Raw genomic sequence first — 251,900 nt, forward strand, 5'->3', positions numbered from 1 at the left:
ACCTCATTCCACCTCCTTGACATGTCCGTCTTCCCTGGACCAAACTATCCCCTTCCTAACTCACCACCTACATTCACCTTTACTGGCTCCAACCCCACATCTTTGACCTGTCTGTCTTCTCTCCACCTATCTTCTCCTCTATCCGCCTCCCCCTCTCGCCCTATTTATTTCAGAATCCCCTTCCCCTCTCCCATTTCTGAAGAAGGGTCTCGACCTGAAATGTCAGCCTTCCTGCTCCTGTGATGCTGCTTGGCTGCTTGTGTTCATCCAGCTCTACACCTTGTTATCTCAGATTCTCCAGCATCAGCAGTTCCTACTATCTCTATACATTCATTTCCCTCATCTATATCATGAAAATGCATTGTAGATAATTGGAGCTAGTACCTTTCCATAGGGTACCTCATTAGTAACATATCTGCCAATCATAAAACAAACTGTTCATTCCAAATCTTTGTTTCCTGTCTTCCAAAAATTTTTCTACCAATCAATCTCAATACACTTCCCCGGCCCCATGTGCTTTAATTTCACACACTAACCTATGATGTGAACTTTGTAGAAACTCCTCTGAAAGTCCAAATAGACCATGTCCACTGGCTCGCCATCATCCATTCTACTCATTACATCCTTGAAGAATTCTAGTAAATCCATGCTGACTCTGATCCTGCCACTGTTTTAAGTGCTCCGCTATTAAAATTTTTAGAATGAAATCATTTACCCCATTACGGGTATCAGGCAGTCAGGTATAAAATTTCCAGTTGTATTCCATCTCACTTTTAAATAGAGGTGTACAGTAGTTACCCTCCAATCTGTCAGAGCTGTTCCAGAATATATTGAATCTTGAAAGATGGCCATCAGTGCCTCCATTATTTCTAGGATTACTTCCTTAAATGCTCTGGGATGTAGATTATCAGGCCCTAGGATTTATCAGCCTTTAACACCAACTGTTCTCTCAACACCATTCCCCTGTGAATACAGACTTCCTTCAGCTCCTCCCTTTCACTAACCTGTGTTTTCCAACATTTCTGGTATGTTATTTGTTTCTTCCATTATAAGCACAGAACTAAACTATTTATTTGGTTGGTCAGTCATTTATTTGAACACCATCATAAATTCCCATGCTTCTGATTGTAAGGGACCTTCACTGGGCTTCAATCTTTTCTCTTTTCATGTACCTACAGAAACTTATGTTCTCCACAAGCTTCCACTCAGCCTTCTCTTTCTTAATCCCTTTGCCCTAAATTCGAAACTGCTCCCACTTCTCACGCTTGTTGCTTTTTTCTGGCAAATTTGTACGCCTCTTCCTTGGGACCAGAACTAGGATGATCTCTAAGTTCCCTTATAAGGGATAATTCGGCCACCTTTTCCATTTTACTTCTGCACCAGAAGGAAAGAACAATTGCTGCAGTTTACCCATGTGGTCTTTGAAAGTTTGCCTTTGCGTAACATTCCCCAATTCTTCACAGCGAATAAATGAATATAGCTCTTGTAAATTAAAATGAGCAATGCACATATTAGACTTCTTTTAATATTGATGATAAATTATGCAAGATTGTACATCTAGTTCAAAGCCAATGTTTAAAAATACATACAATTCTTTGTTCATTCTTGCCTGGCTCGATTATGTATGACACCAAGTAACAAACTGAACGTTTATTCAAATTAGTTCTTTTTAAACATGACCAGCTTCAGTCAAGCTGAAACACTGCATAAATTTAACCATACTTTAAAGGAAAGTAATCGGGGACAAAAATTCCCTCCAGTCACATTGTGCTGAATTCTGAATGTTACAGCTATGGAAATCACCTCCGCATGAAGCAGTAGGGTACAGGCCAAATATTACATGATAGCTTCTTCTTAAATCATCAACACTAACTTTGAATCTTCCCAACTGGATGCCACCTTCCGCATAGGATGTCGGCCCCAATTATATTTGTAGGTTGTTACGACAACTGGGAGGGTGTTTGTTTGCTGCAACAATTACAGTCAGAACACAGTCAAATGCAGAAAGAAGCATTGTCAGGAGAGTTAATAGGTGCTGCAGATGCTGGAGAATCCAAGATAATAAGGTGTAGAGCTGGATGAACACAGCAGGCCAAGCAGCATCTTAGGAGCAGGAAACCTGACATTTTGGGCCTAGACCCTTCATCAGAAAAAGGGTCTAGGCCCAAAACGCCAGCTTTCCTGCTCCTAAGATACTGCTTGACCTGCTGTGCTCATCCAGCTCTACACCTTGCTATCTCTTGTCAGGAGAGTGACCTTTTTTTTCCCTCTGCTGGTCATCTTAGAATAAATAATGAGGATGTTTCCAAATTGTTAGACGAGGTGCCATATACAAGGATTTGGCTGAGAGATCCACATTGGTTAAATAGTAGCACAAATCACAACAGCAATAATTTCGTTTTCAACTGGCCCTCAAGCAGATGTGAGCAAGCTGGGTGCAAAGCAACCAGTCTGAATCATCCCGTATGGTTTTAATTGATAGGATGACCTTCACCTACCTGATGGTGTTAGCAGGTGGTGGATTGTCAGAATAACACGTAGATTTGAACATTTGCTATAAAATGCACACCTCCTGTTGACAGTGTAATCTGACACTGAAACAGTAACATACACTGGGTTGGGTGAGGTAGAGGGTGGTGCCTCTGTCATTCAGAACACCATAAACATATTTCAAACACTGGCACCGTGAGCTAAAGAAGCCTTTCAGCAAGCCACAAACATAAACTTTTCACGTAGTGGATCAGGCGAAGGCTGTGATGAAAAGTTAGAATAAGGCTTTGCTTTCAATTGTAGACGTACCCCTGATCATTAAATCAGGCAGAGATGAGGAGGGCCCAGATGTATAACAGGTCTCCCACTCAAAAACAGTGCAGACAAGGAATGGCAAGTTGCTCTTTGGTGATCACCAGTGGTGACATGGGCTGGACAGTGATATCGAGGAGCTTCTCAACACAATCTGATACCCTGGTAGCAGTTACCAATTTCCTACCCCACTCTTAATTGAGGCAAGTGTTTGGTTCAGAGATTATAGCTGTGTCTGACCAGTCCTCTTAAGGTTTAACTCTCACTAGTATTTCTCACCCCTACGGCAAGGGGCTAGGAAAGAATTCCCAAAACATAGCCTCCTCATTCAATCTGGCTGTAAAGCCATACACAACAGGATCATTCATTGCTTCTTGTGAGTTGCAATTACCAATCAGGATAAGATCTTGGTCCATCAGATCCCAGGAATTAACAGTTATCTTTAGTAAGAAACAGAGTAGATAAGAGACAAATCAAAACAATTTTAAGGTGTTTGTACTTCCTACTGGAAAACAACTCACAAGAATAACACTGAACTCAAGTGAGCTTCACCAAAAACACTCGTGATCTCATAGTCCCTGTTGGAATCTATGAGCAGTGTGTGATACTCAATCTTAAGTTCAAAAACATTCATCAATCTGTCACTGTGTTTACGCACCTCCTTTGGACTTCAAGGACAGAATGGAAGAAATGGAATTCAATCTAAAAGCCAATATTTTAGGATTCAGTACACAAGTTTCGGGAGCCTATCTTGTGTCAGGTTATAGACACAGCAGAATTGGTGATGCTTTCTGCTCTTTTTTTCATCAAAGTTGTGATTGAGCCCCCATAGTGAAGAGATAAAAAAAATAAATTAGCCCTACCTTCCATCCAGCACTGAGTTGCTAGGCAGCTTTCTCTATTTCCTGGGTGGTCTGCTTTCTTGCTGTGACCTCATATCTCAGATTTCTTGCTTGGTTGCTCAATATCTAAGTCAGAGATGTTCTGGACAATACACTGTCAATTCTGGAGAAGGGTTAATATTAATTCTGCTTTCTCTCTACAGATGCTGCCAGATCTGTTGAATTTCTCCAGCCATTTCTATTTTTGCTTCAGATTTCCAGCATTCTCAGTTCATTATTTTATTTCACTGTTTAACTCATTGCTACATCTCTTCTGCCCCAAAAAAGTTCTGCTCCTCTCTCTGACAGGATTTCCATTCTAATCTTTCTTCTTGTTCTCCACTACTACTTTTGTTTTCATTTAGTGTTTGACAAGGTATTTGCCTGAGCTCACTTCCACAGCCACGTCACATTCCTCAGGAACTGTCTAAATTCCAGCTGAAGTTTCATCCTTCATGTTTTGAATCCATTCGGGATCACAGATATCTCCATGATGTGTAACATTGCTCAGAGAGCTGCTCTTACCACATCCTGAGATTTACACACAGTGCCATGCACCACCATATGCACACTCTCAACATTGTTCTCCATCAGCACTGCCTCACCAGTTCTGAAGAAGGACAATGAGACCCAAAACATTAACTCCCCTTTTCTCTCTGTTTCTGCAAATGCTGCCAGACCTGCTGAGTTTCTCCAGCAATTTCTGGGTTTTTTTATCCTTTAGCCACAGTGTTAGCGAAGCCATTGACCCATGTAATTAGTTTGATTGGTTGGATAATTACCATGCAATGATGACACTAAGATTGGTGGAGTGGCATATATTGAAGGGGACTGTTGAAGAATGCAGCAGAATATAGATAGATTAGAGAGTTGGGCGAAGAAATGGAAGATGGAGTTCAATCCAGGCAAATGCAAGGTTGCTGTGGTTTGGAGGGGGTGTTTAGGGATTTCAGCTTAATTGATATTTAGGAGTCCTCAGTGATACCCAACCATTGCATCACCTTCATCCCCAACTCCAATGTCCTGTGCCCAGCCACAGCTCAATGCTGCAAGTTCGGTCACCAGTCCACGAGACAACTCCTCAATCTTGCTGTTTGTAACTATGAAATGGATTCAAAATGTTTTAAAAGCGCTTCTTAGCCACTATACCGGCCGTAACTCCTTATCCCTGATTTCCTGTTATTACTGGGGCTATTATCTCAATGTCCCGTTTCTGAAACATTGGTAAAACGGGAATGAGACTTTTGTTTGAAAGGATACTTACCCAGCTATTTCTGCTTCTTTTTTTCCCATATCCTTGCTGTAGACACTGCAGGTGGCTAATTGAGGAAAACTTTGACTAATTAGCAGCGGAATCTTTTTTATTCTCTCATGGGACGTGGGTGTTGCTGGCTGCCCAGCATTTATTGCACGTCTCAAATTGCCCTTGAGGTGATGGTGAGCTGCCTTTTGAACCACTGCAATCCTTGTGCCTCAAAGTCTGAACCGTTATGAACTACTGAAATAGCATTCCCACACAATAAGCTCACATTGCCAGTAAGCAATGTACCATAAAGTAACTCCTGTACACTATGGACTTGGGAAGGCATGGTGGCTCAGTGGTTAGCACTGCTGCCTTGTAGTCCCAGGGACCTGGGTTCAATTCCAACCTTGGGTAACTGTTGAGTTTAGATGTTCTCCCCATGTCTGTGTGGGTTTCCACCAGGTGCCTGGACTTCTTCCCACTGTCCAAACCCATGCAGGTTAGGAGGATTGGCTGTGCTTAAAAACTGCCTGTAGGGCCCAGGGATTTGCAGACTGGGTGGGTTGAACATTTCATAGTGATAGCTCTTGGCGTTGCTAAACCAATAGCCCAGTTGAGGGGACCCAATTATAAAAGAAAAAATAATGCAGCACCATGTTTAATTCAGTTCTGTAAGCTTATTGCTGTGAGATAAGCTATCCAGCCACAAGGGAGGGTAAGAGAGAGAAACTGGCTCTGCCTCCAAAATAGAGTTGGGAATTGTTGTACGTGATTAACTCCCACCCATTCATTACAATGCAGGCACCACATTAAGTTGCTGCTCATTACCTTCACTGTTCATTAATTTCACCCATCAGCTGGAGACCTGGTATCATTGTCATGCATTAAAGAGGAAGTATACTAAAACTGAAACAAACAGTAGGAGTTTACTCAAAATATCACAACCCCAACTGGCCTTTGAGAAACAGTTGCACCAAAGAGAAAGAGAGTGCAAATGCATCCAGGTTTACAAGTAACCCACTGGAGATCTTGGTAGAAGACATGAGAAGAGAAATTCTTAAGAATACAGAAGTGCAGCTGATATAAGTAGCTTTTCTGAAGTGTTGCCACTTGCAGCAAATGCACCAAACAATTTCAACATGTTACTGTTACAGAAGAATTGGATCAAGACATGTCCATCATGGGCCTCCTGCACTGCCACAATGATGCCACCCCAAGGTTGCAGGAACAGCAACTCATATTCCACCTGGGAACCCTGCAGCCATATGGTATCAATGTGGACTTCACCAGTTTCAAAATCTCCCCTTCCCCTACTGCATCCCTAAACCAGCCTAGTTCGTCCCCTCCCCCCACTGCACCACACAACCAGCCCAGCTCTTCCCCCCCACCCACTGCATCCCAAAACCAGTCCAACCTGTCTCTGCCTCCCTAACTGGCTCTTCCTCTCACCCATCCCTTCCTCCCACCCCAAGCCGCACCCCCATCTACCTACTAACTTCATCCCACCTCCTTGACCTGTCCGTCTTCCCTGGACTGACCTATCCCCTCCCTACCTCCCCACCTATATTCTCTCCACCTATCTTCTTTACTCTCCATCTTCGGTCCGCCTCCCCCTCTCTCCCCATTTATTCCAGTTCCCTCTCCCCATCCCCCTCTCTGATGAAGGGTCCAGGGCCGAAACATCAGCTTTTGTGCTCCTGAGATGCTGCTTGGCCTGCTGTGTTCATCCAGCTTCACATTTTATTATCTTAGAGAATTTCTTTGTTCCTTTTCATCTCCTTGATAGGGTTGACATTGGTTGAGAGCTTGAGAAAGAGGCCAGAAATATGTTTTAATTGGAAGAATGCATCTTGTGCTATTCCCAGAGTCTCAGAGCCTCTGATTTTCACTTCCTATCTCAATGATGTTGTTTATACAAGTCTGCAGTGTGTACAAAGTTAGAAAACACACTTGATTGTTGAGATGGGAGTGGAATGCTGCAACAGGGCTGGGCAGAGTTTCCATAGGGAGCGTATAAAGGTAAGTGGGCAGCTGGACGGTTCTGTTTTTTGTTCAGGAATGGACAACAAATGCTAGGCTGCCAGCAGCACTCATGTCTTGAGAAATAATGAGTGGAAGTATAAGATCTTTGGATACAAGCAGTACAAATCAGAATAGCCTTTTTTAATTGGGAGAGGGAAAACGTGAGCCAGGAAAGGGTGCCCATGGACACAGCTCACTCAGAACTGGTGCATAGACATAAAATAATCAAACCTCATGGAAGATCAGCCTTCATGGAACCACAGAATAAAAAGATTACAGCTCAAAAAGAGGTTATTCGGCCCATTGTGCCTGCACTGACTGGACTGCTTGTTCTATTCATCCTGATCCCACTTTTCAGCATCTAGTTCATGCTTTGCAGATTCAGGGGTTTATCAGCTTCCTTTTCTGTGGGAATAGACATCCCTGCTCAGAGAATCTGGTCTTTCTTATCGATTGTATCCAAGCTAGTTGTTATTTTGTACACCTCAGTCTCCTCGGTTCTAAGTAACGCAACTCTAGCCTATCTAATCTTCCCTCTTACCCACAATATCTGGACCCTGGCAATACTTGTGTAAACTTCCTCTGCACTCTCTTGCCTAATAACATCCTTCCTTAATGTGGAATACCGAACTGGATATAAATTTCCCAACTGTGACCCAGTAAGTGCCTTATATAGTTCCAACATTGCATCTGCTTGTATTCAATAGCTTGCCCAATAAAAGAAAGCATCCCATAGGCCCTGCAGGTGGGGTTTTATGGAACAGTCTTGCTTTGGATTAAGTCAATTAGGGTTCAAATCCACACTGCCCTAGAGGTGTGTACTGCAGTTCTGGACAAGTTTATTAGGATAACTCCGATGCCTTCATATAATCTTATTTACCTACCCTGCAAATATTTGTGGACATGAACTCCAAGATCTAACACTTCCTCAATCCTTCTCAATACTTACCCTATTCATTGCATATTCACTTGCTTCATTTGTCCTCCAAAAATACAACCTCTTTCTCCAGATTGAATTCTACTTGCCACTTTAGCACCTACTTGGCCAAAGCATTGATACCTTCTCCAGAGAATGCTGAAGAAACCCAGTAGGTCTGGCAGCAACTGTGCAGAGAGAAAAGGCAGTAATATCAAGTATGGTAAGACTTCTACAGAACTGAAAGGAGTCGGAAAATAAGTCTATTTTATACCTATGAGAGAGGCAGAGGAGAAGCAAGAGGGCAGATGGTATAGAGGCCCAGGCAAAGCAGTTGTTAATAGTGAAGATTTTAAAAAAAGATGAATAAAGGATGTAAATTAAAGTGTGAAAGAGAGAGAATTGATCCTCTATACTATATGTGAAGACATGGCGGTGGAGAGGGAGGGGAAAGAGTATAAGAAAATAAAGTGTAGACCTAAAATGGTCAGTTCCTGAACTTATTGGATTTAATATTGAGGCCGAGGCTGTAAATTTTCTGCCTAAGCAGAAAGTGAAATGTTGAATCTTGAGCTTTTGTTGCTGGAACATTTCAGCAGATCCAGGACAGAAACATTAGCCGACACAACAAGATAGTTTATTGAAATGGGAAGGAACTGAAGGTCAATGATATTCCTATGCACAGAGGGGAGGCATTCCACAAAGTGGTCACACAATCTGCACTTGATCTCACCAATGCAACGGAGACCCACACTGTGAACCTTGAATACAGTAGGTTAGATTGACAGAAATACCGAAACTCAAAGCAGTACAAATACCACCAGAATCTTGATGTTCAAGCATTAGGAAGATCACAAGCACTCTGGCAGTTAGAAAACTTAATGATTGATTACAGCATAAGAACACAGGAAACATGGACAGGAGTAGGCTATTCAGCCCATCGAGACTGCTCAGCTATCGAACTAGATTTTGAATGATCTTCCACTTCAATGCCATTTAACAGCATGACCCCTTGTCCTCTTCATCTAGAAATCTATTAATCTTCATCTCAAATATACTCAATGCCTATTCTCCATGATCCTTTAGGAAGATTCTGCTCATTCTGAGTGAAGAAATATCCACGTTATCCCAAGATTGAGATTGTTGTACATAAAAAGCAAAAAGAACACAGGCTGGATATGCAAATGCTGTTAGTTACCATCTGCAATAAGAGACAATCTAACCAACAATCCCTGATATTTAGCATTACATTGCGGAAACCTTTTATTCTATACAGTACCAGCTATATGAACACCGTGTTAGAAGAGCAACTCAGAGGCTAGGAATCCTGCAGTGAATAACTTACTTGCTGACTCTTCACAGCCTGTTCATCATCTACAATACACAAGTCAGGAGTATGATGGAATACCCTCCACTTGACTGGAAGAGTGCAGCTCTCTCCATCCAGGAAGAAGCAGCCTGCTTGATTGGCACCACATCCTCTATCATTTACTCCCTTCACCACAATGAAGGGGACTTGATCAGATAGATGTTGAAAGAATGTTGCTGTTTGAGAATCTCGAACAAGAGGCCATACCATCTACAAGACGCAATGAAGAAATTCTCCAAAGTCTCCTTAGTCAACTAATTTTTGCCCTCCTGTCGGTTCCCGCACCACTGCTGCAGATTCAGTCAAGCAGCTATGTCCTTTACAACTCAAACAGCTCAATCAGTAGTGGTGCTGCCGAGCCGCTCTTAGAAGTGGACAAAGGCCCACACCCAGATTACGTTCTGAACTTTGCCGCCCCCAGTTCTCCCCCAAAATGGTTTTGAGCATGGCGGGGATATTGATTCATTATCTGAAAGGGGTACAGTATGTGGTAATCATTTGGACATTTCCTTGCCCATGGTTGACCTGATGACACAAGAAATCACGGTGTCCAGCATTTTGTCATGAGAAATGCTTTGCAATAAATTATCACTGACTTCATGTAAATTGCACAGAAGCAACTGGTGTAACACTTCAATCAGTAGATAGTCAAGTACCAGCAGGCCAACAGTGCCCTCAAGTGGTGGCCAGTCAATCTTGTTATTACATTTTTAATACTGCATCTCCTTCTGGTGGAGAAATAGGATAACGCATAAGAACAAAAAAAATGCAAGTTACTATGAACATAGGGAAAAAGGAACAAGAGTGGGCCAGTCACCCCTTCAAGGCTTGCTGTACAATTCAATCAGATCATGGCAGATCTGATTTTAATCATTGACTCTAAATCCCTTCATAACCCTGATAATCTTTCATCCCCTTGAAAAATCAAGAACCCATCCCTTCTGCCTTACAAATATTTGAAAATGCTGTATACACTGCCTTTTGAGGAAGGGAATGCTAAAGACTCAACCCTGAGGAAATAAAGGTTGTACTGTCTTACAAAGGCAACCCTTTACTTTTAAACTATGGCCTCTAGTTCTAGATTCTCAAGCAGCAACATTCTTTCAACAACTCTCTGATCAAGTCCCCTAAGGAGTCAGTATTTTTCAGTTAAATCACCTCTCATTCCTCGAAACGTCAAAGTATACAGATCTAGCCTGTCTAGCCTTTCGTCATAAGGCAGTTTCCCACTCCAAGTATTAGTCCAACAAAAGTTCTCTGAACTGTTTCCAATGCATTAACAGCCTTCCATAAGTGCAGTGACCAGCTCTTACATAGTGCTCCAAATGCAGCCTCGCCAATACTCTGTCTGTCTAACTGAAGTGTGACTTCCTTATTCTTTCATTTAATTTCCTTCACAATAAAACATAACTTTCTATCAGCTTTTGTGATTACATGTCGTACCTGCATACTAACTTTCTATGATTCATGCACTAGGAAACCCAGATCCCTCTGCATCCTCTCACCATTTAGCCAATATGCTTCCTTTTTATTCATTCTGCCAACATGGACAATTTCCCATTTTGCCACTCCATTTGCCAGATCTTTGCCCAACCACTTAACCTATGTATATCCCTTTGTGGTCTCTTTATGTCCTCTTCCTACCTATGTTAGGGTCATCTGCAAATGTAGATACCGTACTTTTGATCAAAATCATTTCTATAAATTGTAAAGTGTTGAGGCCCCAGAATCCTAGTGGCACATCCCACCAAACTGAAAAAGACCCACATATCCCTACTCTTTGTTTTCTGTTAGCAAGCCAATCCTCTACCCACGTCAATATATTACTCCCTACGCTATGTGGGATGGCTTTCAATTGGTGGGGCACTAGCACCAGTACTCAGGTACAAGGGAGCAGTTCTGGTGGGATGGGTTCCATGTGAACAATGTTGGGACCAGTATCCTGGTGAATGGAGGAGAGAAAAATCAACACAATAAGCATCACTACAGTAAAAGTCAAGATCAGACTGGCCCACTGCGCAGAGCATAGCCCTTCACACTGAAGAGTCTGCATCAGTTAAAAATAACTACCTAAATGTTCTGTTCCAATTTCCTAGCATTTCGCCAGTACCCTAGTGTTCTTTGGCATGACAAGTGTACATTTCTGAAATGTTATGTGAGTTTCTGTCTCTATCACCCTTACAAGCAATGAATTCCAGAATCCTACCACCCTCCGGGTGAAAAAACATCCTTCCTCACATCCTCTCTAAACCTCCTGCCCTTTACCTTAAATCCATTCACTAGGTCATTGACCTCTCCACCAAATGGAAAAGGTCCCTCCCCTCTACCCTATCTATATCCCTAATCAAGTAATACATCCCAACCATGTCCCCACTCAATCTCCTCTGCTCCAATGAAAACAGCCTTGGTTTGTCCAATCTCACTTCATAACAGAAGCTCTCTAGCTCAGACAACATCAATACTGCACTCTCTGCAGGGCTGTCACATTCTCCTTATAATGTGGACTCTAAAACTTCACAATGCAGACTTAGCATAGCCTTCCTGCTCTTAAGATCTATGCTTTGAGTAATAAAGACAAGTATTCCATATACCTTCATAACCACTTCAAAGACTACTGCCAGTATATCCGTTACCCCAGTAGTTACATCGTATAACATTCTAGGATGCATCCCATCAAGTCCAGATGCAGGACTGTGGCAGTGGCATGGAGAGGGCTGGAAAGCCTGGAGTGGGATTTGGCAGAGGCATGGAGAGGGCTGGAAAGCCTGGAGCAGGACTGCAGCAGCAGAAAGGAAAGTTGGACTCTCATGTTATTTTATTTTCTTATCTTCTTCTAAGTTATTGTCCTCATGCCCCTGAACATTTCATAATTTTGGTATGTTATTTTGTTTTACTGTGAAATAGATGCAATGCATGTATTCAACTCATCTGCCATTTCATGGCTTTCCATTATTATTTCCCAGCCTATTTCTCTCAGCCGCCTATGTTCACTTAGGCTTCTTTCTTCCTGTTTATATATTTAATGCTGCCCATCTTCATATCACTTTCAAATGTACCCTCACAGTTTACATTTTTTTCCTAATTAATATATATTTTGGTCACGTTTAATTGGTTTTTCAAAACTTTCCCAAACATCCGGCTTACCATTAAAAATGTTGCCACATTTTGCTCTTTCAATCTGACGCTACCCTACACTTCCCTAGCTAACCATGATTGGCTTATCCCCTTCCTTCGATCCTCCCTCCTCACTGGAACATGCCTTTGCTCTGAGTCATGAACTATTTTCTTAAATATCTGACGTTGCTCCTCAATTGTCTTTGCCATTAAACCCCATTGTCAGTCCATTCCAAACAGCTCTGCCCTCACTCCTGGAATTACATCATGTAAGCTCAGCACCCAAGCTCCCATTCAAACTGAATGTTAAAAGTTCTGCTATGTTATGGTCACTGTTTCCTAGTGAATGCTTTACCCGGACATAATTTAATAAACCTGCCTCATTGCATATCACCTGATCCAAAGTAGCCTGATCCCTGGTTGGATCTACAGCATATTGTTCTAGAAAACTGTCCTGTATACACCTGGATGTTTTCCTCATGGTTGCCTCTATCAATCTGACTACGCAGTCTACATGAAGATTAAGGATCAAAAAGGATTCTTATACAGTTTTGTTCCATGCCTTCATTATCTCCTGATTTACCATTTGTCCCACCATATAGCTATGATTAGAGAGTTATAGACTACTCCTACCAGTGTCTTCTTCACCTTTTTTACTCCTTAACCCCACCCACATGAATTCTACATCTTCCGATTCAACATGATTTTTTTGTATCATATTTATTTCAGCACCAGCAATTCTACCTCACCACCCTCTCCTCTTTCCCGCCCTTTTGAAAAATCACATACCCCAAAATATTTTGGTCCCAGCTTTGATCACCTTGTAAACATGTCTCTATAATGGCCAGAAGATCGTGCCTCTTAGGCTGCAACTGTAAATTAATTAATTCATTCCAAGTACTATGTGCAATAAAGTCAAAGTTATTAACTTTGCCTTTTTGTTACTTTTTCCCCTTTTTGACCCTAATAACTGCTGTTTTTTTCTGTTTGCATCCTCTACTCCTTCCTGGCCCACTCTATCCAAATATCTGTCCTGTAATTCTGCCAGATCCTCGTGTTTTGTAGGCCTATAATTCCTCAATTTCCCAGCTCTCTGTCATTTAATGAGTTAAAAGGCCACTTAGCAGCCCTGGTTATTCAATTCGCCATTATAAAGATGCAAGCACAGTTTCAGTGAAGCCCATCCCAGCAGAACAGTTACTTTCTACCCTAGTATTGGTGCCGGTACCCCACAAACTGAAACCCATTCCACCTCCACCCCAGTCTTTCAGGCACACATTTAACGCCAGGATTTTAATTACCCTGTACTAGCTCGCCCATGGCTCAGGTGGTAATCCTCAGATTATTAGCTTGAAGGTTCCACTTTCTCGTTTCACCCTCAAGTATTCAAAGTCTCTCAGTAACATCCCTTTCAATGTTGTTAGTGCTACTGTGGACAATGACAACTGAATTCCTGACCCCTCTCTCCATGTTCTTCTACAGTCATGAGGAGATGTCCTTAACCCTGGCACTGGGCAGATTACAAAGCCTCCAGGACTTCTGCTCATGGCTGCAGAGAGCGCCATCTATCCCCCTCATTATACTGGCCCTCACCACTGCTTACATTGCTATTTCTCTCCTCCACTTGAGTGTCTCCCTGTACAAGATACCGTGCTCAGCTTGCTCAACCCCACATCCTTGAATTTGCTACACTTGTCTGCACAACTTGCAAGAACCTTGTAACTGTTGGACAATTACAGAGACTGAGACACCTCAATGTTAATCCCCTGGATCCTCATAGCTAATTCACCTGCTGTCACATCCTCCTGTCCTTGGTGCCATTCAGTAATGGAACAATATCGAGGACAGAATGGCCTACACCTGTTCCTATTTCTTGCAGCCTTCTCATTACAGGCCAGATTTGAATGACCTAACCGGATGGGTGTTACCATCCAGTTAACATGCCTCTTCCGTGTGGTGATGAGTCTCCTTGACTGATATGAAGTTCCTCGAGTTGCAAACATTAATACTGATGTGCTTGCTCTGAAGGCTCTGCAGCTTTCACACAGCCCCCGTTCTAAAATCACTATCGTACTCAATTTAACTTGTAGTTCAAGTACTGGATATTTCCTGCACTGTACTGATATTTTTTTTATAAACAGAAGAGAAAAATGCACCTGTATCAGTCTTATACTTACTGAGTTATTTTAAGAAAAGAAAGAATTAACACACTAGAAACCTAAATACAAACTGAGGATTTTATTTTTAGATGAAAGACGATATTCACCAGTTGGCTTCTTTCTCAGCACTCACACCACGCCGTGGTTTGTAGCACCACTCCACTGCAGGTCTGACTGCTGTCGATATCTTGAGCCACATCTTTTAGCCCCTTCCACTTTGCTCTCCCTCTGTTGAGTTTTTACTTCTTGCAGTAAAACTTAGTTAAAGCAGCTCTGTACTCCTTCCCCGACAATGTACTGTATTTCCACTTGGAACCAAATTTCCAATAATAATCAGTTAGTAAATCACTCGGCCTACATTGCACACAGCTACAGTCCCACATTAAACATGCTACTTATGAGCCAAGCGGGAAATGTCTTTTCCCTGTTATAAAGATCTGTGCCAGAGAATCTGTTTAACTACGCTAATTAACACCTCTTTTACACAAAGGAATTCAGGTGCTTGAATTCTAACAACCAGCAACAGACAACTACCTTTTTTAATTCTGCCATTTTACTTACATAGTTAATGTGACTTTAACTCTACAAACTGAACTTGAAAAGAATATAGCAGTTGAGATTCCACTTTGAATCAATTTCCAGTAGCAGTCAGTTAATAATTCACTAAACCTTCATCCCACTGCAATCCCACACTGACCATGCTCTTTATTAAATCTCAGTGTAAGATAACAAAGTGTGGAGCTGGATGAACACAGCAGCATTTTAGGAGCAGAAAAGCTGATGTTTCGGGCCTAGACCCTTCAGCGGAAAAGCTGTGTTCATCCAGATCTACACCTTGTTATCTTACATTTTTACAGAAGCCTCTTTTATAGACAGTTTTTACAGGCACTAAAATGTTAGCACTACAGTGTCACATTGTTTTATCTATTGTACACAGGTTTGTGTGACATCTGTCCTGGGGAAGCAGGTGATAGTTTGAGCACTTGCTAAATGCTAGCTGTTAGCCCTGATGGGATTAGAATGTCTGTCCAGTCTGAGCTTGCTTAATTATGAGGTGTTAGTCCTTTTGATTTTAAAGTTAGCAATGTTGGTAAAAATACTAGACAGTAATGATGTAAACAAGTGAGAAATTGTACATGTACTAAATAAAAGTATAGAGGATATTAAACTGATCTCACGCAGCTGGGTCATGAGATTTCATCTACTATTGCCAGTTCCTATACATTCATTCATGCAGTTTCACAGAACGACTGTTTTGATAGTAATTTTCTTAAAAGGGGTAACGGCCCTAATTAATGCGTATTCAAGAAGTAGAAATCCATATGTTCAGAATAAATGGTATTCCTAAATAAAGTTAGAAATAGGTAGTATAGTGTTATAGAAATAGGTAGTGTCTAAGAAAATTTCAAAAGAGATAAAAAGCAGCTGACTGTTGGAGGAAACTGATGTCCTGTTGCCTATTCAGGTCCTGAGAGATGGTACTAAGGGCTAATTAATATTATAATCTTTCCATAGTTTTGAGTGAGTTATGGAGACAGGACAGTGGGGATGGCATTGTTCTGAGTAGGTTACAGTATTAACACTTATTCAGGGGTAGCCTTTGATACAGAAACAGATCTAAACACTGCTTGCAGCAAGGAGCCAAAAAGAATTGAAAGATGTAATGAAACAGTAATGGGTTGGCAGCCTAGGAAAGGATGTTTATTTTGGTTTATCTTGTAAGACAAAAATGTACTGCAAAATGCGGTTTTACGAATGAATGAATGGAAACACAGTACAGTAAACATAGAGCGCTTGTGAGTGAGTTAGTAAAGAGAATCATAATAAATATTTCACAGTCCACCTTTTGATTCTGCTGAGACCCTTCGAAGAGAATCACTCAATTCTTATCACTTTGGTCTTTTAGTTGGTGGAGGAGTTTGCAGTGACATGGCTCATAGTTTTGATAGCTTGCTGGCAACGTACACAGCTGGAATAACAATAATAAACATCATGAGCCCCTGTACAATGGACAATCCAAAGGATCCCAGCCATCCTGTAGCATAACTCCACAGGCTAGAGGGATGATATTTTCAACCTCCTTCCCAATATGGTCGGCCAGATTAGTAATACTTTCAGAATTATATTAGGTGCAACATTTGGAGCCAATCAGGGCACAGTTGCCCCATGTCTCGACTAAAACAAAATCAAGGGCCATGTGGCTCTGGAGCACTAACATGGGAATAGCAACCATTTCATCATTAATTCTGCTAAAGGTGGAAAATGTATTATTTCCCACCATTTCCAGAAGCATAACCAGGGTTAAAGCTTCTCTGGCCAGTTTGGCCATACCACAGAAATGAAATTCAATAACAAAGAAATGTTTCAGAGATGGCTCTCGAGCCAGGTGTTTTGGTAGAGTGATGTAAGAATGGGACTACATGTAGCATGAACCTCACCAGCAGGTGGGCAGTCACAGGTGTGCTCTATGGCCATAGCTGAAGTAAGTGTCATAATGGGAGGTGAAGCAGACGATAGCCTCAGGAGAAGATGCCTCCACCTGTACCCTTCACAAAATCGGTCAACAGACTGTGTGATGATATGACATTGAAGTGCTGAGAGCAATTGATCTGTCCCATCTCTTGCCCTCCTTTGGAGGAGCTGACAGAACACATGGACCCTTATGATCTTCCCTGATTTGAGGTATTAGTGAGGGCAAAATGGTGGATTACGGGAACTATCATAGCTGGGCTGGCACCACCCAGAGAAGCAGATCAGGGGGTGGTTTGTAGACATTCAATACTCCCTGTCGTGTCTATGAGATAACTGGGTTCCCCTCCCCATGGGTTATATACATTGGTGAATATCCCAGGGCCTAGAGAGGGAGGATGTGAAATTTTGATAAACATATCATTCTGCCACTTCAGATTCAGTGACGGGAATAAGATAGGGTGGGATTCCCTGTTTAGAGTGAGTGGGAACGTATCCAACTCTTGGACAGATTAGAAGATTTGGCACTGGTATAAGATATATAGAGATAAGTATTTACATGTAACTCTGAATATCCCGACTGTGCAAAAACTGCAATAACCATAACTGAGAAAATGACCAAACAGCCCATGGTGGTCAGTCAGTCTCTGGTCCTGCTGTACTGTACGATGCCTGCTTCACCTCCCATTATGACACTTACTTCAGCAATGGCCATAGAGGTGTGAACCCAGGCCCTCTTTCCTCAGAGCTTAACGGCCGACTGGGTGGTCAGCAGTGCCTGGTACAGTCCCTCCCACTTCACACCTCTGGGATTGTTGTGGATTTTTCTCACAAGAACCCACTCGCCTGGTACAACCTCCCTCTGGCAGGTCACTCCAAGAAACTGATACCTGTGAGGGGACAGAACTTACAGCATCTATTAGTGCTTAGCAGTAAGACAATAGGACACCACTTGAAGGATGGCAGTTGATCCTCTGTGGGTCCATTGTCCCAGATAGGGAGATTGGCCTGCCTGTCACTATTTCAGACAGACTCAGCATTAGTGGTTGGAGGTGGGCCATTTGACTGCCTGATCCGCCAGGGCATTATCCCGGGCTTCCATTATGTTATCTTTAGTGCCAGCTTTGCACGTTAATTTGGCCACTTCTGTGAGCAGCTGGAGAGCCTCCAGCAAGTCATTGACTTCCTTCCCATTTTGATGGAGGAAGCTGCAGCCGTTCAGAATCCACACTGTTTCCACAGTTGGCCAAAGTCGTCGGCAACTCCAAAAGCATAGCAGGAGTTCGTGTAAATGCTGGCAGACTGATCCTCTGCTGTTCTACAGGTTTCAGGCACAGCTGACACTCCAGGGGTGGGGTAGACATCCCAATGCCATGACAGTGAGGCGATTCAGGACAGCCCATCCGGCTTTCCTTGTACCATTTTCTGTCAGTGTAAAGGATGTGATCAGGGTTTTGCAAAGCTTCATTCATCGTTTGGTCATTGTCTTCAAATTCCTGCACAACCATGGTTATCTCCTTCTCATGGTGCAGGCATATCGCCATGCACATAACTTTCACTGTTCTCAAACAGCTCCCCCTTCTGAGGCCCACACTGTTCAATTTCCCTGAGCAATATCCAACAGGTCTCAAGGTGCCTCCATGCTCCTGGGCCAGCACCACTGTCATATAGGCCTCCTTCTCATGGACAAATAATGTGCAGGGTTTTCTGTGATTGGAGATCCCCAGTGTGGGTGCAGAACTGTAGGCCCTGGAAGGCTTCTTCCTTTTCCTTTATCAGTGCCATTTGTTCTTTCAAGTCCCATTTCTTCTTCAGGATGTGAGTCAGGGGCTGGGCTAGTTGCATATACAAATCAATCCAACAGCAGTTAAAGTTACACAGACCCACAAAAGCACTCACTTTTCGGACTGTCATAGACTGTTTGGCAGCCTGTATGGTTGCGGTGTGACTTTGGGCGATCTCCCTTTTCCCATGGGAGACTTTTGTAATAGACAGACTCTCTCTCTCTGGGCAATCTGAGCCTTTTCAATACTGGCCTTAGGACCTTTCCACTATAGGTGGTTTAGGAGGGTCTTAAGGTCTATCTCATGTTGCTTTTCCATTTCTGAGGCTATCAATATATCATCCGCATACTGAATGATAACCGACCCGGTTGGTGGCATTTTGTGGATGTGGTTTTTTAAGGCCATACAGTACACAGTCATGCTGTTGTGGGAGTCGGGACTGTGTGTACTATCTCTGGGTCCATGTGTACTGTTGTTGCCGTATGGTAAAGGCTGGTGTTAAGGTACTGAATATAGTCGAGAGATCAGCCACTAGTGAAACCTTTGAATCAATACATTGGTTTGCTTTCCTGTAACCTACAGTTCATCTCCATTCCCCACTTGCCTTTTGCACAGGCCGCACTGAGCTGTTAGAGATGCTGTGGGTTTTTACCAAAATCTCTTTTTCCTTTAACCTTTGAATTATTGTGAGGATTCCTGCAATAGACATCGGGCTAATGGGGTACTGTCTAGTGCCAGGTGGAAGTGTCCCTGTGAAAGTCACAGGATCCATTTGCAGTAAATGGGGATCATCCTTGTCTTTATCCCAGATGGGGTAGTCGTTTAATCCTTCCCTTTGTAGGGTTCTGATGGATCACATTATCTGCCTTTCAAGATGTAAAGACGAATTTATTTGGGTCAGGATATCCATTCCAGGACCAGTTGGGTTACAGATCTTACACATACACAACTCAGTAACTCATCGGGTCCAAATGCAATGTGCATGGGCTTGGTCCTTTTAATTTTGATCCTGTCAGCTCCTGCTCCATAAGCTGCCCTCACTGTCCCATCTAGCAGGAGTTTGGTCTCATATATTCTAGGGGAGGCACGTCAGACATGTTCTTATGTCCGAAAGGCACTCAATGTCCAAGTCGCCCACCCTCATGGCCACATACAGTCTGTCTCCCCTCTGCTGGCATAAAACCAACAGGAGCGTAGAGGGGCACGGGGCCGGCTCTCTCAGTTTTTTTGTCATCTTCAGTAGCCCCTGCTGCTGCTGGGTGGTTAGCTCTTTACACTCCTCTAGGAGATCGATCTTTCTCCCAGTTTTCGGGCTCTCCTCTTCCTTCTTGCTTATGAGCGACTTTGCCCACTTTGCCAGCACCCTGTGGCCCAGTGGCCTTCCTTCCCACAGATGTGACACTTCTATGGGCATTTGTCCTGGGTCTTTCCAGGGTTACTGGGGGTCTGTCCCATTTGACCTGTCTGTAGAGCTCATAATTTGGTGCCCATGTCTTAGTTCCACTGGTGGGTTCGGTCCATCAGTTCATAATAACTAGTCCCCCTCTTGTCCCAGTCTGGCTTTAGCATTTCAGTAAGCTCAGGTATAAGTTCAGCCATGAAATCAGATTTCAGTGGGCCATAATCGCAACCTTCAAAATCCCTGTTGTCCTGCACATCTGGGACTCCTGCATACGCTATCCAGGTCATCCTAAACCTTTCTTCGTATCCTGGGACTTCCTCTGTAGCTTTCAGACAGCAAGCCATGACTTTTATCCAGTCGGTCTTCGGCCAACTATACTGATGTAGCCAATGTTTTATTGATGTCAGGCCCAGCTTGCAGCTCCTGTTCATACTCTCCAAGGGCACCCTTATCTGCCTCATGGAGAAGATGTCCTTCTCTTTTAGTGACAATGATATTCAGAATCTGTACCCTGTCCCAGGGATGGAGCACAAATATTCCCCCTAACTGGTCCATGTCTTCATTCTTTCCCATGTCTTCATTCTTTGAGTGAGGCACTCCTTTAGACCACCTGTCTATGTTTTCAGGGGTTGCAGGTTCATGCACAGTGTGTTTTTTCAGTCCGCTCACCAGAACATCCACCTCAGTGCCATCCTCTAACCTTTGCCTTACCACTTTCTCGACTTTTACTTTCTTGGTTCTAATTCTGAATGCGCTTGGAAACCGGGGGAGAAACTGACAGGAGTGTTATCTCATCCTTCAGTTTCTTGTTTTCTTTCTCAAGCTCCTGATTTTTAAGTTCAGCTATTTCTTGCTTTGGTCTCTCCTTTTCCACCTGTTCATGCTTTTAATTGCTCTGCAAGATGATTTAATTCACGATCATGGGCAATCGAGACATGATTTCATTCCTTTGGTGAACTTGTCCCATTAACGCAAGGGACCACTTAGTCCATTAGGCCATTCTGTCAGGCAGTTTTTTCCCTACCCCATTTCATATCATCTAGGGTCCACTGTCCTCTGGGAATATCATATTTCTGTCCAATTTTGGTTAGGGTTTTCCCTAACAAGTACTGAACTTCAATATATCTGCTGCAGCATCTCTACTTTGGTTTGGCATGGTGGCTCGTGGTTAGCCCTACTGCCTCACAGCGCCAGAGGCCCAGAGTTTGCACATCCTCCCTGTGTCTGTGTGGGTTTCCTCCAGGTGGTCCAGTTTCCCCCCACAGTCAAAAAATATGCAGGCTAGGTAGATTGGCCATGCTAAATTGCCCGTAGTGTTCAGGGATGGTGTGTTAGGCATGGGAAATGTGGGAGGAGGGGCATGGGTCTTCAAGTGAGCTGCTCTTCGGTGCAGACTTGTTGGGCTGAATGGCCTTTTTCCCCATTGTAGGGACTCTATGACATCAGGAGGGGCCAGCCTACGTTTGGAGGTCATAGGCAGCTTACTGGGGTCACCCACAGTCACCCAAATATTTGCGCCATGGGCCATTTCAGCCAATTTGGAGCGCGGACGGTCTGGGCACAAGAGAACTCAAAAATGGCCAACTCACAAGAGGCTTTGGGTCATGTTCAGGGGTTAGGTCACGACTTTAAGAAGGACGTCTCTTAACTTTAGAGTAGTCTCAGTGACCAGTCAGTTCCGACAGCACCCCCAGCGATCTTGCCGACAACACCAAGTTCAGCAGTGATTGAGATTGGTGAGTGGTGAAATTAACCCCTTTATTGGGTATCCGCGTGGCACAGTTTGAGGCAGTAATGGAATCCACAGTACATTTTTACAGAAGCTTCTTTTATAGACAGTTTTTACACACATTAAAATTTTAGCACTACAGTGTCACATAGTTGTATCTATTGTACACAGGTCTGTGTGATCTCTGACACCTCTCTCTCCTGCCTGGACCTCTCTGTCTTCATCTCTGGCATCCACCTGGAAACCAATATCCATTTTAAGCCTACCGACTCCCACAACTACCTAGAATATTCCTCATCTCACCCACCTTCCTGTAAAAAGGCCATCCCCTATTCCCACCTCCTTCGCCTCCACCGCATTTGCTCTCAAGATGAGGCATTCCACTCCCGAACATCCCAGATGTCCTCTTTTTTCAAAAACTGCAACTTCCCCTCCACAGTGATCGAAAATGCCCTTGACTGTGTCTCCCGCATTTCCTGCAACTCATCCCTCACACCCCCTATCTGCAATAATAACCAAAACAGAATCCCCCTCATCCTCATGTATCACCCCACCAACCTCCAAATCCAACGCATCATCCTCTAACACTTCCGCCATTTGCAATCTGACCCCACTACCAAAGACATTTTTCCCTCCCCACCCTTATGTTCTTTCTGGAGGGACCACTGTCTCCGTGACTCCCTTGTCCGCTCCACACTCCCCTCCAACCCCACCACCCCCGGCACTTTTCCCTGTAACCGAAGCAAGTGCTACACCTGCCCCATTCCTCCCCCCTCACCCCCATCCCAGGCCCTAGGAAGACTTTTCACATCAAACAGATGTTCACCTACACATCTGTTAATGTTATATTCTGTATTCGCTGTTCCCAATGTGGCCTCCTTTACATCGGGGAAACCAAACAAAGACTTGGGGACTGCTTTGCGGAACACGTACGCTCTGTTCACAACAAACAACTACACCTCCCAGTCGCGAACCATTTCAACCCACCCCCCCCCCAACTCATTGGGCGACATGTCCATCCTGGGCTTCCTGCATTGCCACAATGATGCCACCCGAAAGATGCAGGAACAGCACCTCATATTTCACTTGGTAACCCTGCAGCCCAAGAGTATCAATGTGGACTTCAAAAGCTTCAAAATCTACCGTTCCCCCCCCCCCCCACCGCCACCAAGACCACATGCCGAAACCAGCCCAGCTAGTCCCCGCCTCCCTAACTGTTCCTCCCACCTCAAGCCCCACCCCCATCCCCTACTCACTAACCTCATCCCGCCCCCCCCCTGACCTTTACATCCACGTTGGACTGACCTATCCTCTCCCTAACTCCCAATGTACATTCATCTTCACTGGCTCTAACCCCGCCTCTTTGAACTGTCTGTCTCCTCTCACCCTATCTTCTCCTTTATCCATCTTCTATCCGCCTCCCCCATTTCCCTACTTATTTCAGAATCCCCTTCCCCTCCCCCTTTTCTGAAGAAGGATCCCGATCCAAAATGTCAAGCTTTCCTGCTTCTCTGATGCTGCTTGGCCTGTTGTGTTCATCCAGCTTCACACCTTGTTATCTTTCATCTACTGTTGCCAGTTTTTGACAGTTCCTACATATTCATTCATGCAGTTTCACAGAACCACTGTTTTGATAATAAATTTCTTAGAGGGGGTAGCGGCCCTACTTAATACTTATGTAAGAAGTATAAATCCATGCGTTGGTACGAGATGGTAGTCCTAAATAAAAGTTAGAAATATGTAGAGCAGTGTTGTAGAAATAGATAGTGTATAAGGAGATTTCAAAGAGAGAAAAAGCAGCCGGCTGCAGGGACATGCTGGTAGAGGAAACTGTTTGATGTCCTGCAGCCTATTCAGGTCCCAATTAAACTAATGTTGAATGATTAAGGAATAGCAACCTGATTTACTATAGTTGAAAATAACTTCACTCTGAGGCAACATTCAGCAGCTCAACTTCTGTTCATAATCTCCATCTCCAACGAAAAACTGGGAATAAATCAATACCAAAATGACAGTCAAGCTTTGTTCTAAATGGCTGCAACAGGAATTTAATCGAGCACTGAGGAAACTGAACCATGTGAACGCTGAACATAACCTCACTAAACAGTTTACTTACACTATAATAAGGAAACCATAGCCAAGGAGAGAGATTAATAATTTAACAGCATAAGCATGACCACCAAGGTGAGGAATGTAATTATATGTGGATAGTTATTCATTTCTTTGTGGCAATATGGGTATATAATGATCATGTATGTAATTAAAGATTGTGATAGAGCAATTTAGTTCTAAATATTTGTTTTGGACAATAGTTTAAGGAATTTATAGATGATCTTTTAACGTAATGAATCATCATTAATAACTGGTTAAAATTGGACTGTAGACCATTCTGTAGATGGATATTATAAACAGAAGCTGAGCCGCTGACTGTTGCCTCAGAGTAAAGTTATTTTCAACTATAATAAATCACATTGCTATTCCTTTATCATTCAACTTTAGTCTAATTGGGAACTATAACAACAAACTAAACAAAACAATCAACACAAGGGATTTATGTTCACTGTCTAAACCCCAAGATTCTTGGTTTAAGCATTTCTGCCACGCACCTCTCATTGCTGTTCTATTTTAAACGTCATGTTAAGTACATGAATAACATGTTGTCTAGGTTCTAAGTGTGTTTACATTGTTAGAACAAAAATGAACTAAGAAGAAACAGCCAAGATGTGGAAGGATTTGTTTTTGTATGAGAGTCCTCCAGAGAAGTATGTTTTGGAAACTGTGGATAAATCCTCAGCATCCAGTGTCAGATTGAATGGCGGCAGGCTTCAGTGTTCAGCATTCTGGACGCTTTTTCCTTGACCTGCCTGATAAAGTCCAATTTGTTGGAATGTATCCTATCTCTTAGACTTTATGTACAGCCCTATACATTGCTGGAAGTGAGAGCTGAAAATGGGAACTCTGGGAGTTTACTGAACAACTGACCTAACAGCCAAGGCACTGAATATTTTCAAGAAAGCGATAAATGCAATTTTAGATTTTAAAGGCATCCACGAGATATGGGGAGAAAGCAGGAGTACAGCATTTTGACAGAAAATCAACCATATTTAAAGGCAGAACAGGTTTGAAGGGCCTAATAGCCTATTCCTGCTTCTCATTTCTATGTTTCTATGTTTAACAAGTTCATTCAAAGATTGAGAAAGTTACAGAAATTACAAACAAAAAAGGAAATTTAAAGTCAAATCAGGCACAGAAAAACAAATAAAGGAAGTGAAAAAAGGGTTGACTAGGGAGAGAGTTAAAATGGAATGAACAGGAATATGTAAGAATATTTTAAATTTTAAAAATATCACATAATTTACTGCAGGCAGGAATGAGACTCCATAGTTTAAACTATTACCTTTCCAGACTGGAACATGTGACTGGCATTGCAGCAACGCCTCTTCCCTGTGAGGTACTATAACCTCCTGTGGTAAGGTCAGTGAACACTGGATGAAACAAGGCAAACAAAATTCCAGAAATTGATGAGTGCCTGAAGGCAAGGCAAAAGGTGAGATGGCACAAATCATCCAAACCTTGATTTGATTTGCAGTTCCTTCATGTATCTCTTCAACTTGGACAACTTACAAATTACCAAGAGCACATGATACTCTTAAGGCAACAATTTCTGTGCATTGAAGGAGCCAAAAGTCCTTGCTGATAGGCTGGCATATTGAGTTGAGGCTGCAATCAGATTTACCATTGTATTACACTTTCCTGGGATATGAATTAAAATGATTAACTCATGTGGCGTCATGACACAAAATATAATAACAGCAAGGATCAGCTATTGCCTCATATGCTGGCTGTGAAGAAATGGGTTATTTTAAGCCTCTTTGACCGGTCTCTCTCCTTTCCTCCTATCTTCTCCTCTATCCGTCTTCTATCTGCCTCCCCCTCTCTCCCGATTTATTTCAGATCCCCCTTCTCCTCCCCCATTTCTGAAGAAGGGTCTAGGCCAGAAATGTCAGCTTTCCTACTGCTAAGATGCTGCTTGGCCTGCGTGTTCATCCAGCTCTACACCTTGTTATCTCAATTTTAAGCTGAGTGTGAAGCTGGATGAACACAGCTGGCCAAGCAGCATCTGAGGAGCACAAAAGCTGACGTTTCAGGCCTAGACCTCTGATGAAGGGTCCAGGCCCGAAACGTCAGCTGTTGTGCTCCTCAGATGCTGCTTGGCCAGCTGTGTTCATCCAGCTTCACACTTTGTAATCTCGGATTCTCCAGCATCTGCAGTTCCCATTATCTCTATTTTAAACTGTACTTTCATCTTTTCTTCCTGACTCTACCCTGCAATCTGGCCACAAACCAGCAGAGGGCACTTTTGTCTTTCCACAGCTTAACATCACTCAAAAGGAATTCTGAGGTAGAAAATTGAGCTTGCATTTCCTTAAATCTGCAGTCTATGAAAGTGAAAAAAAAGGCTGTAATCAGTTCTCCAGAAAAAAAATCTGACTTCTAAAATTTTATACTAGTAGACACTGGATTTTAAGCAAGTTCTTTTATGTTAGAAATGATTTAATTGCTGTTCAACAATGACTCTTCCAAATAAAGCAACAATGGAATCATCAGACCATCAAAAATGAGAAAGAGAAAGAAATAAAGAATTTCAATTATTTAAAACCCTGTTATGCCTCTCGAAAATATCCCAAAGCTCATATGGAATTATTTTCAAATCCAGCTGATGTGTGGATAATCACACTAATGATTTAGTACGCAGAAAATTATGCAAACAATCAATTAGTAGGCACCATAGTCCTAGGGGTGTTCTTTTAATTCATTCATGGGATGTGGGTGTCACTGGCTGGCCAGCATTTATTGCTCATTAGGGAGGGAGATGATTGGTGGTGAACCTAACCTAAGGGACACCACGTGCGAGGAGAGGGGCGAAGTTGGAAACGCAGGATCTTTGAAGTGATCTCAGCCAGTGTGAGAATTGACCCTATGCTGCTGGTGGCATTCTGCAGTGCAAACCAGCCATTCAGCCATCTGAGCTAACCAACGCCCATACAGTCAATCCAAAGACCAGAGTTTGCAGTTGACACCAATATGCCTTTTACTACCCCTCAATGATCAGGCAAGCTCTGCGTCATGGATTGCTACTTTCTCAAAGGCAGCTTAAATTTGGCACCAAGTCAAGGGAATCCCATGATGCTCAGCAGCAGTGAAGATGATAAAGATGAGTAGCAGCCAATTACCTTGAAGTATTCTCAAAGGCAACTAACCAGGATGTTAAACACTGGGCAACATCATTCGCTGAGTTTTGTGGCAGGCTTATTTCCATGAAGCCTAGCAAGTTTTCTCACACTACTGTAATATCTCTTCATTATCTGGGTCCCACAGCCCTCTGGTGCCCCTCCCGCCATCATTCGGTGCTAAACCAATTGCCCGCGCACACCCCCCATCATAGGCACAAGTGTTTGCCACTGCTAGAGTATCCCAAGATCTCAGGTGCTGGGGCCATCAATAACTCTCCAGCCATATGCCCGGGGCAGTCCAGTGTCACCCTTCACTGTCAGCATAGTGCCACAACAGCCACAGACCAACGCTTCTCACAGCGATAATGGGAACTGCAGATGCTGGAGAATCCAAGATAATAAAATGTGAGGCTGGATGATCACAGCAGGCCCAGCAGCATCTCAGGAGCACAAAAGCTGACGTTTCGGGCTTAGACCCTTCTTCAATCGCTTCTCTAGGCACTTGGCCATCACTTCCTCAGACAAATTGCAACACCTACTGCTGTTTAAGCACCAGCTGACCTGCCTTTAGCCGCTTTCCCGTTTTACAACCCTCTCGAAGTCAGGGCTGATCTTTTTCCAGTGCCTAACATAGCCCAGCATTAAATGATTGCTCAGTGTGGGACCATCACCAAAAGGGAAGCCTTCAAACAGCCCCAAGGATTCATCTTCATTCAGCACCACCAAAAGCGAACAGAAGCCAAAGAAACAGAATCAGCAATTGCCTTCTGGAGCAGAAACAAACTGCTTGCCAGTTTGCATTTCACAGCTGATGATTAATTCTCACATCCAGCTCTCATCTATTGAAACCGGCTGTCATCAAGTCCTACATGGCTTGGAGTTTGGCTGGGTACTGCTGTGCTGTCACTGAAGGTGATGTTCCTCCTGCTGAATGTCCTCACCTTCCTCCTCAGAAGACAGCACCTGCACTCCCAGTTTGTCAGCCTCCATCACTTCCCTTTATTGCATTCTGCAGTGAACTGCATGAGGATTATGTGGCATACACTTGCCTTGGGTCCACTGCTAGATCTGCCCAGGCCGATCTGAGCAGCAGCCTCACACTCTCTGGTTGAAGAATGGGCAGCATTCTATCTACCCTCTGCCTTAATATTTACATAATGGATTCATCAGGCATGATCACAGAAGGTAGCCCTTTTCTCCCAATAGCCATCCTTTGTAAGGCATCTGACCCCTCAAAAGCAGCAGGAGTATGAGAGTTCTGAAGGAGATAGGCATCGTGGCAGCTCCCAGGGTACAGGCCACAAACTTGGAAGAAATGTTACCAATGATCACTAATCACTCGCATCTTGATGGAACGGAACCCATTGATGAAACTCTGCTGCACTGTGAACTGGGTTTTTTCAGCAAAATATGTGAACAATCTATCGTGCTGTGAACCTGAGGGAAGCCAGGTATGCAGTACTATCAGAAACAAAGCAGCTCGTCAGCCCTGTGATCAGTCAGCAGTCGCAACACAGAGAAATTACATCTAACCTTTGTCTTCCAAACCTTGGGGCATGGAGTCTTCAATCAGGGAGGTTAATGGGACTCCGCAACATGGACTGTTGAAATGGGTGACGTTATTCAGACCCGTGCTGCATTAGCTGTTGGGCATACATACATCGAGAGCCTGGAAGTGTGGTGGGAAAGATGAGACCTCCTCCTCACAACCCCAACACTACCCAAGCAGAGCAATACCGCACTTAAGACAATGGTAATTCTATAACCCAAGGTGTGAGGTAAGCAGCTCTGGAACTTATGCAGGCTCTAAGGCCTTGGAATGTGTTTGTGAACTTTACAGCTCATCTGACTTTACCTCATTACAGATCTCTCTCAGTCATGGCAATGATCAGTGACGTGGTCAGGCTCAATGTGGCCAGGATTTTCAATCAACATCATTCACCATTATGGGACGTTCACATGCAGAATCCTGTGATTACAGACACGTGCAGTCTGTACTGTGTGAATATGCGCTTTATATAATTAACCATTGATATCGCTCAGCACTTGAACATATTCCCTCAGACAAGGAAAGCACTAACTTCATCACTTTAGCTGTGATTTTTATTATGCAGGTGTGATTTGGATGTGAAAGTAAGGAAGCACTGGTAACCTTTTACAAAGAGAGTTGTAGGTGCAGTCCCTCAGTCCAGGTGATGCCCAAGACTTCATGTTTCTTTCTGTATTGTCCTCCTTGTCAATCCCACCACATTTAAGGCTCTCCATGGTCCCATCCAATTCTTCATTTGTATACTTCACCTTCTCATTGAACATCACATCTATAGCTTAATTATTGCCAAACATCATATTGCCCTGTCTCCCCATTGAAGCCATGTTGAATAACAGATATTCCCCCTCCCACAGTCCCTCTTGCTGCCCCATGCTATTGGCTCCCATCTTTACATTTGAATTGTTTGTCCTCTTCTCAATTATTGTCCACTCTGCATCCAAGCATGCTTCTTCCAATCTTCACACTTAATGTCTGCAACTTTGTCACCACTGCAGGGTCTCCAACTGCCACCAACACAAACATACGCAGACACACACCTGCATGCACACAGGCACACACACAAACACGCGGGCAGACACACACACACACATATACACACACACACACACACACACACACACACACACACATTCACACAAACACTCACCTGCATGCATGCACATATACACACACAAAAAAAGATACACAGACACACAAATGAACACACACACAAATGCACGCACACATACACACACCATGATCCCGTCCCCCACTCCCACCCCCACTGAACAAACTCCTGAAAGCGACCATGGCCCACCCGATCGCCCTGATCAACCTGGGCAAACAACCTGATGAGGAGTGACTGGTCCTGACTGACTGATTACTGTGAAACTCCCTGACGGAATTACCACTGATCCCCTACATCTGTCTGGACTCAACATGTAGGACTGACTATGGCCCACTCCCCAGATTGTGGTTCTGGTCAGCCCAAACTCAGATGACCATGTCCAAACAACTGCACTGATATCAGACAATGTCTTTGGGCTACTGACTCAAGACTCTGACAGAAGGCTGTCTGACTTAGCCTGACTAAGGACACCTCTCAAATGTTGAGATGTGGCTGTTTGGTTGGTGCAAATTCAATGTGTTTGCTCCAAACCCTTATGGCACATGCTACAACTGTGACGTTGACATGTTGTGATGTCATACACTAACATGTCTGCTCCCATGACTGATCATTGCTGACATACATGAAAGACTGTCTGGTTTTGTATGTGAACAAAAAGATAAAGCAAAACGTAACTACTAGGAACCTGTAAATTCTGAATGCGGCAGCAATGTGAGAGGAAAGGCAAGGTAAGACAGATATGCTATGAGCAAAGTGAGTGAGCACTATGTATAGGAGTGGGGATGTCATGTTACAGCGGCACAGGACAATGGTTAGGCCACGTTTGGAAAATTGTACTCAGTTCTGGTCTCCCTGCTATAGGAAGGATGTTGTGAAGCTAGAAAGAGTTCAGAAAAGATTTAGAAAGATATTGCCTGGGTTGAAGGGTTTAAGAGGTGTGGGCTATTTTCCCTACAGCGTTGGAAGCTGAGGGGTGACCTCATAGATGTTTATGAAATCATGAGGAGCATGAATAGGGTGAATAGACAAGGTCATTTCCTCAGGTTAGGGGAGTTCAAAACTAGAGGGCATGGGTTTAAGGTGAGTGGGGAAGATTTAAAATAGAACAGAGGGTGTTGTGTTAATGAAATGAGCTGGCACAGGAAGTGGTAAAGGCTGGTATAATTGCAATAATTAAGAGGAATCTGGATGGGTGTATGAAAAGGGAAGGGTTTAGAGTGAAATGGGCCAAAAGTTGGCAAATGGGACTGGATTAACTTAGGATATCTAATCGGCACGGACGAGTTGGACCAAAGCATCTGTTTCCGTTCTGTACTGCTCAATGACTTTATGACTCTAAGTGAGTTAACAAAGAGCCTTGAGATGCACCCTGAGCCAATGTGTGTGAGATGGGTGCCTGTCCTTGCATGCAAAATAGCCTCCAAGGGATGGTAAGGAAGTGGTGAGCTTTATTCTTAACAAGTCCAAGATGTGTTATGCTAATGCAATGAAGCTGGCGTTTTACCAGTGCCAATGTCTGTGGAAGGTGGGTGCATGCCGTCAATGCCAATGGGATGTGACTTGAGATGCTGGCGAAAATTAATGCTCAGAGAAAATGCTGGCAAGCTGCAGTGTCAGGTAACTACCCTGACTCTCATGTTGGGAACTGAAACTTTCTGAGTGGCTCTCAGCTGCCAGGAAACTAATTATAAGTAGGATGAGATGAAGGAGCAATCAGATATTAGTACAGGCAAATTGGCTCACCACTGCTAACTAGCAAGTTCCTCGACCACCATCGGTGGCTCAGTGATTCGCATTGCTGCCTCACAGCACCAGGGACCCCGCTTTGATTCTGGCCTCAGTCAGTTGGCTGTGTGGAGTTTGCATGTTCTCTCCATGTCTACACAGGTTTCTGCCGGGTGACCCAGTTTCCAACCACGGTCCACAGATGTGCAGGCTAAGTGGATTGGCCATGCTAAATTGCCCCATAGTGTTCAGGGATGTGTAGGTTAGGTGCATTAGCTATGGGAAGTGCAGGTTTAGGGGGAATGGATCTGTGTGGGATGCTCTTCGGAGGGTTGGTGTGGATGTTTAATGCCGAATGGCCTGTTTCCATTCTGTGGGGTTCTATGATGATACCCATTAAAACCTTAAGCACAAAATCAGAGTTTTTTTCCTATATTTCAAGAACCTAATTTTTCTTTCCTCTCCACATTTTTCCAACTGACATGTTATTGCCCACACCATTTAGGGAACTGGGAAAATTCTAATTAGGGTGGTGAGGTGAACAGGCAAGGGCCAACATTCAAAAAGGATAGGAGACAGAAAAACAGTCAACTACATGAAGTTCAATTAACTTCTGTTACTGGGGAATCATTGATGTGAAAATATTAGAATCCATTGTAAAGGATGTAATAGCAGAGTATTAAGAAATACAAAATATGATTAAACAGGATCAGCATGGCTTCATGAAGGGGAAATCATGCCTGACAGATATACTAGAATTCTTTGAGGAGCAAACAAGAAGGATAGATGAAGAGGAAGCAATGGTTGTAGTGGGATTTTGATACAGTATCATATATTAGGCTATTTAATGAGCTAGGAACCCATGATGCTGAAGGTAGTACATCAGCAGGGATAGAGGATTGGCTAGCTAGCAGAAGATAGAGTTGGGATAAGGGGCATGTTTTCAGCATGGCAACCTGTGACCGGTGAAGAGGCACAGAGATCTATGCTGGGCACATTGATGACTGGTATTAGGATGTTATAATCTTATAAAACTGCCTTATAACCCAGGTTGTGAATGACACAAAAATAGGTGGGTAGGCAAGTCGTGCGGCCGAGAGCGATGCTGAAATGAGTGGGCAGAAATTTGTCGGATGGAACATAATGTAGGAAAATGTGATGTCAGGCACATTGGGAGGAAGAATAATAATTATTTGAGGAGTCAAACAATTTTTAAATAGAGAAAGACTGCAGAAAGCCACCAAGCAGATGGATTTTCAAGCTCTTGTGTGTGAATCACAAGAACTTTGGCCTCTATTTCAAAGGGAATCAAGTTTAAAAGTTGGGAGTTTTGTTAAGGCTGTATAAGGCACTAGGCGGACCACAGCTGGAATGCTAGCAACAGCATTGAGCCGTTTATCTTGGGAAAGATATATTGGCATTGGAAGCAGTCCAAAGAAGGTTCACTGGGCTGATACCTGGTATAAAGGGACTAGCTGATGAGGAGAGATTGAGCAGATTTGGCCTGTACTCAGTGGAATGAGGAAGAATGAGAGGTAACCTTATACTAGATTCCTAGAGGATTTGACAGGGCAGAAGCAAAAGGTTGTTTTCAAGACAATCAAGGATCAGAGGGCATAATCTCAGAATAAGGTGTGAGGAGGAATTTCTTCTCACAGGCAGTAGTGAATCTGTGGACTTCTTTACGGCCGAGAAGTATTGAGGCTGGCTTAATAAGTATATCCAAAGCTGAGAAACACTGGTTTTAAATCAGTAAGAAAATCAAGGGTTGTGGGGAAAAGTGGAGTTGAGAATTATCAGATCCGCCATGTTCTCATTGAATGGTGGAGCAGACTCGATGGGCCGAATGGCCTACTTCTGCTCCTGCAGCAGTTGATTCAAAGTTGATTTGTTCTGATTGAATGTGAATATAACAGCAGGAAGCACTGCTCAAATCCCAAAGCACACAAAAGCTGCAGCAAACTACAATGGCCAGGCTTTGGTTGCTGGGTAAGGGAATGGAGAAAATGGGGAGCACACGTTACAAGGTCTTCAGGACACCACTTCAGAAGATTAACAGGATATTCACAGGATTCTGGTCCTTCAGTAAGAGATAATGATAAGAGAGCATGTGTTCCTGCCGATCAGCGACATCCTGATTCCATACTTAGTGTGAGAAATGGAGACTCAAGGGTTCAAAAGGTTTTGCCTTCCTACAGCTAAGTAGCTGCACAAAATTCTCTGCTCAGAACCTTCAAATACCTGAACTGGTGGAAGGTTGGCAGCAAATCAAATGATTGTGGCCCCAAATCCAGAGCAGTAATCTGTCATAGCTTCATTCTCAAATGGAGCTATTTCTGTCACAAGAGATTTACAATCAAATCTACCAGCTGATCATATCGACATGTGCAGGCCCCTAGGTGCAACAAATTGTTATACTAGGAGTGAGATCACAAGGTGAGTGCTCAAAACTGAATGTAAATTATTTTTCAAATCCAAAAAAAATGACGTACATTCATAAAGCACCTTTTGGAACCACCAATGTCTCAGAGCGCTTCACTGCCAATGAAATATTTTGAAGTGTGACTATGATTGTGAAATAGACAGCCCAACAGCCAATTATGTGTGCATCGTACATCTACAAACAGCAAAATAAAAATGACCAGGGTCACTGATTCTCTGATGTTAAAGAACCAATAAATATTGACCAGGATGCTGGGGTTAACTCCCATGATCTTCTTCAGGATAGGGCCATGGAATTGTTTGCACCCACTTGATAAAGTAGCCATGACCTTGGTTTAATTTCTTCCTTAGTACTGCATCAAAGCATCAGTCTAGACTTTTGCTGTTAAGTCCAGGAAATTGCCTTGAGCCATAACTTTTTCACACAGAGAAAAAATGCTACTTACTGAATCACAGATAAACATCCAGAAATCTTATAATTGTGGTTATAACATGTACTACTCTGAAGATTTACGAATTTCTGGGTGCAAGCATAAAATTGTGCTGGGAGCCTTCACAGAACATTGGCTTTTAAAGATGAATGCTGTTCATAGCAGTGCATTCACGTTATGTTTCCAAACATTGAATTACAATGTCACAATGAAACACAGCAAGTCACCTTTACCATTCAACCATCAGTGTTCCTGAATGGTTTTTCTGCATTTGTATTTTATTGCAACTTGGAGTGAAACTGATTTGCCTGACTGCACTAAAATGAGGCTAAGAACATTATGCATCTTTCCTCACTTCTGGTGGAGTTTAGTAGTAAAATTGAAAGAAGGTTTATAAATGATGAATGCATTCTACATTTCAAAAACATCTTTTCCTCCAATTTTAACTCCTACAAAATTGTTGGAGTTAAATCTTGAGAAGAAAGAATATTGTTATATGTCCCATAAGACCACAAGAAGTAGGAATTGGAGTAGGCCACTCATCCCATCAAGTCAATGTCATTCTATTAGTTTTTTTGAAGAAATAATAAAGAGGATTGGTGAGTGCAGAGGGATGGACATGAGCTATAGGGACTTCAGTAAGACACTTGAAAAGGATCCTCCCAGAAGACTGGTTAGAAAGGTTAGATCACATGGGGTACAGGGAGAACTCACCATTTTTTACAGAACTGGCTTGAAGATAGAAGACAGAGGGTGGGGTGGAAAGTTGCTTTTCAGACTGGTGGCCTATGATCAGCCACAAGGATCCGTGGTGGGTCCACTAATTTTCATCATTTATATAGATTTGGATGTGAACTTTGGAGGTATGGTTAATAAGTTTGCAATGATATCAAAAGTGGAGGTTTAATGGGCAATAAAGAAGGTTAACTCAGTGTTCAGTGGGATCTTCATCAGATGGGTCAATAGACCAAGGACTGGCAAATGGAGTTTCATTTAGATAGATGTGTGGTGTTGCATTGGAAAGGTGAATCAAGGCAGGACTTACACACTCAGTAGTAAGGCCCTGGGAAGTGTTCTGAACACAGCCCTTTGTGTGAAGTTTCATAGTTCCTTGAAAGTGGAGTTGCAAGTAGATAGGATAGTGTGTTGATTCAGAAGTTGGGAGGTAATGTTGCGGCTATGCAAGACATTGGTTAGACCATTTTTGGAATGTGCAATTCTGGTCTCCCTGTTACAGGAACGATGTTGTGAAACTTGAAAGGGTTCAGAAAAGATTCACAAGGATGTAGATGGGGTTGAAGGGTTTGGGCAACAGGGAGAGGAGAAATAGTCTGGGGCTATTTTCTTTGAAGCATTGGATGTTGAGGGGAGATCTTATAAAAGTTTATAAGATCATGAAGGCCATGGATAGGGTAAATAGACAAAGTCTTTTCCCTGGTGTGGGGCAAAAACTAGAGGGTATAGGTCGAAGGTGAGACAGGAAAGATTTAAAAGGCCCTAAGGGACAATTCTTTGGGTGGTACCTGTATGGAATGAACTGACAGAGAAAATGGTGGAAGCTGGTTCAACTCTAATACTGTAAAAGCATCTGGTTGGATACATAAATAGGAAGGGTTTAAAGAAATATGGGACAAATGCTGGTAAATGGGACTAGATTAATTTAGGATATCTGGTAGGCATGGACAAGTTGAACCGAAGGGTCTGTTGTCATGCGTTCAGCTCAACGGGTCTATGACTCTAAGTCCTACTCTGCCATTCAATGAAATAATGGCTGATTTGATAATCCACTTTCCAACCTATCCCCATCCGCCTTGTTTCCATTAATGATTAAAAACCTGTGGGTCTCAGTTTTGAATGTACTTAATGGCATGGCCTCAACAACCTCATAAGATAAGCACTTCACCAGATTTACTACCCTCTGAGAGAAGAAATTCTTCCTTTTCTCTATTTTGAACGGGTAGTCCCTTATTCTGAGATTATGCCGTCTGGTCTTAGACTCTCCCATAGAGGAAGCAAACTCTGAGCATCTACCATATCAATCCCCCTAGAATCTTGTATCTGTTAATAAGATTGTCTCATATTCTATTAAACTCCAGGCCCACCCTATCCAACCTCTACTCAATCCCTCCATATCAGCCTATGGACTTTCTCTGGACATCCTCTAATGCCAGTATATCATTCCTTCGATAACGGTCCCAAATATTTTCATTGTATTTCATCTGTATTCTAACTAGTGCCTTGTATAGTTTCAGCAAAAGCACCCTATTTTTATCCTTCGATCCCTTTGAAATACAGGCCAACATTCCATTTGCTTTCCTTGTTACTTGCTGAGCTTGCAAATTAGCTTTCTGTGACTCATGCACAAAGATATCCAAATCCCTCTCAGCTCCCAGTTTCTGCTGTCTTTTACAATTTAAAATATTCAGCTCCTGTATTCTTCCCACCATAGGCCTGACTTCTTTTTTCTTCACATCATATTACATCTGCCATGTATTTGCATGCTAACTTAATCTGCCTATATCCCACTGTATCATCATATCATAGAACCCCTACAGTGTAGGGACAAGATCACACCAACCCTCCTAAAAGCATTTCTTGTAACCCTACATTTCCCATGGCTAACACACCTAATCTACACATCCCTGGACACTATGGGGCAATTTACCATGGCCAATCCACCTAACTTGCATGTCCTAGGAGGAAACCAGAGCACCCAGTGGAAGCCCACACAGACTCAGGGAGAATGTGCAAACCCCATACAGACAGTCACCCATGGGTGGAATCAAACCCGGGTCCCCAGCACTGTAAGGCAGCAATGCTAACCACTGTGCTGCCCTACCGACTCTTCATACCATCTTCAACATTTGCCCATCCACGTATGTTTATGAATTCTGTGAATTCTCTAATAAAATATTTTCGTGTCATCCACAAATCTGATGATAGAACATTGATTTGATTTGATTTGATTTGATTTGTTATTGTCATGTCTACCGAGATACAGCAAAAAGTGTTATCTTACATGTTTTACAGGCAGATCATACTATACAAGGTCATCAGGATGACCGAATAGAAAAGATACAATGTTACAGCTACAGAGAAGGCGCAGAGAGAAATCAGCATTAACTTTAAAGAAGTCCGTTCAAACATTTGGTAACAGCAGGGAAGAAGCCAACCTTGAATCTGTCTGTGCATGTATACAAATGCCCTTTTCCTCTGACTGACAGGGTATAACTGGGGTGGGGGCAGTACTCGATTATGTTAGTTGTTCCCCTGAGACAGTGGAAAGTATAGATGAAGTCAATGGATAGAAGGCTGGATAGCATGGACTGGGCTGTGTTCACAGCTCTCTTTCTTCTTGGAAAGAACATTTGCCCTGCATCCAAATGAGATGCTTTCTATGGGCCATCTATAAACAAAATTGTAAGAGTCTTTATGAGCATACAGAATTTCCTTAGCATCCTGAGGAAGCAGAGACATTGAAGCGCTTTCTTGACTGCAGTGTCAATGTGGGTGGTCCAGGACAGATTGTTGGTGATGTCACTCCCAGGAACTTGACATTCCCTACAATTTTCCACCTCAGCACTAATAATGCAGACAGAGGCGCGACCCCCACTCTGCTTCCTGAAGTCAATGATCAGCTCCTTCATTTTGATGATGTTAATGGAGAGATTATCTTTATACCATGCTGTTAAGCACTTTATCTCCTTCTTGTATTCTATCTCTTTGTGGTTTAAGATCCAACCTACAATGATGGTGTTGTCAGCAAATTTGTAATTGAAGTTGGTGTGGAATTTGGCCACACACTCCTATGTGTATGAGGAATACAGTTGGGTGCGAGTACGCAGACTTGAGAGGCACCATTGTTGAGAATTATCATGGAGGAAGAGTTGTTGCCTATTCTTAATGAATGTGGTATGTTGGTCTGGATTCCTTGTTATCCAGATGTTCCAGAGATGAGTATAGGGCCAGGGACATAGCATCTGCTGTGGACCTGTTGCACCAGTAGGTGAATTGCACGGGATCAAGGCAATCCGGAGACTAGAGTTGATGGGAGCCATGATCTCTCGAAGCTCTTCATAATAATGGATGTCATTCACTTCTATCATCCAGATCAGGAACATATATTGTAAATAATTATGGCCCCAGCATTGATCACTGTGGCATTCCACTAATTACATGATGCTATCTTGAAAATGCACTCATTATCCCAACTCTTTGTCTTCTATTAGTTAGCCAATCCTCCGTCCATGCTAATATCCTACCTCCTAGCCTAACATGTGGTACTTTATCAAAAATATTTTGGAAATTCAAAAATATTAAATCTACTGGTTTCCCTTTACCCATCTTGTTTGTTATTTCCTCAAGGAATCCAAAGAGCTTGTCAGACATGCCTTCCACTTTATGAAGCCATGTTGACTCTGCTTTATTATATTATGAATTTCTAAATGCTTTGATATTACATCTTTCACAATAGATTCTAACATTTTCCCAGTGGCATATTCCCAGGACACTTTTGGCTGTTTTGTGCTAGGAACAGTGACCAGCACAGCAGCAAAATAGACCAAACATGTGTCTGAAACAAATTGACCTCAATAGGTTAATTTTTATTTCTCAAGGAACTCAGTGCACTTAGAAACTGCACACTGAAGCTATATTAGCCCTTTGCTAAACATTATCTCAATTCGTTTGATTAACCTTCACTGATACCAAAGCAAACAGTAAAATTCCCCAACAATTTAATGTTTCTCATGATTTTTCCTCAAGAAATAATTAGCTCCCTGGTCTGATAAATGAGTGAATGAACATCATTTGACTGCCGACATCGATTCTTGCCCAGTAATGTTTAATAAAGTACATACTTGTGGCTTGAACAACTTATCCTTTATCAAGTAAGTATTTGTGCATAATCTAAGTGGCAGTACTTCAGATAATGGTGGAATGTCATCTGAGAGCACTGGACTACAGTGCAACCACTTAATGCTACAGCTTAATCGCAGCTCTCTGATCTTCAATTCATTACAACAATTTTAAAGCATCTCTTATTATAACTACTCATTAAAGTTTAACATACTGTGCATAGTTTCCCAGTGGTTTTATACAAGGCCATATTGTCTGTCTACTGTTGTCTTGTTGCACTGACATTTAAAATACCTTTCAATCTGAATGTCTATTTTCAGCAATGAAAGGGACATTGGGATAGCGGGAGCATTTTTCACTGTTGGGGACTGTTGCCAGTATCAAGTAACCTCCTCAACAAGTATTCCAGCAGCCAAGTTGCTCTTTGGAATATGCGTATCCACATCACATTCAATAACTTCAGCTGACCCTAAAGTAGATGGCCTCTCACCTCACCAAACACTGTATAGGTCAACTCATGCTCATTTAACCAGACTTGATATGACTCTACCCAAATAGGACTCTGAAGGAGCCAGCTCTCACAACCAAGCTAAGCTCAGCCCAAAACAACTCAACCCAATTCTCAAGTAGACAGTTCAAGAGAAGAAACCCTAGAATGAGAATTAATTAGAATTAGATTTTTTTGTCACGTGTACTCAAGTATAGGGATACATGAGTACAGTGGAAAGTGTGCAGTCGCTATTGTCCAGCGCTACCTTGGTTACAAAACCAGAATTTAACAAAAACACCAGCAGAACTAAAAGAAAGCCAAAGGATAACAGAAACATCCAGGGGCTTAAAGACTAAGCCCTACCATCATAAAGATGTTTGGGACCACCATTACAGGCACTCAGGCCTAGTCAAGATCTGCAAACATCATGGAGGCCAGGTAGGGGAATTGTACCTGTAATATTTCCATGACATGCTTTCATTGAATGTAAATGCTAGTAAGGCCTGCATTTGTTGCCCATCCATGATGGCCATGTTAGGTTAGTTCAGATGACAATCACATTGTTTTGAGTCTGGAGGCTCATGTAGGCCAGACCAGATAAGTTTGGTAGATTTCTTTTTCTGAAGACCAGTAAGATTTTTAATGACAATCAAAGATGAGTGCCATGCCCTCTCCAAGTCTAAAAAGATTTTAATTCTGGTCATGGAGACCCTTTAATTTCTCCCATTACCACCAGCTGTTTCAGTTTTGCCAGGGCAGGATCTTTCCACATTCATAGTCTGATATTGTCAGCTGTGACTGGAAGTATCTCCAGAAAATATAAAGCCTTTACGGCCTCTTCCAGTGGGATTGCCACTGGGGGTGTATCTTCCAGGAGGCAGCTCAATGCATCCGCATTTGCTACTTGGCCTCCCTATGGTGAAATAACCTGTAATTATATACACTTAGTATGTGAACCCACTGCTGAATTCGGCCCGAAGCTGTGGGTGACACGACCTTGTTCCATTTAAGAAGAGTTAGCGGGGGTTCATGAGCCATTGTTAGTACAAATTTACACCTTAAAGGTAACAGTGGAGCTTCCTGACTCCAAATATGATCGCCAAACCTTTATTTTCTATCTGAGCTACTTATGATCTGCAGCAGCCAAAGCCCTGGATGCATACGTTATTGGGCGTTCATCTCCATTGGACAAGCTATGAACTATTAATACCCCAATGCCACCTGGGAAGGCATTGCATGTCAATACCAGAACTCACTTAGGGTCATAGTGTGCCAATACCTTCGAGGATGATAGGTATTTCTTCACTTCCCTGAAAGCTATGATGTGGCTACATGGCCATTTCAAAGGTTGACCCTCTTTTAAGAGTTGATTCAAAGGAGTCAGGATAAAGACCAGGTTATATATGAAGTTTCCGTAATAATTCACCAGTCCAAGGAAAGACCTAAGCTCTGGCACAGGCATGGAAGGTGTGTACTTTTGATCACCCTCACTTTATCTTCCAACAGGTGTAATCTGGTTTTATTGACTCTGTAGCTCAAGTAGGTCACTTGGGATGCCTGGAATATGTATGTCTAAGAAATGTCTAAGGACTATGTCCAAGTTCTCTAAGTGTTCCTTGTTGAACTTCCCTGTTATTAGCAACACATCCAGATAAATGGTGAGCTTAGATGGAGCTTGTAAAATGTTTTCCGCCATCTACTGAAAAATTGCACAGCAGACACTCCCCCAAATGTCAGTCTCGTACATTGGCACAATCCTTATGGGCATTATTTGTCGTGTACTTCTAGGAATCCTCATCTAATAACAATTGCAAATACGCATAGCTTATGTCCAGCCTTACATATGAATTCTCCAAGCGAGGATTGGGTATTTATCCAGCTGTGCAAAGCGGTTTACCATTGTTTAAAGCCCCAGCAAGGCAAACCGACCCATCAGGCTTCACAATTGATGTAAGTGGTGTCACCCAGTCTGCAAAGTGGACTGGTTTGATGATTCCTCCAACCCTGGCAACATTCTTGTAAGTCTTTTCTGAATCCTTTTCGAAAGCAGAGAAACCAGAATTGATCACAATATGTCAAAAGTGACTTAACCAAAGTCATGTGCAGCTGCAACATGACCTCCCAACTCCCATACTCAATGCATTGGCCAAGAAAGTGAACGTTACCAAATGCCTTCTTCACTACCCTGCCACTGCGCTTTTAAAGAACTATGAGCCTGCACTTCAAATCTCATGCAATCTTAAGGGTTGGACTCCTGAGCAAATTTTGTTAAACACTGGTTGTTTGATCACTGAAACCCACTGCCTTGGTATCAACCTCTAGTAGAACCAGATGACCATATAATTAGACATTTATTTTGATTGGTTCTGATCTGGATGTTTCTAAGCAATTTATCTGTCACAAACTAGATGTAGGAGGACTTTCCAGGCTGTGCACTCTCCTGGATACTGGCCTATGCATTCTCTTACATCATTTAAGTCCAGTCGGACTCTTTGTTTCAAGTCCATATACCAGCATAACCGTTTTGCTGAGGCTTGGCTTTGTTTTGGGATTATGTTGTGGGCTGACCTAGAGTACCTCTGTTCAGGATATATCTTGAGTGAGGGGATACAATAACCTTATTCGAGTGGTGTTCCCCAAGCTCAGTCAAATCGGTGAGAGTGCCCACCTCCAATGGAATACCCTGCAACTCATATGCTCCACTTGCCACATTTTCTAACAGTAAGGCCAGTCATAGTGCCTGTTCAAAGTCCAGTTGGGCTTTAGCTAGTAGGTGCTTTTGCATAGTTACATTGTTATTCCCACTCTCGCCGCCACTAAAATAACTCCACAGAGGCTGATATCCTGTCACCAAGCCACCCTTTATTTGTACCTGGAGAGTCTTTGACTCTCCAGCTCCCTCAGAGCCAGCCCTTAGAGTGAACAGGATATCCTTATTTGTCAGCCAGGACTCCCTGATTAGACCAGAGTAACAGATCCAATCAGTGAACTCATATTCTATCATGTCCGTCTGGCCGACATTGTAACAATCACTACACACATGACATCATTGTTATATTAAACCATGTGACTGATGGTATGATGATCTCATCCTCCATTGTAATTCAGATTACCTGCTGCTAGAAGTATGCTTTGTTATAGCAATATAACAGCCTAAAACTAGCCCAGAAGAAGCCCATGTTCCAAGTGAATGAGGATGTTTTATTCTTAATTCATTCACAGGATGAGGGCATCCCTGGCTCGGCCTGCACTTATTGCCCATCCCTAATTGCCCAGAGGGCAGGTGAGAGTCAACAACATTACTGTGGGTCTGGACTCATATGTAGGCCAGACTAGGCCTACATAACAGTTTCATTCCCTAAAGGACATTCGTGAACCAATGGGTTTTTTCAACAACCGACAATGGGTTCACGGTCATCATTAGACTTTTAATTCCAGATTTTTATTGTATTCCAATTCCACTATCTACCGATTTGAAGCCACGTCCCCAGGACATTATCTCAGTCTCTGGATTAACAGTCCAGCGATAATGCCACTGGCCATCACCTCTCCTGTTTACAAAGGGGTTAAGAGCTTTAATTTGAAGAGTTAGCCTAATTTAAATGAATGATTTAGCTGTGGTTGGAATCTAAATACTCATCATAAATAATGATTCTGTTGAGTACAGAAGGCTAGCCTGTGCTTCCCACCACAAAGTTGGGTGATTTGGGGCTTTTTGCATAATTTTTTTAAAAACTTGAACTTTTATGATGATTATGGGAAAAGAGTTTGATTTCCAGCAGATTGCCCCTGTTAATTACAAGAAAGTCCTTTCAAAGATCCAGTACAGACTGATGATTCATCTTGCAATTCTTTTCATCAATTTTAAGTGGATTGGATATCTTTTACTGAAACAAGAATTTTACTAATATTCTTAGTTTATTTAAATGTTGAATAGAAACACTCTCGTCAACTGTCTTTAAGATAAACTTGGCAATGACGCAGTTTCCAGCGATTGACGAGCATGTTATATTTCAAACATTTGCAAGCTCATCCAGAATTTGAGCGTTTAATTCAGACAATTGCTGGTGTAATTCATTTGCTTTTAAAAATTAATCTTAACTTTGTCGTTCTTGAGATCCGGTCAAAGGTCACGTATTTTTAGTTTTAAAATGCAACCTACGTCAATGTATCTTACCACTTCACACGGCCTCTCCATCTTTTTTAAATATTGAAGTGTCACTCCCATTCCAGTTTTGACAGTTCCACTTGCTGTGTTTTTGCTCAGATATTTCTCTCGTGTTCAATGCCAAAGACAGTTCTTGGAATTGGGTTTTGGTTCCGCATGACGCAAAGGGCTTTCAATGACATCAGCCGATATCGTTTTGCAGATTTACCGGTAGTTTTATGTAAATGCCACATTCCAATCAGACTGTCTCCAAAAATATACATCACTTGTCCGATAAAGGCAAAACAATCAGATTGGATTGCTTGTTTGATTGCTTGTCGTGTATTAACCCCAAATGAACTAAAAACATGCAGGCAGAAGATAAAGACACCATGAAAAACATTTTGAAAGAGCAATTTAATTCCAAGGCAGTTTCTGCTTGAGTGTGCGAGTTTACCATGTGCAAGGTTGTTTCCACTGCTGGGAGAGTCGAGGGCCAGAGTGGGAGAGTCTAGGTCTGGAGGGCATAGTCTGAGAGAAAGGGGTCACATATTTAAGACAGAGATGAAGAAAAATGCCTTCTCTGAGAGGGTAGTGAAACTGTGGAATTTTTTTCAACATAGAAAGCTGGAGAGACTGATCATTAAATATTTTCAAAGGCTAAGATAGATTTTTATTCAATGAGATAATCAAGAATTTCGTTAAAGGGTAAAGGCAACTAAGTAGAGTTGAGGATTATCAGATCAGCCATGTTCTCATTGAATGGTGCTGCTAACTCAACAGGTTGAATGGCCTACTTCTGCTCCTTTGTATTATGGCCCCATGGCCATTGCAATTTGGCCCATCCTCACCATCTGTGATAAGGATCTGTTGGGTTATTGACCAGGTATAGAAGTACCCAGGTTAGTAGCTCAGAACCTCACAAAGATTCACAATTTGGGACTATGTTACATCAAAAAGACAGCAATGATTTCTCAGCCCAGACTTAAGTGGAGCATGTCAAAATCTAAATCAATGATCAAGAGAATTCATGCCCACACAATCAGATCTTGGTGATCAACAAATTATCACACTCCATCTTGAGTAGAACTCCCTCCTCAAGTTATTCAGACACCCCCGCCCAGCCCATCACACCCAAACACACAAACTACAAGACAAAGGAGCAGGCTTTTAGTATATGTTTCATCACGTTTGCTCTGCTATTCGATATAATCCTGGCTGATCTTCAGCTTCAACTCCAGTTTCCTGTCCATTACCCAATTTCTGGATTCCCCATTTGCTCCAAGCCAATTTCCATTCCAGGAGAAACATAGAACCATATGAAATAGGAACAGGAGAAGGCCATTCAGCCCTTTAAGCCTGCTACACTATTCAGGCTGATCAACCTATTCTGTACCTGTTGCTGCCTTCCTGAGGCCTACATTTGTCTTCATTAATCCCTTTGCCTTCACATACTTACAAAAGGTTTTACAATCAATTTGTATATGCTCGTCTTTCCTGCTAGTGGAAGCGTCTTCTCCATGTCCAATCTATCCAGGCCTCTCAGTATCCTGTAAATTTCAATGAGATCCTCCTTCATCCTTCTAAACTCAATTACAGACGGAAAGCCGTCAGCTGCTCCTCATATGACAAGCCCCTCATCTTGGGATCATTCCTGTAAACCTCCTCTGCACCCCCTCCAAAACCAGCCCATTCTTCCTTAGATGTAGGACCCAAAGCAGCTCACAATATTCCAAACACAGCCTGGCCAGGGCTTTGTAAAGACTCAGCAGTACATTCCTGCTGTTGTATTCTAGCCCTCTCGAAATGAATGCTAACATTGCATTTGCCTTCCTAACCGTCAACTGAGCCTGCATGTTAACCTTAGGAGAATCTTGAACTTGGATTCCTTATTCTCTTTGTGCTTCAGATGTCTAAAGCTTTTTCCCAATTAGAAAATGGTCTGCACCTCTATCCTTTCTACCAAAGTGCATAAACTCACACTTGCCACATTGTACTCCACGTGGCTCTTCTTTGCCTACTCCTCTAGCTTGTCCAAGTTCTTCTGTAGCCTTCCCGCTCAACAATACCAGCCACTCTACCTAACTTTGCGTCATCTGCAAATTTATCAACTATTTTCATCAACCCTTTGTCCAGATCATTAATATGTAACATGAATAGTTGTGATCCTAACACTGACCCCTGTGAATCTCCCCGCTCACTGGTTGCTATCCTGAAGAATGCCCGACACTTTAATCCTACCCTTTATCCCAACTCTCTGCCTTGTGCTAGTCAGCCAATCCTCTACCCATGCTAGTACCCTGCACTTTACACTGTTAGCTCTTATCTTATTTAGCAGCCTGAGGTATCTTGTCAGAGGCATTCTGCAAGTCCAAATTGATCACGCCCACTGGCTCTCCTTTGTCTAACTTGCTCATTACCTGCTCAAAGAATTCTAACAAATTTGTGGGGCATGTCCTCCCATTGACAAAGCCGTGCTGGCTGAACCCTATTTTACATTGCACTGCCCAGTATAGCAAACTTTATTATCTAGCACCTATGGGACCAGGAAAGTACCCAGTTGATCAAATATTCTGATTGATCAAGAGGCCCACATAAAACACACACTAATTATAGAAACATAGTACAGGGGATATACACATCACTGTTATATTTTATCTTTAGCATAAATGACTTAAATAATAACACAACTTTGCTCTTAATAAAACTTACCTACAGAGAGCATTCTCTCTCGTACCCTTAGCTGACTACTCAGACATCATAAGATCATAATAATATCGTAAACTTCTGGAACGTCAGGTATATAATTTTTGCCCGTTTATTGAGAGTGCTGATTCGTAAGGTACTATTTAAAACAAAGTTTTAATCTAGTCCTTTATAATCAAAATTAAAACTTACAAAGGACCAAGGTCAGGCTAACCACTTATAGTTTCCTATCTATTGCCTCCCTCCTTTCTTAAACAGGGGTATTTCATTCGCCATTTTCCAGATCCCTGGGATGCTCCGTGTTTGTCTGTAAGGGACCTACATTTGCCTTCACTAATCCTTTTCTCTTCAGGTTGAACAATCAGTTTGTATGCTTTTGGCAAGCATTTTATTGCCCCCTCTTCATCAATCCCATTAACCCCTTTTGCTGAAACCTAAACTACTCACACTTCTTAGGGCTGCTGCTTTTCTCCACCAGTTTACATTCCCCTTCCTTGGATTTAATTTTCCTTGCTAGCCATGATCAGACCACCTCTTCTGCCAGACAGAAATGAATAGTTATGACAGTTCCTCTATAAATGCTCTTTAAATGTTTGCCATTGCCTGTCCAATTCTATCCCTTTAAATAGCATTCCCAACTTTATCATAGCTGGCTCAAGCCTCAAACTATTGTAATTTCCTTTAGTTTAGATTTAGGACCCTAGGCTCAGAATCAACTGCATCACTCCATCTTAGTGAAGAATTCTATCATATTACAGTTACTCTTCTCCAAGGGGAATTTCACCACTACAGTCATCCCTTTCTCACTACTCAATACCCAGTCTAAGAATGGCCTATTCTCTAGTTGGTTCCTCAACATATTGATCCAGAAAATCATCCTGCAAACACTCCATGAATTCCTCCTCTGCAGTATTGTTACCGAATATCTCAGCACTATAAAAGAGTATTAGTGGACGTGCAAGATAACAAAGTGTGGAGCTGGATGAACACAGCCGGCCAAGCAGCATCTCAGGAGCACAAAAGCTGATGTTTCAGGCCTAGACCCTTCATCAGAGAGGGGGATGGGGAGAGGGAACTGGAATAAATAGGGACAGAGGGGGAGGCGGACCGAAGATGGAGAGAAAACAAGATAGGTAGAGAGGAGAGTATAGGTGAGGAGGTAGGGAGGGGATAGGTCAGTCCAGGGAAAATGGACAGGTCAAGGAGGCGGGATGAGGTGGTAGGTTGGAAATGGAGGTGCGGCTTGAGGTGGGAGGACGGGATGGGTGAGAGGAAGAACAGGTTAGGGAGGCAGAGACAGGCTGGGCTGGTTTTGGGATGCAGTGGTGGGAAGGGAAGAACTGGGCTGGTTTTGTGATGCAGTGGGGGGAGGGGAGATTTTGAAGCTTGTGAAGTCCACATTGATACCATTGGGCTGCAGGGTAGTGGCAGTGCCACTGCTGGCAATGGCCATAATTAAATCAGCTTGTGTCATTTCCTTCTCAAATTAAAATGGAAGTCTAGTCAGGCACTAATTATATCAATCTCTTTGGATAGTTCAGGAATTAGCCATCACTGTTAGAGCTGCCCAGATGACCTTGATAAGAGAAATGATACTGGAACTAACTACTGTACAACCTTCACTTACAATGAGCAGATTAGTCAAATACTGACAAATTATGATATCACTTGTTGCTTGTTTTATCATTGAAGCTTGTTTGATAGATATGTAGGTGTGTAATTCATCAACAAAGATGTGACGACAGCTAGGTTTCCTTGAAAGAAATGGTAATTGTTTTAAGGTTCAGAATCCTAACACAGTGTAGGGAATTCCTACATTTGTAACCAAACCAGCTCTCATCTGGTCTATCTATGGCCTCTCAAACCTGTTTCACCCTTCAATAATATCAGGCTGAACTGATCATCTTCACTTCTTTTGTCTTGTTTCCATAACCCTTGAACGCAAACAAATTCAAAAGTTTGTCTATCTCTGCATTGAACATCCTCATGACTCAACCTCAACAGGTCTCTGGGGTGGAGAATTCCAATGTATTGTGGCCTGTTTCCATCTTTATCCAATTACTTTCTATCCCTGTCTTTAGTGGGTCTCTTTTTATTCCCCTGGTTCAAGATTTCCCCAGGATGGGAGCAGCTGCCCTATCGCAATCTTACATGGTTTAATAAGATTAGCTGTCTCATGACTCAATTACATTTCTTCAGTCAGTCTCAATCTACAAGGCTTTGTGTACAGTTATTCAGAAACCCCACAAGACTGGTGTGGGAAAGAGAAAACAGACCCTGTAAGCCAAAGAATTGTTAAAGATTTATGGTCATAAAGCGACCTGCTGATGTGCATTTGGCCCAACAAATCACATAATCATTAAAGTGATCCAGTGAGACCTTAGTAACTATGTAAAAAAACTCAAAAATAATCCAGGCATCACAATTCTTTTTTAACAGATATTAAAAAAGCTAAAGAAATTATGAGTTAAGATGAGACGTCAAAATGCAGCAAATGCTTAAGTAAGATAGAATATCATTGGATGTATTTTAATATTACCCATGTATATATAGCTCACAAGGTTTCTCATATTGTCACTTACCCATAATAATCATTTCCACAAACTTAAAACTATGGAATTTCTTAACTCTTTACATTAGCCTTCCCTTCTACAAGCACCAGACTTTCAAAGCCAAAGCCATTCATCATCTAACCGCTAGTTATTCATTTGCCTTCTGTGTTTGGTTATTGGTGCCTCCTCGAAGAGCTTTTGGATATATGACATTAAAAAGGCAATAGGTAAGTTCATTGCTAATTCTCTTCAACAACAGACCTTAATGTGGTTTGGACTTTGTTTTTAGAATTTTCATTTGAGCTCTGTCTATCGCAGATGCATCCATGCTTTTGGGAGTTGAATTTCTGAAGACGATTTCCTGACCATCTACATTAATTTTTGGTGAAGAGAAATGGAAACTGCAGCGAATCAGCAAGCAGGAAGACTTTCCCATTTCACGGTCTTGATGTTTAAGAGCTGTATTCATTTGATTCCATGTAACCTAATCTCTTACTTTACCTAGGCCTGCCCTTAAATTTCACTTACAACAATTTTTCCCACAACTATTGCTGATGTCCTACCTGTACCCACCTAAATTTGAAGTTACCATCAACAGCTAAACTCTACAACATCGAGTATTAACAACTTCCAACATCTGCCCACAGGGTCAGAATGACAGCATATCTTTCCTGACCATGTGAGATGAGTCACATACTTCTTTCAGATTTCTACCTTTGTTAAAAATTGCTGGGCCAGCTGTCAACATAAATTTTGTTGGTTATTGGATAGCTCACCTGTTGGAGTGAGACATCACTTCTTGACATTTGGCTCATTGGGAGACCCAACACTTAGTGTAGAGCTCAGTTGAAGACTATTTAAAAAGAGTCGATTGGGAACATGCCATGAAAGTTCCATAGCACTTTAGTATAAAGGTGGCAGCATGCTCTGTTTTATATCAGATCATGTAAGAACTCACTGTCATGCTGAATCACCAAAATCAAAGAACTGTCACAGTGCATAAGGAGACCATCTGCCCATTGTGTCTATACTGGTTCTCCAAATGAACGCGCCAGCCTCCTACCTTTTCTTTGTAACCTTACACATTGCTTCATTTCAAATCGTTATCCTATGTCCTTGTGAATGCCTGACTTGAACTTGTCTCCACCACACTCCCACCCATTGCATATTTATTTGCTCCATGAAAATGTTTCTTTCTCACATCACATTTTGCTTGTTTTGCAAATTACTTCAAAGCTGTGCTCTCTCAATATCAATTCTTGTATGATTGGAAACAGTTTCTCCTTATCTTTTCTGTCTTCATGATTTTGAAAACTCCTAACAAATCCCTTGCAACTTCCTCTTTTTCAAAGGGAACAGTTCTAACTTCTCTGGTCTATCTTAATAGCCTAGATAAATTACTAACAAGAAATGCCACATCGACAGATCTATTTTCGTAAATCTCTTCTGCACTTCTTCCAAAGCATTTAAATTCTTTCTACAGTGTGGTATCCAGAACTATACACAGTACTCTAGGTGATGTCTAACTATTGTTTTAAACAAGTTCAGTGTAACTTCCCTGCTCTTGCAGTCTATGCCACTATTTATAAACCTGAGAATACTGTATGCTTTATGAACAGCTGTCTGCAACAGCATATACAGCCAGAACTATCTGTTCCTGCACAACTCTGAGAGTAATCCTTTTTATTTTATACTATCTCACCATTTTGTTTTTACTAAAATGGATCACTTTAGGTTTCTACACATTGAACTTTATCTGCCCCCTTCTCACCTACTCCACCAACTTGTTAATGTCCTTGTGGAGTTCCACACTGCCCTCTTCTCAGTTTACAATGTTTTTTGGTCATTCATCAAATGTGAAATTATCTCTTGCACACCAAAATCTAGATCAGTAGTAAAAACCAGGAAAAGCAAGGGTCCCAATACTGACCTCTACAAAACGCCACTACAAACCTTCCTCTAGCCTGAAAAGTATGCATTAGTCATTACAGAGATAACAAGATGTAGAGCTGGATGAACACAACGGGCCAAGCAGCATCAGAGGAGCAGGAAAGCTGATGTTTCGGGCCTAGCCCTTCTTCAGAAAATTAATCATTACTCTCTGTTTTCTGTCACTCAGCCTATCTATCCCTGTTGTTCCTACAAATGAAACATGTTTTCAGGTGGCTGAAGATGTGAGTGCCTGCGCTTAATCACGTTCCTCTTGTCCAATCTTTACAACAACCTTATTCCACTTCCCACGTCCAACCTGCAGCTACAGATACAGGGTGCCAATAATGCTTTTTGTTACACACACCTGCTACTTCTCCAGGACAGCAGGCAAATTACTCAAACATCACTTTCAGAACTTTGAAGCATGTCACCCGCTCCCCATTCACTTCCCACTTGCCGGAAGCCATCACATTGTGCCAGACAGAGAAACTCCACAAAAAGAGTGACTCCATTTTTGTTTGCGTTTACCTTATTTGTTTTAGCTAAACCTAAGATGTGTCGGGTTTTTTTGGAGGGTATGTTGCCATGAGGCCAAGTGAGTTTTTTCACTCTATCTTACCAAACCTGCCTCATTTATGAACTACCATGCCCCAGTGGCATGTCTTACGACAATTTCCCATTGTATCATGTGTTGTTCCTAGAACATCCCACCACTCAGTGGACATTTGCTGAAAGACCAGAATGCCTTGCACTTGCACCTCTGAAAGCCTGTCAGTCCAGGGCTGCCCAGCACAATCCTGATGCTTGCCCCAGACAAGGCAAACAGGGGGAAGTTAGCACCCTGCTTTGTGGGCAGAGGCTTGGAAGCCTAGCTGGTTGGCAACTTTCTCCTCCTCAGGACCAGCAGTGGACGGCACGACTTCAGACCATATCAGCCTGGTCCCGGGTTGCCACCCGGGTTAGAGCTGTCACAAGGAATGCACAGGACTGTACAAAGAAGATCAGTGAGCTTCAGCAACCTGCCAGGGTAAGTGCCACCAACTGTCCAATACTTCACACTCACTCTATCCGTATTACTGCACCTAACTCTCCCCAAGGCTCATGCCCTGCCACTTTCACTGTTGCATGCAGCAGTTTTAGAATAGAATACAATAGCCTTTATTGTCATGTACACTCAAATGAGAATAACGAAAAGTTTATATGTCACCAATTACAGTGCCGACTTAGATACAAATGTATCTAGGCACATCTTCTTTTGTTACAAGATTTTAGACAGTACAGAAACAAAATGCCCAGCATTACAGAAAAGAGTTCAATACAGCAGGCCATGCTGGCACACCAGGCCATGGGTCCACACCATGCCAGCAACACTCCATGCTGAGAGGCCACTGCAGGAGGCCAGGTCACCACACTGCTCCAGGATGGCATTGTGCCAGGCTGGAAGGTCACCACACCACTCCGCGATGGCATTGCACCAGGCCAGGAGGTCACAATGCCAATGCCAGGATGCTGCTGTGTAAGGCCCCGAGCCAGCCCAGGAAACTGCTTTCAGAGGGCCTTTAACTGAGTTTTACTCATTTACACTCACCCATCCCAACCCTGCAAGCCCTGTGCAGAGCTTACTCACCCACTTGGGAAACATCCCCACCTGCACCAAAAGTAATAACTGTGCCACCTGTTTTCAGTTCCTGTAACGCCCGTGTTTTTTCTCTGCTTGCAGGAGAAGGAAGAGCCAAGATAGATAGTGGGCTGACCATCAACCACTCATCCCTGACAAGGAGACAGCCCTGATTCTAGTCAGCCCAAAGAGGCCCTGAACTGGTATCACAGGCTGCTCTTGACTTGCTATGAAGGGACACCCTGAACAAAGCGTTGATGTGACAGGGGCCTGCTAACAACTATGACAAGCTTTATGTCTATATCTAAGTGCCGTCAAGACATTAGTAATATGAACCTGGTACCTTTGGGTGAAAGGGCAAAGCACAAGAAAAGGCAAGGCAATGGAAAGTAGAGATGCTGTGAGTGTCCAGGTAGGTTCAGGGTGAGTCTGCAATATAAGACGATGTGAAGAGGCAGGGGATGCAGCCTGTTGCAATCCATGAGCTGGCTGTGTGTCACTGAGAACAGTGTCCTTGCTGCAGCATCACAATGAGAGTTGTTGGTGCAGGTCAAGCTGCATTTTTGAGATGCAGAAGCAAACTGTAGGTCAACTGGAGATGTGCCATAGAGTTGTTAAAGGCTGGCACATATCAGATGCCAATGTCGGTAGATGTGGGACGTGTATGGCCCTGAAAAGTCAGTGCCTGGTGCCCATTGTGGAGCTTGATCAGCAAGTAGCGAGTTGAATCAACCAGATGCTTAAAATAATTTCCTTGATGACTTTTCCCAACATCGAGTGAGTTTGGAAAATTTAGAATGATGAGAAGCTTAATATTTTCAAGGGGAATTGAGCTGTAAACAAGCAATATCACTATTTTCCAACTTTTTTTTCAGTTCTGATGAAATGACATATTAGACATTAATCTGCTTTCTCCACACAGGTGCTGCCAGAACTGCTGAGTTTCTTCTGCAATTTGATTTTAGTTTCATATTTCCAGCAACCACAGTTCTTTGTTTTATGGAAGAACCATTGCTAACTGTTAAAAATCCATCCAATTCACTAATGGCCGTTATGAAAGGAAATCTGCCATCCTTACCTGTACTGATCTACATGTGATTCCAGACCACAATGTGTTTGACTCTTGTCTACTTTTTGAAAATGACCAAGCAAGTTACTCCCCTACAGGACAAATATTGATGTGTTTCATGTCAGTAATTTCCACGTTACATTAAAAATATTATGTTAAAGATTGCGGTCTGAGCCAATGAGTGACAAATAGCATTTGTGCAACACAAGTGCTGGACAAATTCATCTCCTCCTCCATCATTTTGAGTTTGAACTTTATTTCGCTGCTGATGTTGAAAAGCTGGAGTCCCTTCCTTAGAGTAACATGGGTGTCCCTAGAATCCAAAAAAGGCTGCTCACCACCACCTTCTCTAAGTCAATTAGAGACATTTCTACTAAAGTTATTTATTGATGGCAGAATAGCAGGTTAGTGTTGGCAGTACTGCATGCTCCAACCCTCTGTAACTAATTAAAGCCGGCTATAATTAATTATCTGACAATGACTGAAATACCAAAATAAATCATTTCCCCAAATGGGCTATATGCACATAAACCAATTTGCAATTTTCCATGGAACATCACAGCTAAGTGCATGTGATTTTGAAGTTATTTGGGAAAATAGGTTTGAAATACACAATGCTCTTTTAGTCATGTTATTGAATGGAGTTTTGTTTAGATCACACAGGAAGCAAGGCAATTAATTTTTTCAAGGTGTATAAAAGGCCATAAAACAAAGGTTTAACTTGACAATACTGAGTATTTTGTAATAATAGCAGAAAATGCTATAAATCCTCAGCAGACCTGGCAGCATCTTTGAGGAGAGAAACAGAGCTAACATTTCTCTTGAGTCGAAAGTAACTATTCTTCAGAAAACACGGTTTATGTTGCTTTGACTGTGGCAGAGGTGTACACATTATGTTTCATCCTTCGCTGGAAATTCTGAGATCTTCCATTCACCACTACAAGGCAGAGGTTCAGGATTTGAGGCTGCTCAATTCCCCCAGCCCTGACCTGGAAGGATTGGCAAATACACTAACTGAGGACAGATTAATAATTAGCACAGCAAACTATAGTGTTACATTGCGAGGCCTGTCAGGTAGGTTAATTGTATATATTGATTTATAGATTGGTAATGTAATAAAATTTTCACTTATGTGCAGCCTTTTTCTGCAGGTGGTTAAATACCATTGAAATGCTGTACGTTTGAACAACAGACATGTTAATATTGAAGTCTCCACATTGCCCTGTCATCACCAATGCCGTCATATAGAAATCCAGCACTGCAGGCCTCGATTTGCACTACTTAGACATTTGAGAAAGTTAAATCAATTTGGTTTGGAAAAATGGGCTGGCTTAACAAGGGTATCTAACATAGGTGCATAAAGTAAAAATTTTAGCTCCTTGTTCTATCTGTGCCTTGCCTTTCAGACAGTTTTCTTAAAGAAGTTTGTGTAGTGTAGACATAACGCTGTGACTGAACCAGTTAGTCTGTAGTTTGAAAGCTGCATACATTCATATCAGGCATATATGTATGTTGGTTTGCTGTTTAACGACTGATAATATGTTTAACTGTTTTAAGTAAATTTAACACACAGAGTCAATCAATCCTTGATGAGTGTTTGATTATTAGACTGACATAACTCCACAGAGGCTGGTATCCCTTCACCAACTCACTCTTTAGTTACATGTGAATTGTCCTGATCCAGATGCCTCAGTACCAGCTCTCACATTGAACACGATGTCTAACACTACCGTTCTTATCTGACAACCAGGGCTCCCTGATTGGACCAGATTAACAACTCCAATCAGGGAACTCATATTCTGTAAGTTCTACCCAGCTGACTTCATTACAATCAGTACATCAGCCATTATTACTGGCAGGACGCAAAGCTCTTGAAGAAATTGTGTGACTATGAATGACCTACTCACTTAATTATATCAACCCTGTGTAGAAATCAATGAAGTGGACTGCCACAGTAAGCAAGGTCCACTTTTTGAAAGCTTGCTGATCCTTGGGGTTAAACAATGGACTGTATACATTAAGTGCACTGGCATCTTCCTGACCTACAGAAAGCACTGTACTGTTCCATGTGAAAATTTACTGACCTCTCTGTTAAATGGAACAAAGTTCTTATAGGTCTTCTGTACTGAACCACAACCTTCTTACGCATAACTCAAGGGAAATATTACAGTAAAACCTTCTGGGTCTCTAAAAGCTGGCAGTTGTATATTATTATGGGACTTGTGAAAATGGCTTTCCCATTCCCAGCTGTTTCTCATCTAAAAAATGAATGACAGAAGAGGAGAATTGCCGCAGTGAGAAGTATTTTTGCAGCTTTCCCCTACATTGTAGAGGAAAAAAAACTGAAACAAAACAAAAATCACACGGAAGTCTTTCAATTGAAACTCTTGAAATGAAAGAGCAATTGATGATTTTATGAAAGAGCAATTCAAAGTTAAGGCCCTCTATCTAACAGCACAATGAAATCAGCAACTCCTAGAAGATGTCAACACTTCTCAGCCACTGTCATGTGTTCTAACATTATGCCGATCCTACATCAGCTCAGGACAAACCATTGATGACAATGGCAACATAGAGCCTGATCTAAAATCTTAATTCATCTCGCCAGCAATAACCATATCTTGAGAATAAATTATAAAGCAGGTTCCATCTTCAACAGGAACCTACCAGGTGGCCATTTTCTCCGTTCACTTCAGAGTGGGGACAGGTGGTCGAATACTTATGACTCAGGCTAATCTTCTGTGAACGCGAGTATATTTGAATCGAGACCAGCAGTCATATATTTAATTCTTAATTGCTTTCTAAAATGGCGTAGAAAGTGGCTCAGATAAAGGGCAATAAGGAAAGGGCAGTAAATGCTGTTTCTTACATACCATGGAAGAATGAAGGCAAAAGTGCTGGTCATTCAGTTAGGGTATGATCATTCGGGGATCTGTTGCCCTTCAACATTTCATCCAAGTGCTTCCTCTTCATAGATGATGGGCTGGGGATTAGAAAGTTATCTAATGCACAATGCTGGTTCTATTTTCACCTGATGCCCAGCTTCCAGCAGAAATTGTCAGCTTGAAATCCAAATCCTTGTCAGATTGATCAGTGATCCATGGGCACTAATACCGAACAAGTTCCTCTGACAAATCCCATCCGTTTGCGAGTCAGGCTTAGAACTACCATGGCAGAATTGAGTTTTTTTTTAATAATGTTGACTTCATTACGCAAGGGATTGGTCAGTGGTAAAGCACTCTTTGTCAGGAAGAATATTGATAAGGCCTAGCTCGAAAATAAGATCATTGGTTTATGGTTTGTGGCTACTTTATGGCTCAAATTAATGCAAACTTGGGTTAACATGGATGTGAATACCTTGAGATGAAAAGATTTTACTCAAGGAAACAGTTATGTTTCAAAATGGTTTCGTTTTTTAACTTCAAGTATGTAGCAAGCGTACATTATGAATGTACATTAGTTTTGTGTGGTCATTTTGAGTTATATATTGTTTCAGACATCAACATAAATGGCATGTAGCTCAATGGTCAGCCCTGCAGCCTCACAGTGCAAGGCAGCAGGGTTTGATTCCAGCCTCAGGAGGCTGTCTGTGTGGAGTTTGCACATTCTCCGCGTGTCTGTGTGGTCTGATTTCCTTCAGGTTCTCTGGTTTCCTCCCACAGTCCAAAGATGTGTGGGTTAAATGGATTGGCCATGCTAAATTGCCCATAGTGTCCAGGGTTTGTATGGGGTCTGGGTGGGATGCCCTTAGCAGGGACAGTTTGGACTTGAAGGATTGAATAGCCTGCTTCCACACTGTGGGATTCTACAGTCGGCAGTTATTATGGAGTCACACATGGTTCTTGTCATTAAAGGGTATTGATAAATTCTTAAGAATACCTGATGCATCAGATGGAATATCTGAGGTGACATTAATTACTAAGGGGTGACACCACATACTCAAAGCAGCTGCTCAGATTACTTTGCTACTACCACATTACCAGTAAAGATGTAAAAGATTTGGCAGGTTGAATGGGGCAGGTTGTTCAAAACAGATAATTTTCCAAACTGACTGACATATCAAAGATTGAATCAGCAGGCAGGAGGAAGTGGCACCATTGAGATGTTCAGTACTTTCAAATAAACCAATTGGGCATACACTGTTTAGTCAATTGGAGATTAAGGTTAGGTTTAATACATTTATGCATTGCTGTTCATATATAAGCCAACTAATTAGATTTCAGGATGTCTCTGTTCATGTAAACAGGGCAGTGGTTAGAAGGGTTAATAAATGGTGATTCTTGGTGGCACAAATTAAAGGCCAAAGGCAAAAGGAGAACTTCAGTCAACAGAAGAAAAAAGATGAGACATGTTCCCAGCCAACAAGAGACACTAATTGGTGTCCCTGAATGTCATCAACTGAAAACTAATGCTTTTATTAATCATCAGTTCTTTTGTACTTGTTACATTAAACTTAATAAATATTGGATATGTTGTGAGAACACATCTGTACCTGAAATAAGAAAACTTTTAGAATGCTGTCTCAAACTCATTTTCACTGGATAACATTTCAGGTAAAGCCCAAAAGCTTATACAATGCTGGGAGTAGTCCTTCTTAAACCGGTGTAAGATAAGTTAGGGCCATGTGCAGTCATGCCCATGGCTAGGACCTCAGTACAAACCCTTCATGTACGACGGATCATGCCCAAGGAGTGCCCCTTCTCCAGACAAAGTCACAGACTATTCACCTCAAACACATCAAATGAGGAGACCCTTAAGTATTGGAGGCTAAAGGGTGACGTTACAGAGGTTTCTAAGTCATGAGGGACACGAATATAGTGAATAGCCAAGGTCTTTTCCCCAGGGAGGGGAGTCCAAAACAAGACGGCATAGATTTAAGGTGAGACAGGAAAGATTTGAAGGGATCTGAGGGGCAACATTTTCCATGCAGAGGGCATGCATGTATGCAGTGAGCTGCCAGAGGAAGTGGTGAACACAGGTATAATTACTACCTTTAAAAGTCATCTGGATATGTACATGAATCGGAAGGGTGTAGAGTGATATGAGTCAAATGCTGGCAACTGGGGCTAAATCAGTTTAGCTTGTCTGGTCAGCATGGGTGAATTGGACTCTATTTCCATGCTGTATAACTCTATGACTATAAATTTCTGGCTCCAAGGATTGCATTTGTTCAATAAATATAAACAATTTTGGCATGGGGGCAGGTGCAAGGTCCACTATTGTAATTGTTTCTGTGATGAAAAATATCATTGGCTTAGTATATTTGAAGGATTTGCAAAAGAACCTGTGAGTTAATATCAGCAGGGTAAGAAAGAACGGCTAGAAATTTTGAAAATGTTTTGTTCACTTTGAACTCAATTGAGGCTTTTCCAATAAAGTCAGCATGGAGACTTTGACCACTCAATGAACTGTAGCTCAACCTGAATCATCTCCTTCAAAAGTATGGAGGAGAAGGAAAGGAACAAAGCTGAGAAAACCATATTCCCATTTCATTGACATGGTAGAATCGTGGAAAAGTCAGGCTGAGAAGGAAATAATTTGACCTATTGCTTCTCTGCTAGTTCTTTGAAAATTATTCAATTAGGCCCAACAGTTGAAAAGTCAGATAGCATTGATACCAATTAGGAGAACAACATCACACTTGTATAAAAGATGAAGATATAGAAGAAGCATGTTAATCTATGTGGTAATTTAAGACGTGAAGTAAGGAAGCTGACTCCATACACTATTGCAAATCGGGTGAGTGGGAAAATTTCCTGTAGTTTAGACTGGAATCATATCTTTGCAAATCAATGAAACTTAGTACCTTGCAACTGCAAGGCTTAGTGCCGGGAATAGTCTGTTATTTACAGAGCCATTGCTTTTTGAATCACTGCCATTCCCACTGGCCTATTCTAATTCCTCACTGACCTAGGGGTGCCTAACACTGTGCCATGACCGGGCATTCCGCAGAGAATGTTCTTTACTTTGGAGATCTTAGCTCTTTAAACAGCTGCCAATTTTTTTTTTCGCAGTAGTACCCCAAGGGTAAAAGACAACAAACATTCAGTGCATTTTTGTGTCAGTCAGAAGCAACTCTTGGGACACGAGACTCATTTGAAATTCTCTGTTATCGGTCACCATTCAAAGACGTCAGGAAAACATCCTTTTCATACCATTCTCATCCAAAGTATTATATTTAGACACTAGTTCCTTCCAATACTTCTGTACTTTCCACAGCTTCTCGAGATTATTTTATTTCTTTGCATCTTCCGTTTATTTCTCGCCTTCTCTGTGGAAGTTGCAGAAGTATCTGCAGACCTGGGCTAACGCCCCAAGAGTTGCTTTCCTTGGTGTGAACATTGCTAAGGTAAGGATCAAGCTGACTGTGAGCAGCAATGCAGATGAACCATATTCACTTACATGTAGCTTTCAGTGGAAGTCATTGTGTAGGAAGTCAGGAAGAATGCTCCCTTCCTGCCTGGAATTAAAGAATTAAACGATGTGTTGAAGTCTTCAATGGGTTTGCCCTTTCCACTGAGAAAAGTGAGATAAGGAATGGTTAAGAAATTGAATGATGAAGAGGAATTAACGAAAGCAGGCACACGAAACAACTTCAGCTCACCACTTGTTCCTCATAATCGCCATCTTGGACACCCACTACCAGTTTCTCAGAGTCCCCTCATAGGCAATGGCTGCACAGATTCTACATCCACGTACGCCAGCATCCAACACATGCTAGCCTCTCCAACTCACAGATAGTGCACTTTTTCACTGATGCTGCACTCTGGGGAACACTGGCGCCTATCATTGGAATGTTGCTCTGAGGACACTTTGCACATGAAAAGTAGCAGCCAGCTCACAGATTAGACCAAGCTGCATCGCAGGACTGGACACGTGTTCTTTTAACATTCGCTCACCTGATACTCATAGTATCTCTGCCTTGCCTTTGCCTCATCCTTTTGTGCATTGCGCCCTCAGCCAGGACTTACATACCCTTAGAACTTGCCTTGCCTCTCAGCACGGACTCAAGCAGGATGGCTAACTGCGGTCATTCCATCAATGCAGCAGACGTTTTACTGTTCAGCTCATTGCTGTGTCACCGTCTTACCGGCACCATCAGTCAGCAGCTCACGTGGCCAATATACTGCAAACAGCCGTGTCTCAAAGTCTAAGGGGAGCACAGGACTGCAGGGGGTTCAGTTAGTCAAAGTCAATCTCTAATATCAGTCCAGAGACTAGGGTCCACAAAAGTAGTCGTTCTTCCACAGTGGCCAATTTTTTGTCTTTCAGCTACAGTAAATGGGAGAATCAATCCAACATTGGATGAGAAAGGTGTCATAGGGCTCTGGTAAGAGGTTAATGAGGCAAGTTTAGTGCAATAGCCAAAAATATCATCAGATTCAGATCCAAAATGACTAGTGACTTCTAATTCATTACTAATGTTAGAATTGCATTTACTGTGCTGTTTCACATAATGTCCAACAAGTTCTCAAAATTCTTTCCAAATAAGCAGAATGTTTATGAAGGCTTGGCTGCCTATAAGACCATAAGAAATAAAAGCAAGGGCAAGCTCGATAGACTAACACTGCCATTCAATAAAGCATGGCTGATCTTCCATCTCAATTTCACTTTCCATCTTTAACCCAAAATACACGGATCCCCTTAGTGACCAAAATCTATGGGTTTCAATCTTAAACATACTCGGCATTAAAGCATGGCAGAGAGATATGCATGGTTTACATTAAATCTCAGCCCATAAAGGATTTATCCCCTGGGTTCCCGTTCTTTTCCTCCATGGGCCAGAGGAGCTGCAAAGATTTGGTTGACTCACTTCCAGTGCATGACAGGAAGGAAGAGAAGTCAGAGGCTAAGCTGCACACAGCCACTCTCCTGCACTTCCAAAGTGGAAAACAGCATTGACTGCAGCTGGAAGCAATTCATTTCCGTGATTCAGGAACCAGCAGTGATAGCTTCTACAGTCAAAACATGACTCAAAAAGGGACGTGCAATCTGTGTCCTGCACCTGGACATTTTTCGTGCTTGCCAGCTGCAAATTCCTGTAAGCAGTTTAAAACAGTGGATTTATGGCTTACACCTTTTGTTTAGGGGTAGGTCTCCTTTTTGAATTACTGCCCACAAAAAATTGTAAATCCTCAGTTGAATTGCAGCCTAGAGTGCCTGGCAATAGTCATCCTCCATAGCTCTGCTGGGTTTCTGGTTCAGCTGAAGGCCTACTAATTGGTAACAAAGTTCCACTCACATTCATGAACAACTCAGAATTCGGTCTTTCATTTTAGATCTAGCTGAGTTTAATTGAAGCATGATTGCTATTTGCTAAAAAAAACAAAGATATGTGTCGCTACCAACTGAGAGTTGAGATAAAAAGAAGGGTCACCTGGTCGTAGCAGGCCTCAATGTGGTTAATCACTTACCAGCCTGTGAGGAGCAGAATGCCAGTTCTGATGACAGCACACCCCAGCAATGTCACCCAGAGGTGGAACAGTGTATTTTCCGACAGCCCCACCTTCTACTTCCCACCCTGCCTCAAAGCCATTACTGAGTATGTGCATCTCGGTTCAAGGTTTCAGTGTGAATTCGGTACAACTGATAGCAAGTAGCTGGCTTGGCTGTTCCAATTAACCATTGGTGCACTGGAGAAATGTAAAAGCTTTTCTACACCACTTCAAAAAAATGTCTGGATGCGCTATTTATTATTTTGAATGAGGTCCTGTTTCAAGCTGTCACCTTGGGAGGGTTCTAGCTGGAGGAATGTCTATGTTTATGTGTGGATGGGTGATCAAAAGAGCTGAAACTGTAAATTTTAAACCTCTCCATAGCCTGCTGTTCCCAGGACATCCCCTGAGGGAACAAGCATATTGGCAATTAGAAAATGCAAGGACCTCATTGTCAGCTGCTTAGCCCAATTTTTTTTGCTTTAAACTCTGTGCAGAGGGTTTTCCTAGGATTCAAACAGGACCTTGGGGAAATTGTGGTGAAAGGAGAATAAGATTTGACAGACCCAAACAATGACAAGCCAGAAATCTTTTGAACCCGATTCCTCACAGCTGCCTCCTTGACTAGTCAAAAAGCTTTTGTTCACAGGACTCTTTCACTGCTTTGGGGTGGCATAGTGGCTCAGCGGCTAGCACTCCTGCCTCATAGTGCCAGTGACCTGGGTTCAACTCCAGCAATGGGTGACTGTCTGTGTGGAGTTTGCACATTTTCCCTGTGTCTGTGTGGGTTTCCTCCGGGTGATCTGACTTTTCTCCCACTGCCCAAAGATGTGCAGATTGGGTGGATTGGCCATTCTGAAATGCCCATAGTGTCCAGGGATATAGCGATTAATGATGCCACCAAAAGGCTGGAGGAACAGCACCTCATATTCAGCTTGGAAACCCTGCAGCCCAATTGTCTCAATGTGGACTTCACAAGCCTCAAAATCCCCCCATCCCAAGACCAGCTTGTCTTGCCCCCGCCTCCTTGATCTGTCCATCTTTTCTCCCACCTATCCACTCCTCCCACCTCTCTGATCAACCCCCACCCCTACTACTAGCCTCATCCCTGCCTCCTTGACCTGTCCATCTTCCCTCCAACCTACCTGTCCCTCCCTCCCAACTGACCACCCCCCATCCTGACTCCCTACATATACTCACCTTTATTGGCTCTATCCCCACCTCCTTGGCCTGTCCATCTTCTTTCCACCTATCTGCTCCTCTATCCACCTTCCATCATCAACCCCCGTCTATTTATTTCAGAGTCCCCTTCCTCTCTACCATTTCTGAAGAAGGGTCCAGGCCCAGAACGTCGGCTTTCCTGCCCCTCTGATGCTGCCTGCTCTGCTGTGTTCATCCAGCTCCACATCTTGTTATATCAGACTCCAGCATCAGCAGTTCCTAATATCTGTACAGGCTAGGTGAGTTAGCTATAGGAAATGCAGGGTTAGGGGCAGGCTGGGAAGCTCTTCAGAGGGTCAGTGTAGACTCGGTGGTATAAGGTGAGGCAAAATACCCATCAGTTTGTGAACATACTCTGGACTTCAAACCCCTCTGAAGGCAGAATTTGTGGAAATGACATTTGATTAAACCATGGACTACAAATGAACCAAGAACAGGCTGGGAAATATACAAGCCCGGGGGTGGGGGGGCAGATGCCTGGAATGGGGGATAGCTTACAGAAAGTAAAGGAAGACTCTCATTCATGCCCCAGCTAAAAAAATTGTGCGTCTGTCTGTGGGAAAAACAACTTCAACAAATTCAGACACTTTGGAGCCTATAGAGGTATAAAATCATTCAATTCCCAATCAGTGCTCAGGCGGAAAAATACTGAACATTCCACATCATTGTGCAAACCTGTTTCACCTTGGATACAAAAAACATTCACAACATTATGCAAAACTGAACAGATACCCATCCAAGGGAAATGCCAAACATTCCAAAACCATCAAAACCATGTACCTCAATTGAAAAGCAATTCACACCTACTCCTGTGCTCAGGAAGCCCATTCATCTCTGAGAGGAAGAACAATAGATCAAATAGATCAATAGATCAGGTTTAGCAGGATAAGGGGGGGCTTGCAGTTGGGTATAATTGGAGACCCTGAGCCCAGCAAGGCAAGAGAGAGGTGAGTGAAGGAAGAAGAGACAGGAGAGGAGGAGAGAAAGACAGCGATTATATAAAGAGTCCTGCACTGTGAGTGGGGCACTGCGAGTTCGGGCTCTGTGAGACCAGCACTGAGATACCAATCATGCTCCCCAATTCCAACCAGGTGTGTGCTCTGAGCTGGGCTCCGCGAGGGGAGTTTGAGAGTAGCAGGAAGCAGACCCTGCTCGTGTGTGAAAGCAGCCTTTGCAAACTCTGAACACCAGCAGTTAACTATGAACATCCACTTGACGTTTGCTGCACAGGCTGTTGTCACATGCTGTCGGTGTGAGCTTGGCATTTGTGCAAACCTAAATCCAGTCCCTCCTCCTCCCTGCCCAACAGATCCCTGCTGGAAAGTGTGACAAGCAGACTGTCCGTATATCTGCACCAAACGGAACATCCATATGGCAGTACTGACAGCCTCTGGCTCTGGCTGAAGTGTCATTGCATTAACAGTCCACACACAGCACCATGGTAAGGCAGAGCATTGATGCTGCGAACGTACAGGTAGGAGTTAAGTGAGGGAGTACTATGAGAGCAAGCGAGCAGGCCTAGATGCAGTCTGGTCCATTTTGTGTCCTTGCTGCAGCCTTTTGATGGCAGTTCCTGATGCACTCTCTAATACAGGCCTGTGCTTCCCATGCAACTGCAAGTGGATTGAAGAGGGGCTGTGTGCCTAACAGGAAACTTGCCTCACTACCTAGAGGTTGCATAAAAGATGCAATGGCTTCCTCCTGACATTAACATTGTCTGTCTGAATTTCCTGTACAGTTCTAATACAAATCGCCCCATAGCCCACAAGTTATGCTAAACCTCTATAAAGCATTGGCCTGGGCCCAAACAGAGTATTGTGTCCAGTTCTGAGTACCGGTCCTTATGGAGGGTGTAAAGGTATGGCAGAGGGTGGGGAAAGATTCCCAAGAAAGCTTCTGAGGATTGAGGGATTTCAGTTGCATGAATAACTGGAACTATCCTCCTTAGAGAAAAAGAATTGAGAGAAGAATTGATAGTTTTATTCCAAATCCGAGATACCTGTAGAGAGTAGAAATGGTTTGAGATGGTGTTGGTGGTAGTGGTAATGTCACTGATCCAGAAACTCCAGCTAATGCTTCAGAGATATGAGTGGCAATCATACCACAGCAGCTGGTGAAATTTAAATTCAGTTAATCAAATCTGGAATTGATGGGTAGTTGCAGTAATTGCTAAATGTCATAAAACGCATCTGGAGTCACTAGCCTCCTTTAGGAAGGGATTTTGTTGTTCTTGCCTGGTCTTTCCTGCTCCAGATCTGCAATAATGTGCTTGAATTTTGCTTGTCCTCTGAAATGGCCCAGTTAACGATTCAGATCAAGGGCATTTAGCAATGGGCAGCAAATGCTGTCTTTGCAAGTGTTGTCCACATCCCATGAAAGAAAAATGAAAAAAAATAGATGGCTACAACTTTGGCAGGAGGATTGAGAACCAGAGGACATCAAGTGAAGGTGAGTAGCAAAATGCAAGAAGAAAATCGTTTCTTCAGTACAAGTTCTTAGGATCTGAAATGTGCTGGCCGAGAGGGTGTTGGAGGAAGATTCAAACTTGGCTTTCTAAAGGAGTTGTAAGTCTATAGGGCAACCATGGGGGAGTGGGACAATTTGAGTTGCTCTTGCAGACAGCATGCATGGATCTACAAGCTAAGACAACTGCTCTTCTGTATATAATTATTCTAAATCTATAGTTGATGACTTGTCCAACTTGAACAGCAACAGTTTAAGTAACCACAATCCTGAATAATAAGTCAATTATCAAGAGAATGTTAAGCCATAGAAGAAACACTGGCCACTTAAAAGATTATCTGTGTTTCATCAGGAGAATTTTCAGATTTCTCAGAAATGTTGTGAGTCTTATTACTTTCAATTAGCCAGAGAATATGTTGCACTGATCTTTGTTCCACACTGGTAATTTTTACATTATCCTTGGCCTAGAGAAGAATGTCACTATAACTCTATGCACAAGCAAATGACAACAGGAAACAACTTAGAGGCAGCCCGTTGAGTTCCTGTTTTCCTGTGAGTGGAATTTTATGTACGTGTTCCCCAAAGTGAGTTTGGTGGCTACGCGTCCATTTAATCAAGAAGCAGAGTGAGGTACATTACTATCTTCCTCTAGCTGCACTAAATAACTCCAATGTGGGAAGGCTCATGGATGATTCTATCCCCAAGTGAGGCCCTTCAGTGGGAAATTAGTGATTACTAAAGGATCTCATTGTTACACTGTAATAAAATGTGAGGCTGGATGAACTCAGCAGGCCAAGCAGCATCTCAGGAGCACAAAAGCTGACGTTTCGGGCCTAGACCCATTGTTACACTGCTCTGATTCACCCAGCAATGGGCCAGGCACTTTCCATGCTACATCCTGAAGTGCAAAGCCCTGACAGTATTTGTTTGTAAGTTCATAGGGAAAATTCTCTTCAAAGGTACTGAGTGCTGAGAGGGCCCAATATTGGGAAATGAAGGGAGCCACTGACAGTTACTCTTTAGCCTTACTACTGAGCTTCCTTCCCACTGCCTCCTTCAGACATTCTCCCAACGCCTACCAAACCTTTCTCCTCTGGTGATCATGTACTTCAGGACAGTGCATTACCAGCATTAGCCAGTGCCTCCAAGTGTCTCAGGCCATCCATATAAGTGAACTATCACTCCCTGGACTCCAGGTGTGCTTTTACCTGCCTGATGTCGAGGTAAGTAGTAAAAAGCATTGAAATTGAACAGAAAGCATTAATTGCTGCATTTTTGTTGATGGTTATATTCCAAGCCTGTTTATGATTTTCCTGAACTTTACACATACTGTATAAGCACCTCCCTTGCTTTAGGCCAACAGCAACACAGAGGCCAATAGCGATCACATTGGTAAATTAATACAAAGAATTAAACATTACATACCTACAGGTTTAATTATACCTATTTGTCTGTATGGCCTGATTCTGATACTATGGAAAAACATAGAACATAGCACGCAGCACAGGCCCTTCGGCCCACGATGTTGTGCTGAAATTTTACCCTAAACCTAAGTTCTATCTAAACTTCACCCCTGCTTTATACTATCATCCATATGCCTATATAACAGCTGTTTAAATGCCCCTGATGAGGCTGACGCCACTACCCTCTCCAGCAATGCATTCCATGCCCTGACCACTACCTTGGTAAAGAACCTACCTCTGATGTCTCCCCTATATCTACCTCTACTCACTTTAAAACTATGACCCCTCATAATAGCTACCTCCACCCTCGAAAAAGTCTCTGGCTATCTATCTATACTTCTGACCATTTTGTACACCTTTATCAAGTCACGTCTCATCCTTCATTGTTCTCAACCTTTCCTTGTAAGGCCTTCCCTCCATTCCAAGCAGCATCCTGGTAAATCTCCTCTGCACCTTTTCCAACGCTTTCACATCTTTCATGTAATGAGGTGATCAGAACTGGACTCAATATTCCAGAGATAATGGGAACTGAAGATGCTGGAGAATTCCAAGATAATAAAATGTGAGGCTGGATGAACACAGCAGGCCAAGCAGCATCTCAGAAGTCCAAGATAATAAAATGTGAGGCATTCCAGATGTGGCCGAACCAGTCTTTTGTACAGCTGGAGCATAATTTCACAGCTCTTGAACTCAATCCCTCTATTAATAAAAGCTAACGCAAATTGCGCCTTCTTAACAACTCTATCCACCTGGGAGACAGCTTTCAGGGATCTGTGGACATGAATCCCAAGATCCCTCTGCTCCTCCACACTGCCAAGAATCTTTCCGTTAACCCTGTATTCTACTTTCAAGTTTGTTCTTCCAAAATGAATCACCTCACACTTTTCAGGGTTTTACTCCATCTGGCACTTCTCAGCCCAGCTCTGCATCCTATCAATGTCCCTTTGTAAACTAGAATAGCCCTCCGCACTGTTCACAACACGGCCACCTTCCTATCATCCACAAACTTACTAATCCACCCTTCCACTCCTTCATTCAAATCATTTTCAAAAATCACAAATAGAAGAGAACCCACAACAGATCCTTATGGTACACCACTCGTAACTGAGAACCATGTTGAATAATTTCCGTCTACTACCACCCTTTGTCTTCTAAGGGTCAGGCAATTCTGAATCCAATCTGCCACATTTCCTCTTATCTCATGCCTCCCAACCTTCCGCATGAGACTATCATGGGGAACCTTATCAAACGCCTTACTTAAATTCATGTATACCACATCCATTGCTCTACCTTCATCCATGTGTTTGGTGACCTCTTCAAAGAATTAACTATGCCCCCTTATAATAGCTACCTTCACCCTCGAAGAAATTTTCAGAGAAAGAGTTGGGATGAACTTGTCTGATCTGACCTCTCTAGTCCCCTCCTCTCGTTCACTCCAAATCTCTCCAGCCCATTATGGGGAAGAGGGGAGGCAAAAATTTAGACCTAAGCTCCTAATTATTAATCTTAGTACAGTAGCTTGCTGCCAAGCTCCATATACAAATTCTGTCTTGACGTTCTGACTTCTACCAGACAACTCAATTTCAGCATAATTTTCAGTGAAATACTTTCCAAAAAAGACTGGGTCAAAATAACTTTACATAAATGCCTCTCATTCAAAATGGATGCCAATCCAAAGCATTGACATTAGATCATAAAAATTAGGAACAGGTCTAGGCCATTTCGTCCCTTGAGCCTATTTTGCCACTTAATAGGATCTTGGCTGATCCAACATTCTTCACATCTACTTTCCTGCCCTTTCCCCAAAACCTTGATTCCTTGATTGATTAAGAACCTAACTCAATCTTAAGCGCGCATAAGGACATGTAATCTTCAAATGTTTACACCTGAATTGAATTGTTTGGTTTCTCCCTTGTTTACCAAACCAGCAACGATTCCCTAGACACACTCATTAATCAGACTCAAATGTATCTTTAGCATCTGCATATTTTCCACCTGTCACAAAAGTGTAGTACCATCTTCAATTTAATTAGTGTAGTTCCACTTCAACTATTGGTGAAGCAGCTTGCAATCATTTGAAATGAGAAGCTGTAATGTGAATAGTACAGATTATAAGGTATAGACCATTGTGAGCAAAGAGTTATGAGACTGTGGAAGGGGATTATTGGTCGCTACTTGAATACAGTTCAAATTTAACTGTGAATATACAACGACTTTGACAGAAAAATTAACTGGCCCCAACGGTTCAAAAAGTTATGATTGGGTGTTGTTAAACACAAACTAAATTAGCAATCTCTCAAACCGTCTGAATAATGGTAATTTTTTTTTGCAGTTGTGCTCTTAAGATAAATGAGAAATTATGTTGGCAACTCAAACCAAGTTCACAAAAATGTTGAGCAATTTAATTGGTTTCTGCTACTTGCTGGTTTAAGATTATGGTACTGGAGGAAGGTGAGTGACTTCCATTGCTCAATTTTCTAAAAGAAACTTATTCTTAATTAAATCTTACTGACTGGCTTTTAATTCACTCATGATTGTGGAATTGGATCTTTGAAAAAGCTCTTTAAAAAATATTCATGTCAGCCAGTGGTGGTAAAGAAACGGCTCACAGATATGCAGCTCTTTCAAAGCCACAAAACGCTCCAGCATGAAATAATTTATGCCAATGAAGTGCTTTAGATGTAAAATAAAAGAAATGGCCACAGATGTTGGAGAACTGAAACAAAAATAACAAAAGGAGCTGAAGAAACTCAACAGTTCTGACAGCATCTGTGGAGATAAAATCAGAGTTAACATTTCAAGTTCAATCATCAGAACTGAAAGCAGCTGGGAAATGGTGGTATTTATGCTGATGATGGGAGCAGAGGTCAGTGAAAGGAGTGAGATGAAGTGGTGGAGATAGTGCCCAGAGAAAGAAAGAAAGAGAGAGAGAGAAGGACAAAACAAAGGAGAAGCAGGCAAAGGAACTGTTGTTGATAAGCCAGGAAAGCAATAAATGCTGAATGGGTGCAGTCAGCAATTGTGAATAGATGAATGTGGGTTAGCTGTACTGAAAACAACGCATTCAGACCAGGAGCCAGGGGCTGTGGATTTGGGTCTGGGGTTAGGTAACAAACGTGGAAGAAGGTGTTCAGCCCTGAGGGTTGTGAAGTACCTAGGTGGAGGATGAGGTGTGGAGCTTCACGGGAGCAGTGCAACAGACCAGACACTGAACTGTTCCAACATGAGAAACATGTTGACATTTATTCACCCCCACTTGGAGTACTAGAGGAAATGAGGGTAACCAATTTGTGCACAGCAACATTCTACAAACAGTAATGATATAATGACCAGGTATTGTTTTGGTGCTGTTAGTTGCTGGATAAATATTGGATCCAAGCTGTTCTTCAAGCATTACGATGGGAGATTCTAAATTTAACGAAAAGGCACGCGGGGCCTTGGTTTAACATTACGTTCAAAAGGCAATTTTTTGTTCAATGAACATATCACACTATGAGACATGATGCCCTGAGGTTTGACACTTAAGGTGCAATGTAGCTGAAGATCACATGATGTGATGAAAAGATATGCTGCCAGAGGCACTCTTTAGTCAACTGAACTGCAGTCATATTTATTAGAAGAGAGAAAGAGCTTACGATCTATCTCAACTCTGCTCAGACAGGTCATTGCAGTTTCTTGTTCCTAATTTCTTTCAAGATGAGTGCCTTTTTTTTTAATTTGTTATAGCATGCAATCTTTTATATCCAAGTGGGAACAAATTGGGGCCTCAGTTTAATGTCTCAATTAGAAAATCACATCTCATGCAATACTGTGCTGAAGTATTCACTTGAATCATGTGTTGAAGTCTCATGGGGTTTGTCCCATGAGTTTGAAATTCTCATTTGTGCATCAAGCTACCAATCTACAGAGGCTAAGATAATAAAATGTGAGGCTGGATGAACACAGCAGGCCAAGCAGCATCTCAGGAGCACAAAAGCTGACGTTTCGGGCCTAGACCCTTCATCAGAGAGGGGGATGGGGGGAGGGAACTGGAATAAATAGGGAGAGAGGGGGAGGCGGACCGAAGATGGAGAGTAAAGAAGATAGGTGGAGAGAGTATAGGTGGGGAGGTAGGGAGGGGATAGGTCAGTCCAGGGAAGACGGACATGTCAAGGAGGTGGGATGAGGTTAGTAGGTAGCTGGGGGTGCGGCTTGGGGTGGGAGGAAGGGATGGGTGAGAGGAAGAACCGGTTAGGGAGGCAGAGACAGGTTGGACTGGTTTTGGGATGCAGTGGGTGGGGGGGAAGAGCTGGGCTGGTTGTGTGGTGCAGTGGGGGGAGGGGATGAACTGGGCTGGTTTAGGGATGCAGTAGGGGAAGGGGAGATTTTGAAACTGGTGAAGTTTCAAAATCTCCCCTTCCCCTACTGCATCCCTAAACCAGCCCAGTTCATCCCCTCCCCCCACTGCACCACACAACCAGCCCAGCTCTTCTCCCCCACCCACTGCATCCCAAAACCAGTCCAACCTGTCTCTGCCTCCCTAACCGGTTCTTCCTCTCACCCATCCCTTCCTCCCACCCCAAGCCGCACCCCCAGCTACCTACTAACCTCATCCCACCTCCTTGACCTGTCCGTCTTCCCTGGACTGACCTATCCCCTCCCTACCTCCCCACCTACACTCTCTCCACCTATCTTCTTTACTCTCCATCTTCGGTCCGCCTCCCCCTCTCTCCCTATTTATTCCAGTTCCCTCCCCCCATCCCCCTCTCTGATGAAGGGTCTAGGCCCGAAACGTCAGCTTTTGTGCTCCTGAGATGCTGCTTGGCCTGCTGTGTTCATCCAGCCTCACATTTTATTATCTTGGAATCTCCAGCATCTGCAGTTCCCATTATCTCTATCCCCAATCTACAGAGGCTTCTGTTCACTCTTCTCTCATCTATTTCTCCAGTACACCATGAAAACTAAAATATACAACAAATAATCTCTAATTGAAACACTGCCTAATGAATATTTAACAGATTTCTCAAAGGTCCTTTCCTATAAGATTTATGTAGAGTTTACAAATGAAGATTTAGTGCCTCTTTCCACAACTAGGATTGATTGATTGATTTTATTGTCATGTGTATCAAAACACAACAAAAAGCTTTGTTTACGAATGATACAGGCATATCATAGCAAGCAAAGGATGTACAGATCAAAAAGGCATAGAGACATACAGGTTACATTGCAGGTTACATTATTTGAGGCTAGAGTCCATTCAACAGTCTGATAACAGCTGGAAAGAAGCTGTTCCTGAACCTGCTTGTGCATGTGTTCAGGCTTCTGTACCTTCTGCCTGATGGAAGAGGTTGTGGGGGGTCATTACGAGGGTGTGATGTGGCTTTGATGATGCTGGCAGTTTTTCCGTGACAGTAGGCTGTGTAAGTAAAGCCCCTGGATGGAAGACCTGGGCTGCGCACACCACCTTCTGTAGTTTCTTACGGTACTGGGCAGCGCTGTTGCCGTACCAGGCCGTTACGCACCCAGACAGTATGCTTTCAATGGTGCATCTTTAGAAGTTGGTAAGGGACCTTATGGACAAGTCAAATTTACAGAACCGCCTGAGGAAGAGGCATTGTTCCGCATTCTTGACTATTGCTTTTCTGTGAGAAGTTCAGGACAGCTCATAGGTTATTGTCACTCTGAGGAATTTTGATGCTGTTCACCCTCTTAACCTCAGTTCTGTTGATGTAGATGGGGGCTTGTTCTCCTTCTTTCTTGCCGAAGTCAATGATCAGTTCTTTAGTTTTTCTGGCATTGAGACATTCAGAGTTCTAAGCTCAGTGCTCAGCAATTTTAGATCAAACGTACCATTATTCTCTGCATTTAACCATGATAGTCTTTAAAAAGTACCCAGCAATTCTATGCCTCACACTGCTTCACACTAGCTCTACTCATCTCTACTAAGTTTGGGATTTAATGCTGGCTAATTGTAATTGTGATTGTAATTTCTAATTTCTCTGCATTCACATAAGTTTTCCTCATTGCAATGACCCTTTAATTGTATTCACAATGCCCGTGGTCAGTAAGTATGCTGTGGGGAACCAGCAGTTCTGATCTCTCCACACAATCTGCCTGTCACTGGCATCATTAATCATTCTATCACTGACTGATGGGCCAAGGATCCAAGGTCAGAATTGGTAGGACAAAGAGCTCACAGATAACATGAAGGAATAAGCTTGATTAGTTTTGATGATCAAATGTGTATGGGAAGGATTTTGATCCTAGGGAGGAAAGTTGTGGCCAGAAGTAATGTGTGATTTGAAGTTTTTATGTGAAGTGAAATCACAGGTTTGAAGAGAGAATCAGAAATGTCAAGTGTCTGGGGAATCAGAGTTTAGGTAGGAGGCATTTGACTGCCTTGAGTCGGAGGAAAAATTTGGTCTGAGGAGTCTATTGGATGCCTTATGGTCGTGAAAAATTCAGAACCTTGTGGTCATGGGAGAGGGGATGGGGGCCTCAGGAAGGATCATAAAACTGAAGGGGAGGTCATAGGTTTGCCTGATCAGGAGCCTTCTCAGGCAAGTACCTGGGTCTAAGAAGCAACTATAATAAAGGCACAGAGTTTTTTGATTTTGCCAAATCCTTGCCTTAATGACATTGATTAGTGAAGTTCAAAACCTGTATAACTTTGGGAAAGTGATAATGGGAACTTTCCATATTAAGCAGAGGTTCACCTGCACATCTGCCAATGTGGTATACTGTATCCATTGTACCCAGTGTGGCTTCATCTACATCGGGGAAACCAAGCAGAGGCTTGGGGACCGCTTTGCAGAACACCTCCGCTCGGTTCGCAATAAACAACTGCACCTCCCAGTCGCAAACCATTTCCACTCCCTCACCCATTCTTTAGATGACATGTCCATCATGGGCCTCCTGCAGTGCCACAATGATGCCACCCGAAGGTTGCAGGAACAGCAACTCATATTCCGCCTGGGAACCCTGCAGCCCAATGGTATCAATGAGGACTTCACCAGCTTCAAAATCTCCCCTTCCCCCACCGCATCCCAAAACCAGCCCAGTTCATCCCCTTCCCCCACTGCACCACACAACCAGCCCAGCTCTTCCCCTCCACCCACTGCATCCCAAAACCAGTCCAGCCTGTCTCTGCCTCCCTAACCTGTTCTTCCTCTCACCCATCCCTTCCTCCCACCCCAAGCCACACCTCCATCTCCTACCTACTAACCTCATCCCACCTCCTTGACCTGTCCGCCTTCCCTGGACTGACCTATCACCTCCCTACCTCCCCACCTATACTCTCCTCTCCACCTATCTTCTTTTCTCTCTATCTTCGGTCCGCCTCCCCCTCTGTCCCTATTTATTCCAGACCCCTCACCCCATCCCCCTCTCTGATGAAGGGTCTAGGCCTGAAACGTCAGCTTTTGTGCTCCTGAGATGCTGCTGGGCCTGCTGTGTTCATCCAGCCTCACATTTTATTAACTTTGGGAAATACTGATTTAACTTAACCCATTGAGGTAATCACCTGACTTTGAACAGGATTAAATCTTTCGAGGATCAAATGCTGAAAACATCCTTGAATATTATGTTAAAAATTGATAATAAAGAACTTTATATGAATGAGTGCTGCCAACATTGAGGTCTGAACTTTCACTATGATAGAGATCTTCTCCATCAGAGTAAAGGTGGACAATCTATTTGAATGTTGGCCTTTATTTCAAAGGAAATGGTATATAAACGTAGGGAGATTTTGTGAAAACTACACAAGGCACTAGTCAGACCACAGCTGGAATATTTTGAACAGTCTTGGGCCCCTTATTTAAAGATAGGCAATCCAGAGAAGGTTCACTAGGCTGATATCTGGTATGGAGGGATTGTCTTATGAGGAGATGTTAAGCAGGTTGTGTCTGTAACCATTGGAACATAGAAGAATAAGTGAAAACCTTGATGATAAATACAAGATTCTAAATGAACTTGACATGGTAGATGCAGAAAGGTTGTTTATTCTAATGGAAGAGTCAAGGAACAGAGCAAATAATCTTAGAATAAGGGTTGCACATTTAAGACAGAGACGAGGAAAGATTGCTTCTCCCATGGTTGTGAAGCTGCAGAATTCTTTAACATTCATGGCATGGGCAAAGACTGGAAACTTGAACTAGGGTAGATTTAGAGTAGTTTTATTTTGTTGGTGCAGCCTCGATGGATCGAAGGGTATCTTCTATATTGTTTGATTCTATATTCTTATTTCAAATCAGTAGGGTGTCTGGGTCCTGAATTTGTGAAATGCCTGAGAGCAAGTTGAGATCTGAGCTTACCTCTTTCCCAATTTATATTTCTATTGACTTCAAGCTCCACTCAAATATAATTGTATCTGTATTTTGCTACAATAATTTGGAACGACGATTGGAGGGAAGGTCTAACTTGTAGGGAAGGTCCAGCTCAGTTCAATTACTTCATGAAATTACTGGCATTTTGTCCAATTCTCCCGTTAAAAAGAAAACATGAGTTGCATTTTACGACATTCATTACTGAATTTAATGAAGTGAAGAACACTTATTTCAGTGTTCAATCAATAACGAGTAGTAATTACAAACTTCATTGGTGTAGGGGAAAAGAGAATAAATTAACTGACTATAAATTGGGTGATAATAGTTATTTAAACATATGCTGCAGATGACATATTTTCAGCCATAGTTAATTCTGAGTTCTGAGTTAATTCTGAGGAACAGTCATGAACATTGGGTTGAGTTGACATTTAGCTCGTAGTAATTTGTTTGCTCCATTCTATGTTTCCAAGCTTTCAACATTTGGTTCATATTTCAGTATTTTAAAAATGTGAACCATTTATTGTTGAAAATAATGCATATTTGGGAGTAGTTACTGCATAAGCCTGACCTCTGGTTGGATTGACTTCCAATTATTCTTCAATCAGGGCTGTAATATCCTTCCTGTAAAGGAGTCTCTACATCCCAGTAGAACTTTTTTGAATGACAGTTTCCAAATGACAATTGATTGCAGAGTCATTGACTACCACTGAGCAAAAGATAGCCACTAATTCTCAAGATATTTCATACCATTGTCTGGCTACGAACAAAACATCCAGCTTCTTTAACATTGCATTAATCGGCCTTTCAGAACTTCTGAAAAATTGCCAATTAAAAAACAATTAAATAATATAAATGGCAGCAGAGTGCAGTGGTGAGTGAGTACTGCAGTGATGGCACGTCATCATGGCCCTTACACAACTATGAGCATCAATAGTTGAGAGCAGGATCATGAGCAATGCATCCTACTGGGATAGATTTTAACTTTGGACAATAATGCAAAGTGGATGAGTAGAGAGTGTTTTTTTTAATCTCCCATGATTTATTTCCTTGAAAAACTAATTCTCAACTGATGCTTTCCAAGAGACAAGTTAGTAAAATAAAACAGTAGTAGTTGGAAATAGATGTACTAGTTGTGCTGGAGCACTGTCCTAAGGTGAACAAAACAAAGTCAGAAGTCACGCAACACCAGGTTATAGTCCAATAAGTTTATTTGAAATCATGGGCTTTCGGACCACTGCTGTTTTGTCAGGTGAAGTCAGTGTTCTAAAAGCTTCTGGTTTCAAATAAACATGTTGGACTATAATCTGGTGTTGTGTGATTTCTGGCCTTGTCCCACACCTGCACCTCTACATCTTGTGTGCAAAACAAGTCAGACCTGTACATATCATTTGTAAGTTTTACTGATGTTTTCTTTCTGGGGCCAAAGACTAGTCTTTCCATCTCATGGTTAGCGCAACTATGCATTGATTTCTGTAGCATGATATTTTAACACACAAATGACCCAAAGATCATGGACCAGAGATTCTTTATTCCGTTGACATCAAGTCATTACAAACATAAAGGGAAACTTACATTAAACAATGTAGTATTTACATGAAATGAAACTTGTGGTTTACTTTTAGTTGAGGAATCATTTAACAGTCTGCTCCTTTTTCTCATGAGGACCCCTTCTCTCTCAGAGACACCTTCTTTTCTACAGAGGGTCCGTTTGACTGCTCCAGCTGCCCTTCCACACCATCACCACCTGCTGCCGGAGGTTCTGTTCATTTCTTTTCCATTTGCAGTATTTAATCTTAGTTTCAAACTTGATGAACTAATCACAATGGCTTTGGTCGCCATCTGCATGTATATGCAATCGACAGACAATGACATGGCACACTGCCAATATGGAAGAAGCTGACAACCAGTTAAATCAACAAATAGAAAAGGCTGTTTTGAAATGTCTAGGAACTGGCATTTTGAGAACACTTTAGAAATCATTTCAAAGGTGTGTGTGAATGAAAACTCCAATCGGAATTTTGGATTGTTTTGGCAGGGTTTGTTCCTTAAACTTAAAAGCATTTTTGGACGTATCCCTTTTCCGGACATGGCACCATATGGATATGCCAAAATATGTTTTCTTTTATTTATTCTGGGTTTACAATTCATATTTTATGTGATTCTACTGACAGTGACTCAAAAGGAGATTGTTTTTGTTACATTTTTCCACAGTTTATACCATGCAATGGTGAAGCCATCTAAACTATCGCTTTGTGGGGTTGTGCCAGACTAGTAATTGGTACTTTTGTTTTCTTGGCTTTGCTGTGTATATTTTGGCGGTAATGTAGATCTAAGGGAAGAAGCAATCCATTTAGTTTGGTCCCCTGAGGTTTTGTTGGGTTGATGGGAACTGCCTTACATCGACTGAAGGTCAAATTTGTTTGGGTCATCATCCTTGCCTGATTTCAGGCAGTTCATAGCTATTGGTTTATTCCCTATACTGGGTTGATCTTCCTGCCCTTCCCTAAATGCGATTTTGGCATTAGGAGGAGAGAATTTGAACTTTGTTCAAAGTTAGTTGGGTGTATCCCAGTTGGAGAATGTGGTAGGGAGAAGTGGTAGCACAGTGGTTATGTTATTGGACCAGTAATCCAGAATTCCAAGGTAACTAAGGACATTGAATGCAGGAGCAGGAGTAGGCCATTTTGCTCTTCAAAATGCTCCTCCATTCAATTTAAGCATCTAACTCAGTTGTTTCACCTGCTTTCTCCCAATATTCTTTGACCTTTTTGACCCAACTTTTTTTTTTCTTGAAAATACTCAATAGTTTGGCTCAACCGTGAGAACTCACAGGCTCATCGCTGTTTGGGGTGAAGCAATTCCTCCTCATCTTGGTCCTAAAAGGCCTATCTCTCATCTCTAGACTGTGACACCTGGTTCTGAACTCCACAGTCATTGGGAACATTCTTCCTGCATTTACCCTATCTAATCCTAGTAGAATTTTATAGGTTTCTACATAGGATTTTATAGTGGTCTGCTATTACATCTTCAATAATGGATTCAAACATTTTTCCCATACTGATGTCAACATAACCGGTATATAGTTTGTTGTTTTCTCTCTGCTTTCTTCTGTGGGTAGTGGGACTGCATTAGCTATCCTTCAATCTAAACAAATCATTCCCAAGAAGCAATCCCTTGAATTTTCCCACCATTGGCTGCACGAGTCTCCTGGGTCCTGCACGATGCTAGCAACTTTCCGAAATGGAAGTCAATTCTATGATCAGTGTTAAAACTGATCACAGTGCATATAACCATACAGATGCTGCACTCACATACAGTCACGCACCTTAGAGGGAATGTTGTTCCAGAAGGCTATCAAATTTTGGAAGATGTTCATGAGTGCGTCTTTCTAAGGCCACTTTCTTAGTTACACTTTGACAACCCTGAAGGTTAATTTGCCTTTAATCCTATTAGTTTCCCCAACACCATTTCCCTACTAATATTAGTTTATTTTTCCAATTCCTCTTACTATGAGGATCTGTTTCCTGCCTCACTCTGTCTAGGCACTCTATGATCTGTATGATCTTGTCTGCTATGATTTGCCTGCACTGCTTGTAAAATAACACTTTTCACTGTACTTAGATACATATCATAACAATAAATCAAATCAAAACAAATCTCATTAAATTACCCCATGGATTATAATTCTTCACTTTCTGCCCTCTCTGTGCCTGAGCAAATCCTGCACATGTGGTGGACTACGTCAAATGATGATTTCTTCATTTCCTGAGATTCACACTTAATTGCTGCATTCCCAAAGAATTCTCCAATGAGCCAAACTTTCAGTTCCCTCATCCCTGCGCTATCAAATCTCAGAACTCCCTGAGGTCTGTAGAGCCTAGCATCTCCTGCAAGTAATGCTGCTAAATCTGCCCAGCTACTTCAATGTTACAAAACATCAAAACTCCCATTTTCAAATTCAAAACTCCAGGATGGCTAGGTTCCAGAATAGCAGTCAGTGAAGAATAGGGCAGGAGTGATTTTTTTTTACATACTTTTATAGCTACAAAATTCCTGTCAAGACCTGTGATCTGGAAGCAGTACGAGAAGGGAAATGTCAAGAAGGGTTTGGAACTTTTTAAGGAATGTTTGTCGAGGACTTGTAAGTGTTTGCATCAATTGTAAAGTGATTTTTTAAAATACATAAAATCAAAAACTTTTAGATGTTGTTCAAAGTATTACACTGCACTATGCCTTCCCTCTGTTTCTTAGTGGTGGTGTCTGCTGAAAAGTTGAACACAACCCATTCAAAGTCAAACTGATCTCACCAAAATATCACATACTGAAAGTATCACCTAAGCCATAAACCCAAATGTTTAAGTTCCATTTTGCTTCTGCCTCTGCTACTTCTTTGGACAGTTTCAGAAACACTTCCCTCCAAATAGTGACATTTTGTTAAAAGGCAGCTTTTGTATTAAGAACTATCAATATTCCAAAGAAGAAGGAGTCAAAACTGCTGAAAAGATTTCCAAGATTACTGCTCCAGCTGGAGAAGGGCCGTCCAATCATTTACATCACTCCATCACTCTTCAAAACTTTAACACTTAACCTTGCTTTAGCTTGATAATTTCCATCTGCAAGAGCATTTTCAGTACAAATGCACCTCTGTTTATTCTGGTACCTCAGAACAAACTCTACAGAACATAAGACTTCGGAGCAGAAGTAGTGCATAGTGCAGTGTAATACTTTGAACAACATCTTAAAGTTTTTGATTTTATTTATTTTAAAAATTCAGTTTACAATTGATGTAAACACTTCAAAGTCCTCTACAAACATTCCTTAAAAAGTTCCAGATAACAAAGTGTGGAGCTAGATGAACACAGCAGGCCAAGCAGCATCTCAGGATCACAAAAGTTGACGTTTCGGGCCTAGACCCTTCATCGGAAAAGGGGGATGGGGAGACGATTCTGAAATAAATAGGGAGAGAGGGGTAGGTGGACCGAAGATGGATAGAGGAGAAGATAGGTGGAGAGGGGAGTATGGGTGGGGAGGTGGGGAGGGGATAGGTCAGTCCGGGGAGGACGGACAGGTCAAGGGGGCAGGATGAGGTTAGTAGGTCGGAAATGGAGGTGCTTCAGGACATGGTCGAGTAGTTTCAAGGCCAAAGAGATGACAAGTGAGTTGCAGTGTGAGAGAGATCCCCTGAGGTTGGTCCGGAGGGTAACTTTTTCAGGTTAGGCATCCTGGAAGAGGCTTTGCATGTTAACTTCACTGCGAAGCCTCTTCCAGGATGCCTAACCTGAAGAAGTTACCCTCCTCCCTCCAGACCAACCTCAGGGGATCTCTCTCTCACTGCAACTCTCTTGTCATCTCTTCGGCCTTGAAACTACTCTACCATGTCCTGAAGCACCTCCATTTCCGACCTAACCTCAACGTGCCCCCTTGATCTGTCCGTCCTCCCCGGACTGGCCTATCCCCTCCCCACCTATACTCTCCTCTCCACCTACCTTCTCCACTATCCATCTTCGGTCTGTCTCCCCCTCTGTCCCCATTTATTTCAGAATCCTCTCCCCATCCCCCTCTCTGATGAAGGGTCTAGGCCCGAAACGTCAGCTTTTGGGCTCCTAAGATGCTGCTTGGCCTGCTGTGTTCATCCACCTCCACACTTTGTCATCGCGGATTCTCTAGCATCTGCAGTTCCCTTAAAACGTTCCAAACCCTTTTGACATTTCCCTTATTGTACTGCTTCCAGACCACAGGACTTGACAGGAATTTTGTAAATATAAAAGTATGTAAAAAAAATCACTCCTGCCCTATTCTTCACTGACTGCTATTCAGCCCACCCAGCTGTCATTCAATGAGACCATGGCTGATCTGATAACCCTCAACTCCACTCTTCTGCCTTTTCCCTACAAACATTGATTTGCTTACTGATTAAAAATATAAACTCTCTCCAATTATTTAATTTCGTTTGTATTCTTTCTCTTACTGGTTTATCCTTAAGTTTATTGGTTGTCACCAAAACTTCATGATCATGAGGACTTCTGTTTCTAGTTCAGTTCTGACATTTCCTGGGGCCTTTATTGTACGAAGTAATCCATTCAAGTTCTGAATCCTACTTGCACTTTTATGTCTTTTGGAACTATGACTGTGAGACCTCCCTCTTCCGCCATCAGATGGTTGTAATTCATGAGAATTCTCTGTCACCAGAATCACTTGCAGAATCTGAACTTTATTAGAATGTGTACAGTGCTTTCTCACACTCCATTTTTTCAAACCTTTCTTTCAAATTCATTGACCTCGTCTCTTCCCATCATCCAGAATATTCAGTCAATACATATTTTACTAAACAATAATTTTGTCCTGCTCAATGTTTCTATTCCACCCCCACCAAATTCTGGGCAATAGAATTTTGTATGCAATAACTCTGTCATGTGCATCATGATCACCCATATCACCACTATCCAGTCCTTAATACAACATATTTTATTCCTCAGGACTCTATCAAAAGCCCATGAGCATTTCTGCTACAATGTATAACTTTTACACTGATCAGCTGCTCAGGATCCAAGACTTTGTAATTATCTCCCATGAATCATAAGGGATGAAATTCAGCAGTTTGACATAATGGTCTAACCATTAGGAACTACTGCCTTGTCAAAGCATTTTCACTTGGAATGACCCTCTCTTTCACAGTACATCAAATCTCAATTAAATTCTGTCTCCAGTACTTCCATGCAATTTCAGCTCCCTACAAAACATTTCTCTGAACCTTGGTGAAAGCTGTCTCCCTGCATGTTAAATATTTGAGTGTGTAGAGAGTGTGGAACGGATTTTATTACTTTCTAAAGCAAGACCACCACAGAACACAGAAAACAAAATGAATTTGGCTTGACTGAATGATAGGACTCTATCCTCATCATCTGGAGTGAAGTATTTCCAAAAACTTGAAGATGTCAGCTTCAAATCTAGTTGATCAATTAAATCTATATGCAGATTAAATCTATTTCATTTATTGTCATTTGATTCCTTTCACAAAATTCAATTACTTGAAAATTTTACATATCACTCGAACAGTTTATCTGTAATAACAATTTTCCTTACAGGTTTTATTGTAATCTAGTTGCCAAATCCACAAAAAAAATACTTCTGTCCTAGTCCCATGCTTAATATTCATGGCAAATTCTTAATAAAAGTCATCTGCAATTAAAGGACATCACAATATCTTTTGATGACTTTTTACAGATTTAGCACTTCTCTTTAAGCTCTTCTATTGAGCTGTGTCCAATTCATCAACAATAAGCAGGACTTCTTAAACATTTGACATCCTATGTAACTTGAAAACAATTTGGGTATTTTTCTGTTTTGCCTCTCCTAATGCATATATGTTATTTGGATTCATCATTATCTTTACTGTCTTCCTCAGAACTCTCTGTATCATGTGCCATATGTCATTTTGAGCATCCTGCTCTGTTAATGTCATAATTAAACTTTGAGTCACACGTGATGTAAGCATGAACTGTTCATTGGGAATTCCTATGGTTAATTTATGTATTGTCACTGTGAGAATTCTGTCTTCGGCTTTGCAAACCAAATCTGTTAAATATGCTTCTGTCCTCAGTTTATTTTTCTTTAAACCTAACTTAAAACCTGTACCAGTAGCTGAACCATTTTGAAATCTGGAAATCATTGATTCATCTTTTTTGTGTGTGTGCTTCACCATACATTGTCAAAATTTGTTCAATGAAGGTTAAAGGAGATATATGTTTCTCCTGGATTTTTTTACAAGGCAGCCAACATCTGAACAAACAGGAACTCCCTCTCCAAGAAACAAAAGGTATTAAAAGTTGCGGCTGGTTCATATGAGACTCAGTTCAAGATGTATCCCTTCTTGGAAATACCATCTGGTCTTTAGAAATCTATCAAAATATGCCCTTGTCTCATAGGACTTTAACAATTCTGCTTGTTATCTATTGTTTACAAATTTTAGCCAAATTTTCAAGTGGAAATTTCCAAACTTTCATCACTTTCCAACCAATGGACAGCCACATCACAATACTCCTTACTTCTGATATGAGGTGACAACACTAAAACCAAATCATGTTTCTCCAGAACCCATGTCGACATAGAAACTTCGTTCATCCACAGGTTGCACTGTTCAGACTCTAAGAGCATCAGAGGATTATCATATCGGGATCATTTATGCTAACTTTCTCCCATGTTAACACTGATACTAGAGTTACAGAATGTTGTGTTTTCTTTTCCCTTAGTTCCAAACAATGCCTTCAGGCAATCATTCTCTGCTACCATGTTGTACACCAGACAGTCAGTTGATGAAGGATGAAACTGAAAATAACCTTTCCACACTTTTATAATTATTTACATTTTTATTTATGGAGTTAGATATTACTTCTCAGTCTAACTAACTAAAATTGTAGTTTCAAATGAATATCGGCCACTTCCATATAATTAAACATGAATAACATAAAGTTAACAGGCTACATCACTGATAATGGAAACTGTAGATGTTGGAGAATCTAAGATAATAAAGTGTGGAGCTGGATGAACACAGCAGGCCAAGCGGCATCTCAGGAGCACAAAAGCTGACGTTTCGGGCCTAGACCCTTCATCAGAGCTCCACTGTCTCATTGAGGTGGGGGTGAGAATGTAGCAGTAGTTAGTTATGCAGAAAGCCTAAATTGAATCAGAATTAACCCAAGGTCATTCAAAGGTCATGTCAGGAAATACTTTTCTACAAATAACTATTTGAAATTGAGGGGTCTCTTCTCCAACAAAGTGTGGAGCTTAAAACAATTGAAAATGTAATTCTTTATTGATACTGAGAGATTTGTGTTAGGTAAGGGGATTGGGGGCTATGAATCCAACACAAAGCGATGGAATTAATACTGCAAACTAGCCATGATACAAATTAAATAGGGAACAGGCTTCAGGAACTGACTGGTGATGTATTGATGTCCCAACCTCTGACAATGTTGCACAATGCAAAGACATAAATCATTTCTGTAAAAGCTTTCAAAAGCATTTGCTAAGCAGTAGGATAAAATAAGAATTTCAGACTCACCTTCAACTTTGCTGATAACGGTTCAGTAATTTTCTATCTACTTAGCAGAAAATTTTGATACTTGAGCATCAATCTGAACTCTTTGCATCTGATTGGCCAAAATCATAGATGATTGTTGAACCATCCATGTCACTCGATTATTTCAAATGTTTCCAAAACAGCTTTACAATTCTGATTTACACTTTTGGAATGTTGTTCCTGCACAATGAATTGTTAGTTAAGAAAAATAAATATATCTCATGGCCTTGAGAAATATGCATAATGAACACATACAATAATGAACACATTTCAGTTAAAAAAGAATAAAGGTTTCACAATACAGTGATCTTCATGGAGCTCTCTGTGATCCACTCATAACTCCAAACATGTATGCCATATGAATGGCCTGAGAGATCAATAATTTGTAATTAACAAGCATGATTAAATTTATTGTTCTTTAAATGGTACAGTAGCTCTGGGGACTAAAGAAGTGGTACAAGCTGTAAAGTTTCAAGATTCTTTATCTCTGTCACTGTTCTGGACTAACTATGCCACAGCTGCAGCATTTCTACAGCTTTGGCTGCTTTGGCTGTGTTTCAAAGTCTACTGTACACAATACACAGTCCCATGTGAATTCTGCAAACTAAACCTTGCAGATCAGGGCATGGCCAAATCTCTGAATGCTTCTCTACAGTTCCCTTTATGAACGAGGATCGTGGTACTATTCCAGATCCCACAATCAAGCTGACATAGGTATCAAGGGAACACGCACAGAAGATATAAGTTAGTAGAACAAGGGTCATGGTGTAAGAGAAAATAAAAGTTTACAGTAACTTCTTTTCGAAAACAGTGCTTGATATACAAGCGATTATTAAAAGTTCAGACGTGCAAATTCATAAGTCATATCGTTAAAACTGAGAGTTATATTTATCCAGTAAGGTCCCCAAAAGGAAAAATCATTTAAAATCAGTTGAACACAGAAAAATGTATGTAACCTGCCTATTACCGGGAAAGCCAGAATGTGCCGGGAGCATTCAGAACAGTGGCTCGGGAACCTGCTCTTTCTGGGTCCACGTTGAACTAGACAAACTGCATGCTTTACCATAAAGGACATCAGCAACACATGAAACATTTGTAAACCACTGTCTGGGGGATGCCACACATGCTCCCATGTGAAACATCAAAAAAAGGCCGGTAGCTAGTAAATTCATTACTGTTGTCTTCAGTGCCATAACACTTCCTCCCAGCTGCATGGCTATGGATCTGCCTGTGGGAGTTGGCAGATGTAAGTGACAGCTTCCCTAGTCAAGTGAAGATGCCTTCAGCACTGCCTTTTGCCCATCTGCAGGTAGCAGCAAAGCCTTCAGTACATCATTTTGGTGGATAGCGCGCTGGTTCTCCTCTTTGTGCGCTCCATGGCTGCAGGGACTTGATTTTTATATCTCTGATGCTGTTGGCACTGTTCAACCCTTCTCTTTTATCTTATTCATCTCAACCTTTGTAAACCTAATACAGCTACTGAGTTCAGTTTGTCAAACATTTGGCAAGGAAGTCCTGATCGGTAAAGAAATATCAGGATTGAGATGTGTTTCCCTTTTAAATCTTGATATAGTCAATCTACTCCTTGGGTTTTATCAGGCTGAATGAAAGTCTGCCCTGCAACCACTTACACATGGAGAGGTACACTGTCAAAAGGTTATATATGACAGAAATTTCACACAAACTGGTTGACTCAGTTAGGCTTCACCACTAAGCTGGTAGGGTTTAACAACTACAACAAGCGTGTGGTTGAAACTTAGTGAGCTTGTTGACTTGGTAAAGGTTCACCCCTTCCACTGTAAGCATTTACTCACAATAAGCAAGGCTGCTGATGACTGAGACTTCTCATGAGTTGACGAGTGGTGGCTTCACCTGTTTACTGAGAAATATATAAGAACTGCAAGCAAGGCCATATGTGACTGAAACTTCACATGAGTTAGTTGATCTGTTCAGGCTTACCCTATAAGTCTTTAACTGCAACAAGGAAATCCACAGATGACTGAGGTTGTGCATCTGCTGCTTGACACAGAGCTGACCCAGAGAACTCTAAGCATTTGTGAAAACAAATCGATGATGATGATTGGTTTTATTGTCACATGTACCGAAATGCAGTGAAAAGCTTTGTTTACAAGCAGTACAGACACATCACAGCAAGCAAAGAACATACAGGTCAAAAAGACTTAGAGGCATACAGGTTACATTGCAGGTCACATTATTTGAGGCTAGAGTCCATTCAATAGCCTGATAACACATGGAAAGAAGCTGTTCCTGAACTTCCTTGTGCATGTGTTAAGGTTTCTGTATCTTCTGCCTGATGGAAGAGGTTGTAAGAGATCATTACCACAGTGTGGTGGGTCTTTGATGATGTTGGCTGCCTTTCTGCAGCAGCAAGCCATGTAAGTAGAGTCCACTGATGGCAAGTTGGATTCTGTGATGGTGTGGGGTGTGAACAGCACCTTCTGTAGTTTGTTACGGTCCTGGGCAGAGCAGTTGCCGTACCAGGCCATTATGCACCCAAACAGTTTGCTTTCAATGTTGCATCTATAGAAGTTAGTAAGGGACCTAATAGGCAAGCCAAATTTTCTGAGCCACCTGAGGAAGAAGGGGCGTTGTTGTCCCTTCTTGACAGTTGCATTTATGTGGGAAGTCCAGAACAGCTTGTCAGTTATTGTCACTCCAAACAACTTGATGCTCTTCAGCCTCTCAACCTTAGTTCCGTTGATGTAGGTGGGGGTGTGTTCTCATCCTTCCTTTCTGAGGTCAATGATCAGTTCTTTAACTGAAGTTGAGAGACAGATTCTTTTCATTGCACCACATCACCAAGCCCTCTATCTCCCTTCTGTACTTTGACTCGTCATTGTTAGATATCAGACCCAATACGGTGATGGCATCAGTGCACTTGTAGATGGCTTTGGGACATAGTGGTAGGTGTACAGGGAATAAAGTAGGGTCTGAAGATGCATCCTTCGGAGGAGTGGGGCTCCAGTAATGAGTGTTATTGTGGAGGAGGTGCAGTTACCTATCCTGATTGCAGTCTATAGGTCTGGATCCAATTGCAGACGATGGAGCTGAGACCAAGGTCACGCAGTTTTGGGATCAGTCTGGAGGGGATAATGGTGTTGAAGGCAGATCTGGAGTCAATGAGCAGGAGTCTGAAGCAGCTGTCCTTGTTGTCCAGATGTTCCGAGGATGAGTGCAGAACTAGGGATATGGCATCCTCTGTGGATCTGTTATGTCAGTAGGCAAACTGTAGGGGACTGAGGCAGGCTGGGAGATGGGAATTGATGTGAGCCATGACCAGCCTCTTCAAGCACTTCATGATTACTGAAGTCAGAGCTATTGCACTGTAATCATGAAGGCATGTTGCATGTGTTTTCTTGAGTACAGGGATGGTGGTGGTCTTCTTGAAGCAGGTGGGGACTTCATCTTGTGGGAGGGAGAAGTTGAAGATGTCAGTGAATACCTCCACCAGCTGGTCAACGCAGGATCTGAGTGCTTTGCCGGGGACACTCCAGGCCCATCACTTTCCTTGGCTTGACTGCCAGGAAGACTGATCTGATGTCTGAAGTGGTGACAAAGGGAACAGGGAAAATAAAATAGCTTCATTATCAAAGAGCCAAGTATTAAAACCATTTTGCACACACTGGAGCTTAGAGAACACTGCCTATATCACCTCATACATTTAGTGTGGGGTTTGTGACAGCACGTTTCCAGTTTTTCGGTCACAAGATTGTACCCATCAATGTAATCACAGAAGGTTTGCATTTAAATAAATAGCCATGGCATGCAAATGAATGCAAAAGAGGTTCCCAACCATGAAAATCTTGATAACTGGCCTAGATGAGCGATTCTGAGAACCTAATAGCAAAATGTTAGCTTGCTGTTGGGAAACAGTACTTCTGCCCTCCAACCAATTATATTCCTCTGTTCACGCTAAAAGGGTCTGGAGGGACCCAGAAGGTGCTGACCATCATCATTACAAGGCGGTATCTATTGCTTTCAAGCTTGAGTCATTAAGTAACCGGATCAATCATGGGATAGTTCACAGCTTGTGTTGTTAATCTCAAGCACTCAGCTCACAACTTTCTCATTTCCTTTCTGGACACAATACAAAATGAACTTTATAGCTTGGTATAAGGCCTCCCTTCTCCTTTTTGTTAAAAATCTATCCTGGAACATATACTTTGGTCTTTTCAATTGAATTAATTGCTCAACATGTATCAGAAGTGTATGATGATCAAAATGTGCAGAGTAATTTGTATTTGCTCAATAGAGAACTTCCTCTGCACAACGCAAGGTCATTTCCTGTCAATTCCACTTCCACTGCATGGTAGGTAACAAATCTAACAAGGAATAGACTCTGTTCTTGATCTTGCTATGTTCCTTTCATTTAGGTGAAAGGCCAAGGCACATAGTATTGGAAAACATCGAATTAAATATAGGACAGATGAGAAAGTAAAATGGAGAATGCTGGTTATGTCGATTGTTAATCATTCTGGGATATAGGACACCATTAGCCAGGCCAGCATTTATTGGCCAATTTTAATTATCCTGGAGAAGATGGCAGTAACTTGCTTCCTTGAGCCACTAGAGGCCTTGCTGGATTGGGACACCCCGATTGCTGGTGGGCAGCTCTAGGATTTTGACTCAATGGCAATGAAGGATTATATTTTCAAAACAAGATAGTATGTGGCTTGGAGGGAAACTTGCAGATGGTGATGTTGCCATGAATCTGCTGCCTTTCTGCTTCTTTACGGTACTGAACATGTCCTTGGAAAGCTCTGTTGGTAAGGAGCCATGATGAGTTAATGCATTTCATCATATGGTAGTACACACTACTGTTCCAGTAACTGAGGAGTTACAAATAGTGCTATCATTGTGTTACCATCAGCAAACATCCCCACTTCTGCCCTTATGATGGAAGCAAGGTTATTTATGCAGAACTTGTGCAGAGATGTCTTGGGACTGTGTTAATTGGCTCCAAAAATCATCACCATCTTCTTTTTTACTACGTATACCTCTGACCAATGGAGTTTCCCACTTGATTGCCATTGGCTCCAGTTTTGTTAGGGATCCTTGATGCCACACTCAGTTAAATACTGCCTTGATGTCAAGGACAGTCAATCTCATCTCACCTCCTAAATTCAGCTCTGTCTTCCAAGTTTGGAACAAAGCTGTAATGAGATCAGGAGCTGAGTGTCTGTTATTGCTGAGCAGAAGCTGCTTGATAGCACTGTAGATAGCAGGCTCTTTCCACCACTTTATTGATGATCAAGAGTAGGCTGATAGGCAGTAAGTGACCAGGTTGAATTTGTCCTACTTTGTGTGGACAGGACACACCTGGGCAATGTTCCACATTGTCAGGTAGAAGCTAGTGTTCTAGTTGCACTGGAATAGCTTATCTCAGGGCACAGATAGTTCTAGAACATATGTCATCAGTAAACTTGGCAGAATGTTGCCAAGCCCATAGGCTTTACAATATCCAGTGCCTTCAGGTTATAATGAGGAAGGGAAGTTTTTTTTTGTTAAAGATTATATTAGAGTCAGTCATAGGGTTGTAAGAACATGACAGCTTAATGGGAGGTTGTTCAGCCCATCTTGCCTGTGCAAGTATCCCTACTCTTCTTCTGTAGCCTAGCAAATGCTCTCCCTTCCAGTATTTATCCAAGTACCACTTGAATTTTGTTATTGAATTTAGTACTATTGCCCTTTCAGTTAATACATTCCATGTCATAACATGTTCTGTTCGAGAAAAACTAATCTCATCTCATAGAAATGTCTCAAAATGCTCCATTGGCAATGAGTTAATTTTTTTTAGTGCAGTAACTGCAGTAAGGAAGGCAAATGTGGTTGCTATCATTCACAGGAAGAGGAATAGTCTGTTTAGATGTTGTTACCAGTGACAGGAATATTGCTTCACACACCAAGGGACCTCAGTTCTTCTTTGAACAACGCCACAGGAATTTTAACATTGGATTAGAAAAACTGGCCTTGATTTTATATCTCAGTGAGACAAGACCTCCAACTATGCAGAATTCCCTTTGTACTGCATTGGAACATCAGTTCAGATCAATGATTATACGCTTCAGTCACAGAGGGGTTTGAACTCATAGCATTCTGACTGAGAGGCAAAAATCCCACCAACTAAGCTGGAGGAGTTGGAAAACCAAGTGAGAGAATTTTACTTTTCTTTATACGAGAAAATAAACAGCAGAATAAAAGGTAAACTTGAGCGCAGCTGGGAAAGATTAAACAGAGGGAAACAAAACAACAAACTCAATCTGGAAAGGAAACAGAATTTTTTTCACTAGAAAAGCTGATTCTGTCAAAAGTGCAAGGCAATATTACACTCAGCAAACCAATTTGAAGATACATTTGAAAAAATTCTCTGTTGCAAGTCACGTTTTCAAACATTAATGAACATACCACAGACTTGCATCTGATTGCATTTTCTCTTTCAATTCTGCCACATTATTTTTAGAATTTCGATGGCAAAATAAAAATCCATTGGCCTGTGTATGTTCCTGTTCACGTTCGTTATTTATTTTCTTTTCCATTTGCTAAGTTCTTTTGCTGTGGTTTCGTAAAGTGTTGTATCAGGGCTCTCTGCTCTATTTTGTTGCATTAACATTTATTTACTTGTTTGTGTCTTTCATTTTTAAGCATTATGGAGGGTAATGTCACTGTGATATCTCCTACACAATTTAAATTTTGTGCTTCATAGCCTACAAATTACAAATATTGCTTTTTCCTTGACTGGTTCAAATAACCATGCACCTGTATTTCATTCAGGCGTTGACCAACAAAATATTGCCACCAGTTATATTGGTGCTTAAAGGCAATAATAAGCACCAATATAATGAAAGATAGCTGGAACACAAGCAAAACATTAATTGAAGAAAATCACCCCAATGCATACATTGATTATACGTTTCATCTCAGTTTGGCCTTGCTTTCTGTTTATCAAATCAATTTAAATCCTCATAACTTTTTAAATCGGGCATGACCTAACTGGTGGAATGCCGATCCCAACTGCTGTCTAGCAAAGTCCTTTGGAAAAGTGGGTGTGTTTACCTTAAAAACTCTGCAAATAAACAGCTTCCTCTCCCCCACCCCTTTACTCTGCTCTCACAGGTCTCTCAACACCTCCCTGATGGCACCAGCCCCTTTGTCCTCTACTGTCACACCTCTCTCCCACACAGTAGAAGGTCTTTTACGCCCACAACTCCTGTGCCCTCTGTCCTTGCACTGACTGTGACAGATCTGCTACAAACTATCAGAGGCCTCTCTTTGCTCCTACTCTTATTTCTAGGGGTTAAAAAAATTTTAAAGCATCAAAACAGACAACACTGCTCTATAGATAACAAAGTGTGGAGCTGGATGAACACAGCAGGCCAAGCAGCATCTCAGGAGCACAAAAGCTGACGTTTCGGACCTAGACCCTTCATCAGAGGGGTCGAAATGTCAGCTTTTGTGCTCCTGAGATGCTGCTTGGCCTGCTGTGTTCATCCAGCTCCACACTTTATTATCATGGATTCTCCAGCATCTGCAGTTCCCATTATCACTAACACTGTTCTATACACGGTTTTCCTGTTTGTTTATTCATTCCTTTAACGATGCACCTCAAATCATTTGTCTCCCCAGGCTTTCCAACTATTTGCAGACCATCCCTTCTGGTCTTTTGTCATTCTCCTCTCTTTCACCTGTTCAAAACCTGCTATATCTTTAACTTTTCCCAATTCTGGCCCAAAAGTAAGACAGGTTCGAAATGGTACAGAGAACCAATAAAATAATTTCTAGAATTCTACTTCCCCTCCGGTGGTTTCCAGTTTATTTTTGTTGGTAAGAAAGCTGCAGTGATTGTAACAAGGTTAGCAGGTGGGCCCACAGAATATGAGTTCTTTGACTGGGGCTGCTAATCAGGTCCAATCAGGGATCTTTGGCTGACTGGTAATCAGAAGTCAGATGTTCTGTTCATTCTGAGAGTTGGCTCTGAGGAAGCTGGACCAGAATCAACGACTTTCCACAGATAAGACCATAAGACATAGGAGTTGAAGTAATGCTATTCGGCCCATCAAGTCTACTCCACCATTTAAATCATGGCTGATGGGCATTTCAACTCCACTTCCCTGCACTCGCCCCGTAGCCCTTGTTTCCTTGTGCGATCAAGAATTTATCGATGTCTGCCTTGAAGGCATCTAACGTCCTGGCCTCCACTGCACTCCTTGGCAATGAATTCCACAAGCCCCATGTCTCCTCATTTCCGTTTTAAATTTACTGCCTCTAATTCTAAGGCTGTGCCCACGGGTCCTAATCTCCCTGCCTAACGGAAACAACTTCCCAGCGTCCACCATTTCTAAGCCATACATTAGCTTCTAAGATACAAATAAATGATGACTTGATGATGGAAGTCTGGCCTCTGAGGAGTTATTTCAGTGGTAACGAGAAAAAAAAAGCACTCCTGAAGAAATTCATTTGCAACAGTCATCTTAGAGTTGGGGTAAGCACTTTCGGCATCATGGCTTTATTTGGGAAGCTAGACTCATTTGATTGTGCCTTCGAAGACACTGCCCAGTATGTGCAAAAATAAGAATGGGGCAGATGAAAACTAATGAGTAATTCTCCTGACAGCTTGTGGACCCACAGTTTTTTTTTGGTTATTAGGAGCCTAATATTTCCTGAGGCACCAGACACTAAAACTTTTCAGGAGTTTTCGGATTTAGTTAAGGAATATTACTACTCCCAGCCCCCTGTAGTTCTGAGACACCATCAGTTTTAATCAGCAGTTTGAGAGCCAGGAAACCTGTGTCAGGGTTTCTGATGAGGCTAAAATGACTGGCAGAAGCATGCGACTTTGCTTTAACCATCAATGAGATGCTGAGAGACTGTTTGGTATGTGGGATTAATGATGTGACCATGTAAAATCGTCTACTAGCTGAAGCCCAGCTGGACTTCAACAGGCATTGCAACTGGCTTTGTCATTAGAAAATATGTCAAGTTGAGCAAATGCATTACAGGGTATGTAGATAGAAGTGGACACCCTCGCCAGGCCAACTGATCTTGTGGGAGACACCACTTAAGACAAGGCAATTGCTTAGCCTCACACAAGATACATCCTGAATAGATGAACTCTAGGTCAGTCCACAGCAAAACCACAGTAAAACCAAGCCTCAGCCAAATGGTTCACATTTTCTTCAGTGTCTGAGCCGGCAAGCCATTGTAGTTCCTGACGGTATGTGGACTCGAGACAACAAAGGAGTTCCACTCGGCCTGAATTGAATAAGAGAAGTCATACGCCGTCATCCAGGAGAGTACACATCCTGGAAAGCCCACCTACTTCTAGTTGGAACAGTTAAATTGTTTAGCAAAACCTAAATCAGAACCAATCAAAATAAACAGCTGGTTAAATGATCTCCCAGGTCAAATGGAGGTTGATAGCGGCACGGCTGTATCAGTGATTGCAGAACCAGTCTTTAACAAAATTCGCGCTGAACATCAACACATTAGTTTTCTTAAGACCCCGGCTGGACTGAGAACCTATACTAGGCAATCTTTAATAGATTAAGGGTACAACTTCAGTTCCAGTCTCGTATGAGAAGCAGACGGTTCCATTAGCATTGATTGTTGTAAAAGACTCGGGCCCAAGCCTGATGAAATTGCTTGAGAAAGATTCACTTTCATTGATTCAACATGCCTGAGTGAAAAGCAAATTAGGTACCCATAAGTTTTATCAGAAAAGTCTAGGAACTATCAAAGGAGCCAAGGGGATTGCATGTTGATCAGGAAACAATGCCATTTGTCTCGCATCCAAAAGTAGTGGCAGATATTAGGAGACTGGAAAGCGAAAGGATCATCAAACTAGAAGACTTGTGGAATGGCAGTGTCTGTCGTACTGATTGCGAAGTGCGATGGGTTGGTTCGCGTTTGTGAGGATTTTAAACAAACAGTAAACTGTTTCTCGCAGCTGGATAAATACCCAATTGCTTGCATAGAGGTCTCATACACAGAGTTGGTCAGGGTGCCGTCCTTCACAGAGCTGGAGCTGAGCCATGCATAACTGCATCTGCAGTTAGATGAAAATTCCCAGAAGTATGTTACAATTAAAACCTATAACCGTTTGCACCACATAAAAAACTGCCATTTAAGGCATCATCATGTGCCTTTTTCAGCGGATGATGGAAAACATTTTTCAAGGTCTTTAGATATTTCTCCAAGATGGGGGTACACCTTAGAAGGCAAAAATGTGTGTTCCAGTCAACTCAAGTGACCTACTTGGGCTAGAGTCAACGGGATTAGATTACACCCATTTGAAAACAAAGTGAGGGAGATCAAAGGTGTCTTGGTTCTCATGGCTGTGCTGGAGCTTAGGTCTTTCCTTGGATTGGTGAATTATCACAGGAGGTTTGGATGTACCTGGCCTCCATCCTGCCACCCTTACATCCACCATTGAAAAAGGGTCAGCCTTCGAAACAGTCTTCTAGCCAAGACACAGCCTTTGGGGAAGTTAAAGAAACAGCCAACACAGAAAATAGGTGCAGGAGTAGGCCATTCAGCCCTTTGTGCTTCTATCACCATTCAATATGATTCTGGCTGATCATGCAATCTCAGTATCCTATTCCTGTATTTCCCCCATATTCCTTGATCGCTTTAGCTGCAAGGGCCACATCCAACTCTTCCTGAATATATCTAATGAACTGGCCCCGGCAGCTTCCTGTAGAAGGGAGTTCCACAGGTTCACAACTCTGAATGAAGAAATTCTTCATCATATTCCTCATGAATGGCTTAGACCTTAGACTGTGACCCCTAGTTTTGGACTTCCCCAACATCAGGAACATTCTTCTCGCATCTGGCATGTCCAGTCCTATCAGGATTTTGTATATTTCTATGAGATCACCAGCTCATTCTTCTAAATTCCAGTAAATGTGATCTAGTCTTTCCTCATATGTTCATCCTGCCATCCCAGGAATCAGTCTGGTGAACCTACTCAATAGCAAGAAAGCCCTTCCTCAGAACAGAAGACTTTTTTTAAGAAGGCCCTGTATAACTGTTGCAAGACATCACTATTCCGGTTGTCAAATCCTCTTGCTATCAAAAGCCAGCACGCCATTAGCTATGCTCACTGCCTGCAAGTCAACCTTCAGTGATTGTTTCTAGATCTTGTTGCACTTCACCTTTTCCTAAACTGCCACCATTCAGATAATAAACTGCCTTCCTGTTTTTGCATCCAAAGTGGATAATCCACATTATATTGCGCTTGCCAACTGAGCCAGTCCAAGTCACCCTGCAGCCTCTTAGCATCCTCCTGACAGCACACACTGCCACCCAGCTTAGTATCATCTGCAAATTTGGAAACATTGCACTCATTTCACTAGATACCAAACTGCTCTGGTTTCTATTTGATTAGCGGAACATTATATCGTATATCTTAAGGGGTAGCTCCAGCAGAGTTGCCAATGGGGAGCAGGCTCCGCATGAGGTTAAATCTGATTTTCCTGGACCTTCGGATGGGCAGGGTGATGCAGAATCAGGACAACCACTGCTGGACACAAGACTCCTCTAAGCAAGAGAAACAGTTTGCTTTAGGAATCAAGTTTGGTGCCGATACCAGGAAAACGACCCTGCATGGATAAGAAGCGAGGTCAATGCAGAGTCAGGTCCTGAGACATACAAAGTTCAGGTCGGTGAGGTGGTCCTGGACAAGCATGCGGAGCACACGAAAGTTGTAAACCCACCAGCAGGATAGCAGCAAAACACGCCTGGACTGTCAGAATAGTCAGAAACTCTGTCAGAACCCTGGGGTTCTCCCCTCCGTCTAGCATCGAAGAAACATTAGAACTGGAGATGGACACAGAGGATTACGCATTCTTAATGCCTTCACCACCTTAAGAAGAAGATAAATTTCCTCAAAGACGTTCCAGACACAAGTGGGAGGCTACGGTCCGATACAAGCTGCCTGTATCCAAGGCTGAGTTGGAAGAACCAGATTCAGTGAGAAAGTGTCCCAGGAGAAGCTAACAAATAAGAACAGGCCTATGTCCCAGGACCTAGACGGGAAGGGTTGCAGAATTGGAATGGAGTCTGCCAAGTGGATCTCAGAGTTCCCTGATTGGAGCTATTAACCTGGTTCAATCAGTGAGCCCTGGCTGACAGGTATGATCAGGAGTGTCAGAAGTTCCGTTCACTCTGAGAACTAGCTCTGAGGTAGCCAGACCATTATCAAAGATAACAAAGTGGGGATCCCGTCCCTACCTATACTCTCCTCTCCACCTATGTTCTCCTCTATCCATCTTCAATCCACCTCCCCCTCTCTCCATCCCCCTCTCTGATGAAGGGTCCAGGCCTGAAACATCAGCTTTTGTGCTCCTGAGATGCTGCTTGGCCTGCTGTGCTTATCCAGCTTCACACTTTGTTATCTTGGATTCTCCATCATCTGCAGTTCCGATTATCTCAGACCATTATCAAAGCCTGGTTTGGTGACAGGATACCTTCCTCTGTTGAGTTATTTCAAAAGCAAAACTTGCAGCAACCAGTTGACATAGGCCAAAATGAAAGGTGGTGGTTGGGGGAAGGGCTTGGAGGAAGTATTAGAAAGACTGTAACAAATATCATTCGTTCAGGACCATCATTTGCATTTTGTTAGGCAAAATGAATGTGTCAAAGGCAGAACAAAAAAATATTGCTGGAGAAACTCAGCAGCATTTGTGGAGAGAAAGCAGTGTTAATATTTTGAGTCCAGGGACCCTTGTTCAGAACCTACTGAGTTTCTGTTTTTGCTTTTGCTTCAGTTTCCCAGTATCTGCAGTTCTTTGTTTCTTGAATCTTTGGACTTGAAATGTTAACTCTGTTTGTATCAGGTAAAGGCTGAGGGGTCCACAGACCCAAAACGTCGAATGTCCGTCTCCTCCGGCGCTGTCTGACCTGCTGAGCTCCTCCAGCTCCACATTTTATCAACCCTGCGTTCCTGCATTTGCAGTCCTATATTTTAAATGGTTGCATTTTCTTCCAGTATAAAATTGAAACTACAATTCATGGATGTGCCAGTCCAACTGGCAACAAAACACCATGAAGAACCTAACCCAGACTCACTGCAGGCGGTAAGAAAAGATTGGCGGGAAATATAGAGAGCGGAAATGACGCGAGGGTGGGACATGGTTACACAGAGAGCCCAAGTGGAGGAAGGGAGGGCAGAAACAACAATGGAGTTGCGTTTTTTTCTAAAATCAAAGGTTTTTTTTAAAAAAAAACCTGAATGAGTGTGGTCACTTTTGTTTGCTGTTTGTTATTGTGATTAATTTTCTCTCCTGGTCCCACACTTCAGGGTTGACCTATGACCTGACGCTGACGTCCCCTAGCGACGGCGGCTGGAACACATGGTAACACCGGCCCTGGGATAGGAGGAGGCAGCACAGAGAGAGAGAGAGAGTGGCTGTGTGAATGAGAGTGAGTGAACGCCAGGAGCTGTCCCTCACCACCGTCATTCTGTACTATTCGGGCTTTAAATGAACAGGTGTCGCGCAGTGAGTAACAAACCCTCCATTATCTTGACTCTGCTGGAGAAACTTACCATCCCACTGCCAAACACCTCCCAAGCAACGCCCACTTCACCCCTCCTCTCCCAAACACACACACACACACACCATCTTCCCTTTAGCTTTCCTCCGGAGAGCTTTTCAGTTTCTTTTGTTATATGGCTTTCAATTTAAGTTTTAATGGGTCAAAAATATTATTTTATTTCGTGTATGTGTGGCCGGTGTTGTTGACGTCCACTTTCTCAAGCGAGGAAGGCCGGTGCTTTCACCTCACCTTGGAGATCCCATCTTGAGTATGTGGCTGCTCCTTTTCCTTTGTGTGTGTGTGTGTGTGTGTGTCTCTCTCTCTCTTTCCTGCGCATTTGAACTCTTGGAGGCAAATGGGACTTTTTTCCAGGCTCTGTCTCTCCCTTCCTCTCCGAGTACACTGTACAGGTGTCTACCCGGTTTATAATCTGTTCATTGTGTGTTTTATTTTAGGAAATGGTTTTATTTTGTTAGTGTTGGGTATGGTATCTGAAGGAAATTTACAAAGAGGGCTGTGATCTCTGGAGGTTGCACTGCAAAAAGAGAAACTGCATATCATGTAGTGCCGTTGAGGAATACCAAAGCCCTTCACCATATGTGGTCAGAGGATTCAATGTGTGCAAGTTTTCCATCTCTTCCCTACGTTTATTTCTGAATGATCACTGCATTTTATATATGTTTAATTACGTTATTTAACTCTTGCAGCACAACTTGTGGGGCCACATGGAAGCTTTTGAAGACTCAGTAATTTGGTTACATTCCTGTCTTCAGTAATGTACTTAATTTCCTGAATATTGGGAAGTCTTTTAGTGTCTAAGAAACATATTGCGGATGCTTGAATGGAGGAAATTTTATAGTTTTAATTCACACATACTTCTGGCTTTCTTGTTTGCCCCTTTCGTGACCAACCATTTTCAGAATTGGAAAAAGGGGTGAATTATCCTGACATTGCAACATGGTTTTCTATAGCAAAAACAGAAATAGCTGGAAAAAGTCAGGCCTGGCAGCATCTGTGGAGAGAAATCAGAATTTTTTAACCAAGGTCACTGGACTCGAAAGGTTAACTTTGATTTCTCTCCACAAATACTGACAGACCTGCTGTGCTTTTCCAGCAACTTTTTTTTGTTTTTAGCATCTGCAGTTCTTTTGGGTTTTTTTTTAAAAGCTGATTTTCTACCTTTTTTGTGCTTAAATGGCTTGCTTACATGATTTTGTAAATCACTGGTGAGTGTCAGATGGTCTGAAATACATTTATGTTTGAATGTTTAATTTGCTTAGATTCAGAGAATAGGGTTTTTGTCCATATAAACAAAATGCTGTAGAAATGTTCCCTTTTAAATGTTCAGAATTGGTAATCTTAAAATAAAAATTGAAATGTATTGTTTCTTGTTTTTTAAAATTAACATCAAATATATTGTAGTGTTTAGAAACTACATGGTTGTGAGAATTCTGGAAGTGACTTCTTTGATTGTTTGAATGCCTGCAAAGAGTTTTACTATTATTTTAAATTTCGAAATCTATTCTGTCACAATTTTTTCGATGGGTCAGTAGATCATTGTACTGACTTGTTACTGAGTGGAATTGGCAGCAGCCCTGGGAGAAGGTCAGTTATTCACCCTCAGCTGAAGAAGTGTGTGCCAATTTTTTGTTTCTTTGGGGGTGGGGGCAAAAGGGTGTATTTATAGCTGAATTCAATATTAGAGCTGAATTTGTTTCATTTACTGTAACTGGTGATTGTTTATATAAAAAGGCTGATTTTCCAACTTTGTACGTATTAACGTAAGAGCAGAAGGAGCCTATTCAGTTCACTGTGCCTGCTGTGCTGTTCACTTTGAATTCTGTGCTGCTGTTTGCTTCCCCCACTCCCCCGCCAAACCAAAAAAAATCACCTAGATTGTGGTTAGACAAGGGAATCAGTCCACGTCTAACCGTCCTCATAGGGAAGCTTTGTTTTCATATTCACCTTGCCAAATCTGTATTTCAATCAAGTCATTTCTCTGTATTCTCATCTTGAGTTGGGTGGGGGGGTGGGGAGGATGGTGGATGGCAGTGGTGAGAGATGGAAAAAGTCCAGCCTTTTCAACCCATCACAAGACAACCTATTCATCTAGTAAGGAAAACAGCATCCATAGAGAGAGACCAAGCTAATGTTTCGAGTCGCGATGACTCTTCATCACTGATTAGCTTGCTGTTTTTCCATGGATGTTTTTTGATTTGCTGTGATTGCCAGCATTTGTTATTTTCAGTACGGATTCCATCATCTGCAGTAATTTATTCCTACGCTAATCTAGTAAACCTCCTTTAAATGTTTCCAACCTGTTTTAATCCTTCCTTAAATAAGGAGGCCAGAACTGCATGCAGTATTTGAGATGTCATTCTCACCGATGCCCTGCATAACTGAATATTATTATGATATCATTGCTGTTAAGTCAACTTACTCTTATCCTAAATTATTTCATTACCTTACCAAAACAGGAATTGCTGGAAAAGCTCAGCAGGTCTGGCAGCATCTGTAGAGAGAGAAGGAAAGTGTTAATGTTTCGAGTCCAGTATGACTTGTTCAGAGGCTCAAAGACTTAACATCAATTCTTTTTCTTCTTGCTTAGATGCTGTTAGACCTACTGAATTTCTCTAACACCATCTGTTTTTGTAATTTCCAAACTTTCTTTGTCTGCAAAAGGAGCTATTGTGCCTTCATCCCATCAAGATGTTTTCTAATTAGCCTGTTTGGCAATGTTATTGTGCACCTCTGAAGCAGATGAAACTTGAACTAAGGCATCCTAGCTCAAAGGAAGGCACATGATCACTACGCCACAAAAATTTCTTTGCTCCAATACAAATTGTCAGAAGCTGACACCCCAGAACAAACCCAGTGGAACTGGGGTCAGTGCTTAGTGGTGTCCCGCAGGGCTCTGTTCTTGGGCCTCTGCTCTTTGTAGTTTTTATAAATGACTTCGATGAGGAGGTTGAGGGGTGGGTTAGTTTGTTTGCTGATGACACAAAGGTTGGAGGTGCCGTTGATAGTATCGAGGGCTATTGCAGGCTTCAGCGAGACATTGACAGAATGCAGAGCTGGGCTGAGAAATGGCAGATGGAGTTCAACCTGGATAAATGCGAAGTGATGCATTTTGGAAGGTCGAACTTAAATGCTGAATATAGGATTAAAGGCAGGATTCTTGGCAGTGTGGAAGAACAGTGGGATCTTGGCGTTCAAGTGCATAGCTCCCTCAAAGTTGCCGCCCAGGTGCATAAGGTTACTAAGAAAGCATACACTGTTTTGGCTTTTATTAACAGGGGATCGAGTTTAAAAGCCGTGAGGTTATGCTGCAGCTCTACAAAACCCTGGTGAAACCACACTTGGAATATTGTGTCCAGTTCTGGTCGCCCTATTATAGGAAAGATGTGGAGGCTTTGGAGAGGGTGCAAAGGAGGTTTACCAGGATGCTGCCTGGACAGGAGGGCTTGTCTTACGAGGAGAGGTTGACTGAGCTTGGACTTTTCTCTCTGGAGAGAAGGAGGAAGAGAGGTGACTTGATCGAGGTGTACAAGGTAATGAGAGGCAGGGATAGAGTTGATAGCCAGAGACTTTTTCGCAGGGCAGGATTGACTGCCACGAGGGGTCATAGTTTTAAGGTGTTAGGAGGAAGGTATAGAGGAGACGTCAGAGGGAGGTTCTTCACCCAGAGAGTTGTGAGCGCATGGAATAGTTTACCTATGGTAGTTGTGGAAGCGGAGTCATTAGTGACATTTAAGCAACTGCTGGACATGCACATGGACAGCAGTGAATTGAGGGGAATGTAGGTTAGGTTATTTTATTTTTGGATTAGGATTATTCCACGGCACAACATTGTGGGCCGAAGGACCTGTACTGTACTGTGCTGTACTTTCCTGTGTTTTGTGTTCTATGTTATCCATTTATGCACACTGTCTAGCTAGTTGACAGAAAACAATCATTTGCCTATACTAACATATTACGACCTCCTTGTACTTTGTGCAGTAAATGTGGAACCTTGTCAGGTGCCTTCTGGAAATCCAAGTACAGCTACAGCTGATGTATTTGATGAGCAGATTGGAGCTGCGTTGCAAGCATGTGGTGGCCCGTTTGACTGATCTTTAACAATGGGCAAGAGTGCTTGGACAGAGCTATTCTACATCCCTATTTATCGCATTGTTTTGCTGTTTGTTAACTGAGCACTGTGAATAAATATCGTTGCATCTCTTGGAATCTTCAGACTTGTGGAAAGTTGTATAATGCTGCAGTTGTCGCCTTGGAAGTTTAAGTTTAAACTGATATAAGGTATGTTGGAACTAAATAGAAGGGAGTGCTGATGACCTGGTGCTAATATTGTAGTACAGTTAATCCAGAGACCAACATAATGTTCTGGGGATCCACCATGGCAAATGATAATTCCAGATTCTTATTGAATTCAAATTCTAAGAGTCTAATGTTAACTGTGAAACTGCTGTTGATTTGTTGCTCTTTAAAGCAAAATGTCTGGTTCACTAATGCCGTTTTAGGGAAGGAAAGTGCCTGCCATTCTCCATACCCACAACAATGTGGTAGTTGCTTAACTGCTTTCTGGACTATTAGGAATGAGCAATAATTGCTAGCTTAGCGAATGACAACCACATCCCACAAGATAATACAAAAAAAACTGCAGTGAAATGTTTAAGTGCACTCTTGGTTTGACATTTTGATCTTGCCCTTTGAGAAATTTCTGAATCTCTCCCACCTATTTCATTTCCCTAATTCTGTTCCCTATCTTCACATGGTTAACCCCACAAAGTAGACTTGAACTTACAAGACACAACAGTTGAACTTCTTCACTGGGATAGAGATGCTGGGTCAAAGAAGGTATTAGGAAGAATGACCTAAAGGTCAAGTAGATGTTTTTAAGAATAATCATTAAGTTGGCAGCGGGATGTTGAAGTGGAGCAGTGAAGGCAGGGGAATTCCACATTTTAGGACCTTCATATTTGATGGCACAACTGCTAAGTAGAGGGGCAAAATGAGGTACTCCAAATGTAGCTGTGTTGAAATTGGAAGAGAAGACTTTTTGCTTGAAAGTCTAACAGTCAGATTGGAACCAAGCAAGAATGGATCTACTAAACCTGACAGAAAAGGAGGTTGTCAGATGAGTATGGCATGGTTGACCATGACATTTGGAAAATGGGTAGAAGCAATATGTTTTTCCAGTCCTGTAGAAAGTGTGGAAATCTAACCATAGCAATTCTAACATAGAATTGTGAAAATAATGGACACCAAACTGAAGGTGACTGGATGTTGGATTTATGCAGTAAAGGACATTACCTAAAATTCCAGAGGAGTTGAAGGTGTTATTTGCCTCCATGTGGACATGATATCCTCTGAAATAATAGAACTATTCATTATTCCAATGAACATGAGTATCACAAATGTAAGTTGATGAAGTTGAGTGGGAAAGGATCAGAAAGCTGGAGATTGGTTTCGTGGAGATACCTTTAAAAGATGATGAGAGAGAGAATAAGTGTAGGATTTGGATTAGTGCAAGCTTTGGCTATGTAAGGGTAGGGGATGGTTTCGCTCTCAATGATGAACAGGTCCAGGGATTTTCTGCACATGACAGAAATATTAAACAGATAATCTGGTCACCTGGTCATTTAGCCTACCGTTGGATTTGCAGTGTGAAAATTGTCTGCCACATTTGCTAATAATGTCTGCCAATAATTTACTCTTTGAGAATAAATCAGTGGCAGTAAGCACTTGAGAATTCCTGAAGTTGCAAAACTTTTAAATTCAAACAATTATTTCTAACTGTCAAATGAGAACCAATGAATGGGATATAGAAGTGATTATAACATAGTTCCTTAAGACTGACTTCATGTAACTTCGCCATGTTGTTCTTGTCAACTGGGTGACTTTACCATGCAATGAATCATTGCAAAATGATAGTGCTATGCTGCACGTTCCTAAGAAATGTGCTTGAATTGCACTTGTGCTTTTGAGAAGAGAGCTGTCAAACACAGTGTGAAAGATATGAAAAAGAGAAATGTGGGCTGATAATTCAACATTAATAACTGCCAGAGGAGAAATAAGTACACAGCTGGAAAGCCAACATAAGTACAAACAAATATACTTGCTGTATGGAAACTGTAAATGCTGTATTAGAAGTTTTTGGTGCTAGATTGAATGAATTAAATTAATTTATTCATTAATTGAAATTTTTTTTAAAGAAACTTACTTTTCACCTGGCATATTTATAGTGTTAAGCAATTTTGCTTCTTTACAGGGCATTGGTTCCTATTATGTTAGGATCATGGGAGTATCACTTATAACTGACCAAAGTTAAATGATGTTGGTTGATATGAAATTGATACTGCTAAAATAGTTTCAAGAATCAGGAAGTCAGTATGTTAATAAATTGATGGAATTTGTGTGCATAAATAAACTGATTCAATTGTACAGCAGGACTGGCACAATTTTTGTTCTTAACTTCTCAGTACATGTTGCCCTGTATATGATGGTGGAAGTGAGATGCTGATGTACTAGAGTAATGTATAATTATAGTGTATTTTGGAGCTGAAAGGTGTGTTCTTTGCTGGAGCTGGTCTTGGAATTTCTAGTACTTGAACCAAAAAAGGGGTGAGCTGAGTGTGTCTGCCTTTTGGGGTGAAGGAAGTTGCATGGCAAAAGATGCTGAATGTGAGAGTGCTTGCACTTACTGGATGAGAAAATAATTTGATAAGTTGTCAATACCGTTCTCTTCTTTTGTTGTCCAGGTGTGTGTGCGCCTGTTATTGTGTTATCTCTTCATTTGTAGCTGGTGAATCATCTATAATGCCTTCTCTCCCTCTTTGCACATAGTTTCTTCTGGTTTCTCTCAAACATCAGTTCTTGGTCCCCTCATATCTACATGCCAATCCTCAGCATCAACATTGGAAAATAGTTTTCATACAGATCCTGACAACTCCTAGCTCTACATCACTGTTACCCCAACTTGACCACTTTACTATCTCTAAATTGTCAGACTGTTTGCCTAGCAAACAACACTGGATGAGCAGCAATTGAACAGGAAGAGGTATTGGGAATCTTGAAGCTATTGTTTTGGGTCCCCATCATTGCTTCCTCTGCCAACGCTTTATCATTGGTGACTATGCTTTCACCTGTCTGAGGCCAGAGATTTGGAGTTCAGTCCCTGTAATTATCAGCTCCGCACTCCTTTTAACAAGCTTCTTCAAACCTATCTCTAGCTAAGCATTTGAAGATTTGCCTTAACTAATCTCTTGTAACATGACTATCAAACTTTCATTTGTAACAATCCTTTGAATACTTTGAAATGTTCCTCTGTGTTAAAAGGTACTGTGTTCATTTTGTTTTTACTGGTTTCCAAACATTACATGGTCCTTGATTGTAAACATCTTAAGGGTGATTTCTGGTTTTATTTACACATAGACCACTCAAAATCTATTATTTACCTGTGTGGGTTGCTCGAGCTTCCAGAAGTAGAGTTAGCAAGGTACTCATCCCACTGGGTGCAGTAACACTATTCAAGGGGCACTTAGAAAGAAATGAGGCAGAGATGGCTGGAGTCTACTGAGCATGATTTTTAAATAATCTTCGCTGCTAAACTTCTATGACATAGATTTTAAGAAAATAGTTAATCGTCATAGAATCATACAGCACAGAAGCAGACTGCTTGATCCAACAGTCCATTGTCAAATATAATCCCAAACTAAGCTAGTCCCACCTCCTGGCTCCTGGCCTATACCCCTCCAAACCTTGTATCAGAGATAATGGGAACCGCAGATGCTGGAGAATCCAAGATAATAAAGTGTGCAGCTGGATGAACACAGCAGGCCAAGCAGCATCTCAGGAGCACAAAAGCTGACGTTTCGGGCCTAGACCCTTCACCAGAGAGGGGGATGGGGGGAGGGTTCTGAAATAAATAGGGGGAGGGGGGAGGCGGATTGAAGATGGAGAGAAAAGAAGATAGGTGGAGAGGAGAGTATAGGTGGGGAGGTAGGGAGGGGATAGGTCAGTCCAGGGAAGACGGACAGGTCAAGGAGGTGGGATGAGGTTAGTAGGCAGGAAATGGAGGTGCGGCTTGAGGTGGGAGGAAGGGATGGGTGAGAGGAAGAACAGGTTAGGAAGCTGGAGACAGGCTGGGCTGGTTTTGGGATGCAGTGGGGGGAGGGAACGAACTGGGCTGGTTGTGGGATGCGATGGGGGAAGGGGAGATTTTGAAGCTGGTGAAGTCCACATTGATACCATTGGGCTGCAGGGTTCCCAAGCGGAATATGAGTTGCTGTTCCTGCAACCTTCTTGTGGCATCGTTGTGCCACTCTGCAGGAGGCCCATGATGGACATACCGTCTAAAGAATGGGAGGGGGAGTTAAAATGGTTCGTGACTGGGAGGTGCAGTTGTTTATTGCGAACCAAGCGAGGTGTTCTGCAAAGCAGTCCCCAAGCCTCCGCTTGGTTTCCCCAATGTAGAGGAAGCCACACCGGGTACAGTGGATACAGTATACCACATTGACAGGTGAACCTCTGCTTAATATGGAAAGTCATCTTGGGGCCTGGGGATAGGGGTGAAGGTGGAGGTGTGGGGGCAAGTGTAGCACTTCCTGCGGCTGCAGGGGAAGGTGATGGGGTTGGAGGGGACTGTGGAGCAAACAAGGGAGTCATGGAGAGAGTGGTCTCTCTGGAAGGCAGACAAGGGTGGGGATGGAAAAATGTCTTGGGTGGTTGGATTGTAGATGGCGGAAGTGTCGGAGGATGATGCGTTGTATTCGGAGGTTGGTGGGGTGGTGTGTGAGAACGAGGGGGTTGTGGCGGGGGCGGGGTGTGAGAGATGTGTTGCGGGAGACACGGTCGAGGGCGTTCTCGACCACTGCGGGGGGGGAAGTTGTGGTCCTTGAAGAGCTTGGACATCTGGGATGTGCGGGAGTGGAATGCCTCATCCTGGGAGCAGATGCAGTGGAGGAATTGGGAATAGGGGATGGAATTTTTGCAGGAGTGTGGGTGGGAGGAGGTGTATTCTAGGTATCTCTGGGAGTCGGTGGGCTTGAAATGGACATCAGTTTCTAGCTGGTTACCTGAGATGGAGACTGAGAAGTCCAGGAAAGTGAGGGATGTGTTGGAGACGGCCCAGGTGAACTTGAGGTTGGGATGGAAGGTGTTGGTGAAGTGGATGAACTGTTCGAGCTCCTGGGAAGCAAGAGGCGGCGCCGATACAGTCAGCAATGTAACGGAGGACGAGGTGGGGTTTAGGCTTGTGTAGGTGTGGAAGAAGGACTGTTCTACGTAACCTACAAAGAGGCAGGCATAGCTTGGGCCCATGTGGGTACCCATTGCCACCCCCTTTGTCTGTTGGAAGTGGGAGGAATCGAAAGAGAAGTTGTTGAGGGTGAGGACGGTTTCAGCTAGGCGGAAGAGGGTGTCGGTGGAGGGGGAGTAGTCGGGCCTGCGGGACAGGAAGAAGCGGAGGGTCTTGAGGCCATCTGCATGAGGAATACAGGTGTATAGGGACTGGACGTCCATGGTGAAAATGAGGTGTTGGGGGCCAGGGAATTGGAAGTTCTGGAGGAGGTGGAGGGCATGGGTGGTGTCACAGACTAAGGTGGGGAGTTCCTGGACCAAGGGGTAGAAAATGGAGTCCAGATAGGTGGAGATGAGTTCTGTGGGGCAGGAACAGGCTGAGGCAATAGGTCGACCAGGGCAGGCAGGTTTGTGGATTTTGGGAAGGAGATAGAAGCGGGCAATGTGGGGTTGGGGAACAATGAGGTTGGAGACTGTGGGTGGGAGGTCCCCTGAGGTGATGAGATCACGGATGGTATTGGAGATGATGCCTCCAAACCTTTCCTTTTCTTGTATCCATCCTGATGTCTCTTAAATGTTGTAATTGTACCTGCATCCACCACTTCCAGGTGAAATTCATTCCACATGTGAGCCACCCTCTGTTTTTCAAAAAAAGTTACCTTTTTTGACTTTGACTTTGTATAAACCTCTCTCCTCACCTTTAAAAATGCCCCCCCCGCCTTGAAATTCCCCAAACTGGGGCAAAGATGGCTACCATCAACTCTACCTATACCTCTCATTATTTTATAAAATTCTGTCAGGTTACCTGCCAACCTCCTATGCTCCAGTAAAAAAAGTCCTAGCCTTTCTTTACATTTCAAACCTTCGATACCCAGCAACATCCTGGTAAATCGCTTCTGGACCCTCTCCTGGATAATATCCTACCTGCAACAGGGTGACCTAAACTGGACACAGTATTCCAGAAGAGGCCCCACCAGCATCCTTTACAACCTCGATATAAGTGTCCGAACTCCTCTGCTCAAAGACTGAGCAATGAAGGCAAGCGTGTCAAACACCTTTTTAACCACCCTGTCTATATGTGAAGCAAACTTTAAATATTTATGTACCTGCACCCCTAGGTCACTGTTTGACTACACAACTCAAGGCCCTACTGTTCATCGTATAAGCGCAGACAAAGGGTTTTGGCCTGAAACGTTGACTTTTCTGCTCCTCAGTTGCAGTCTGACTGGGTGGGCTTTGCCAGCTCCACATTTATTGACTTTGATCCCTACCCTTGTTTGTTGTACCAAAATGCAATATCTCACATTTATCCATATTGAACTCCATCAGCCATTGTTCAAGATCCCTTTATGATTTTGAGAACCTTCTTTGTCTACTATGCTACCAAGTTTGATGTCATGCACAAACTTACTAACCACGCCTTCTGTATTCTCATCTAAATCATTTATATATGTAATAAGGAAAAGAGGACCCAGAAACGATCCCTGCAGGGCACTGCTCGTCACAGGCCTCTAGTCCGAAGAGTAACCCTCTGTCGTTATTCTCTCCTGCTGTTAAGCCAATTATGTATCCAATTGGCAAGCTCGCCCTGAATCCCAAGTGACCTAACTTTACTAATTAGTCGACCATTCAGAACCTTGTCAAAGGCTTTACTAAAATCCAAATAAACAACGTCTACTGCTCTGCTGTCATCAATCTTTTTGGTAACCTCCTCGAAAAACACAAGCAAGTTTGTGAGACGTGATTTCCCTCTCTCAAAACCATGCTGCCTATCCATAATCAATTTTTGCTCCTCTAAAAGATCATAAATCCTATCTTTTAAAATTACCCCCAATAATTTACCCACAACTGAAGTCAGACCCACAGGTCTATAGTTCCCCAGCCTCTCCTTATAGCCTTTTTTAGACAAAGGTACAACATTAGCCACCTTCCAGTCATCAGGCACCTCACCCGTAGTTATAGATGAAGTAAATATTTCTGCAAGTGGTCTCGTAATTTCGTCCCTTACTTCGACAGCAGAAGTATTTTCCAGTAAGGAGAAAGTATTCTAGGAAAAAGATAAGCCAAACATGTTCAGGAAGTTAAGGATTGTATAGAGATAGTAGGAACTGCAGATGCAGGAGATTCAGAAATAACGTGATATCGAACTGGATAAACACAGCAGGCCAAGCAGCATCAGAGGAGCAGGAAGGCTGACGTTTCGGGCCTAAGACCCTTCTTCCGAAATGGCCCATTTTTACACCGTGTTATCTCTATTAAGGATTGTATAGTTTTTTTTTGTTCAATTGCACACTGGCAACCAAAAGAGTAATAACTGGTTATAGCCCACATCAAAAAAGTAATAGAGGAAGAAAGTAAATGTAAAACAACTTGCAAGTAATATCAAGATGCACAGCAAGGGCTTCTTTGAATATGTAAGGAAGACAGGAGCCCAAGTAAACATTGGCTAAACTAACTACCGATGGGTAAGATGATGAGGAGTAAGTCCTCTCAGCCTGGGGCTTGTCTGCTCTATCTGCTTTAGTTTCTTTTTCCCCCTCTCTCTTTTTTCATTTTTCTCTTATTTTACTTACGTCTTGTTGAAGAGCTAGGCCACTGTGATGATATTGATGACGAGTGAGCCCAGCACGGACTTGAGTTGAGTTTTGGTTCCCGATGGCTTCTGCATTGACGAGACAGTACTAACGCTGACTCATAGCTGCTGTGATGGAGGGGAGTGCGGGTTCCCAGTGATGTCATGGAGTCGGCAGCAGAGTCAAGTTTGGGCTGTTATGGTACTCTGTGGCATTAATGGTGTCTGCATTGGCAAGACCCATTGAGGATCCATCTTGGTGAGGGTGTCAGTGGAGGGGAGATGGCACCGAAGAGTGACGATTTTCGTTCCAGTAGCAGTGGTGCTGTAAAAAGGACTCGTTCCTGAACCCAGGCCCATGGCCCATGACAGCGTACCCAAAAGAAGGACTTTTAAAGTTGAACACTTTTTCTTTATGTCTCTATTTTTATGCTTTTGTATTATATGTTTTAGTTTTTTTTTGTTTTAAAATGGTGCCGGAAACTGGCGACACTGTATAACACTCTTTTCTCTGTCACGTGTATCATTATAAAAATACAATAAATTGAATCAAATCGAGGCTTCATTGACTATGAAGCTGGTGAAATAATAATGTGGAACCAGGAAGTGGCAGAGGAGTTGAATAAATACTGTACTTTGGATCTGTTTGACAATAGAAGACACTAATAATAGCATTCCAAAATGACTAAATAATCAATGGGCAAAAGGAGAAAAGAAAATAAATATAACCACTATCACTAGAGGAAGAGGTCCTATAGAAAGCAATGAGGATTAAACACTGATAAATTCCATAGTCCTGATGGGATGCATCCTCTGATACTAAAGGTAGTAGCTACAGAATTGATAGCGGTTAAGGATGGACAATAAATACTGGCCCTTTGAATGAATTAGTAACACAATATCTTCAGAGAAGATTGGTTTGAACGTCCTTAACCTTAAAGGAAAGTTAGACACTTTCTGTAATTCTAATATTTGTTCAAACTAAACTGTAATGTTCATCCATCATAACACTTGTGTTTTACTAGTTTCAATTCTAGTATTAATTTTTCATTGCGGTAAACTTGGAACAGTGATTTTATTTGACTTAGGCAATGGCCTGTCCTCGTGTTAGTTTTGTTTGAGCTCAATATCAAATGAGTTCCTGAATAAATTTATATAATTAATGAGAATACGAGCTACATATATTCTCTTTTAATCCGCAACATTGTTGCAAGGTAGGCTTCATTTTGAAAGTCATTTGAGTTGTAAAGAAAAGTAAAAGTATTGGAAAACAGTAGAGCATTAACTTTATCTGAAAACACATTGCTGGAGAAATACAGCAGCTCTTGCAGCATCTATGGTGAGAAAACACAGTTAGTGTTTTGGAGCTTTGTTTTATTAACTTTATTCAGACCAGCTCGAGAACTCAAACCAACAGTTCTCAAAAGAGCTAGCAGGAACTGCAGATGTTGGAGAATCTGAGATAACAAGGTGTAGAGCTGGATGAACACAGCAGGCCAAGCAGCATCAGAGGAGCAGAAAGGCTGACATTTTGGACCTAGACCCTTCCTCAGAAATTTCTGAAGAAGGGTCTGTGCCCAAAACGTCAGCTTTCCTGCTCCCCTGATGCTGCTTGGCCTGCTGTGTTCATCCAGCTCTACACCTTGTTATCTCAGTTCTCAAAAGATGTCTGTGATAATGGGAACTGCAGATGCTGGAGAATCCAAGATAACAAAGTGTGGAGCTGGATGAACACAGCAGGCCAAGCAGCATCTCGGGAGCACAAAAGCTGACGTTTCGGGCCTAGGCCCTTCAACAGAGAGCTCTCTGATGTAGGGCCTAGGCCCGAAACGTCAGCTTTTGTGCTCCTGAGATGCTGCTTGGCCTGCTGTGTTCATCCAGCTCCACACTTTGTTATCTCAAAAGATGTATGTTTACTTCTAACTGAATTAAGCTGAGTAAGTATTTACCAATGTACTGTTGTGTTTATGTAAGTCGTTTATCAGTTGTGCCTCAGGGTTCAAGTGCTGTGGAAACTACTGTTTTTTTAGTTAAGGATGGATTTCAAAATAACTGGAATACGAATGCCCATTTGGTCTTAATTCCTTTGTTGAAAATTGGCAAGTCCAAAACCCATGTACTGGCTTGTAGATTTCGAGCTAAGAGATTGAGCTACCTTAGTGCCCAGTAGTAATATATATTTACATTTCATTGGGTATGGTGCTATCCCTAGAGGCACCCACAGTAACTGCATCTTTAATTATAATGACAATCTCTAGAGACGGCAGCCTTCAATCAGTTTAGTGAAATGCGCATTTGTTTCCTATTGATATAATTGTAAATTGGCACTGTAATGTCATTCCTCGCAAAGTATAACGCATGCGTTGGCAGAGAGTTGTTCCTGTTGTGGTTTGGAACCATCTGATGATTTTGATGCATGTTTATGCTTTACGACACGCACTTTTAGTGTCCTTATGCAATGTATCTAATCTTCTGCAAAATGTCAAAAATTCCATAGCCTGGGTTCTAGGTTTTTTTAAACAAAAGCTCCACTGCTTTGGAGTGAAAGATGAAAGGAATCTTTCTAATATGTAATCCTATGCTTATTTTTTTTCTCTTGTTTAGCCTCTTGCATTAATGAGAAGAAAGTACCTAACAGTTTGTGCTTGCAAAGAAGCCAGAATGCAGTTTTATGGAAAAAGAAGTAAAGCTGTGTCCAAGATTTGCTGAGGTGAACTGATCTTTTATTAGAGCTAGGAAATGCCCATTTACAAGCAATTAATGAGGTAGCTATTAGCATATTGTCTCTTTACATATCCCAGTGAATTTGAAATTATCGGAGGCTGGAAAACACTGCAAGCCAAGCAGCATCTGGAGGAAAGGAACAGTCAACATTTTGGATATACCCTTGTTTAGGACTCTTATTGGGACCTCCAACATGTCACTTTATCACAGTTAAGTAAGATTCAGTAATTATGTTTTCTTCAAAGGGCTGTCTCATGGACAATGCATTAAGTATTGCCTTCGTATTTTCATCTCGTTATTGACAGGAGTCTGCTTGTTTTAATGCAATTCCTTACACAATTTTGGAGATGTTAATTTGACACTTAGTTGCTTTCTTCTTTCAACCAGGCCTAACACTTTGATTATCACAAATCGGTTTCTTTGGTTTCATGCTCCCATGTCAAGAAAGGGAATTCCAAAAATTGTAATGGCATGAGAGTTTTGGTTCAACCGCAGCCCTTTTAGTAGTGTAATAGGTGTCCTTTCTGGTGTTGGAAAGTTGAGCTATGCTGCTGAACACAGACTTGTTATAAAGAAATGACCTGAATATTAACTTACTGTTGGTGAGCCTATCTGCTGGTTTAGATATTATGAGGTACTTATCAGTGAAATCCACGTAAATTGATTCAGCTCCTTTTCTTTCTGCTGTATAGTCTTACAGACCCAGCAAATATTGGCTTGTACATCAACATTGACAGATGTCCTGCTTCAGATTATTTACAATTCCATAAATGTTTACATGTTGTTGCCTAATGCATTGCATGCAACCTGGAGATTGGGCCTATGCTTGTGGTTTGAAGTGAAAAAAACACTTTCCTGTGATGCAGAAATCATTGTACAAATTGTAAAGATTTTGCAATATACAGAATGAGTCTGAGTCTGACAAGCAACTATTGTGAAGCACTGACGAGACCTTTTATGGAGTGAACATATCCTCATTCATCGAACTAACCCTGTCAAGAGATTTAAATCAAATGAATTAAATGCTTCCATTTATAAGGATCAATACCCAGCAGACTGGAAGGAAATTTTCAGGACTATAAGGATAAAGGAGGCAGCTTGGGACTAGTTGATGTTTTTTGCAGGTAACCAGTGTGATCAAGATGAGTGGAATGGTCTCCTGTGCTTATAACCATTCTAAGAATCTGTTTCTAATTTGAGAAAAGGATGACTTGTACTTAAGTAGCGTTGTTTGCTGTGCCAAGATTTTCCAAGATGCTTTTACAGCTAATAACATAAAATTTGACAACCCTTCAAATGTAATATTAGAAACACAGCAAGACTCCATCAATAGTGATGTGATAGTGTCCACACAATTTTTTTAGTGATGTTCGTTGAGGTGTATATAGTTTGTCAATACAGAGCTAACTCCCCTGTCCTTCTCAAGTAATAATGTGTAATCTTTCAGCAACTTTAGGGGGCAGTTGGATGCCTCCGTTCACTTATAACAGTGTACACTTCTGTGCGCTTGGATTACGTGTTCAGTGTTTGGAGTTGTACAACCTTCAGCCAGTAGGCAAGAGTGCTACCCATTGAACCATGAGAGAGACATCAGTTGACTGAAACAAGCTGACTTTTAAATGAATTTATTAGAATTGACTCAAGGACATATGACATTAATAAATATTTCAGGTTTGTTGTTTCTAAAGCAGTCAGAAATAATAGGAATGCTACGAAATTGTTGCTGGAAAATAGAGGTGTGATCTCTTAACAGATTTTACACCCAATTGAATGTTAAAATGGCCTAATCGGAGTCACTGTTTCTGAAATAGTTTGCATACCAACTCAGCGAGTGTTTAATTGTTTCTACTTTGTTTGTAAAAGACACTCGTCAGATTTTCCATTGAAGTAGAAAATAGCATTTATTGCACTGGCCATTGAAATAACACAATTGGGGGCGGCACGGTGGCTCAGTGGTTAGCACTGCAGCCTCACAGCACCAGGGACCCGGGTTCGATTCCAGCCTCGAGTGACTGTCTGTCTGTGTGGAGTGTGCACATTCTCCCCTTGTCTGCGTGGGTTTCCTCCGGGTGCTCTGGTTTCCTCCCACGGTCCAAAGATGTGCAGGCTAGGTGGATTGGCCGTGCTAAATTGCCCGTAGTGCTCAGGGGTGTGTGGGTTATAGGGGGGTGGGTCTGGGTGGGATGCTTCAAGTGGCGGTGTGGACTTGTTGAGCCGAAGGACCAGTTACCACACTGTCGGGAATCTAATCTAATCTAAACAATTAATAAGAAGGCTTTAATGCCCTGATATATGCATTCACTGGATTCAAAAATGTGTTCTTTTGCAAGAGAGACTGTAGGTTGAACTGTTTCAATCCCAAAATAAAATCAAGCATCTATATGGAACGTATAGATTGAAAGCTTGGATTTTTCAGGCTGGCATTGGTGTTCTTCGTTGATTTTGTGTTGAAGTTATTTAAATTGCTGATGGATAATCTTTTGTCTTTCTCCTCTGGAGTCAGCAGCTGATAATGCTGCCCTCTGGGTTCATCTGAGTTGAGAGGAAGAGTACTCATTTGCAGAACGGCCACAAAAATAGAGAGTTCTGTTCTCACCGTTAGCCACACGTTGGCTTTCTGGTCCCACTGACCTTGGAAAAGCAGTGTGTTCAAACATAGACGATTAACTTGCTGATTGTGGAATTTTTGGCTGGTTACCAATTATAGTCACAGCAAGCTGAAGAGCCCTCATTTGTGGACCGTTGTTTGAAGTGATTAGATGAAATGGCTAGTAGAATTACTTTTTGATCAACTGGGAATTTTTTAATCCAAAGTGATTTAGTATAACAGCCTGGTCTGCAAGCACCTGAATAGACAGCCTCTGGAATTAAAACTGGTGGTCATGTTGATTTGTCATTTGTTTAAAAAAAAACTCATTGCCTGGTTTGACTTACATGTGGCTCTCAGCAATGTGATTGGCTCTCTTAGACCATTTTGGAAGGAAGTCGATATTCGGTCAATTAAAAGACAACTAGGGAGGGGCAACAAATATCAGCCTTGCTACTAACACCTAAATTCCATAAAAGAATATTTTTAGGAAATTTACAGCTGGATATTTTGAGAATGGTTCAGAAGTTTGATTCTTGTATAAGTTACCTCTCTTGCCTTTCAAATTCCATCACCAGATTTTAATACCAGAGCCTTTATTAAAATGATTTTATAAAGGGGAAAAAAAACCCTGATTTTTTTTTAAATGGTCATGGCAATCAGTTGCCCATGAGTAAACCAGGATTTGCAAGTGAAATAAACAAATGTTGTCTGAACTGAAATTAACATTATCAAAAGATTTTGAAAACCCTCAAGGGGTGAAGGCCATAAATAAGAACAGGGGTAGGCCATTCAGCCCTTCAAGCCAGCACCACCGTTCAGGAGGATCATGGCCGATAGGACATTCCTCATAGATAATGGGAACTGCAGATGCTGGAGAATCCAAGATAATAAAGTGTGAGGCTGGATGAACACAGCAGGCCAAGCAGCATCTCAGGAGCACAAAAGTTGACGTTTCGGGCCTAGACCCTTCATCAGAGAGGGGGATGGGGTGAGGGTTCTGGAATAAATAGGGAGAGAGGGGGAGGCGGACCGAAGATGGAGAGAAAAGAAGATAGGTGGAGAGAGTGTAGGTGGGGAGGTAAGGAGGGGATAGGTCAGTCCAGGGAAGACGGACAGGTCAAGGAGGTGGGATGAGGTTAGGTAGATGGGGGTGCGGCTTGGGGTGGGAGGAAGGGATGGGTGAGAGGAAGAACAGGTTAGGGAGGCAGAGACAGGTTGGACTGGTTTTGGGATGCAGTGGGTGGAGGGGAAGAGCTGGGCTGATTGTGTGGTGAATTGGGGGGAGGGGACGAACTGGGCTGGTTTAGGGACGCAGTTGGGGAAGGGGAGATTTTGAAACTGGTGAAGTCCACGTTGATACCATTAGGCTGCAGGGTTCCCAGGCGGAATATGAGTTGCTGTTCCTGCAACCTTCGGGTGGCATCATTGTGGCACTGCAGGAGGCCCATGATGGACATGTCATCTAAAGAATGGGAGGGGGAGTGGAAATGGTTAGCGACTGGGAGGTGCGGTTGTTTATTGCGAACTGAGCGGAGGTGTTCTGCAAAGCGGTCTCCAAGCCTCCGCTTGGTTTCCCCAATGTAGAGGAAGCCACACCGGGTACAGTGGATGCAGTATCCCACATTGGCAGATGTGCAGTTGAACCTCTGCTTAATGTGGAATGTCATCTTGGGGCCTGGGATAGGGGTGAGGGAGGAGGTATGGGGGCAAGTGTAGCATTTCCTGCCGTTGCGCGGAAGGACATTCCTCATGGCCACTGTCCTCCCCTTTCACTATAACTCTGTTTCTTGACCATTAAGGGAATCAATCTTCTAAGCCTTAAATGCACACAAGGCCTCTGTTTTGTGGTAAGGCATTCCAAAGACATTTAATCCTCTTGAAGAAATTCCTGGCCTCTCTTTATTTTGAGACAATGCTATCTGGTCATAAACTCTCCCATGAGGGCAAACATCTAAAATAGGTGCCTGAGTACAAAGGACCTTGATCTGTCAAGCCTTTTAAGAATCCTATTGCTTTAATGAGATCACCTCTCATTCTTCTAAATCCCAAAGACCAGAGTCCTGACTTATTTCGTGTTTACTTACTGGACGTTTTTTCTATACGGAGGAGCATCCTAGTAAATTTTCTCTAGCTGCCTCCAATGAAATAATCCCTTCCCTTTAATAAAGGTACTTGTACAGTTGCAGTAAGCCTTCCTTGCTCTTATAATCTAAACTCTTTGAAATAAGGGCCAACACTGTGTTAGCCTTTCTGAATACATGCTACACCTGTGTGCTAGCTTTTTGTTTTATGTGCAAATACCTTCAAGTGCTGTTGTGCTGCAGCTTTCCTCTATTTAAATAATACTCCTTTTTTGCTGTTATGCAAAATGAACAGCTTCACACTTTCCCAAACTGTTCTCCATTTACCAACTTTTTAGGTTAAGTGGACTATCAATATCTCTGTGCAAACTATTTGTATACTTTTCAGTACTTGCCTTTCAACCTCTCTTTGTCAACTGTAGATTTGCCTACAGTGGTTTACTTCTTTCAAGTCAAATATATTTAAACAGTTATGGTCCCAGCACTTATCCTTGTGAAACCCCACTGGTTGCAGGTTGCCCACTTGAAAAATAAATCCTTAACCCCCACTTGTTTCTTGCTGAATTTGGCCAATTTTCAACCCATGTAAATGGGCTTCCTCCCACACTATAGGCTCTACTGAGAACCTTTTGTAACCTACCTTTCAAACACCTTCTGGAAGTACAACTATAACGTATCTACTCGGTCCCTTCACCTACTGGGAATCAGTCAGGGAAGAAGACCTTTTAGACCTATGTTGATCTGCCTCTCTATGATAACTTTGACACACCGATTAAAAGACGCTGCCTATGATTAACAAGTTGGAAAACAGACTCCGATGTCAGAATATATGAACTGTTTTATTCCAGGGAGTTGCTTTTGGCGAAGCAAGGGATTTGCAGCCGGAATGAACTGGAGAATTGCATTCTTGTTCTCCTAAATTAAATGAGAATTGAAATGTTTACTACTGCTCAAGATACAAGATATTACTTAACCATGATCTCAGGACATAAAAGTTGAAGGTAGATTAGTAAACGTTGTCTGCGCGGACTGCAGCAAAGCGTTTGACAAGGTTCCGTGTGATAGACTGGTTAGTAAGGTCAGATCACATGAGAGTCCAGGGGATCTGGCCAGTTGGATACAACGTTTGCTTGTAGGAGACAAGGTCGACTGGAGGCCTGTGCGTATGTGTGGTGCCACAGGGTTCGGTGCAGGGCCCCGTCCACTGTTGTTCATCACGTATAAATGATTTAGATGTGAATATTGGAGGTAAAATTAATAAGTTTACAGATGACACCAAAATAGGTGGTGCGTGGAAAGTGAAAGAGATTATCACAGTGAATGACTCCAGCATTGCTCGTTGTTAGAGTAAAGTGTGGAGCTGGAGGAGCGCAATGGGCCAGGCAGCATCAGAGGAACGGGAAAGTTGACATTTTGGGTTGGGACCCTTCTTCAGAAATGGATTTGATGGGCCAATTAAACTCTGTCTGCAACTCCTCGGCCATTTGGCCCATCTGATGAGTATGTTTAATGAAGATAAATGTGAGATGTTGCGTTTTGGTAAGACAAACCAAGGCAGAACTTAGATGAGATAACAAGGCGTAGAGCTGAATGAACACAGCAGGTCAAGCAGCATCAGACGAGTGAGAAGGCTGATGTTTCGGGCCTAGACCTTTCTTCAGCAATTAACTTGGACAGCTAATTTAGACCCCTGAGGAAGGTTGTTGGACAAGGGGACCTAGGGTTACAGGTGCATAGTGCTTTGAAAGTGGAGTTGCAGGTAGTCAGGGTGGTGAAGAAGGCATTTGGTGCACCTTCCTTGTTTTAACTGATGGCATATTGGAGTTAGGATATCATGTGCCTATGCAGGCCATTGGTGAGGCCACTTTAAGAATACCACATAAAATTCTGGTTGCCCGTCTATAGGAAAGATATGGTTAAACTTGCGAGGGTGCAGCAAAGACTTGCAAGGATGTTACCAGGACTGAAGAGTTTGTTTAAACGGAGAAGTTGTGTAGGCTGGGACGTTTTTTCCCTGTTGTCAGAGGCTGAGGGGGAACCTTTATGTAAAATCATGAGGGGCATGCATAGAGTGAATAGCCAAGGTCTTTTCTTCCGGGGTGGGGGAGTCCAAAACTAGAGGGCATAGTTTGAAGGTGAGAGGGGAAAAATTTTAAAATGACTTGAGGGATAACTTTCTCATGTGCAGGGAGGTGCACAATGGAATGCGCTGCCAGAGGAAGTGGTGGAGGCTGGTACAGTTACAACATTTAAAGGGCAACTAGATGGGTTTCTGAATAGGAAGGGTTTAGTGGGATATGGGCCAAATGCTGGCAAATATGATAAGATCAGTTGAGAATGTCAGGTAGTTGTGGACTAGTTGGATCGAAGGGTCTGTTTCTGTGCTGTATAACTCTAACTCTATAAACCCCACGTGTGTACCTGTGCTTATCCTTATACTGATTTTTATATTCCAATATTGGCAAATAAGGTCTAGGCAAAATGTGGGGCAAATCACTGCAGAAACCAGCAAGAAAAGTTAAGAGTCAACAAGGCTGAGGTAGTTCTGAGCCTTTTTCATTTAATGTACTAAATGGGATTAATTCTCCTCTTATTCTTCCATAGCCGCAACAACAACTCCATTCAAGTGCTTAAATATGGTTTGCACAAAAGTTATCCATGAGAGAGGATCCGTGAAGGAATGTCCAATAATGGCCTAATGGAAATGTTAAAGCAAAATGTGATTTAGATTGGATGGTAAACGCTGCACATTTCTAGAAGAATGCTTTGGTAATGTCGATAATCGAGTTGAGGGAAAACTGTCTTAAATGATACAAAGTACAGTCCCTGAAGGGAAAACACACCAGAATTAGATCTCTGAAACTGACATCCATTTAAAAGGTAAATCTACTATATTGCATCAGTTAAAAACTAGTGCGCTGAAGGAGGAAAAAGTGCACTCCACATTGGCAATTTATAATTCAACTAATGTGACATTGGATAGCTTTTTGTGGAAGACGTGGCAGAAAATTGTCATAGCTCCGGATAGTGCAGCAGTTGAGGTCTAAGAAACCATTACCTCCTGGGATTCTGAAGCCAAAAAATCTGGAAAGGTGGGGTCAGCCCGTCTGGCCATATTGCAACCAAAGGCACAGGTAGGAAAAGGGAAGTCAACCTGCAGTAGGGCTTTGGGGTTCTAAGTGGAAATTTGGAGAACAGAATCCCAAAACAAGTATTACTCCCAAGGAGTACAGAAACCGGAGGATAAGGAAAGTGAATGTGCAGCTGGAATGCTGGTGTAAAAGTGAGGGATTTAGATTCTTTGAACAGTGGGACCAGAGGGAGAGGTGTAGTGTACATAAATTACAGTTTGAATCGAGCTGGGTCTAAACACTTTGGTGTTACTGGAGAAAGTTTAAATTGATTCAGCAGAGATGTAACAACCAGAAGGTAGATGTCAGCAAGGAACTCAAACATGCACACTTTTTTTGTTTGCAAAATATACTTTGTTCATAAATTATAACAAGTATGTTTCAAAACAGCTCCAAATGGACACTACAAGAAAATACAATAAAAGGTACACAAATACTGCGAGGATAGCTAATACTAGACTATATTTAGTTAATAGGTGGCAGCAGCAAGGGAAGGGTAAACTGAATGTTATTGTTCATGTATGACAATGCACAGACTACAGTGAATATGATTGCATGACAGATACAGATTGTCAAACAGGGAACTCCTTTCTTTAGTGCTAACTTGTTGTTAAATAAGCATTCAGGAGATGTAGGGAAGAAGGAAAAGAGGATTGGTAGTATTGGTGAAGGAGAGTATTGAAGTGCTGTAGAAAGATAATACTATAGAAACGTGGAAAAACAGGGGCAAGATGGACATTTGGCCCATCAAGCCCACTCTGTCATTCAACAGGACTATGGTTGATTCTTCATCATAATGCCATATTCCCACTCTCTCTCCATACCGCTTGACCCCTTTAGAAATCCATTTCTTTAAACCTATTCAGTGACCTACTCAGAGGTCACATGACACGAGGGTTTAGTCCAACACGTTTATTTGAAATCTCTCAAGCATTTGGAGTGCTGCTCCTTCATCGGGTGCAGAGCACACAAACCCACGGTTTATAGGCCGAGAGATCAAGGACAGAAAGATCAAAAGATCATACAGCTGGTGTGAGTGGAGTGTCAGATGATAAGTACCTGCAGGTGACCAAGAGTTTCAGACGGTCAATAAAGTGTCGTCAGCTGAATAACCAGCGAACAGATGACCTGTAATCTGATTGACGCAGCGAGATAATTACAAGAAATTAAAAATAAGGTGGTGCTGGAGACAAATTAAATGACTAGAATGATATGATGGGTAGAAGAGTTGCATGCCGAATGTCTAACCAAAGTAGTAATAAATCCAAAACTGTACAAACTAATTAAGGTAGAGAGATCATAACAATTTATCAAGGTGATGCTGTCAAAACAGGGCAGTAAGGAATATTTTACAGATACGGAACAGTGTGGTGGGGTCACGTGTGGTACGACATTCCAGTCATTTAGTTTGTCTCCAGGATCACCTTACTTTTAATTTCTTGTAGTTATCTCTCTGCTTCACTTAACCAGATTATTGGTCATCCCTTCACGGGTTATTCAGCTGTTGACACTTAACTCACTGCCTAAAATTTTTGGTCACCTGCAGAGACTTATCATCTGACACCAGTTGTATGATGTTTTGATCTCTCTGCCTGTAAACTGGGTCTGTGTGCTCTGCTGTCTATATCTGCGTGTGAAGAAGCGGCTGCACTCCGAAAGCTTGTGTAATTTCAAATAAACCTGTTGGACTTCTAACCTGGCATCATGCGATTTCTGACTTTGTCCAACGCCGGCAGTCCACATCATATTCAGTGATGTGGTCTCTGTTGCCTTTATAAAATCTTGCAGCATGGCAAAAGAGCCTTCAGTACAGCCAGCCCATTGCTAAACATAATCCCAAACCAAACTAGTCCCACCTGCCTGCTCGGGGCCCATTATCTCTCCAGACCTTTCCTGTTCTTGTATCCAAATGTCTTCTAAATGTTGTGTCCAAATCCTGCACTTTCTCAAGAAGTTTATTCCACATGTGAACCATTCTGTGTAAAAAAAAAAAAAAAAATAAAATTGCCTCATGCCTTTTTAAAATTATCTCTCACCTTTGAGATGTGCCCCCTAATTTTGAAATCCTCCTTCCAAGGGAAAAGACAACTACCATTAACTCTCATTAGGTCACCTCTCAACCTCCGACACTCCAGTGGGAAAAAGTCCTAGCCTGTCCAATCTTTCTTTGACTCAAACCTGGCAACATCCTGTTAAATCTCTTCTGAACCCCTTCCAGCTTAATAACATCCTTCCCATAACTGTGTGATCAGATCTGGACATGGAATTCCAGAAGAGGCCTCACCGTTTTCCTGTACAACCTCAATATGACTTCCCAACTCCTTCATTCAAAAGGACTGAGCAATGAAGGCGAGCATGCCAAATGTCTTTTCAAGTAATTTGTGACGCAAATGTTGAAGAATTGTCTACCTGCACTCCTGGGTCTGTGTTCTACAATGCTATCAAGGTCCTACCGAGATCTCTCTGCTATTCTACACTACTAAGAATCTTACCATTAGCCTTGTACTTTGCCTTCTGGTTCCTCCTACCAAAGTGCATCATCTCACATTGGTCTGCATTAAACTCCATTTGCCACCTCTCAGCCCAGCTGTGCAGCTTATCTATGTCTCTCTGCAACCTACAGCATTCTTCGTCACTATCCACAACTCCACCGACCTTAGTGACGACTGCAAATTTACTAACCCATCCTTCTACGCCCTCATCCAGGTCATTTATAAAAATGATGAACAGCAGTGGACCCAACACTGACCCTTGCGAGTTCAATCTGGATAAATGCAAGGTATTGCATTTTGCTGCACCAAACAAGGTAGAACTTTTATTGTGTACAGTTCTGGTCACTGCGTTATAAGAAGGATGTGGAAGCTTGGGAAAGGGTGCAGAGGAGATTTACTAGGATGTTGCCTGGGATGGAGGGAAGGTCTTACGAGGAAAGGTTGAGGGACTTGAAGCTGTTTTCATTAGCGAGAAGAAGGTTGAGAGGTGACTGAATTGAAACGTATAAAATAATCAGAGGGTTAGATAGGGTGGATAGGGAGAGCCTTTTTCCTATGATGGTGACGGCAAGCACGAGGGGGCATAGCTTTAAATTGAGGGGTGAAAGATATAGGACAGATGCCAGAGGTAGTTTCTTTACCCAGAGAGTAGTAAGGGAATGGAACGCTTTGCCTGCAACGGTAGTAGATTCACCAACTTTAGGTACATTTAAGTCGTCATTGGATAAGCATATGGACGTACATGGAATAGTGTAGGTTAGATGGGCTTGAGATCGGTATGACAGGTCGGCACAACATCGAGGGCCGAAGGGCCTGTACTATGCTGTTATGTTCTATGTTCTACGTGAACTCCATTTGCTATTTTTCAGCCCCTTGACCCATTTGATCAAACTTGCTTTGTTTTCTTAGTCGCCAAAGAAGGTTTCCTCTGCCACCAATATTGGAAAGTGTGACCAATTGAAACATGTCCCTGCATTCAATCTATCTAGCCCTGCCAGAGTTTGATGTATTTCAATGAGATCTCCTCTGATTTAGTCAAACGTCAGTGAATGCAGACCTGTTTGTCTTGCAAGGAAAAATTGGGTCAGTCTTGCATCTCAGGAGTCAACCTGGTGAACCTTAACTGAACTGTCTGAATGGCAAGTACATATTCTCTTAGGTAGAGAAACCAAAAATTACACAGTATTGCAAGTGTGGTTTCATCAAGGCCTTGCTTTGCTTCAGCCAGATATCCTTGTTCTTGTCCTCAAAAACCCTTTTCAAAGCTGACTAGTGTATACCATTTGCCTTTTTAATTGCTTGCAGCATACCCTTATGTTTATTTTCAGTGACTGAATGGCTCACAGCGACATTCACATCCTTTTGTACTTCAGTTCCATTTATCACCATTTAATTAATATTCTCCTATTCTGATTTTCTTACTGAAGTTATACTGCTTCTACCATGCACTTGCCCTCACACTCAACTTGACTAAATTGCCTAGAAACCTCCTTACACAACACTACAAGATATAGGGAACACATGTAGGGTATTTATCCCATTGAGCCTGCTCTGTCATTCAATGAAATAATAGCTGCTCAAACTCACTTACCTGCCTTCTCCCTACAACCCTAGATTCCCTTGCTGACTAAACATCTGGCTATCTCCATCATGAATGTACTTATGATCCAGCCTCGACAGCCCTCCATGGTAAAGAATTTCACAGATTCAATACCCTTTTGAGAGAAAAGTAAATTCATTCTTGCTGTCATTGGGCCGGCCTCACTGAGATTATGCAGAGATAGTAAGAACTGCAAATGCTGGAGTCAGAGATAACACATTCATTCAGAAAATCAAGAAGGATCCTGACCCAAAATGTCGACTTTCTTGCTCTCTGATGCTACCTAGCCTGCTGTTTTCCTCCAGCTCCACGCTGTTATCTGTGCGATTTATGCAATCTGGTCCTACACTCTCCAAAAAAAAACTTATCTGCCATTTACCCTGTCAAACGATGTTTAAAAGAAAATTTTGCACACTTCTCATTGTTCTGAAATCTGCTGAGTACAGAGCAAGCCTACTCAACCCATCCTCATAAGACAATCCCTCCATATCTGGGATTAACCCAGTGAAATACTTCTAGATTGTTTCCGACGACAGTATATCTTTCCCGAGATAAAGGGATCAAATCTTCACAATGGTCTAAATATGTTTTAAGCCAGTGCTATGTCTTATTTTACCAAGACTTCCCTCTTTGTAAACTCCATTGTCTTCCGTACTGCTTTGCTGACCTTGGATGTTAGCTATTTGTGATTCATGATTCATGAAAGAGGACTCCCAAATGCCTATGTGTGGTAGCTTTTTGAAGTCTTTTTCCAGTTAAATAACATTCAGCTCCAATTTTTTTTGTGCAAAAGTGCACAACCTCACATATTCCACGATTGCTATTGCCCAGAAGCTGAGCTGGATGAGGCAGTTAAATACTGTGACCACAAGAGCAAATCAGAGACTAAGAATCCTGTGGCAAGTAACTCACCTGGCTCCCCAGAGCTCCCTAGGCACAATTTGGGAGTGTGAAGAAATATTGCCTGCCTTCATGGCTGCAGCTCCAGCATCACCTAAGAAGCTTCATGCAATCCAGGACAAAGCAACCATCTTGATTAGCATCACATGCACAAATATTCATTCCCTCTGCTGCTAATGTTCAGCCACAGCAGTGTACTATCTACAAGATGCACTGCAGAAATTCACCAATACTCCTGACAGCACTTTCCATACCTGAAACCTTTTTATCATCTGGAAAGACAATGGCAGAAAATGCCACCTGCAAAGTCCACTCCAAACTACTTCCAGTTCTGACTGGAAATATATCTACTTGACGAAGGAGCAGTGCTCCAAAAGCTTGTGATTACATATAGACCAGTTGGACTACAACCTGGTGTGGTGTGACTTCTGATTTTGTCTATCCCAGCCCAACACCAACTCTTCCACATCATGGCTACCATTGACACTACAAGCTGCTAACTCAAAGTGGACAGGATCGCTAAGAAGATCACGCATATCAACACACACATCAGGTTTCTTCAGAGATGTCAGAGAGTAGAGAAGATCCTGAAAGGATCACAGATCACAAACCCACTCAATTGATCTACAGCACAGATCACGCTGAGAGATTCTGCTGTAGCAGCTCTCTCACACTCCTCAAACATCAGCTCTACAGCAGTCACTACAACCTCAAAATCGAGATTGAATCCATTTTTTCAGCTTGTGCTCAGGATATGCAGACCAGCTGCGAGGCAATGGAACTATGCCCCTACATACACACCTAGAACAGGGAACTGGAGAAACTTGGTATTGTCGCCAGTTGTAACCAAGCCTCCCCTGGTACTACCACAGAAAAGTCCTTTGTCAACTTGTCTGACCACATCCTTCAGCCAGATGAAATTGAAGTTCTCAGCTGAGGGCTTAAGTTCTGCACCACTGGTTCCATTGATTCCATTGGTCTTGTAACAGACAGAGGAATTTGTCAGATGAATGAGGTTCTGGCAATTTTTCCACAAGATGTTAACAACCAGCCAAATGAGACAGCCAACGAACCAGAACAGTCGACAGAGAGATCAGCATACCGACCAAAGAGTTGAATTGGATCCCTCTGGAACGCCACTGCCCTAGGCTCAACATGTATGCTTAGGCCATCAGGAGATGCATACACACCAGATTTATCAGCTGTGCTCACGAGAGCACAGAACGTCACTCAAGCACAACACGAAGCCATCCGTGACTTCACCTGACAAAAGAGCAACACTCCAAAAGATTGTGATTTCAAATAAACCTGTTGGGCTATAACCTGGTGTCATGTGGCTTCTGAGCTTGTCCACCCCAGTCCAACAACAGCACCTCCACATCATGAAATATATCGCCAGTCTGCCAGTGTCACTGCGTTAAATTTGTGGATCTCCTACCCTAATGGCATGGTGAATATACAGCAAATGGATTGTAGCAGTTCAAGACGACGACTTCTCCACCACCTTCTCCTGGGCAACTAGGAATGGGGAATAAATACTAATCCAGCTAGTAACACCCACATGTCACAATTTTTAAAAAAAAGTAGTTGAGATATAGCACGACCTGGAAATTGACTAAGTGGCATTCTCAGGTACGCTAGCTGTAAATTAAAATTCGTTAGATAGCATGAAAAGTTCGGATACCTCTGAATATTCAGAGGAAGGGAAGGAAGAAAGAGTATAAATTGTAGAGTTGCAAGGTTGGGCTATCATCTTCCAGAAACACACACAATGCTGGTGAAACTCAAGTCTGGCAGCATTTGTGGAGAGAGAAACAGTTTTAAGTCCAACATAATTCTCCATCAGAATGGGATATCGGAAAAGGATAGGAAATTTAGGTTTATGCTTGATACAAGTGGAAGAGGTGGTGGTGGTGGGGCGGGGAGCAGGGAACAGATGTTCTGTGCAAAAGCCAAATTGTGATGAAAGAAATAGAAATGTAAAATGGGTGTAAGTGATAAGGTGTGAAAGAGAAAATGGGTCCTCTGTATTGATAGCAAAGTAAACAAGGTGCAAACAAGTTAAAGACGTGCTTGTGGAGGCAGGGTTGGGAATGGTATGGTGTGGGGATGTAAGAAAAATGAAGGACTGACATCAAGTGGTCAGCCTGTAAAGTTGTGGAATTCAATATTGAATCCTATAGGCTATAATCTATCTAAGCTGGATATGAGGTGGCGCTCCTTGTGTTGTGTATTGTAAGAGCATTTATTCTACTGGAACTGAGTGTTAGTATGGGACCAAGGTGGTTTATTGAAATAGCAAGCAATTGAAAAATTGGAGTCATTCCTAAGGACAGCGGCGGTGTTCCGTAAAGCAGTTGCTCATTGTATGGTTGGTCTTGTCAATATAAATGAGAGGCTGTGTATTGTGAACAGCAAATGCAGTAGACTAGATTGTAAGAAATACAAGCAGTGTTTTGAATGGAAGATGCAGACAGAAAAGCGTGACACCTTCTGCAATTATATGGGAAGGTCCCATGGGAGAGTGAAGAATTTTTAGGAGTGGAGAAAGAGCAGAGGAAGAATGCTGATAATGGAGGAGAAGAGAAGATATATTTTAAGACATTGGAAATGCCAGAGGATAAAGTTTTTGACTATATACTTCGTTACACCAGCAACCATCTTAGCACCCATCAATGGAGGTGCATCAGGATATTATTCAAACAAGCAACCCAGAATTGTGCAAAGTAGAACAGGAGCACCTGTATGGAGTTTTTAAAAGGAATGGACACCCAAAAAGCACAATCCACCATTGTCTTTGCGACAGAGCACAACAAGAAGACACCAACATAGCCAGGCACACTAGTCATCCTACCATATATCAGACCCCTAGGTATCAGGGTAGCCCACAAACCAACAGCCACTCTGTGATAGCTACTGATGAGCGTAAAGGATCCCATACCTACAACCACTGAAATTAACTTAATATACAAAATACCATGCAAGGACAGTGAGAAACATTTACATAGGCCAAACTGGAAGAAAACTAAAAATAAGGATACATGAACACTAATTAGCAACCAAGAGACGTGGCCAGTTCTCACTGGCCTCGATACACGTCGTCACAAACACAAATTTGACTGGGACAACACATCCATAATAGTACAATCCAAACAGACATGCCAATAAATTCATGGAGGCCTGGAATTCCATCAAGAAACATGCTGAGCTGGACCTGTTATACAAACCACTGAAAAACAGAACCAAAGTGATGCCCAATGCCCCAGCAAATCAAGGCATATAAATAACAAGCGGGACAGAATACCAACGCTTCACCACAGGCGCACTGGTGATGTTACCTAGCAGGGAGATGAAACATCTGCAATCAAACACACCAGTTGTACAAGCATGTCTACAACCTCATGACAGGATAATCCTTCAAATGTGGAAATGAGTGGGATGAAAAGTGAGGAGAAGGGGCAACCTACCATTAAGAGAAGGGAGTGATATCAGAAGGATGGTAGATGGGTCAGACATGGAGAAATCCTCAGTTGAGGGGGGAGAAAAATGTCATGATTGAGGCATCCCAGTGGAATGTGTGACTGAGATAGAAACTGTAAGAATGAAATGGAATCCTTGTAGAAAGTAGAGTGGGATGTGAAGAAGTCTGCCAGTCCTGCTCAAATACTAGGTGGCACCCGAAGCTAACATTGCTGTTCAACTGGTTCATATGTATTACACAACTCTAAAGCAGGTGCGATGTGAATCTGAACCTCTTGCCACTATGCCACAGAACCCAGCAACCGGAGGACTTGCGGATTGGAACTGTTGAACATTGCCCTAAATAAGGGGTGAGTTTTCATAAAACAAGAAACAGCTTGGTGTCAGCCAGTTTAGCCTCTGAGAAAGATTTTAGAATTAATAATTTAGGACTTAAACCTGGATTAATTAAGGAAAGCCTGCAGTAATTTGTCTGAAGGCTTTGTGGTGATTTTAAATCGAGTGAAGGAACAAATAAGTGGCAAATGTGCACTGATGTGAAGTGGATAATTATTCCATCCCTCTAGCAAAACAGAATGGCAGTAAGCGGCCTGAGTTTGGTGAACATCAATCTACAAAGGGATCTGAATGTCCTTATGCGCCACTTACTGAAAGAAAGTATGAAGATGCAGCAGGCAGTTTGAAAGGCAAGTAGCATATTGCCCTCATTGTATTAGATACTTAAGTTTGGAATGGTGGAGGCAAATTCGGTCGAAGTCTTGAAAAGAAAATTGTATGAACATCTGAATTGAGAAGTTTTTTAGCATGTGAGGTGGAAGAGGTAAGTTGCCCTTGCAGAGATTTGGTGTAAATGTGACGACGACCCCAGACAAACCACAGTTAGAATACTGAACAATTTTTTTGGTCCCTGTGGAAAGGTATACTGGCATTGGAGGCAGTCCAAAGAAGATTCACTTGGCTATTACTTGCGATGGAGGAACTGACTTATGTGGAGAAGTTAGGTTGTTTGGCCCTGTACTCATCAGAACATAGGACAGTGAGAAGTGACCTTAATGGAAGTATACAAGATTTTACTGGACTTGACAGGGTAGATGCAGGAAGATTTCTTCCTCCTTGTGGAAGAGTATAGGACTAAAGGGTACAATCGGAATAGGAGGTCACGCATTAAGACAGATGAGGAATAATTTCTTGAGTTGTGAACGTGTGAAATTCTTTGCCACGGAGCGTTGTTGCAGTTGTGCCATTAAGTATGTTTAAGACTGAGATAGACAGGTTATTAACGTGTAAGGGAATTGAAGGTTTTGAGGAAAATGGACTTGAGAATTATCCGAACAGTCATGATCTCATTGAATGGTGAGCAGACTTGATGGCCTGAATGGTCTTCTCTGTTCCATAACTGTTCCATGATTTGCATATTCAGTGACAGTACTTCTTTTTAAAAAGTCCAGTGTCAATTTTGATGCATGCTTTATTGTGTATTTTGAGATGACTGTATGACTCTAAATGTGAATCAGTATATGCAAATTATAACACATAGATGTTTTTACACCCGCCAATTTTGTTGTTTGATTCCTAGTTTAAATAATTATGATGTTTCTAAAAGATATAATGACTGATCTTTATAGTCCTGAATCTACTGGTTGTAGCTTTCATTTTGCACACCAAATTTCATGGTCATCCCTTTTTGAAGGATGCACTGTTAGCGCGCACCCACAAGCACATGTTTCACCTGCAAAGATCAAGGATATCTTGGAGATGGTGCAAAATATTCTCAGAGGGGAGAGAGACCAGCAGGTCATTGTACACATTGGAACTAATGACACAGGAAAAGAAAAGGATGAGATTCTGAGAAAAGAATATAGGAAGTTAGGGGGAATTTTAAAAGGTGGTCATCGAGGGCAGTAATATCTAGATTATTCCTATTATCTAGATTATGCCAGTAAAAGTAAGAATAGGAGGATGGAGCAAATAAATGCCTGGCTGAGGAGTTGGTGCAGGTGAGAAAGATTCACACTTTTGGATCATTGGAATCTCTTCTGGGATAGAAGCGACTTGTAGAAGAAGGATGGATTGCACCTGAAATGTAAGGCAACTATACTGGAGGGGGGATTTGTTAGAGCTGCTCAGGAGGATTTAAACTAGTAATTGGGGGTGGGGGGGTGCACGGGATATTCCCGGTGACATAGTGAGGAAAGAGATCAATCTGAGACTGGTACAGTTGGGGAAAGGAGCAAATCAAACAGTCAGGGCACGCTGGAACAAAGAGAGAACAAAGTAAGACTGATAAGTTAAACTACATTTATTTTAACGTGCGGCCTAACAAGCAAGGCAAATGCCCTCAGGGCATGGTTGGGAACATGGGACTGGGACATTGTAGCATTTTAGAAACATAGCTCAGGGAAGGACAGCTGGCAGCTTAATGTTCCAGAGTGTAGCTGCTATAAGAAGGGTAGAAAAGGAGGCAAGAGGGAAGGGGGAGTAGCATTTTTGATTAGACATTATGACATTATGTCTGTACTGAGGGAAGATATTCCTGGGAATGTCTCCAGGGAAGTTATTTGCATGGAGCTGAGAAATAAGAAAGGCAACTTCACCTTACTGGGATTGTACCATAGATGCCACCCCTTGCCACTGTCAGCAGAAAATTAAAGAAACAAATTTGTAGGGAGATCTCACTTATCTGTAAGAATAATAGGGTGGCGAAGGTAATGGAATACAAAGTGTGGAGCTGGATGAACACAGCAGGCCAAGCAGCATCTCAGGAGCACAAAAGCTGACATTTCAGGCCTAGACCCTTCTTCAGAGAGGGAGATGCGGAGAGGGTTCTGAAATAGGGAGAGGGGGAGGCAGGCTGAAGATGGATAGAGAAGAAGATAGCTCTCTGATGAAGGGTCTAGGCCCAAAACGTCAGCTTTTGTGCTCCTGAGATGCTGCTTGGCCTGCTGTCTTCATCCAGCTCCACACTTTGTAATCCCTTATCTGTAAGAATAAGTGAGGAGCTGGATGAACACAGCAGGCCAAGCAGCATCTCAGGAGCACAAAAGCTGACGTTTTGGGCCTAGACCCTTCATCAGAGAGCTATCTTCTCCTCTATCCATCTTCAGCCCGCCTTCCCCCCTCCCTATTTATTTCAGAACCTTCTCCCCATCCCCCTCTCTGAAGGGTCTAGGCCCGAAACGTCAGCTTTTGTGCTCCTGAGATGCTGCTTGGCCTGCTGTGTTCATCCAGCTTCACACTTTGTTTTCTTGGATTCTCCAGCATCTGCAGTTCCTATTATCTTCAAAGACCAGTTAGGTGGATTGGCCGTGCTAAATTGCCCATAGTGCCCAGGGATGTTTAGGTTCGACATGGGAAATACAGGGGTAGGGGAATGGGTCTCGTTGGGATGCTCTTAGAGGCAGTGCAGACTGTTGGGCCAAATGTTCTGTTTTCATACTGTAGTGATTATATGATATGGAAGATATAGATCTTGAAGAATCTCCAGATTACAGAGGTGGTGGTGCTGGATGTTTTAAAACTCAAAGGTGGATAAGCCCCAGGACTTAATGAGGTGTACCCTAGAACTCTGTGTAGGAAGCTGGGCCCTTTGCTGAGATATTTGTTTCATCAGTCACCACAGGTGAGGTGCCAGAAGACTGAAGGCTAATGTGGTGCCACTATGTAAGGAAAAGCCAAGGAATCATAGACTGATGAGCTTGACATCAGTGGTGCGCAAATTATCGGAGGTATTCCTAGGGGACAGGATTTACATGTATTTGGAAAAGCAAGGATTTAGGGATAGTCAGAGATAGTAGGAACTGCACATGGTGGAGAATGAGATAACGAGGCATAGAGCTGGATGAACACAAGCAGTATCAGAGGAGCGGGAAAGTCAGTATGGCTTTGTGTGGGAAGACTTGTCTCACTGACTTGATTTGATTTTTTTTTGAAGAAGTAACAAAGGACTGATGAGGGCAGAGTGGTGGATGTGATCTATACGACTTCAGTAATGCATTTCACAAGGTTCCTCATGGTAGACTGGTTAGCGAGGTTAGATCACATGGAATACAAGGCGAACTAGCTATTTGCCTATAGAATTGGCTCAAAGCTAGAAGGCAGAGGGTGATGGTGAAGGGTTGCTTTTCAGTCTGGAGGCCTGTGACCAGCAGTTGTTTCAAGGCTCCATGCTGGCTCCACTGCTTATCATCCATTATATAAATGATTTGAATGTGAACATAGGAGTATGGTTAGTAAGTTTGCAGATGACACCAAAATTGGAGACTTTGTGGACAGTGAAAGAGGTTACTTCATAGTACAATGGGATCGTGATCAGATGGGCTAAGGAAGGACAGATGGAGTTTAAATTAGGTAAATATGAGGTGCTTCACTTTGGAAGGGCAAATGAGGGCAGGACTTACAAGCTTAATGGCAAGGTCCTGGGGAGTGTTATTGAGTGCAATCATGGTAAACTTGAAATTGGAGTTGCAGGTAGATAGGGTAGGGAAGAAGGCATTTGGTATGCTGACCTTTTTATTGGGCACTGCATTGAGCATAGGAGTTGGGAGGTCATGTTGCAGCTGTAGAGGACATTGGTTAGGCCCTGTTTGGAATAACATGCAATTTTGGTCTCCCTGCTATCAGAAGGATGTTGTGAAACTTGAAGCAGTTCAGAAAAGATTTACAAGGATTTTGCCAGGGTTATAGGGTTTGAGCTGTTGGGAGAGGCTAAATAGACTGGAGCTATTTTCCCTGGAGCATCGAAGGCTGAGGGGTGACCTAATAGAGGTTTATAAAATCATGAAGGGCATGGATAGAGTAAATATACAAGATCTTTTCCCTGGATTGGGGGAGACAGAAACTAGAACATGTTGGTTTAAAGTGAGATGGGAAAGATTTAAAAGGTCCCTAAGGAACAACATTTTCAAGTGGAGGATGGTGCATATATGGAATGAGCTGGTGGAGGCTGGTACAATTACAACGATTAGAAGGCATCTGCATTGGTATGTGAATAAGTATGGTTTAGAGGGATATGGCCTAAATGGCAAATGGGACTAGATTTATCTCGGATATCTGGTTGGCATGGACGGGTTGGACAAAAGTGTCTGTCTCTATGACTCTGTGAATTGTGTTATAATGAGTTCAACAAAGGAACATAATGATAAAGTTCTCAACATATCTCATGTTTTTGTGATGATCAAGTTCAATTAATCCAGCTGGTATAAAACATTTCGAAGAAAGAGTCGAGCTCATGACAAAATACAGGTGATAGTTATTGTTGTTCTACTCAGTTTGGCTGTCTTAATATATGGTTGAGATAAAGCTGAAAAACTTTCAGCAAAACTAGAGAACTGGAACACGCTCTGTGGTGTGGTCGAATACTTTTTTGCATGTAATGTTGTGGCTAGGTTGATTGAATGTGGTATATAAAGGGCAGGGTGTGTGTTACAAATTCTGTAACTGTCGTAATCATGGAAACATTTCCATTTTATAGAAAGGGTTTTGTGCAAAGCAATTCCAAACCCAGTTGAAGTAATGCTGTTTGTAATCAATACATGACAGTAAAATATTTGTTAGTACCAGGTGATTTCTCATGGTTTTGTACATGCAATAAAAGTAGCTAATCTTCTGGTGAAGTGTGATTTAAGCAGCAGGAAAATAATTGAACCATAGCATCCTTAAGAAATTTAGTTCCTGTTTGAAAATTATACATTCTCTTTCAATTAGGATATTTTAATATCATATTTAGATTGGAAAGGACCCTTGAGATGTTGAATGATGTAAGTTGACTGTAACAAGTCATAAAGACGCTAGTAGAATGAACAGAAATTCCATCTGAGACTTAATACATGTGTGAGCTGATGTATTTTGGCAAAAGGAATAGGGTGAGGCAATATGTACTTAATGGTACAATTCTGAAGAGTCTGCAGCAATGGAAGATCGTTAAAGATCATTATCTTTTGAAAGTATCAGGCTGTATTGAGAGTAGTTAGCGAAACTTACGGGGTCTACTTATGAAGTCTGAGTACAAAGCAGGGAAGTTGCACTTAACTGTAATAAAGCTCTAGTTGTGCCATGGAGAGTATTGTGGCTGGCTTGGTCACCACACTAAGAACTAATCCGGTAAGTCTTATTCTAAGGATGGAATTGTCAACAAAAAATGTTGCTCTTACGTAGTGATTTTTCATGACATTATGTACTTTTTACAGCCAATGAAGCATGTTCTACGGTACCCTCACCGTTCTAGTGTATGAAACTCAGCAACCTAATTACAAGCAATAGACTGCCACACCCTCTGACTTCATCCCATGTCCAAACATCCTTCTCATCCCCGCCTCCTTGACTTGACACAACTTGTCCATCGCCTTCCCCACCTATCCACCCCACCCTTCCCATGGACCAACTCCCACTACCCCCTACCTACTTTCACCTGTCACCATCACACCTACCTTGCCCCAGCCCCACCTCTCCTCTATCTATTTATTTCCCAGCTGCCTCCCCCGTTCCCAGTTCTGAAGCAGGGTCCCGACCTGAAACGTCAATTTTCCTGCTCCTTTAATGCTGCCTGGCCTGCTGTGTTCCTTCAGCTCCACGCTGTGTTGTCTCTGACTCCCACAAATATTTGTTTTATGCTTAAACCCTGGGGTGGGATTTAAATTCAGGATCTTGAGCTTCTGAGCTGAAGTTGTAGTTCATTTTGGGATGAAGGAAGTTCTGAAAGAGGTGTACACAATCATGACAAGTTTTGAAAATCTAATGAAGAATCATAGAAGCCTTGCGATGTGGAAACAGGCCATTTGGCCCAAGAAGTCCACATCAACTCTCCAAAGAGCAATCCCTCTCAGAACCATCCCTACCCTACACTTGTAACCCTGCATTTCCCATGGCTAATCCACCTAACTTAAACATCCCTGAATACTATAGGCAATTTGGCATGGCCAGTCCACCTAATCTGCATATTTTTGGACTGTGTGAGAGGAAACCGGAGCAGCCAGAGGAAACCCATGCAGACACAGGGAGAATGTGCAAACTCAATGCAGATAGTTGCCTGAGGCTGGAATTGAACCCGTGCCCCTGGTACTATGATGCACCAGTGCTAACTACTGAGCCACTGTGCTGTCTGCTTAGCTGTTAGTTATGATACAAAGCTAGGGGTTATTGATTTAAGACTTTCTGCAGGAGACACAGAGGAGATGTAAGAACTTTCTTTTGCAATGTCAGCAAATTAGCTGAAACTCCCTACCAACAGCAATAGTGGATGGGGTAATGATGAATGATTTCATAGGGAAAGTCAGTAGGCATTTGAGGGAGTTAAACTGGAAAGGTTTCAAGAGAATGAGACTTAACTGAGTTGCATGACAGAAAGCCAGCATAAAGTACATGGACTGTAATCGCTCTTTGATCTGAAAGCTCTTCAACGATTTATAGGTTCTATTGTGCCCTTGTACGTACTTCATTTATTTTAATCTGTGGATGATGTGTCAATCCTAAAATATCTTGTTTAATATATCTATTCTTTACATATGAATGTAAAAATAAGTGGGTCAGCATTTATTGCCCATCCCTAAATGCCCTTGGGAAGGTGATGGTATACTCCCTTCATGAACTGTTGTGGTGTTACCCATGGCACTGCTGGGGAGAGGGTTTCAAGATTTTGATCCAGTGATGGCGAAGAAATGGCATTATAGTTCCGGATGGAAAGTAAAGGGGAAGGTGATGGCCTAGTGGGATTATTGCTAGACTACTAATTCAGAGACTCAGCTAATGTTCTGGGGCTCCTCAGCAGATGATGAAATTTAAATTCCTATTTTTAAAAAAAACCTGGATTTGAGAACCTACCATAAAAGTGACAGTTGATTGTCAGAAGATTCCACCTGGCTTACAAATTCCCTTCCCTTAAGGACATACATTGTCCTCCCCTGGTCTGGTCTACACATGATTCCGAATCCACAGCAATGTTGTTAACTCTCAACTGCCCCCTGAAAAGGTCGAGCAAGCCACACAGTTTTATCAATCTCTGTGAAGTCTCAAAAGAAGAAATGAAACTATTGTGTACAATGTACAAAACTCTGGTGCAGCCGCCCTTGGAGTATTGTGTACAGTTCTGGTCACTGCATTATAAGAAGGATGTGGAAGCTTTGGAAAGGGTGCAGAGGAGATTTACTAGGATGTTGCCTGGTATGGAGGTAAGGTCTTATGAGGAAAGGCTGAGGGACTTGAGGCTGTTTTCATTAGAGAGAAGAAGGTTGAGTGGTGACTTAATTGAAACGTATAAAATAATCAGAGGGTTAGATGGGGGATAGGGAGAGCCTTTTTCCTATGATGGTGACGGCGAGCACGAGAAGGCGTAGCTTCAAATTGAGGGGTGAAAGATATAGGACAGATGTCAGAGGTAGTTTCTTTACTCAGAGTAATAAGGGAATGGAACGCTTTGCCTGCAATGGTAGTTGATTCGCCAACTTTAGGTACATTTAAGTCGTCATTGGACAAGCATATGGACGTACATGGAATAGCGTAGGTTAGATGGGCTTCAGATCGGTATGACAGGCCGGCACAACATCGAGGGCCAAAGTTCCTGTACTGTGCTGTTATGTTCTATGAAACCTAACATCAACTTAGGGTACGGGAAAATGCAATGGCAGATAAAAACTGAAAGAATGACAGATGCTGTAAATCAGAAATGAAGACAGAAGTTGCTGGAAAAGCTCAGCAGGTCTTGCAGTATCTCCTGAAGAGAAATCAGAGTTAATGTTTCTGAGGAATGGTCACCAGACCCAAAACATTATCTCTGATTTCTCTTCACAAATGCTGTCAGACCTGCTGAGCTTTTCCAGCAATTTGTTTTGTTTGTGAAGACAGTGGCAGAAGGGTTTATCGGCCCTGCAAATTCCTCCTTAGTAACATTTGGGTACGGTAGACAAAATTGGAAGAGCTTTCTCACAGACTAGTAAAGCATCAACCTAACATGGTCATACTGATGGAATTATATCTTACAATGTCCCAGACACACCCATCTCCCTCCCTGAACATGTCTTGTCCTAACAGCAGCAGAGACCCAGCAAACGTGGAGGCACAGTGATATACAGTTGGGAGGGAGTTGCCCTGGGACAACTCAGTATTGACCCTGGACCCCTTGAAGTCTCTGGCTTCAGGTGAGGTGAGGAAATCTGATTATCTATCTCATTTCATTCTCCCTTGGTTGATGAATCCATACTCCATGTTGAAAAATATTTGGCAAGGACACAAAATGTCCTGTTTGTGGGGAATTTCATTGTTCGCTGCCAAAAGTGTACAGGACATGCCTGGACAATGTTCCACCTTGTCAGATAGGTGTTGTAGCTATACAGGAAGAGCTTGGCTATGAGTGTGGTGCAGAAATTCTGGAGCACAAGTCTTTAATACTTTTGTTGGATGTTATCAGGGCCTGTAACCTTTGCAGTATCCAGTGCCTCCAACCATTTCTTTGAATCGTGTGGAGTGAATCGAGTTGGCTGAAGACTTTTCTCTGTGATGCTGAGACCACTGGAGGAGGCTGGGAAGATCATCCATTTGGCATTTATGGCTGAAGATTATTACGAATGCTTCTGCTTTATCTTTTGCACTGATGTGCTGGGCTCTTCCACTGTTGTAGATGGACTGTTAATGGAACTGCCTCCTCCAGTGAGTGGCTTAATTGTCCACAGCCATTTTTGGCTGGATGTGGCGGATCTGCAGAGCTTAGATCTGATTTGGCTGTAAGATCACTTAGCTCTATTATTTGCTACTTGGTACATAAGTAATCTTTTTTGGTAGCTTCACCAGGTTGACATCTCATTTTTTAGATAAGCCTGGCGCTTCTCTTGACATGCCCACTTTCAGTTTCCATTGAACCAGGGTTGATCCTTTGTCGTGATGGTTGAGTGGATGATATGCTAAGGTACAGTACAACTCTGGCGTTGATGGCCCACAGCGTCTCATGGATGCCCAGTCTTGAGTTGTCAGTCATGTTTGAAGTTTACCCCACTTATCACAGTGAAAGCACCACACGTCTCACTGGAGGGTTGCGAAAGTGGGACTTTATTTTCACTAATATTGTCACGGACTGGGGGTCTTTAGGCACATTTCACCCCCAGCACTCCAGCCCCCTTCACCCCCGTTATTGCATAGTGCTATCCCCTCCACACTTCACCTCAGTTCTGAAGTGTTTTCTCGACTGGAAATATTGGCTCACTTTCTCACCATGGATGTTATCTGACCTGCTGTGATCTCCAGTATTTTTTGTTTTCAGTATTGACGTTAACCGCTCACCACTAAATCCACCCCGTAGATTAAATGGCAGCACCTACAAGTAATAGAAGAATGCGAAATGCAGTTTCAAATTTTCCGATTTTCAACTTGGGGGAAAAATTCAATCAATGTTTATTTCTTCTTTTTAAAAAAAAACTCTCACGCTGGACTTTGAGGGGTGAATCAAAGCACGTGAAGTGACAGACTTGTATGAATCATTATTTACATCAATATTATGTGCACTTTTTTGCACCTTCTATTCTGAAGGATTTCAAGACAGTAAAGAAATAGGGATTTGCTAGGATGATAGGAACGAGAACAAGGGACTCTTTGAAACAATCTGGATATTAAAGGAAGTCACTTCTGGTCAGGACTAGTTAATTAGACAGTTTAACTTGCAAGGTTATACCAAAGGAATGCAAGGAGACGTCTGGAATGTCCTTTCAAAATAGTAAATGGAAGCATATTTTGAAATAAAGCAGGTAGATTAAAAATGCACAGAATTGGTTAAGATTTACAATGTGAATTAGATTAAAAATTTTGGATGCTTGTGCTGTTAAAGAAACAGTGCAATAAATTATAGGACTTGTGCAGTGGTGGTGTCGCTACCCCTGAACTAGGTGGACTAGGCTCAAGTACAGCCTATGCCATCTCTGAACGAGTTGATTAGAAAAATAGGTTAATTGAAAACGTTTAAATGATAAGAGAATAATCTTTGAACTGTAACATCCCATAAATTTACGGAAATGAAGGAAAGGGTATCCTTGGATGCACTGCTACGTAAGTGTAATATTATAACAAATAATGTTACTCTGTGACTCTTAGATTAATAAGACCTTCATTCATTGGCAAAGGCCTTTCTCAAGACTGGTACATGGCAATGGTTCCCCAATGAGACCATTATTTCTAAATGCTTCCACATGACCTTAGCTAGCTGAAAATGAGAACTCCGCAACCAGTTCCCTTCAAGCCAAAGTAATTATGTTCAGTATCCTTTTTAGTGGTTCCCCTTGGTTGAGGTCAGAAATTGGCCATGTGGACCTTTTCTTATTCTGCAGATGGGGACGTGGATTCCAAGCTGTGGTTTAGGCAAGGTTCCAGGGCACTTCAAAGTTCACATGTAGTCTGAGAAAATGTATTAGACCTCTCTTACTGTTGTACTTTCCAAAGTTTGTTTGGCATAGCAATTGACTGGATGGGCAATGTACAAGCTAAATTTGAGTCATGTGATTTATTTGAAAAGTTCATGTTTTACTGAAAGTACGATGCCTTTCAGTGTTGCATTATGAATTTTCAATCACTTCTTCAGATCTGTTTGTTTCTGTCTTTGGACTGGAATAGAATTTTTTGTCAGATGGAATCTTTTCCTTACCTCTCTCGAACGTTGCAGTGCATTTTATTATTTTATAGTCTGGAAGCGTAATGAAATTGATATTTCTAGAAGAATATTAAACGTGAAGAGAGCTGTGCTTTTTCTGTAGGTTGTTTGGAAGTACTTCATGACTATATGTTGTACTTTTGTTTTAAAGAATGGGTTGTGCAAGGTTAGATATGAATATTATTAACTCCTGTGATTTTGCTTTCGTGATCAATGCTTTGATTTTTGTATTTTCTCAAAAAGTGGTTAGACATTTTTGTTTTTGCAATGTATGAAATAATGGTTAGTATTTAAAATGACCACCGTGAACTTTTTCCTAGCAACTACCTGTCAATTTGAGATTTCACAGCAATAAGATAGAAAACTAGAAATTTCGTCTACAGTATAGTATTGCTCTGTACACATAATATTGTTGTGGAAGATAATAGTTAATTATCTGCACTTATTACTTTAATTTCCTTGCTCAGCAAATTAGATATAATTGAGAATTGCTACAAATTGAAGTTGCAAGACACATAAATAGGGAGCAAAAACTTGATTCAAGGCTTAAATGACTCTTGGACATCAACACTGAGAACTTGGAATGTACAGATTGTGTGCCTTTGAACATCCTGATTAACTCTGATACTTTCATAGTTACATAATGGAGGCAGAAAGCAAATTGGGGCAGCATGGTGGCTCAGTGGTTAGCTTTGCCTCACCGCCCCAGGGATCTAGGTTTGATTCTAGCCTCTGGCAACTGTCTCTGTGGAGTTTGCACCTTTTTTATCCTCACATCTGCATGGCTGCTCTGGTTAGGTGAATTGGCCAGGCTAGATTGATTCGTCACGGGAAATGCTGGGTTTCAGGGAAAGGGATGGGGTGGGTCGGTATGGACTCAATGGGCAGAATGGTCTGCTTCCACAGTGTAGGGATTCAATGATTCTAAGTATGTTGACACTCGCCAAACAGAAGTAACTTTACTGGCTAGCGCACGTTCCCAGGATGGTAGCAAGATACAAACCTGAGCATTTTTCTTTATAATAAAGTAATTGGATGGATAAATGTTTGCACAGTAAAGGAATTAAGGATTATGGTGAGTGGGCGGGAAGTGGCGTTGAGTCCCCAAAAAGATCAGATGTGAACTTATTCAATGGAGGAGCAGGTTCAAGGGGCTAACTGACTCCAACTCCTATTTCTTATGTTCTTATGGAACAAGGAGACAGTGGAATGCTGAAAGCAATGATTTTTAAGGACCTTTTCAAGTGTAGGAGACACTACCTGATAATTGAAGATTATGGCAGCATCACTTGGCACGCTGCCATTACTATCAGTGAGAACTGTAACTTTAGAAATGTTGCCATCACTGAAATTAATGACCCCGGATAACCACCCTACAAGGTTCTTATGACAGCACTTCTTATTATTCATGAATTGGTCCCTTCAGCAAAAGTACATCATAGGACTTTGCCTCCATCTCCAATGTGTTTGGTGCATCTCCTTCATGCATAATTCGTAGAATGCTGATATTTTAAATGTGCCTGGAACCATTAAATAACAGATTTATAAATGGCTTATACTTTAAAAAATGTACACTCTGAACAAAATGTATAACTTGAACAGATAATTTAGAGTTTCTCTAATTGCTAGTAAGTGGTCAAGTTCTAATCTATTCTTCATTGATTTTAAGTCCATGCAGCCTTGTAAGACATTTGCAATAGTAATGATATTAATGACGGGAAAGGAAATAAATTTGTCTGACCTTGTACCCTTGCATACGCACGCTGACAGTTATACTGGCTCATCCCCAGAATTGAAGGTTTGGCAGCATCGCTTGTTTATGATATTCAAACACATTTCTTGTAGTGTGCAGCATGTTGTACTTTGTGGTCCCTAGATAAGGAGAGTAACTTTTTAAAATTAAAGACCTAGCAAGCTATCAACATTTCACAAGTCCTGTCAGATTAATTCGTTTGAGTAACTTGAAATTGTCATTATCATTATGCAGAGTTCCTTTATTAATTGTTTTTATGTTTTAATAGCGTATTTTGTATGAGAAGAAATCTCTTGTTCATCCAGAAGTTATGTACCAAGTTTGTTATACTCCAATCTTTACTCAGCGCAAGAAGACAGTATCATGTTTTATTTGGGGTCAAGTTAGGGTTTGTTTGGAATAAAGTAAAATGCTCAGATTGTTAATGGAATAAATATCTGTGTGGCAGAATTTCCAATTAAGATTTTCTAGGCTGATGGTCCACAACTACTATTTTTTGATAGCTTGAAATTACTGCACCACTTATGAGCAGGCACTAGTTTAAGTGGGTGCATCCCAGAGTTATATTCAAGTTTGCTATTCTACTTTGAACATCACAAGAACAGCACCCTGTCCTAAGATAATAAAATGTGAGGCTGGATGAACACAGCAGGCCAAGCAGCACCTCAGGAGCACAAAAGCTGACGTTTCGGGCCTAGACCCTTCATCAGAGAGGGGGATGGGGGGAGGGAACTGGAATAAATAGGGAGAGAGGGGGAGGCGGACCGAAGATGGAGAGTAAAGAAGATAGGTGGAGAGTGTGTAGGTGGGGAGGTAGGGAGGGGATAGGTCAGTCCAGGGAAGACGGACAGGTCAAGGAGGTGGGATGAGGTTAGTAGGTAGCTGGGGGTGCGGCTTGGGGTGGGAGGAAGGGATGGGTGAGAGGAAGAACCGGTTAGGGAGGCAGAGACAGGTTGGACTGGTTTTGGGATGCAGTGGGTGGGGGGGAAGAGCTGGGCTGGTTGTGTGGTGCAGTGGGGGGAGGGGACGAACTGGGCTGGTTTAGGGATGCAGTAGGAGAAGGGGAGATTTTGAAACTGGTGAAGTCCACATTGATACCATATGGCTACAGGGTTCCCAGGCGGAATATGAGTTGCTGTTCCTGCAACCTTCGGGTGGCATCATTGTGGCACTGCAGGAGGCCCATGATGGACATGTCATCTAGAGAATGGGAGGGGGAGTGGAAATGGTTTGCGACTGGGAGGTGCAGTTGTTTGTTGCGGACTGAGCGGAGGTGTTCTGCAAAGCGGTCCCCAAGCCTCCGCTTGGTTTCCCCAATGTAGAGGAAGCCGCACCAGGTACAGTGGATGCAGTATACCACATTGGCAGATGTGCAGGTGAACCTCTGCTTAATGTGGAATGTCATCTTGGGGCCTGGGATGGGGGTGAGGGAGGAGGTGTGGGGACAAGTGTAGCATTTCCTGCGGTTGCAGGGGAAGGTGCCGGGTGTGGTGGGGTTGGAGGGCAGTGTGGAGCGAACAAGGGAGTCACGGAGAGAGTGGTCTCTCCGGAAAGCTGACAGGGGAGGGGATGGAAAAATGTCTTGGGTGGTGGGGTCGGATTGTAAATGGCGGAAGTGTCGGAGGATAATGCGTTGTATCCGGAGGTTGGTAGGGTGGTGTGTGAGAACGAGGGGGATCCTCTTGGGGCGGTTGTGGCGGGGGCGGGGTGTGAGGGATGTGTTGCGGGAAATACGGGAGACGCAGTCAAGGGCGTTCTCGATCACTGTGGGGGGAAAGTTGCGGTCCTTGAAGAACTTGGACATCTGGGATGTGCGGGAGTGGAATGTCTTATCGTGGGAGCAGATGCGGCAGAGGCGGAGGAATTGGGAATAGGGGATGGAATTTTTGCAGGAGGGTGGGTGGGAGGAGGTGTATTCCAGGTAGCTGTGGGAGTCGGTGGGCTTGAAATGGACATCAGTTACAAGTTGGTTGCCTGAGATGGAGACTAAGAGGTCCAGGAAGGTGAGGGATGTGCTGGAGATGGCCCAGGTGAACTGAAGGTTGGGGTGGAAGGTGTTGGTGAAGTGGATGAACTGTTCGAGCTGCTCTGGGGAGCAAGAGGCGGCGCCGATACAGTCATCAATGTACCGGAGGAAGAGGTGGGGTTTGGGGCCTGTGTAGGTGCGGAAGAGGGACTGTTCCACGTAACCTACAAAGAGGCAGGCATAGCTGGGGCCCATGCGGGTGCCCATGGCCACCCCCTTAGTCTGTAGGAAGTGGGAGGAGTCAAAAGAGAAGTTGTTGAGTGTGAGGACGGGTTCAGCTAGGCGGATGAGCGTGTCGGTGGAGGGGGACTGGTCGGGCCTGCGGGACAGGAAGAAGCGGAGGGCCTTGAGGCCATCTGCATGCGGAATGCAGGTGTACAGGGACTGGACGTCCATGGTGAATATGAGGTGTTGGGGGCCAGGGAATTGGAAGTCCTGGAGGAGGTGGAGGGCGTGGGTGGTGTCACGGACGTAGGTGGGGAGTTCCTGGACCAAAGGGGAGAAACTGGAGTCCAGATAGGTGGAGATGAGTTCGGTGGGGCAGGAGCAGGCTGAGACGATGGGTCGACGCGGCTTCCTCTACATTGGGGAAACCAAGCGGAGGCTTGGGGACCGCTTTGCAGAACACCTCCGCTCAGTCCGCAACAAACAACTGCACCTCCCAGTCGCAAACCATTTCCACTCCCCCTCCCATTCTCTAGATGACATGTCCATCATGGGCCTCCTGCAGTGCCACAATGATGCCACCCGAAGGTTGCAGGAACAGCAACTCATATTCCGCCTGGGAACCCTGCAGCCATATGGTATCAATGTGGACTTCACCAGTTTCAAAATCTCCCCTTCTCCTACTGCATCCCTAAACCAGCCCAGTTCGTCCCCTCCCCCCACTGCACCACACAACCAGCCCAGCTCTTCCCCCCCCCCCCCCCCACCCACTGCATCCCAAAACCAGTCCAACCTGTCTCTGCCTCCCTAACCGGTTCTTCCTCTCACCCATCCCTTCCTCCCACCCCAAGCCGCACCCCCAGCTACCTACTAACCTCATCCCACCTCCTTGACCTGTCCGTCTTCCCTGGACTGACCTATCCCCTCCCTACCTCCCCACCTACACTCTCTCCACCTATCTTCTTTACTCTCCATCTTCGGTCCGCCTCCCCCTCTCTCCCTATTTATTCCAGTTCCCTGCCCCCATCCCCCTCTCTGATGAAGGGTCGAGGCCCGAAACGTCAGCTTTTGTGCTCCTGAGATGCTGCTTGGCCTGCTGTGTTCATCCAGCCTCACATTTTATTATCTTGGAATTCTCCAGCATCTGCAGTTCCCATTATCTCTGATACTATTTTAACCCTGTCCTAAGATTATGCTTTTTTAAAATGGAAATTTGCTGCCATGTCAATTAATTGCCCATTTAAACTTTCCACAGAAGTACTTGGCATAACAGCGATAAGTAACACTTAACAATTAAGTGTTAATGACAGGCAATCCATCTCTCTGGCATGGAATATTAACTGTTACAACAACAGATTCTCATTCTAAGATAACAATCTGCAGTTCCCATTATCTCTGCCTTGTAACTACCTCTCTGTCAAATTTTGTTTCTCCACCATCCGTGTAGTCCTGGATGTGCAGAAACCTCTTCCAGATGAATAGTGGGAATTTCTGAAGGTATTGTCTTTGATCCTTGCCAGCATCTTAGTTTCTTGTTCACTCATCCCGTCCTTATCCCTGGTCATTCTCTGTCATTTGGTCACTTTGGGGAGGAGAATGGGTGCTGAATAGTGAAGAATTAGCAAATAAGAAGAAAATAGAAGTACTTTGTTCTCCAGAGTGCGCAAGATACCAACACACTTGAAGTGTAAGCCTCCCTTTCTTTCCACCATTTTAATTGTTTTTTAAAAGAAAGACTGTCTAATCCCACCTACCTGCATATACCAGCTGTTAACCAGCTCAAATGGCTCCTCATCATTTATTTACAAATGGTTGGTGAGCTTCTAATGTGGGCTGTTGGCCTGGCACTAATTTGATTAACGTTCTTTTTTTCTTTATTCTTTGTTCAGATGTGGGTGTCATTGACAAGGCAACCATTTGCCCATGCTTTATTATTCTGGAACGACATTGCTTGTTGATCTATTTCACAGTCTACGTCTGGTCAACACACTACCAGAAGAATGTGGATGCCTTGGCAATGGTACAGAAAAGGCTTACCAGGATATTGCCTGGCATTGGGGATTTTAGCTATGACAGACTGGGTTTGTTTTCACTGGAACACAGAAAGCCGAGGGGCAACCTGATGGAAGTTTATAAAATTGTGAATGGCATGGATAGAGTGGAAAGTATGAGGCTTGCATTAGCCAGTTTTCAGTCCTCTGGGGCCCTCCCTAATACTGGTGAATCCTGAAAGATTACCACCAATACCACAACAATCTCCTCAGCTATTTCCTTCAGAACTGTGGGTTGGTGATTTATCCACCTTCAGCTTCCCCAGTGCCTTGTCCCAAGTAATGGTCACTACACCTACATCCGCCCCCAATTCTGTTAAACCTCTGGTACGCTGTTGGTGTCTTTTGCTGCAAAAAATAATGCAAGGTATCTATTCAGCTCTTTTGCCATTTCTTTGTTCTCCCTAAAAACATGCTTTCAATCTTCTTTTGTGTTACCAGCTACCTATTGAGTCTATATCGTCTGACTACTAGCCTGGGCCCCTGAATTTCTACTTCTGAGATATTAGCACTATCCTCTCCACATCCGCCCCCCCCCCCCTGCCCATTTCTACTTAATTGATAATTCTTGGGTTCAGATTCCCTCCAGCCTTCCCGAGCTGTGTAATCTCCATTTGTGCAATGTCAGTAAAAGAGGGATTGACTTGCAGTAGAAGCAGTTCAGAGAAGTCACCCAGCTGATTCCTACAGTAAAGGGATTGTAAGAAATCAGCTGTATAGGAAATCAGCCTATACTTATTGGAGTTCAGAAGAATAAGAGGTAGCCTTTATTGATGCATAACTTTCAGACCCAACTTTGGCCCATCATATCCAAACTGTTTGTTAAACATCAATCAATTCCAATGCCATTTTTCCGGCACTTTTTCTAACCTTGCCTTCTCTGGTGTTTCGAGAGTACCTCTAAGTACAAAACTGTTGAGGAAGGAAGCAAATTAGAGGTAATGCCACAATCTGATCTGCTGTGAGTAACGGAACAGGTTTGATGTGCCAGGTGGTTTACTCGTGCTCTTTTTCTTAATCATATGATCTTATCATGGTGCTGTTTAAGTGAAAGCCACGATTGTAAGAATGGATAAAAGGCAATTACTGCTACAGTCTGCCTTTTTGACCTTTATGAAATAAAAGTGAAATTGTATAATTAATATTGAGAATGTAGCCAACACCAGTTTTGAAGTGGCTTATTATAACTTTGAGTTTGTAAAGTGTTACACCCATCTGGCTCGTGATGATGCAAATGCACAATACATTACGGTTTAATTTGTGGTAATGTAATCTGTGTACAGTAAAAGATGTTTCAGCTTTCAACTCATGACCCAGAATACTGTTGTTCTGACGTATATTGTAAGATCCCTGTTTCCTCTTGTCTCCCTTAAAGGCCCCACTGATGTACACTGTGGTCTTTGGGGAGGAGGTTCACAATAGAGCTGGTTTGCTTTACTACAAAAATTTGATCAGTTTCCTGCTTGGCTGGTAATACAATAGATCTGGCTGCTTGGATCTGAACTTCAGCCAGCAGGCCAAACTTCCTGCCCCGTGCTCACCATCCTGGCCTATTTCCCCTCCAGCTGTCTGGCCTTGATATTTGGCTAATATCCCAGAAGAATCTGTTCTGGGACTGAAAATCTCAATTGCAGCTGACAGGTGGAAATCAAACTAAAGATGATCATTATTGCCTAATGTTAAACAGGTAGAGTCGGCAGTAGTTCAGCAGAATTCTCAATCTTTTTTTTTTAAAAAAAACTAGTAGCTTCTCAATCTGTGGGCTATCTATTTTCCATTGCATTTGTGTATCTGTATGCTAAGTTTGAAAGAGAATATAGAGGTCAGTTTGAGGAAAAATGTTAAAATTTGATTGGATTTGTGAGTACAATGTTTTATATATTCAGCCAGTTATCTTTGTAGGTTATTAAATACTTTTTAAAAAGTTATATTCTGTGCACAAGAAACAATTCACAAAACAGTAAGGAATTGATGATCTAGGTGTTTTTGGCAGCCCACAACATGAGCAGTAAACAAGTTCTTCATGTTTGCCATTTAGAATTGGAGCTACAGTGATAGGTATTTTGCTGCCAAGATGTATGAAAAGAAAATTTCAACTGTCCCGTAAATATCGATTAGTGGGAGAGATTTCTATACAAATAAAACAGTGTAATTGGTCAGATGGGTTAATGGGCCAAGGAGCGTCAGGTGGAGTTTAATTTAGATAAATGTGAGGCAGACATATGTGGTTAATGGAAGAGCCCTTGGGGAATGTCGCCAAACAAATTGACCTTGAGGGTGCAGGTACAAGGTGAAGTTGCAGGTACACAGGTTGGTGTAGAAGGCGTTTGGCATGTTTGCCTTCATTGATCAAAACATTGAGTGTAGGAGTTGGGATAGAATACTGCATACAATTCTGGTCGCCCTTCCATAGGAAAGATGTTAAACTTGATAATTGCTCACCTATAGACCCTGACATGGAGAGGTTTTGTTTCATCGAGCTGAGTTGGAAGAAAGCCTGCTAGGGCCCTCATGCTCAAACAAGGTCTTACATTTCTGAAAGAAAGCCTTCCTACATCAGTTCAAGATGAAACCTCAGAATGGCTATATTGTTTCAAGCCAGGATGGAGGGTACCTTTCAAGTAGTAGTATTTTCATTCATCTCCTGACCTTGTCCTTTCAGTGATAGAGATTACAGGTCTAGAACAGTGTGCTGGAAAGGCTTTGGCGAATCTCTGCAGTGCATCTGTAGATGGCACACAGTGCTGCCACTGTGCATCAGTATTGAAGGGAACTAATATCGAAGGTAGTGGACAGTGTACAAATGAAGTGCGCTGCTTTAATGGTGTCAAATTTCTTGAATATTGTTGGAGATGCAAGTGGAAAGTTTTGTATCCGTCTTGACTTGTACCTCGTACATGGTGGACAGATATTGGGGAGATGGGAGATGAGAGGTGAGTTACTTGCTACAGATTTCCTAGCTTTTGACCTGCTCTTGTAGCTACCACATTGTTGTAGCTTGTCCAGTTCAGTTTCTGATTAATGGTTATTCTAGGATATTGATAGCTGGAGAATTCTACTGCAACAATACCATTGAATGTCAAAAGGGTGATCAGTTAGATTTTCTTTTGAACATTGGACACTGGCATTTGGGTATAAATTAATTTGTTCTTATTTGCTTAAGCCTGGATGTTGTCTTGGTCTTGCTGCATATTGATATGAACTGTAGCAATTAACGCCTTCAAACCCCTTTTTCGCCGAGTTTAATTACTTTTTGCAAGAGCTGGCTGTGTCATTGTAGGCTGAATAGACTCTTTGTCATGAAATTATATAATGGAGTTGAAGTTTTGAAGGTACTGAATTGAATCAGCTTTGTTTCACTTTCTGCCACTTTTTCAATCTTTTCAACTACATTAATTCTGAAGTTGATGGGTAACTGATGTCAATTTTATAGCTAGCCTCAAAAAGGACAATGAGTAAGCCAAAATTCTCCATCAGATTTTCACTTCCCTCCCTGTAAGCACACATTGCAGGTTGGGAATTCAGTCAATTGATGGCTGATGAATTTTGACCTTGCTTTTCATTTGTCATATTAAATATTGTGTTGAACTTAACTAGGATTAAGTTAAGAGATAATGGGAACTGCAGATGCTGGAAAATCCAAGATAATAAAATGTGAGGCTGGATGAACACAGCAGACCAAGCAGCATCCCAGGAGCACAAAAGCTGACGTTTCGGGCCTAGACCCTTCTTCAGAGAGGGGGATGGGGTGAGGGCTCTGGAATAAATAGGGAGAGAGGGGGAGGCGGACCGAAGATGGAGAGTGAAGAAGATAGGTGGAGAGAGTATAGGTAGGGAGGGGATAGGTCAGTCCAGGGAAGACGGACAGGTCAAGGAGGTGGGATGAGGTTAGTAGGTAGATGGGGGGTGCAGCTTGGGGTGGGAGGAAGGGATGGGTGAGAGGAAGAACAGGTTAGGGAGGCAGAGACAGGTTGGACTGGTTTTGGGATGCAGTGGGTGGGGGGGGGGGGAAGAGCTGGGCTGGTTGTGTGGTACAGTGGGGGGAGGGGACGAACTGGGCTGGTTTAGGGAATGCAGTTGGGGAAGGGGAGATTTTGAAACTGGTGAAGTCCACATTGATACTATTAGGCTGCAGGGTTCCCAGGCGGAATATGAGTTGCTGTTCCTGCAACCTTGGGGTGGCATCATTGTGGCACTGCAGGAGGCCCATGATGGACATGTCATCTAAAGAATGGGAGGGGGAGTGGAAATGGTTTGCGACTGGGAGGTGCAGTTATTTGTTGCGAACTGAGCGGAGGTGTTCTGCAAAGCGGTCCCCAAGCCTCCGCTTGGTTTCCCTAATGTAGAGGGAGCCACACTGGGTACAGTGGATGCAGTATACCACATTGGCAGATGTGCAGGTGAACCTCTGCTTAATGTGGAATGTCATCTTGGGGCTTGGGATAGGGGTGAGGGAGGAGGTGTGGGGGCAAGTGTAGCATTTCCTGCGGTTGCAGGGGAAGGTGCCGGGTGTGGTGGGGTTGGAGGGCAGTGTGGAGCGAACAAGGGAGTCACGGAGAGAGTGGTCTCTCCAGAAAGCAGACGGGGGGAGGGGGGGGGGGGGATGGAAAAATTTCTTGGGTGGTGGGGTCGGATTGTAGATGGCGGAAGTGTCGGAGGATGATGCGTTGTATCCGGAGGTTGGTAGGGTGGTGTGTGAGAACGAGGGGGATCCTCTTTGGGCGGTTGTGGCGGGGGCGGGGTGTGAGGGATGTGTTGCGGGAAATACGGGAGACGCGATCAAGGGCGTTGTCGATCACTGGGGGAAAGTTGCAGTCCTTGAAGAACTTGAACATCTGGGATGTGTGGGAGTGGAATGTCTTATCGTGGGAGCAGATCGTCTCAGCCTGCTCCTGCCCCACCGAACTCATCTCCACCTATCTGGACTCCATTTTCTCCCCTTTGGTCCAGGAACTCCCCACCTACGTCCGTGACACCACGCACGCCCTCCACCTCCTCCAGGACTTCCAATTCCCTGGCCCCCAACACCTCATCTTCACCATGGACGTCCAGTCCCTATACACCTGCATTCCGCATGCAGATGGCCTCAAGGCCCTCCGCTTTTTCCTGTCCCGCAGTCCCGACCAGTCCCCCTCCACCGACACCCTCATCCGCCGAGCTGAACTCATCCTCACCCTCAACAACTTCTCTTTTGACTCCTCCCACTTCCTACCGACTAAGGGGGTGGCCATGGGCACCTGCATGGGCCCCAGCTATGCCTGCCTCTTGTAGGTTACGTGGAACAGTCCCTCTTCCGCACCTACACAGGCCCCAAACCCCACCTCTTCCTCCGGTACATTGATGACCGTATCGGCGCCGCCTCTTGCTTCCCAGGAGCTCAAACAGTTCGTCCACTTCACTAACACCTTCCACCGCAACCTTCAGTTCACCTGGGCCATCTCCAGCACATCCCTCACCTTCCTGGACCTCTCAGTCTCCATCTCAGGCAAACAGCTTGTAACTGATGTCCATTTCAAGCCCACCGACTCCCACAGCTACCTAGAATACACCTCCACCCACCCACCCTCCTGCAAAAATTCCATCCCCATTCCCAATTCATCCGCCTCCGCCGCATCTGCTCCCACGATAAGACATTCCACTCCCCCACATCCCAGATGTCCAAGTTCTTCAAGGACCGCAACTTTCCCCCCACAGTGATCGAGAATGCCCTTGACCCCGTCTCCTGTATTTCCAACAACACATCCTTCACACCCCGCCCCCGCCACAACCGCCCAAAGAGGATCCCCCTCGTTCTCACACACCACCCTACCAACCTCCGGATACAACGCATCATCCTCCGACACTTTCGCCATCTACAATCCGACCCCACCCCTGTCTGCTTTCCGGAGAGACCACTCTCTCCGTGACTCCCTTGTTCGCTCCACACTGCCCTCCAACCCCACCATACCCGGCACCTTCCCCTGCAACCGCAGGAAATGCTACACTTGCCCCCACACCTCCTCCCTCACCCCTATCCCAGGCCCCAAGATGACATTCCACATTGGCAGATGTGCAGGTGAACCTCTGCTTAACGTGGTATACTGCATCCACTGTAGCCGGTGTGGCTCCCTCTACATTGGGGAAACCAAGCGGAGGCTTGGAGACCGCTTTGCAGAACACCTCCGCTCAGTTCGCAACAAACAACTGCACCTCCCAGTCGCATTTCTACTCTCCCCCCCCCCCCCCCCCCCTCCCATTCTTTAGATGACATGTCCATCATGGGCCTCCTGCAGTGCCACAGTGATGCCACCCGAAGGTTGCAGGAACAGCAACTCATATTCCGCCTGGGAACCCTGCAGCCTAATGGTATCAATGTGGACTTCACCAGTTTCAAAATCTCCCCTTCCCCAACTGCGTCCCTAAACCAGCCCAGTTCGTCCCCTCCCCCCACTGCACCACACAACCAGGACAGCTCTTCCACCCCCCCCCCCCCACCCCACCCACTGCATCCCACCACCAGTCCAACCTGTCTCTGCCTCCCTAACTGGTTCTTCCTCTCACCCATCCCTTCCTCCCACCCCTAGCCGCACCCCCAGCTACCTACTAACCTCATCCCACCTCCTTGACCTGTCCGTCTTCCCTGGACTGACCTATCCCCTCCCTACCTCCCCACCTATACTCACTCCACCTATATTCTTTACTCTCCATCTTCGGTCCACCTCCCCCTCTCTCCCTATTTATTCCAGAGCCCTCACCCCATCCCCCTCTGAGATGGAGGGTCTAGGCCCGAAACGTCAGCTTTTGTGCTCCTGGGATGCTGCTTGGCCTGCTGTGTTCATCCAGCCTCACATTTTATTATCTAGGATTAAGTTAAGCAAGTTTTAGGGAAAATAAATAACAAAAGCTAAACTTAAGTTGCTTGGACATAAATGGTGTGGAATGTCTATTTAGTCATTCTACCATCCAATTTTTTTTTGCTTTATTTTCTTCCTTTAAATATCACTTTTTATGGGTACGTTTTGCGACTTACACCTTGCCTGAAGTGGGATACTTCAAGCTCTGTGCAGTAGTCCAGTTGTCCTGCAGAAGTCAGACCAGACTTGAAACTTTTTTTACTGGTTCTCTCTCCAAAGAAACAGCCAGACTTGATGAGCTTCTCCAGCATTCTGTTTGTTTCACAATTTCACAATACCGCACCTGCGGTATTTTAGTTTTACTTCTAATGACTTATCCATTATCTTTTTAAAATCAATAAATTAACTGTTATATTAGTCAGCATTTTGTGAAATTACACTTAGGATGTCAAAACCAAGTGTGTTCTAAAAGTAAATCAGATAAGTGCACAGGAGATTTTTGGGCTAGGGTATGTGCAGACAATTTAGATCTCCTTTTAAACCTTTGTGGCTGGCACAACTTGGGTTTAACTAACGATCTGAAGAGATTTCAGGTTAACTCGGTGTTTTGAGGAAAGAAAGTTTGTTAAATAATTTCTAACAAGTTATCAAGTCCTACAGAATGTAGCAGCTTTAAGCACAAAAGGAGCAGACATTCAAAAGATAATGGGAACTGCAGATGCTGGAGAATCCGAGATAACAAAGTGTGCAGCTGGATGAACACAGCAGGCGAAGTAACATCTCAAGAGCACAAAAGCTGACGTATCGGGCCTAGACCCTTCATCAGAGAGGGGGTTCGGGAGAGGGAACTGGAATAAATAGGGAGGGAGGGGAGGCGGACTGAAGATGGATAGAGGAGAAGATAGGTGGAGTGGAGAGTATAGGAGGGGAGGTAGGGAGGGGATAGGTCAGTCCGGGGAGGACAGACAGGTCAAGGAGGCAGGATGAGGTTAGTAGGTAGGGAATGGAGGTGCAGCTTGAAGTGGGAGGAGGGGATAAGTGAGAGGAAGAACAGGTTAGGGAGGCGGGGACGAGCAGGGCTGGATTTGGGATGCAGTGGGGGGAGGGGAGATTTTGAAGCTTGTGAAGTCCACATTGATACCATTGGGCTGCAGGGTTCCCAAGCGGAATGAGTTGCTGTTCCTGCAACCTTCGGGTGGCATCACTATGGCACTGCAGGACGCCTAGGATGGACATCGTCGAAGGAATGGGAGGGGGAGTTAAAATGGTTGGCGACTGGGAGGTGCAGTTGTTTATTGTGAACCAAGCGGAAGTGTTCCGCAAAGTGATCCCCAAGCCTCCGCTTGGTTTCCCCAATGTAGAGGAAGCCACAACGGGTCGAGTGGATGCAGTATACCACATTGGCAGATGTGCAGGTGAACATCTGCTTGATATGGAAAGTCATCTTGGGGCCTGGGATGGGGGTGAGGGAGGAGGTGTGTGGCAAGTGTAGCACTTGCTGCGGTTGCAGGGGAAGGTGCTGGGTGTGGTGGGGTTGGAGGGCAGTGTGGAGTGAACAAGGGAGTCACGGAGAGAGTGGTCTCTCTGGAAGGCAGACAGGAGTGGGGATGGAAAAATGTCTTGGATGTTGGGGTCAGATTGTAGATGGCAGAAGTGTTGGAGGATGATACGTTGTATCCGGAGGTTGGTGGGGTGGTACGTGAGGACTAGGGGGATTCTCTTTGGGCCGTTATTGCGGGGCGGAGTGTGAGGGATGTGTTGCGGGAGACGCGATCAAGGGCTTTCTTGACCACCGCAGGGGTGGGTGGGGGTGGTGGTTGTGGAAGTTGCCGTCCTTGAAGAACACCTACATCTGCGACGTGCGGGATTGGAATGCCTCATCCTGGGAGCAGATGCGGCGGAGGCGAAGGAATTGGGAATAGGAAATGGAATTTTTGCAGGGGTGTGGGTGGGAGGAGGTGTATTCTAGGTAACTGTGATTGCATCCCAAAACCAGGCAAGCTCATCCCCGCCTCCCTAACCTGTTCTCCCTCTCATCTATCCCCTCCTCCCACCACAAGTCGCACCTCCATTTCCTACCTACTAACCTCATCCCGCCCCCTTGACTTGTCCATCCTCCCCGGACTGACCTATACTCTCCTCTCCACCTATCTTCTCTTCCATCCCTCTTTGGCCCCCCCCCCCCCCCTCTCCCTATTTATTTCAGAACCCTCTCCCCATTCGCCTCTCTGATGAAGGGTCTAGGCCCGAAACGTCAGCTTTTGTGCTCCCGAGATGCTGCTTGGCCTGCTGTGTTCATCCAGCTCCACACTTTGTTATCTTGGATTCTCCAGCATCTGCAGTTCCCAATATCTCTGATTACAATTTTAACCTCACTGTGAAGCCTCTTCCAGGGATGCCTAACCTGAAATCACCCTCGTCCCTCTGGACCAACCTCAGGGAATCTCTCTCCCACTGGAACTTTCTTGTAATCTCTTTGACCTTGAAACTGTTCGACCATGTCCTGAAGCAAACCAGGTAACACAGCCACATCACCTTCCGCAGCACCTGCCTACGGGTCCAGATCATCCCCAATGTACTATGGTCCACATTCAAGCCTTCCCAATTTAGCATCAACCGTGACCACCTCTACATCCAGAACATTGAGACTTTCTTCAGCAACATTCCTCCTTGTGAGTTCTCAAACAGACACTCGCAGCTATGCGCCAGCATCTCCAGGCACTGCAATCCAGCCTGCCCCAGCTCAGAGCCTCCCTCTCCCAGACCTGCCAAGGACCTCTCCTGTCTTTTATTCTTCGTAGGATCCACAAACTGAACACCCAGTTCTACTCAGCTTTACTGGAAACCAGTACAACAAACTCACTGGCTCCTGCCACCTCAAACAGGATTCCTCCATTTCCCAAATCCCCGAGCCTGTCCCTGCACCTCCCCTACAATGTACACGCCGAAATTGACCATGAGGACATGGCCGGTGAACCCACCGATGACGTTACATCTGCCACCGTCGGGCTCCCACTTCCGGGACCACGAACGCAACCACTGCGGCAGTCACCGCCTCCACTTGCAGAACTAACACCACAACATCACCCTCACTGCTGCTGCCGCCCACCCTGCTCCTCCCACCACTGACGGAACTCTGCCCACCGCAGATGCTGACGCAACTCCGCCCACTACCGACCGAAACCCCGCCCACAGCTACCCCAGAGAAGACAGCCATACTGAGCCCTGCCAAATCTTCACCATCGCCCCCCCCACCCCAGACCTCCCCGTGACTGAGGGCGAACCGCCAGTCCTTAGCAAGGGGCTCGCCTTTGTCCCCCTCCACTCTCACATCAATGAACACCAGACACGTTTGGACTTTGAGCAGTTTTTCTGCCTCTGCGCTTACTTTAACCGGGAGACTAACCGTCCCTCCACTGACCCCTTCACCCGCCTCCAACACAAGTCCTCCTCCTGGACACCACCCCCAGGCCTCCTACGCTCCCTTGGCCTCTTCATCTCCAACTACCGTCGAGACATTAACCGCTTCAACCTCTCCACTCCTCTCACCCACTCCAACCTCTCCCCTGCAGAACGGGCAGCCGTCCGCTCCAACCCCAACCTCACCATCAAACCCGCAAGGGAGGCGCAGTTGTAGTATGGCGCAACTGACCTCTACATCGCCGAGGCCAAACGCCAACTCTCTGATACCACCTCCTACCGCCCCCTGAGCACCAAACCATTATCTCCCAAACCATTCACAACCTCATCACCTCAGGTCACCTCCCACCCACAGCCTCCAACCTTTATTGTTCCCCAACCCCGCACTGCCTGCTTCTATCTCCTTCCTAAAATCCACAAACCCGCCTGCCCTGGTCGACCCATTGTCTCCACCTGTTTCTGCCCCACCGAACTCCTCTCCACCTATCTGGACTCCATTTTCTCTCCCTTGGTCCAGGAACTCCCCACCTTCGTCCGTGACACCACCCACACCCGCCACCTCCTCCAGAACTTGCAATTCCCCAGTCCCCAACACCTCATTTTCACCATGGGCGTCTAGTCCCTATACACCTGCGTTCTTCATGCAGATGGCCTCAAGGCCCTCCGCTTCTTCCTGTGCCGCAAGCCCGACCAGTCCCCCTCTAGCAACACCCTCATCCGCCTAGCTGAACCCGTCCTCACCCTCAACAACTTCTCTTTCGATTCCTCCCACTTCCTACAGACAAAGGGGGTGGCCATGGGTACCCACATGGGTCCAAGCTATGCCTGCCTCTTTGTAGGTTACGTGGAGCAGTCCCCCTTCCGCACCTACGCTGGCCCCAAACCCCACCTCTTCCTCCTTTACATTGATGACTGTATCGGTGCCGCCTCTTGCTCCCCAGAGGAGCTCGAACAGTTCATCCACTTCACCAACACCTTCCACCCCAACCTCAAGTTCACCTGGGCCATCTCTAACACATCCCTCACCTTCCTGGACCTCTCCATCTCCATCTCAGGCAACCAGCTGGAAACCGATGTCCATTTCAGCCCACCGACTCCCATAGCTACCTAGAATAAACCTCTTCCCACCCACCCTCCTGCAAAAATTCCATCCCCTATTCCCAATTCCTTCGCCTCCGCTGCATCTGCTCCCAGGATGAGGCATTCCACTCCCGCACGTCGCAGATGTCCGCGTTCTTCGAGGACCGCAACTCCCCCCCCCCCCCCCCTGCAATGGTCAAGAACGCCTTTGACCGTGTCCCCCACATTTCCCGCAACACATCCCTCACACCCTGCCCCTGCAATAACCGCCCAAAGAGAAACCCCCTAGTCCTCGTGTACCAACCCACCAACCTCCGGATACAATGCATCATCCTCCGACACTTCCGCCATCTACAATCCGACCCCACCACCCAAGACATTTTTCCATCCCCACCCCTGTCTGCCTTCCGGAGAGACCACTCTCTCCGTGACTCCCTTGTCCACTCCACACTCCCCTCCAACCCTACCACACCCACACCTTCCCCTGCAACCGCAGGAAGTGCTACGCTTGCCCCTACACCACCTCCCTCACCCCCATCCCAGGCCCCAAGATGACTTTCCACATCAAACAGATGTTCACCTGCACATCTGCCAATGTGGTATACTGCATCCACTGTACCTGTTGTGGCTACCTCTACATTGAGGAAACCAAGCGGAGGCTTGGGGATCGCTTTGCAGAACACCTCCGCTTGGTTCGCAATAAACAACTGCACCTCCCAGTCGCCAACCATTTTAACTCCCCCTCTCATTCCTTAGATGACATGTCCATCCTGGGCCTCCTGCAGTGCCGTAATGATGCCGCTCGAAGGGTGCAGAAACAGCAACTCATATTCCGCTTGGGAACCCTACAGCCCAATGGTATCAATGTGGACTTCACAAGCTTCAAAATCCTCCCCCCCCCCCCCCCCCCCCCCCCCCACCCACTGCATCCCAAAACCAGTCCAGCTCATTCCCGCCTCCCTAACCTGTTCTTCGTCTCACCTATCCCTCCTTCCTACCTCAAGCTGCACCTCCATTTCCTACCTAAAAACCTCATCCCACCTCCTTGATCTGTCCATCCTGCCTGGACTGACCTATCCCCTCCCTACCTCCCCACCTATACTCTGCTGTCTCCCTATCTTTTCCTCTATCCATCTTCGGTCCGTCTCTCCCTATTTGTTTCAGAAGCCTCTCCCCATCCCCCTCTCTGAAGGCTCTAGGCCCGAAGCGTCAGCTTTTGTGCTCCTAAGATGCTACTTGGCCTGCTGTGTTCATCCAGCTCCACACTTTATTATCTGACATTCAAAAGTATCTTTGAACAGACTTTGCAAGATGTTTAGTTGTATGGGATGCTTGATTCCTCCTGTGGCAAACACTCAACAACAGCCAGTCTAATTGTTTAGTTAAGTGCAAGTTCAGCTGGTTATGTGATATTTGAGAGGGCAGTTCTTTAACCTGTTTATATAAACATAATTACAGAAGCAATCGTGAGTTGAATCATGATTGAAAACACTTCATTATTTGATGCAAAGATCAGATAAGTGGTCTTTGTTATTATTACCTGTTTAAGTCCATATGTGTTTTTGATTTCTTTGAAAGTTCAGAAGCTGTGCATATTAGTAGATATCATGAGTCACAGTGGAGGTAAGCAAATGGAATATGACATCACAAGTGCTGACAATTAGGAAACTGCCTCTGTTTCACTTTGGACAGCAAATAATAAATTAATTGTTTAGTAAGTAATTTTTTGACTACTGAGTGGCAATATTTTGTTCACAATGTCTGTGTCTCATAGACAGAGGAAGAAATAGGTTTGCAAAAGGAATAATCCTCATAGCCCCTTGGGCATTATTTCTATTGGCCTAACAGTTACCTGTTTGTAATATATTTTGCCAAGTCAGAGTTGTTGAATTTCTTATTTTGATTTCAAATTCCGGAAGGAACAAAGTTCTTAGAAGATATGTTCTTCCTCTCACCTGTTCCCTCCTCCCACCTCAAGCTGCACCCCCATTTCCTACCTACTAACCTCATCCCGCCTCCTTGACCTGTCCATCCTCTCTGGACTGACCTATCTCCTCCCTACCTCCCCATCTACACTCACCTTTTTTACTGGCTCCGTCTCCGCCTCTTTACCTTGTCTGTCTCCACTCCACTTATCTTCTATCCATCTTCGATCCACCTCCACCCCCCTCTCCCTATTTATTTCAGAACCCTCTTCCCCTCCCCCATTTCTGATGAAGGGTCTAGGCTCAAGACATCAGCTTTCCTGCTCGTAAGATGCTGCTTGGCCTGCTGTGTTCATCCAGCTCCACACTTTGTTATCTCGGATTCTGCAGCATCTGCTGTTCCCATTATCACTGATACAATAGGTAAATCGGTTGTTTTTGGTAAGATGGATGGCTTTTGACTCTGAAGTATCATTACGAGGTTATAGTTGTTGGAATGCAATTTTCCATTCTATTCTTGCAATGAGAAAATGAGTTACTTTAGAATCCAAGCTAGACCAGACAAAGATTAAAAAGCCAGTATTGATTTTTTTTAAAAGATGCTTGGTTTTTCTCCTTTTACTTGTAAGCATTTTATACTTGGTGATGAGCAGTTATTTTCAGGCATTGTCAATAGGTTTGTGGGTATTAATTTTCCTATTGCTTTCCTTAACTTTTTTATCTATTTTTTTCAAGCCTGATTTGTTGTGGTTTTTGCAACCTCACCAACAATGTGAGGGAATGTAAATATTGGGCTTGTGCAACTGTATTTGATTAACATCATTGGCAGTTTCTTGCAGATGAGGATGACCTTCTCCCACTCAGGGTGAGTCCATAAATGCTGTACGGATTGATAGGGCTTCTGCAGGCTCTGTTACGTTTGGGGCAGATGGTGGTCCTGGGAAGAGGTGGGTGAGACATTGGTATAGCAGCATGCTCCTTTTACTGTTTTTGCCTGGCTTCCACTGTTTCCTGATGACAAGTGTCAAGGTGCTTTGTGTCTTCTCAGATGCTCCTCCTCCACTTTTTGGACCGTTTTGGGACAGTGATTCCCAGGTGTCTGTGGGAAAGCCACACTTCAACAGTGAGGCCTTCAAGGTATACCTAAAGTGCTTCATCTGTCCACCTGGGGCTGGCCTTCCATTTCGAAGCTGGGAGTAGGGCATCTACTTGGGAGTCTTGTGTTGGTCCTGCGGACTGGAAGTGTCTGCTGTAGACAGCATGGGCCTCTGAGCCATTTAGGAAGTTGAGAACCTCCACCGCTCTGAACTTATCTTGTTATCAGATCTGATGTTCTTGAGTACCCATTTTCTCAAGAAGCCAAAGCCTGCACTAGCACACTGGAGACGATTCTGGATCTTTTTGTGAACTGCTGCTGTGGCCAACAAGACACTCCCAAGGTATCCAAGTGGTTAACATTCCTCTCAGGCCTCCCCATGGATCTTGACGATTAGGGGTTCACTCCACATTGCTGGGGCAGGTTTCAGGGGGCCTTCATCCTTCATCAGTTTAGGGGATGTTCAGATTAATACCTTTGGAAATTGCATAAGAATATATATTTACCACTTTGAAGAATACACCAAAAATAAGCGAGCAAGTAGTGACTAGCAGTGTAACTAGCTTGATAAAGGTTTAGTTCAAGGTTAAAACTAAATACTGCCGATGCTGAAAACTGAAGTAAAACAGAAAATACCGGAGAAACTCGAGCATGCCAGCATCTGTGGAGGGAGGGAAACAGAATTAACGTTTCAAGTCTGATATGACCCACGCAAGACTCCCAAGGGCGCTTGCAATAAATATAAATTCCAAAACCACACCGACTACAAGATCCTGGTGATGGGTGTTGGAATATGGTGTTCTTCTGATTTGGTCGTAAAGCTATCTGTCAAACATGCTGATCTACAATGACCAGCAATGTTACGCCTGGATTCTCAAGACTGGAAAACATAGGAATAGAAGTAGTTTCTACGTTGCTTATTATCTCTTCAAAGAAATAAATCTGTCAGACATGATTTCCCCTTAATGACACTTTGCAAACTGCTCAGTTATGTTGTGTTTTTCTAAATGTTCAGTTATTACATCCTTTATAATAACTCAAATTTTCCCAATTAGATGTTAAGCTAACTGATCTATAGTTACCTGTATTTTGTTTCTCTCCCTTTTTAAGTAAGTGTTACATTGGCAGTTTTCCAATCCTCTGGGACTTTCGCACAATCTAAGCATTCTCAGAAGATTGCTGCCAGTGCATCTTGTATCTTGTAGCCACTTCCTTTAAAATCCGAGTAAACAACCCATCAGGTGTAAAGGACTTGCCTATTAGTTTTGGTAGTACTTTTTCTCTAGTGATATACATTATATTTATTTCACCTCAGTCACTTTATTAATAAATACATATTTTGAGAATCCTGTTAGTGTCTTCTACTGTGAAGACTGCAAAGTATTTGTTCAACTGTTCTGGCATTTTCTGATTCCTTATTATAATTCCCACAGCCTCAGGCTCTCAGGTGCCTAGGTGTACCTGTTACCTTTTTCTTCCTTTTCACATATTTGTAACTGACAGCAAGATCATCTTCAATGTTCTCCCGTTATTCCTTATCCTGTCCCGAAACCTGTTATCCTGTGATCCCTCACAGGTCTGTGAACAACCACAAATCATTGTAGAGGACCCCAAATTGTGCAAACTAAAGAGCTGGGCAACGTAGAGCTGGTGAAACCTTTGGAATAAGCATTGAAAACTCTGTCTGGAGAGATCCAAGCCTGAAAGATGCTGTGGCAAACAATCTACTAAGTTAGGATAAGTCAAAGAAAGGGGAACTGAGTAACAAATGAAGTTGGATTTAAGATAATGGAGTCAAAGGAGTATGATGGAAAAGGCAGTTTCCGAGAAATCTGTAAAACATTTGAAGGTCTAGATGTGAAACCAGAGTCAATCCTGAAACATTACACTGAAGATGTTGTTTTCCTTTATAATGCAAATTATCTTGGACACAAGTATGGTTTAAATAGTAAGAATGCTCTTGTACTGTATAGTTGTGTTGTTATTGCATTCATATCCATTATACCTCTTGAATATCGCCTTTGAATATTTGTTTTTTTTTGTTGCTTTGAATGGTTTTAAAAATGAAGTTTTCATTCGGCTGAGGGAGTGTTTCTCACCTTGTATTGTTTTGTCTTTTTTATGGCTAGTGTATTGAATATTGTGTTTGCATACAAATGAGTTTATTTCTGAGTGAAGAATCAATACAGTGTGGAGCTAGAGGAACACCGCAAGTCAGGCAGCATCAGGGGAGCCTGATTCGGGTCAGGGCTTAACCAAGGGTCCTGATTCAATGTCAACTTTCCTGCTCCTCTGCTACCTGACTTGCTATATTCCTTCAGCTGTGCACTGTTTTGACTCTGACTTAACAGCATCTGCAGTTCTTGCAATCTCCTATTTCTGAGTGAAGCTGGCCACACCCTGTTAAGTGGCAGAAAACTACACAGCCTTAAGTCATCAGCTGTGTGGGATAATAAAAGACAACTTTTCAAGGGTGAAACTAAAGGCAGGCTTTGAATTATGAGTGCTTATCCGGATGAGTCCTACAGCATATTCTTTATGCCTGCCTGTATTGTAGTGTATACACTGAAATCTCTTGCTGTCCCAACCGTACAATTCTGATATTATAGATTTGTAAAGAAATTTCTGAACATTGTGATTATTGTAAAAACAGTAACTTGGAAAGCAAACCTCTAATTTAAGGTTTGAAAGTCCTTTCAAGTTGAAGCCGTAGCAGACAACCATCTGTTACATTGGGCAATTTCAAAGCCAATTGCCATGTCAGCATCAACCAAAGGAGATATTTAGAGTTTAATTAAGCCCTGCTAACAAAATATGACCTTGTAAAGGTATGAGAATTTAAAGCCTCTGGAAGAATGAGACACCAAAATGACTCTATTTGTTATTAACTTCACCTGCTTGAACAACACTTCATTGTAAATTAATAACTATCTCACTTCAGATGTGTTAACTAATGTTCCCTCCAAGATGTGTGGTTGCACAGTTGCATGAGGGGCCTGTGATTCCAGAAGTCATTGCTGCACATGGACCAAGGAGAGCTGCACAGCAACAGAAAAAATTAGAAGGAACAGAGCCAATTAAAACAGGTTATGAAACTTATTTAGTACAGAATCTCTTCTCAAAATCCTGAGAGACATAATAGAGAGCGTCATACAAAATGAACATAAGGATGATGCATGGCAATCAACATCATTCTGCTAAATGTGACCAGGGAGCCAACAGACCTCGGGTGGAACACAAATCCTAACTTTCAGACTCGGTGTTGTCAAATCCTGCGATACTGATCTGTACAGGCAGACAGTAACCATTCAGCTCCAGAAGCAGTCATAGCTGTTGAATCCAACTTTTGAGTTTCATTCTCTTCACGGTCAAAGCGAAACTTGAAGATGTAATTGGCATGCAAAGATCTTACCTTCATCTGTAGATGTTAACCTTAGTCTACTTTTAAGTATTGTAGATACATTTTAGCTGATAACCTGAACCTTATCACTTATACTTGAATAATTGCAATATTTTTTCAATCATTAACCTTCATTGTGTCGAAGACTAAAGCTTTGCAGCTAGTACTTTTTAAAAAGTTACAGTACTTGATCTGAAAATGGACTACTCATAAGACTATCCAATTTCGGGTGCATAGGGAGAGCCTTTTTCCTAGGATGATGACGGCGAGCACGAGGGGGCATAGTTTTAAGTTGAGGGGTGAAAGATATAGATGTCAGAGGTAGTTTCTTTACTGAGTAGTAAGGGAATGGAACGCTTTGCCTGCAACGGTAGTAGATTCGCCAACTTTAGGTACATTTTAAGTCGCCATTGGACAAGCATATGGATGTACATGGAATAGTGTAGGTTAGGTGGGCTTCAGATTGGTATGACAGGTTGGCACAACATCGAGGGCCGAAGGGCCTGTACTGTGCTGTAATGTTCTATGTTCTTTGTTGGTGGACTACCCTAAAGACACCTGATTTGTACTTTTAATATTTACAGTCAAATGATTGAACGCTGAAAAGAATAAGACTGTGTGTTTTATTTTAACTGTACTAGACCTTCCTTGATTTATGTTGAAGTAGGTGGTGGCAATATTTAGGTATTGCAGATGCACGAAGTTAGTGTATTCAGATTTTTGTAAAAGCTGAGATAACACGGTGTAGAGCTGGATGAACACAGCAGGCCATGCAGCATCACAGGAGCAGGAAGGTTGATGTTTTGGGCCCAGTCCCTCCTCCAGAAAAATATCTGCTTTATTTTTACATAAACGGTCTCTACATTCCTTTTTTTCAAAAACATGAATTCCATACCAATGCACAAATGAAGCATACAAGTCATTTTTGTTTACCCCACTCTACGTTTGTTGCTGTGTGCGCCTTAAAACCAGGAACAAACTCACCCTGACCATACCTGGTTTACTTGTAGAATCTGTATAACAGTTGATGGGGTATCATAACTTTCAACTTTTCCTTATCATGGTACTGGTAGCCAATTGTGATGTGCTTATTGTATATCAGGGTGTGTGTTTGTGCATGTGTTATGTATAAAGACATAAATGACATGAACTTCCTTGGCTGCCAGGAAAATAATGCTGCTAATGCTTTTATTGGCTGTCCAAAACTGATACCTTGACAGAATAACACATCTGTGGAATTTTGTTTTAAAGTGCTCAATTAAATAATTCAAGGAGATTTTATCTTGAGTTGGAGAAATTTAAAAGGGTATGATTAACTTGGTTTTGCAAGTGTTAATGAGCACTGAACTAGAGGCAATCTGAAGTATGCCCTGGCACTCTAGTGTGGTTTTTAAAAATTACTAATTCTTTGGGTATGGATGTTGCTGGTGAGGTGTTCCAAGTTGCTATCTTGAGCTGTAATATTTTGAGTGAAACTGCGTGATAGGGCAGTTGAGAATCCAGGAAAACAAAGTGTGGAGCTGGATGAACACAGCAGGCCAAGCAGCATCTCAGGAGCACAAAAGCTGACGTTTCGGGTCTAGGCCCGAAACGTCAGCTTTTGTGCTCCTGAGATGCTGCTTGGCCTGCTGTGTTCATCCAGCTCCACACTTTGTTATCTTGGATTCTCCAGCATCTGCAGTTCCTATTATCACTGAGAATCCAGGAAGTTGATTTGGGATTCAATGGGTAAGAAAGGCAGGTTTTTGTTTCTTAAAAGACGCTCACAACTTGACAGCTTTTATAGGTACATGTTTGATTCGGCCGTGTGCCTTCATGATTATATTCCTGAAAATATATTGCATTTGTATTTGTGCAACTTCTTATGACAACCCAAAGAAACCAAGCTTCATTCATAAGTTCTTATCAGATTTCTCTAAACTATCTTGAAGCTGTGAATTATTTTTATATAACTTATTTTTGCTTTACATTTTCCTTCTTTTCCAAAAACCACAACTTCCCTGTTGAGACGCAAATAGCATATAAATCATTCAATTGAACTTACTGTCCATTTTAATAATGGTCAACATAAGGGCATTATGTGCAGTAAACTTACGTAGATAAGAAAATGTTCTTGCTGTGTTTAGATTCGCTTTGACGTTTCTCAACAAAGCCACCAGATGGAGTGACTGAGAAACACATGAACCAGTCTGAAGATTGCAGCCATGAATGTATTTCTGAAGTTCAGTTACACAATGAAAGATATAATTTAAAGCATCCAAAGGAAGATTAATACATGCTTAATTGTGTTGCCCATGTTCTGCTGCAAAATAAAACCTGAAAGTACAGTTTACTTTGCGGATAGCTGACCATAGGATTGTTGAAATGCATGAAGAGTTAACTTTTAAGCGGAACAGTTTCCTTTTGCTTTTCGGAAAAAAGCCTGATTGACACTAGAAAATTTAATATTTATTGGAAACATCATTTTTCTTTTATGAATGAGCTTACCAGCTGAGTTTTTATTTGGTGACCTATTGATACCTCGATGCATTGCAGAAGCACTGCAACAGAAATGAAAGTCTTGATTCACAACTTTCAAACCACTCCTGTTAAGCCTGCAAGAGTATTGCCATTGGTGCTGTTGAATCTACCATATGATTTGAGGGGAATCGGTCGCACTCCTTGCTGCCAAGCCCTTCTGAAACGGGATGGGCAATCCAAATTACAATTTTTTTGTAAGGGAATTGTAAATTATTAATAAAAATGATATCTAAATCCACTTTCTAATTGCTTCTAAATGTACTTTCCCAGCTAGTTTAGTAGTTAATTAAATCCCAGGTTTCCTTTTTAATGAATGATTTGGACAGACTCAACCTATGTTAAGTTCCGGTCATTGTCCTCCCTATGCCTGTATTTCTGTGAAATGGGTGTGTGGACTTCTTTTTCTGATTTGTTGAATGACACACTTCAGAACTTGTATCAAAATGAATAACATTCTGTTCTGGTGAAAAGGGTTGGACTGCTCCAGGTGCTGGCATTAACCCGGAGCAACAGGACCTAATAGATTTGTTCTACAGCCAACCGGCTGTTCGGTTCCTCACTGAGGCGGCCTCTTTTCGCTCTCTCCCTCCCCCTCCCCCTCCCCCTCCCCCTCCCCCTCCCCCTCCCCCTCCCCCTCCCCCTCCCCCTCCCCCTCCCCCTCTCCCTCCCCCTCTCCCTCCCCCTCTCCCTCCCCCTCCCCCCCTCCCCCTCCCCCCCTCCCCCTCCCCCCTCCCCCTCCCCCCTCCCCCTCTCCCTCCCCCTCTCCCTCCCCCTCTCCCTCCCCCTCTCCCTCCCCCTCTCCCTCCCCCTCTCCCTCCCCCCCCACCTACCCCTCCCCTCCCCCTCTCCCTCCCCCCCACCTACCCCTCCCCCTCTCCCTCCCCCCCCCCCATCTCTCTTCCCTCCCCCCCCATCTCTCTTCCCTCCCCCCCATCTCTCTTCCCTCCCCCCCCATCTCTCTTCCCTCCCCCCCCCATCTCTCTTCCCTCCCCCCCCCATCTCTCTTCCCTCCCCCCCCCATCTCTCTTCCCTCCCCCCCCATCTCTCTTCCCTCCCCCCCCCTCTCTCTTCCCTCCCCCCCCATCTCTCTCCCTCCCCCCCCCATCTCTCTTCCCTCCCCCCCCCCCCATCTCTCTTCCCTCCCCCCCCCCCATCTCTCTTCCCTCCCCCCCCCCCATCTCTCTTCCCTCCCCCCCATCTCTCTTCCCTCCCCCCCATCTCTCTTCCCTCCCCCCCCCATCTCTCTTCCCTCCCCCCCATCTCTCTTCCCTCCCCCCCCCCCAATCTCTCTTCCCTCCCCCCCCCAATCTCTCTTCCCTCCCCCCCCCCAATCTCTCTTCCCTCCCCCCCCCCAATCTCTCTTCCCTCCCCCCCCCGCCTCCTTTCTCCCTCCCTCCCTCTCTCTCTCTCTCTCTCTCTCTCTCTCTCTCTCTCTCTCTCTTCCCCACCCACCTCCAGGTTTTCATTTAGAATTGCTAATTGGACACAGACTTTTCGGAGGCAAGCATCGAATTGCAGGAAGTACATCTTTTGGACTTTCTCAAAGTAAGGGAAAAGTCTGGAGCATGTGTATGAGTTGAGACAGGGGAAAAACAACTTATTGCAGCTGTGCAGTGTGTTTCTGTCAATTTTGGCTAGTTTGCCTGATGAGGTATTTGTGTGTTTCTTGTGCACATGTAATTTACGATAAGTTTTTTTTTTGAAAACCACATTGTTTATGTTCAGCTTGTCAAAGTGAAAAATTTTGGGGAAAAATGTGAGTCCTTCTTCGAGGGAAGACTCCAAGGAAATGCCAGCAGGATTTTACGGCTTTTGAACAGGAAATAACCACGTTTTGCCACTCAGTAAGTTTCATTTCTGTTCTCTATTTATAATACATGGTTAAGTGTATTTTCTGTTTAAAAGTTGGAGTTGAACACAGAATCTGTCTGAATTCTAAATGAAACATTGAACTATTGAAATTCCGTACTATAAATTGACATTAGTAAACTATTAAGGTACTCGCGCTGGATGTCTGTCACCAGTTCCTAAAATGCATGCTGGTTGTTCTGCTCAGCCGTCCTCTCTTCCGACTTTTTGAAAGCCATGACAAATGAAACAACTGTACAAGATACAATAATACTTAAAGAACTAATTTTATGTACTTATTAAATTCCTGTAGTTTTATTGCATTTCAGATTGGACAGAAGTAAAGGATAGTTTGTTGAAAATACACATACTATCTTTGTATGCATGTATGTTATTGTTTAAAAATATTGCAGACTTTGTCTTGAAACATGACTTACCTGTTGTAAAATTTGTGTTGTTTGTGAGGAATAGCACTTTGTTCTTTCCCTGCCCAAAACCATATGCTTCAGTAATAGGTAATACCCATTTTTTCAGCTCATTTAACACATTAGGGGTACCAATGGAGGGTATGTATATATGTCACTTCATTATCAAGTATGAGAAACTGCCAAGATAATCCTTACATTTTTTTTTAAGCTTTAGTGTGTATAATACCTATTGATTGTAATTTTCATTCATCATAAATCAGCTTCCAAGGAAAGTACAGTGCACTAATCCTGAGGTGAGGCACACAGTTGAAATATTTTCAAATTGCCTGTTTCAGAAATCACTCTAACCTTCATTTAAAGTCAAAATACTGTGGATGCTAGAAATGTGAAACAAACAATGGTGTAGAAATTTGGCAGGTCTGGCAGTTTCTATGGAGACAAAAAATAAATTAACACTTCAAGTTCAGTACAACTCCTGTTCATTCTGGAAAAACGTATTCCCTTTGGCTATGTGGGACCGTCATTGCGAAATCAATTTGGACATTACTGGTACCTAGAACTATTTATCAATGTGTATTTTTATATAGAATCGTAACATTTCAAAACATTGTATAAGCGCTTTGTTTTTTTTTGGCACTCACATGATAACTGAATCAGCATGTGTAAATGATAGGAATAGAAAAGTCCAAACAGTTTTTAAGTTTTATTTTCAAGAGATTTTAATGGGCAGAACCCAGTCATTCTGGTTAACTGACCCAAACTAATGTTTACGTTTAAGTGTGCGTTGGGACCTATAGGATGTAAGTCCCTTTATGCTAATACAAATTCATATCCTCCTGTCTTTAATTGGCTTATTTTGAGGTAACATGCAACACTTGCTGTGTATTTGCCTGAGAATATTTTAAGTTGGAATAATGAGGGCGCCAGTGTTCGGGCTTCTTGCTGTTGCCACCTGTTATATTGGATCAGCCTTTATAGTCTCTGCACCTTCTTAAATAGTAGTTCAGTTTTGGGTGTCTCTTAAAAATGCATTGCTCTAAGTAAACTTTGTCTACAATCTTATGAAATGTTAAAATTCATTGTACTCTTAGATTCTACACACGTTTTATTTGCCACAATAGTCTAATCACAGAATTATTATAGCAAAGAATGAGGCCATTTGTCCCAGTTTTGTGTGAATTTTAATTTGGTGTACTTTTCCTGCCTTTTCCCTGTAATTTCAGTCTTGACATTAAAATAATTATTAAGTCATTTCCAGATTTATTTCATTTGAAGCTCCTCTTTCCCAGTTACAGTGTACAAATCATGTTACTTGTCAACTAGTGTGTAAATCTGTAGGATGTCATCAGGTTAATTAAATTCACAGCTACCCATGGTAGAATATGAATTAAAAATTACTAGACTAGAACTAAAACTGTTACACTACTGGGGTTTCAGAATTGGAGGAGCAAGGTCATGAAGAGAATTTTTTCCATTTTGAACCGTTGTGTGGTTTGGGAATTGAAGGTGAGGAAGTCTTTGTAGACTAATAGAAATGGGGTGAACAGGACTTAATGGACGATAAGCTATGGGCAGCAGAATTCAGGTCAATTTGATTTCACAAATAAAAAACCAGGCTGGCAAGTGTTGGAATGATCAAACCTAGGGAAAACTGACTGACGTAGGCAAGAATTTAGGTGGTTCAACCGAGTTAAGAGTGGAGTTGAGCATAGTTATAAAGTTGGAAAGAGCACGCTTTTTAATGTCGGCATTATGGATCTGGGGTTTGATGGGCAATCTGCAGTTTTAATCAATCTAGTTTAGTCTGAAACAGTTAATGAAAAAGGTGGAGTTTGTATTATGATCCTAGTAATTTTTACCATCATTTGCCCCTTTTTGAGAAGTGTTTTTATTTCGAGCATTGATCTGCTGATATATCGGGATGATTGCTTTTCCTAGCTGACGTGAAAGACGACTATAATCTATTCAGTCCTAGGAAGTTAATACTGGAAAAAGAATTATAACAAAAACAGAAATTGGTAGAAAAACTCAGCAATTCGTTCTGAAGAAAGGTCACTGGAATGCACTGTTAACTCTGCTTTCTCTCCACGTACATTGCCAGACCTGCTGACTTTTTCTAGCAATTTCTATTTTTGTTTCTGATTTCCAACACCTGCAGCTTTTTAAAATAACATTTATACAGTATTTGCTTTGTTTTCTTGTATAGTTTTCCTACTTATCTGATAACTTAAAATGTATATTTTTATGATGCATGTGCACCTATGAAAATTCAAGCATCTAAAACAACCATATCTTCTGCGGTTGCTAACCGTATTCCATAGTACCAAGTTTTAAAAAAAAATTAAACTCTGCAACGTATGCCAGGTAATTAAAGATGTTGTCATTAATTTAATTAGCTGGTGACCAATTTGCTTGAAGACTGCACGGTGGTGAAGCAATTAATATTTGTTGGAAAAGAATTGGAGATGAAGTGGATTACCTAGAAAAGATATTTAATGTGCCCTTAAAAACCATTAACCCTTTAATATTAGTCATGTGTACACTGTCTGAATGGAGTAATTCCATTGCCCAGCACTTTTTAATGATGCAGTTTTGTTGCAGTGCCATTCTCTGTAAGATATAACAAAGACATTGTAATTTTCTTATTATTTTTGATGGAAGGTGTGTATTACTCAGGATGTTACTCATCCTTAAATGCCTGTGAACTAAGTGATTTGGGAGGCCATTTCAGAGAGTTAAGATTCAAGCACGTTGCTGTTTTTCTTGAGTTGCATGTATGCCAGGCCAGAGAGGGTTGGCAGATTTCTAAATTCACCCACACCATTGAATTCACTTACTCATACTAGCTCCTGTTGATGAAATGCTGAGATTTTCTGTATTTGTTAACCCTTCATTTCCATGGCCTTCCTCTCTCTAACATTATTCAGTCCTCAGATTATGAACAAAAACAAAGTTGCTGGAAAAGCTCAGCAGGCCTGGCAGTATTTAGGAAGGAAAACAAAAAGAGAGCTAACATTATGGGTCTGGTGACCCTTGCTCAGAACTGTTAGTCCTCAGATTATGTGCTTCTCTCCATCTCTGGCACATCATCAATTTTAATTGCAGTTTGGTGATTGCTCCTTCGAATACTAATGCACATAACCTCTTCACCTCTTTTTTTTTAATTTTTTCCGCCTTCTAACTATCCTTAAAATCTACCACTTTTTTTATCCTGTTTTGGTCATCTGCCCGTCCATCTCCTTATTGTTGTTGATAAGTTTATGAAGACTCCTGTGAACTGCTTTGGTATGTTAGAACATGAAATACACATTGCATTTATCCACAAAGATATAGAAAATTAACCAACATTTGAATTGAGAGCAGAAATTGACCATTTGGTCCTTCAAGCCTGCTTTGCAATGCAATAAGATCATGGCTGATCTGTTAGCATTTCAAAAATTTACGTTCATATCCACACCTGATGACCTTATTTGGTTCCTTTGCCCAATGAGCATCTGTTTACCTCTGTCTTAAAATTATTCAATGAACCTGTTTCTACTATCTTCTAAGAGAAAACAATTCTAATCATCTCTGTCCTAAAAAGGAAACCCCTAATTTTAAAACAGCGCCCCCTAATTTCCCCATGAGAGGAAACTTCCTTTCCACATCCATCTTGCTGAGACCATTCAGAATCTTATTCACTCAATCAGGTCACCTCTTATTTTACAAGATTTTAATGGAAACAAAGCCAGGCTATGCAACGTTTCTTAATTTAATAAAAAATTCATTCCTGGTATTAATATAGTAAACTTCTCTGAACTTCCTCCAATGCATTTACATCCTTTGTTAAATAGAGACCAGAATTGCACATAGTATTTGAAATATCTCACCACTGCCCTGTATGTATAATATTCTTACATTTATATTCACTGCCTCTCATAATAAAGGATAACACCCCATTTATCACCTTGATTTATGTGCGATACCTGCATACAACCTTTGTTTGACTTGGGCACTGGACCACCTAGATCCTTCTGCACCTCAGATTTCAGTCGTACTCCCTTTAAGTTGCTTCCTGCCAAACTGAACGACTTCAGATTTTCAGAGATAATGGGAACTGCAGATGCTGGAGAATTCCAAGATAATAAAATGAGGCTGGATGAACACAGCAGGCCAAGCAGCATCTCAGGAGCACAAAAGCTGACGTTTCGGGCCTAGACCCTTCATCAGAGAGGGGGATGGGGTGAGGGAACTGGAATAAATGGGGAGAGAGGGGGAGGCGGACCGAAGATGGAGAGAAAAGAAGTTAGGTGGAGAGAGTATAGGTGGGGAGGTAGGGAGGGGATAGGTCAGTCCAGGGAAGACGGACAGGTCAAGGAGGTGGGATGAGGTTAGTAGGTAGATGGGGGTGCGGCTTGGGGTGGGAGGAACGGATAGGTGAGAGGAAGAACCGGTTAGGGAGGCAGAGACAGGTTGGACTGGTTTTGGGATGCAGTGGGTGGAGGGGAAGAGCTGGGTTGGTTGTGTGGTGCAGTGGGGGGAGGGGACGAACTGGGCTGGTTTAGGGATGCAGCTAGGGAAGGGGAGATTTTGAAACTGGTGAAGTCCACATTGATACCATTAGGCTGCAGGGTTCCCAAGCAGAATGAGTTGCTGTTCCTGCAACCTTCGGGTGGCATCATTGTGGCACTGCAGGAGGCCCATGATGGACATGTCATCTAAAGAATGGGAGGGGGAGTGGAAATGGTTTGCGACTGGGAGGTGCAGTTGTTTGTTGCGAAGGTGCGGAGGTGTTCTGCAAAGCGGTCTCCAAGCCTCCGCTTGGTTTCCCCAATGTAGAGGAAGCCACACCGGGTACAGTGGATGCAGTATACCACATTGGCAGATGTGCAGGTGAACCTCTGCTTATTGTGGAATGTCATCTTGGGGCTTGGGATAGGGGTGAGGGAGGAGGTGTGGGGGCAAGTGTAGCATTTCCTGCGGTTGCAGGGGAAGGTGCCGGGTGTGGTGGGGTTGGAGGGCAGTGTGGAGCGAACAAGGGAGTCACGGAGAGAGTGGTCTCTCTGGAAAGCAGATGGGTGGGGATGGAAAAATGTCTTGGGTGGTGGGGTCGAATTGTAAATGGCGGAAGTGTCGGAGGATGATGCGTTGTATCTGGAGGTTGGTAGGGTGGTGTGTGAGAACGAGGGTGATCCTCTTTGGGCGGTTGTGGCGGGGGCGGGGTGTGAGGGATGTGTTGCGGGAAATACGGGAGACGCGGTCAAGGGCGTTCTCGATCACTGTGGGGGGAAAGGACCGCAAGCTGTCTCTGCCTCCCTAACCGGTTCTTCCTCTCACCCATCCCTTCCTCCCACCCCAAGCCGCACCCCCACCTACCTACTAACGTCATCCCACCTCCTTGACCTGTCCGTCTTCCCTGGACTGACCTATCCCCTCCCTACCTCCCCACCTATACTCACTCCACCTATATTCTTTACTCTCCATCTTCGGTCCACCTCCCCCTCTCTCCCTATTTATTCCAGAACCCTCACCCCAAACCCCTCTCTGATGAAGGGTCTAGGCCCGAAACGTCAGCTTTTGTGCTCCTGAGATGCTGCTTGGCCTGCTGTGTTCATCCAGCCTCACATTTTATTATCTTGGACTTCACATTTTTCCTTGTTATATTCCATCTTCCAAACTGTTGTCTGCTCTCAGCTTATCTATATACATCTGCAAATACCTTCAACCGTCACAATATATTTTGCCATCTTTTTATGTCAGCTGTGAATTTAGCTGCCATACTCTCGTTCACCTCATCTAAGCCATTAGATATAAATTGAAAAAAAAATTGGGGCCTCACTGCCAACCCCTGAAGGTCTCCGCTTTTCACATCCTGCCAACCTGAAAAAGACGCATTTATGCATGCTGTTTCTTTCTGCCATCCAATTATCTTTTCATGCAAATACTTTAACACCTACACCATGACCTCTAATTTTCTATATTCACCTTTCGTGAGGCACCTTCTCAAATGACTTCTGGAAACAAATCAAATGTAATGTGTGAGTACAATAATGTAGCAATAATGATACCAATCTAATGATCCAGAGAACTGAACTAAATCTCATTCTAACGGTTTGAGAAGTTGAACTACACTATTTTGCACGCTACCCATGTGTGACTATGGAGTTTTCAGATTACTTTAAAAGCACAACTGGTTCTCCAAGGAAACCTGTCCTTGTCCAGACTGACCTAAAGTTAACTTTAGTTGCACAGCTGCACAGTCAGCTCTTAGCCGCCTTTAGAATATCCTTCTTAGAATGCAGTTACTCAGTCCAAAATTGAATGGATAATAGATGCTGACCCTGCCTGCTGTGCTGCATCCCAGGAGCTAATTAGCAAATGTGTTGTGATTTGAGACTGAGACCAGTCTAAATTTCAGTTTGAAGCCATTTTAATATATTTTTAATTTGTCATTATATACGTGTTGTACTGTTTTTAATTGAAATGAAATATTTTTGAATAGAAATATAGCGTTTTTCTAAAAGGATATTTAGCTCAGAAGGAATGTGATGTTTACAACATTTTGGACAATTGCTTTAAAAAGAAAATGTCTGCAACAGAAAACCAATAGCTTTGAAGGGCCTGTGAACTTGACAAAATTTGTCCTGCGCTATATTTGTCAAGTAATTATTTTATGGATAGAATCATGAAAATTGGATTTATTTTTTTGAAGTAGTATTTTATCATCAACATTATTTTTGCCGGTTGTGAGTGTTACAGACTATGTATTGCTTGTTATTCATTGCTTGACTTGTGTTTCTTTAAGACTGTGAGGATCAGAAGCAAGACATTTGGCCTATTAAGTTGCTCTGCCATTCAATGAGATCATGGCTGATCTGATTTTCAACTTCACTTTCTTGCCTTTTCCTCTATATAACCCTTGATCCCCTTGCTGATTTTAAAAATCTCTCGGCCTTGAACATCCTTAACAATCCAACCTGACAGTGCTCCACCCTATAGAATTTCACAGCTTCACTACCCTCAGAAGAAATTCCTCCTCACTACCTCATGGACGGCACGATGGCTCAGTGGTTAGCACTGCAGCCTCACAGCGCCAAGGACTCAGGTTCAATTCCAGCCTTGGGTAACTCTCTGTGCGGAGTTTGCGCATTCTCCCTGTGTCTGCGTGGGTTTTCTCTCGGTGCTCCGGTTTCCTTCCACAGTCCAAAGATGTGCAGGCGAGGTGGATTGGCCGTGCTAAATTGCCCGTAGTATTCAGGGGTGTGTGGGTTATAGGGGGAGGGGTCTGGTTGGGGTGCTGCAAGCAGCGATGTGGACTTGTTGGGCCGAAGGGCCTGTTTCCACACTCTGGGGAATCTAATCTAATCTGAAAAGAATCTAATCTGCCTTTGCCCTATAATCTCTCATTGATAGGTTTTTGTTTGTCGTAGGCAATGACAATTTTAAAATTGACATTAAATCAGTTGTTTGTTCTCACTTGCGGAAGAAGGAAATGGGCCAAATGTAGGCAAATGGTACTGTTCACTTTAAGAAGCCTCGCCATGAATGAGTTGGGCTAAAAGGCTAGCTTCCATACTGTACGACTCTGTGACTCTTAGAGGCGCTACCATACAAGAAGTTGAGCCTGCAGTGACCCTCCTAAGAACATCCTACTCAGACCTGGCTCGCAACCCTATCCCTGTAACCTCTCATTTACCATGGCTAATCCACGTAGTATGTGCTTCCCTGGACACGACAACACTATTTAGGATGGCTCGTCCACCTAATCTGCTCATTCTTGAACTTGCTTAAAACTTGGTCTGTAGGAGTGTTTATTAATTTGACTCCTGCAAGAACAGCATTTTTTTTGGGCTATGCCCCCTAGGTGTAAAATCCCCAACGAGCAAAAACAGTTATTACAGTTAGCAGAAGCTAACAGAAAATATCTCCCATTCCTTCAGCGTTGCTGAGCCAAAGACTTGGAGCTCCCTCCCTAACAGTATTGTGAATTTACTTATAACAAATGGACTGCAGCAGTTCAAGAAGCAGCTCATCACCACCTCAAGGACATCAAGGGATGGGCAATGAACAGCCAGCAATACTCATATTCCAAGAATGATTGATTTCTTTTTTTAAAAAAATGGTTTACACATGATCAGGGGCTTATAGGTGGTAGAAGCTATTAATTTGAAAGGTGCTGTGATACTGCAGTGCATCTTGTAGATGATTTATACTGCTGCCACGTTGTGTTAGTGGTGAAGAGCTTGATTTTGGAAGGTGGTGGGTGGCGTGCCAATGTCTTTTTGTGGTCCTGGATAGTAACAAGTAACTTGTTGTGTTGTTTGAGCTGCAACCATTCAGACAATCCCTCTGTTGAATTCCTGACTTGAACCTTTGTAAAGAGCATCCCTGTAGTTCAGCCTATTAAGTCTGGACTGGTAATCCAAAAAGCATTGCACGCAGACCCAGCCCCCTGTCCTAATTCATAACCACACATTTATCATGGCTAATCCATCTAGCATGCATCCCTGAATACTACGGACAACATAGTATTGTCGGTCCACCCAACCTGCATGTCTTTTGGACTGTGGGAGGAAACCGGAACATGTGGTGGAAACCTATGCAGACACGGGGAGAATGTGCACAGTTACCCAAAACTGGAATCAAACCTGCATCAGTGGCACTGGGAGTCAGCCGTGCTTATCACTCAACTACTTTGCTGCCATGGTGGAAGGACTTGGGAATTTGGAAGTTGTTGTTGTCTGTAGGATTTTTAGTCTTTGACCTGTTCTTGTAGCCAAAACATCTAAATGACTGGTCCAGTTCAGCTTTTTGTCAGTATTAATTCTCAGAATTTTGATGATGAGAGCTTCGTGGTGGTACTGTCATTGAACATCAAGCGTGATAGCTCGATTCTCTTCCTGTTTGAGATGGTTATTCCCCAGCACTTTTGTGGTGGAAATGTTACTTTCTATTTGTCAGCCCAAGCCTAAATGCAGTTTAGGTCTTATTGCATTTGGATGTGGACGGCTTTAATATCTACGCTGTAGCGAATGGTGCTGAACATTGTGCAGTCATTTAGCAAACGCTCCCACTGTTATGACCTCGGGGAGGGAAGGTCATCGATGAAGCAGTTGGAGATGGTTGAACCTAGGAACTTATTCCTAGGTCTGCAGAAACACTTCAGGATGAGATTACTGGCCTGCAACAAATGCAACAATTTTCCATGGTGCTTGGGATGACTCCACCCAGCAGACCTTTCTTCGCCTAATTCTCCTCCACTCCAGTTCTGACGAGACTCTTTGTTGTGTTCTGTTAAATGCTGCCATTGTGTCAAGCATAGTCTCATTTTGTCTCCCTTCCTCCCCCTTACCTCTAATTCCTCTCTATTTTCGCTCTCTTCCTCTCTCTAGTTCTTAACTTTCTGTATGTGTTCAAAGCATTTAAATGGTTCTGTGTTCTTCGATCCCAAACCTGTTTAGACCTCCAGTACATCTAGCTTAGTAACATTTAGAAGGTTCCCTTTTCTATCCTTTTGGTCTTAAAGGGATGAGTTCCCTTTGCCTTATCTGAAATCCATTTGCCACTGTTTTGCCTACCAGTTTAACTTATCAATTTCTGTAATTTTACTGTAATTCCATGTACGCTGTCAGCTGCAAATTTGTGTGGCATTCTCTCTAATAATTTAAGCAAGTAACACAATTAGGATCTTGATTCATTAAAATTTTTGCAGGTCACCATTAGCCATGCATTTGGTTGTCCTGTTCACATGGCTTTGATTTTAACAACTCCTCAAATTAGAACAGCGGCAGATATGTGCAAGCACATTGTTGGCAAAGATGAAATGTCTTCATATTTTGTAATCCTTTTCATTATATAACTTTTAAAACTGAATTTTGGAGCATTCTAACTTGATGTGGAATTCTTATTAATAATTCCCAAGTTGCAATTGTGTAGGGAGGAGCCAAACAGATGCTTCCTACAAGTAAGTAAGGGAAAACTGAAGGGAGTTAGCATAACTATTCTCATGCACTTCCTAGCGGTCAGACCAACTGTCAAAATAAATAGCCTGGGATCAGACTAAAACATATATTGCAATCAAAATGACATTAGACATGAGGTAATAATTTAAATTACCTGATAAAACTTTGGGTTAGGCTCATTTGCACATTCGAGGATGTATTGTTATAATTCAATGATCTGAATTGTAGTTTTGTATAAGTTACGTAACAAATTATCTGAAGAAGGGTCACCAGACCGGAAATGTTAACTCTAATTTCTTTCTTCACAGATGCTGCCAGACCTCTGAGCTTTTCCGCCAACTTCTGTTTTTGTTCCTGACTTTCAGCATCCGTACTTGTTTTTGTTTTTGTCCAATGACCTGTGTTTTTAATCCGACTGATCCAGTGAGAAAGTGGTTGCAGTGGTTACATTGAAATCATTTGGTATCTGTTAGTTGTTGTAGTGTATGCAACAAAGTTACTTTAACCACAAACATTGTTCTTGTGATATGCTGTGTGGAAAAATATTTTGATTTTCTTTGCCAAATGGAACATTCTAGCTAAAGAGAAATTGTTGAATTAACTTATACAATAGATTACTGCAAAAAGTTTGGTTCTAACTTTAAGAGCTTACTTCAGAAACTACTGTATGCTGTTGAATATGAAAAATATACACCGGATCATTTTGCAAAAGTTTAGAATAGGTTCACAGCATGTGAAACTCAACATTGTAAGCGTCACGGCTAAAGGTACTGCAGATAGCTTTTTGTGTGGTCTCCTAGCTAATAATTTTGCAAATCTCAGTTTAATATTCTACTCTAGTTTCACCAAAAACTCAGTGCCTGTTTGACAAAACTGGCCATAGATCGATAATTTTACTCTAAGGGATGATTTTTTTTTTGTTTCGTGATTGGGTCTGTTTGAAACTTTGAATCGCAGGACTTCAAGAACACTTTGTTCAGATAGCATGCTTCCCATCCTAATGCACCATATATATGTACTCATTTCGCTTACATTCTGCATATGCATACTTGCATGCCTATGAATACCAGTTTAACTTTGACCTACCCATGTGTGTAACCTCATCCATTCCTCCAATCCTTCGAGTAGATAGCGCTTCTCCGTTTTGCCTCCTTTGAGAATTCCTGATATGAACCTCTTTATTGTTGGCCACTGAGTATAGCATTGTCCAGGTCCTAACCTCTGGAAATCTAGCCACAAACCTTTCTATCTTTTTGAGAGGTTTCTTAATGAAAGCATCTATCCTGACCTAATGACATCTGTGCTTTGGGCATCTTGCTATTTTTTTCCTCATTCTTGCTCAATCCCTACAGTGTGAAAACAGGCCCTATGGCCCAACAAATCCACACCAACCCTCAGAACATCCCACCCAGACCCATCCCTATAACTCACCTAATCTACGCTAAGGGCAGTTTAGCATGACCAATCCATCTAGCCTGCACATCTTTGGACTTTGTGGGAGGAAACCAGAGCACCCGGAGAAAACCCACGCAGACACGGAGAGAATGTACAAACTTCACACAGCCAGTCACCTGAGGGTGGAGTCAAGCCCAGGCCCCTGGTGCTGAGAGGCAGCAGTGCTAGCCACTGAGCCACCGTGCCACCCTAATCATGCACAAACACTTAATCTGTCGCAACATAGTGGTGAAAAAGTTTCATAAGACCCTGCATTTGACAAATTGTGTTTAAAATTAATAGCAATCTTTAAAAATTCAAAAATAAGTTGTTTTAGTTTTTTCTAAAAAAGTACAAATGATCAGATTTTAAAAAGTTTTGTTTGTTGACAGGGTTCAGTTAGATAGCATCTGGTTTGAACAGCATCTAATAGCTCGAATCGCCTCTACTTTATCTAATAGCATTCAAGGCTATGGGCCAAGTGCTAGAAATTTTGACGAGAACAGATGAATGCTTGATCATCAATATGGATATGATTGGAAAAGGACTTCTCCACATTCTAAAAATTCTGACTCTACTAGTGCACGTATTTACATATTAAACAAGAACAAAAAGTGCTGCAAAAACTCAGCAGGTGCATCATCTGTGCACAGAAAGCAGAGTCAACATTTTGGGTCCAGTGACTTCAGAACCAGTTTTGAAAAGGGCTCACTGGATCAGAAAGTCAACATTTCTGATCCAGTGAGCCCTTTTCAAAACTGGTTCTGAAGTCACTGGACCCAAAATGTTGACTCTGCTTTCTGTGCACAGATGATGCACCTGCTGAGTTTTTGCAGCACTTTTTGTTCTTGTTTAATATGTAAATACGTGCACTAGTAGAGTCAGAATTTTTAGAATGTGGAGAAGTCCTTTTCCAATCATATCCATATTGATGATCAAGCATTCATCTGTTCTCGTCAAAATTTCTAGCACTTGGCCCATAGCCTTGAATGCTATTAGATAAAGTAGAGGCGATTTGAGCTTCTATTAGATGCTGTTCAAACCAGATGCTATCTAACTGAACCCTGTCAACAAACAAAACTTTTTAAAATCTGATCATTTGTACCTTTTTTAGAAAAAACTAAAACAACTTATTTTTGAATTTTTAAAGATTGCTATTAATTTTAAACACAATTTGTCAAATGCAGGGTCTTATGAAACTTTTTCACCTATGTTGTGACAGATTAAACTCTTCATCAGAAAAGGGGGCTGGGGAGAGGATTCTGAAATAAATAAGGAGACAGGCAGAGCCGGGCTGAAGATGGATAGAGGAGAAGATAGGTGGAGAGGAGAGTATGGGTGAGGAGGTAGAGAGGGGATAGGTCAGTCCGGACAGGTCAAGGAGGCAGGATGAGGTTAGTAGGTAGGAAATGTCTTCAGATACATAGTTTGTGGGTACAAGTTAAATATTAATACCATTAGTTTTAGGGCTAGTGAAGATGTGATTTGAAATGGTAGCAATGCCATAATATTTACCATTATCATTGTTTAACCCTGCTGTTTAAATGGGTGCACTAGTTTACTCTTATCAGTTGTAATCAGCATAGATTCTGTGATTGGATGCAAAATTCAACTATTTATGCAGTGCCCTCCTTACAAAAACTATCAAAAGTGAAGCCTTACTGTTACAAGTGTAGCTGAGTTGATAATGTACTGAGTCCTAATTATTCCTAAACTGTGTCTCTTGTCTTTGAAAGTCATTTTAAGTCTCTTTGTCTCCATTGCATGATAAATGTGTTGTAGTTTTTTTAAAACCAATTTTTATTTTTTCCGAAGTGTTTCTTAAATTTCAGTTTCTCCTTCAAGCACAAGTATTTCCCAGTCTGAATTGCTTCTCTATTAAGTGATCTTAAAATGTAAGGAAAATATCCATAGACAACAGTGTGGAGCTGGAGGAACACAGCAGGCCAGGCAACATCAGAGGAGCAGGAAAGTTGACGTTTTGGGTTGGGACCCTTCTTCAGAAATTCTGAAGCAGGGCCCCAACCCGAAACATCAACTTTCCTGCTCCTCTGCTGCCTCACCTGCTGTGTTCCTCCAGCTCCACACTGTTGTCTCTGACTCTTGTCTCTGCAGTTCTTGCCATCTCGGAAGGCTATCTGTATCTTTTATTTCCTGCTTTTGTTTGTCTGTGTGAGTTAAGCAAGTGATCGGTTGGTCAGTTTACTCGATTTCTCAGTCGCTGAGTTCAGGCAATCCAATGTAGCTGACGCCATAGAAGAATTGATGTCATAATAGGGCAGATCACTGCCACACAAACCGCTAAATATTGCAGTCAGCTTTCTTTTGAGATCAGCAACAAATGATGTTCCTTGATCCCTGGCTGCAAAGTTTGAGCCATGATATTCTGTCAAGGCAGCAAAACGTTTATCGATGTTGTTATTGTGGTCTCGGGTAAAATGGTATGGATTCAGTTGGTTACCTCAGTCCCCTGTGTGTTGGTAGTTGCGCAGTTGCTAAGAAAACATTTTGTTTTCATGTGTGGTTTCCTATAGTGCAGCTGAAAAGGAAACAGCTGTCCAGGTCTAAGCATTTACTAGGTACTGATATGCCAGGAAAGGGAAACTAAAATAATGCAATAAAAAAAGCATTTAGTGTTTATTGTGCAGATTGAACAATATAGCCTACATTATAAAGTTGACATTGATGCAACTCAGCAACTTAGTGCAAAATGAGATGAACTTCTGACTGTTTGCAAGTGTGCACAGCTTCACATAACAATTTCTCTTTTTTATGCCATCTGTCATCCTAAGCAACTTTACTTGGATGGGTATAATAGTTAACTCTTCAATTATGAAATGATTTTATCATTAATTTAACATTCTATTAATATTTTTAATTGAGTTGCACTGACTGCTGTCTGTCTGGAGCATGACTTTCTGACCTAAACTCTGTTCCTGCACAAAGTTCAGAATTATTAATCTTTGAAATGAATTTTCAAATGAAGTTGTTCCCACTCTGCTGATTTCTTAACAAACAATAAATAGCAAATTAGAAATAAACCAATAGTATATAGACAGAGATTGGGCAAGGTTGCTTGCAAAATACTCCTGCCTGCTCAATTGGGCTGATAGAAGTAAGGCAATTAATTTGCGATAACAAGGTACAGAACTGGATGAACACAGCAGGCCAAGCAGCATCAGAGGAGCAGGAAGGCTGATGTTTTGGGCCGATACCCTTCTTTGGCCTAGGGCCAAAATGTCAGCCTTCCTGCCCCTCTGCTGTTTGGCCTACTGTGTTCATCCAGCTCTACACCTTGTTATCTCAGATTCTCCAGCATCTGCAGTTCCTACTACCTCCTGAAACAATTAATTTGTGAGGTTAGTTAAAGAAGTTGACTGAGCATGATCTGTCTGTTATGAATGAATTATTTTAAATTCCACTGTACAAAAATCTGACAGTGACTCAAAAGCTTGTGAGGGGCCACATGCATACTTTTGAGGGAGTGGGGAGATCATTATGAAAGATTTGAGTGCGATTTGTTCTTGTGCTACTTTGTACTCGGGGATGGAATAATTACATACAGTAGGAACAATGCATAACTGTGTTTACAAGATTTCTGGCTGATGCTGCTTAAAAATTAGAGATAGCAATAGATTGTGAGTATATACATTTCAAATATTTGAAGTTTGTATGGTATGCCCCTTGAATGACCGATAACGCCGTCATGAAATTGACTCAAACATTTAAATTGAATAGTTGTACGTTGTTATGCCAAAGACCTAAAAAACCTAAAACCATGTTATTGTTATTGATGAAGGGTCTAGGCCCGAAACGTCAGCTTTTGTGCTCCTGAGATGCTGCTGGGCCTGCTGTGTTCATCCAGCCTCACATTTTATTATTGTTATTGACTTCATCAGCAAAGTTGTTGTATGAACTAAATGGTACTGGTGCTTCTAGCAGATGGTTTGTGCTGGCGAAGTACATGACCGGCTGAATGAGCAGTGACAGGGTTCCATGATCTGGAATTTCCTGAACTAGTCTGTCACCATCTATGTTAGTCTAGCGCAGAATGCCCAGAAAACACTAGTTCGTGAATCAATTTGTTGTTTCACAATACCAAAATATCCTGAGCCATTTTGCCCTGTCTAAATCCTGACAAAAACAATTAAAACTCTTTACCACCATGACTCCATTCATAGTCAAGACTGTGACAATAGCAGAGCAGTCTGAATTGAAATTGCTTTCCAGCAATAGGATATCTTAGTTAAAGAGGGCCCTTGGTGGCCAGTGACCAGTGATCCAGATTTCTGTTGCTGAAATATGAGTTTAATTGCTAAATAAATGCTAGCTGACCAATAATTTATCTCACCCAGTTGCATTCAGTTTATTTTACACAAAACAAAAAATATTCAATTTTTTTTAAGAAAAAGACAATTCAAATGAACTCAAAATTAAAGTCACGCCATTTTCCTGTCATCCTGCTTTAATGCTTTTCCTTTCTCAAAATTGATGTAATAGTTGCCATTCTTTGTGGTAAAACAAAGTTTATAAATATGTCTGAAGACTTAACATTTTGATAAAGAGTCTATTTATATTTTCATTTGAGGAGTCAGTTTTCCCAGCTGTGACTCACTTTGTGAACTCAAAAAATGGTACATGCCCTCTTGCAGGAAAATCCTGGGCAGCCCTGAATAAAATCTCTATACACAAGTGGATGAGCAGTAGAATTGATTGACTTGTTCCCACTGACTGGCTTACATCAGGTTTAACTAAACCCTGCTGGGTGAAAAATCCTGGCACTTCCTTCCCAATAATATTGTAGGGGTCTCTGTGCCAAGTGGATGTTAGTGCTTTAAGAAGGCAACTCATCACCTTCTAAAGGGCAGTAGGGGATTGGAAATAACTGTTGGCCTGGCCAACAGAGCCCACATCCCAACAGTTAACTTTTTTTAACAAAAGTCTGCAACATCAGTGAAAATTGTGTGAATTACTATACATTTCAGTGCTGAGATTCTATTACTTGAAGGTAGCATTCCACTGACTATATAACTTGAGCCCTCGTTAAATTTAATAATATTAAATATGTTTTGTGTCTTCTGCAAACACACAGCTAGTTAATGCTGGTTAATAAAGCTATGTGCAATGTTGTTCATGTGCAATATTAATTATGGAATTTCATGGTTTGTAAGGACGCCATTCAGCCCACCATGTCTGTGCTGAGTCTTTTGATAGAACTGTAATTAGTCCCATTGTCCTGCTCTTCCCTCAAGCCTGCAAATATTTCTTATTAACAATTTTTCCCAGTCAATTTTTAATTATTGAATCTGCTTTAAGGTAGTATACTATAGATCACAACAAAAAACTCCCCTTTGGTATTTTACAAATTATCATTATTCTGTGTCATCTTGTGACCATTTTTACTGTCAATGGAAGCAGTTTCTCCTACTTTATATTTGAAGATTCCCAGACTCATTTATGGCAAGATAGTAGCCAAAACTACAACATATGCATCAGGTTTACATAACTGCTTTCCTAACTGCACATTTTGGACTCTGGATGTCCTTCAGCCAACATCACTAAATCAGTTTATCTGATCATTGTCACATTTCTGTTCATAAAAGTTCGCTGTGTGTCAGCTGACTACATTATGGTCTGATTTATGTTGACTGAACAAATCACATTTCATGGCATTTGAATTCTAGTAACTTTGGCAGTATATCAAGATTGCATTCGATAATTCTATTTGCCATTCCTTATGTGAATGACAGTGACCGTAATACCCCTACACAGGTTAAACATTCTCTTTTATTAATGAACAGAAGTTATTTATTCATATGACATTGGCATCAGCATTTATTGCCCAGCACCAATTATTGCAATGAAAATGAGCCTCTTGAAACACTGCATGTGAAGGTATTTCCCACAGGAATGTTGGGCAGTTCCAGACTGAGCAACAGTGAAAATGATTTTTATAGTGCCAATTCAGGATAGTGAGAGGCTTGGAGAGGAACATGGAGATAGTGAGTTCTTATGTTAATGCTGCCCTTGTTCTTCTAAGTGCTAGAATTCACGGGCACAAAGTGATCATTGGCGCATCTCGTAGGTGGCACATGCTGCCACTGTGCTGGAGGACATGAATATTTAAGGTTGTGGATGGGACACCAATCAAGTGGACTGGTCTGTATTTATGTTGAGCTTCTTGAATATTATTGAATTGACACGTCAGTCAAGTGGAAAGAATTCCATTTGTAACATAAGCCAAATCTGAAATGAAAAATAGAAAATTGTGGAAACACTCAGTCTGTGTAGGGTGAAACAAGTTGATGTGACCTTGTATCATACTTTGTGAGTTTTGAATTCTTAATAGTCAAAAAACTTGCAAATGTTGAGATGTACTTTATTTGTTGTAGAATACTCCAGTCCCTCATATCTTGTAGATGTGGTGTTTATGTCAAGTCCAGTTGGATATCTCATCACCTATGAAACTATGGCTGTCACATGGGTGAATTTGGTGATGGTAAGCCACTAAATGTCAAGGGAAGGTTGTTAAACTTTCTTGGAAGATTGTTTACTGGTATTTGTATGGTGTTAAATGTAACTTCCCATTCATCAAACCAAACCCAGGTCTTGGTACATGTAAGCATTGGCTATTTGATTATCCAAGGAGTAGTGAATGGAATGAAACACTGCAGTCTTCATCAAACATACCTAAATGCCCAACTTTGATCTTACATAGGAAAGCGTTTCACTGAAGTGGCTGAAGCTGTTTGGACAATAATGTTCATTCATTCACTGGACGTGGTCCTTGCTTCTGGGCCCAGCATTTTATTTTCTTTTTTGCCCATCCCTGGTTGCCCTTGAAGGTGGTTGTGAGCTGCTGTCTTGAACCACTATAGCCCATTTGGAGTAGGTACCCCCACTTTGCTGTTAGAGATGAAGTTTGAGGATTTTAACTGAGCAACACTGAAAGAATACCAAAATATTTCCAGATCAGGGTTGTGAGTAGCCTGGAGGGGAGGTTACAAGTGGTGATGTTCCCATGTATCTGATGTCCTCGTCCTCCTAGATGGAAATGGATTTTTTTTGTTTCTTGAGTGTTGTCTAAGCATCCTTTGTGAATATCTGTCTGCAATGTGTCTTGTAGAAAATACTCATTACCATTACTAAGCATCGGTGGTGGAGGGAGTGAACGTTTTTGGATGTGGAGCCAACCAAGCAGGCTGCTTTTGGTTCTGGTGTTAAGCTGCTTGAGCTGGGGAGCGTCCTGTCATTTTTACCTGTGTCTTAACATTGGTGGATAGATTTGGAGATGAGTTACTCATGACAGCATGGCCTAGCCTTTGAATTGCTTTTGTAGCCTTTTATGTGGCCAGTTCATTTTCATGTCAGTGGTAAAGCTCAGGCTGTTAGTGGGAAATTGTCGTTGAATGTCAAGTGCTGTGGTTGGTTTCTCTCTCACTGAAGATGTTCATTGCCTGACATTTGTGTTATTGCAAATCTTACTTGCCATGGATATTGTCTGGGTCTTTCTTTATTTGAGTGTAGACTGCTTCAATATCTCAAGAATTGTAAATGCTGATGAATATTCCGCAATCATCAGCAATCACTCATTTTTGTCTTCATGTTGGAGAAAAGTCGTTGAAGCTGGTTCAACAATAATGTTGCTTCCATCAAAAGGTCACAGGTGGGTATGGTTACTGCAAGCATCAATGTTCAGCACCATTTCATGACTCCTTGGGTAGTAAAGACATTTGGGTCTTGGATACTGTCCTGAGGAGCTCTCCTGCTGCGGTTTCCCACGGCTGAGGTGATTGGCCATCATCAACCAGAAGCACCTTTTTATGCTAGACTACAAAACCAGGAGAGAATTTTCTCTTCCTTTTTTTCGTTTGATTTTGCTTTGTTGTGGCTTCTTGATGTCATCCTTTATCAAGTACCTTTTAAGTCCAGGTTAGTCATACATTTTTCCCTCTGGGTTTCAGCTCTACTCCATTTTTGGACCAAGACAGTATTTGAGGCTTGTGGAGCCAAATGGTCTTGGAGGAATTCGGACTGAGCATCAGTGTGTAAGTTGTCCTAATGTGAATCAGATCCGTGGGAAACGAAATGTTCGCATGAGTTTGTGTTTAGTAAGACTCCATCTGATCTGATCACTGTTCTTGATTGAAGTATCAAGGTGCCTAATTTGACTGTAGCAACACAACCTTGAAAATTGCAACTCAAAGTGATGCAAAAATTTGGGACTATGTTTGTGACAATTTGGTAAAAACATGCAAGACTGCAAAGTTTTATTCTATGGTGCCAGTCTCTCTGTTGAAGGAAACCGAAGGCAAGTGAAAAAAGTGAGTTCTGCTTTCTCATTCATCAAAGTAATATTGACTTTTCATTATTGCTGCTACTCTTCATGAATCCTACCTGACAGCCTGCAAGGTATGTAGCTCAAAAATATGTTCCTTGCATCGTTTAAACACTCTGTTTTGCTTGTGATCTTGTGTCATCCTTAAATTTCGATAAGGCAGTTCCAGAACATGGGGGTCCCTGGCACATTTCTTTTAAAACTACTTGAACCATTCAGAAGGAATGTTTTTTCTAATCTTGTGATTTGTTGATTTTTGTTCTAAAGAAAGCTGGTTTACATCAAAACTTGTCAGACTTCAATTGTTAACAATCTTTTTTGTTAAATGCCTCTAAAATTAAAATTAAAGTAATAAAACACTTTTTAAATTAATAGCTTTTAGCATGTGAGATTTCTTTCAGTTCTATCACCAGCTTTGTGTGCAAGCAAAATCAATGATCACTTGAAGAATGCAAATATAGCGTGTGACGGTAGACTTGGCAACCACAGATTGTAGAGCAAATAACATGACAGCAAAATGGAACTCCTGAACAGATGGCCCTTTCGAAGCTTAGAATGGTAACTTACATGCCAAGTTTGTGCATTTGATGAAATATATTCTACAGCAACCTTGATTTGTAATGGCTTTATATCTAAAATATACCAGCTGCTTTCTCGAGTACAAACATTAAAACTTCATTTGTTTGCAAATAACCTCAAGTGCTCATTTCTGTTTACCGGTGAAATGAGGTCCACCTTTTTTCATGAATTATCAAGCTTCTGAACTGGAAGATTGTAGGTTCAAGACCTACTCCCAAACTTGAATGTGTACATAGGATTGTTGCTTTTTCTTCAAATGAGATGTTAAACTAATTTTGTTTATTTCTCCCTGTTTTGGTACATATGAAAGAACATATGACAATATTTGGAGGAAATCAGTTAATATCTTTGTTTTCTAACCAGCTGTCATCTCTCAGTCTGCACCCCAAGAGATTTGAGCAACTAGTGATTTGTTTAACTTCCTGTTACCAGGTTACCTTACCTGGCAACAATTCCTGCAATCTAATTCATTGACTGTTAAGCTCTCAGGAATATTTTGAGCATGTCATAAAGTGTTAGATAAATTCAGACTATTTTTGTAAATAATGTTTGTAAATTGTAAAACTGAGTTGTTGTAAAGGAATATTCTTTATGTATATATTCAGCTATTCAGTAGCGAGTCCCAACTACGGAGGACCTGAAAATACTTAACAAGCTAGACTGCATTGAAAGAAAGGTGACATTCTTTCTACCCCGTAACCTTTTAAAACAAGGCTAAACATACAGCCAATTTACTGTTCTTCTGAATAAGCACAATAACCAGTCGTCATCTGAAGAGAAATAATGTGTGGTATACCTCTTATTGTCCCTTCCGCTTTGTCACAATGAACAATGGTGTTCTAATGAATGCTTGTACTGCAAGTGGGTTCCAGACTAGATCCAGCCTGTAATCTGGATTTGGCCTGTTCAGATCTACATGTTAATACAGAAGAACAAACATTAGTTGACTTTGCCATATCTGAAAGATTTCACCTTTTGAGAATTTAAGCATAAACTCATATGGCTATAAGTCTCTGAAGTGTTGCATGGTAAGTTTTCAAATTGTATGTCTGGCGTTTTGAGAGCTGTCATGAGGCATAAATTTCCAAATGAAGTAGTATCTTACCTGAAACCGGTAGTGGAATAAACGATGTGGCTTTGTACTTGAATGTATTATATGCTTAATTCTGGGGGAATGTTTTTGTGCCTGCCATGTTTCTTTAAGAAATAATCATTGCTGGAGCGCATATGGTGTCAATGCTGTTTTGTTGGATGTGAATCTACATTCCTTGATTAGAACAATTTTTCAAGTTTGCGGGGGTGGGGGGGTGGGGGTGGAAGAAGTACTGATCCTGTTTTTGAATCATATTATTCTGAGCAATCCTTTAGTCTCCCTGCCCCTTGCAAACGAGAGGATAAGGACTCCATTTTTTGGCTGTTCGTGTTGTTGCAAACCAGCTGCTAGACAAGCATGAGGCTTGTTAGCTGCTTTTGAAAAGTTCTTGGCCTCAATTTGTAAATTACTTTATGAATGTCAGATATCAGTATGTTGGGGATCAAACTTTTTTTCCCATCATGAGCTGTTGCTTACAGGAAGCATTATTAGTTTGAATGTTAAGGCGATTCTCAATTTAGGATTATATCAAAGGATAATAAAGTTTAAGTATGAGGTTTTGGATGTTGTGTTTTTAGTTGACAAGTATACTTCAGCATAGCAGTATAAATGTGTGTGCAATCATAGTGGCATCTGATGATAATTTGTGCATCCACTTAGCAATGGAATAGTGTTCAGTAATTTAAAAGTGAAATTACTGCAGTTGCTGAAAATCAGCAATAAAAAGCAGGCTGCAGGTCCCACTGCATTTCTAGAGACATAGTCAGAATTAACTTTTAAGGGAATTATTTCAAGTCTTCGGAATATATTGTACACACTTTCCTTCTCTTCATTCTCTCCCCACCCCCCACCCCCCCCCCCCCCCCCCCATTAACCTGCTTTTTAAAGGCCTATGGGATCCTAGAAAAAAGGTAGACATGGCATTTAAGTAGCACCATTCATAGCCAGAGGTCCTATCAAAGGAGAGAATTGGCACCAAACTCTCTCATTTGCTTTAATAATGGCAGTTATGAAACTCCTTGATATTTTGCTACATTGAAGAGGCTATGTAAATGTTATTTTCTTTTTTTTGGCAACACCTTCCATCATTTTTCTGGTAAGAGAGGGTAGACAGATTGAATGATAATTAACTGAGTCCCGTTTATTGTGGAGAGGACATAGCTAACCAATTGCTCACAGCTGTACAGTAATTGCCTGGTTAGGGTTTCAACTAGTTCTAGTCTTCATTACTACTAAAGTCTTCTTTGCAGCATTCTCAGATTCCATGGCCTTTGCTATGCCCAGTGTTCTTGGTTGTATTTTGTAGATGTTATGTGTACTGAATCAGATTAACGGAAGATTGACAAGTGCAATGCTGGTGACCTCAAAAGGAGGCTGAGATGGATCATTTACTTGACACCTCTGAATAGCATTTAATCACATTCAGCTGAGTTTTCCTTTTGCATTGACATGCTGGGCTTTATCAATCAAGGTGAAAATATTTTTTGAACCTCATGATCCTGTTAATTGTTTTTTTTGTTTGTTTGGTAACGGGATATGGCAGGACCACAAACCCTTGATCTTTTCAGTGGGAGCACGTTTCTCTGTCTATCAGGTATAAATTCATCATGCGTGACATATGTGTAGTCCTGTTTTGTAGTTTCACTGGGTTGGTACTTAAGTTTTTTAGGTATGATTGGTGCTTTTTCTGAACCATGCCTCGTCGAACCAGGATTGACCTCTGCCTTGACTATGTTTGAGTGACTGATATGCTGAACAACTGAGATGGTGTATAATTCTGCTTCTTGCTAAATGTGGTTTAAGATACTTTGAGTTGAATCTAATCCATTTGTGTGATGTTTAGATCAAATATATGGCTGTCATCAATGCAAAGAGAAGCCTTCCTCTCCACATGGATTATGCAGTTGTAACTTAGAGGTGATGTGGTGAACAAATGCATAAGTGATGGGTTATTTGATGAGGATGAGGCTAAGTAGGTTTTCCCATTGTTAAGAGATAATGGGAACTGCAGATGCTGGAGAATTCCAAGATAATAAAATGTGAGGCTGGATGAACACAGCAGGCCAAGCAGCATCTCAGGAGCACAAAAGCTGACATTTCGGGCCTAGACCCTTCATCAGAGAGGGGGATGGGGAGAGGGAACTGGAATAAATAGGGAGAGAGGGGGAGGCGGACCGAAAATGCAGAGTAAAGAAGATAGGTAGGGAGGGGATAGGTCAGTCCAGGGAAGACGGACAGGTCAAGGAGGTGGGATGAGGTTAGTAGGTAGATGGGGGTGCGGCTTGGGGTGGGAGGAAGGGATGGGTGAGAGGAAGAACCGGTTAGGGAGGCAGAGACAGGTTGGACTGGTTTTGGGATGCAGTGGGTGGGGGGGAAGAGCTGGGCTGGTTGTGTGGTGCAGTGGGGGGGGAGGGGACGAACTGGGCTGGTTTAGGGATGCAGTAGGGGAAGGGGAGATTTTGAAACTGGTGAAGTCCACATTGATACCATTAGGCTGCAGGGTTCCCAGGCGGAATATGAGTTGCTGTTCCTGCAACCTTCGGGTGGCATCATTGTGGCAGTGCAGGAGGCCCATGATGGACATGTCATCTAAAGAATGGGAGGGGGAGTGGAAATGGTTTGCGACTGGGAGGTGCAGTTGTTTGTTGCGAACTGAGCGGAGGTGTTCTGCAAAGCGGTCTCCAAGCCTCCGCTTGGTTTCCCCAATGTAGAGGAAGCCACACCGGGTACAATGGATGCAGTATACCACATTGTTCCCATTGTTAATTTCCTTTTCACTTGTCACACTGCCAATCTGGTTGATACATTTACTCATGTCATTTGAGGAGGAGTTTACCCCTCCAAACTATTCAAGAAGCCTGTTTAAAAATCTTTTCTTGACTTTGTGATTCTGTCATCACTTTAGATCTGATTTAAGAGAGACATTTTCTTCAGTGTTAGAAATATTTAGAGTCCTATGGCAGCACTGAAGTATCATAAGCTTTTGAGTGATGTTTGCAGATGTAACATTATTTTGAAATGGACTTTACACCATTATCATCTTGCAGCATCATGTCTGTTCTTTTCATTTTGTTGTGCTTTTGTCCCTTGTCTCCTGAACTAATTAGCATGTGAAGTATCTGTGGCTGTTTGAAATACAAGATGTTCATTGTGTATAGTTTTGGTCACCCTGTTGTAGGAAAGACGTAGTTAAACTGAGAAGTGTGCAAAGAAGATTTTATGAAGATATTGCCAGGACTAGTAGGCCTGAGTTATAGGGTGAGGTTGGCCAGGATGGCACTTCAGAGCTTAAGAATAAGGGTGACCTTACTGAGGTATATAAAATCATGAAAAGCAGAGATAGGATGGGGATCTGAAAACTAGAGGGCATAGATTTAAGAAGGCCCTGAAGAGCAACTTCTTCATGCAGAGTGGTGAATATATATGGAATGGGCTGCTGGAGAAAGTGGTTGAGGCAGTACAACAGAAACGTTTAAACATTTGGATAAGTACATTTTTTTTCCAAAAAAACAGGTCTGAATCAATTGGACTGTGAGATTTATTATTTTCTTGCAGTCACTTTGAATCAGTTATACAAATCCAAGCAATGAAAGGCAAGGACATTCTGATCTGGAAATAGCACTAATCATAACAATAATACAAAGAGCATGCAATGAATGTGATTATTGCTCCTGGTTGCCTAGATTCTTTTTCAAGACTGCTTTAACAATTTATTACCTGACCCATATTCCTGTTTGCTGAATTGACTCAATTCTTCTCGTTCACATCCAAAGAACTGGTATTTGCAGTGCCAAGTCATAGCCCATTTTGTAAGCATTGAAAATTAAATTATTGGTACTTATTTAGTGTTTGACATATTTAAAGATTGCCCTAGTTTCAGATGACCTATCTGTAAGTTGAATTCATTTTCCTTTTTAATTCTGAAAAAAAGTACTTTTTTTTTAAAGATTGACTGACTTTCACTGCCTGCTTCCTCATGTTTTGGTATTAAACACTTAGATAGTTTTTAATTGGCATCAGCCAAAAAAGATGGCGGTTGGGCTGTTGTCTGTGTGCCTGTCTGCCTCTGTGTGTCTGTTTCTTTTTCCCCTTCTTTCCCTTTCCCTTTCCCACCCCCATATAGAAAAATTGGGACTTTCGGAGTTTCTAAGTGTTTCGTAGTATGAATTGTGACTTTCAATATGTCAATTCACAGAGCATATTTTCACCTGCAGCAATGAAGGAAAATCCCCAACAATACTGAACAGAATTGATAAGCATGTACAATGCTTGTGCCATTTAATACCAACTTAAGCTTCTACATCATGATTCCCTTATAGCAGCAATTGCAGATTAGTAATGCTTAATGAATAACCATGACCACATCCATCTAGAAGGATAAGGGCAGCTGATGCATGGGAACATCATCACCGCCAATTCCCTTCCAAACCACGCTTCATCCTGAATTGGAACTATATCAATGATCTTTCACTGTCACTGGATCAAAATCCTGGAATTCCCTCTCTGACGGCATAGTACATCAACTTACAGCATACAGGTTGCTGTAGTTCATGAAGGCAGTTTACCAACACCACCTCAAGGGCAACTAGGGATGGGTAATACATGCTGGCCAGTCCTTGACACCCAGATCCCATGAATGAATTACAAGGATGATTATTGAATAAATGACTTCAGTGCCAAAATGAGCAGTTTGTGTGTGCTAAAATTGTTAAACTGTTGGTGAATGAGACCATATACTTTGAAACTGACTTGCATTAGTTTATTTTAAGCATTAAATTTGTTGACTTTGGTAGGGAAACGGTAAAAGTTTTAGTTAAATGGTGATAGATTGGAAAACATTGATGGACAAAGGAACCTCATACACTTGTCATCGAAAGCAAGCAGTTGAGAAGGTACATGGTATGTTGGCCTCAATTGCAAAGGCGTTTGAATTCTCAGGAGCAACAAAGTCCCACTTCAACTGTGCAGAGCGTTGATGAGACCACACTGAAAGTATTGTTAGCTGCTTCGGCAGATTAATGGAAGCTAAAGATGTTGAGGGCTGCATGGAAAGGGCAATAGTATGGCTTTGAGACAGAGGAATTAGCCATGATTACATCGAATAGAGGAGCTGGACCAAATAGCCTACTCTTGCTCCTGCTTCCAATATTTATACTGTCTGTATTTGTAGTATTGCCATAGTTCTCATCTGTAAGCCCAGTTAGATTTGTTTGAGGAATTTGAGTTTTTAATTTGATATAATAAAGTGTATTGGAAAAATATGGTCATGTCATACATCAGGAAATAGCACAAGAAAAAAGTTTGAGTAACTGTCTCTTCATACAGTTTTCTATCTTGTCAATCTGTTTTAGGACTCAATATCCATGGAAACTACAACATTTAATTCACTATCAATCATGTTGCCTGTTTTGACCACCACAGTTCTAATCCTTGCCATCCTCCTCTAGCCAACATTCTGGCTGCCACATGATCAACAAACTTTCTGCTCACTCTGCTTATGCCTATTACTGTTGCTGTGCTACATTCTCAGAAAAGTGCTTGGAGGCACTTTCTACTATCTAAACTTCTATTTCCTTAGCTAGATGTTTTAGTTTTATATAGTAGGACATTGAGTTCATAGTGATGATATTTAGGAGGATGATGGCAGGCTTTTGGAAAACAGTGAGTGGAGGCTGATGGAGTGTTCCTTTTTTTTGGTGCTTGTCTTGAGCTTGTTTTAGGTCAAAGTATGAATTGTTATTCCAGAAAGAAATATACATGGCAAGCAAATTAAAATTGTAGTGTATCTGGAAAAAGGAGGTAAATTGATGATGAAGCTAGTCAGAAGTGGAGAAGAAAGATTAGCTGATTCAAAGGCTATGATAAAAGTTTATAAGATAATGCAGATGAGGAAATTGACTGTGAAAGAAGGTTGTACAACAGTAAGAGAAGCAGAGGTGCAATTAGTTTTGAGTGAACACCAGTGAACTCACTTAGCTCTGAAAATTAATGGCTGAAATATTGGAAAAAGCAAGTGTAGTTATTTTTACTTCTAAAACTTGATTTTGTTAAATTATCGCACAATAAATCATGTTTCTTACTGTTCACCTCAATCCAATACTCCATTGTTTTGAGGAATGGAACTATATTTGTTAACTTTCTGTAAATTATAAACCAAATATTCATTTTATTGTTCTGAAAAAAAACCAATGTCGCTCTATATCAGTATCCCAATTCCATGTCTGGGAAGATCTGCTGAATTCCTTTGTAATGCTTATTTCATTTTGAAATGTGGGAAAGCAAAGATTTTATAAATGTTGGCATTAAAACCTTCCTTCATGCAAGTAGGGATTCTCTTACCTTTCGAAAAGAATGGAGAACTGTATCAGCATATAAGACACTGGTGAAATGAATAATCAGTAAAGTCTAGAGCCCCAGTTGTCCTGCATCTGACGATTGAATGTCTGCTTCATTGATAATGTCTCATGCTTTTACTGCTGTGTAATGTTCTAATTATTACCTGTTCACAATAGATGCCAGTAATTTCAAGACCATCAATTTGTTTTTGTGAAATTGAATCCACCATTTCATTGCATCATCAATCTACTTAAAATAAACAGGTCTTGATAAATAAGATAATAAAGTGTGAAGCTGGATGAACACAGCAGGCCAAGCAGCATCTCAGAAGCACAAAAGCTGACGTTTCGGGCCTAGACCCTTCATCAGAGAGCTGCTTGGCCTGCTGTGTTCATCCAGCTTCACACTTTATTATCTTGGATTCTCCAGCATCTGCAGTTCCCATTATCTCTGATACAGGTCTTGATAAATGTTTCCTCTTGTGGGAAAGATTATAACTAGAGTGCAGCAACATAAATAATCAACAAAGAATCTAGTAGGAAATACAGAAGAAACATCTTTCTGTAAGGAGTGGTGAATATTTGGAAGTTGCCATCAGAGGGACAAGTTGCATTAAAAGTAGATACATTTCAGCAGAAACTGGAGGCAGAAGACCAAGAACGAGGCAAAGAATTAAAATGGCAGGCATTTGGGGTCAGACTTGCAGAGTGAACGAAGACATTTCACACGAGTGTTTAATCTCTCCAATACTGCATTGTGAGCAGTGAATACTGTGTCCTAAATTGAAAGTACTCATTGTGAAATATATTTGTAAGATTATCATTATTTTTGGAATTTACACTTATGAGGGATAAAAGTAGATGCATTGAACTGAATTGTTGTGTATCGCATGAGTACAGTGGCAAGTTTACAAGCCCCCATTTACAACACCACCATAAGTACAAAGGGGCTAAGGTACAGAATCTTTGACAAAGCAGAAGAATTAAGAAAACAAAGTTTTTAAGACGTAAACATTACAGCCCTCACTAAAAAGTAGAGAAACATGGTTGACAGTTCAATACCATGCTGGGCTTGTACTCCTCAAGGGCTTGACCTTTGCTGCTCTGTGCTCAACCTTGCCTCCACATCACCCCACTGCCTTGAAGCCTGTTCCTGCTCCCCTTCTCACTGCCGGCCATCTACTTCAGCTCTCACCACCAGCCAGCTCGGGCTTAATCGTGTCTTAGTCATATGTTAATTGTGTCCACTCTCAATCTCCTCAGCGGTAAGGAAAACGGACCTCTATAATGCCGACTCAGCTATTTTCAGAAATGTCTGAGGCAGAAATTTACAGGATATCTCTGTGACATATCAAAATACCCAATGGATGGGGTTTGCTTTTGGCTGTCAGGATAACTTTGTCCAAATGAATTTCTGAACTCGGTAATCAAAAACCTAAATCATTTTCTAGAAACTGTGGTTCATTTAAGTATTTAGCAAAATATCTGTATTGTTTAATTTTTTTTTAAAATTACTCTTTCATGGGATGTGGGCATTGCTAGCTAGGACAACGTCTGTAGCGGATCCCTAATTGTGCACGGTATTTTTTTTAAGAGTCAACCACAAGCCACATATCGGCCAGAACAAGTATGGAAAGCAGTTTCAATCCTAGAGAGCACTAGTGAACCAGGTTCAGTTTTTCTGCCAATCGGCAAACTAAAGCATGGGCCAAAGTCCTCCAGTTTCAGAAGTGAAATTACTCTAGAAAGGCCAAGTATCTCAGAATTGAATAATGATTAAAACTAGATGCTCAACTTTGCTGTTATGCAACATCAGCGCAAGTGGTATGTTTCACTAACTGAATGGCGTCATCAATCCAAAGATGTCCTGCCTCCCACTAATTAAGTAGCATGTATGAATTTCATTGTTAGTGCGAAGCCAAGTATTTGGGCCATATATCTCACTGACTTATTGCATCAAACATCATTTTTCTGAGTAATCATAATTAGCTGTACTCAAACATTTAGTGGCTGCAAATCCCAAAATACTATGTGATGTGATTCTACCAGTTCCTGAAAAATCTGAACTGTGCTAGTAGCTACACTAATAATTAATTGAGCTCATAACGTGGCCGATTTTACATTTGCTAAGAGTGGTGTATACTCGTACAGATTGACCTGTTCACTGCAAGTAAAGGGAACATATGTAAGTCTTGTGCCTTTATTTGAATTATCTGGAAATGCAAGTTAGCTCCTGGTTGCTTGGGATGAGATATTGCCATGGAGAATCAAAATCAACTTGCCAATCGTCAGCAGCCTTTCGTCCTATAGTACGACTTGTCAGCTGTTAAAATTTGGCACTTTCTTTTTTTTTGTCCTGAGGAGTTAAAGACCGTTAGACCACTGGGTCTAAATCATGGAACGTTCTCCCCAACAGCACTGTGGGTGCAGATCAGATGAGTGACCAATGATGTCCTTGCCAGCAATGCTCACATCTGCACTTTACGTTGTATTGTGGAATCTATTATTGTTAGAGCCATAGTTTAACATCACTCGAAGGTATCTCTGTTGCTGCCGTACTAGAATGCCAAGTTTGTTTTTATTGAAGTCTTTGGCCTTGAACTCAAGTTCACAACTTTCTGACTTGGACAAGAATTGTACCAACTGAAATACAGCTCACAGCTGTACTGGACTTACCCTCCATGGAACAAAAGAAACTGTGTGAAGATACTTCTAGTTCTCAAATGTGAGAGCCTTGTGGAGAAGGAATTAAAATCTGTACAGCTAAAGAAACTGCCTGATTTGTATACAAGAGAAAACTTTTCCAGTTGTCTAAATATGAATGTAAAAGGAGGTTAAGAATGTTAAAAGCATCATTTGTTCTGCAGATCTGATTTCGTCACTGAAAAGCTATGCATTTCTTTGAACTTCGATAATAAACTTGGAGTTAGTAGATTTCATTTGTTTTGATTTTTGGCCCATATCCTTGACTGTGCATCAGGGGGTTCTTAAATTTTTAAAATTTGAACATTTCTTCTGACTGCAGATGTTGCTGGCTGGGCTAGCATTTATTGACCATCTGTAATTACCCCTGAGAAGGTGGTGGTGAGTTGCCACCTTGAACTGCTTCAGTCCCCACAGTGCTATCGGGAAGGTTGTTCCACAATTTTGACTCTTGACAGTGAAGGACTGGTGACATAGTTCCAAATCATGATGTGTGGTTTGGGGGGAAACTTACAAGTGGTGGTGTTCAGTATTCCTGCAAACATTTCTCTCTTTTGCATGGATGTCTAAAATTGGTGGTATTCTTTATGTAGCTGCTGTCCTTGTCCTTCTAGATGATAGAAGTTTAACATTTGGAAAATGCTATCGATGGGAACTTAGTGAATTGCTCCAGTGCATCTTATTAATGGTACACACTGCCGTCAATATGTAGTCATGGTGCTGGAGAGAAATAATGTTGGAGCTGGTGGAATGGTTGCCAGTCAACTGGGCTACTCTGTCCTGGATGAGTCAAGCTATTTGAATGTTGTTGAAGCTGCACTCATCCATGCAAGGCTTGTGCCTTGTACGTAGTGAGCAGGCTTTGAGTGAGAAGGTGAGTTACTTGCAGCAGACTTGATAATCTCTGATTTGCTCCTATTGCTGTAGTATTTATATGATTTGTAGAGTTTAGTTTTTGATCAATGGTAATCCCAGATATTGACAGTAAGGATTCAGTGATGGTAAAAGCATTGAATATCTAGGAAAAGTGTTTAGATTCTCCTTTGGAGACAATCAGTATCTGGCACCTGTACACCATATTACTTGCCATTTATCAGTTTAGATCTGGACATAGAGTGCTTCAGTATCTGAGAAGTTGCGAATGGTCATTATCTTTACCCTGTTTCGAGGACAATGGGTCCTCGCGTTTCAACAACTGCAAATCAACCATTTCTTTACATTCCATTCAAAATAGACATCATTTAATTTTGGGCCATTGTTTCTCTTCGATTTAGTGTTAGGTACTGAATTCTGTTCTTAAAATTCTGCATTTTCATATTTTATAGAATTACTGTCATTAACATTTTTTTGGAAAAAATCAGACATTACCAGATTAACTTGCCTGATGTCGCATTGGCATGCTGGAATCCCTGCCAGGAATTGGGGGTTTTCAGTATAATGTAATGAGGTTTGCCTGAGACCAGGAGGTTAAATTGAATAAAGTTGGAATACTGTAATTAAATACATTGGATTAAGACTATGTTCTAAGGTGCAAAGTTAGACCTTATTTTTGTCAACAGCACAGTGTTGATAAGACAAATTATTCGCACAGTTGCATTTTTATCCCAAAATAAGTAATAAAATGTTTTCTATCTGATGCCTGATTAGGTACCTTTTAGCAATTAAATCTATTGAAAACTGGATCTTGGGGAGAATGAGGGGAGGTGCCAGGAAGTTATGATGGAATAGTAGGCAAATTGCAAAAATGTTGGTTGCTTTTGAAACATTCTATATATTGACAAAAGGATGGGAGTGCTTACAATAAGCAATAGAGATAATGAGAACTGCAGATGCTGGAGAATCTAAGATAACAAAGTGTGAAGTTGGATGAACACAGCAGGCCCAGCAGCATCTCTGGAGCACAAAAGCTGACGTTTCGGGCCTAGACCCTTCGTCCCCCTCTCTGATGGGGTGAGGGTTCTGGAATAAATAGGGAGAGAGGGGGAGGCGGACCGAAGATGGAGAGAAAAGAAGATAGGTGGAGCGGAGAGGATAGGTGGGGAGGTAGGGAGGGGATAGGTCAGTCCAGGGAAGACTGACCGGTCAAGGAGGTGGGTTGAGGTTAGTAGGTAGGAAATGGAGGTGTGGCTTGGGGGCTTCACCAGCTTCAAAATCTCCCCTCCCCCCCACTGCATCCCAATACCAGCCCAGCCTGTCTCTGCCTCCCTAACCTGTTCTTCCTCTCACCCATCCCTTCCTCCCACCCCAAGCCACACCTTCATTTCCTACCTACTAACCTCACCCCACCTCCTTGACCTGTCCATCTTCCCTGGACTGACCTAGCCCCTCCCTACCTCCCCACCTATACTCTCCTCTCCACCTATTTTCTTTTCTCTCCATCTTCAGTCCGCCTCCCCTTCTCTCCCTATTTATTCCAGAACCCCCTCCCCATCCCCCTGTCTATGAAGGGTCTAGGCCTGAAATGTCAGCTTTCTTTCTCCTGAGATGCAGCTTGGCCTGCTGTGTTCATCCAGCTTCACACTTGCTTATCTTACAATAAGCAACCTTTACTTTGCTCGACAGCCCCCAGTTAAAATGACCTGTGGAGTAATATGATTTAAAAACGTAGATATAATTTTGCGGAGCATTCAACCATCTTTTTACATTTGAGTTTTCTTTCACAACCTGCCATGGTGTAGTTTGAGTTCATAACTTGGATTGCTTGGATACCATTGGGCAGTACTGCGTGCTGATGTACTTCTGTCAGTACATATATTTGCTTGCATTGGTTTTTGTGAGTTTCTAGAGGGCTTTAATGTGAGCCCGTAAAGTTACATATTTATTGAAATATGTTGGCTATAAACTAAAATGCAAAATTCAAATCCCAACTAAAATAGTCAAACCACTTCATGGTATTCAACTTTGTGGTTCAGGTCTCATGATCAATAAACAACAGAAGAATAAGGTCAGTTTACTGATATGATTTGTATAGATTAAGCTCTCTGACATTTGAAGTCCTCCAGAAAGCAGGCGTTTGCTGCTAAGGCAATGATTTACCAGAAAATGATCCAGTTTTGTGCTCTTATACAGAGCCTTACTGCTTAGGTTCTGTTTTGTTATTGGGCTCAGTATCATGTTTTTCTCGAAATAAAAATCCTTACTTCCAAAATTCTGATAGAAGCAGGGGAAGAGAAATTTCTGAAAAGAAATATAGACTGGGCACTGGGCACTGTCCACTAATCTTGAACTGCCAAGCTTAGGAGGGGAAAAAAAGCAAGCATTTTCCTTCGTCCCTTTCAGAGGGGCCCCTTTTGAGTTCCATTTTCACTCAGTGGCTATGCATGATTCGTACTGATTTTCTTTTTAAACACTTGCACTTATGCTCTTGTAATTCACATGAGGACCATGGAAACTTTGGTCCAACTTCACATTGGCAAGATTGACAAAACAACAAACTTTAGTGCCAATTATCAGTTATGCCATTTCAGGAATTTCTACCTTTTTTTTTCCAATCATCAGTCCCTCGCAGACAAGGGTGACTCTCTCTTCCATTCTCGGTGAGTCCGTAGGTGGCTATGGAGACCAATACAGCTGACACTTGGTTTGTTACACTTATTTAAAATATGAAAAGAATGAGGGAGCTTCCTCGTTCCGAATAACGGTATATTGAACACATGGAACAGTGCGTAGCTTGGGATCTCTATCATTGGTTGATTTTTAAAGAATAACTGCAGTTCACAATTTTTAATTCTTTGGATGACTGTGGAAGAGGTGTAGTGGATTGGGAGCCAACCATATTTCAAAAAGCTGCTGTTCAAGTCACTGTTTTATGTTATTTCTAAGTTGAATAAGACAAAAGTACTTACTAATAAACTTGCATTCATCTATCCAGACAAGCCAAAGAATTGCCTGCAATGTTACAATGTTCTGTTGCTGCTCCCCAGCAGCTGCCTGGGAACAAGGTTTCTATGAATCTAAACAGGTGTGCAGCGACGTAGCAGTTGGGATGTGCCAAATGGGGACAAGCTGGGTACAACAAACAGCATTCCTTTTTAAGATGCAGACATAGTTGCACTACATGTGAAAGGACTGTCAAGCAATATTAGAGGGATGTACAGTGCATTAATGCAAAATAATGTGTCCATTTCTATAGGGTTATGAGAACAAAGACTTGTGTATTTTCACAAATCATTGAAGCTGGCAGGGCAGTTTGAGAAAAGTGTTAATAAGGCATATGTGATGCTCTGCTTTATTAATGACGTGAGCATAGAAGTATGGAAGAATTATCAGAATTCATAAAACATTATTGCAGTTGAAGCTATTTATTGTGCATAGATCTGAGCATCAAATCTTGGGAAGGAAGTAAAAGCAGAAAAGATTCTTGTGTGATGCCAGGGTTTGGAGATTTTGGTTATGTAGAGGAATTTAAGTTGTAGCTACTGTTGTAAAGAAGATGTTACATAGGCAATACACACAATCAGACCTTGCAGCAAAACTTATCCATGCTGCTGTTTGTGCTACACTTGTCCCATTTTTCTGTAAGTAAAATCTATTCCTGCTGTGATGATGATTTATTTTGGGTTGTCAGAACCAGCACTCAGTGAACATTGTAATGTTCTGGAATACAGCCAGTTCCAAAGAGTTTGTTGCATTTGAGTTCAACTGCTGATTGATACATTTGATTGTCTAAAATATTAGTTACATACTATACTATCCAGGGCCAAGAATGTGGTTTGTTGTAAGGTTTTCAATCGGTCCCTCAAAACAGTTCAGAAATTGCAGAAGTGGAGTTTGAAGTCACAGTTAGTTACAGAAAACCAACAAGCTTGCAGAAAAGAAGTATTAAGATGTACGGGTGAAAAAGCATTTGAACTACACACAGCTTTTGTAGTTGGGGACTCGGGCCAAGAACAATTGAATGGCTTTGTGCTATTAGAATTGCACGAGTAGTTCTGGGAATTGGGCAGTTGTTTGAAATCGGACCTCCAGGAAAAACTGTGGGTGCTTAGACAAAGCTGTGTGCTCCTAATTGAAAGCAGCTGTGAATAAGTGTGAAGGAAAGCTACATTTAATATTTGCTTTGTGTACTGAATAAGATTAGAGCTTAGGAAATAAACTTAGCTTCACCAAGCCAGTACAGCACCTGTCTGTGAAAACCTGGTGTTGTGCCTTGGAGGAAGTGTTGAAGTGCAGTTTCCAATCTTGCGAGGGCTGTCCCAGGAAAGGAAGGTGAAGCGCTAGAACCTGAACAGTCTTTGATGCAGAGTTTGTCAAAAGTGAAGAATCATAATTCTTTAAGGAATTTTAATGAAATTTTGTAACACTCATGGTCACCAGCATTGGGGGTGAATTGCTTGAAAAGATTGGAGCTGCCTCTATTGTAATTACAGTTTAAGTTTGGCCATAGTTTGCTCTATCAGATGGCCTCCTATAAATTGAGATTAGAAATCAAATCATTTCTATCTTTACACAGTCAAAACCATTCATAAAAACCTTATTGCATGGTTAATTTTATTTGCTATAAACTTGTTTTATATTAACTAAACAAAACATGGTTGACTTATTTCAAATGCTAAGTTAGGTATAGAATAAAATCTATATAAATTGGCATAACAACCTGGTTAGACCTAAAATCAGTGACCAGTCGAGTAAGAGGACTGCAGGGGAATCAGTGGACCTCTTTGCGGTGTGTTGCAACACCACCTACCTCAGGTACTAGTCTAACTTCTAATAGGTTCATCTATACTTCTGTTTCAATCACTCCTTGTGACAGATATTCATTCTCACCACTATAGGCAAAAAAGTGCTGGGAGGAAACTTGATGAAGATCCTCAAAATCATGAATTGTTTGGATAAAGTATATCAGGAAAAAACTTTGCAACATTGGAATAGGGAACCAGCTTTGAACTGATCAGTCATTAAATACAACATAAGGAGCTTTTTAAATGTGGTGAATGGTTAGGATCTGGAGTGCACTGCCTGAAATGGTATTGGAGACAGATTCAGTTTGGTACTTGTACAAATAGAAATGTTCAGTTGGGCTATGATGAAAAAATGGGGGTGCCAGACTAGTTGAGTTGATTTTGTAAAGATCTGTCATGAACATGTTGACTGAAATGCTCCCTTTCTGTACTATTTGAATTCTATTATGCGGTGACTTGAAGTGGTAGGAAACTAAAACAGAGCCTCTTTCAAATGAAAATAATTTTTAAAAACTAAATTGTATTCACAGGATGTGGCTGCCGTTGTCTAGTTCAACATGTATTATTACACATCCCCAATTACCTTAAAGAAGGTGATGGTGAGCTGCTTTCTTGACCTGGTATAGGTCCACCCAGAGTGCTGCTTGGAAGGGAGTTTCAGGATTCAAATCCATGACATGAAGAAATAACAATATAGTTTTTTTTCTAGGTCAGGATGATGTGTATTATGCTATGGAGGGAAAATTTGCTATGATGGCATTCCTATGCATCTGTTGCCCTTCTCCTTCTCGCACTACTTTTGTTATATTGTGGCAATTACGTCTATTGTGCCTAAATTTTATGATCTACTAAACCCCCTCAAAATATGTTAAGATAGAGTCTAAGCTAACTTATTTTATTAAGTAAGTGTAAGGCTTTGTGTTCCAGGTGCAATTCAGTTGGTCAAACTACTTGACTTTCAACACCCTATATTTATACTGCAGTTAAAATACAAACAAGATTTAAAATAAATTAGCTTAACTGTAACTCTATTGAAATGCCTAACAAAATGATATACATATTAACTACTACCAATCAACTATTCCAATATAATAACATCCCATAAACACACCATTGGTAAAGGCAAGTTCAGTAAAATAGATTCTCACATGTAATTCTAGCAGCAGGAAGAGAACTTAAGCTTTTAGTTGTACCAGAAAGAAAAATAAAGCTTCCACATCTGCTTCATGACCCCAACAACTGCATAAAGTTAAAACTAAAAATCCTGGTTATGTGGGAGCTTGACCCCACCCATTCAGGCTGCTTCAGTTGTTGCAACCTTTTCAAAGAAAACCCAAAGCTTCACAATGGGATACTAGTTTCAAAGTCTTCCCACCCCCCAGCCTCGTCCCATGACAAACCCTCCCTCTTATTCCCACCTCCTGGACCTGATGCAACCTGTCCGCTCCCACCTCCCTGAACAATCCCCACCACTGCCTGCATTCACTTATCACCATCACACCTACCTTTCCCAGCCCCACCCTTCCACACTCTATTTATTTCAGAACTCCCTTCCCACCACCCCCCCCTCAAATTTCTGAAGAAGTGTCCCAGCCTGAAACATCAGCTTTCCAGCTCCTCTGATGCCGCCTGGCCTGCTGTCTTATCCACAGCTTGACAAGCTGTGTCAAGCCACTACCTCTGTCTCACATTTTCTTCACAAAATACCTCTTAAAGCCATGGTATCTCATAACTTTGACACAAAATAAGGTTCAAAGAAAAGTCATACTGCTCTTGAAATGTTAACTCTTTCTGTGACACTTTGGTTTTGTTTTAGATATCTAAAATCTGCCGATTTTTGCTTAATCCTTAAACATGTTAGGTATAGTTCTAAAAGCTTGGGAGCAGTAATATTTTGGACAGGAAAAAAAGTAGATCCAAATAGCCTGCCCTTTTAATGCCTTCATTAATTTCCTCCTGTGGTTCTGAGTATATCTACATCTTAATACAATTTACTAAGTCATAGGTTGTATCCAGAATTGAATCACAAAGACCATATTTGCAAATTAAGTGCAACAAAAGTAAATAGAAATGGAGGATTTATTTTATTTCAGACGATGGTGAGTATATAGAGCAAACTGCTTGGGTGATTGTCCAGAACCCTTTTTAAGGGCTTTGAGAAAGAAGAAACAGATGGGATTTTGTGCCATTAATTTAGTATTCTCTCCACGGATACTTCCTGACTGGCTAAGTATTTTGCAGCATTTTCTGTTTTTAATTTAAGATTGCTAGCATTTGTAGTATTTTATTCTTGCAACTAATGGGGGTCTAAATTATTGGAAATGCACAGAAAGAATACTACGAATGGAATGGGCTCCCACAGAGTAGTTACTGCATTATTACAACGCTACCTCCAAGTGATTAGCTAATATATTTCAAGTTGAATTAGCTCAACTTGTATAATCTCATTGATAGCATTATGATTTTTTTGTGGTTTTAAAAAATAAAGAATTGTATGATTTAGAGTCTACTTAAAATGGCAATCGAAAGTGAATGTCGGTATACTTGCAGTCACTATAACATATATTTCATTAGTGAATTCACGTTAATGCTATTCTAAATATAAACCCCTTTTTTATTACAAAAATATCTATTATTAGTTTCAGATCTGTTTGGGATGAGAACAGTTGTGTGACTTGAATATTCTTGGTTGTCAGCAGGCCAGCCTAATAGCATTAAGGGGCCATTTGTTTCTGACATTAACAAAACCTGCTGTCAGTATCATATGGCCTGGTACATGCAGTCACAACTGGTTTGGAGCAGTAATAGTAATTAGAAGCCAGGTTTGCAGGCAGTTTGCACAGAGCATTCTCCTGGAGATTTCATTTCTAGCACCTGAGTAGTAAGGTAAGAAGAGATTTACAGATGAAGGTAGATATTTACACTTGAGTTAATAGTTTTAAATTTCAGTAGCAGTATATTTGTACACTTGTCCCAAACCTAATAATCTAGTAAGGGTAGCACAGGTGAAGTGAATGAGATTTGCTACAACCTGATCTATTCTTTTAGTGCCTTTCTTCTGATGAGATTCCATGCATTTGCTTCCAGTTTATAACTGGAAAATATGTAATGGAACATATTAAAAATATCAAAAGGATAGAATTAGTTTTCATAATGATACAATGGTATTTTCTTGCTTAAATTCAACAACTTCTTACTCATGTTGCCAGGCAGCTGTGTACAGTATTCCTAAATATCGCTTATTTGGATGGTTAAACAGAAGAGAAGCTATTTAGTATAGAAAATCTGCCTTTAGCTTGTTATACCTGTGTGTTTCTGAAAGTAATATTTAATTAATCAGTACAAATTTGGGACTGAATTCTTGTTAAAATGGAAATAGTCTAAACTCCAGATGAATCTCAACGGCTGATTTGTGCAGATGCAATTTTTTTTCTTGAAACAAGACTCTTTCTTAAAGCGTGTAGAAGTGATTTTTTCGGAAGAACAAGGCACTGCTCAAACTGTTAAATGGAACAGCCAAACTGGTCCCCCTGTTAAGTGTGCAGATTTGATATTTCAGGCACTATACTCATTTTATATCAGGAACTTAATTCGTAACTTGGCACATTGCTGCTCTGATTTACAGTGTAAAACAGTACTCTTAACATGAAATTAATCATGATTCAGCTCCTCAGTTTCCAGAGATTCAATGAATATAATAGTACAGCATTTCTTTCAGAATAAGCAGTTGCTAAAGTAGAGTGGGAAGAGCCTTCACTTGCAGAGATTATGTATACTTTAAGAGCTTCGCCCTAAGGATATACTTACAAGGATGTAACCACATGACGAACTGTAGTCCAGCAGTAACATGCTAAAGAAGGATTTGTGTATAATTGCAGATACATTTCAATCTGAACTTTGTATGATTTTCATGCAACCCAAATCTGCGTTAACTGGGGCAACCAATAGCACACGAAATGCAATGTGGTGGCAGTGGTAGAATTTTCCTTTCAAAATACAAGATTTTGAACATCACAAAACCTCAGACAAGCCTTGAAGCAATGTAGAAACTACATCAACAATAGAACCCCAGAAAGAAAATCATTGCATGTTGTGTTGTTGAAAAAAAGTTCAAAGAAATTCTACCTGCAGTCAAAAACAGCGCAAAACAAAATGAACTTATCGACAAATATCAGCAACTGCAGTGAGTCTCCACAGAGTAATCTTAGAACAGCAAGACTACTGTATCTCAACTGTTTTGACAAAAGGCCAGAAATTTAGACAAATGACTTCGAAATACCCTCTGAACTGAAAAGCCACCAATGTCCTATCTGAATTTAGGCTGTTTAAACATAGGATAGGGCTATGCATTTCAAACTTGGCTGTTGCAGATCTATATAGTGAAAATGAAGAAATCAATCAGAAACAAAGAATTGCATAGTCAAGAAGATTCTCGTGGGTTCATGTGAAATCCAGCTAAGCTATGAGAAGTCTGAGAATATCTTCTTGTAAAGAAAACTTTAGAACTCGCCCTGTGGAGCTGATGTCTTGCACACAACCGCTACAAGAATCAATTGATCAGATTGTCAATAGGCACGGTGGCAAGTGTGAAGGCTCATTTTTCAGAGGTTGGGTAAAGTATAGCTTCAGAATCGATTGAAGCTTTCGATAAAAACCTTTTGGAGAAAAACAAAGGTCACTCGATGTTAACGCATGGCTTAAAGATGGCAGGACATTTGAGCCAGACAACCAAATCTCCAAGCAGCTACAGTTATTAGCATTAACATAGTAGCCATGATGCTGAAAGTGAGCAGGTTGTGTGAGAAGTGGGCCAGTTGCAAACATTGCCCTGCATTTTTAGATCTTTACAAATCATATGGTGCAAAGGGTCACTGTACTTGCCTAGACACACAGAATCTGGACAGTGAAGAAGGTTATCTCAGAGTATAACAGTACCTTGATCAGATGGATAAAAGGGCTGTGCAGTGACAGATGGACTTTAATATAGATAGATATGAGGTGCTGCATTTTGATAAGGCAACTCAAGGTAAGACTTGTATACTTAATGGTAATGTCCTGGGGAATATTGCTGAACAAAGAGACCTTAGGCTGCAGATTCATAGATCCTTGAAAGTTAAGTTGCAGCCGCCAACATAAGCAACATAGTGGGAGCATTTAAGGATGCAGTACAGCAATTTAGCAAGGCTTCTTCAACACTACTTTCAAAATGTGCAATTTCCTACCACCCTAACAAGACCAGGGAAGAAGGTACATGCGAACATTGCCAGCTGAAAATTCGCCTTCAAACCACACACCGTCCAGTCTGAGAAGTCTTCTAACAACACAGCAAGTATCCCTACAGCTCAGGATCTCCAACGATACAATAAGGTGACTGATCTCCACGTACTGCTGGGCATTTAGAGATAGGGAAGCGATGCTGGTCTACACGGTAACACCCACCTCCCATGGAAGAATTTTTTTTAAGAAGTGACAAGGAAAAGTCTTCTAGCAAGTTAAGATTTGAATGCACTGCCTAATAAGATGGTAGGCATAAATTTACTAATAACTTGGAAAAGGGAATTGGTTAAATACTGAAAGAAATATTGCTGGTATTTGAGTGGATAATGAGATTGGAAGTAACTGGGATAATAGGAACTGCAGATGCTGGAGAATCCGAGATAAGTTGTGGAGCCGAATGAACACAACAGGCCAAGCAGCATCTTGGCGGCCCGAAACATCAGCTTTCCTGCTCCTAAGATGCTGCTTGGCCTGCTGTGTTCGTTGGGCTCCACACTTCTTATCTTGGAAGTAACTGGACCACTTTTTGAAAAAGCTGGCATGAAGTCAATAGGCCAGATTTTCTTCCATTCTGGGATCTCCGGAGGGACCAGAAATAAATAACCCAATTGGTACTTTTTGGCTGAAGATGGTTGCAAATGCTTCACACTCCTGCACTGATGTGCCGTCCGTCCCATCTTTAAGTTTGGAGATATTTGTTGAGTTCCCTCATGTTGGTTTAATTGTCTACCATCATTCATGACTGGATGCAGCAGGTGTGCTATACTCTGATCTGACCTATTGGTTGTGGGATTGCTTAACTCTGTCTATTGCATGCTCTTTGCACTGTGGCATGCAAGCAGTCCTGTGTTGTACCTTCACTTATGAAGATTTGTTTTTATTTATCCCTGGTGCTGCTCTGGGCATGCCCTCCCACATGCATCATTGAAACCAGGGTTTCCTTCGGGTTGATGGTACTGGTAGAATGGAGTACAGGCTGGGCCATGAGGTTGCTAATGATGGGCAGTATCTTTTATCCAGCTTTAATTTGCTAGATCTGTTGAAATCTGCCCTGTTTAGCAGAAGTAATGCCATATAATGCAGTTGTTGCAGTGTTCACAACTGTCAATACAGCTGTGAACAGATGCAGTTCCAATAGGTAGATTGGTGGGGGTAAGATATCGTAGTTTTTTTTTCCTTTTTAGTTTCCTTAACACATACAGCAGACCCAGACCAACAACAATGTCCTTTATAATTGCCAGCTCAGTTATACTGGGCCACTTTTTTGATTACATACATTGAAGCACCTCATCCAAGGTACATTTTGCTTCCTTTTCACCTTCCATGCAGTAACGTTCAACATAGAGAATTCAACATTAGCTACTCCTTCTCGTAGACTGACTGTTACCCACTCCCATCTCGATCAAACTGTTTTTCTTTTTCATAGGTCTCTATCCCCTCTCCCCACCTCATCTTCTGAATAAAAACAAACTTTTTCCAGGCTACCATCAGTTGTGAAGGCAGATCACTGGACCCAAAACCTTAACTGATTTCTTTCCACAGATGCTGCCGGATTGAGTTTTTCCAGCAATTTCTGATTTTGTTACTATTTTCCCATTTTGGCTTAACAAATAGTGCAAGAGAACTGAAAGAAAACATGACATTTAAATTCTGCGATTTGTTTATGGTCATCTAATCTGCTTCCTTCATCCCCCCCGAATCAGAACAGTGCTTTTTGACTACGGTTTCACTCCTTTTATGTGCGGCTTACAACTCAAATAGTATGATTGTCAGTATTTGCTGTATATGTGAGCTGTTACGTCAACTATTTGTTCTAATTCATGTTGACTGTGTAATATGTGAAACAAACATTGATGTAAATACTTAGCTAGAAGTTTAAAGGAGGCATAACCTCCCATTAATAAATAATAATTACTGCAATGAAAAATCTTAGTGCGTTCAGTTGGCAACAATCAAAAGATTTTGCTTCATGTTTATAACCACCTTCTAAAGCTTTGTTCACTTTTTAAAAACCCTATAATTACCAGCCTACTGGGTCAGAATCTTAAAATTAAATATTTGTTAGGCTTCTACTAAGTCATTTGATGCAATGACCTTATGCAGTCCAATAAGCAAACCCACAATAGAGGTTAAACTCTTGATTACACCCACTTTGCTGAGGGAAAAGGTACAAGTGCTAAAGTAGAATACTTAAAAGGCAATAGAAAATTGGGAAATTTATCAGTTGTGTTGAAAGCATGTACTATAACTGAAGGATGAATCAGTCACAGCATAAATTCTTAATGTGGCACATGGCAATATGTCTAGTTTGTTTCTATTAATGCTGATGTTTCCTTTGTTTAAAGCAAAAAACATTAGTCACAGTTTACACAAAATTATTTGAGGGTTAACATTTTAGGTGTGGCATGAAGTAAACTGTTTTGTCATTCAGTCATTTGGATGCATTCAATAGTTAAGTAATCCAGGAGTGAAATGGGGCACAAATTATCTTGTTCAGTGGTTATATTATCTTCTGGATTGTAGGCAGTTACTTAAGTTTTTTTTTGTCTAATGTAACTTCATATGCAATCCTTCTAAATTAAAACAAAAATTTCTTTCCCTTTCCAGTGGTTCAACAGCTCCTTTCAGCACATTTTTATGGAGTTTGTGAGAAGCAGCAGTGGCTATTGCCCAGCACAACATAGCATCTTCGCAGACAAGTAGATCTGAACTGAAAACCACACTTTGGATTAACCATCAAACGCTTTGTTTCTGACAAGATTAGGAGAGATAACAGACTTGGCCTGTTCAGTATCTCCAGTTGTGTTCCTACTGCCTTGCAATGTATCTCCAAATGGGGTGACTGAACTGCTGAACGTAAAATTATACATGGTTTGAAGAAGAGTACATAACAAGTGGGGTAAAAAAAGGAGGCTGATTCAGAAGATTCAAAGAAGAATATTTCCTTTTGCTGCAATAAGAAACATACAGTCATATGAACACAGTGCGCATGTATTGACTTGGAGAAATTGTCCTTGTACTAATATACTTTGTGCCACTGATTCTGACCCCCATGGCTCGGATAAATCGCCCTGCGCCTGTAGAAGTTAGTTACAAGCACATGAGGTTTCTCATTACCCACAATCCTACAAATGCCACACTGAGTGCATTTATAGAGGTGAGTTTTGAAATGCTAAACATGTTTACAGCATTCATAATATGCTTGTTCAAATTATAACTGATTACGATTGCATAAAAAATGTTTGGGTGACTACTGTTTTATGGTTTCCACCAGTGCATACTTGAGAGTGCTTGTTGGTAACCCCAAAATGTACTCTGAGTGATTTTTGAGTTCTGTGAATGGATAGTTTCCTTGGATTAAAAATAATAAAGATGCATGATTTGTTTGGTCAGTATCAAGAATTACAAAAATATTGCAGAGCAGGAACAATAATGTTTATCTTTCTCTGAACACACTGATCCAATTCCCTTCCTTTCAACAGGTCAGCTAGAATTTTTAATCTTTGAAGTTCAGTATCAGGATTTTCAACTGAAACACAGTCTGATAAAGGCCAGAAAAGCTAGTGAGCCTCTTTTAAAATCTCAGCAATCTTTGTGGTGTAGGTACCCCTGCTAAGGAAGGATTTCCAGGATTTTTGTCCCAGTGACTACGTGGGCATGGTGATATAGCTATGTCTGGATGGTATACATTTAGGAGGAAACCATGCAGGAGACGGTGTTTCCATGCATCTGCTGCCCTTCGCTTTCCCAGTGGTAGAAGTCACAGATTTGGAAGGTGTTGTTTAAGGAATTTAACTCTTAAAGTTGAAGTATATATTGAAGGTGTTAGCTGAAATGTTATTCAAGTGAGCACAGGTGTGCTACTTATCACTGAACTCTTAACTTCTGACTTACTCCGGTAGCTACATTGCATATGTTGCTAGTCCAGTTCAGTTTCTGTTCACTGGTAACTTTGAAGATGTTGAATCTCAAATGTTTGTGCAAGGAAGGCAAATGGATAGTTGGCCTTGAACGTAGGAAGACCAGAGTATAGATGTGGGGAAATCTTACTAGAACTGTACAGGGCATAGATGACAACACACCCAGCGTGCTATATGCAGCTTAGGCTTCCTTGTTTGGAGGCAGTTCACTAGTTTGATACCCAAGATAGCAGTTACTTCCCTTAGGGAAAAGTTTGGGCAGGTCATGCCAATGCTTGTGGAGTTCAGCAGAATGGGAAGGATTCTTAAGCTGGTGACATAGTTGCAGAATAAAGAATCTGATATTTAAAATGGAAATTAGGAACAATGTCATCTCAGTTGTGAACCTTTGAAATTCTGTATTCCATACAGCTGTAGTGGCAGAGCCATGAAATATTGCCACATTGGACAGATTTTCAAGAATTGGGGAGTCAATGAAAGTGGGGAACAGACAGAAAAGTGGAGCTGAGGCAAGGGTCAGATCTGCACTCACCTTATTGAATAGTAGAACAGGCTCCAGGATCCTGTTGCTCTTGTTTCCTCAGTTCTTCATGTCTAGTCTGTACAGATAAGATACAATAATGATACATTTCTGTTTCAGGAAATTTATTTATTCAGAAACACTCATACTTAAAAATAGAGGAATTTGCATTACTCAAGTCTTAATGTGATTTGAAACATCTTACACTTTCCTTCATCCTCAATCTTCATGAGTTCAAAATATGCATGTGTTCGGGCCCTTACTCTTTTGTAGTTTATATGAATGACTTAGACTAACTTAGGAGGTTGATCAGCAAGTTCATGGATGATGTGAAAATGAGTGTTGTGATAAATAGTGAGGATACAAGAGGGTATAGATGGGCTAGTCAGATGGGCTGATCAGTGGCAAATGGACTTCAGTCTGGATAAATATGGCCACATCTTGAGTATTTGTGCATTTCTGGAATCCATATTATGAGAGGGATGTGATGGTATTGGAGGGGATACAGAGGAGTTTTACCAGGATTGTCCCCAGGCTAGACAGATGAAGAGAGATTTGACAGACTGTGGCTTGTTTTGTTTTGAGATTGAGAGGGTACATGATCAAGATGTATATAACTGAGGGGCATAGATAGGGTAAATGGGAAGAAACCTTTCCCCTTAATGGAGGGATCAGTGACTGTGCTATAGGTTTAAGGTTTAGAGAAGGCAGAAGGTTTAGAGGAAATGTTAGGAAAACTTATTCACCCAGAAGGTTGTTAGAATCTGGACCTCGATGAAACCTCATTCTGATACCCTCATAACATTTAAGAAATATTTAGATGTGCATTTGCAATGCCAAGGTATATCAGGTCATGTGCTGGAAAATGGGATGAGAATAGATACGTGATAATAAAATGTGAGGCAGGATGAACACAGCAGGCCAAGCAGCATCTCAGGAGCACAAAAGCTGACGTTTCGGGCCTAGACCCTTCCTCAGAGAGGGGGATGGGGTGAGGGTTCTGAAATAAATAGGGAGAGAGGGGGAGGCGGACCAAAGATGGAGAGAAAAGAAGATAGGTGGAGATAGTGTAGGTGGGGAGGTAGGGAGGGGATAGGTCAATCCAGGGAAGACGGACAAGTCAAGGAGGTGGGATGAGGTTAGTAGGTAGATGGCGGTGCGGCTTGGGGTGGGAGGAACGGATAGGTGAGAGGAAGAACAGGTGAGGGAGGCAGAGACAGGTTGGACTGGTTTTTGGATGCAGTGGGTGGAGGGGAAGAGCTGGGCTGGTTGTGTGGTGCAGTGGGGGGAGGGGACGAACTGGGCTGGTTTAGGGATGCGGTGGGGGAAGGGGAGATTTTGAAACTGGTGAAGTCCACATTGATACCATTAGGCTGCAGGGTTCCCAGGCGGAATATGAGTTGCTGTTCCTGCAACCTTCGGGTGGCATCATTGTGGCACTGCAGGAGGCCCATGATGGACATGTCATCTAAAGAATGGGAGGGGGAGTGGAAATGGTTTGCGACTGGGAGGTGCAGTTGTTTGTTGCGAACTGAGCGGAGGTGTTCTGCAAAGCGGTCCCCAAGCCTCCGCTTGGTTTCCCCAATGTAGAGGAAGCCACACCGGGTACAGTGGATGCAGTATACCACATTGGCAGATGTGCAGGTGAACCTCTCCTTAATGTGGAATGTCATCTTGGGGCCTGGGATAGGGGTGAGGGAGGAGGTGTGGGGGCAAGTGTAGCATTTCCTGCGGTTGCAAGGGAAGGTGCTGGGTGTGGTGGGGTTGGAGGGCAGTGTGGAGCGAACAAGGGAGTCACGGAGAGAGTGGTCTCTCCAGAAAGCAGACAGGGGTGGGGCTGGAAAAATGTCTTGGGTGGTGGGGTCGGATGGTTGATGGCGGAAGTGTCGGAGGATGATGCGTTGTATCCGGAGGTTGGTGGGGTGGTGTGTGAGAACGAGGGGGATCCTCTTTGGGCGAACACCTCCGCTCAGTTTGCAACAAACAACTGCACCTCCCAGTTGCAAACCATTTCCACTCCCCCTCCCGTTCTTTAGATGACATGTCCATCATGGGCCTCCTGCAGTGCCACAATGATGCCACCCGAAGGTTGCAGGAACAGCAACTCATATTCTGCCTGGGAACCCTGCAGCCTAATGGTATCAATGTGGACTTCAGTTTCAAAATCTCCCCTTCCCCCGCCGCATCCCTAAACCAGCCCAGCTCGTCCCCTCCACCCACTGCATCCCAAAACCAGTCCAACCTGTGTCTGCCTCCCTAACCTGTTCTTCCTCTCACCCATCCCTTCCTCCCACCCCAAGCCGCACCCCCATCTACCTACTAACCTCAAATCCACCTCCTTGACTTGTCCGTCTTTCCTGGACTGACCTATCCTCTCCCTACCTCCCCACCTATGCTCTCTTCTCCACCTATCTTCTTTTCTCTCCATCTTTGGTCCGCCTCCCCCTCTCTCCCTATTTATTCCAGAACCCTCACCCCATCCCCCTCTCTGATGAAGGGTCTAGGCCCGAAACGTCAGCTTTTGTGCTCCTGAGATGCTGCTTGGCCTGCTGTGTTCATCCAGCCTCACATTTTATTATCTTGGATTCTCCAGCATCTTCAGTTCCCATTATCTCTTAGAATAGATACGTGGTTGTTTTTGACCGGCATGGACACCATGGGCCAAAGGGCCGTTTTCTGTGCTGCAGACATACATGACCCTACACAAAATATCTTGCAATGAATTATGCAAGCAAAGGCTGGTTTCTGTGCAGTCGCTTAGAAATCTTATGGAAAAATGACTTGAGGTATGATCGTTTTTCTGATTCTGAATGAGTAATGAGTAAAAAGCACCATAATACTGAGGTGGGGCAAAGGGTTCCCATGGAATAAAGTAATGAATATGAATTTTGTAGCCCAATAAACCTAAAGGAAAATTTTAAACCTTTCTTGGAAGATGTGAATTCAGATTCCAGATCTTGCTTGCTTAAATGTTCCACTCAAAATTCATCAGGCGAGATATCATGGTCTGCCCACAAATTCATTTCATCAGGTCTTACTTTTGACACCATCTGCTCCAATTTCAAGCATTTTCTTTATAATGCAGAGAGCTGTGCTGATTCAGTGAATAATTCTATTTCTTAGCGTCCTTTAACCAGGACTGCAATTTCAGTCTTATTACATCAGGGTGCACTTAGCAGGGACCTCGAACTGCAGAGGATAAATTGAAGCCATCTCCATTGATGAAAGCAAAATTTTGAGCAAGTCTAGCCATAAGATAGTGAGAGAAAAGCCCATTTTCTCATTTATTGCCATTTGAAAATGGCAATGCTTATAAGGGTTTTTTTTGTGTAATAAGAATCTCTCAATTCTCCATGACTGTTTTCTTGAGAAATAGAGAAAATGCCAGATTATGTTCCAGTGGTTGGGGGTGATACTCAGTTTAAAGGTGTAGAACTGAGGCAGGTAACAATAATGGAGGTATTTTTCAACTGACAGTAATTACGTACATTTCTAAACTGTATGAAACATTTTATAAACAGCCAACTGTTCCATTTATGGACCTTTTACAGATAGACAGCCCTGTAGTTCAGAGTTCCATGAGCCCTCCAAGCTAACCGTCAGAAACATGATATAACCTACCAAAGTTATAATAAAATGATTGAGTTTTGGTTATGGATCCCAAAATATTCACAGTAATTCTAATAAAAGGCCTTATCTAAAATGTGACCACATTTACTTTTTTTTTAATGTATTGATTGAAGACCAAAGCCAAGGCTCAAACAACATCCAACATGAGACTGCTTGGAGTGTTTTATCTTGGCCCTGCTTCAGTTCAGTTTGCTACTTAAGAAACATGAGTGCAATTTCATATGGGATTGAAAAACACGGATGGTGCTGCAACATGAACTGTAAACAATTGAAAATGTTTTTCTACTTTTACAGCTTTGACAGTTTTCTGTACTTTGATACTAATCAGACACATGTTGGTCCACACTGTAGGGATTCTCTTCTATTAAAAACAAATGCTCAGATGTTTGAGTATAGGAGTTGGGACATCATGTTAAGGTTGTACAGGACGTTGATGAGGCCTCTTCCAGAGTACTGTGTGTGGTTCTAGTCACCCTGTTATAGGAAGGATGTTATTAAATTAGAGAAGGTCAAGAAAAGACTTACTAGGTTATTGCCAGGAATGAAGGGTTTGAATGATAGAAATGGGTTGGATAAGCTGGGTCCTTTTATTTTTTCCATTGGAGCATAGGAGGTGGAGGGGTGAGTTTGTTGCGGTTTATAAAATCATGAGGGGCGTAGATAAGGTGAATAACAAGGGTCTCTGCCCTAAGATGGGGAGTTCAAAACTAGGGGGCGTAGTTTTAAAGTGAGAATAGAAAGTTTTACACGGGACACAGGCAACTTTTTCACACAGAGGGTGATTCGTCTGTGGAATATACTGTCAGAGGAGGTGATGGATGTAGGTACAGTTTAAACATTTAAAAAAACATTTGGATAAGTACATGATTAGGAAAGGTGTGGAAGAGCATGGACCAAATGCATGCAAGTGTGGCTAGTTTAGTTTGAGAACATGGTCGGCGTGGACTAATTGAACCAAAGGATCTTTTCCGTGTTGTATGACTATGACTGTAGCTGTAATCAGTAAGAATACTGTGAAGTGGTTTCAAACCTGAGGAAATAGTCAAGCTGAATGGAATGGTGCAGTTTAACAGGCTGGTGAAATGCTTAATTAAGTGATAATTGATGTTTTTCTATAATGTCAATCCTAAAAATAGTGAGAATTGAAGGCTAATTAAAATAAAATATAGAGTCAGAGTTTTTAAAGCACGAAACAAGGCCCTTCAGTTCACCATGCGCATGCTATTTCTTCCAAGTCAGTCAATTCTAATCCCAGTTTTCAGCACTTATCCTGTAACCTTATTTGGTATGGCATTTGTAATGTTCATCTACATAGTTCTTGAATGTCTCTAAGCGGTTGCCACCTCTTGAAGCTGACAACTGAGCTGTTTATTCTCATCAGTCACGTTTCATTCAATTGAATGGTTTAACTTGCAAAGTCGGACAGCTATTGCAGATTGCTTTAGAAAGCTACTTTCTTTTTATTTGGTTTAAAAAAAAGTTGCCATATTGTTCATGATTATCAGACTAAATTTTAAGATTTTTGCCCTGCACCCCCATTTATTTGATGGAAGTGTGTTCCAGATACCCACAAATCTTTAGATTTTTTTTAAAAAACATTTTCAAATCTCCCTCCTCACATTACAGAGCCCAGCGCGTTACCTGAAGGAAGTAATAATTTCAGTTTTCAAAGCGTTACAGAATGAAAAATTGTGCAAATTATTCACTGTTAAAATACAGTTGGAATATTAACATTGAACATCAGGAAAAAGACCCACTGAGATCTTAGAAGAAAATCAAGAAGGGAGAAGATGTTATCCAAAAGAATATTACAAGTTTGCGGAGCGAGCAGATAGGGTTCAGTGCAGAGAAGAATGAGGTGATGTACTTTGTTACCCTTATTTTATATTGCCTTTCAGTGTTCTTTCAACCAAAGTGTGGAGCTGGATGAACACAGCAGGCCAAGCAGCATCTCAGGAGCACAAAAGCTGACGTTTCGGGCCTAGACCCCCCTTCAGAGAGGGGGATGGGGAGAGGGAACTGGAATAAATAGGGAGAGAGGGGGCTAAAATAAGGGCACTGTTCTAAAGGAGCTGAGCTGCAGAGGAACCTGGTGCACAGATCATTGATGACAGGATAGGGGACAGTAAACAAAGCGTGCATTGTTATCAGCTTTATGAATAAGGATATAAACTACAAGGGGGTGATGTTGTACAAGGCATTTATTAGACCTCAGCTGAACTATTCTGTACAGTTATGGGTGTCTTAAGAAAAATGAGAATGCAAGAGAACAGAGACAATTGACTAGAATGTTTCAAGTACGAGAAGCATTAGCTATGAAGATAGATTAAAGAATTTGGGATTTCTTTCTGATGAAAAAGAAGGCTGAGAGGAGTTACAGTTGAGATTTTCAAAGTCATGAGTGAGCTGGACAGAGTAGATTGGATGAAGCTGTTTGCATTTGTCAAAGAAACAATAATGAGAGGAATTTAAAGTGATGTGCAAACGAAGCAAAAGTGATACTTGGAAAAGAATTGCTTCACACAGCAATTTGTTGGGATATGTAGTGCACAACCTGGAAACATGGTAAAGGTGGGTTTGATTGAGGCATTCAAGAGATTATTGGAATTTTTTCAGATAGTAATGGTGTGCAGTGATACGGGGCAAAGGCAGGAAATTGGCATGAGATAATTCAGCTGGTGCAGGAAATGACTTCCTTCTGTGCCATAATAATTGTAAGATTCTGTGAAGCCTGTTGGTTTTGCATAATTTACTAGAAAGGTACGAGAAACATTGCTATAGTATTTTATAAAAGAAATCCGGAGGCTGAGAGGATAATTTTTTTCAAAAAGCATTTCTAAAAGGAAGGCCACGTTGGACCAACATTTGGAGTCTCCAAGATTTTCTATCCCACATCGCTGCTCAGTGTTTGTCTTTTGTGGTGATGCAGGAACCTTAGAACAAGGCCTTCTGTTCATGTGTCACTCAACAACATTGATTTAACTAATCATTCATATTTGTGCTGTGAGTGACAAATCGCAAACAGTGTTTTGGGGACCGTTACAGGGCAGGTCTGCATGCACATATCACAGGAGATAACTGGTTCCAATTCTGATCTTTATAAAGAAAAGTGCAGTACAAAGTTAAGGATATTGTGCTGAACTTATATAAATTACTGGTTAAGCATCAGCTGAAATATTGTATATCAATTCTAGATATTACACTATAGAAAGGACATCAAGATTTTAGACACAGTACCAAGGCATTTCACCAGAATGGTACCACAGATTAAAAACATCAGTCACACAGAGGTTAGAGAACCTGGGAAGAAATTATCTTGGAGCAGATAAGGCTAAAGGGAGATTTAATGAAGTCATGAAAGAATTGAAGTAAATAAGAATCCGTTTCCATTTATAATACGTGTGATGATTGGGACTATATTACCTATAGAAACATGGAAACAAATTTAAAAGTAATTCTCAGAAATAAATTGGATGTATTCTAGAAAAGGAAAATATTACAAAGTTGTGGGGGCAAGGATGTGAGATTCTATCACTGAATTGATGTTGACACAATGGACTAAATGACTATATTTTCTGTGCTATGGTAATGTTAAAATTTGCTTCTCATTGGGAATGGACAACAAATGCCAGACTAGCCAAACCCCAAATGCACAAATTTTGTGAAAGAATTTTTAAAAGAATATCAGGCAGACTGATGTTGAAAATTAACTAAATCTTTTTTCGATTAAAACTAAACATTTGCTTTTCAAGCTATTGTCTAACCAGCAAGAAAGTTTGAATATAGACGAAATGTAAAAAAACTGCAGTCAAATTTTACTTGTTCCTGTTTCTGAAATAAGGGCCAACTCCAGCTATATTTGAGATTATTTTTTAAAACTGAGCATCCAAAAGATCTGAACTTGAGTTAAGTCTGCAGTCTTTTCTAAAATTGGAAAAACAAAATAAAAACGAGTATCTGTGATCCCTTCAGCCATTTGTCTTTTTCCTGTCTTGTTTGAAATAGTATGTTTCATTGTGTTCATCACTCCTTTTAGGAGCTACAAAAATATGGTGTGACCACTCTTGTGAGAGTATGTGACGCCACGTATGACAAGACTCCACTGGAGAATGAAGGTATTGATGTAATCGTAAGTATGAAGCTTCACTTTAACTTCCACTTGGTTAAAGCAATTCTATGAACTTTTCCAGATAAAATGGAAAAATCTAAATACTGAACTGAGCAAAATAGTGAAAACCCGTTGTTAATGAATTGTGAATAAACTAAGCATTGCAAACTTGCAATCTCAGGAGGGTTATTCTGAGGAAGGGTCACTGGGCCCAAAACATTAACTCTGATTTTCTCTTCACAGATGCTGCCACAATTGCCAAGCTTTTCCAGAAGCTCCTGTTTTTATTCATGATTTACAGCATCTGCAGTTCTTCTGGTTTTTAAATGATGAAGCTTGCTTTTGTCCTTTTGGACATAGAAACTAGGAATGAGACTAGGCCCTTCAGCTCTTCAAGTTTGCTGCACCATGTAATATGATTGTGGCTAACTCTTTACTATGATGCTATATTACACTTTCTCCCCACACCCTATGATGGCTTTAATATCTAAAAATGTATCTATCCCTCCAACATATTTAGTGACCTGTGCCCCACTGCTTCCCAAGAATTCCATAAGTTCAGTACCCTCACCTCAATATTAAATGGCCTACCCGGTATGTGTATCCACCACAATCCCAGAGGACCATAAGGCTGCACTCTCTTCAGAGATATGACTTCTGGCCATTTAATCTAAGGGTCACCATGCCTTAGGTAAAAGGAGAGGTTGAGGTGCAAAGTCCTTCTTAACTTCAAACTGTGGCAGTTGAATATTGCAACATTACATTACAAACCAGCTGTCTAGGCAACTGAGCTAATCTGTTTAGCTCTCTACCTTTATTCAGAAGCCTTCCAAACAATCAGCTTTTGATGCCATTATGCCCCTATCACACCACCGATGCCTTCCTGTGTGTTTCATTCTCGCATTTATTAATTTGACTTAATTTTATCCAACACACTTTTTTTTTCAAGATAGTAGATAAGTTGTAATTTTTACAAAAATGTTTGCAATCACTTCAATCTCAAGTGTGATGATTAAGTTATAATTGATCATTCTTACTGCGCCATAGAACTACCTGCTGTTGAGGTGTGTTTTTGGAGTCCTAGTAAATATTGAATTGGATTTGTCTAGGGAAATCTGCCATTCTGTATCATCCTCTGCCAAGATCTGATTTTGCACTCACTTAAAATCCATTGAAAGTGAATAAGCATATTTCCACTCTTATTAAAAATGGCCAATAGAGTCCCACATTATGGAAACAGACCTTCCGGTCCAACTAGTCCACGCCAAGCACATTCCCAAACTAAATTAATGCCACTTGCCTGAGTTTGGCCTATATCTTATCAAACCTTTCCTCTTCATGTACTTATCCAAATATCTTTTGAAATGTTGTAACTGCATCCACCCTCTGGTGGTTTGTTCCACAGATGAATCACCCTCTGTCCTTTTTTTTATAACTTTCTTCTCTCACCATAAAAATACGCCCCCTAGTTTTGAACCCTTCCACCCTAGGGAAAAGACTGTTTCTATTCACTTTATGTATTTAAACCAGTTTTCATTGCATTGTTACTTTAACTTAAATAATCCTATTTTATGTTGATGCTTCCAAGAAGTTTCAACTCAGTTCTTAATTGAACTCAACAACTAATCTCTTCTAAGTAGCCACCTTTGTATCTGGAATTTAATTTTTTAATATTGCAATGCCCAAATGTCTGGAACCCAACCAGGTTAAAATTTGCATTCCTCAATCTGTCATTTTGAGAACTTTTTAACAAATGAAAAATTGTCAGTTGACTTCTTTGGCTCATTCCATTAAAATAAAATTTGTACTTCATGAAAATAAAAGCCATGTACGGTATCTCTGTGAAGAGAAACATGCTGCTGAAATTTTTCATCTTGTATTCATTCTGACAAATGTTAGAATGCTAAATTTCAAACCATCACAACAATTTATACTATAGGAGAAAAAAGGGACACTGTGTAGTTGGTATGTCAACTCTAATTAGATGAGGTGTTGTTATTAGAGGTACTAGCTTTCCCGGCCCTCCAGTTAAGTCAGAAAAAGGTGCATGGCTTAAATGTATTCTTTGCAGAGAATGCATTCACACATGAATTTATATCACTTCCAGCAGGCTTAAATGAGCCAAGCTTGAATTTGATTTGATCACCTTAAATTAGTTATCAATGTAGATATAATTGCAATCCAGATTGTGCAACATCTGTTGGCTGTTCTTAAAATCACATCTAACAGTAGACAGTTTACTTGGGTTTAGTGGTTGAGTACAATCTGTACTCTGCCTATTAAGACCAGCCAAAGGAACATGTTTGATTTGATGAGACAATCATTGGGACACATTAGCCTGTGTATTTGGCAGTACACGGGTGCTGAAGTTCAAACATGACCTTTTTCAATTGTGTTTTTGGACTGACCATAGCATCTGGTTTGTGGAAAGTAACACTCAAATCATCTGTGCCTTGATGCTGCACAAAATCGCTTCCTTGAATTCTCATGAAAATTTCTGAAATACTTTGCCTTTCGAGAATACTTGGAGGTAGACCAGGCACTTTTTAAGGCCATATGGTAGTCTTTTGGCTATTTGTTCACCAAACGATGTGTAAAGTTACAATGTTCTGATCAAGATGGCCTTGATCTTGCAAGAAATAATAACTGTTCTGTGCAAACAAAAGGAATATGTTCACATCTTGCATGGTGTTGAAGTTACCCAGGAGCATGGAGAGCCTTTAGCTCCCCATTACTTTTACAATGGCCACACCTTGAGCAATTTACAAACCAATGACCAATCTGTTCCCAAGTAAATTGTGATCATTTGCCATTTAGCATGGTTGCATTTGTCCTGATGTGTGCAAGTTGAAAAGCTAGCTAACAGGAAGCAATAGAGTTAAATGTTCTGAGGAAGGGTCACTCAACCCAAAATGTTAGCTCTGATTTCTCTCCATAGATGGTGCCAGACCTGCTGAACTTTTCCAGCAATCTATTTTTGTCAGAGATAAATGGTCACTTTTGAGGTGGCAAAATTGAGTTGTCAACTTGGCATGGCATGGCATAGGTTTGGTGCTGGGACCTCAGATCTTTATAATCAATATTAATGACTTGGGGACTGAATGTATTGTTGCAGGAAAGTGGATGCCCTCCTATGAGGGAAAATTTGTCTGGTCACACTAGTTAACCCATTTCGGTTAAATCTTAACGTATAGGTGACAACTGAGGACCCCGACCTTTCCTGAAGACATGACTTGGATTATCTTACCAATTAACTTTAACCATCAAGAGGACCCTGCCTTGCATTCAAGGCGTGTCTCTGGTGACTATGACCTGGAAAACGCTGTTTCGTTCAAGTGCAACTATGCAGTTGACCCACCCCATCCTCAAGACATGTTTTGGAGTGTTTGCCAGTTTATTTAACCACCCAAGAGATTCCTTGCCTAGCCTTTATATTAAGGCAGCCGTGATCATCCTGGGATTGCAGAACTTATTACTCCAGCACCTACTGTCCTTTGACACTCAGTGGACCCTTTCTTTTAAGATTCGGACGTGACACCAAAAAGCAATACGGAAGAAGCCAGGGTTGCAGGTTACTTTGACTATATGATACTCACGTAATCTGGTCCCTTTTATCCATTGGCCCACATTTCTCATGTGCTGCTCACAGTGCCAGATTGTTGGGACAGAATGACTAAATGAATCATTTGACACTCAGTTGCACTTCATTGTTATTTTGCACTACTGGGAAGAAAAGCTTGGGGGTGGGGATCTAGAAGCAGCTTCACTGAACAAAGGGAAACATATACACTTTTTATACATTGCTTTTAGCCTGCCTTTACAAACCAATCGTGTTAGTAATTGATTAGATATGTAGGCAATCAGGTTAATGTTGTGACTGCCCGGTCAGTTGTCAGACATCTTATTCAAACACATTACAGTTTTAACTCCTGCGCTTTAACTCATATGACCAGAGTTTGGACCAGCCTGAAAAGAGGCTTCTCTCAACATCTGTCAAAGATATTTCTTATCAGACTCTCTGTGCAAGCAGCTGCATGTACTTCTGTGTAACCAAGCCCATTGTATACATTTCAAAGAATGCTTTGTGTATTACCTTTATCTAGTTACCTTGAATCTACTCCCTCGATGAAGGCGACTTAAAACAGGAAACTGTGCAATCTGCTGTGTCAGCTACAAATCTTCCTCAGCTATTTTGTTAGCTGCAAATGGTTTTCAGCTATGAGTAGTTTTACAGTTTTACTTTTCAACGCAGCTTAAATAACTCATCAAAAATATGATTCCTTACTTTTAATGAAATATTTGTACTGTAAAAATATAAATTCCCATTGAGTCTGCATGTAAAATCTCTCATGCTCGATGAGGTTAATTTATATGTTAATACATCAGTCTGCTGCTATTTACTAAGTTGCAAGTTATCACATGCAGGAAGTTCAGTAATGGTGTTGTCAGTATTGCAACTTTTCTGACCTGTGCAATAGACTGTACATTTCATCAAATTGTGGTTTGAAGACAAATTTCCTTCCTGCAGTTGAACTGGAATTGTTGTTTATTTTGAAGTTTAATGAATCAGCCTGTATTGTTAGTTGAGCCTTTGATCTTTTTTTTTAAAAAAGCACTCCTCCCATTTTCGGTCTGTTAATTGTTCAAATGTTATGTTCTATAAGCAAGGCATCACTTTATGTGAATAGAAGTATGACTTGTATATACATGTAAAATAGCTCTACCCGTGTTAGAACAACAGGACTTTTACACTAATATACTTCGTCCAAGTGATACAAGTTTGCTGAAATCATATTAGTCTTTGAATAAGAAAAAGCTGAATGTGCTGTTAGCACCTGTGGTTTATGACTAATGGATGCATCATGTTTACTTGAAAATTGCATAACAGATTAGTAGAGAAAATATGAAAAATAACTTGCATCTCCTTAATTTGTGAAGGAAGGTGTGGTTTCAATTTAGACCATGGGCTATTTGGTCCGGGGGCTCGTTATTACCGAGGGGTAGGGCAGGGTATTCCCTATGCTGGGATATATGAGAGGATGAGCCCTCTACACAGCACCTCTCCCTGCAGCTATTTAGTGGTTGTCAGGTCATTTAGTGTGGCATGCCTTCTGTGACTAATAAATAGTATGTGCAGAGTTACGACACTGAATGAGAGTCGGCAACGATTGTTCTTTAACAGGAAATATCAATTATATATAAGTAAAATACTGTTAATACAGGAAATCTGAAATTAAAATAAAAATGTTAGAAACTCTCGCCACATCTGACAGTATCTGTTTGAAAACAGTTAACATTTCAGGTCACTTTCTGTAAACTTCAGATAACTATCTCAATAAACATATGACATGATGAGCACAAAAATAATGTAATCAGCTTTGTTCATTTCCCTTCCATTTGCCTGCCTTCCATATATCTAAGTTTATCTACTTTCACCTACCCAGTGATTCCTTAGTGACCACAGCATGAATAGTGGACGTTCCATCAAGGAGACTGCAGATAACCAAGTAAGACATCCTTGAAGTTGTAGGCCTAGAAATAGCTTCAGACTGCACCATCTCAGTCTGGGTTGCTGCAAACTGAGTTGGCTAACTGTTAGACAATCGCATGGGCATTGGCAGGGTAGTAAGTATTGGAAGAGAACGTTAGCTTCCTGAGGCGGCAGCAGGTCCTTGCCACAGAAAGTCAGGCTTATTTTCTAGCATGGGATTCAGCTATCCTCCTGATTTGTTAGAAAACAAAGAAATTGGCTTCCAGCCTCAATACAGTATGCTGACAAGACACCAAACATCCAAAGATTCCCTTCCTGAAAACCCTAGAGGTTTTGCACTTCAGAGATAATGGGAACTGCAGATACTGGAGAATCCAAGATAACAAAGTGTGGAGCTGGATGAACACAGCAGGCCAAGCAGCATCTCAGGAGCAGGAAAGCTGACGTTTCGGGCCTAGATCCTCCACTTCTGCAGGTTCCTACCCAACCAATCTATATGAGCCTTAACCTGCCCATTATCTGCAAAACACCCTCGCCAACCCAGCTCATGACATTTGAATTGACAGTGTCAGGTCTCAACCATAACTTGGTAAGTAGCACCTTTGCCACTGAGTTAAAAGGGTGTGGTTTCAAATTTCACTTCATAGCCTAAAATCAAATTGTAGGCTATTAATCGAGTATTGTGGGGGGTGGGATGGGCAGGACGAGGGGTGGTTGGAGAGTCCATTTGTATTCCTCTTTAAACCAGGTTTTCTGTATTGCTATGACTGGTGAGCTTTGCAGCTCATCAACCTCATTTATGCGCCTAGATTATATCTTAACGGCATCCTTTTTTGACAGACCCTATGTACATAGAACATTACAGCACAGTACAGGCCCTTCGGCCCTCGAAGTTGTGCCGACCTGTCATACTGATCTCGAGCCCAGCTAACCTACACTATTCCATGTACGTCCATATACTTATCCAATGACGACTTAAATGTACCTAAACTTGGTGAATCTACTACCGTTGCAGGCAAAGCGTTCCATTCCCTTACTACTCTGGGTAAAGAAACTACCTCTGGCATCTGTCCTATATCTTTCACCCCTCAATTTAAAGCTATGCCCCCTCGTGCTCGCCGTCACCATCTCAGGAAAAAGGCTCTCCCTATCCACCCTATCTAACCCTCTGATTATTTTATATGTTTCAATCAAGTCACCTCTCAACCTTCTCTCTAATGAAAACAGCCTCAAGTCCCTCAGCGTTTCCTTGTAAGACCTTCCCTCCATACCAGGCAACACCCTAGTAAATCTCCTCTGCACCCTTTCCAAAGCTTCCACATCCTCCTTATAATGCGGTGACCAGAACTGTACACAATACTCCAAGTGTGGCCGCACCACAGTTTTGTACAACTTCACCATAACCTCTTGATTCCGGAACTCGATCCCTCTATTAATAAAAGCTAAAACACTGTATGCCTTCTTAACAGCCCTGTCAACCTTGGTGGCAACTTTCAAGGATACTCCTACCAAAGTGCATCACCTCACACTTGTCTGCATTAAACTCCATTTGCCACCTCTCAGCCCAGCTCTGCAGCTTATCGATGTCTCTCTGCATCCTACAGCATCCTTCGTCACTATCCACAACTCCACCGACCTTAGTGTCGTCTGCAAATTTACTAACCCATCCTTCTACGCCCTCATCCAGGTCATTTATAAAAATGACAAACAGCAGTGGACCCAACACCGACCCTTGCGGTACACCACTAGTAACTGGTCTCCAGGATGTAGTACCAAATGTAAATACAAGGTACTGCAGTTGCTGGAGAAAATCAATAGCCAGGCAGCATCTGTGGAGAGAGAAACAAGGTTAATTTTGCAAGTCCAACATTGCTTTTCTTTGGAATTGAAGGGAGCTTTTAAGGGGCTTTTATGATGTAGAATGGGAGTGGGGTTGGGTGGGAAAGATGAGCTGATGGAATAGATGGGAAAAATGTTATGGAACTAATTAAAGACATTTGTTCTTTCGAGTTCAGTTTTGGGATACTAGTCTAGATTATTTTCAAATGCCTTTATGGAAGTCATGATTCATTAGATATTAAATATATCTTAATGTATATCATTCTTATAAGCAGCTTATATTGTATATCTGGACATGTTAATAGCAAAGTCATTTTCATTGCAGCATAAAATCATATGTTTTGCTTGTATCCTTCAACCTTTTAAGGATTGGCCGTATGACGATGGTGATCCACCTCCAAACAAAGTTGTGGATGACTGGCTTAATTTGCTTAAAACTAAGTTCAGTGAACAGCCTGGTAGCTGTATCGCAGTCCATTGTGTTGCTGGTCTTGGGCGGTAAGTATGCAAAAGTCGGCAAATGTCTTTATTGATAACATTATTTATGTATTTTTTTAAGGGAAGTTGCTTTTCAATTAGGCAATAAAAGGGGCTGTTTCTTTGTCAACAAAACAGCATTTAGAAAATCTTGTATAATGTCTTTAAACTCACTAAGTTAGCAAAGGTGGCTTAAAGAGAACTCTGGCAAGGTGCAGGAATAAGATAGAGGGTTGTGAATTTATGTGGTCAAAGAAGCAAGGCTTAGCAAATAGCAAGTAGAGGAATTTTAAAGAGACAATTCTAAAATGTGTTTTGTGATATATTCTGTCAAATTAGATAGAGAAAACAATGTGGCTGTAGCACCGTAGAGGGGGGGAAAAAAAACCAAGGCTTCGTCAGCCGCACCTTAAAAAGCTCTGCTGTCTCAAAGAACAAAGGCAGCAGGCACAGAGGAGAACCACCGGTTGTAATTTCCCCTCAAGCCATTCATCATCCTGACTTGGAAATATATGACTATATTTTTCATTGTCACTGTTGAAATTCTGGACATGCCTTCCCCAGAACACCTGGGTGTACTTGCATCACGCACATATTTCAACTTATATTACAGAAGTTGAAATAACTGGCTGATCACCACCACCTTTTTGAGGGCAATTAGGGATGGGAAATGAAGGAATAAAGTGAAAATTTGTTGTAACATGTAAGGCTAATATTTCAAAAATAAGCGTATTTAAGGGGATATGAAAGCAGAGCCCACTAAAGTGAAATGTCAAAGTCAGTTAAGAAATATGTCAACAGAGGTACAGTGACAGATTCTTGAAATTTCAAAATGTACAAATTGGATACATTCCAGGAGGAAAGGAATATTTTGAAGGGCGGAGCCACCATCCGTGGTTAACTAAAAATGTTAAATAGAATATAAAACTTAAAAGCATATAATTTCAAAGACGGCATGTCAGAAGATTGGGCAGAATGTGACAACATCAAAAACTAAAAGATTGAAGGCTGGAAGATTGCTAAAAGATTAATAAAGAGGGAAAGTATAGAAAATGAGAGAAAGCTGGTTGAAAATATAATAGCTGATTGTTAACTTTTCCCCTAAATTAATAATGGATGGTCCGACAGGAAGTGAGTGTAGGGAATTAATGGAACATAATGTGGCAGATGAATTGAACAGATTTTATATCAGTCTACACTTGCAAATATGAGTAACTTCCTAGAAATAGCTGTAATTTTAATAAGAAAACATTCATGGGATATGGCGTAGCTAAGCCAGCAGTTATTATCCATCCGTACTTATCCAGAGGGTAGTTTACAGTCAACCACATTGCAGACACAATGAAGTTGCATTTGGACCAGATCAGGTAAGAATGATCAACTTCATTACCAAAAGGACATTACTGTACTAAATGGGTTTTAGAACAATTGGTGGTGGTTAGGCAAGCTTTTTTAATTCAAGATTTTTTTCAAATTCATTTTGCTTTCATTCATTTTGAATTCAAGAATTTTTTAAAAATCAGGAAATAGGAGGGAGGGTGAAACTCAGTTACCAATGAAGCGGCACTAAATTGTTGGAGCTACAGGCTGACAAGATCCTGTCTCTTAATGTACTTCATTCTAGTGTCTTAAAGTGGGTTGTGAGATTTTTCAAACCTCCCTTAAGGTTCCATTAGAGTGTAAAATAGAGGGAGACAGAAAGAAGGAAACTGTAGGTTAGTTTGCTTTATACCCGTCATAAGGGAGATATTTAAAATCTGTTACTAAACTGTAGCAAGGCACTTGAGGAAAAAACTCAAGGTTATCGAGCAAAGCCAACTTAATTTAATAGAAGGGAAATCATGTAACAAATTTGTTGAAATTCTTTAAGGAAATGATGCATGCTGTGATTAAAAGGGGAAAATGAATACCCTGTATTTTGATTTCCAAAAGGCGGTTGTTAAGTTGCACATGAAGGGTTATTGCAGAAAATAGGGTTGAACACTGCCATAGGTAGAAGATTGGCTAACTAAGTAAACCGGTATAAATGGGTTATTTTCCGGTTGAAAAGGTGTAAAGAGTGTTGTGCCACAGAAATCCATGCCAGGCATCAGATTTTGCAATTAATATAAATGACATGGATAAAGGTACCAGAGATCTGTTTGCTGAATTTATTGACTACCGAAAATAGGTAGGAAAGTAAATTGAGAATTGGATGTAGAGACTAAAAAAGGATATAGATAAATTAAGTGGGCAAAGATCTACCAAATGGACTACAATATGGGATAATGTGGAAATTTTCCACTTTGGCAGGAAGAATTTTTTTTAAAAAAGCAGATTATCTTCATGGTGAGAGGTTACAAAGCTCTAAGATGTAAAAGGGGATCTAGGTGTATTAGTTGGGCTGTCTAGGCTTGTATCCACCAGAGATTAGAAGAACAAGAGATGGCTTGATTGAAACGCAGCAATCCTGAGGAATCTTGAGAATATGGCTTTGGAGAAGATATTTCCTACTTTGGATGAATCTAGAACTGGGAATAGGTTTAGCAACGAGAGGAGAGATTGTACAATTCAGACACAAGGTGAGGGAATGGTTTCCCTTACCATTGTCCTAAGTCTTTGGAATTCCTTCTCAACAAGTAGTGTATTGTAGAACCTTTGAATATTCTTTTGGTAACGGAACATAGTTTCTTAGTTTTTCACCATTTTGCTCATCATCAGTAGATGGGTATATACTGTAATTAGATCAACCATAAATCTTGTTGAATGGCAGAGCAGGTTCAAGGGGCTGAGTGACCTACACCACCTAATTCTCATGTTTATGTGTTTCCATGATTTGGGTTAGGGTTGGGAATAGAAATCAGCAATGTAGAATGATCACAAGGTGATTAAGACGCTGGAAGTAATTTATGCTTCCAGAGATTTACTGAATAGGTAGAATAAATGGATGGTTTTCATCTTTTAAAAGACGGAATTGTGGGTACACACTTTTGTAGGAGAAGTGGAAGTGTGGCATGAAATTGTATTTATTTTGCAAGAGACTGGTGCAGGATGGGGTAAATTTTGATTCTCTTAAACGGCTGTAAGTTTTAAGTTGCACCGAGTCTCAGTCTATCCCAGTATCCTAGCTGGCTTCCCCTCTGGGCTTTGAAAATGTATGGTTGTGCGGTATTCCATATGCAATCTCACCAAGATATTTACATGGTTAAAGTAATTTTTTGATTTAGAAATGCAGTGAAGTACTAGAATGTATTTCTTCCTAACAGCTGTATATTGAGTGGTCAGTAATAGTATACTAGTGTTTTCCTTCCTCATCCCTTTTTAAAAAAAAGGATCTGTTTTAAGATATGTTAGCATTTATGATCTGATGTGTATGATCTTTATCCACATTAATATTTATTCAAGTGCAAAGCACTGGATGCTAGAAATCTGAAACAAATGGAAAATGCTGAAGCAACTTAGCAAGTTTGACAGTATCTTTGGAGCGGAACGCAATTAACTCAAGTTCTGAAAGAAGAGAAATCCTACTAGCCAGACCTGTTAAGTTTCTCCAGCATTTTTTGTTTGTTTAATATTAATCTGTCTCATCGATATGTCAGATTACTTATGTACAGTCATGTATATTACAAATGGGCAATGTTCTATGCTGCAATAGCTGTGACTCATTTAGAAGCGTTTTCAACTTTGAGTTAAAAAGGATTATTGGGTAACATGCTGTTTGATTTGATAATTAATATGTCAGCTGATGCTGCATTGAACTGCTAAGAGAGTATTATACTGTCAAAGGATATCAAAGAATCACATAAATGTTACAGTGCAGTAAGAGGTCATTCAGCCCATTGTGCCCACGCCAGCTTGTGAAATGAGCATCATAACCTAGTGCTGTGCTCCTGGTTTTTCCCCATAATCTTGCACGTTATTTTTATTCAAGTAATCGTCCAATGCCCTCTTAAATTCCTCAATTGAACCTGCTACCACCACACTAAGTAGCAGTGCATTCCATACTCTAACTACTTACCGAGTAAAAAAAGCTTTTCTTTGTTTAGCCTCACTTCATTCGCAGGTTGCTTGAAAGCTGAGGTATTAACCAATTTTAAGCAAGAGACCTATTGCTGCTGCTTTCTTAGGTTGATGTAATTCATATCAGAATTTTATTTAATTAATTGGGAAATGCCTTTGGTATATCCTAGGATTGTGAAAGGCAGTATGTAAATGCAATCCTTTTGTTTCTTTTCTTATGCTTACATTAACTTGTTTTGAACACACAGGGCTCCTGTATTGGTAGCAGTTGCTCTTATTGAAAGTGGAATGAAGTATGAAGATGCGATTCAGTTCATCAGACAGTAAGAACCTTTAGTTCCTGGAAAAATTATTAACTGGTTTATACAAAACAGAAACATGGCAAAAAGGAGCAGGAGTAGGGCATTTAACCCTTCATGCCTGTTCCACCATTCAATATGGTCATGACTGATTTATCGAACTCCATTTTCTCCCTACACCCTATGATCCCTTTAACCCTAAGATCTCTATCCAACTCCTTGTTGAATACCTTGTGTTTTGATGCCACCTGCTTTCCATGGAAGAAATTTCCACAAGTTGACTCTGGATGAAAAAAGTTCTTTTCATCCCTGTCCCAAATAGCCTATCTTGTATACTTAGACTGTGACTCGTGGTTCTGGACTCATTCTTCCTACGTTTATCCTGTCTAGTCCTTGTGGAATGTTACAGGTTGCTGAGATTCTTTCTTCTGAACTCTTCTGAACTGAAGTTTAGTCCTAATTCTGCCACCCCAGGAATCAGTCTGGTAAATTTTCATTGCACTTCCTCCATTGCCAGAACATATCTCCTCAGATAAGGAGACCAAAACTACACATAATACAGCAGGTGTGGTCTCACCAAGGCCCTGTACAACTGCAGCAAGACATAATACGTCTATACTTTTAATCGTATGCTTTGGTGGCCAATGTACCATTTATCACCTTTGCTGCCTGCTTCACCTGCATGCGTACTTTCAGCGACTAGTGTACATAGACAACTAGATCACGTTGCACTTTTCCAACTTTCTCAATCTATTGCCATTCATAAAATAATTTGCCTTTTTTGTTACAAAGTGGTGAACCTCTCACTTAATCGCATTGTAATGCAGCTGCTGTGCATTTGCTGACACTCTCAAACTTTCCAAATCACAATGAACCGTCTCTGCATCTCTTACTGCTTACCCTCCTACCCAGTTTTGTCATGTGCAAACCTGGTGATGTTGGATTTAGATCCTTCATCTAAATCGGTCATATATATTGTGAATAGCTGGGATTCAAGTACTGATCCTCGCAGAACCCCACCAGTCAATGGCTGCCACTCAAAAGGGGGCCTTTTTTTTCCTGTCTGCCAACCCTTTTATCCATGTCAGTGCGTTACACCAAGTGCCATGCATTTCAATTTTACATGCTGATTTCTTACATGGGACCTTATCCAAAGCCTTCTGAAAGACAAAGTAAACCACATCCATTCGTGCCCTCTTGTCAACTCAATTAGTTACATCCTTGACAAATTCCAGCTTTGTCAAGGGTGTTCCCCTTTACATAAATTGATGAGGTAGGGGAAGGGGTTTGATGACCTGATGGTATTATTACTGGACTGTTAATCCAGAGACCGAAGTAATATTCCGGGGAGCTGGGTTTGAATCCTACCACGGCAAAAGTTGGAATTTGAATTCAATAGACTCTTGCTTCCAGATGTTTTAATGATGTGAATCCATTGTCAGTTGTCAGAAAAATGCACATTGTTCAGTAATGACCTTTTTAGGGAGGAAACTGTCATCTTTACCTGGCCTGGCCTACAGGTGACTCCAGACCCACAGCAATGTGGTTGACTCTTAACTGCCCTCTGAGCAGTTGGGATTGGCAATGAATGTTGGCCTAGTCAGCAATACTCATTTGTCTTGAATGAATAAAAAAGATTCATACTGACTCTTACCTGATTCTCTCACTGTTTCCAATGGTTCTGCTGTTAAATCTTCTATTATTGACTCTTAGCATTTACCCTGCTACCGCTGTTGGGCTAACTGATCTTTAATTAATGTATGAATTATTCTAATATTCAGTGCTATCAAACCTTCAGAAGGAAAATGTTTACCTTGCTGATTTTGACAAACCCTGACACTGTGCAGCATGCAAAGAGCATCAGAGTTTCTGATATTAACTTCTGCATGCACAGACACATACTGACATTTTCTTTACAGTAAAGTTGCAGATGGGCCTCCCATATTGGGATTTCCCCTATCTCAAACTGAACAGACAGGAAAGTCTTTCGAATTCCCAGCTGTGGCTAAAACTGCTCCACCCATCCATTCTCCACCCCACCCCCAGTGTGCAACATGATCCTCTTATGATGCAATAAAACACGCAAGCTGCATCCTCTGTCCATTGCAGAGCTGCCAAAATTGTTGATATGTTTAACCTTAAACAAAATACAGCCTTGTACTTGCTTTTTCCTTGGTCATAGAGTTATAGAGCATGGAAACAGACCCTTCTGTAATAGTAAGACAGTTAAATCCAGTTGAACAAGTGTATTCGTATTTCATTAATCAGCCTGCACTGTAACATTTTAAAATACTGTTCTCAGCTGGTACTATGAAGAAAAAAAATGTTGAAACGAGCTGAATGACGATAACTGACCACCTGTCCTGGACTTCCCACATAAATGTGAGTCAAGAAGGCACAACAATGCCTCCTCTTCCTCAGGCAGCTCAGGAAATTTGGCATATTGATAAGGAGGTCCCTCACCAACTGCTACAGATGCACCACTGAAAGCATACTGTCAAGGTGCAAAATGTCCTGGTATGGGAACTGCTCTGCCCGTAAGAAACTACAGAAGATGGTGTAGACAACCCATTCCATCATGGGAACCAATTTCCATCCATGGACTCTTTGCATGGCTCACTGCAGCATGAATGTGGCCAACATCATCAAAGACCTATTGCATCCTGGTAGTGACTTCCTACAAACTCTTCCACCAAGCAGAAGACATAGAAGCCTGAACGCATGCACGAGCCGGTTCAAGAACAGCTGCTTTCAGGCCATTATCAGACTGTTGAATGGACACTAGCCTCAAATAATGTAACCTGCAATATAAGCTGTATGCCTCTGTGCATACTTTGCTCGCTGTGATCTGCCTGTACCGCTTGTAAACAAAGCTTTTCACTGTATTTTGAAACATGTGACAATAAATCAATCAGTTCTTCCGCATTTGACATTAGAACAACAAGGATGCCCGTGAATAACTGGTGTTTTTAAACTGATCACATTTGTGATATCAAGCTGACATTCTGTTTTTTTTCACCTTTTTTCTGTCTTCTTTTAAATAGGAAACGCAGAGGTGCCATCAACAGCAAACAGCTCTTATACTTGGAAAAGTATCGGCCAAAGATGAGACTTCGATTCAAGGCCCATAATAATCACAAGAACAATTGCGCCATCGTATGAATTTGAACACTTTCAGCCAACAATGGTTTACAGTGATTTTTATAAAAAATAAAATGCCATTGGGTTTCCTGTCTTCAAATCCAATTGGATGTTTTTTTTCTGCCTTTAGTAACTTGAATATTTATTTATACTAAAATCACCATCTAGAACGAAGCACAATTTTTTTTTTGAAGCTTGTGGACTTTGGCTACAAGTTGTAAGAATATTTACCTTTAGATATATGTTAATACTTCAACAATTTACTGTCTACCATAAGAAAGAAAAATCCTATAGGATATTTGTCTACATGGCTTATATTCAGATGGTAGGTTTGTGTGATGATCTGAGGAAATGGAACAAGGAAAAAATTGTAAATAGGATGCAAATTGACTTAATTATTCATTGTTTTATGAATTGACTGCTATAGATATTCTAGTGAACCAATGTTTCATATTCTGGGGAGTCAAACCAATATCTTTTGTAAATTACTTTCTTAATGCCTAAATTCAGTAATTGAAAATAATGATTTGCAGTCATAAAGGTCAATGTCTTGTGTCTGAAGGACGCATCTTTCCTGTCTTTTTATAAATAATATCTCCTTATTAGAGCTACTAACGAATATATTATGTTTCTAGCACGGAGTTCGTATTGCAACTTTTTTTTTACTGGAGAGGATTTGCTCCATAAGAACCGTTTCTTTCCAGTTTCATGTTGAATATTCTCACAAGTTATGTGCTAATCCTTAGTTAAGCAGTTGTTTCCAAATAATGTTTTAACAGGTTACTGAAAACTTGAGAGGGGGGAATGCTGGGGGGTGTGGCAGGAGAGAGAAAAATAGTTTCAATTATGACTATTCCAAAGGCAAAATGTGCTTTCGATTATCTTAAAGATGGTTCTAACTGTTTGAGCAGACGTTTGTCACAGAGATTCACTGTAATTACTGAACTAGTGGAAAAGGTGCATGTGCACAATGCAACTGGGCATCATTTTCTATAAACAACATTGATTCGCGCGGTGAGTATTGAGCGCAAATAACATGGTTTATTGTTATGTACAATAGGATTTTGTCTTAAAATTTTTAATGTTCAAAATCCCAAGTTCTGGATTCAGAGATAGCAGTATGAATGCTCTTGGATGTATCCTATGCAAGTAATGTCATTAGCAAGTAGATTTTGTAGCCTTTGTTCAGCCTTGTACAATTTCAGAATGGAGTGAGAATCCCAGTAGGAAGGAATTTCATTCTAATGTATAGGTCTTTTTAATGTTAGTATCAGTGAGGAAATGAGGCCTGTTAATGTTGAAGTTAAACTTGTCCTATGAATGCCATGTAAATAAAGCCTTAACTTTCAACACTCCTTATCCCCTGCCACCCCACCACCACCACCAGAATCCTGTGTTATTGTGGTTCATAGTAGCTATGTGAGAAAACATAAGTTATCCTTTCTAATTGTTTAAGTCCAGGAAATCGTGAAATACCCCTATAATGTGCCTGAAACATCTTATTATTTACAAACATTCCAGAAGGTCTCATTTGGGAAGTAAAAGCAGCATTTCATATTCTCATTTTTGTGCTCATTTCATCTGATTAATTCCTGTATCACTCTGAGTTGTTTACTTCATGTATGATGAAAGAAAGATGAGTGAATGATGCAGAGATCCACTTAGGTATACGCTGACCTCCGCAGTAGCGCTGATAGCAAATCTGACTGAGAGATTGTTTCAAGTGACATCAATCATAGGTAGTGCAACTTTGATCTTCTATAAAATCTACATTAAATTAAAACAACAACACCTTTCTACGGACCCTGCATCAATGTCTGTTCAAGCTAAAGTTAGGTTATTGGCTGTTTAAAAATTGAATATTCAAAAAAAGCCCAAAACATTGAAATCAATGGCAGCTTTGAATTTTCTTCAATGAATTAAAATTGTGTTTTTGATCTTGGGATAAAGTTGGTGTGCTATGATATTTTGTGAAAAATATGTAACTTCATAGGTTTGAGTTTAGTGATTTGATTGTTTCACTCTTATTTTGGAGGCATTAAATACAATACAAAAAGGTAAAGTCTGAAGTTCATAAATGTCGTCAACCAAATATTTGGCATCCCTGAAATTCAGTGCCATTTTGCATACACTGTGTAATAGTGGTTCACATTTTAGATACATGATGCAATAGTTTGATTACATATCAAGTTGCAACACTCAGTGATGGTGTAATACAGGTTCCATCCTCTAATTGCCAAGTTACTGAGCTAGATAACTAGTTATGTATTTGTCTTCCCTTTTTTGTGTTCTCTACTGTCAACACCTAGTGTGCAGTTGGCCGAAGGAGAGATTAAAGACTTAGCTTTCTTTTATTTATAGCTTGCAACATAATATTCAAAGCAGTGACACTGGCTAAACACGCAACATGGAGATCTGAGTTGAGAACTCTGTGCTCTCTGGAGGCAAAAAAGGCTTGGTTATATCATCATTCTTAAAATAGAAAGGGCAGGGAAAGCTGAACAGGTCTGGCAGCATCTGTGGAGAGAAACAGTTAATATTTTGTGTTCAATGACTCAAATCATTCCTTAGTTCTGAAGAAGAGTCAATTCAACAGTAATTATGTTTCTCTCCACAGATGCAGCCAGGCCTGCTGAGTTTCCCCAGCACTTTTCATATTTCAGACCCCCCAGCATTCATAGTATTTTGCTTTTAATAAATCTTTGTTGTATTTCGTATAATCTCTCATTTTGCTAGAGTAATAAAAGTATCAAAACTTATGATTGTTAAAGCGAGGTACATTAATTTGCTTTGTGCTTGTATAATTGCAATGAATAAGTAAAATGATGCGTATGCCATGTGCTTTGAAAATCAACTCGAAATACAATCGGGGAAAGAAAAACAAGCATCTGACCTGTCCTGTGCCTTCAAGTGATATGATATTATTGATTCTGTTTATGTCTCTATACATGTTTGTTAAACTATCTTTTCCTCAAACCAGTCCTTTAATTACAGCATCTAATTTTAGTTACTTCTTTCACAAGCTCCAGCGAGGTTTTCATGAAGTTTCCAACTGAATAAATTGCTGAAACAAGATAAATAAAACTATTGATCATGCAACTAGCAGAAAAACTCACCTTTCTCTTTAATAAATAAAGAATATGCAATTTACCTTAAAATGGAACATTTTGCTGAATATCTGCTTCAACTGTCAGCCAGCATTCAGTTACATAGCTGTTCTGTTCAATTTGCATTATTAATGCATACATATTCATATGATTTGAATTCAAACATGGCAGTACCAAGTGATCACACATCAATTTAATTGATATTAATCAACTTCGCTAAAATGCCAGAAACAATTGGTGATTTATTGAAAATCAGTTTGAAGTGCATTTTTATAACATTTTACTGTATCTCTACTCTTGTCAATGACTGGTATAACATGACAATATATTTCACAATTACCCTCATTTTTTCCACCCCATCCAAAAACTGTTACAGCTGTGTATACACAAGAAATCTTCCCCGTTTTTTAAATATGCATTGCTTCAGTTGATAAATCTAACTCTAAATTTGCTGTTCTGGGTACTAGTGCTACCATTAAAAGTTTTTGTGTTGAATGGGGGAAGGAAGTTTCAATCTGTTTGTCAAGTCTATCCTATGCTAAGCCACCTAGTGTTGGTCCTGTTGTAGGTAAATATTGATAGCTTAAAACTGGGAAGATTTGCTGAATAATATTAACTTTTCTTGATATTTTTGGGTGTTAAAAAGATCAAAAAATATATTTCCAAGAATTATATAAACACGTAAATCGCAGTTCACTGGTTGCAAAATTGACTGAGTTAGTATGTTACGGATTCAAACCTCACTTCATGAATTGAGTACATAATTCAGATTAACTTTGTTACAAGTTGCTGGATGGTCATATTAGATTGCTTCTTGTTGGCCTTCCGAGATGGGTATAAAAGATGCCATGCCGCTATTCAAAGAGGATAAAAGAAATTATTTTGTGCTAATCAATATTTATCCTTCAAAGTAACCATTTTTTTTAAGAAAACTCACCGGTCATTTGTGGAAGTGTGCAGTCTGTGAATTCGTACAACATTGCCCTACATCACAACAGTGACTATGCTTCAGATGTCATTCATTAGTTGTGGATTGCATTAGGACATGTATATTTATTTGTTCTTTCTACATAATGGGGAAACTTTGGAGGAGCAAGATGGTGCTCTCCACACTTTCCAACAGTCATGAATATCCTGTCTGATTTCAAGCTGCAAATGGGGTCAGAACAGAAGGTCAAAATCAATCTCATATTTTCTGCTGTTGATGACTTACCCGCACAATTTTTCAATTATTCAAGTTAACAGATGTGTGCTCACTGTTCTTTGTGATGTAGTATGGCATTATTAGACTGCTCACAGGCCACTCATCTCCTGCTATAATAAAGGGTGGATCAGGCTGAGTGAGTGTTAGCAGAGGTTCTTCTCTGCTCGTATCCTTGGGCTATCAATTCACCTTGCTACATTTTCTGCACGTTTACCCCATAAACGGGTATCTTTCTGGTAGCAAACAAAAATTTAAAACATCCACTGAAAATTCCATGGCAGGGACTCTAGCATCACTGGAAACGCCTCTCTATTAATATTGTACATTTTATTTAAATAATAGAGGATACTTGCCTGTTTTTCAAACAGGCTTGATCTCTGTGTTAAAACCTGCAGATTTAAGCTTGATCAGCTATTTAAACACATTAATAATCAAATGGAAGTTGTTAGAACTAATACAGTATTGAACAACTTAAAGGGCATGTGAAGAATAAATACTATTTCCCACCCAGATTGCAAGAAATGAACCGATTTGAATGAGAAAATGAAAGTAGTAATTGGTTTAATTTATTCAAGCAATGCTTTCTCATAAATTTTGCATGAAGATTTTAAACCTTCAGCATATAAATGTATGTTGGCACTATACATGACTGAAATCTATTTCTTTGATGATAAGCCTAATTATGAGTCCCAGGCACTCCATCTTAACCCACTAAATAAATGGTTGCATTTAGTCAGTGTATTACACACAGTATAATGCCATTTAGGAGCCCAAATGGGAAATAAGCTTTAAGAGCCAGACTTCATTCAATTGAACTGTGCTTCCTGTTGAAAGATTGTGGAAAAGCATTTTTAGTTCATATTTCACCACCCTTGTGGTTAAGGAGGATTTTTACTGGGAGAGACAGGTCTCATAAGGAACATATTGGATGAAAAATGAAATAAATACTCCCTGTAAAAGGTTATGTTTTTGTGTAAATTTTAAAAATTTACAGGTTTATGTATTGCAAGTAGATTGAAGTTGATCAGATTTGTCACAGCATGCTTTTGCTTTCTGATGAGTTGAAAAAGTATTTGCTGAAGAAACTTATTTTTGGTCCCTTATGAAAATATAGTAAATTAAAAGCACATCCTAACTTTGCTCATAGTCCCCAAAAATCAAGTAATATTGTGTTGTAGATCAAAGCTGTATAGTTGTGCAGAATTGCACCAAAGGGAAGAAATGTATAGTTAAGTCCAAATTGGAGTGTAGTTACAGCTCTTAACATCCGTTCATGTGCACAAAAAAAATTATGGTGGAAAAACAATGTGTTTGGAAAAATTTAGATATCCATGGGAGGAGACAGCATTTCACAATGACTGGGATATTATCAAGGCTGTCAGCTGCACCTATTTTAAAGCTATTGGCCTTAAATGAACAGAAGTTTGCAGTCAGAATTGAAGTTATACCAAGTGTTTCGGAATGTTAGATTTGCTGAGTGTGTTAATTTACATGACCAGAATTTTAGATCTAGTGACTATATGAGCTCTTACTATTTTAACATAGGTGGCTTTCTCATACAGTTGCTTAATTAGGTATCTTAGTTGACAAGCTCAAGTTAGTATGGAGACTGTAGATTTACAGATGAAAGTTCTGTGACTTCCAGAAGTTCCCAGAAATACTTGTTTAATAAATATATTTATTCCTGTTTGAATTGTCTGGAATCAAATGATTTCCTTTACATAAACATGTTTTAAAACATTAAGAAAAAAAATTCATAGCCATAGTATTGATGGTCAATCCTACCCTGTGCTAAAAGTGGTGCATTAAATTTAGCCTTGTTCTTGAGCCCAAAGTATTACACAAGAAAGTTTAAGCACTGTGCTCATCGGCTTTCCAAAACAGCATTTATACCGAACGTGCATTTAAAATGTGCATTAAAATTATTTATTATTCATGCAGCTATTTGGTATTGTTTAAAAAAATGTCAACAGTAAAATCCTAAAGGAAAATGTTAATCTTTCAGTGAATAGAATTAGCAATACTACTAGTTTGAGCTGGGTGTCAGTTATTTTTATTAAATAGTGGCAATGTATTGATCTAATTTTATTTGTGGGAAGGGAAGACAGGAAAAAAGCTGGGTTGTAATATTCAAGTAGTTTTGAGGTTCATTCACGTAAATTGTGTTCTGCCAGTGAGTGCTTTTAAAGGGCGTGATCAGTTTCAACATCTCCATTGTTGCAGTTGGAGAAGTAAACAGTACTAAGCATGACTGCCCTCTGCAGTCTTTTGAATTTTGTTTTGGATTTTTTAAAAATAATATGTAATGAAGTTGTGACACCAATATACAAACGCCAACCCTCCTTGAAAGAGATTACACATCAACCTAAGAGAAAATGAGATACATGTACAGTTAGCTGATAAATTGTTTCTTTATGTAAACATTTGAAATGTATTAATAGCATGTTATTGCATAGTTATATTCAATAACCCTAGAACCTAATTATTTTTAATTTCTGGATGATAGTACAAATGCTCTGCTATTGTGATGTTTTTGAAGTCCCACAGGCTGCACTGCACAGAACACTATAGACAAATTTCCTCTCCAATTTTTTTTTGTATTTATGGGAAAGGTTAACCCTTCTACTCCAAACAGAAACTGACCAATTTAAAGATAGATCTGAACTTGTTCAGTGGATCTTGGATGGATTTCAGAGTGGATGAGAATTGAGGTCCATACCCTTTAAAGGATTTTGTTTTTTGCAAACTATGGGTTGTTTTATGACAGCCACCATGTTTTTTTTCAATGAACATTTTTTCTGGACCTTCAAAAAAATGACTAGTCAGCATTTCAATTCACATCCAGCTGGGAAAATTTCAAAAGGGCTATTGTTTTCAAAAATGTATGTTATTTTTTAATTCTGTAAATTTCAATCATGTACCAAGAACTTTATACTCTGTATTAAAGTTTTGTATCTAGTTCACTTCATTTGGTTTTTCTTTCTTGCTTCAAAAATCTATTCATTTTATAATGGATTGTTATGACCTAGGGTAGACGTTTAGGAGCATCTGTGGTTAGTCTGTAAGAATTTTATCTCTTAAAAATCTTACCTTAAGTTGTGAGAGATTTGCCTGGCTGAAGGTCTGTGACCGGTGATGTTCCTCAAGGATCAGTGTGGGGACTTCTGAATATTGAATAATTTGGATGAAAACACAGGTGGTCTGATTTAGTAAATTTGCAGGCACTACAGTTGGTAGAGTTATGGATAGTGAAGAAGGATATCAAAAGATACAGCATGATGCAGATCATTTGGAAAGTTGTACAGAGAAATGACAGATGGAATTTATCGAGATAAGCATGAGGTGATGCATTTTGGGAGGTCAGTGCAAGACGAAAGTAGACAATAATGGCAGGACTCTTGGGAGCATTGATATACTGAGGGATCTCGGGGTGTAAGCCCATCGCTGCCTGAACGGTGGCCACACTGGTTAAGATGGTAGAGGAGGCGCATGGCATGCTTGCCTTCATTGGTAAGCATGTTGAGTACAAAAGTTGGCAAGACATGTTGCAGTTGTTTAAAACTTCAGTTAGACCAAATTAGGAATACTGTGTGCGCTTCTGGTTGCCACGGTATGGGAATGATGAGAGGTTTTGGAGAAGAGGTTTACCAGGATGTTGCTGGAATTAGAAGGTTTTACCTTCTGGACAAACTTAGATTGTTTTTTTTACTTCAGAGGCAGAGGGTGACCTGATAATTTTACATGAAAGGCATGATACAGATGGATAGTCAGTCTTTTACCCAGTGTGGAAATGTCAAATACTAGGGTTTGTGGAGAGAGAGGGAAAGTTTAAAGGAGAAAGGAAACACTGCTTAAAAACAGATCCTTCGCTCTAACTCATCTGCACAGACCAGATATCCCAATCTGACCTAGTCCTATTTGGCCTGTTATCCCTATTTAATCCTTCCTATTCACATACCCATCCATGTTGTAATTGTATCCCCCTCCACCACTTCATCTGGCAGCTCATGCTATAAGTGCACCACCCTCAGGTCCTTTTTTAAATCTTTGCCCTCTCACCTTAAACCTATGCCCCCTAGTTTTGGACTCCCCCACCCAAGGAAAAAGATGTTGGTTAATTACCCTACCCGTGACCATCAAGCTTTTATAAACCTCTACACTGTCACCCCTCAGTCTATGACATCTTGGGGAAAATAGCCTCAGCCTTCTTGCTGTAACTCAAACCTTCCAGTCTCAACAACATCACTAAGTCTTTTCCACGCCCTCTTAGTCAGTGGTAGGAGCTGATGCAATAGCAATATTTAAATTTAGACAGAAACATGAGCAGGCAGGGAATGGAGGGTTATGGACAATGTGTAGACAGGTGGGATTAGTTTAGAATGGCATCTTGGTTAGTGCAGACATGGTGGGCCAAAGGGCCTGGTCTTACGATGTACTGTTCTATGTTCAATTCACTCCATGATATCAAAAAAGGGATTGGATGAAGCAAAGGCCCTGATAACATTGTAGTAATAATTTTAATGTCTTGGCTCCACAACCTACCATGCCCCCGCCAAGCTCTTCCAGTGCAGCTACAACACTGGACACTGGCAAAATACAAATGTAACCTGTCCAATTACAGCAGCATCGGTCTATTCTCAATCAGGGCTAACATGGAAGTTGTCACTAATAGTGTCTCCAAGCAACACTTGCTTTATAATAGCCTGCTCACTGCTTAGTTTGAGTTCCATCAGGGTCACTCAAACCAAGACCTCATTATAGACATCCTGATGTCTATAATGGGAAATGACGTCAAGGAGTTAAATATGTGATTCAAAGATTGATATGGATGAAGTGGGTTTCAGTTCATGAGTTCTGCACCACTACTGGGATAGGATGGTGCTATTATGGTGAGTTTCAATGTCCAAAAGGCCATAAGATGTAGGTGCACATTTAGGCCACTCAGTCCATTCAAACCACTCCATTATTCAATCATGGCTGACATGTTTCTTAACCCCATTTTCTGGCCTTGTTGCAACTTTTGATCCCCTTACCAATCAAGAATCAATCTAGCTCTTGCTTAAGTGTAGTCAATGAATTGTGCCCCCCTCCCCAAGCCTTCTGTGGCAACGAGTTCCACGAATTCACCACCCTCTGGCTTAAGAAATTCCTCCCCATCTATGCTCTAAAGAGGCTAGGTCTTCAGGTCCTCTGTCTCCTACTGACGAAAACATCATCTCCACTTTCCACGCTATCCAGGCCTCAGTATTCCCTCATCCTTCTAAACTCCTTTGAGTACATGTCCTAAGTCCTTAACCATGCCCTTCATCCCCAGGATCATTCTTGTAAACCTAGGGATCCCTCCAATGCCAGCACATCCATCATTAGATACAGGCCCAAAACTGCTCTCAATATTCCAAAGATGATCAAGCCAGAGCTTAATACAGCCTCAGCAGTACATCTCTGCTCTTGTAGAAGCTGACATTGTAGTTTAACTGCCAATAGAACCTGTATGTTGACCTTAAGAAAATCCTGAAAAAGGACTCCCAAATCCCAGATAATAAAGTGTGAAGCTGGATGAACACAGCAGGCCAAGCAGCATCTCAGGAGCACAAAAGCTGACATTTTGGGCCTAGACCTTTCTTCAGAGAGGGGGATGGGGTGAGGGTTCTGGAATAAATAGGGGGATGTGGACCGAAGATGGAGAGGAGAGTATAGGTGGGGAGGTAGGGAGGGGATAGGTCAGTCCAGGGAAGACGGACAGGTCAAGGAGGTGGGATGAGGTTACTCGGTAGGAAATGGAGGTGTGGCTTGAGGTGGGAAGGAAGGGATGGGTGAGAGGAAGGACAGGTTAGGGAGGCAGAGACAGGCTGGGCTGGTCCCAAATCCCTTTGTGTTTCAGATTTGCAATGCCTTCCCCCATTTAGGACAAATAGATGCATGCACTATTTTCTAACAAAATGCATAACCCCTCACTTTCTCACGTTGTATTCTAGCCACCACTCAACCTGCCCAAGCCCTGTAGCCATCTCATTTCTGCCTGTCCCTTCACCTTTCTTTGTGTCAACTGCAAATGTAGTAACAATTTCTTCTGTTCCTTTATCCAGATCATTAATATATAATATGAACAATTATGGTCCCAACACTGACCCTGCGGAGCTCCACATGTCACTGGCTTGCATCTTTGAAGACCAGTCTGTGCTTGCACATTAAGGATATAGACAATCAGAAGTCAATGGAATGGGAGGAGGAAAATGTAGTAAAAAGGCAAAACTAATACTTATTTATTTGAATACACTTAGTGTGTGGAGCATAATAAATGAATTAATACCACAAATACAGGTTATAAATGTAGAGACATGCTTACAAGGAAATCAAAGGTAGGAACTGAATTTTCAGAAGTATGTGACTTTTTTTTTGTAAGAATAGCCAGACAGGAAAGACTGGTAGGGTAGCATTATTAGTACAAGATGGGATAATTAGAATAGCAAGAAATGATCTTGAGTCTGAAGATGTAGTTGAGATTGTAGATGTGCTTGTTGAGCCGGTGTGTTTGGTTGTAAATATTTTGTCGCTCTGCTAGGTAATATCGTCAGTGTACTTCAGGTGAAGTGATGGAGTTCTGTCCTGCTTGTTATTCTATGTGCCTTGTTTTGCTGGGGTGGGTAGTATTACTTCTGGGTTTTTTTTTCACAGCGATTTATATATCAGGTCTAATTCAATGTGTTTGTTAATGGAGTTCCAGTGGGAATACCAGGCCTCCAGGAATTGCCTGGTATGCCTCTGTTTGGGTTGTGTGATTGTGGATGTGTTCATAGGCTGTTTCCAAGATTCCTACAAGATGTCTCAGACCCCTAGCTACCAGAGTAGCCCACAAACCAACAACCACCCTATGACAGCTACTGATGAATATAAAGGACTCTATGCCCAAAACCAGTGTAATATATAAAATACCATGCAAAGACTGAAAGAAACACTAAATAAGCCAAACTGGAAGAAAATTGACAATACGGATACTTGAATGCCAACTAACCACCAAGAGACATGACCAATTCCCACTTGTCTCATTACACACGGACAACAAGGGACACAAAGTTGACTGGGACAACACATCCATAATCACTCATGCCAAATAGAGGCAAGCTAGGGAATTCCTGGAGACCTAGTATTCCAACCAGAACTCCATCAACAAACACATTGAATTAGACCCTGTGTATAAACCACTGAGAAACAGAACCAGACGTAATGCCAACCACCCCAGCAGACCGTGGCATATTAATAACAAGTGGGATAGAACACCGCTTCATCAGAGGTGCAAAGATGACATTACCTAGCAGGGTGACAAAACGTTTGCAACCAAACACACCAGCTCAGTGAGCATGCCTACGCTGTCATCCACAACCCAAGCTATAAGCCTTCACAAAAATAAGATGATGTAGTGTTGATATAGATGGAGATAAGGAATAAAAAGGGAAAGAAGACATTGGTAGGAATAATCTGTAGGCTACGCAGTGGTACAGAGAATAAATCAGACAATAATGAGGAAGAAAAGCTAGTACGTTAATCATGGGTGACTATAATTGTCTTGTGGATTGGATAGTCAGATTGGCAGAGGTAGAATTCATTGAGTGTATTCAGGGCCGTTTCCTATAACAATATGCTATGGATTCAACAGGGAATCAGACTATTTTGGATCTGGGGAAGTATAATAAGGCAGTTTTTGTAAAAGATGTCAAAGTAAAAGGTCAGAGATGGCAAGAACTGCAGATGCTGGCAGTCAGAGTCTATACGCTGTGGAGCTGGTGGAACACAGCAGGTCAGGCATCATCAGAGGAACAGGAATGGTGATGTTTTGGGTCAGGAACTTTAATCAGGACTTGACTTTTTCTTCAGCTCTCAGACTATCAGTTTATTTTTACTGCTAATGGGGAGGTGGGGTGGGGGTTTGGGGGAGGAGTGGGGTAAGTGATACATGTGGTAGTATGATATAGTGACCTCTACATCATTGAGGCCAGACACCGACTCTGACACCACAACCTGTCCCCTCGCTAATGACCCCACCTCTGATCACCAAACCATCATCCTCCAGACCACCAATTTATTTTTACGGTCCTAATTAAGGGTCCTGACCCAAAACAAAAACTTTCCTGCCTTCTGGCACTGCCTGGCCTGCTGTGTTCCTCAAGCTCTGTACTGTATCGTCTAGACTAAAAGGCCCCTTGGGAGACTGACCATAACATGGCCGAATTTAGCATTCAGCTTGAGAGAGAGGAGCTAGGGTCAGAAACAATTGTGCTAAACTTAAATATGGTATTTAAGAAAGGAATGAGGGCAGAGTTGGGTAGAGTGACTGGGAAAGGGGTTGACCAGCAAAGAGGGTTGAGATTCAAAGGCAGAGGTAACACGATATAGCCCAGTGACGAAGAGGGATTCTATGAAGGAGATTAGCCAACCATGGTTAACCAGGGAGTTAATACATTCACATAGAGACAAAATAATTTGGGTGCTAGATATCTGAAACAATTACAGAGAACACTAGTAAAACTCAACATCTGTGGAGATAGAAATAGAGTAGACATTTTGAGTCCACTATGATGCTTATTCTGAATGGACTTTGACTGAGAAGTAGAGTCATAGCAAACAGGAAACACTAACTTTATTTCTTTCTGAGCAGCTGCTGTCAGATCTGCTGAGCTTCTTCAACATTCTCTGCATTTATTTGAAGTTAAAATATTCATGATTTAGATGAGGGAATTAAATGTAATATCTCCTAGTTTGCAGATGAGTGGTGGGGTGAGCTGTGAGGAGGATGCAGAGATTCTTCAGTGTGATTTTGAACAATTTGAGTAAATGGGCAAATGCATAGTAGATGACATACAATGTGGATTTATTTGAAGTTGTCAATTTTGGTAGCAAAAACAGGACAGCAGATTATTACAGGAATTGTATTATTCCAAAATGGGGAGGTGCAGTGAGACCTGAGTGTTTTGTAATCCAGTTAAAGAACGTTAACATGGAAAATGCAACAGGCAAATAGTTTGTTGATTTTCAGAGCTAGAGAATTTGAGTACAGGAGCAGGAATGTCTTGCAGCATTAACAGAGCCTTGGAAAGTTGTGGCCTCATGTTCTGAGGCTGGCTGTTGAAAGTGTAATGAACTGAACATAGGACCTTTGGACAACAAGGCTGGGAAAATAATTGGGAACTAGGAAATGGGAGGGGAGTATTCCAAAATTGCTGAATAGGATGACCATAAATCCATTGCCGATTGTCAGGGAAAACCCATTTGGTTCATGAATGCCTTTTAGGGAAGGAAAATGCCATCCGTACCTGGTCTGGCCTACACATGACTCCAAACCCACAGCAATGTGGTTGACTCTCTACTGCCCTCTGGGCAATTAGGGATGGGCAATAAATGCTGCCTAGCCAGCAACAGCCTCATCCCATGAATGAAAAAAGGAAAATTACTGAATATTCGAGGGTAAAAGGGAGAAGAGGAGAGA

The 251,900-nt window shown here is 41.8% G+C and overlaps 1 protein-coding gene across 15 annotated transcripts; it reads left to right on the forward strand.

Moving 5' to 3' along the window:
• The first annotated feature begins 98,062 nt into the window (after positions 1–98,062).
• LOC125451436 (protein tyrosine phosphatase type IVA 3-like) lies at positions 98,063–238,208 on the forward strand. Of its 15 annotated transcripts, XM_048528503.2 has the most exons (8): positions 160,877–160,958; positions 161,060–161,148; positions 168,753–168,871; positions 213,292–213,841; positions 222,791–222,883; positions 230,560–230,690; positions 234,917–234,991; positions 238,012–238,208. In XM_048528503.2, the coding sequence occupies exons 4-8, from the start codon at positions 213,737–213,739 to the stop codon at positions 238,127–238,129; spliced, it is 522 nt and encodes a 173-aa protein (XP_048384460.1). In that variant the 5' UTR covers positions 160,877–160,958; positions 161,060–161,148; positions 168,753–168,871; positions 213,292–213,736; the 3' UTR covers positions 238,130–238,208. The 15 variants fall into 15 exon arrangements, with proteins under 15 accessions (XP_048384464.1, XP_048384457.1, XP_048384463.1 ...); XM_048528500.2 differs by lacking the exons at positions 160,877–160,958; positions 161,060–161,148 and adding an exon at positions 98,072–98,231; XM_059646191.1 differs by lacking the exons at positions 160,877–160,958; positions 161,060–161,148 and adding an exon at positions 98,104–98,154.
• The last annotated feature ends 13,692 nt before the right edge of the window (positions 238,209–251,900 follow it).

This window comes from Stegostoma tigrinum, chromosome 5 (genome assembly GCF_030684315.1).
Source record: "Stegostoma tigrinum isolate sSteTig4 chromosome 5, sSteTig4.hap1, whole genome shotgun sequence".
NCBI lineage: Eukaryota > Metazoa > Chordata > Chondrichthyes > Orectolobiformes > Stegostomatidae > Stegostoma > Stegostoma tigrinum.

Excerpts from the sequence above, each read along its gene's own strand:
- LOC125451436 (XM_048528507.2), top strand. The coding sequence starts at position 213,737 with ATGGCTCGGATAAATCGCCCTGCGCCTGTAGAAGTTAGTTACAAGCAC. Across the intron at positions 222,884-230,559 it reads ATGAAGGTATTGATGTAATC|GATTGGCCGTATGACGATGG; the intron begins GTAAGTATGAAG and ends CAACCTTTTAAG. Across the intron at positions 230,691-234,916 it reads TGTGTTGCTGGTCTTGGGCG|GGCTCCTGTATTGGTAGCAG; the intron begins GTAAGTATGCAA and ends TTGAACACACAG.